Below are 239,488 nucleotides of genomic sequence, written 5' to 3'. Positions count from 1 at the left end.
CGAGAAAGAGCGAAGGGTAGAGGGGGCTGGGAGAATTTAATAACCATTGGGGGAGGAAGAGCTCTCGGGTGTAAGACATGGATGTAATCTTGGTGGGTAACTCATACGTTAAGAAGCCAAGGACACATTCCGGCGCCGCTAACAAACGCCAGGATCTTCCGTTACCCCCCTCCACATCCTTCCTCGTTCGCTCCAAAGTAGTTCGTAGGTGCCGAGGAGGAAGAAGAGAAGGAGGAGGCCGCGACATAATTCTAATTTTATTGCCGAGCCAAGATGCAGCCTCTTCCCTCTCTCCTTCTATCGTACTCGTGCGAGCGCGTGCCTCAGTCCCTCGTAGAAGGGCTGGCTTTCAACCGAATTTATGAGCAATTTTTCTTATTAATTTTCATAACTTCGACATGTGAGCCCCATAGCACAAATGCGACGAAGCATCCCCTACGTAGATCCGCTTTAATATCTATCGAGTTTCGAAAAGAATAGTCGTTGAAAAATTTCTCGCCTTTCTTCCTTAGAATGACATTGCAGTTGTTCCTTTGATGCAGTAATATCGTAGGACGAAAACACATAGGTACTTTTCGAATTGCACATGTTGCATCTACGTCTTCCTTAGCTCGCGTCCAGTATTGCGCCGCTGTCGGCAAAGTCTGCGTCCTCTCATCTATCACGAACGCTAAGGTCAGGTCACAACCATCGTCTACGGGCCAAATGCCAAGAGAAGCTCTTCTCCCGATATCAGGGCATAACGTTACGATTTCTTCGTGAATCATGTCCCGTCGACACGGAAAACTACCTTTGCTCGACCACGAACATGCCCGAAAGAACGACTAGACACACGTTAAAGGATGTTTCGAGTATACTCTTTGTTTCTCTCTCTCTCTCTCTCTCTCTATTCAATACTTTCTACAATTTTTCAACAAATATCAATACTTGAGGCAGAATACAAATAGTACTAGTAGAATAGGTATAATAATGATTTTTTTTTTATTACTTGAACGACAGGAGATTTATAGTCGTATAAAATCATTGAAGGAATTCTATCGAAGAAATCGTAGCAGAGAAGTTTTTTATCTGCGAATCGTCTCGCAAATTTCTTTATAAATCTATCGAAAGACTAAGAAACTCGCTTTTAAACGTTAGAAAAGCTGCGAAGGGTGATTATTATTAATTGCTTTCTTTTTTACTATCGAATGGTTAAAGCTTCAGTTTTTTTACGATTATCGACCAAGTTCAGACTTTCCCCTTCCCTCTCTGTCTATCGATGCTTTCTTTCTCTCTTTCTCTTTCCCTCTTATTCTCACTTTTTCGCTCTATCTAACGGACTCTCGGCATCGGACGATCTCTCTCGTTCTCTCTCCGTGGCTGGACATTCGGCCGGAAACTTCATTTACATCGGCAGCATCTATAAAACGGATTAATTGCAGTTTGCCGTGCAACGAATGCTGGCAGGTACAGCCGACGGACGTTCGACAGATAGAATTTATCCGCGGTAGGGTCCTCCTCCTTTTTCTCGTTCTCTTTCTCCTTCTCTTCGTTTCTCTCGTCCGATAATCGAACAGTTCGCGTGTGCCCACACCACTTTGTTTTTGATCGATTTGAGATAAAAAAAAAAAAAAGAAAAAATCCTCTCCTGGAGATTTTCTAACTAACAAATTTTTCCATCTGATAAAATTCAAATATCCATCGAACACCATGTCGTGCCACATCCAAAGTCACGTTATCTAATATCGCTGGCCGTACTAACAGAATTGAAATACTACTGAAACACAGTTTCGATGCTAATAAACTCGACGATGTAGAATAAAAAGAATTTAGTTTCGAGTTCTTTCGCTCTTAACTTATCGCCTCGTCCATCTTCTTCGTTCGATCTCCAAAATTCGCGAGAATATCATCACGGCAACGTTCCAAAACTGCGTGTTTCCTCTTTTTCTGATTTTTTCTTTTCCCCCTACTTCTTTTTTTCTTTTTTACTACCAGCATCGTTTCGCTTTTTTATGCCGCTCTTGCGCGCGTTTTAGAAAAAATAAATGTTCCGGAAGATCGTTTGATCGTTCGAACAATTAACCGAGTTTACTTCTAACGAACTAACTTCGAGATGAATTCGACACCGACCGTCACGATTTGTGGTCGTCGAATACTTTAGAAAAGAGTCATTTCGTTTTCCAAGAGCGAAGAAAGAGAAAAGACGGGTATAAATAAGTCGCAGACTCGCAGGAGTCATTTAACGAATTAACAATTTTAATCCGGGATTAGAATTTCCGACATTAGCATAAGCGGCCGTCAGTGAAGCTGAAAACTGGAAAGTACCCGTGAAAGGCGAAGCGTAGCTAAAGGAAGAAGTAATTTCATGCGATTCCGTAGGGAAAAGATGCCTGCCAGCAGTAGAAATATAAGAAGGCAGAGATGAAGAACAAGAGAAGCGAAGGGTAAATTAGCCGATTGCATAAATTAAATGCTTTGATCTAGCGTTGATCCAAGATGACGAAAGATAAATGTTTAATAAGTCTCATGAGTTGCTTTTAAAAATTGGTTCGAAGACAATCCCGAAGATAGAAATTATTTATAAATCAACTTATGTTCGACATTAAATTCGATGTCTGAATTATTGCAAAAGCACAACTTGACGTATTAGAACGGCCCAATAATCATTTCTTGGCTTGTCTAAATAGATACAGATATAATTTGATTTGTTTGAATAATTTCGTTTAAATTATTATTTTAAATTATTATTTTAAATTATTATCAGATCGCGAGCATTTCGAAAAATCTAACTACACGCTCCACCTTGCAGCGATGCTTCGAAACGACTAAAATTGTAATAGTCGATATTACAGCATTGATAACATTGTATCTTTCTAATCGTAATATTTGTTAAGAATACATACGCTTAAACGAATTAAAATTTATCATTTTTCGGAATACCGAGTGCACAAGGAAGTCTCCGTGGTCGTATCTAAAAAGTAAACGTTTCAATGCGATAAGCAAATGTATTGTTATTAGATGTTTCGTTAGCAATGGAAACGCAATTTAATGTTTTATCGTAAGAAACGTTCTATCTTATCAACTAACGCTTCATCCTTCAATATGAATTTCTTGCATTTCGATTGCGGATAACTTACCGGCGGTGGAAAACCCTTCTAAAATTCTAAGAACTCCCCGAAGACCGTCGAAAGGTTGATTATCTCCACTGTCCTCTTCGGAACGAGTCCACGATCGAACGATAAGTTTATCTTTAAACCTCTCCAACAACGATTTTATCTTCTCGCAAGTTTGTTCAGCTTCGATTCGTCGATTTTTCTCCTCCTCCAATGATATTCCTTTTTTCTTTATCTCTGTCTCCAAAGCCTCGTTGCTCGAAACTAGATTCGATAGTCGCAATTGCAGATCTTGCAAATTCAATTTGGACTCTTCTAACTTATCCAAATTATCGAAATCAAAGAGATCCTGTTCGACCTCGAATTCATATTCATCGGAATCTTTCATCTCGCGAGAAGATACGGTGAAATTCTCCGTCGTTTTTCTATCGATGAATACTCGACGGGCAGTATTCGTTCGATTTGATCTTTTCTCACGAAACGTTGCATCTCTATCGTATCGCCGATCCGATTTCTTTCTCGTCGAGGCCCATTCCTCTTTTTCACCTTTCTTTTCTTTCAATATCTTCGTGATCGATCGTAAAATTTCACTCGGTATATCATTCTCCCTCAGATCTATCGTCGTTAATACTTCATTCGTTCGAAGAACTTCGAAGATAATCTCAGCTCCGATTTTAGTGATGCCACAATGCCTCAATCCTAATATTTTCAGCCAAAAATCGTTCTTCAAAACGTTCATCAATCGCCGTATTCCATTATCGTTCAACTTGTTATTTTTACTCAGTACGAGTGTACGCAATCCATAATTCTAAAATCATCGTTGAATTCTTAAAAATTTTCATTGATAAATAGAAGAAAAGTGGGTACCTTTTGTCTGCGTTCTTCGATATTCAAATCCTTACAAACATTTTCCGAAATATTCGCATTTCTTTTCTTTAAATACAAAGATAACGATCCGACGCTTCTGCTTGTCAAACAGCAGGCAGAAAGATTTAAAGTCTTCAAATTTGGAAGGTCTTGTAAAGCGTTCAACAACATGTCGCAACCTACGTCATTAAATTTTCATTTCAATCCATGAACGTATCTTCTTCGTCAAGCCTATTACGAATATCTACTAACCTGTATCACCGATGTTACACTTCGGCAAAGACAGATTTTCTAACGTAATATTGTTAACGAAACCGTCGCACAATATACGCAAATATTTCGGTGAAAGCGGAATGCCATCGAGTACGAGAGACTTCAACGCCGAAGATTCTCTCGTGCAGATCATGATGGAATTCAGCAAACAACGTAGCAAGAAATTCGTATAGAGTATCGGTTGCTGTTGTTGCTCCTTTGCTCTGTATCGCCTTGCAAAAAATTTATTGTTTAAAGGAACTATACGTCTGTCGAATCGTCGATCGTAAATATAACGTAAATATATTTTTATCTATCTTGCTTTTTATATATTAAATCTATCTTGCATATGTACATATAAATAAAATAAAATATTTAATGTGAAAACAATTGTAATTTAAAAGGGGAAAAGAAATATTTATATAACCAGACAGCAGTAGGCTGTCTTTCAAGTCCATCATTGTGTATAATTTATTCGCACTTTCGAATGCGCATAAATTCAGCATCTTCGCCAATCACTTTTTATAAAGATTCTTATCAAACGGCATCTTACCACAAAGTCTCGAGCTTTTCCTCATTATTAATCTTCTCTCGCACCTTTCTACGTCGCGACCGGCTATAGATCAAAATTTCCACGAGATCTCGATTCCTCGCGATGCTACCTATTATAGGTGACCATTCTTCGAGTCGTACACGATCGGCGCAGAGTCGCAAGTGCTTCTCACGGAGATAAGCCTCAACGGTTGGCAGATGCTTCAAGCATCGTTCATGGCAGAGAACCTTATCGACGCGAGAGCTCGTTATATCGTATGATAAAATAAGAGGAGAAAGAATGCTCGTTTCTTTTTCTTTTTTGAAAATATCATATAAATGGCATTAAAAACGAACCTTATAAACCTGCTCGAATTGTTCGCCCTCGTTCGTTTCCTTGTGGTCTTGCATGTTAACTTGCCTCGATGATCGACATTGGATGATGTGCAGCCCAACCTACCTATATATACATATATATATCTACATATATGTATATATATATATATATATATATATCTACATATAGCCCAACCTATCTATACGTGTCTATCTATAGCTAGAAATGTCCTCCAAAATCAGTTCGAAACGGAAGTCACGAAATGAGTTTAAGCTTCCATTGTCAAACGACGAGAACGTAGCTTCTAGAAGGAATATCGATAATATCGATACTAATTATGTGACGTCGATTATGAAAATATAATAAAAAATGTGTGTCGTTTAATGTTACTATCAGGAAAAAAAGCCTTTATCATCTGAGCACGTAAACACTAGAAGGACGACGACAAACAAATAACTAGATATATGTATACTTATAAATATATAGTTAGTCACTAGATATACAAGATCTCGAGAAAGTGACATGGTTGAGAGAACAGGGAGAGAGAGAGAGAGAGAGAGAAAATCGAAACGAGCACTAAAAAAATTTTTTTCCAATAATCTTTAGATTAAATGATTCGACGCAATAAAAAGAGTAACATCGATATGCGAATCGTAGCGGCACGAGCGCATACCAGTTTCTAACATACGAATAGATCGGCAAAAGAAAAATAGCAAGAAAGAGAAAGAGAGAGAGAGAGAGAGAGAGATTCACGCAAATGGGTGATAAGATCTGAGTAAAGATAACTTACGTCACGGAAATTCTAAAACGTACCCTAGACAAATAGTCGCTTTATATGATCGCCGGCTTCTTCAGACGTTTATTTGTCATAGGTAAATTGTATGCCGTTTCTTATTCTTTCTCTCTTTAACAAAACAAAGTTGCTTTCTTGAGACAATCCTTCGCCTATATATCGTTTGGCTAGCAAGGATAGTATCGTCTTTGAATCTAGTACGTATGGAAATCGAGAAGAAGGATCGAACATTTGAAATTCGAAAAACGTATCAAAGATCATCCGGCTGACCTTTCGAATGATAATCATCTAGTCAAGGAAATATTTTCAATTTCTTTTGGACATAACACTTAAGTTCGCACTTAAGATAATTTTCCATTAATCGAAAAAGCAGCTCCATTGAGAACTTTGCAAAATACAATGTTCAAAATTACAATGATGTAAGACAATGTTCCTATGTTTGAAAATACTATGTAGCACGATATAAAAAAGACAACGAAATAAAGAAGAAACATGCTGCCGTTACTCAATTTCTTACACAATCGAATCTAGATTTCCCAATGACGAATTTTATACCTTAATGACGTTTACGAAGAAATATCGAAAGATGTCTGATTGTGAGCTTATCGATTTTACGAAATTGCATCGTAGTGAAAATAGGCGTAATTTGGAGTCCCTCTCTCTCTCTCTCTCTCTCTCTCTCTCTCTCTCTCTCGTTTTCTCGAACAAAGACGACCTCGAGAAATCGCAAAGTTTAGTCAGTGAGTTCGAGGCCACCATGCCGTCTACAAGTGGGTTCGCCTTTATTAAAACTTGGCGCACACCTCGACACTATGCGATGCGTAACAATGCGCTACTCGCGATACTATAAGCGTCTCATCGATGGCTATTGGCGCCATCATCCTTGCCGTCTTCATCGTTGTCGTCTTCATCGTTGTCGTCAGTATGCCACCGTCACGACGCTGCTCAGACGTTTTTAGACTCCAAACAGATAGTCGATCCTCCGTCGATGCTCTAAAGTCGTTTCTTCCTTGAAAGCGAAGAAAACCGAGGAGAATAAAAAAAAACAAAAACGAAAAAAAAAAAATTGCGTTGTATTTCGTTCGATCGCGTCATAATTTACGCCACGATATGTTGTCTTCCTTTCAACGTAACTTCGCTGTTATTTATCGTCATCGTAGGCGTGCAAGATTAATCCCACGATGACGCCTTTTCTTAGTACCGGCTGATGAGTGTTCGATGTTTACACATTATCGCAAAGAAAGAAAAGGAAAAGGGAGAAAATACTACAATGAAGATGTGCAAAGACAGATAAGTGATCGAGTACTCGTCGATGTGTGTACACGTGTGCGAGTTTGTGAATTGAACATTGTTCTACGTCGAAGGAAAATAGTTAATATCTACATATAAATCTATGATTGGGGAATACAAATAGTGTTCGTCTGTATCTATTTAAGGAACTTCTTGATTTCCTTCCAATGCGAATTTCTAAACTGTCTTACTTCCTTCCTTCTCTCCATTTATTTTCTGTATAAATGAGAATCGCTTTTCTACAGATTTTTTTCTTTTCACATATTTGCAAACGGATCTTTGTTCAAACGCTGATAAGACTGCATACGTTTCGTCTCGATAAGACACGTTCGAGTTTATATTCACTATGCTTTCGTATTGAAGTTCTATCTTCGTCGGAGAACGATAAGGCTAATAGTCGTGAAGATTTTAAAAAGTTATTATTTACATCGATTACGGGAACTTGAAATTAAAAAAGAACATTAAACATTATCAAGTACAAAGTCACCCATCCATCGCGCGACTCTCTTCGATTGATCTTTCCCCGTCATTCCTTTGTCAATCCTTAACACATACGCATTTCTATTTTGCTTGGAATCGAGATAAAAATCTTTCGAGATTCATCGAACGAAAGAAAATCGACGGAAAAATAACGATACAGATAGATAGCCAAACTGGCGGAGAACTTGCCGTGAAAATGGGATGCAAGTCCAGTGCACTCAAGTGCATGGGCCACAAAAGGAATTCGGAATCGCATAATGGGGCCAAGTTGGACGCGAAAGACTCCGCGATCGGTGCAGGTTGGTGTATCGATTTTCATCGAACGAATCGTGAGACGGGGTAGAGAGAGAGAGAGAGAGAGAGAGAGAAAAGAAAAAAGAAAAATGAAAAACGGTATAACCTTCACCAACATGTTATTGAATTTTCTTCATGCTATTTGATTATACTAATAATTCAAGCTAATTTATTCTTTTGTTTTTTACTCTTTACCGTCAAACATTCGTCGTACTTGAAAAATATTTTGTGAATGAACGAATCTCCCGTAGTATTTATTAACAAAACTACTTTCAAATAACCTTGATACCCTTTCAGTTTTATCCCTCCCGTTTCACCTGCTTCGTAGAAAATTAGGCCATGTTATTATCGAGAAAGTTATTATAAAGAGTTCCTACCGGTTTTTTTTTTTTTTTTTTATTTCATATTTCGTGCTTCGTCGTGCCGATTATTTCGAAAACCAGTAATATAGATTACGAGTATCAATTTGAAACATAGATCGAAGCATTAGGATAAATCCATGAAAGATTCGAAAAAAACAGTTCGTACAAAAGTGAAGTACGACCAATACCGTGAGACGTATACATGCGAAGTGCTTTTTATTTTTTTATTTTATTTTATTTTATCTTTTTTTTTTTTTTTTTTTTTTTTTTACGAAAGGGAAGGGGAACTTTAGGTAACAGTAATTCTCCTTGACCTAGTCTACCAGAAACCATAGAATATGTTGGTCGAATTCCACGTTCATATCAATCAGTAACACGCATTGTCTTTCACTTTCTATTCATTTCGACGTTTTGTTGTAACTTTTAATCAAAACATACGACAAAGTTTCTTCCGTTTTTTATCAATCGTGCAAATCGCAAAATCGGTTATTTCTGGCTAATCGGCAAGATTGACACTCGAGATCCAGCTCTCGGCGATAAATTTCATTTGGACGTCACAACGATCAATCATAAATTTTTCAAATGCCGAATACACGGCGGGTGCATTAAACTCAAAGCCGCTTAAACGCACGTGCGTGAGCGTTGAACTTTCTCCGCTCGATATATCGCATCGTAATGCCGCTCTACGTGTTTTGATCTTAATATAGAATCAGAATGAAAAGTGCCGAGCTCGTGCTCGCCTTTGAACTTACTCGTGGCACATTTTCTAACGATCTCACTTTCGAACGGGATCCTTGGAAATAAAAATCTCGTTTCTTCATCCACGAGATTCGTCAACGACGCCGAGATTTAACGAAAGAGAAAGAGAGATAACCCACGACAACGACGTTCCTTGCAGATACGCCAGAATTCACGAGAAAACAGGACAGCGGCGATTTCACGTTGGATTTGAAGGACTTTTTCTACGAAGAAGACTCGAGCGTGGAAATACGTTAGTCTTTTCTTTTTGTCTCATTTCCAATCGATCGAAAATACGACGATTACCTTCTAATCGGTTTTAAATGTCGGCAAACTAAAATACGACACTGGAATTTCGCGCGATTATAAATAGTAGGATAAAAAAAGAAAATATCAATGACTATCCTTGAAGTTAGGGATCATCGTGCAAATGAGAGAATACGTGTCCCTATTATCGTCGAATCGCGTGTTAACACTCGACACGTGCCTTACCTTACGTAAAAAAATATTAATATCGTTTACTAGAATAAAAGTCCGTGCGTGGTGTTTGAATGATTAGTAAAGAGAAAGAGAGAGGATAAAAGCGATACACAGTTGGAGAGGGTCGAACGAGTGGTCGCGCGTCACTCAAATTCAAGTGCACGAAGGTACTACGCTGTATAGTGTATGCTTCTATAGGATCGTATCGAGGTTTCTCCGACGACACTATCGCACATTACTTTTCGGGCCAGTCACTCTCGCCTGTAGAATTTGAACTCAAAGCGATTCGGTTCTCTCCGGCAGTCTCAGTCGTTGTCTTTGTGCCGCTTACAGAGTATCGTTCACCATGCGTTCCGCTTGCCGTACTATCCTATCCTATCGTCTAACAGTAGTAATCACGGTAATAAATATTTTATCAAATTAAACCTTCAATCTTTCTTACACTCGATAGATATCGTTCTCGCGAGGTGCCACCGAACGAACTAACGAAAATTCGACAGAGTTTGAACAATACTCGATGAGATATAAAACTTCGGGGAACAAAAGACGATCGAAGGTATAATCGAATGTATCGCACGGAGATAATCAGTATCGTTAAAGAATTCCTCATCGGCATATCGGAGGACAAAGCCGTATCCGGATTGACGACAAAAACGAATCCGCTCGTGAATATGATATCCTTGAAATATTTGTCGAGATAACGCGACAAGTAGCACCGAACGATCTCGTTCTAAAGAACTGAAACTTTTCTGTTTCTTAAGTCAAATAAATTATCAAATTTGTCGTTTAATTCGGCGATGGACTTTGTCTCGCTTACTTTCGTCAGAGTTCGCTAAGAAAATCTAATCAAAGTGAGTGCTCGAAGTGAAAGATCGATAGGACATGCTATCGATTTATTTCGAATTGAAAAGCCCCCGGGAATATCGATCTACGATTAGGCTATCTACGATTAAACGACCCTACTTTGCGTGAGATCATTCATATGGACGCGCCTTTGGACTCGTTTTATTTCTCGGACGAGGATGATAACTTGGACGATAAATTACTCACCGATGACGATGGTACGTAAATGCTACGTAATAGCCAAACTCGCATCACCTACGAGTGATGTATATTTTTTATTGTCAATCGGTATAATAAATCTATAGAATCACACAACATGCCCAATGGAGACAGTTATAAACTTTCTTCATATCGGCGATAAATAGAAAGAGAACGGACGTTGAACGGTGATAACTTTGTTATTGATATCATGACGGAATAATTCTATGATCTTAATATAAGTTCGCGTCTATCGGCACTCAAGATTTATCAAACGTTTAAACGATATATTCGTGGGTTACTCGTTAGAATAGAACGATTATAGTTTTCGTTTTATTGATACAACTAATAAATAATATTGATGCTATAAGCCCATAATGAAAAGTCTAAAATAGTATGGATTGATAATGACGTATTGCAAGACGTTAATGAGGTCTTAATAAAATTTCTTCTCGTTGACGAATGCTCCATCAACAATAAACAATGTCGTCAAGATGTTCGCGAGATCGAAAAGTTTTGTAGAATGGTTTTATTGACCTCGTAGATCACGTATTAGTTACGACCAATTAAGCCGTTCCACTTTCGCTCAATTATCTTTAAACGCGGATCTATTCGTATACGAATAAACTTTACCGAAAGAAACTCGTTCGAGAAAGAAGCTGTGTATCTCGTTTAACCTCATTGTTCTTCTTTTTTTATGGCCTATTGATATTTCAGTGCGATACTGATGATTGTAAGTAAGCGTAAGATTGCTTTCTCCCTCCCTCCCTCCCTCTCTCTCTCTCTCGTTTTATCTTCTTTCATAAGATTTACATAGGATTATCCTATCGATCGATTGACTTCTCATGAAGAAGAGTCAACAACTGTCATAGACATCGATTAATGGTTTTTAATTAAACCGGAGGACTAGTGCCGGCACATGTTTTCAAGGAGTTTGAAAAGGTCGATCTTCGTTTGAAGAAGACGATAAGCGAATTAAATAGAAAAAATTATGCTTTTCAATTCTAATTTGTTTGACGCAACTTTGTTTGAATGTATTATTCATTAATTTACTTCTCCTTTTTTTTTCATTCGGAATGATCTTGGATTATCTTGGATTATCATTAATTCCATAATTGATTTGTTTCAGAACACGCGGACATGTATGATATCGTGGCGGAAAAGGAAATGCTCGAGGAAATACGTCGTTCTTTGGAAGAGGATGCGGATTATCCAGCGATAGTGAGTTGATCTTTTTCAATTGTACTACGTTATCGGCGCTAAGTAAGTGACGTATAAGAATGACGTTTCGATTCTTCTCGCGCATTTACACGTATGCGCGCACGCATTTAATCGGAGATAAGAATGTGAAGGATTTTACATGACGTTTTTTTTTTTTTTTTTTTTTTTTTTTTTTGTTTTTTTTTTAACGTAGGTAGGAAATAGGCAATTCGCTGCGTGTTCATCCTCCGAATCCCTTATCAGTTATTGTACATATTGTCCGTATACCGAGTGTCTGTAAAAAAAGGATCTTTGTTAGTACGATCGAAGATGATCATACCTTGGAATGATTTTCAAGGTATATAAAAAATATCTCGTCGATTGTGCGAAAGAAAAGAGAAAAAAGACCGAACGAAAGAAAGATTAAGCTTACGTATCAACGAACTCGTCTTTTAGTCGTCTAAAAACAAAACATTCGATTCTATATATAAACTTTGTCGGCTGCATTCGCCAAGAACGCATTTAGGATGTTTCGGTTTCGTTAAAAAGCGAGATACATTCGATGCCAATTGATAGAAAATAAAATTCATGGAAAATAAAAAATGATTATTTACAACGATTTCCTTTTCGTAAGATGAGAAATATTATCGGATGTACGTAAAATGCATTATCAGTAATTGTTACGAAGCTACACGAACATTTCATTGGAAGAAATTGCTTATCGAAGATAGCTCGACTTCTGTTTCTAACAATATCGTAAAGACAATCTTGTTATCCGATCAACGTTGATCAGTATCGTTACGGTTGTCCCTTAGAAACACTTTCTGCAGTTTCTAATCCTTATCAGTGTCACGCTGCATCGTTTCCTTTCCTTCGGAAAGATATTTCTTTCTAACATCTTTTAAACGAGTTTTAACGAATTTTATGGATTGTACATAGAGTGTGAACGATCGTTTAAAGGATGAATATCCCAAGACGATCGACTCAACCGATATTATACGTTTCTGGTTCGACCGAGGATTATAACAATAACAGTAATAACAAATCTTACCCGTGGTACTCGAGTCTCTTTGATGCGATATGCGGTGGCATGAGCTCAAAATGGTCGGTGCATAAGACCAAAAATCAAATGCACGATCTCTCAAGTTTGTCGAAGAACAGCTCAATACCGATAACGGTACGTCAATATGAATTAATATAAATAAGAAAAACGATTATAAATTATCTTCGAACGTAGTTGGCACTGTTTCTTGCTTGATTTCACGTCAAAGTTTATTCAGAGTAACCTGTGGATTAAGAAAATAAAGATGAAGGATTTAGAGATTGAATTTAAGGTGGTAAATGGATTTTCGTCGACTCCACGATCTAGAAGACGAACGATAATTTACAGACAACTGAAATCGCAATATCTTGATAACGATTTTATAGGTGTATGTAATTATTTCTTGACGATGCGGCCTAATTGTATGAAGTACGTTAAAGATCGACTCCTTCAATCAATCGGACAGCCTTGCTTTTTTTCTTACAATAAATCTGACGTTGACTTTTTCTTCTGTTTTTCTTTCTTTTTCTTTTTCTTTAATTTCCGACTCGTAAGATTGTTCCATTAATTCATTTTGTAGAAAGGACCGCAGGATATCGACTCGCATCTATTGACCTCAAACGCTCCTGGGCTTATAAAAGTAAGCATCTCCGAAAATCAAGCATCGAACGAATCTTATTCGTATTTAGAGATTATCTATTAGCTTATTTATTTCCATTTAATCGACATTTCGTCCTTTTTCCTTTTCCTGTAGATATTATTAGTTTTTAGCAAAGATGATCAGCAAATGGAAATTCTTGCAAATATTTCGAGGAGATTGGGCTGGAGCGTGTCGGTGGCAAAAGACGCGGAAAAAGCCGTAGAAATCTTTCAAACTCGAGGTCACGAATTAGTGATCATTGATCACAGAGGACAACGAGCCGTCGAGGGCGATGCGATTTGTAGGTACGGGAAAATGCGATAAATCTTGAACGATACTGTACGTTATTCGTTTACTTTTTAATTCGTTTTGATTGATCGCATTCGTTATTTCAGAGCAATCAAATCTAGTCCAGTTTATCACAGTTCCGTTATTATTGCACTCGTAAAAAAATCGTAAGTGAGATAACAAATCCTTTCTGTAATAAAAAAAAGAAAAAAGAACCTATTATTATTATTATTATTATTATTATTATTATTATTATTATTATTATTATTGTCATTATTAAACTAATCAAGTATCATTTACAATAGATACTTTATGAACAGTGAGAAAGACGAGATCGTGACGTTGGATTTGTTGGAGAAAGGATTTTCAAGAGTAAGTTAATTTCGCTCTTTTGAAATAGAGCAAAATGCGTGGAAAAATAGTTAATTAATTATTAATTAAATAAACAAAGTATTCGTATCTTTAAACTTTAGGCACTTATGGAGTGCTCGCACGAGGGTATATTGATAAACGAATTAGTAGGAATTTATACCAGTTCAGTATTACCGAAAACACAGTTGGCGGCGGCTCACGCACTGTATTTGGCTCTTGACAGATGTCACGATATGGTTCACATAACTAACGAAAGAAATATCGTACAGGTATTCATTCTTTCTCCATAAAGAAAATTATCTCAATTAGTTCCTTGATCCATTCCGTTCGATCCATTATGCTTTTTCTTCTTCTCTTCCAGTTTCTAAACAAAGTGAGCGAAAAATTATTAGGATATAAAACGGAGGAGTTGGTAGGAAGAAATCTCGGTGAAATAGTCCATTATGAAAACTTTACTCTAATGGAGCAGCAGTTGAGCAAGGGCAGAGAGTTCGAAGGAAACATGAATTGCAAGAGGAAAAACAATCAAATGATAACGATCAATTGCAGAATAATACCATTTTGTATTACACCAAAGTTAGTAGAATTTAGATCCTCCCCCGCTTCCCTTGATCTTTTATTAATCTTTTAACCAATTAATAACTAAGACATTTGACATGAGTTAATATTCTAATATTTTCTTAGGAAGGCAACTCATTTTATATACGTTTACGATACGTTATATTTATTGGAAAATTCGGGCCCGTTGAGTCCGATCAACAGTCCTTTGCAACCAACGCAAAGAATGAGTATACTTTCGACCCGAAAATCGTCGGACGTGAAATCTGCCCTTAGCGAAGGTAAACTGGGTTTCACGTTTACTATCGTTTTACATTTACTATCAAAATTATTCATGGGTATTATTCGATATTTGTTTAAGGGCATAGACGATCAAGCTTGCAAAAGCTTCATAGTCTACAATTGGAAGCACCAATTACGAAAGTTATCACTTTGCTTTCTAACGCCATCACGGAAACGACGAATACCGAAACAGCCGCTCAGATCGACAAGGTAAAAATAAATGTCTTTCGATTTCGTTTTCGATTGTATTCGCGAGCTTGGCTTTTTTTCAGGCAATAGAAATATTGAAAACAACGGAATTGTATGTTCCGCATCTTCGAGACGATAAGGTCTACACCGATCCTGTCGCTACAGATCTCGTTGGAGCATTACTTTCGGTAACAGTTCCTTTTCCTTTCTTTTTTATTTACCATTCTCTCTCTCTCTCTCTCTCTCTCTCTCTATTCAGTATGATTTTAATTTTATTAATCGTTCTCAGGCTTCTCGTAATCCTTGGGACTCGAGAAGATCATCGGCAGATTCCGCTCGATTATCCAACATAAGAGGTATAAGCGTCGCATCTACAAGGGCCCACACGAAGTCTTTTAGAGGACCCCAAGAGATCATGGAACTGTTGGAAAACAGTCTCGAATGGAACTTTGATATATTTAAGCTCGAGATCTTGACAGAAAAACGGTACGAGATTTATGTAATTCTTTTCCCTGTCAGTTTTAATTTTTTTTCAATCATTTATGTAATATGATAGTTGAAAAATTATAGAAAAATTTCATTCTCATAGGCCATTAATCTTTCTCGGTACGAACATCATGAACATGTACGATGTACCGACTAGATTGGGCTGCGACGAAAAGGTCATGCACAATTGGCTGAGCTTAATCGAGGCCAATTACATATCGAGCAACAGTTATCACAATTCGACACATGCCGCAGACGTAATGCAAGCTACGGCAAGATTTATGCAATCGGAGAGACTGAAGCAAATATTGGATCCGCTCGACGAGGTTGCTGCTTTGATCGCTGCTGCCACCCATGACATAGATCATCCTGGTCGATCCAGGTAAAGACGATCACGTTTGTCTCTTTTACACGCCGTTTCAAACTCCATCATGTCAACATTTGTCTATTTCAAATTCGATAGCCAATTCTTAAGTAACTCGAACAGCAAATTGGCAATCCTTTACAATGATCTATCGATCCTCGAATCGCACCATGCAGCGTTAACCTTCAAGCTATCTCTTTCGGACGACAAAGTGAATATTTTCAAGGTAAGTTACCTTCTACTACAAATTCTCTACGATAATTAATAACGAACGAATAAAGTATCATAAAATAGTCGACACCGTGTCTATATTTCAGAATTTAGATCGAGATACGTACAAGTTATTAAGGACTAATATAATTGACATGATTCTGGCGACAGAAATGACGAAACACTTCGAACATTTGGCGAGATTTATGAACGTTTGTAGCTTAAGAGTCGGGGAAGATCAACCAATGGAGGTAGGACCAATCTTTCGTCGAATTCGTCCTCCTGTATTAATAAAGTATTTCTTTATTTTCTTTTCTTTTCTTTTTTTTCCAGTACAATTCTGAAAATGTGGATGTGACGGTACTTTTACAGCCGGAAAATGTAATGATGGTAAAGAGAATGATGATCAAATGTGCCGACGTGTCAAATCCGACAAGGCCTTTGCGATCTTGCATCGAATGGGCTAGAAGAATCGCTGAGGAATACTTTAGTCAAGTACGTGCTGTCCCTAGAGTTTCTAATTTAGTTTCATTCAAATATCATCGATATGATTTTTTATAGATAAAAGATACAAAAGCACGTCCATACATTTACTACATCAGATTTTACTTTTATTAAAAAGAATATTTTTAGTTAATTAGCTAGTTATAAAATTGCCTATAAACTTTGTATTCAAGATCTTTCCTTCTTTTTTTTTTTTTTTCTTCAGACGGACGAGGAAAAAAAATTGAAGATACCAGTGGTAATGCCCATGTTTGATCGAATGACCTGTTCGATACCAAAATCGCAGATCGGTTTCGTCGATTTCATTATAAACGACATGATAGAAGCTTGGGATTGTGCGTTATCTATAATCGTTTCTCTTTTTTCTTTCTTTTTACATCTGACTCGAACGAATTATAATAAAACACTTATTTCTCGTAGCTTTCATTGACATGCCAGAAATGCTTACTTATATGCGACACAATTACGACAAATGGAAAGAATTAAACGTGAGTCGAAGTGCCGAATTATATTCGATCGACGATATTAAATAAGATCTTTACCTTTTTCTTTTTTTTTTTTGTCACAGGATCAGGGTGTAACGACGTTGCAGGATATCGAGAAGATTCAAATGCAATCGGACTTGAAGATAACTAGGTTACCCGAGGAACGACGATGATGAAACGAACGACGTTTCTCTTTTTGAATTCTCCGTCCTGCTCACTTTCTTACTGGAAAACGAGAAACGAATTGTTGAAAAACGTTAGACGGCTCCTATGAGCGCTTGGCATCCAATACGTCGTAGCGCATATTTATGCCATAAATTAATGCAGTTTATACGTTTCAGCAAGTATATGTTATATAAGAGAAAGAAAAAAGAAAAGAAAAAAAACAATAAAATAAAAATGAGAGGAAGTTAGGTTTATCAAGATAAATACGATTCACAAGAACGAAATATTGCGTTCGGTTCAATCCTCGAACGACGACTGAGCCTTACGGTCCGCTATAAAAAAAATCATCTTTTTGCATTATTAATAGCAACGAAAAGTAGCGTCGCATCCGACGATTGTTTTATCATAACAATTTCCAACGAGTTCGCTTTGCTTTCGCGTTTGATATCGCGTGTCTCTAAACGCGACCAATTTTCTTTCCGTATACTTGCAATCGCTTTAGACGTTAAAGTTTACTCGAAATTACGTGTCTTGGATCGATCGTTGAATTGCGCAGGGAGTATTTTGGGGTCGAGCCGCAAAACAATAAGTGCAAGTATTGAAATAAGTTTGCGACGACAAGCACGAGAGAAACTTATTCGGTAGATTCTTAAGGAAGAATGAATCGAGAATTAGCCTTTCGTAATCATCGATATAAATCCGATGTTGACTACGTGGTGAAAGTGGCGAGAACGCTTTTGACGCCGATTGGTATCTGGCCACTCTATCGAAGTGATAGCTTGTCTGACAAGATTAAAATGTATGCACAAATCAGCCTGGTTTTTACCTTGATGTGTTGCCTTTTGATACCTCATTTGATCTATACGTATTTCGACGCGGAAAAATTAACCAAAATGATGAAGGTTATCGCAGCCCAGGTATTTAGTACTCTAGCGATCGTGAAATTTTGGACGGTGATTATCAACAGAAAAGAGATTGGATATTGTTTGCTGGAAATGGAAAGGCAATATAAAGATGTCGAGTGCGAGGAGGATCGTTCGGTGATGGTAAAGAGTGCCAAGATCGGTAGACTCTTCACCATCGCTTATTTGAGTTTATCCTACGGCGGGGCTCTACCCTATCATATTATTATACCCTTGATAGCCGATCCAATTGTGAAGGATGATAATACGACGATGTTACCTCTACCTTATCTCAGTGATTACATTTTCTTCGTCGTTGAAACTTCCCCCATTCTCGAGATTTTTTTCGTCGGCCAAATTTTTGTCAGTAGTCTCATACTCTCGACAAATTGTGGCGTTTACAGTCTTATCGCAAGCTGCGTCATGCATGCCTGCTGTCTCTTCGAGGTCGTCCGTAGACAGATCGACACGATTTTTGAGTACGAAAATGAAAGTCTACGTAAGAGAATATACAACATCATTGATAATCATCTTCAAGCGATCAGGCAAGTTTTTACATTGCTCTTATTTTTCCTACCTCATCTTTCCTCCTCGTTAATCCATGTATCGAATCCATAAAAATCCATGTTACAGGTACGCCGAGAAGATCGAACAGGCATTAAATATCGTATTTCTTTGTGAAATGGTTGGCTGTACCATTATCATATGTTTCCTCGAGTTTGGTGTCCTTGTGGTATGTACAAAAAAAAGAGAGAGAGAGAGAGAGAAAGAATTCTTTTACTCGCACATTCACATAGAGGAAGATTATAATTATAGATAAGAAACTAATTCAATGATTATTGATCGTGAGTATTGATAATTATAATCTACCCTTGGAAAACATTACATTCCTTTTCCATCTTCCTTACCTAAGTTCATACGTTTAATTTCAAGTCAAAATAAATTTTTCAACTTGCCAGGATTTGGAAGATAAAGAAACTCTGAGTATGATGACGTATGGCGTACTGATGACCTCGATTTTCGTCAATGTCTTTATAATATCATTTATTGGTGATCGCCTGAAAGAAGAGGTATTCACCTTTAAAAAAATTTTAATAATTCTTTTTAAATGTATCTTCACTTATTCCGCGTTATTATCGAAAGAGCGAGCTGGTCGGCGAATCAACATACTCGATCGAATGGTATCGTCTTCCCAATGCCATTATAAGTGACTTGGTAATGATAATCATACGTTCTAATCGGCCATCTCGTTTGACAGCCGGCAAGATATTTGATTTATCTCTTCAAGGTTTTTGTGACGTGAGTAGGTCTCCCTTACGTTGATAGACGAACCTGATTAAATCTCTATAGATGATCATACTTTTTCCCAGGTTTGCAAGACTTCAGCTGCCTACCTGAATTTTCTTCGAACTATGGTTGCATAAGATTCGCAATAAATTCTGGAAAATGAAAAACATCGAAAGGATTTAATATCTTTTTTCTTTCTTCGAGTCTTACAATTAAACGACGCAATTATCGTTCGACACAAATAAAGGTGTCGTTCCGTTAAATTTATGTTCGTATAAATGTAATACGTATATCCGAATGAATGGTATAAGGGTTAATAAATATAGAACAATGGAAATTTGAGATCGAATGAATTTTCTCGAAGGAATCGTCAAAGGGAGAAGAAGAGAAACGAAGTTTATAATAGACATAGAAAAAGACAGTATCACGATAAACTTTCCTTTTGAATTTTTTAATAAAAGCACTGAAATGATGCTTCTATTCGTTCTTTCGATTCTTTCTTAGTTCGGAAAATCATTCGAAGGAATTAAAGAAAACGTTAAAGTTTAAGCTTCATGAATTATCGAACAATACGCAAGCGCACGATGTTGTAATTTTTGTTCCGCAGGGAGTATTTTAAACGCGGCAATTTTCTCGATAGTTCAGAAGCAATTCAAACGCAACCATCTTGCAACTCTGTTAGGGTTATAAAGAAAGAGAAGTAGCTAAAAGAAAATATCGATAAGGAATCAAAACTTTGTTATGACCGAAGGGAATAAAAATTACAAGGAAGATATAGGGTATACGACCGAGTTGTGTGACTACTTGCTTCGTACACTCGGCATATGGCCATTTTCGAAGAAGAAAAAGGAATGTACGGAAAGTCTGCTAAAGCTTCTCGTCATTTTATTTAGCTACTCTCTATTGGGTTTCTTCGTTGTACCAGCTATACTTCATCTGATCTTGATCGAAAAAGATTCTGGCGCGAAGCTGAAAAAATTACCGCTCATCTTTTACAACGTCATTTCGATCGCGAAATATAGCGGATTGCTCTTGCAGGAAAATCAAATCGCTCGTTGCCTGAGGCACGTCGAAGAGGATTGGAAAAGTGTTAAAATCGAAAGTTATCGTGTGATAATGAAAAAGAAAGCAAAACTCGGAAGACGACTGCTTCTCATTTGCGGTATTCTCATGTATAGCAGCGGTGGTTTCAATCGAGTTTTTCTACCCCTTTCTAGGGGCAAGATAGTAACCCTTCAAAATATTACGATCAGACCTCTTCCCTGTTCCGGATATTATGTCTTCTTCAACGATCAAATCAGTCCTAATTATGAGATCGTCTTTTGCCTGCAGTGCGTCTCCGGATTGGTAACTTATTCAATTACCACAGCGATCTGTGGCTTAGCGGCACTTTTCGTCATGCATGCTTGCGGACAACTCGAAATTCTCGTGAAATTAATCAAAGGTATCGTTAAAAAGACCGATAACGGAGAAGATCAAACAAATAAACTGATTTCTATAACGGTTGAGCATCAAATTAAAGTACGAAGGTAGAAAAACATCGCTTTATTATCACTTGATCATAATTGTTTTATTGTAGTAGTCATATACGTTTTGATAATTAAATGTTGATTATTGAATTTATCTAATCGTTTCGCATCTTCCTAGTTTTTTGCAAACGGTAGATGTTACGATGCAACAGATATGTTTGTTCGAGCTCATGGGTTGCACCTTGACCATGTGTTTCTTTGGATATTGTTTAATTACGGTACTCGTGTTAATATTTTTTACTTTTCTTTCCTATCTAACATGAATTATCTCTAACACGATCTTAATAATTCTAAAGGAATGGGGCAACCACAACCCGACTAGTATTTGTACATACTTCGTCGGGCTTTTATCTATAACATCTCATATTTTCATGTTCTGTTTTGTCGGTGAACAGCTTACTTTACAGGTAGACATTTTACTATCTCTCATCTACGTACGTATACTAAAAGATTTTTTCATAAGAGTATATATATATATATATATATATATATATAACTCTTAAAGCAATTGATAATGATAGGCAGAAAAGGTGGCTGTAACATCCTGCATACTTGATTGGTACCGTTTGCCAAACAACAAGGCCAAGAGCGTCATTTTAATAATGGCTATATCTCATTGTCCCATGAGAATTACAGCAGGAAACGTAATAGAACTATCTCTTCAAACTTTTGGTCAGGTATACAAACGGTTCAACAAATTTTTCTTATAATCCCTAATATTGTTAATTATATGTATCTCGATTATAGGTTATCAAAACAGCAGCAGCATATTGCAATATATTACGAACAGTAACTTAATCATTACTTTTTCAAGTAGTAAAAATTATAAAATGTATCTAAAAAAAAAACGCGATACGTAAGTGTTTTTCATATTCATACAAATAATCTTTTACATTATAATTTTATAAGTTGTAAATAATTGTATCACGATTTACTTTAAATAAATCTTTTTATATACTGCATGTAAGCTTTTCGATATATAAAAAATGTTTATTTGCAGACATTACAAAAACTAAAGGAATATATCGATTTTAATAGTACGAATAAAAGTGATTCGTAAAAAATGTAGACAGGGATTTTATAAAGTTTTCTGAAGTATATATGCAATGAAAGGGTTGCGCTTCTTTATAGAAAACGCTATCTACAATACTTTTCTCGTTCAATATTTATCGCACTGTTGTAATCGATGTTATGTAAACTTTTACAAATTCCCTATCTCTTTTATACTACGTATAATTTATCTGTGGTTTTATCTGGGCAGCCTATGATTGATATGTATTCATAAAAATCCTAAACTTTTTATATTTCCTATGTATGAATAAAATTCTCTTCGTTAATTGAAAATAAATTATTAATATAAACATGAAACAGTATCTATGAAATAGTTCATAAATAATTCTGAATGTAGCTACCGAATTTAATCAATGAATTACAATGTCTACGAAATAGTAAGGCATTAATTCAGTGTCTCTATAATAATTAATCAATGACTTACCGACTTACCAATCTTATCGACATTGCCTACTCATCGAAATAACCAGCTAAGCGCAATCATCAACTCAATGATATTACCAGTTACCGGTATTACCGACTTTTTTGCCTTAGAGTTTACTGATCATTTATCTACAGATATATTATTAATGATTTTTATTATAAAGAATAATAATTCTATTAACATCACATTCTCCTGAATTACATTTGAAGAATTTCATTTCAATGTTTAGAGAATTAATTTCTGTGACAGGAGAATATGATGTCAAAAGAAGTGGTAGGATTTTTCAGATAAGGTTTTCGGATAATTTGCACGTGCAAGGAGTGTACAAAATATTCATCATGTGTTTATTATAGCTAATCAATGTTTATTTTAATCTTTATATATATATATATATGTGTGTGTGTGTGTGTGTGTGTGTGTGATAATCCGAGTTGTTTTTTGTATCATAACTTTTGTATTACATTATGTCAATATTTTTCATTATACAATTTCAAACAATTCGATGATTCAATGTCTTTCTAATCTACATTTATTTCTTACGACAATATGTATTAATTTGTGTCATTTATATTATTTTTATATGTTTCATTTCGTTCTATACATTTAATTCAATATTATATATGTAAATTTCATGTTTTAATATTTTTGATTAAGGATTAATATCGATACGTCTTGCTTTAAGTATTGTTATATTCTTTTAATTTCATTCAAGCAAAATATATATTTAAAAACTAACTTCAAACTTTTTTTCAATTAAATCGTTTTACGTTTTGGAAAAAAATCCCTTCGATTTATTCATATATAATATATAATCTATATAAAAATCTGCTTGTAATTAATTCATTATAGTATAATTAATATGGAATACAATTTATTACATTTGGAAATAATCTTTAGATTTCATTTATTTGTAATTATTCTATAGTATTACGTTGTGTAAACTCTACAAATATTTTTCGAATTTCTTTTTTCATTAAGTAATACAATAATAAATCGATCAATTACAATATAAAAATATTTTAATATAATTTTAGAAATCTTTTTTTGTTGTATCTTTCTTATTACATTCCAATCACATTATTTCTTATATCTATTTATCAGGTAATTCGTTATAGAATTTTTTTCAGAGTAAGAAGTTTTCTGTCGTCATTTCTTCATACTTCAATCGTCAAATTTTGTAACATTTAGAATTTTCTTCAGCTTCTCTTCTGAACGAATATCCCTAAAAAAAGAAAAAAAAATCATTATGTACACATTTATCAAGTATTCAAAATATATTATTGACATGTAAGATATACATTATTATGTAAAATACCAACCTGTATTAATGAGGAAATATTTTGAGGAAATATTCCGCAATTCATTTATACTTTTATTATTTCATGGCTATTGGATGGGAGTTGATTACATCTTGTTGAATTTATCATTATTTATATCATTGACATTCCATAATAAATTATCGTAAATCAATTTATACAATTTGAGCATCATAGTATTCCAATTTTTCTATTTAATTCTTTATATAATTAATTACTTCATATATTATATATTATATATATATATATATATATTTATATATGCACACATGATTGTGCGGGTTAAAAGATAAAATTTTCCTCATTATTGTTCCTTAATTGTATCATATATGTACAATACATGTAACATCGTTCTTTTTTTCTCATCCATTCGTCACTCACTTCGTCCGATGATATCTGAAAACTCAAATCTTCCAAAAGTAGAATCCGAAAAATATGCAATAGTTAATTTAATTATTATGTTTATACTATTATATTGGTTTAATAACAATTAATTCGAGTAAGTATATCACATGAAATTTTTGAAAGGCCAAAAACATGACAAGTACGTAATACGATGAAGAAATATTTTAAAGTACAATTTAAAAATAGATAAAAAGAGATAATAGAAACATGAAAATAGATTTGATATACATATGAATATGTAAAATATTTAAAAAGGGAGAAAGAGAGTTGTTCACGTAATAAGAATATCATAAATTAAAACATCGCAGCTCTTCAGTATATTTCTGATAAAGGAGCCAAAGATTTTCAATGATTTTTTTTTGTTTCCAGCCTTGACTAATAAAATATGAAGAAAAATGGCCAAGAAATGTCAATTTATATTACATAAAGATGTTTAGAAGAATGTGTATATATGTTCACTTATGTTTATATATGTATGAATATATATACTCTTGTAACGAACCTTATTCATTTATTCCTAAGACAGAATTGTTTCGTTCTTTTGCTCTTGTAGAATTTAATTATGCATAATTCTATTTGATATTTCTCCTCGTAAATCTTTGCATATTATTTATTCAGACAATCGAATGTAGTTTCGTAAGGGAGACAAAAATCAAAGAAGTATCGACCTTCCCTTTCCGAATATGTGAATGTAGTTAGTATAATAAGCCTCGAGACGATAAGAAAGAAAAATTATTTGTTGATTTGTTCAATTTGTAACAAATCATCAGTGAATTTCAATTAGGATATCCCTAAATTTCTCACCTAAAGATACAAATAGTTCTTTTACTTAAAAAAGAAATGGACGATGACATAGCTAGTCTTAATTACGATTGCAATTATAACCTTTACCTGGCCAAGCGCCTGGTCATCGACATGAAGAGATTTCGCGGTATTCCTTTTAATTAATAATTATTACTCACGTATATTAATTAAAGTGGAAAATCTACGTGTACACTTATTATACGCTTAGTTTGGAATTTTTCGTATTAATTACTATTTTTCTAAACATCCGCCATATAGCCTCATTCCATACAGTTATATAAATATATCTTTGTCTGTCAAAAACTCGCTTTTCAAAATTTATTCTAAATATGATCTTTTGTTCCTATAATTCTTTAAATTTTTATTAAAAGAATCTTATTACTTCAGTAACATTAATACATTCATAAACGTATTATGACATCTCTGTGAAATTTAAAACATATCTAATATCATTGTATTCATTATGTAGTATTTAATGTTATCTTTTATACGTTTTTGATGTATATATATGCGCCAACAATTCGTTGCGATCATTTTTTTTCTTTTATATTATACATAAGTAATTAATTATATTTACGTTTGCCTGCAGATCCCTTTAAAACATTTTTATATTCTACGCTGCTATATTGATCCATTATAGATCATCGATTTATTGAAAATTTATTTACTTATTTCGCTTTAGATCGGCAAAACGCAGTAAAGTGGTTACGTTTCTTGATGAATACCAACCACGATATTGCCGCAATGCGACTTAGAAATGATTTTATGCATTATTTAGTATTGAATCTTCAAGAAAGTCAATTGAGGCCACCTTTCGACAAACCACCGCCTATTATCGAATGTCTTAAGGATATAGCCAGATTCATAGTCAGTGTATTTTATTAATTGATCTTTCTTTTTCTCTATAATCATTTTATATATATATATATATATATATATATATATATATATATATATATATAATAAATGTGCATAGTGTATTTTTGATGTTGAATATATTTGTAGCATAAAAAATTGATAGAAAAGAAGATTTACTTGGAATTTTTCCAATCGGAAGAGATCGGATATTCTTTTCTTTTATTTCCTCGTTACATTATTAATTTAATATTTTGCAATGTTTGACAGATATCTCGTGTATAAAACAAATGTATCTTCTAGAGTGATAAAACTTGTCCAATTTGTGCAAAGGGTATGACTCTTGTAATAAAATTGTAAACGCCTTTTGTCATTTAATCAAATTTCATTTATTGCAACTAGTTCGAATGTTCATTGACACTTGTTAGTACTTATTCGATAGAGGATCCAATTTTTATTTAGATTTTCTAATCTTTTTTTTATTTTGACTTTTTACTAGATTTGTATTTTGATGTCAGAGAAGTTGCGTTAATTCAATAGGGAACATTTAGATTTCTTATAAATTATATTTCCAATCTGATCAGAAAATCATGTAAACAATTTTTATAGTGTTTGTCGAAATATTTTAGCCTGGCAAAATCGACGTTACTGACGATGCATTGGACTCATTAATCAATTTAGAGGATCTGGCTGAAGAGAAATCAATGATAATGTCATTATCGCCAGACGATGGTGCTTTTTTGACTTCTCAACCTGTACCTCATCACGGTTCCTTTTGTTATTTGGCTATTACTACGAAGAAAAGGGAAAGCTAAGAATAGGAATCGTCGTTATATCAATTTCTTCGATATATCCTTTCATTTTATTCCCCCATAACTTTTGTATCTTCTTATAAAGTATATTTTTTTTTATATACACAGAGGTATATGTTTTATCTTTGAATATTTCAAAAATAGCATAGTTGTTTTAGATTCAGTTTTTTGTTTTGTTTGTTTTTCTCTTTGCTCTTTGTAATTTCCTTTAAAATTGTAATATTTCTTTCTGTTATTTCTATAACTCGCTTATACGATTTTCTATTTCTTTTTATACGTTTAAAAAATATTTCATCGAATGTTAGTAGTCTTATAAAATGTAACTTTACGCTCCCTTTAAGCGAATATAAATTGGAAAATATATAACAACTCGGCCAATTACAAAAAGCGTATTGGTTTATCTAGACACTATATGATTAGCTTATCATTAGTTTGCTCAGCTTTTTTTTTCTCACACAGTATCACATTATTAACATAACAATAATGGCTATGCTAATATAATAGAATAGATTAGATTTAGCATATGGTCTATTAGGCTTCTTACCTATATACACGTTATCTCAATTTGCAAACACTATGAAACAATAAGAAATAAAATTATCAGATTGTAATACCGGCGGAATGAAAACAAAAGATCAAATATTTTATGGATATATAGTGCCTTCGATCTTTATTCATAGGCATGCAAACAATTCTGTGACTTTGGAAAATATGTGAATTATATATACACACACGAAATATAAATAGTAAAGCGATTAAAAACTTGCTTTGCAATTGACTTATGCCTTGTATTCTTTCTCCAGATTTATAAATATTTAAAGATTTAAAACAAAATGAATCCAAATGGAGATAATCAAGTTGAAAAAGGAACCTCTATAAAATTCGTTGTATTTGTTTCTTTGATGAAAGACGTGATATTTAACAAGCACCGTCCCCGAAAAATTGATACAGTAATAAAGTATCAGTGTATAACTTCATACTCATGCTTTCGAAACAGTGATCATATTTAAATAACAAATTACTTGACAAGTTTTTATGTACGTAAATATTCCAAAGTGATATTTGTAAATTTGATCATTACAATGACGGACGATTATACTTTGTATTACTACTACGAAAATGAAAAATTGATTGAAAAATCTTTATGAATCCCTTCTATTTCTTTATGTTATCTTATATCAGTTATCTGGACGCTCTCACGTGTAGACGAATGTCTAAATAACTTGGGCATATATCAATATAAAATTATCATTTGCCATTGAGATATGATCAATTTCTTTCGTAATCAATATGTACAACACATTATCGATTTTATCGATTTTCACGTAAACAAGCGACACATCTATCGTCGTTGCATGCAAAAAACGAAAGTCGTGCAGCGTCAATATAGGAATGGAGTATATTTGTTCATTTAATCCAAAAAAAAAAAAAAAAAAAAAAAAAAAAAAAAAAAAAAAACGACGCGACATTTTTAGTCGCGTTAATTAGAAATAACATTTATAAGATTACGTGCAGCTTGATAAATATTATATATCTAAAATAAATACTCATTAAAGAGAACTATAAGTTGGCAGATGCATGTTATCAGCATGTTAATATTAGGAAATATTTCAACGATCAATACTAATTCTAAATTCTTTTTTATCGAATAGATACGAATATAAATATAATAAAGAAAGTGGTTGTAATTGTTACTTGACTTGACGGAAAATTATTTTGAAATGTATGTATGTACATGTATGCAGATATATAGTATAATGTAAAACACGTCAGAAATTAGATTATATACGCGGAAATATATGATATGTATATATATAATATAGACTACGAAATATCGAAGAGTAATAATTTACACAGTGGTATCGAAATACAAAAAAGAAACATGCAGATCGAAGAAAAACTGCAGCATGTTATCTCGAAAGATAAATCCTTTCTTTTATATTGAGAAAAACTCTATACGATTTGAAAAGATATTTCTACACGAATATAATACAATATAATATTGATCATCCGTGAAACAGCTCTACGATGCTTCCAATTGAGACTAAATATTTTTCTAGCAAGTAAAGAGGATGGAAGAAACATCTTTTAACGCGCGCGACAAAATCCTAAATAAAATAGCAAAATTCATTTCAATCGAATATCCCCCAAAAAAAAGGAATTGATAAGCAGACTACTTTCAATCTAGAGAAATTGATAAATAAAAATACTTCATCGAAGTAAGCCGTGTAAAAAAAAAAGAAAAAAAAAAAAAAAAGACAAAAAATAAAATAAGAAAAAAAATTAGAAGAGAAACGGTATTCTCCCGGGCGTTAAACCAACGACGTCTCGATGTTACGTACAAATTGGTGCTACGTCGGCACGAACCTGAACGATGAATATATCAATTTGTACATTGTACTCTTTCCCTCTCTTTCTCTCTTTTATTCTCTTCTAATCTATATCTGTATTAAAATCGCAGCCTAACGCTAAACTGTTTTGCTTTGTCTTTTTTTTTTCCGATCGACGTGCTCCTGTACTTTGCACGACACAAAAGCCGAAGGTTTTTACGCACACGGTTATCGTCCGTTTATTATTTCACACGACAAACTTCTTTGAGGAAGTATACTTTTTATATATAGTTTTCGAATGAAATATTATATCGACCAATTGGAAGATCAATTGAATTCAATTCATGAATATCAACGAATCGACACGCGTTATACGATAATTTCTTCTAGTTTAGTAAATCTGGAGTTACGCGGGAGATGGACGGGTTAAGAATGTTTAATTGACGACTCCTTTCTCTAATCGATAAATAGACTTGTAAGAAGAGTGGATAGCGAAGAAAAACAGGAAAGATAGAAATATGAGAAATTGTTTAAACGAAGAGTAAAAGAAAGATTTAGACAGAGTAGATAATATATAAGATATATAGAATGGATATAAGTGAAAGGAAAGCAATGATAGATAGCAAGTCGAATAGATAGAATAGATAATGTATAAGATATATAGGATATTCAAAAAGGACTTAAATGAAAGGAAAGCATTGATAGATAGCAATTAGAATAGATAGAGTTAAAAATAGGAAAGATATTATAGAATTTAGGAATATTGCGATAGATACAAGATAAATAGGAAAGCATAATATAGGATTAATTAATTAACAGATACGATAGAGATATGAGAATCTAGAGAAAGAAGTGACGGAGATTGAGAAAAAAGTATCTAAAAGCAAGTAGTAATAAAGACGAAATAGACAAAAAGCTAGACAAAGAGAAAGCAAAGTATCGATTATAGAAAAGAGCAAGTATAGAAGAAAGTAGAGATTCGTCAAAGAAAATCCTCTTTTTTTTTTTCTTTTTTTTTTATATAATAATAATAATAAATATACAAAATGTGAATGTTGACTATTGAAATTGATGGACATATTAAAGGGAAGAATAGAATTGGAATGTTTTTTCATTCTCTCGCGTGATAGACTTTTTCGTAGATAGATAAAGGAGTCGAACAAAAAGAAGAGAAGCAAGAGCAAATAGTTTTTGTATAAAAGTTAGAGTGAACGAAAGGATAGCAAAATAGTAAAAAGCTGAAGGAAAAGAAATGAAAGGAAAGAAAAAATATGAGACGAACTGTACGGCAGACAGACTTATTCGTTCTCACGGAACATTAGAGATAGCGCAAGGACAGCAAACCTGCAATTAAATTCCCCTCTCTCTTTCCCTCTCTCTTTCTCTTTCTCTTTTCCTCTTTCTGACTCTAACTCTTTCCTATCATCATATATTGTCCCCTACGTACATACATACATATAAAGCTACGTAGATAGAGTTACGTATAAGTGAAAAGGAAGTTAAAGCGCGGAACGATTGGCTGGCTTGGCAATTCTAAAAATACAAAAGCAAAGCTCGCCTTCTGTTGAGGATGCGAGGCGAGCACGGGGGTATACCAAAGGGGCGACTTTGTTGAAAGTGCAACGACGATTTTACGAAGTTTCAAGAGGCGTGGTAAAAGGGATAAATCGCTCGTGATCTGCATTCATAACAAATGCACCGTTGAAATATGAAAAGGAAAGACGTCTCGGACGTCGGCTATCTCGCGCTTTTTAAATATTAAGTTAAAGGAGGTATTACTCTCGCCCTCCTTTTTCTCCTACCATGTCTTCTCTAGGCGATCGTTAAACAGGCGCGCGCATCTTGTCTTTACATAGTTCGTCCGTACTGTGTCTATAGACGCTCCGAGAGGGTAAAGTCTATAGACTACGACGGAAGCTCGAAAGATTGGATTCTCGACTGTGCCATATATCGTGTTAAAAGCGTAAAAGAGGAAGAGAAAATTAAGACTGACCGCGATCGCACGGATCAAACATTTCCATTTCTACTTGAAAACGGAGAGAAAACGAATCGACAACGACGAGGACAATCGAATCACTAATTTTATATCCAGCGATTTATTTCACACGATTACTCATCGATAAAAAAGAAAAAAAAAAGGTAAATATTCGTAAAAGATTTGTTTTATCCGTGCTTAAGATTCTTATTAATTCGGTCACTTTTTCTTGTCTTTGTGCGACATAACAGGCATGTGTCTACTTTTTGTACGATTTTTTGCTACCTTTCCTTTGCCCATAATTATCGACAACTCGTCATTGTACATACCTTAAATTGCAAGTAAATTTTAGTGCACTGTTTCATGAAAAATAATCGTCATTAGATTTAATGCTTTTTCTGGATGTTGTGCTTTTTAAATCTGTCTAGAATCCTATCTATTCAAATACTTATGTATCTGTTTTCAAGCCTCTCAAACGTTTCTTGTCTGAAAGCTTTTTCCTCGACTATCGCTTAATGTTTTATTTTGACATTTTCTCTTCCCTTTTCTAACAATACGTATTATTACCTCACATGAGATTATTTCTTTTTTTGATTTTTTGTCGTAACTATTACTCGTCTGCGTATTTTATTTTCTCTTCTTCACAGAAAGAATTTACAACTTTGAATGTCTTTTTCAACTTTAAAGTGTATACTCTTAAATATTTCTTTGTCACATTAGAATGATATTTTTAAAACGCTTATTTGCCTTGATAATTTTTGAATTCTCTTGATATCTTATTTTCCAATTTACCATGTATTATATTTTTTACCCATAACTTGTTTTAGAAAAATTACAAATCTTCTTATTTATTCATATAAAATCAATCGCATTAAATATTTTCATCGATTTAAGAAATAGTGCATTTTCTCAGCTTCATTCATGCTTATTAGTTTATTCCGATGCAATTTAAATTATTTTTCTAAACTTTATAATAATCATTTATATGTGAATTTCAAACTTTTGTTTATAGTCTCATGTTATTACCTTTTCCAGTGTTTTTGACTTGAAGAAATACCTCACAATTTTACAAAGATATTTTAATAATTCATTAAAGAAAAGGACTGTATTCTTCGAAAATGGCTTCTCATTTGACGATCTTGATCATTGTTTTGACAAAATTATCGTCATAGAATTGTCTCCAATTTGTTTATCGAATATATAGAGTTTTTCTTATAACTCGTAAAGTGTAATAAGTTATTCGCATAAACGGCTCATTTATCATCATCGCACACTTTTCTAAACGATGTATAAGTACTTGTAGAAATATAGAATATGATGCTAACATTTCTACAAATATATATTTACCATCTTTAGAATTCGTAGTGTGCTCAGCAGAGCCTGTTTATCAATCGACTAATTACACTGCAAGAAATTTTGTTTTCAAGATAGTAAAAATGTTACTAAAATTACACGGATATTTTTCTATACATTTAATTTTATCTCTCATAAAACATCGTTATATCTTGTCACGATAAACTACTATAATATTTATAAATAGAATTTGATTCATCATATTAGAATATATAAAAGCAATGAGAAGCATTAATAACACACGTTGCATAATACATAGGAAAAGAATTTAAAAATTTGTATCATAGAAACGCTATACCCGTAGTTTCATTAAAATTTTAATATTATAAAAGTGATGGAAAAATTTTCATTGTTGCGACAAAACGATCATCGTTAACTAATTCTCTATTTCTTTTGTAGGAAGATGTGTGCTTGAAACCTCTAAGTTACTATTAAAAATTCAACAAACCAATCCGAACGCATGTAAGGACAGACATGGTAGAGGTAAAATAACAAGAGACGATAAGAAATAAGAAATGTTACTTTTTAAAGCTCATTATATTTTCTACTACGCGTTATATACTGTGATTCTATCAAAGGAACTTTGTAAATGGAAATAAAAATTTTCAATCATACTTTCAGCTGTTCTTTATGTTTGCGCATTCCAACATTATTTTTTAAATAGATATATATCCCACCTGAAGTTAGTTTTAGATTCACTTTACGTTCATTGCACGTTCATAGGAAGTATATTTATAAAAAAAAAAAAAAGAAAAAAAAAACTGCTTATATAGATACGTATATTTTTGTTTTGTTTAAATAATTTCAAAATAAAACTTTTCATACCTTTATTTCACCCATTAAAAATTTCATCTTCCTCTGGATCCCCTCAACGATTTTGATCATAGGACGTGTACAAGCTTCAATGATACATTTATTACATATGTAATATTTGGGAGCGTAAAGTTCAAATGTCTATTTGTTTTATAGGAAGGACGATTGGTTGAATAATAAATAAATAAAAAAATAAGAATACTCGGTTATTTATATCTGATTTCACTTTATTGTTTTTCTCAGCCAGTAAAAGAGTTTTGGATTCTAGTTTTGAACGTAGCACACATTGATATATTTTTATATAAACATAGCCGGAAACTCGTCTATTTTAGTAAAAATTTCATGTAAAATCTTTCAGGAGCGTACAATAGATTTGTATTAAAGAGATGAGAATCAGTATTATGTATAACACACACTGTAGTAGTAGATACACATCTACACGTTTCTATAGACCTACGAGATAATTGGTATCGCTATAAATATTCTGGTTATACACATCGTACAAACGGTTAGTACCAATCCCACAGTTATAACAAAATGATGATAAGAATTCACGATTATCGTATTCTAAACACAAGCAGCAAAATGATGTATACTACCGTCAAGCCATCAAGATATATAAGAAATCATTGACGATTAAATCGCAAACTTTATAGCTGATAGTAATTATTGTTTCATGTGTGCCTTATTTGGTTTGTGTACATTTATAGATAGATAGATATATACATATAAGTATTTATACATAAGTATATATAAATTTACTTATATATATATGTATGTATGTATGTATTAATGTATAAGCACGTCACGCAGTTGTCGTATAACGAGCAACATGTATTTAAAAAGATAGATAGATATATACATACAAGTATTTATACATAAGTATATATATATATATATATATATATATATATATATATATATACACGTATGTATTAATGTATATGCATGTTACGGAGTTGTACAACGAACAACAAACACACTACCGGGTTTTTTGTTCTTTTTCTTTTTTATGAAAAAACAAAGTCGTTTTATCCAGTAATCCAACGAGACATTTAAGAGTTTATCTCTAGACGAAAATACACCGAGCTTTTTCTGCTAAAGTCTAATGCGATATTCGTGAGTTATTCGTACAAGTATAGTATCATATGTTTGGAATTAATATTACCAGTCGATTATGCATATGTTAAACTAATCACTTAATCCAGCCTATCGTTACAACTATTACCTTGTTGAACGATATTATAATATTCTATTTCGAATGCTCTCTGTGTGCGTGCGTATGTGTGTTTTGTGTGTGTGTGTGTGTGTGTTATTCGAAGAAATGCAAAAGCAAAGATATCATCATTACTTGAGATCTTATCATGCAATCAACCAGTGCTTCCCGCTTTTTTATTTAGCATAAAACGGGCGAATGTTTTGATGGGTAAACTTTCAATAGTTTTTTTTTGTTTTTCTCGAACGGTAGATAAGATTTTAAATGTTCGTTCCTAAAAGGATACACATTTGATCGCTTTTTGTTTCTTTTATCAGCGAAAAGATAACGAGAATGTTCTCGATTAACGAGAAACTATCTCCCCCAATTGTCTCGGGACTGTTGTGCAGTTTTTAAGCAATATCGAAAGTCGCACTTGCCGCTAATGGATATAGATTTTCGCAGCACAAGGAGCATCTTAATAGATAGTAGATATTATCTTTTAGTATACGACGATAATTGCTTTTATATTTCGTAACTAACGAATAAAGAAAATGTTAAACACTGTTTTCATAAACTAACAAATACACTCATCAAACTCATTATTTTCTTTTTTTTTTTTTTTTCATTTTTTTACTTTTTTTTTGGCGACGACTCCTCGTCCATTTTCTTTGTTTTTCTCTCTCTCTCGACATAACATTAAAAGAAAAAGATCTATTGGAGAGTAATGTTAGTATTTTACGATCATCAAGCTGTCACACGTATTCGCACCTAACTAAGGAAATGCTCTTCCGTCCTCTTTTTCTTTTTTGTTTCAGAGAAGAATTATATGCGCTACATATACCTATATTATCTTATCCAGTTTGCTATTTTCTTATCAATTTACCGATTATTATGATCTTAAATCGGTAGCCCGTTAATATGTCGCAAGGTGTTACCCGTTGACCTAATTATAAGAAAATAGTCTTAGCGACTTGTTCGTATATCGATATGATTATTAACGTATGAAAAATTAGACATCGAAACTCTTAACTCTCGATTAGAGAGAATAACCTAAATAACATGTAGAGCGTACTCTTACATGCATAGAAGAGTAATACTCGGGAGCATTGCCAAGTGAAGGTAATCTATGCGATAAAGTGAATTAGCTGGACGATATTCTAAAGGATGAAACGAAGAGAAAAGGATTGATAACGACAGAGATAATTATACGTATGGTTTTATATGTGTATATATATATATGTTCTGCGATACTATTCCTCCATAACGAGTAACTTTTAGACTTTCTCAGTATTAAAAGCACGCGTCTTATTCTTTTCTCTCTTCTTATTTCCGTTTGTTTATTTTTATATCAAAGGATGATAAAGAAAGTGAGACTCTTTTTCTCTTCTCTCTAGCACTTTTTCTCCTCTTTTAAAGGAAAATTGATATTACGTAGCTTTACCACCATGCTCGTCACTGTGTATTTTTCATTTTGTTTCCTCCCCGATCTCTATTCCGATATGTTTGTATCATTAACTTAAGAATAGAGGAAAAAGCGATGACACAATGAAACATCGTTTCTTATTTTCTTCCAAATTGGAGAATACTGTCATCGTGTCGTCCCTCGTAAGATTCTTACTAACGTGTTGGAAGGCGGGGGAGGGGAGGGGATAGAGAAACGAGATCGATCGATACGACGACAGATCGCGCGTATCGATTAAATATCCGTAGATCGCATGCTATCTCAAAGGATTATCGATGCAATGCGTTGTTACTGACGTACGCGAGAGAAGCCATTCGCGTTTCTAAAAAGGAACCCCAAAATGAAAAACGACGTTGTCTGTCGATGGAATCAGAGTTGCGGGGGTGGTAGGTAGCTGACGCGGTACGTATTTCTTCGCGACGATTAGTAGGAATGTATTTTTAGAAGGGTAAGTCAGTCGGTATACGCGTCACGTGACATTTTAGGGAAACGTCAGGCGCCCGCCCCTTCTCTCCATTTCGAAAGATCGAGACGCGGACTATTTAAGCTCCCAGCGCGCTTTTGCCGATGCGAATTAGAAAGTGAAATCACAATTTACTGGGACCCATTGGGATTCGTTCGACCGTCCATATCGTTTCTCTCTACTCATCTTCCCAAGTGTTTAGAATTCACCGTTCTGTCCAGAAAAGAAAGAACAGAAAAGCACGGTAGTACGAACTTTTTTCTTGCATGTTGTTCTTCTTTCCACGTTCCCCTTTTACATTTTTCCTTCTTCGCTTACTTCCTCCAATTTCTTTCTTTTTTTTTTTTTTTTTGTATTTTTTATTGTTTGTTATCGTTCTTTTTTATTTTTTATTGTTTGTTATCGTTTTTTTTTGTTTTTTTTTGTTTTTTTTTGCATTTTAATTATTTTTTCGTGTATTTATTTATTTATTTTTTTTTCCCCTCTTTACTCTCTTTACATTTCGATAATAAGTTTTAGCTTGAATCGCTTATACTTGCAACGTAGCTGTAATTATTATTTCGAAAGGATGTCTATCCCCCTATTCACTTATTTTATCGAATTCTCCTTAACTCTTTTTCTCTGTTCATGGTTTATTATCTGCTCGATAAAGTATCCTTCAGATTGATTTTCTCTTTCTAATTGTAGTCCATAATCTCGTTTGATCAACATCAAATTATTAATGTTAACTTTTACATGTTATTATAACATTCTGTATTCGTAATCACGAAAAAATCGTTTGTCACATATTAGATAGCTTTCGGACGATAAAGACGACTGGTTATATCATCACGGTGTCTCACAATAAGTCTAAAGCTAGTATGTAAAGATACTCGGAGATTATGTTGTTAAAGTTAAGAAACCGAAAAAGTTCACATTTTTCGTTTCCATGATGATTCTAAAACCGTCAGAGAAAAGTAACTTTCGTCGAACAAACCGCCTACTGTTCCCGATGATCACACGTTCGAGGAATGTTAGTAATATATATCATTGACGGATAACGCATCATCTTTAACAAAATCCTCTTCCGGATCTTGATATTGATCTTTCATTATGAGAAAATGGATTTCGTCAGGTTTGGTTCATCTCTTCTTTCAAAGGATATAGAAGCGACAATGATGATAAAACATTCAAACTTGTAAATACTCTTTCTCTCTTCTTTTTTATTTTTTTAATAGTCTTATTCAAGTATAACGTAACGTCGCAAATCTTTATCGTTGTCGAGCTATAATATGCGTTTATCTTACTTCCTTTTTCAAATGTACCATTAAAACCATTTTACCGGAAAAACACGTTAAGATTTTACACATTCTTTTATCCGACAATGACTTATCTCGAAAAGCTAATCCTTACGTTCGCAATCTCCCTTAAGTGTACTAAAAACTATTCTAGAAACAACATTTAAATTCTATAGCAGAATACGCGACCGATAATTCGATGTTGACACTTCCTCGTCGGTTTTCTTTTCGACTTTTAAACATTCGTATAGCTTGGTAACACGACTAATGTTGAATCATGTTATTGATTCATCTTACGGAATGATAATTAGTCGGTTTAATCATTTCGTTGGTCGATCGATTGTCCGCCGATCAAAAGTTTTCTTCCTGATGAATTATCGATCTACGCGCTTTTATCTTGCGTGTGTGATCGGGTGAATAAAACTTATATCTATATATATATGTGTATATATATATATATACACATACATATATAGATATATAGATTTATCGTCGTACTATATTTATTTCGAGCTCAAACTCAACGATATTTATCGTTGATTGGTTCTTATAATACGTAACATAACGAGAGTGTAAACCCTGAAAACGTATCTACTTGAATACAGAAAGCATCGATCGATATGTGAGCGGACTTATACGATGATTAAAAACACGATGGAACTTTTAAAAAATATTCTACATTGTTTCTAATAAAAGAATAATTAATATAAAGAAGATAATAATTATCCTATCGTGGATTAAAAGAATTAATAATGATAATCGACATTTAAGGAATAAAACTAAGAAATACTTTAGAAACGGGGACGATGATACCCACAATTCTAAATAAGCGATAGACATTAAACATTGCGTCAGGATGCATTGCGTATGATCAGATAACAAGATTAGTAGAAAGAGCCTTAATTGAATAAAATTACCATCCTAATTGTGCGCGCGAGTAGTAACTTTTAACGTTCTAAATGTAAGTACGTTAAACTTTATTATATCGAAAGAGAATTTGCGAAAAGATAAACAGAATTTTTATTCTATTATTCGTAAATATGATAATCCCTAATCGTAACGCTTATATAATAATAATAATAATAAGCGAAATAACATCTAATTGTTTTTGCATTGGAATTTTCAAATTTGTAAAAATTATTTCAGATTTGTCGTTCGCATTTAAATGCGAATATTAGTGATATCAAAGGAAGGAAAGAAAGTTGACGAAAAAATATGTCTCCCCCTTAGAATGCATGCACCTCGCGAGAATAAATCTTTCTTTCTCTTGCTTTCACTCGAAACGCTTGGGTGTCGATGATGCAACAGTGCTCGCCATTTTTTCTGAATGCGTTTGCTTATACACTGAACTTTTTTACCAATAGTATCAGTGTTTTAATAATAAATAAATAGATTAAGAATAAATAAAGAAAAACGGAAATAGATAATAAATGCGATTAGATGTTTTTATTCGACCTAAGAGAAATCTGGAACCTTACGAGGTACCGGCGTTTTTATCCTAACGATAAGTCTAAAGATTATTTTCGAAGAAATACGATCGTTAGTCATTAGCGTTTACGTAAACCCAACACACATCTGCTTATTTTGCGCTAGCTTTAATATTTTTTTTTCTTTTTTTTTTTTTTTTTTTTGTATTTTTTACTCATTTTATTTTTTGTTTTTTTTCGTATTTTTTCTTTCATTTTTTTTTATTTATTTTTTTTTTTATTTTTTTTTTATTTTTTTATTTTTTTTTTTGTTTTCTCCCTTTCTTTCTTTAAGTTTTTCTTCACGTTTTTTTATTGTTATTTTATCGGTTGGCTACCAAGGATGGAGAAAGATATCCAAAGCAATTGGAATTGTATTTCTTGAATCGTCTGTGTTTATAGAAATGTCCATTGTACCGCTCGTCTTCCGCGACTGGTGGGAGGATATGGATCGTCCTGTGTCACGAATCTGGGATCAATACTTCGGTAGGGGACTAAATCGAGACGATTTGATCTCTGAATTTTCCAACCTTGGCATCAACCGACCATTTCCAACTCCGTTTCGTTCACTTTTGGGGAACAACAGCACGTACTACCGACCATGGAGAACGGTGACACGACAAAACTCTGGTGGTTCGAGTACAATCAAAATGGAGAAAGATAACTTTCAGGTAGGCAAAGAACTCGAACGTTTATACCTCGACACATTCGTTACTTAAATGTTCTTTTTTTGTTTTGTTTTGTTTTTTTTTTTTTTCTTTTTTATTTATCTCGTTATACACATAAGACGACGCATTTGAGAGTCTCGATACTTCAATTACTTCGATTACTTTGATTTTTCGTACTCTATGCGATTCTCAAAGTCTCATCTCGTTGGAGCTTGGATATTTCTTTTTGTTCCCTTCTTTATTCTAAGACTTGATATATTCCACAATTCTTTGGATTCTTTATTTTCGTCAAATTATCGATAAAGTGTATATTCTTGACTTTGTTTGAATGTTACAAATCGCGAATCGTTGTCGGGGTCAAAGTGCAATTATGTGCGATTTAGTGCGATCTGGTGCAACAATTTCGTGCAATTTATTTATTATTCGTCGATGATACTTTTTTTACCGACTGACAGATAGAAACCTGTTTTACATCGTAAAACGGCATAAATGGAAACATCGCTGCAACTTTGGCGTTCCATTACTACTTTGGTCCAATTAAATCAATGCAAGTGAACGTTACCCGTTCGTGTTGTATCACATTCGTATAACCTAACACGTTACTGCGCGGAGATATATATTATGTTCAGGAACTTAGCACAATAACACGAAAAATGATCTCCTCGAGCGATAAAAGCTTAGCATTGCAAAAAGATGACGCGATGGTATGAGATATTGTCGGAGTTCTCAGGTTATACGAAATGATATTCATTTTTTTTTATTTTCTCACGTTTACCTCCTGTTCTCATCTTTATTTTCGCGATTATAAAATCTAAACTTATTGAAAATTATGCAACAATGGGGGCGGCGAAGGTACTGCAACGCAGAATCGATCCTCTTTCTTTGCAGAATCCTGTATACATCGGACATCAGATGTATACAGGATTCTGCAAAGAAAGAGGATCGTCAGAAAAAAAATGACGATTGCTAGTAGAACTCTAATTTACTTTCTTCTCACTTTCACAATACTAATAACAAAGGAAATACAAATACGGTTTCTCTCTCTCTCTCTCTCTCTCTCTCTCCTTTCTCTTTCAATGCTACACTTGAGTAATTGTAATTAATTGACGATCAGTCAAACATTAAAAAAAAAAAAAGTCAAGAAGATAAAAGAAAAAACAAAGGAAAAAAATAAAAAACACTATCCTAAAAATTCTCCGCGTCTCGAAAAATCTCTTAATATTATTTATTATCTCATTATTATTATTATTATCTCCGTTTCTCTTCTTTCGATATTGGAAGTGGCTTCTTACGCGATTTTAGGTAATTTGTTTTCTATATCTTTTAATAATTAATCGCAAAATACGAGCGTGAGTTTTCGTGCGATTTTAAATCGAAATAATGTCCACGTTGAATATGTCGGAACGTCGTAGAAACTCGCGTTTCTCTTGAATCGTTTCCAAAGAACAGACGAAAGGATACTTTAGTAAATCACCGTTATAATTTTAGACATTGAATTTCTGCGCAGTAATACCAGTAACGAGGAAACGCGGTCGACGACTATCCCACGACTTTCAGAATAATTGAAAGTCGTGGGATAGCCGGGACAGCTTATTTTTTATCTAAAGGTACACGCTCTCTTTAGAGTATTAATTCTTTCTATAAAAAAAATTTACAAGGAAGTCGATGCTTTGATGATGTTCCTTATGGACACTCGCGACCCTTACTCTCCTCTCTCTCTCTCACTTATATATATATATATATATATATAATTCAGTTTTTCTCGACTAGAAAATATGACATTCAATGTATGCCTCAAAGAAAGATGGACTCAAAGTTCGAACTTAAAGAAAAGTTATCGCGAAAGAAGCGAACTTCCAAAAGGTTAAAATAAAAAAGGCACTCCTCCGTTCATATTCTTCGATGCCTTTTCAAGGTCGTAGTTTGTCTCGTTGATTTACATGATGTCGATTTCATTGACATTAACTGGATAAAACGTTTCAATACTTTCCCCACGTCGCTGTTCCTTCCTTTTTTTTTTTCTTTTTTCTTTCCTTACATGATTTTTCGTTGTATATCTCTTTTGGATCTTTAAACTTTGAGACAAGAGAAGCAGAAAAAAGCGACACTCGTATGTCGCGTGTATTAGAATGCCTCAAGCTTCAAAAGTTGGTAAAAAGAGTTTCTTTGCGATTAAACGACTCGTTAAATTCGGACGAATTTCGGTCCGTATGTTGCAGCTTAAGAAGTTGCAAGTATCCTTTCCTTTCTCTTTGTAGAATGTTATCGAGTCTGATTAATATTCTTCCACTTTCGATATTATCAATATCGTGAACTCTAAAGAAGCAGAGAATGCTATTCGAAGCACTACACAACAGTCGCGATATGTAGTAGTAACAACTTTCAAAATATCAAATGGCTTGGGAGATACATCATCCTACAATAGCATAGTATTACTATCATATATCAAAAGTTAGCCTTTCGAATGGTTTTTGATTTCTATTACGGTACGTCGGCTTACTTTCGTCGAATAACACAAAGCATACGCCCCCTAAATCTATCGGTGTCGTTTACAAAAAAAAACAAATCGCTGTTTTTATAAACCTGGACTGAGATTTACAGATTAAAGTGATTATCGTTCTTTTGTTATCAAGTATAAAAAAAGCGTCAAAACTACAGAATGTGTCGTGTATCTTCGTTTTCCGACAAAGAAAGAACAACGGTGTGTGTATATATATATATTATTCATATAAATCGTATTTAAATATACATATAATATGTAGATATCTAGGAATCAGATTATTTAGATTGGAATCGCCTAAAAAAAAAATGGGAGTCGCATTCGTGAAGGAAAAGAAATTAGGAAACGAAGGAAGGTAGGATGGGAAACTTGGGATACATAGGGGATAAGGGGAAGGTGAATTTTAAAAGGGAAGGAGAAAAAAAAAAGAAAAGAGAAGGATAATGAGAGACAAAAGGAAAACCTTCACCGAGTGATCAAAAATAATATCGTAACCAAAACTCGAAAGAAAAGTGAGACAACACGAGAGTCTCTCGAGTGTCTCGTTCCTACGGAATATAGATAGAACGGCTATAGCCGATGTCGAACGTAAGGTAAAAAGGGTGAAAAAATAAGTGCGAAAGATGGCTAACGAAACGAGCGAAAAATACGGAACACCAGAAGGCCCGGAAACTGTTCTCTATTACCGCTACAACCGGCATTGCCACTTCTTTCTCTTCTACCGGTACTACCACCGCTACTGCTGCTATCGTTCGCGTTTCTTTCACAATCCTTCCTCATCGTCATCGTTGTTTTTTCTTTGTTTTTTTTTTGTTCTTTTTTTTTTCGCTTTAAAATCTCTCCGTTGCTTCTATCTCTCCCCGCGTAAGACGCGTGCGGATTCAAACATTTAGCAGCGTTTTACAACTTGATCAGCGATATCGCGTTATACCTTTGTTTCTCTCTTTTCTTTTCTTAATAAAAATCGAGCATGGGTTTTCCTCTTCGTTTCTGAGCTATTATCGAGAGAGCGGCCCCCTCCCGCAGAAGGGGGGCTCTATTTCAGACGAAAAGAGACAGGTATCTAAAGTGTTCCTGAGACGAAACGATATATATGCGTGTATGCGTGTACGTATATATGTATTTATCAAGAGAAGACAATGACAAAAAGTCGTGTACGATTTTCCTTAAAGGAAAAGAAGTGTAAAATGTACCATTCGAGCGGTTCCGACTTACGATTCCTTTGTTTTGTTTTTTGTTTTTTTGTTTTTTTTCATGCGCCTATACGTCGCGTAATCACAGATATTAAAAGATTCTCTCTCTCTCTCTCTCTCTCTCTCTCTCTCTCTCTCTCTCTCTCTCTCTCTCTCTCTCTCTCTCTCTCAACGTTATTTCTATTCAGCTTTCCTATTCTCTTTACTTTTCCGCATTCGACGTATTTATCAGCACGTTTTTAGTTGAATCTCAGAGGAAGGACAATTTTTTTTCTTCCTTTTTACGTTCGAAAAATGCGACGAAGCTATACGGTAAAGGAGAATGAAAGAAAACGTTGATCTAATATAAATCGCGTATCAGTCTTGTTGGAGAATAAACCGAACCAGAAATATGAAGTACGGAGAAGCGTCCCCTAACGAGGGGGCCGCCCTTTTTCGTTAATGTAAATCGACGACCTAGTCGCGGTTTCTCCTGTATAAACTCTTTCTTAGAAAAATAAAGGCTTTTACTTCTCAACGACGGAATCGTACAAACCGATCTCACACTATTTTTCTGCTCCCGTATGAAAGAGTCTTCACGGAAAGTACGATCGCGAGACAATGGATGATTCCGTCCACGCTCTTCGAGCGGGACGATGAAAAACGAACTACCTTGGATCTTGTTCTTCTGTTTTCTTTTGTTTTCTTTTTTTTTTTTTTTTTTTTTTTGATTTTATGGATTTATTTTTTGTTCAAAGATGAAAGTGTAAAATATTTGTGTCCCCTGAAAATGTGACTTCGTCATCTATACGATGCGATCGCACTCACGCGTTCTTCTCTTTCGAATCACCTACTTGTATGTGTGCTCTTACGTGCTTTTGTTAATAGGCGAAAAGAACAATTCCACAACAAGTAGGTGTACCTGGCAACTACATCTTCCCGGTTATCTTTTGTACGATTTTATGCAAAATAATCCAGGACTCGAAGTTACATGAAAATTTCAATATAAAAAATCCCGTTTGAGCTCGACGGATCCTACATGATTGTGATTTCCAATCGACGCTGCTCTCTTTACTTTCTAGAATGAAAAATTTTTCAAAAGTAAGCTCCAACAAGCTCGCGAATAGGAACTTTTATAGCTTTCTTTTCTCAATTTCGGACACCATCGGTTAAGAAAAAAAAAAGACAGATTTTAAAGCGTTTTCTCAAAGGAAATGTTAAATTCGAAAAAAAACCTATTTGAAATCGTCCGGTGATAGACCACGTTTACGATACTTTTCTCTAATCTCTTCTAAACCTCTCCCTTATTGCAAAAAACAATAAAGTTTCGGATATCACCTCTTCCTCTCTCTCTCTCTCTCTCTCTCTCTCTCTCTGACAAAATTATGTAGAACAATTTTTAAGTGGATGTTATTTACGATGTTAAGAAATTTGTAAAAACGGCCGCTTGAACGGCGTCACGATGTGTAAAGAAAGATTTGCCTACTCGCTTTTCTATTTCCTTATTCCAAGTAATGATTTCAAATCGTCGAAAAGTTAAACGAAAATCGTTGAAAGAGCAGGTTGTCCCACCCGCGATTGTGTGAACCCAACGCTGTTTTATAGATCATACATATTTTACTCTTTCTCTCTCTCTCTCTCGTCATCGGAAAGAACTAATCTCATTCTCGTTATTTCGGCCTTCGTTTCATTTAATTTTCAGGTAATACTGGACGTTCAGCAATTCTCACCGGACGAGATCACAGTGAAGACGGTCGAGAAGAACGTTGTGGTCGAAGCCAAACACGAGGAGAGACAAGACGAACATGGATTTATCAGTAGACACTTTGTGCGGAGATACGTTCTGCCCACGGATTACGATGCGATCAACGTTACCTCGACGCTTTCCTCCGACGGTGTTTTAACAATTACGGCACCGAGAAAGGTAATTTCTCTTTCTCTTTATCTGCTGCCACTTTCCCTCCCGCTCCTCCTCACTCCTATCGTCAGGCGAATCCGAAATTATAGTAAGCCTCGGATTCGCCCACCTCTCTGCTTTCTCCGCTACTGTCGATTCACGAAAACCGCGAATGGACAGCGGGACACCTTTCGTCCCTCCCTCTTTCTTTCTTTCTTTGTTTCTTTTTTTTTTCTTTCTTTCTTTTCTTTCCAACCTTTAATTCCAACCTTCCAATGCCGTGGGCTTCTCTTTTCTCCCTGCTAGGCTATTGCGTGCTCTTACAGATGGTTGCCCACACGATCTAATTTTACGACACTGAGCTAAACGATAAAAAGAATATACAACTTATTAACGTTCAAGTACTTGACAAGACAAAAGTACACTTTTTTCGTTTTGTTAGCTTTTTTATTTTCTTTTGTATTTTTTTTTTTTGTTTTTTTTTTGTTTTTTTTTTTGTTTTTTTGCTTTCTTTCAATTTTCGAGATCGAGAGAAGCGCTCGTTGCATCTTAGCGCTTCGTTTTAATTTAAATTGTTATGAGATCGATACGATACGAATGTTAAGAATTTATAAGAAAGAATTGGGTCCATTTAACGTAATAAAAAAACAAAGAGCAAACGATCTTCGAGTGCCTCCTCGACTCTACGAATAAACTTCGTCATTAGTTAATAATTCGTTAGTTTATACGATTATTTAGCCGATAAATAAACATAGGTTTCTCTTGGTTAATTCAAATATTTAAAGTGACGCTACGTAACTCAAACGTTAAAGAGCTCAAATGTTTTGCGTTTGTATCTTCTTCCTTTTTATACTTTTTATCAATTTGTTTTCATTGTATTTATCAAGTTTTATTCGTAATTTTGAAATTATCCTATTATTATTCGGCTTAGCTCCGAAACGCTAATGTATTTGAACGAATCGACGGATTCAAATTTCCTTTTTTTGACACACGTAGATTCGTTTAGAAATACGATAATTCTTTTCTATTTCCAAAATTTGCGCACCTCCGAATTAGTTAGTAGCGACACCGATTCGTATATATTTATGTTATACTAAGGAAAATATGTACTTCGTATATTCTCGGTACATCGACCGCTTACCTATATTCAGAGATATTCTTCTCGAACTTGTTCGAAACGTGAAGAAATTTCAAAGCCTAATCGGACCAGATTTCGTTGCGTACGGATTGTTCAAGCACCGACCCCGTAGGGTTCACTAGAAAAGAAACAATCGTGATAACTCATACAAATAGGAATCAGAGTGATAAATAAAAATATGTCTGTGTTTGTTGTACTTTCGTTCTAATTTTTTTTTTTTTTTTTTTTCCTTTTTTTTCAGAAGCCCGAACCCCCTGGAACCGAGAGGATTATAAACATCGTTAAGACCGGCGTGCCTGCGGAAAAATCGCTAGAAACGAAGATCGAGACTAAAGTAGAAAATGAAAGCAATAAAGAAACAAAGGAACAATGATTTAATAAAAGAAAAATGATTGAATAAACTCTCTATGATCTTTCTATAGATAATATTTTTATATATGTATATATACCTATATAAATATTCAAAAGTATACGATATAATAAAAATATTTAAATTCGTGCTCGTTTCTACGTTCATTTTTTAACATTAAATCATTTTCATAGACATTTCGAGTTACGTGATATGATGTGAAAACAAAGCACTACCGATTTTGTGGGGAAAAATAAAAGAAAATATTATTACAAGATTTACATACAATCAATGATCCTCGTTGGCAAATATGTAGAGATACTATACAGAGATGAGTTCGCTTTGCGATACATTCATATTTATATGAACTTAAATATAAAGCGCACTCATCCATCCTATAGGATCGTTGACCTTTGTCATCAATATCACGCTTCGTATATCGTATTCCTTATTATAAATAAAAGTATCGTAATCGTAAAGATACGTTGAATAACTCTGACCGTTCTAAACATCGGAATATAATTCATTCAAGAGGTAATTGAAGGCTTATTAAAATACTAACGTAAGTAAATCTAAACAAAAAAAAAGAAAAAAAAAGAAAAAAAAAGGGAAAAGAAAAATGATATATAAAAACTTACGGTATACTGTCGCGCTCCGCAGCGATGCCCGGCTCGTCTACATTTTCACGACTGGTATTGTCCCGTAGCCTTGGACGACCACGAAAAAAAAAAAACAAAAGCGAAGGGTTCAGAAGCCGGTGAAGGTTCCGACTCGTCCCTCAATGGAGGGGGAATCTTTGGATGCTAACTGCGTCCGAACTGAACGGAGGTCTCTTTACGAATGCACCGAGCCGAGGCAACCGGCTGCGTTTATATAGTCGGCGCGTCCCGGGCATCGAACGTTCGAGAATCGTCGGCCGCTGCATGGCGCTGCGACGACGCTGTCTTATTCCCGACGCGCAATTTCCTTTAATTCCATTATTTGTGACCTTTAACTATTCGTAAAGTTCAATATTTTCTTACTCTTATCTCGATCATTACGTGATACACCGATTGGCACCAAGTTCAATGCTAATTTTTCAATGGTTTATCGAAAATCGAGGAAATATAGAGTATTGATCGGTCGAAAGCGGACAGGATTTCTGGCACGTCCGCCACTCCAGACCCCACCATAACGTATCTCACACTTAACCGAGAATAATACATATATGCACTGATACAAGATTAAACCGGCTTACATGCATATACACATATACGAATGACCGTGTAGCAAGTAGAGTGAGAAAGAATAAATGAGAAAGAGTGAGAGAAAGAGAAATATCAAACACGACGACGACGACCGACTCGGTCGTGAGATAATATTGCGTCTTGCTTGCTGTAACGTTCTTCCTCTCTCTCTCTTGCTCGCTCGCTCGCTCTCCTCTTTCGATTTCACGTGACCATGGCCAGAAGCCTCTGCGTAGTTTCCTTCGAGCCTAAAAAAGGGCGAAACCGAGTACTACGCAGTTCCCTTCTCGAAGGACGTTTCTCGAATGATCCTTGGATTCTCTAACTGCGTTGTTTCTTTTCCCTCTTCGAAAAGAACAGTACGATATAATTTTATGCCTTTCGAAGGAAAACTCGAGAAGGAAATAATTTAAAGACGAGAAATAACGTGACAAATTTCAATTCGTTTGCAAAGGCAAAGAGAAAATTTCATATTTTTTACGTAGTCAAAAAAAGACTCTCTCGAATATAAAAAATCATAGTTTCGGGAGATGAAATATATCGAAAATATGAACGTAGATAGTCGTATAAATTTCTAAGGGAAAGAAATTTTTGAAAAATATAAAAACGGAAAACCACATGATAAGTTGTATGGTAGATAAAAGGAGGAATTCTACTTGGAATAAAAACAAAAAGACGTGAAACGCGCATGTAAACACGCACGAAACCGTAAAGAATGACCTGCTAATAAATACGATGAGAGAAGAAAGAGGGGATTCTCGTTCCCTGTGGAAGGAACGTTAACCGTAACACAACGTATTGGAACTGCGTAGCTTCCCGAAATGACCTTCGATGAACGTGTAGAAACTACGCCATGACCTTTTTATTACGCGTTTTCGAAGGGAACTCGTAATGCTACGTTATTTTTAGGCGTTTCGTGATATGCTAGCAAGGACATCGATCTTGATTACAACGTAGTTTTCTTTCCTTCTTTCATCTCTCTTATCGTTGTTTTTTTTTCTCTTTTTCTCTTTTTTTTTCTTTTTTTTTCTTTTTCTTTTATAACGAACGAGGATAAATTAATATCGGCTATAGTTTTGAAAATATATAACGTAGATATTTCGATATCTATAATTAGATGCAATTTCCCCTTCGTGGGAATAAATGTAACGGGGAGCATTCACTCGTCTACCTCGTCTACGTTCGAAAATTTTTTTCTATGCGCATTATTCTCATATTCTTATTCTTATGCATAATGAGACAGGGGTCCGGATCGCTTTAGAGCATTACGAAATGTTGTGCATCTGCGTTCTGCAGGAAAAGATCCGTTGAGATTTCATTCTCACGAGCGGAAGTACCGTCTGTTCGATAAATCTGTTACAACATAATGGATCGTTAGTTTACCAAAGGATTAATCTATCAAGTTCATCGATCGTTCGTTTCAGAACTATAAATTCCTATAAATTGATTCATTAAACTCGTCGTAGAATTAACATGGAAACGACGATTAATATCTTTGTAAATTACGATCTAATAAGAGAAAAATATACATTTGTAAAAGAGTGAGATAACATGTAGAGATTGAGACTGGTTTGTAGAACACCGCAAACTCTGCCTAAATATAGAATGTAGGATACAAGTATCGTTGCGTGTGTCATACATGCTAACTGCACGGGTTTCGACTGTTATGCATGAAGAATCTCCTTCATAGAACATAACTCAGGAAAGGATAGATAAATGTTTAGTATGATTTCGTTGAAAAACAAATGATAAAATTGTCACATTTATAATCAATATATCATAACTTTGCCGATGATAACAAAAAGAAGAATAATCCAACTTTTATACGTTCAATTTATCTTCTTATTTTTCTGATTCGATTATTCTCATACAATTTTATACAAAATTATAGAAGAATTATTTAATTACTTTAAGTTGTTTGAAAAATCTCCGCGTATGATCTTCAGGTCGCAGCCGTCCGGGCGCTTCTCGATGTTCCAGAACATTCTACCTACGGGTACTGCGACTAATCGATAAGTGCAACGTGAGAGCTATATGTATTTATAGAAAACACGTTGTTATTCATGTTCAGTACACGTTGATGTCAGTCAGACTATTGACGAAAACTTGATAATTGTCATTTGCGATATTAGAGATTAGAATTATAATATTAGGATCGATACGAATGATTTAACAATTCTTCGTAATTTCGCATTAATCTCGTATGAATTTATAAGAACAATTATACATCATACGATCAAGTTCTTTCGAAAGGGTAAACTTAACAAAACAAGTGTAAAATCGTCGTGATTCTCTCCGTTCGTATGACATCCCTCGTTCTTATGAATAATGCGCTTCGAAACATTAATCCTTCTTGGAGTTTCCATAACTCAGAACGTAAACTTTCTTTCACTTTTTCAACTAATATTTTTTTCAATACATCTCGTACGGTTTATAGAAGGATCGATCATCGATGAAGTCGAAATAAAAATGTTGCGTTTCGTAGATTCAGTAAAAAAATTGGAATGCAATCAGATCGTTAGGTGTACGATGCACTTTACAAGATATACATATATATGCATATATATGTGTGTATATATATATATATATATATATATATATATATATATATATATATACACACACACATATATGTATATAGTCAATGATTTTATACAATTCCGAACGATGCCATCTAGCAAAAGAGGCAAATACTACGTCGCAAAGTCTTCTTGAAAATGATTATACCTACGTATAATCATTCGAGAGTGTCGATGAGTATAATGTCTAGGAATGATTTTTTGATCTCTTACGTAGCGTAGATAATACAGAAAAATTGTTGAGAAAAGTTTCTTTTCCCTTTTTAATCTGATAAGGCATCCGATAAAATTATTTATTCTTTAAGTAATCTAATTGGATGTATGTCATTTTACCTATCCTTACTTTCCATCGACAATTTCAAGTTCCGAATATTTGATCGATTCCATTTCTTTCATAAGCTTCATGTCGGCGGTCGATGATTCATAAGCGTTTTTTACTCGCGGCTTCTCCAAAAAGAAGATTTGATATGTGTACGTTCCAAGCATTGCTCCGACTGTTGGTCCAAACCAATAAACCTAAAAGCGATTCGATCAGTCGATGTTATTGATCAAAGCTACGTAACATAACTTTGGCAAAAATTGGGCTACATAAAAAATTGTATTACAAATAACGAGCCAAAATAAATCGTATAAATATGATTTTACCCATTGATTCGTCCAGTCGCTATTCCAAAATGCAGGTCCGAAAGTTCGAGCTGGATTCATGCTACATCCCGTATAAGGACTCTGAAATGAGCTTTGATTAAGGTAAAAGATTAAAGAAATAAAAAGTTGTTAAGTTCTTTTTCCTTCTAATAAATAATTATTTATATACCGCCGCTAAAGAGATAGCTACGACAGAAAAACCAAATCTAATAGCCGTGGAATCGGTGGTATGAGAGCATCTTGGATCCCACGTTGCACAAGCGCCGCAGAGTATGAAAGATGTGCATAGAACTTCGATAAGAATACCCTGAACGACACTGACGCTCGGATGAATAACGGTAACGCAAAGACCGACCGTGGAATTTGGATTTCCATCGTGAAATAATTCCGGTGGAGTTATTATCTGTTAAGAGATCTATTATTGACAGGAATTTGGATTTTAGTGCTTGACAAAAATTACCTTTAACGCTCCGTATCCTAATGTAGCTCCAATGAACTGTGCCACTATGTACAAGGTACCCGTGGGGATACTTTTTAAGCCTACGATGACTGCACCGATCGTAACAGCTGGATTGAGATGAGCTCCGCTAACGTGACCCAACATCTAAGACATGCGATTTCCTTTTCTTTTTTTTTCCTTTCTTTCTTTTTTGTCAACCTCTGTTTCATATGCACGATATTATGAGTTTTGCTCACCATAATAATAAGGTTTACGGTCATGCCGAATGCTATCGACATCTGGAGCGGGGGAGGTAAAACGGTCGACATTGAACCGATGCTCGCCATACAACCGATGAAAATTAATATTGCGGTACCAACCACTTCCGCTATACACATTGTCCACGTTCCCTCTTGCAACTTCCACAACGTGTCTATGAAAAAAAGAAAAAAAGAAAAAAAGGAAAAAGAAAATATTTGAATAAAACGCAGATCTCATTGTGGGATTTTTAGGAAACGTTTCTGTCTCACCTTTCGACTCCTCTTTGTTAGACATAGCGATGATCGATTACTATGTTTGCAAGAGGGACTGTTCTTCGAACGTTCCGTTTCGAATCCTGATTGTCTTTTGATTTACTTTAATCGTTCGATCGTTCTCGTTATCGTGTATCTACTTAGTAATGATTAAAGAAAATAAAAATCTATATTGTCTTATCAAATCGCTGGCGATACGAACGATTTGTTCTCCGGATCACAGCTTGTTCATTCGAGTTGCATTTTTTATATTTTTTATCGCGTTTCATACACTCGCAAATCAATCGTAAATCCATCTTAACACGTTTACCTAACGAATGATACTAAAATCTTGACATTTTTTATAAATGACAAAAAGTATAACTTAAAATGATAATATTTCCCCGTTGAACAACGCGAGGAATGATCCGAACAATACTGATCGCAAGATAGAAAGCTTGAAATATTTATTCGCGCAAGCGCACGATCATTTTTTTCCAACGACTCGCTTTCTCCAATTTTTAACAAAGTTTAGTTTCGATGAGAACTTACTACTCGTCCCTTTCATAAAGGGATAAAAGAACAATCGATAGCGGAGAAGTTCAGAATGACGACGAAAAAGAAGGACGAGTATGAAATCGAGGTGAATTATTTAAATCGAGTCTGCGGCAAGTTGCTCCAAATATTAGGCATTTCTAATCATTCGAAGGAGCCTACTTCCTTCGTCGTAAGATTTACAAAGTTCCTTTCTATTTTGGTTTGCTATGCTTTGATTGTCTTCTTCCTCGTAACTACGATACTTCACGCGGTACTGGTTGAACAAAACGTTCATATAAAAGTAAAAAAAATGCCATTACTCCTCTACAACGTGTTACTTCTCATCAAGTACAATTGCTTAATAATGAGACGAAAACATATCGAACGATGCATGAAATTAATCGAAAAAGATTTGACGAGAGTCGTGAATCTTTATCATCGGGATATAATATTGGAAAAGACAAAGTATGGAAAGCGTTTGTTCATTGCCATATGCGTTTTCCTTCATATCACTGTTCTCTTCTGGCGTCTTTTACTACCTCTTATCAAAGGGAAGATCATCACTGCTGAAAATGTTACGATCAGGCCATTACCTAGCCCTGGTTATTATTTTCATCTTATCGACGATCAGGTCAGTCCTTTCTACGAGATTATATTTTTCCTCCAATGTGCGGAAGGTTGTGTTACGATTTATACGAACATCGTGATATGCACCCTCGCCGTCATTTTCGTCGTGCATGCATGCAGCCAACTCGAAATATTTATCGATCTTCTCGAGGCCGTCGTTACGTGTACAAAATCCACTGAAAAAACCATTGAAGAAGAGGACGTTAATGCGAAATTGACAATTGCCGTGAAACATCACACACGAGTACGAAAGTATGTTTGACTCGTACATTGGTATAATGACTGATTTTAATTCCTATTTCTTTTATATTTTTTCTAAACTTCAATCATTTTCAGCTTTCTTCAAATAATCGAAAGTACTATGAATCCGTTGTATTTCATGGATATATTTGGATGTAGCATAACGCAATGTTTCTTGGGTTATTGTCTGACAATTGTACGGAATATTTTATCATTTATATGTCATAACGATGAAGATTTATTTCTAAAATAATAATATTATGAAATATTTTATAGGAATGGGATCGTCAAAATGTGAAGAATGTTTTACCATACATCATTTCCATCGTGTCTCTCACAGTTCAAATCTTTGTATTTTGTTACGTTGGCCAGCAGCTCATGTTACAGGTATTTTTTTTTTTTTTTCTATCAAAGAAGAAAGTAAACAACAATTTCTTCTGTGTGTTCGTTTTCTATCGTAAAAGTGAACGTTAAGGCATTCGTAACGACAGGACGAGAAGGTAGCTTTGAAAACTTGCGTACTCGAGTGGCATCGCATTCCGTATAAGAAAGCGAGGAACATCATACCGATAATAATTCTATCGAATCGTCGCATGAAAATCACTGCAGGAACCATAATCGAACTTTCTCTTCAAACTTTTGGACAAGTAAGCGAAAATTATTTACAATAACTATATCCAATCTTTCTCAAATTCCATTGATAATCGAAATTAAAGAAATAACATCGTGTTTTAGGTTGTTAAAACTACCGTAGCTTATTGTAACATAATGCGGACGATAATGTGATAACCTTATCGCCACGATTGGCCGCAAGTATAATACTTTTTAGCGAGATATGAAAGAATTAAGATCATGAAACTCGCGGCACTTTTAACGCGTTTGAAGTACTTTGCAGTTTAATATTTATCATGTTATCAAGTAAGATTAATTAGAAAAAAAAAGACGATCCAATAAGATCAATTAGAACAAAGCGATCGTTACGATGCACGATGTAATTTTCTAAGATACTCATATTATCGTAATAACATATTATAGCCAGGAATCTATCATGGATCTTAATTCGTTCGAATTTATTCGACACTTTCTTATCGACTATCTAAGTAAGCGAAATGTAAAAAAGGATATTCAATTCGTTTCTCAACGTTACATTAAAGATACATACGTATTATTTTCCCTTTGTGTACTCGCTCTTAACATATTTTATCGTATTTCGATTTGATTTTATATTTTCCAAGTGTTCGTGATCGTTTACGTGGAAGCTACGATTCGTAGCTTGGAAAGTTAGCGTAATAAATGTGAAGTCGAAGTTGAAAAAAAGTGAAAACTTATATTTATCTAACCCTACGTAGATACGATACGTTAAAGATTCAGACACGCAAGCGCAATTTCCAAGTTGCTCGACGGATCGGCCATAATGGTCGAAGAACGTTGGAGATCGGTGCGAGATCTCAACCTAGAGTTCTCGAACGGGTCGTATGACGTGAAAGAAGGATGTGCTCGAAGGAGAATTACGAGGATGATTTGCGTTATGCGATCGAGCCTAATCGTTACGTACTTCTTTCTCTCGGAATCCGAATAACGTATCAGCAAGTGGACAAGCGAGAATCGTTCTTACTCAAAAGTTCGCGATTACTTTTGATCCTTCTCAATTTCGTCATTATACTTTACGTTGTGATACCTGGTTTTCTACATATCTTTTTAAAAGAGACGAGTACATATGGAAAGATTCGAGTGATCCAACCCATCCTGTATTCCTCTATGACCCTAGCGAAATATACTGTACTCGTCTTTTGTATCGAGCGAACGAATATTTGCTTAAAGTATGTGATAGAGGACTGGAAAAACGCAGTGGACACTTATATCCGAGATACGATGAAAAAGAAGGCGATAATTGGAAGGCGTTTTTTCATTATATGTGGTTCGCTCATGTACGGAAGTGGCATACTCTTTAGAGGTATCATACCTTTAACCAGGGGGAAGATTACGATCAATGAGAATCTTACCATCAGACCTTTACCTTGTCCTTGCTATTTCCTCTTCTTCGATCCACAACTTAGTCCAGCTTACGAGATCGTCTATTTTCTTCAATGTCTCTCCGGTATGGTCACATATTCGATCACAACCGCTGTATGTGGACTCGCAGCTTTCTTAATTCTACATATTTGCGGACAACTCGAGATCTTGGTGATGTTGATGGAGAGGATGGTCGAAAAAACGAATCTTCCGAGTGAGAAGGTGAACGCCAAAATTGCTCTCGCCGTTGAACATCAGATAAGAGTTCGGGGGTGTGCACGATTATCCTCCCTTCATTGTTCAATTATAATTCTACAAATTTCATACTTTTTCTTTTTCTTTTTTTTTCTCCTACCTATATCGATATCGCTTTCTTGTTGATACTTTCTCAGCAAATTAGAAATCGTAGTACCATCAATGATTTTCAGCTTTTTACGAGCGGTGGAACATACGCTGCAACAAATTTGCTTGATCGAAATAATGGGATGTACCCTGATGGTATGCCTGTTGACCTATAACATAATGACGGTATAATTTTTAAAAGTTGACGAGGCGTTCTAAGATAAGAACAACTTTTATATAAAATTATTTATCTTATTATAGGAGTGGACGAATCATAATCTTGCTATTGTTTTCATGTACAGCATAGCATTATCCTCTATTATATGTAACATATTCATATTGTGTTACATTGGCGAACTACTGACGTTACAGGTATACCTAAGTTAAGAAAATTTAAGCGAACTTGTAGGACGAAATCGAATCGATTCATTGATAAGAGCAGGCGGAAAAAGTGGCGAGGACATCGTGCACTCTCGATTGGTATAATCTACCTTCGAAGGAACTATCGGGTCTCGTTTTGGTGATCGCAATATCTAATCGTCCAATGAAGATCACCGCTGGAAACATAGTCGAACTTTCCCTTCAAACTTTCGGTAACGTAAGTAACTTTTTCATAACTTATACTTACTTCGTCGTTGGAATCGATGATACGTAGGGACGATAGAGACTTTCTTCTTCAGAAGTTGATTGGAACTCAATGTCCTTTCTACACGAGTATTTATTATTTCAATCGTAAGGGGTAACTTTTTTCTTTCTGCTTGCATTCAACCGTCAGCTGTACTGTTTTATTCTGAAACGTTAAATAATTGCAGGTCATCAAAACAGCCGCAACTTATTGCAATATGTTACGAGCCGTTACATCGTGAATTTCGCTCGTGCATTAAATCGTAGAGAAAAATAACAAAAGAAAAGAAATTATGTAAATGCTAAAGAATAAAAAAAAAAAAAAAAAAAAAAAAGAAAAAAGAAAAAAGAAAAAAGAAAAAAAATGTAGTACTTATATCGTTTCAATAACGTCCATGGTAATTGATCATGGTAATCGATCCTATGTTCCATCTGGTCTACGTAGAATCAACGTTCACTTTCGGCAGTTCCACTTTTGAAAAAAATATAAATGGAAAATTTTTTCCTCCGATCGTTCGTATATAATAAAAAGTACAGATTGAGTTAAAGTTTCGAAAAGAGCAATCGTTCCACTGCATGATTTATGAGCGCAAGCGCATTATATTGCTCGTCTAGGAAAACTTCGTCTGGCGGATCGTCGTACGTTTTTATTCAATCGTAGATATTATATATCTTTTTCAATACAGTAAGATACGGATCGCGATCGAGAAATCGTCGATCTATCATTAGCGATAGATTTCACGAGATGGCACGAGAGAATGAGAATTATAAAAGTGACATCGAGCTCACGGTACACGTGAGTCGAGGTGTTTTAAAATTAATCGGCGTTTGGCCACATCGAGAAACTCGAGGGAGCATATTAAGAGGGATTCTTATAAAACTCTTGAGAATCATTTGTCACTTTCTATTATGTTTCATCCTGATACCCGGATTATTGAATACATTCCTAAAGGAAAAAGATCCTCGTCGTAGATTAAAGGCGATAGGACCAATGTGCAATTGTCTGATGGCTGTCTTGAAATACACGATGTTTCTTTATCAAGGAGAAAAGCTGGAAGATTGCGTGACTCGACTCGAGGAGGATTGGAAACAAGTTGTAAGATTGAAGGATCGTCGAACTATGTTAGAAAAGGCAAAAATTGGCCGAAGTATCGCGATACTTTGCGTGGCTTTCGTTTACATCAGTGGCTTCTCGTTTCGCATAATCGTTCCATTATCGAGTGGAACGATTGTAAACGCTCGAAACGTTACGATAAGACCTCTCGCCTTCTCTTGCTATTTCGTTTTCTTCGATCCTCAAAAAACGCCAGCTTACGAGATCGTATTCGCGATACAATTTATGGCTGGTTTCGTAACTTACTCTATAACTAGCGGTGCATGTAGTTTGGCTGCTCTATACGTTCTTCATGCTTGCGGACAACTCGAGATCCTTATAAGAAGATTGGAGGAGCTCGTTGAGAATCCTAACGCGAATACCGTCGCGCTCGAGGAAAAATTAGCCACATTGGTGAGACATCATATAACGGTTAACAGGTAAGGATCAACATGCGACGACTTAGATAATCTGAAATTTCAATCAACGTATCTTCAGAGATATATTATATTTCTATTCACTATTCACCATTTATAGCTTTTTAAAGAACATCGAGGACGCCATGCAACATATATGTCTGGTGGAAGTGGTCGGTTGCACATTGATTTTATGCCTTCTCGGATATTATATCATAATGGTTGGTGGGCCTCGAATTAACAAGTTTCTTCGATAAAACTTACGATAAAACCCGTTTATGTTCACAGGAATGGGAAAATAACGACACGGTAGCGATGCTAACGTATGCGATATTACTGATCACTTTTACGTTTAACATTTTTATCTTCTGCTTCATAGGAGAACTTTTAACAGATCAGGTAGACATTGTAATTATATATATATATATATATATATATATATATTTGTTTTTTCCCTTCATTTTTCGTCATCTACTTACACATATGTAGGCTACGAAAGTCGCAAACACGTCCTGCACGCTCGAATGGTTCCGCTTACCAGGAAGAACAGCACGGTGTTTAATTTTGGTAATGGCGATGTCGAATCGACCGGTGAAAATTACAGCTGGAAAGTTTTTAGATCTTTCTCTCAACAGTTTTGGTACAGTAAGTATATCTCAACAAGAATCTGATAAGAAATAAAAGTAAATAAATAGTATCAAAATAAAATTCAATTTTATCTGGTTTATACTATCTTTCAGGTAGTTAGAACGTCGGTAGCGTATTTGAATATGCTTCGTACTACTAGTATCTGATATTCCGGGAACACGGATTCATTTGAAATAAATTAAAGCATTTACCTCATCTCCACTTCGATAATATGTAACCGATTACAAGCACTTTTTTATTTATACTAAAAAAAAACGCGAAAAGATAGCAAATATATTGATCTTACAATGAAAAGCGCAGATTAAAATTTTGATTTATTTCTTTCGATTTATCCGATACTCAATGATACTCGTGAACACACTTCGCAACACAAAAGTATTAGATAATTGTACCGAGGCAATTTCTTAAGATGAAAATGCAAAAGAAATAAAGTATCCGTAGGAACAGGTCTACGTTCTTCATAAAAGGTTGGAATAATGCGCAAGATAATCTGATACGCAAGCGTTGACCCCTACTTCGTATGGCAACCAAGACACCCCACCGCTATACTTTTACTCTACACTATTTTCCTCTTTTCGTTTTGAGTCGTATTGCTTCCAAGTGAAGTTACAACTTTCAATTACTTCAGTGTTTACCAGGGGAATCATGCCGATCGAACTGCAGATAAATAACTTTAAGAAAGAACAGGAAAAGAGAACAGGACAAGAGAATATCGTTGCTAGAAACAAGAGATCCCTAAATTATTCTATGAAAATACCCTATTATATTTTACGAGTTATCGGTGTCTGGCCTATTCGAACTGACGCATCTCTGTGTGAAAGATTTGGTAATTATTTGATGAAATGCATCTGCTACTTTTTCTTCGCTTTCATTTTGATACCGGGATTTCTTCGGATTTTCCTTATCGAAAAAAGTACACAACAAAAATTAAAAATATTCGGACCACTTTGCTCGTGCTCGACGAACGCTATGAAATACAGTATACTCTTGATGTATAGAGAGAAGATCGAAACGTGTTTGAAACACATAAGAGAAGATTGGGAAATGGTAGTTCTTTCGGAAGATCACGAACTCATGATGTCTCAAGCTAAAATCGGAAGAATTCTTGCAACCATGTCAATTTGTTTTATTTACGGTGCAGGATTATTTTATCGTACCTTTCTACCGCTTTCCAAGGGCTCCGTCGTCGTCGGCAATCACACGATAAGACCCCTCGCTTGTCCAAGTTATTTTGTAATATTCGATGAGCAAAAAACGCCTGCTTACGAACTCGTATTTTTTGGTCAATTTCTTGGTGGCTTTACCGTTTATACCGTGGGCAGCGGAGTTTGTGGATTGGCAGCTTTCTTGATTATGCACGTTTGCGGCCAACTTCGGATATTGATGAGAAAAATGAACGACATCGTCGATGGTAATTATACCGACGAGAAGAATCCAAATAAACGCATTGCCGAAGTCATCCATCATCAAATCAGAACAAGAAGGTAATTTATTAGGTTCCTTACTGAAATCGACATTGTTTTGAGTTAATAAATATCGAATCATTTATCTTACCTACAGTTTTGTTAAAGACGTGGAAGAAATTTTGCAATATCCTTGCATGGCCGAGATAATGGGCTGCACGAGCCTAGTTTGTCTCGTCTTATACTATTTGGTTATGGTACGTATTATTTTTATAAGATTTATTCCGTTTAAATAAATAATTTGGCCTAAAGATGGTCATCATTTATATTTTGATTCAAAAGGAATGGGAGGATAGCGATGCCACTGGTCTGATAACTTTTATTTTACTTTTCGTATCATTCGCTTTCAACATGTTCATCTTTTGTTATATCGGAGAACTTCTTTCGGAACAGGTAGAACGATCGTGCATTATTCGTGCATTATGAATTTAAATTTTGGATAAATAATGATCTACGATGCTTTATCTGCCAATAGGGTGCAAAGGTTGGATTGACATCCTGTACCTTAAATTGGCATTGTCTTCCTATAAAGGATACAAAATCTTTGATTCCAGTCATACTTATGTCTAATTATCCAGTGAAAATCGTAGCCGGTAAATTAATGGATATGTCTCTCAGTAATTTCAACAATGTAAGTACGATGATTCATCGTCGGCCTTGCCTGTAAAAAAAAAAAAAAAAGAAAATGAACGAATGCTTTATTTCCTTTAGATCATCAAAACGGCCATAGGATATTTCAATATTCTTCGAAACAGTGTTTAACGTGATATCAAACGGTGAATATTTTTCTAGCGGATCAACGAATTAAACAACGCCAAATGTTTATATATAAGTGTAGTGCAGAGAATAAATGACAATAGCCACGATAGAAAAAAGTTGTTCCGAATAAATTTTCCCGATTCTTATGGAATTCGCCAAATTAACCAACTTCGGAATGAATATAATCGATGTTTCAAAGAATTTAAATTACCTTTAGAGTCCTTAAATCTCTCTAATTTTTTTCCTTTTATTGATCTTGAAGAGTAAAAAGTGCGACTCTTATTATTAGTTCAAAATAATATCAATCAAAAATGATACAATAGATGCATTAGTTCAATAAAATTAAGAATGTATTATACGTACAATTATTGGGATCACCTTTGTTTTATTAAGATACTTTGAACGCTATGAAAGAGCACGAGGAATAATTTAAAAAAAAAAAAAAAAAAAAAAAAAAAGAAAAAAGCGTCGATAAAGTGTCTTAAACCAAATTGTAACGAACTGTCATTGAACATATGTTACCTACGAAAATAGTAGTGATCACTGTAAGTAAAGAATTACGAAAGCCATTACGTTCGCAGTCTACTTTGCAATCGAAATAAGTTCTCCCTCTGCGATGCGCTTCTGCGCGCAAAGCCTCTGTCCCATCTAGATTCTACAGACTGCTTGGTCAGTAACACTCAAGAGCCAGATAAGAACGGTCCAATCGTGATAAAATTGTATCTGAAATGAAACAGTTAGAGGAGAAAACATTTCGCGCTACCGACTATTCCGATAGAAACGAATTTGCTCTAAATTATTCGATAAGAATCGGCCGTGGAATATTGAGAGTGATCGGCGCTTGGCCACTCTATAAAGAAAATTCAAATATCGAAAAGTTCTATAGCTATTTTGTAAATTGCTTTTGTTACTTTCTCTTTACCTTTATACTCGTACCAGGGTTACTTCGAATTTTCTTAATAGAACAGAATACACGCATAAGGCTTAAGATCTTTGGTCCTCTTTGTACGTGTTCGATAAATGCTACGAAATATAGTATATTAATAACGCGCGGGAAAAAGATTCAAGAGTGCATGAAACATATAAGGGAGGATTGGAAAAAGGTAGTGTTGGAAAAAGATTACGAATCAATGATGTCGCATGCCAAGGTCGGAAGGACTTTAGCGGTGATGTCAGCCTCTTTTATATATGGCGCTGGAATGTCCTACCGGACTATTTTACCTCTCTCAAAAGGCAAACAAATCATCGGTAACCTCACAATAAGACCCATTGCATGTCCGAGTTATTTCGTAATATTCGATGAGCAAAAATCACCAGCTTACGAGTTTGTCTTTTTTGGACAATTTCTTGCTGGCTTCGCCGTCTACTCGGTAGCTTGTGGCGTTTGTGGTTTAGCTACCTTTCTGATCATGCATGCGTGTGGCCAATTCGAAATTCTTATGAGAATGATGAGAGACATTGTCGATGGGAAAGATGACGTCGATGATACTGATCCAGATACGCGTATCGCCGAGGTAATTAGACATCAAATCCGATCCAAGAAGTAAGTATTACCTTGTAACGTTTTCCATCATTTTCACACGACTTTGCATTTCTTCTTTATATACTTTTAAAAAATTGCATGACTCGAACCCCGCATATTCGATGATCCTCTTTAAAAATTATACCAGATCTATATCTTAGCAATATTTTATTTTCAGTTTCGTAAAGGAAGTAGAAGAGATTCTGCAGTACATGTGCATGGTAGAGATCTTGGGTTGTACTAGTCTCGTTTGTCTTGTTTTGTATTACGTTATCATGGTACGCTTTTTAGATTTGAACACTTGACTAATGTCGTCAAACTAATAAAAGAATCATCAAATTCGTAGGAGTGGGAAAATAGTGATACTACCGGATTAATTACATATTTCATTTTTCTCCTATCTTTCGCTTTTAACATGTTTATTTTTTGTTACATCGGCGAGCTTCTTTCGGAACAGGTGCGAAAAGTTTTTCTTATTTTCGATCTTCCTATCGATCTTATTCTTTTTATGATGTATTTATTATTTTTTATACTTCTCATAGAGAAATATAACGCTTGTATTATTTTTTCAAGGGTGCGAAAGTCGGAGTAACTTCTTGTACTCTTGAATGGAATCGTCTTCCGACGAAAAGCGCTCAAAGCCTAATATTGATAATATTAGCGTCGAATCATCCGATAAAAATCGTAGCCGGTAAATTGATGGACATGTCACTTAGTAATTTCAATAACGTAAGTACATTCACAAACGCAACGTGGTTTATGATATACGCGTAAAGGATCTAGATGGTCAGCGTACGATCTTACTTTTCTAGATAATTAAGACCGCGGTCGGATACTTCAACATCCTTCGAAGTAGTATCTAATATGGAAATCAATGACCGAAATTGCAATTTTTATAGTCACAAATCGAGAGATTTGAATAGTTGCAAATTTTGTAAAATATTAATGAATACGCGACGGTAGTTTAAATGAATAACGGATTATAATAAAAGTAGAAACAAATTTGTTTCGGTTATTTCTTAGAATAAGAGCAGATAATTATAAAATTAAAAAATCTTTGCTATTATACGCCTGGCAAAGTAAATAATCCTCGTTCTTGGTGCACGTTGAAGACGTATTAAAAATAACACCTTCGACATTGTATTCCTCCATAATGTCCCATCCTTATCCAATCATTGTATTATACTGTTCTTCGATCGTCCAGTTTAATAACGCCTTGTAACTGGCAAGCGTAAATACGTACTCTCTGTCACCCTAAGAGACAAAAGGAGGGCTGCGCCCTCCCTGTTGCGCCTAAACTGTTCCCATTAGTCTTCTCTGAATCACCAACTGAAAAAGAAACGAGAGATTATGTAAAAAAATAATTTTTTTGTGATTGTATATAACGAGAAGTGTCACTGATTATTTTAATATTTTTCAAGAAACAATGCCGAGTTTAATTCCAAATAATATTCGATTGCAATTACTCTGGGATTAAATGTAATTATCTAGAAGAAATTTTTTCTTCTTTTTATGAATTTATCTCCGTAAACAAATATATTATTTGGCTGAGAAAAAAACCAATGCTTTTGAGTATCATCTATTTCATTAGACGCTTCTTTAGAAAAACTCAGTATCCTTCGCGTTTATTTTATAGACAATGTTATATTTCCGTTTTACATTTGCTGTCGTATTAGTTAACTGCTTGCGCAAGCGTATAAACGCGTTTAGAATAAACATGGCATAAGCATGAATTATATTGTTCAAGAGAAATTTGATATCTTTTGAAAATGATCACAGCTTGGCCGCTTGATGGAAATTCTTCCACATTCGAAAGATTTATTAAACGCTTCGTAAACCTTCTTTGTTACCTTTTTTATTATTATTATTATACTTCGTACCCACCGTACTATTCGTGATTTTCATGTCACAAGACATAAGAAAGAAGGTCAAGATCTGTGGCATGATTTTTACGTGTGCCACAAATGCTATCAAATATATTCTTTTATTGAGACATAGTAATGAAATAAAAACTTGTTTGTGCTTAACGAAAGAGGATTGGAAAAACGTCACGTTAGAGCAGGATTACAAAAATATGTTATCTCGAGGCAAATTTGGAAGAGCTTTGGCAATACTGTCAACTTGTTTGATCTATAGTGGAATTATATTGAATCGTATAGTACTGTTGCTCGTCAAAGGGAAAGTAATCATAAACAACGTTACGATAGAGCTACGACTTCTCCAAGTTATTAGATAATTTTCGACGAGCAGAAATCACCAGCTTCGTCTAAGCCCAATCAATGAGATTTTCTACATTCTTCAACTCTTTTCCGGTCTCGTCGCACACAACATAACCGTACCCACCTGCGGTCTTGCCGCACTTCTCGCAATGCATGCTTGCGGTCAACTTGAAATACTCACGGCTTGAATATCTCGTTGATGGTCGGAGGAGATGTTTCGAGCACGCTCCTCAACAGATTGGATGACATCGTCAAACTGTATGCTTTCAGATTTTTCCGATACTGATCCTAGATTAATTATTATTTAAAATGATTTTTATCTCAAGGTACGAAAACTGCTGTAGTATCTATTACTCTTGACTGGTGCAATATGCTTTTGAAAATATGCTCATAATAATAATGAGCCATAGCATACCTTTGCTCATAGCTGGTAACACGATGAATACTTTCCTTAGCGATTTCAATGTCGTAAGCATTACGATCGGCTTGCATTTTACTCTTATCATTCAAATGATAACGTAATTCTTTTGTGACTGTAGATAACGAGAAGTGCCACTGATTATTTTAATATTTTTCAAGAAACGATGCCAAGTTTAATCCTAAACAATATCCGTTTAATTGAAGTTACTCTGGGAATAAATGTAATTGTCTAAAGGAAATGTTTTCTTCCTTTTGTGTATATCTCCGTAAACAAATGTTATTTGGGCAAGAAAAAAATCAACGTTTTTGAACATTACCTTGACACTTTGACAAAAGCACATAAAATCCTTCGAGTGTATTTCACGTTCACAGAACAACGTTATATTTTCGTTTTACATTTGCCGTCGTACTGGCTAGCGCAACTCCTTGCGCAAGCGTAAATGCGCGATCAATTAATTTACCACTACTTTTTTTTTCCCCTTCTGAGTTTATCGATTATAGTTACTTCAGAACTCTTAGTTGTCCTATGGTGATGTTAGGGAACTGCTCGAAGTTTGGAATAGACGAGTATAAAACATGAAATCTAATGTTCAAGAGAAATTTGAAAAAAATAAAGTTTACGTTGCCTACGAAGATAATTTTGAATATATAATAAGCGTGTCCCGATATCTTTTAAAAATCATCGCCGCCTGGCCGCTCGATGACAATGCTTCTACATTCGACAAAATTTACAAATACTGCATGAACGTTTTTATTTTCGCTTTGATAATATTCTTTTTTGCACCCAGCGTACTATACGCGATTTTCAAGACAAAAACCACAAGAGTTAAAATCAGAATCCTTAGCATGATTTTAATGAATTTCGCAAATGTTGTCAAATATATTTTTTTATTGATACATAATAAAGAAATAAAAATGTGTTTGCACGAGACAAAAGAGGACTGGAAAAATGTTATATTGCAGCAGGATTATGAGAATATGTTATCTCGAGGCAAACTTGGAAGATCTTTGGCGATACTCTCAACTTGCTTGATCTATGGTGCAAGTTTATTTAACCGTGCGATAATACCACTCGCCAAAGGGAACATAATTGTAAACAACGTTACGATAAGACGATTGCCTCTTCCAAGTTATTACATCTTTTTCGACGTGCAGAAATCACCAGCTTACGAATTCATTTACTTCGCTCAAATATTTACTGGATTCGTTGTCTTCACCATCGCTTCGGCCGTATTCGCTTTAACGACACACTTTATCATGCATATCTGCGGTCAAATTGATATTCTGATAAGAGAAATTCAGGATATCGAGACGGCGAACTCGAACATTGGAAATGCTGACAAACTCATCCGCTTGACGATTCTGCATCAGATACAAATTAAAAGGCAAGTTTGAAAACAAGCGATGGAGTATACTCACAAACACACTTAAAATTAAAATATAAGATGCACACATCTAACCACTTTTATTATTCTTCATTAGAATTTGCATGTATGTACAATACGTACTAATAATTATTGTTATTTACTTATATTGTTTGTTACAGCTTCTTGAAAAAAGTAACGGAGATTGTACAGTACATGTGCCTAGCGGAAATACTTTCTTGCATGCTCAGTATTTGTGTCGTCTTTTACGCTTTAAATAGGGTACGATGAAGAAACTAAAAAGAGAGATAGTGTATGCATCTACGACATTACAGAAGGCATTGGCCCAATTCAATACTTCGCTGTACAAATTTTTCTTTTAATTCGATCGTACAAACTCGTTATATACACGTCATTGCATCATTTATTGTCAATTCCTAAATTTTTTTTTTCAAATCTATCGTTCGAAAATTTTATTTCAATTCGTACGAAAATCACGTTCATTTCGAACTTTTTAATATCGTATTAAATTTAAATAGAATGAATAATAAATACATAGGCATATATTACTCCTTTCATAATAGACATAACTCGTTAATAAATTTACAGGATTATACTTACAGCGTAATATCTTTAATAGGGTATTCGACAATCATCATATCGTTCACTTACAACCTTTTCATTTTTTGTTACATTGGAGAACTTCTGGATACTCAGGTATTTTTTTAATCAATTTTTAATTTGTAATATTTCTAATCAATTTTTAATCGGTTTTTCTACGAATTTCCTATATTTCTTTGTCATAATCGAAATTTATTCTCCAGAATATGAAAGTCATAGCAATTTCAAGAACGCTCGATTGGCATAATCTCCTCCTTAAATCTGTTAAAAATTTGATAATAGTTGTACTTATAGCGAATGATCCACAGAAGTTGATAGCAGGCAAGTTTGTGCCCCTGACATTGAGTAACTTTACTACGGTAAATATTAAGATCCTTTCAAATTCTCATCGATAGTCTAACTTAATTACGAATGTGATATAATTGACGATTAAATTTTGACAGATGTTTAAAACAGCTATCGGATACTTCAATTTTCTTCGAAATACTACTTCGTAGTTGCATCGAGCTTTGATCTCAAAAGATACGATTAGGGATTATTAATATCAATGTTACACAATAAACAAACTTACTAGGAGAACAAAAAATCGACGAGAATTTTTTTTACTCTTCTTGCTTTTTACCGTAAACATTGTTTTGCATTCTTGTTTTATCATTATGTTTGAGTTTAAAAAAAAAAAAAAATATATATATATATATATATATATATATATATATTTATATAGGAAAAAAAGTACAAAGAACATTGAAGCAATCTAGTACAGGATGAACATATTTCGTAAATTCTATCGTAAGTAATTCGTATTGGCGTTGTTCGCATAGCTTTGTGCACACTGGCCTCGCATATAAGTTAAGACATTCTTATCAGTTTCGCCAAAAATAAAACGCAGCACGCTTGCGATGAATTTTATAATTTTCATGATAATCACATAGAACGTTGCCGAGGTTTATAAAGAGCACCGATAAAACACACACAGCCAATATTATCTCACAGTAGAATAGAACAAGAGTATGAACTAATATGACCTATGACAGAAAGGATAGGCGGGACGAAATTAGCGCAAGCGCAAAACTGATTCGTTCGAGGGTGCATTTCTAATCGTGTCTTAAAGATTCAGTAACGTTTTAGCATTGATACCAGACAAACGGCTCTGTCTTGTCGGTACTACATGGAAAATTTCACGATTGACAGTTTTGAAAAGAACGTTGATCTAAGTGTCTCTCTAAATCGTTGGGTATCTAAACCGATTGGTACTTGGCCTTTTTCATCAGATGTCTCTAAAAACGATCGATTCGAGATTTTTCTAAAAAAGATTACAATCGTGATTTGCTATATGCTATTAGGTTTCATCTTGATATTTGGCGGAATGTATTTAGTTCTTGAGCTAGAAGACTTTTACAGTCACTTGAAACTTGGCAGCGCGCTCAGTTTTTTCTTGATGGCTGCTATAAAATATTTCGTTCTAATAGTCCGCGAGAACGATATAAGGAGATGTATAGGTTGCATAGAGATGGATTGGAGGAACGTAAAATATCTCGAAGATAAAAAGATTATGATCGAGAATGCAAAATTTGGACGTAAACTCTTAATAATTTGCGGTGTTTTTATGTATGGTGGCGTTCTTTTTTACTACGTAGCCTTACCAATGACACGTCAAAAAGTTTTTGACGAAGAGAAAAACATTACGTATAGATCTCTCGTATATCCTGTACCGAAGATCGTCGCGGACACTCGTCTAAGCCCAATCAATGAGATTTTTTATGTTCTTCAACTTTTTTCTGGTCTGGTCGCACACAACATAACCGTAGCTACCTGCGGTCTCGCCGCACTTCTCGCGATGCATGCTTGCGGTCAACTTGAAATACTTATGTCCTGGCTTGAATATCTCGTCGACGGTCGAGAAGATGTTTCGGACACGCTCGACAACAGATTGGCTGATATCGTAGAACAGCACATGCGTGCTTTCAGGTAAGCCTACTTTAATGTTCTATCATGCTCGCTTTCCTTCGGCGTTATCAAATATAGTTGTATACCCTTGGACACTTAATTTCCAGCTCGCCTATACTCGATATCTTCTATCGATAATAGTTACGTCTACATCAATATGGAATTTTTACATTTTAGTTTCATAAAACGCACAGAAGAGATAATACGAGAAATATCCCTCGTTGAGTTAATGGGATGCACTTTGAACATGTGTTGCCTCGGATATTATTGTATGGTGGTACGCATACGATCTAGTAAATAAATCATTCTTGCACGTTGAACGATTTTTTTTTTTTCATCCCTTTCTTTTCCATTTTCTCCTCGTTCCCTCTTTTTGTTTCTATTAATTCTACGCACAGATTTCCATTATATAGATTATTTACTTCTCTTATCTATAAATTGCAGGAATGGGATATTAGACGACCACTCGATAGCTTTACTTATTTAATATTACTTACATCGGTCACATTCAACATCTTCATATTTTGTTACATAGGCGAAGTTCTTGCCGAACAGGTATTTCCCTTAATCATCTTTCGCAGAATTTTTTAATATGATTAAAATATTATACGATAGAAAAGCCTTTACGTTATGTACATACGTAGAACGTTTATACGTAATACGTGATAAACCCGAATAGGAATACGAAATACATAAGAATTCGAAAAATATAAAAAATTCAGAAGACCCAGAACATTCGCGCGAAATATTTTCTATACTAATTGCAAAGATGTTGTAACAGACTGTGAAAGTTGGTGAAAGATCTTACATGATAGATTGGTACCGGATACCGGAAAGAAAAAGTCTTGCCGTTGTGTTGATAATTATGATGTCTAATTCGTCCACCAGATTGACCGCTGGCAATTTTATTGAATTATCTATAAGTAGTTTTTGCGACGTAAGTATTCAAACGGACAAATATAAATGATAGGATCCTAAAATTTTCAATTATCACTTGGTAGGATCCTAAAGATTGAAATTATTACTTGAATAATTTTTATCTAAACATTTTTACTTTTAAATCCAGGTTATTAAGTCAGCTGGTGCCTACTTGAACATGCTTCGTACGTTTACAATCTAGAATATATTACTGGTAGAAACATGATTTAGTATTTATTAGACTGTTCACTTCTAAAAGAAAGTAACGAAAAAAAAGGGAATAATATTATTTGACTTTTAATTTATATCCAAAACCATATTTTCAATGTCCACTTCAACAGATGCACATTCACCTTTCAATAATCAGAATCAATAATTCTAAGCATTGGCTGAAGCGGCATGAAAATATCATACTTGATAGTTTGCTACGGAAGGAATATCGGTGGTCGATAGATAAATCGTGCGTGCGTGCGTGACTTAGAACATTGTTTCTACGTATTTTCATAGAATCTAAAGACTGAATAAATAGAAGATATGCGTAAAACGTGATCGTAATAGGGAAATAATATCCTATGTAACGTATCGCATAGAAGGGTCGATCCCTTTTGCGAAAATCGGACAATCGTTTAATAGCGTTCTCATATATTATTTCTAAGTTAAAAAGTCGTAATTATGTATATCCCATATTAAGGGAGAGAGACAATGAGAAAGTACTCGATAATTGTGTGCATATAAGTTGATTACATTAGTAATAGCTAGGGGATAGTGAGAAAATATCACGTTAACCATCATTAATAAATACAATAATTATACTTACGTGAACGACAAAGACTACAAAAAGTACGTATATCTCACAATAAAATCCTCGATTCTTTACTTTTCGACGATATTCTTTCGTCTTTGTATTTTACATTCCTTATGTGATCTTGAAGATTGGAAACATCTATGACAAGCTGTACATCCTGATGAACTGATTGGCAGGCTTGCTAGATGCTCGGGAAGTTATGTGCCCTAATGTGGACGAAGTAATAGTAAGTATTATTCGATATGACGCTCAAATCTTCAAGTAAATTTCTTATCAATGATCTTACTCCTCTCGAAGAATAGCCATATTGCTTATCTGAAAGAAATTTTGCTTATTAGTTTTATATCACTCAATGAGAATTTATTACATGAGATTTCTCAGATCGTCTAGGATGTATGTAAGTGAAATAAATGTTTAGTTGGATATTACTGCATTATGATGATTATACGTTTTGTATAACAAAATGAACGACGAATAAACAATAAAATGTTTTGTTACAGGGATGAAATATTACCCAAAGTTTAGGTTGCCTAACGTATGGCATAATTTTTACATCCATTACATAAGAACTGAGTCATCAAGAAAAGAATTATATTTCAGGTTTATTTTTTTTTTTTCTTCCACGTTGCTCTTATTCGTACAAATTTTTAGGTCTCGTCCAGAAACTGAACACTGCCGACGAGTGCAAGTCTCGAGAAAAATTATATATAAAGTTATAGCGATTTCGTAAGAATGGCAGAAGAACAAATCGTGCAATACCAAAATTAAAAAAATATCACGTATCTACACTCGTAGATCAATAAAATTAAAAATGTATTATACGTACAATTATCGCGATGTCTATTGTCACATTAAGATACTTTGTTCTCTCTGAACGAATAACGTGACGAAAATAAAGAAACAAAGGAAAAGGGTAAATAAAGAAAGAATTGATAAAATACTGGTCCTACCAATGAAAATTACAATATAAAACTTTCAATAATTTATAAATGTATGTACATACGTAGGTAGAATTCGTAGGAGTGGGAAAGTAATAAGTCAGAGTAAAAGTTCACTCTTTATCACCTCAAGAAAAAATCTGCTATTTCATTCCAAAAAGTTATTTACTTACTATCACACGAATCGAATTTGCGATTGGACCGTGTTTATTAATTACGTTTGAACCACCGTCTCGAAAACGATAGAGATGTCGTGAATGAATATTCTGTGTAACGTATCGCATAGAAGGGTCGATCCCTTTAGCGGAAATCATACGATCGTTTAATAGCGTTTCCATATACTATTTCTAAGTTAAAGAGTAGCATTTACGTATCTTCGATCTTAAGGGGGGAATGAGTAATGCTCGGTTCAACGCAGGCGCACAATAACACCACGAATATAAGGAATGATGCTGGTACTATCAGTAATAGTTGAGAGGTAGTGAAGATATCACGTTAAATATGATTACCAAATATGATAATTATACTTACGCGAACAATGACGGCGACGACTACATGAAGTACGTAAATCTTACAACCGAACAGAATCGCTGGATTTTGGAGCCATTAGGTATTTGGCCATTGAAAACGGATTGCGTCGAGATTTCTTGGAAGGACAATTTTCTCCGTAGAGGAAAAAACGTGATCTTTTATTTTCTGATGATCTTTGTCTTTGTATCTTGCGTTCCTTACGTGATTTTTGAGGTCGAAAGTATCTATGATAAGTTGAAGCTTACCGGTCCATTGAGTTTCTGTGTGATGGCCATTCTCAAGTATATCTTTTTGACTATCCGAGAGGAGGAGATTCGATGTTGCGTGGAGTCTATCGAGATGGATTGGAAGAGGATAACCCATTTCGAGGACGAACGAATAATGATTAATAAAGTTTACTTCGGACGTCGTCTCGTGACTATTTGCATCATTTTCACATACGGTGCTGCTAGTTTTTATTACATTGTCTTACCTTTGATGAGCGGAAAGGTTTTTGCATCTGCTATAAACGTAACATACAGGCCAGCTCCTTTTCCCGTAGCTAGCTTTCTCATGGATATTCGTTACAGTCCGGCAAACGAAATTATTATCTTTATTCAATGTCTTTACGGATTTGCGGCTCATTCAATCGCAGCTGGTACTTGCAGTTTGGCAGCCGTATTCACGATGCACGCTTGCGGGCAGCTGCAGGTTTTAATGAATTGGCTGGAACACTTGTTGGATGGTCGGGAAGGCATGTGTTCCAACGTGGACGAAAGAATGGCGAGTATCATCCAACAACATGTTCGAACCTTGAAGTAAGCTCTCTTTCATTAAACTTTTTCCTCGACGAAGACTAGCCGTATTGTTTTATCTGAAAAAGATTTTGTTTTTATAGTTTCATATCGCTCACTGAAAATTTATTAAATGAGGTTTCTCTAATCGAGGTCGTTGGATGTACTTTAAATATGTGCTTACTTGGATATTATTGCATTATGGTGCGTATGAGTTTGGTATAACCAAATGAATAACGATTGAACGACAAAATGTTTTGTTACAGGAAAGTAACATGTCCGAAAGAATAGGTTGCATAACGTATGGCATAATTCTTACATCCGTGACTTTCAATATTTTCATATTTTGTTACATAGGGGAGCTACTTATGGAACAGGTTTGTTAAGCTATTTATAATTCATTGAATGGAATCAGTATGATAAGATAAATTCATAAGAAATATTTTTTCTATCAGTGTCAAATATTAGGAGAGCGAACGTACGCAATCGATTGGTATCGTTTAACAGGAAAGAAAAGTCAACCTCTTATTCTCCTAATCGCCATGTCGAGAGCAACAACGAAATTAACTGCCGGAAATTTCATGGAGCTTTCTTTGAGTAGCTTCAGCGACGTAAGTATGGACTAAAAATGTGAATTAAAAAATGTAGTGTTACCTTTATTCGTTCATTCATGACAGATTATCAAATCGTCGGTCGCCTATTTAAATATTTTACGAACATTGACGTAATTAAGTTTATCGAGTTCTGAAAATGTAAAGGTACATAAGTTTTGACGATAATCTGATTAAACTACAATATTATTTTTTTGATTTAACAAGTATTTAACTTGTTATCCTGTCAAGAAAAATATTCTTCCATTTTTCCCCCTTTACATACCTTAAAACTTACGATCCGTAACACTCGTAATAAGTCGTAAGAAATCACGTAAATCACATTATTTACACTAAACTATTGTTACATCTCTACGGCAAATCCTGCTGAAGGAAATCCAATGAAGAGCACTGGCGCCCATTTGCATTTGCATTTGCTTTGCTAGGTTCGGTCAGGCGAGCTTTGTTACGTTTAAAGCCGTAAATAGTTACTTACTACAGAGCAATCGTTCAAACGTCGGTCATGGTTGATGATGCATTCATGACAAATTCTTAGGGCTTGTCCGGGATCTGAACACTGACGACGAGTGCATGTCTCGAGAAAAACTGTATATAAAGTTATAGCGATTTCATAAAAATGTCAGAAGAACAAATCGTGCAATACCAAAATTAAAAAAATATCTCGTATCTACACTCGTAGATCAATAAAATTAAAAATATATTATACGTACAATTATCGCGATATCTATTGTCACATTAAGATACTTTGTTCTTTCTGAACGAATGACGTGACGTGAAAATAAAGATACAAAGGAAAAGGGAAAAAGCATCGATAAAGCATTGGTCCGACCAAGGAAAATTACAATATAAAACTTTTAATAATTTATAAATGTATGTACATACGTAGGTAGAACACACTCCGGCAGGTAGAAGATAACGTAAGCCGTTGCATTCGCAGTGCACTTTGTAACTGAAATAAGTTCTCCCTCTGTAATGGGCTTTTGCACGCAAGCGTAAAGCCTATTGCCCCATCTACATTCTATACGCTGCTCGCTCAGTGAAGCTAGAGATCCTGATAAGAACATTCCAATCGTGATATGATCGTACCTGAAATGAAACAGTTAGAGGAGAAAAAATCCCGCGTTATCGCATATCCTAATAGAATCGAATTCGCTCTAAATTATTCCATACAAATAGGACGTGGTATTTTGAAAGTGATCGGGGCATGGCCGCTCTGCAAAGAAAACTCAAACATCGAAAAGTTCTATAGCTATTTTGCAAAAGGCTTTTGTTACTTTCTCTTTACCTTTCTACTCGTACCAGGGCTGCTTCGAATTTTCCTAATAGAACAGAATACACGCATACGGCTGAAGATCTTAGGTCCTCTCTGCTCGTGTTCGATAAACGCTATGAAATATAGTATATTAATAACGCGCGGGAAAAAGATTCAAAAATGTATGAAGCATGTTAGGGAGGATTGGAAGAAGGTAGTGTTGGAAAAGGATTACGAATCAATGATGTCGCATGCCAAGATCGGAAGGACTTTGGCGTTGATGTCAGCCTCTTTTCTGTATGGCGCTGGAATGTCTTATCGTACTATCTTACCTCTTACAAAAGGCAAACTCATAATCGGTAATCTCACAATATGACCCCTTGCATGTCCGAGTTACTTCGTATTATTTGACGAGCAAGAAACTCCAGCTTACGAGCTAGTCTTTCTTGGACAATTTCTTGCTGGCTTTGCCGTCTATTCGGTAGCTTGTGGCATTTGTGGTCTAGCGACCTTCCTGATCATGCACGCGTGTGGCCAACTCGAAATTCTTATGAGAATGATGAGAGACATTGTCGATGGGAATGACGGCGTCGATGATACTGATCCAGATACACGTATCGCCGAGGTCATTAGACATCAAATCCGATCCAAGAAGTAAGTATTAACCTTTAATGTTTTACATCATTTTCACACGACTTTGCATTTCTTCTTTATATACTTTTAAAAGGTTGCGTGACTCGAGCTCTGCATGCACGGTGATCCTCTGTAAAATTATACCAGATGTATATATTAGCAATATTTTATTTTCAGTTTCGTAAAGGAAGTAGAAGAGATTCTGCAGTACATGTGTCTGGTAGAGATCTTGGGTTGTACTAGTCTCGTTTGTCTTGTTTTGTATTACGTTATCATGGTACGTTTTTTAGATTTGAACACTTGACTAATGTCGTCAAACTAATAAAAGAACCATCGAATTCGTAGGAGTGGGAAAATAGTGATACGACTGGATTAATTACATATTTCATTTTTCTCCTATCTTTCGCTTTTAACATGTTTATTTTTTGTTACATCGGCGAGCTTCTTTCGGAACAGGTGAGAAACGTTTTTCTTATTTTCGATCTTCCTATTGATCTTATTCTTTTTATTATTTATTTATTATTTTTTATACTTTTCATAGAGAAATATAACGCTTGTATTATTTTTTCAAGGGTGCGAAAGTCGGAGTAACTTCTTGTACTCTTGAATGGAATCGTCTTCCGACGAAAAGCGCTCAAAGCCTAATATTGATAATATTAGCGTCGAATCATCCGATAAAAATCGTAGCCGGTAAATTGATGCACATGTCACTCAGAAATTTTAATGGCGTAAGTACATTGATAAACGCAACATGGTTTTCGATATTCTCGTAATGATTCCAAATCATCAGCGTACGATCTTATTTTTGTAGATCATTAAAACTTCGGTTGGATATTTTAACATCCTTCGAAATAGCATCTAAAATTAATGACCGGAATTGCAGTTATTGTCGTCAAGAATCGAGAGATTTGAGTAGTTATTATAATGAAAGTTGAAACAAATTTGTTTGAATTATATCTTACAAAAAGAATAAGCAATCAGAAAATCTGTACTATATTACATTTGTTAAAGTAAATAATTCTCTTCGTGGAGTACTTTGAAATAGTATTAAAAAAAACTTCCTGCAACATTGTATTCTGTCCGAATGACCTAACAATATGCACAATTATAATTGTACTGTAATTGTTCTTTAATCGTTCATAACGAGTAATAAGTCTGAGTAAAAGTTCACTCTTTATCACCCCAAGAAAAACTCTGCTACCTCATTCCAAAAAGTTATTTACTTACTACCACACGAATCGATGTTGCGCTTGGACCGTGTTTATTAATTACGTTTGAATCACCGTCTCGAAAAAGATAGAGATGTCGGAAATGAATGTCCTGTGTAACGTATCGCATAGAAGGGTCGATCCCTTTAGCGGAAATCATACGATCGTTTAATAGCGTTCCCATATACTATTTCTAAGTTAAAGAGTAGCATTTACGTATCTTCGATCTTTAGGGGGGAATGTGTAATGCTTGGTTCAACGCAGGCGCACAATAACTCCACGAATATATAAAATGATGCTAGTACTATCAGTAATAGTTGAGAGGTTGTGAAGATATCACGTTAAATATGATTACCAAAAACGATAACTATACTTCCGCGAACAATGACTGTTACGACTACATGAAGTATGCAAATCTTACAACCGAACCGAATCGCTGGATTTTGGAGCCGTTGGGTATTTGGCCATTGAAAAGAGATTGCGTCGAGGTTTCTTGGAAGGACAATTTCCTCCGTAGAGGAAAAAACGTGATCTTTTATTTTCTGATGATTTTTGTCTTTGTATCTTGCGTTCCTTACGTGATTTTTGAGGTCGAAAGTATCTACTATAAGTTGAAGCTTACCGGTCCATTGAGTTTCTGTGTCATGGCCTTCCTTAAGTATACCCTTTTGACTATCCGAGAGAAGGACATTCGATGTTGTATCGAGTCCATCGAGATGGATTGGAAGAAGATATCGCATTTCGAGGACGAACGAATAATGATCGATAAACTTCATACTGGACGACGTCTCGTAACTCTTTGCATCATTTTGACTTTCGGTGCTGCTGGTTTTTATCACGTTGTCTTACCTTTGATGAGCGGAAAGGTTTTTGCACCTGCTATAAATGTAACATATAGGCCAGCTCCTTTTCCCGTAACCAGCTTGCTCATGGATATTCGTTACAGTCCGGCAAACGAAATTATTATCTTTATTCAATGTCTTTACGGATTTACGGCTCATTCAATTGCAGCTGGTACTTGCAGTTTGGCAGCCGTTTTCACGATGCACGCTTGCGGACAGCTGCAGGTCTTGATGAATTGGCTGGAACACTTGTTGGATGGTCGGGAAGGCATGTGTTCCAACGTGGACGAAAGAATGGCGAGTATCATCCAACAACATGTTCGAACCTTGAAGTAAGCTCTCTTTCATTAAACTTTTTCCTCGACGAAGACTAGCCGTATTGTTTTATCTGAAAAAGATTTTGTTTTTATAGTTTCATATCGCTCACTGAAAATTTATTAAATGAGGTTTCTCTAATCGAGGTCGTTGGGTGCACTTTAAATATGTGCTTACTTGGATATTATTGCATTATGGTGGGTATGAGTTTGGTATAACCAAATGAACGACGAATTAACGACAAAATATTTTGTTACAGGAAAGTAACATGTCCGAAAGAATAGGTTGCATAACGTATGGCATAGTTCTTACATCCGTGACTTTCAATATTTTCATATTTTGTTACATAGGGGAGCTACTTATAGAACAGGTTTGTTAAGTTATTTATAATTCATCGAATGGAATCAGTATGATAAGATAATATCATAAAAAATATATTTTCTATTAGTGTCAAATATTAGGAGAGCGAACGTATGCTATCGATTGGTATCGTTTAACAGGAAAGAAAAGTCAACCTCTTATTCTCCTAATCGCCATGACGAGAACAACAACGAAATTAACTGCTGGAAATTTCATGGAACTTTCTTTGAGTAGTTTCAGCGACGTAAGTATGTACTAAAAATGTGAAATAGAAAAAGAAATGTTACTTTTATTCTTTCATTCATGACAGATTATCAAATCTTCAGTCGCCTACTTAAATATGTTACGAACATTGACGTAATTATGGTTATCGAGTGCTGAAAATGTAAAGGAACATAATCTTTGACGATAATTTGATTAAAGCACAATATTATTTTTTTGATTTAACAAACATTTAACTTGATATCCTGTCCAGAGTAATATTTTTTTTCGTATTTTCTCTTTTTTCTTTTTTTTACATACATTAGGACTTACGATTCGTAACAAGCGTAATAAGTCATATGTTATTAGGTAGATCACATTATTTACACTAAAGTAATGTTACGTCCCTATGGCGAATCCTGCTGAAAGAAATCCAATGAAGAGCACAGGTGCCCATTTGCTTTGCTAGGTTCGGTCAGACGAGCTTTGTTACGTTTAAAGACGTAAATAGTTACTTACTACAGAGTGATCGTTCAAACGTCGATCATGGCTGATGATGCATTCATGACAAATTCTTAGGGCTCGTCCGGGATCTGAACACTTTGCACGATGAGTGCAAGTATCGAGAAAAATTGTGTATAAAATTATAGCGATTTCGTAAGAATGGCAGAAAAACAAATCGCGCAATACCAAAATTAAAAAAATATCTCGTATCTACACTCGTAGATCAATAAAATTAAAAATATATTATACGCACAATTATCGCGTTTTCTATTGTCACCTTAAGATACTTTGTTCTCTCTGAACGAATAACGTGACGAAAATAAAGAAAGTTCTATAGCTATTTTGCAAAGGGCTTTTGTTACTTTCTCTTTACCTTTCTACTCGTACCAGAGTTCCTTCGAATTTTCTTAAAAGAATAGAATACACGCATACGACTGAAGATCTTAAGTCCTCTCTGCTCGTGTTCGAGAAACGCTATGAAATATAGTATATTAATAACGCGCGGGAAAAAGATTCAAGAATGTATGAAGCATGTTAGGGAGGATTGTAAGAAGATAGTGTTGGAAAAGGATTACGAATCAATGATGTCGCATGCCAAGATCGGAAGGACTTTGGCGTTGATGTCAGCCTCTTTTCTGTATAGCGCTGGAATGTCTTATCATACTATCTTACCACTAGATACCACTATCTTACCACTACAGATACGCGTATCGCCGAGGTAATTAGACATCAAATCCGATCCAAGAAGTAAGTATTAACCTTTAATGTTTTACATCATTTTCACACGACTTTGCATTTCTTCTTTATATACTTTTAAAAGGTTGCGTGATTCGAGCTCCGCATGCACGATGATCCTCTGTAAAATTATACCAGATGTATATCTTAGCTATATTTTATTTTCAGTTTCATAAAGCAAATAGAAGAGATTCTGCAGTACATGTGCATGGTAGAGATCTTGGGTTGTACTAGTCTCGTTTGTCTTGTTTTGTATTACGTTATCATGATACACTTCTTAGATTTGGACATTTGACGAATCTCGTCAAACTAATAAAAGAATCATTCAATCCGTAGGAGTAGGAAAATAGTGATACGACCAGATTAATTACATATTTCATTTTTCTCCTATCTTTCGCTTTTAATATGTTTATTTTTTGTTACATCGGCGAGCTTCTTTCGGAACAGATGCGAAAGGTATTTTTTATTTTCAATCTTCCTATCGATTTTATTCTTTTTATTATTTATTAATTTTTTTTTTTTACTTTTCATAGAGAAATATAACACTTTTATTATTTTTCCAAGTGTGCGAAAGACGAAATAACTTCTTGTACTCTTGAATGGAATCGTCTTCCGACAAAAATCGTTCAAAGCCAAATATTGATAATATTAGCGTCGAATCATCCGATAAAAATCGTAGCCGGTAAATTGATGCACATGTCACTCAGAAATTTTAATGGCGTAAGTACATTGATAAACGCAACATGGTTTTCGATATTCTCGTAATGATTCCAAATGAAGCGTACGATCTTATTTTTGTAGATCATTAAAACCTTGGTTGGATGTTTCAACATCCTTCGAAATATCATCTAAAATGAATGCCCGAAATCGCAGTTTTTATAGTCAGGAATCGAGGGATTTGAGTTGTTGTAGAATTATTATAATGGAAGTTGAAATAAATTTGTTTGAATTATATCTTACAAAAAGAATAAGCAATTAGAAAATCTGTACTATATTACATTTGTCAAAGTAAATAATTCTCTTCGTGGTGCACTTTGAAATAGTATAAAAAAAATACTCCTGCGATATTGTATCCTGTCCGAATGACCTATCAATATGTACAATTACAGTTGTACTGTAATTGTTCTTCGATCGTTCATGACGAGTAATAAGACGGAGTAAAAGTTCACTCTTTATCACCCCAAAAAAAACTCTGCTACCTCATTCCAAAAAGTTATTTACTTACTATCACACGAATCGAAGTTGCGCTTGGACCGTGTTTATTAATTATGTTTGAACCTCTGTCTCGAAAAAGATAGAGATGTCGTGAATGAATGTCCTGTGTAACGTACCACATAGAAGGGTCAATCCCTTTAGCGGAAATCATACGGTCGTTTAATCGCGTTTCCATATACTATTTCTAAGTTAAAGAGTCGCAGTTACGTTTCTTCGATCTTAAGGGGGGAATGAGTAATGCTTGGTTCAACGCAGGCGCACAATAACTCCTCGAATATATAAAATGATGCTAGTACTATCAGTAATAGTTGAGTGGTAGTGAAGATATCACGTTAAATATGATTACCAAAAAAGATAACTATACTTCCGCGAATAATGACTGCTACGACTACATGAAGTACGCAAATCTTACAACCGAACCGAATCGCTGGATTTTGGAGCCATTGGGTGTTTGGCCATTGAAAAGAGCTAACTTCGAGATTTCTTGGAAGGACAATTTTCTCCGTAGAGGAAAAAACGTTTTCTATTATTTTCTGATGTTTTTTGTCTTTGTACCTTGCGTTCCTTATGCGATTTTTGAGATCGAAAGTGTCTACTATAAGTTGAAGCTTATCGGTCCAATGAGTTTCTGTGTGATGTGCTTTGTCAAGTATACCATTTTGAATATTCGAGAGAAGGACATTCGATGTTGCGTGGAGTCTATCGAGATGGATTGGAAGAGAATAACGCATTTCGAGGACGAACGAATAATGATGGATAAAGTTTATACCGCACGTCGTCTCGTATCTCTTTGCCTCATTTTGACTTACGGTGCTGCTGGTTTTTTTCACATTGTTTCACCTTTGATGAGCGGAAAGGTTTTTGCATCTGCTATAAACGTAACATACATGCCAGCTCCTTTTCCCGTAACTAGCTTGCTCATGGATATTCGTTACAGTCCGGCAAATGAAATTTTTATCTTTATTCAATGTCTTTACGGATTTATGGCTCATTCGATCGAGGCTGGTACTTGCAGTTTGACAGCCGTTTTCACGATGCACGCTTGCGGACAGCTGCAGGTTTTGATTAATTGGCTGGAACACTTGTTGGATGGTCGAGAAGGCATGTGTTCAAACTTGGACGAAAGAATGGCGAGTATCATTCAACAACATGTACGAACCTTGAAGTAAGCTCTCTTTCATTAAACTTTTTCCTCGAAGAATACTAGCCGTATTGTTTTATCTGAAAAAGATTTTGTTTTTATAGTTTCATATCGCGCACTGAAAGTTTATTAAATGAGGTTTCTCTAATCGAGGTCTTGGGATGTACTTTAAATATTTGCTTTCTTGGATATTATTGCCTTATCGTGGGTATGAATTTGGTATAAACAAATGAATAACGAATGAACGACAAAATATTTTGTTTCAGGAAGGTAACATGTCCGAAAGAATAGGTTGCATAACGTATGGCATAATTCTTTCATCCATGACTTTCAATATTTTCATTCTTTGTTACATAGGGGAGCTACTTATAGAACAGGTTTGTTAAATTATTTATAATTCATTGAATGGAATCAGTATGATAAGATAAATTCATAGAAAATGTATTTTCTCCTAGTGTAAAATATTAGGAGAGCGAACGTATGCTATCGATTGGTATCGTTTAACAGGAAAGAAAAGTCAACCTCTTATTCTCCTAATCGCCATGACGAGAACAACAACGAAATTAACTGCTGGAAATTTCATGGAACTTTCTTTGAGTAGTTTCAGCGATGTAAGTATGTACTAAAAATGTGATTTAGAAAAAGAAATGTTACCTTTATTCGTTCATTCATGACAGATTATCAAAACGTCGGTCGCCTACTTAAATATGTTACGAACATTGACGTAATTAAGATTATAGAGTTCTGAAAATGTAAAGGAACATAATTTTTGTCGATAATCTGATTAAACCACAATATTTTTTTGATTTAACAAACATTTAACTTGTTATCCTGTCCAGAGAAATATTTTTCTTTTTTTTCTTTTTTTCTTTTTTTCTTTTTTTTTTCCTTTTTTTACCTACCTTAAAACTTATGATCCGTAACACGTGTAATAAATCGTAAGGTATCACGTAGATCACATTATTTATACTAAACTATCGTTACGTCCCTACGGCGAATCCTGCTGAAGGAACTCCAATGGAGAGCGCAGGCGCGCATTTGCATTTGTATTTGCTTTCGGAGGTTCGGTCAGGCGTGCCTCGTTACGTCTAACGTCGTGAATAGTTACTTAGTAACGAGCGGTCGTTCAAACGTCGATCATGGCTGATGATGCATTGTTCGTGCCAGGTGTACGAGATAATTATGATGAGAATGCGAATTTCAATGTTCAGTTGAATCGTTGGATTTTAAAATCAATCGGTGCTTGGCCAAAATCTTCCGATATATCATATTGTCAGGTTTATTTGGATCGATTGAGCAAAACAATTTGTTATGCACTTATTATCTTTCTCATGATACCATGTGGATTATACTTGATGCTTGAGGTGGAGGATACTTACGATAAATTACGACTGACTGGACCATTGAGCTTTTGTCTGATGGCACTCATAAAATATTGTGCTTTAACTGTACGAGAAAACGATATTCGTCGGTGCTTCGATTACATCGAGTGGGATTGGAAGAAAGTTAGACATATCAAAGATCTCCAAATAATGAAGGCTAACGCAAATTTTGGTCGTCGTATCGTCATCGTTTGTGCAACATTCATGTACAGCAGTGCTGCTTTTTATTACATAGCTGTACCTTTCGCAAGAGGAATGATAACCGAGGAGGATAGCAATCTCACGTACAGACCTCTCGTTTATCCGGTTGCGAAGATCATCGTTGACGCTCGTCGTAGCCCGATCAACGAGATCTTCTTTGGTATTCAGTGTGTTTCAGGATTCCTTGCCCATTCTATTACGGCCGCTGCTTGCGGACTTGCCGCTACTTTTGCTATGCACGCTTGTGGACAATTGCAAATGATTATTTCTTATTTGGAAAACCTGGTCGATGGTCATGAAAATTCTTGCGACACCGTCCAAGAGAGATTTACGGATATCGTTCAACGTCATGTCCGTGCATTGAAGTAAGTAAAGAGAAAGTTATTGTCTCTGTAAAAAAAATAAATATTGTAATAATTTCATCATTTTCTCTCGATTATGATTCTGTTTAATTACTTTTATCTTAATACATTTTAGTTTCATATCGCTCACAGAGGAAGTGTTGAATGAAATATCCCTCGTCGAAGTTGTTGGATGTACCTTGAATATATGCCTTCTTGGATATTACTGTATCACGGTAAAATAAATGATATGAACAGCATAATCTATAAGAGAATAATTATCAATATTTATATTTACAGGGCTGGCAATATAATGAAACCATGGGTCGTCTAACTTACATCATATTATTCATATCAGTTACATTTAATATTTTTATATTCTGTTACATAGGTGAAATTCTTGCCGACCAGGTATAATATGAATTTCTATCTTAATAGTTTATGTTTTTAAAACCATGAAAATTTGTCTACATCAAAAGTAACATTAAAAGTAGCATTTTTAATTATTCTTAAATCAAAATTAAGATGTTAATCGATCTATATCACAGAATAGTCAAAAGAAATCCTATAACAGTGCCAAAAAGTGGGAGAAAGATCCTACATGATTGACTGGTATCGTCTACCATGGAAAAATGTTCGTGGCCTTGTTCTAATCCTTGCAATGTCCAATACGTCGAACAACCTAACAGCAGGATATTTGATAGAATTATCTCTAGCTAGTTTCGGCGATGTAAGTATCAAATTATTTTAATGTATTTTGTATTACTTTATCTGTAAAATATTTTGTATTCTTTTTTTTTACAGGTTATCAAATCATCGCTCGCATACTTGAATATGTTGAGAACACTGACCGAATAAAATTCGGCCGATAAAGAACGAAGACGCACGAAAAACGATTCTTACGATAATCCTATATACTTATGCAAGATCAACGTTATTAGAATTTGAAAGTTCTCTTTCATTGTAGATAACAATGTAAATTAGAAAAAAGCAATGTAGTACCTTTGGATTATATCTTGACGTAGGTAAAACTTTCAAATTCTATCTCGCCTCTCACTCAATAAATTCAAAGACGTGTCAGTCACGAAATCGCTGGTATCGATCAGCGTGCCGAACTATTGTTGTACTCTTCTTCGTATTAATCTTTCTACAAAAGAGTTTCGTACGCGCAGGCGTAGATATTAGGTAATGTGCGTTACGTACAGGAGGGTGAAATTGACGGAGCACAGATGTTATCAGTAGCTTGCGTGGTTTCGTACGACGATCATGGGTAAATTGACGAATTCGTCGAAGAGAAACGAAGTCAATGTTACTTACATTAACGACAACGAATATAGTATTCGGCTGATACGTTGGTTATTGACGTCGATGGGTGCTTGGCAATCATCTACGACAAAGACTTCAATTGAAAAATTACGTTCTATAGTTTTGATCATTCTTTCTTTTTCTTTAATATGTTTTACTTTTGTACCGTGTACTTTGTACGCTTTCCTCGAGGAAAGAAACTTGCAAGCGAGAATGGAGGCGCTCGGTCAAGTGAGTTATTGGCTCATGGGTGCCATCAAGTACAGTTACATCTTGTTTCATCGAGGAAACGTGCGTCGGTGTTTTGATCACATCGAAAGAGATTGGCGTATGGTTAAAAGATCGAAAGATCGTGACATCATGTTGGCTCATGCCAATAGTGCTCGTTATTTTATCCTCGTTTGTACGGGTTTTACTATTGGCGGCGTTTTGATTTATAATCTGGTCAAAGGAATGACACTTGTTCCTGTTTCCATAGAAAATCATACGGTCTACTTGCATCCGTTACCTTGTCCTTGCTATAGCAAAGTAGCGGATACGAGATATAATCCGGCTTACGATATCGTATATGCACTCCAACTGTTCTCCGGTGTTATCACCAGCTCCATCTTCGTATGCGCTTGCAGTCTCGCTGCGGTCTTTATTATGCACGCCTGTGGTCAACTGACGATGACGATGGCATGGATGAAAGATTCCTTCTCAATTCCTTCGATCGAATCTACGAATTATCAACTTTCAGACATTGTTGGACTCCACGTGCGCGTTTTGAGGTACGAAAGAGAGCTAAAGATAGCTTTTACAAAACTCTACGAGATACGAAGAAATCCATTGATTACAGTTTTATAAAATATATAGAGAACGTGATTAATCGCATATGTCTCGTCGAACTTTTGGGTTGCACATTAAATATGTGTTTGCTGGGATATTTTTGTATCACGGTATGCCAAGATTCGATATAATACACGATTAATGTATAATTTTTACCATTGTATGCGTAATCGCAACACAGACAACTCATCTTTATTATCATTTAGATCATTGTAAGGCGATAGTCTAAAAAAGTAGTAACATTTCCGTATGTGTCTAGTAGACATTTCGCACCTACATATATATTTCTCGTTTCTCTAGGATATCTTGAAAGGAGCACATGCTTTCGTTCAGATTACATTTGTCCGTTTTACGTTTAAAAAGTTTCGTATTTTTCAGGAGTGGGAGAACAACGATACAAAAATTACCATAGGATACTTTCTTGTATTTATCTCCATGATGTTCAATATTTTCGTATTTTGTTTTCTTAGCGAGAAACTCTCACATCAGGTAGCGTCTACTACTTGATCGAAATTATTTATATATTATAGTAAAGACGACTTGATATCAAATTAGATTTCTTAATAGTGCATGCAAGTAGGTGACGTCGCTTACGCGTGCGATTGGCAACTTCTTCCTGATTGCACAGCTCGCGGATTTATATTAATAATACTTAGATCCAATTCTGTGGTACGATTAACTGCCGGAAAATTCATGCAAATCTCTATTATCACTTTTGGCGATGTGAGTAATTAATAATATAAATGAAATTGATGATACTGCGTACGACGGATCCGGTTGAATGAATCTGAAAGTTCAATTTTTCTTTTAGGTAATAAAAACATCTGCGGTATACTTCAATATGCTACAAAAAATAACATAGAGTATTTCACGTAGTGAAAATTACAATGAGATATTTATAAAAAAAAGAAAAAGATATAGAAACTTCTATTGGGCAAATAAATTAGATTCCTACGTAATGAAAATTTTTTATGAATTATAAATGAGAGTTCCAACGAAATTTTTAGTACTTGAGCAATTTCTAATAAAAAAAAAAAAAAGTATTCGTATGCGTATTATGAAACTTTCTAGTAACTTTAATCCTTAATAGTTAAATATTTTGTTACATTAGTCAAAAATCAAAAGAGCACATAAGTAATAAAATTGTACTCACACACATTATCTCGGATATAGTCGATTTAGATGATAATAAAATGGTGATACGTAAATTCCGTTAGCACTATTTTTTAGATCATTGTCATAGTAAAGATTACATTTTGTAACGAATATAAAAATGACCAAAAAGGTTAAAATTTATACAAAACAAAATCCCTTTGAATTCTCTAAAAATAACGACAAGAAGATAGAAATATTTCATTTTAAATAATATAAAGATTCACTTTGCTGTAATAAAACATTTAAAAATATAAATTGGTATGAGATGAAAAATACATAAGTATAGTATACATTTTCTAAACACAAAATAAATTTTCAAGCAAATCGAATTATGATGAAAAAAAAAAAAGATTATTATCTTTAAAGCCGAGAAAAGCACTATTGATCAGTGTATATTCAACGCACATATGGTATTGTAGGAGAAAAGAATCTATCGTCGATCACTCGTTGGTAATAGATGGTAAGTATGTCATAACTTGCGCAAGCGCTTATAACGAAACAAGTAGCAGTGAGTTGCTACCGAGGAACTTCAACTTCAATAGTGCGAAGCGTTTCCTTGCGCGATCATGACGACTTGCACCAAGAAAAGCAACGTAAAGAGCAATTATAAGGCTGACGTTAATTACAGTCTTCAAGTAAATCGTTGGCTTTTAAAACCAATTGGTATTTGGCCGTATCCAACGACAGCTTCAACGGCAACGAAAGCTTCCTCCTTTATTTTATTTTTAACATGCATTGGAATTTTGATATTTTCGATAATATCCTGTATATTGAATATCATATTTGAGGAGGAAGATCCACAAGTCAAATTGAAGACTATAGCTCCGCTCAGTTATTGGTTATTATCGTCAGTAAGATATTGTACCCTTCTGATTCGAGCTAATGATATACGTCGATGTGTAGATCGCATAGAAATTGATTGGCGAATGATCAAGAAGATCGAGGAACGCGAAACAATGCTGAGATGTGTGAAAACTGGCCGATTCATTGTTTGTTTCAGTGCAGCTTTCATGCATGGTGGAATTTTTTCTTTTAACATTCTCAAAGGAATTATACCGGTAATCGAGATCATTGATAACGTCAGTGTCTCAATCTATCGATTACCTTATCCGTTTTATAACAAGATTTGGGATACGAATTTCACTCTAGCTCATCAAGTTATTCTTCTGTTACAATTCGTGGTGACGTTCATCGTTAATTCCGTAAGCATTGGAGCCGTCGCGATAGCAGCTATGTTCGTTATGCACGCTTGCGGTCAGCTCGATATTATGAGATTATGGTTGGAATCTCTTGTCGACGATGTTAACGATAAATACGATTTGACGCAACGGAGAATAGGTGTCATCGTCGTTCATCATTTACGCGTTCTCAAGTACGTATTCGAAATATCCTTTGAACAGTATTCCCCTGCATCAATACGTATGCATACCTAATATTATATTTCTTTCAGTTTTGTAACTTGGATAGAGAAAACCCTCAGTTTCATATGCCTCGTGGAAATATTTGGTTCCGTATTCAATATGTGTTTCCTAGGATATTATTGTATAAAAGTAGGTAAATTTGTTCATTGAATTGAAAAAATCTTCGAACGAGTACTTACATATATACTTATTCCAATTTTTTTTTGTTTGTTTTTGCATCGGTTTCACTATCTCTTGCAATACTTTTACTTTTTAAACAGCAATTCAGTGAAAACGAATTTGGAACGACTGCCATTTACGGTACAATATTTATATCCGTAGCTTACAACATTTTCATATTTTGTTACATCGGCGATATTCTGTCGGAACAGGTAACCATTGTACATATAAAAAATTAAGTCTCTTAAAAGGAAAATAAATAAGCTTCGCACTGTGCACACTTTATAATCCTCGAAAATTATATCACATAAATATACGATCGACTTTGAATTTAATTTAATAGTGCAGCGTCATTGGTATAAAAGCTTACCTGATTAATTGGTACAATCTACCTGGAAAATCACCCCTTGGTATAGCTCTAATAATTTTAAGATCCTCTCGAGTAACTACTCTCACTGCTGGAAAAATGATTCCGTTATGTATGTCCACATTTAGCAACGTGAGTAATATGCAAAGAAGTAACGTCCATCGAACGTCAAGCCGAACTTATGATAAAAACATAATGCTACATTTTTGCTACATAGCGCGCAAAAAGAAATTTTTCTTGTAAAAATTAATATATTTTTTATATCATTTAAATCGACATTGCACCGCATAAATAATATTATGAAAGTATATTTAACGATTAATGTTTTAGGTCGTCCAGACGGCATTTGCATATTTGAATATATTACGTAAGGTAGTTCTATAAACTAATTAAACTGAATCTACAATAATATAGAAGAAATTCATACATAATTAATAATAACGAATTTCATTTTCTATCGATGCATATATGTATTCATATATACGTAAATATGTATGTATTTGTGTAATTATAAAAGTGGAATATGTTGCTTTCATTCAATATGTATAAATATACATTATGTGTATTCTATTTGAAAAATATTATACGTACAGGACGAACATAGATATTATTTTTATTTGTAAAGTTTGATTGAAGTTTACCCTACAGAGACAGTTATACTTTCCCCAGCGCGAATTGACTACGCGAAACATTCCCATAAAGGTGTACAATACTTTAACCCAATCCTTTCATTGTACGATCAGTAGAGCGGACGCACATGCGCAAATCAAATTCCAAGGAATCAATCTATTGCAATCATTAAAGGCCAGTGAGTAAGTTGTTTCCGTACGATTCGCATCATGTTAAACGATAGCACGCTATCTGAAACATTAATATCATTCTCAAAGTTCGCTAAACAGGATTGGAGTTATAGCATTCAGTTAAATCGTTGGTTCTTAAAACCGATTGGAGCCTGGCCTCTCTCGTTAAGCGTTACTTTTATAGAAAAAGTGATTTCCATCTGTTTGATGACTATCAGTAGCTTTTTGATAGGATTCCTGCTCGTACCATGTGCTTTATGCACGTTCCTTGATCGAGAGGGTGATCTCGACGCAAAAATCAAGATGATAGGTCCTTTGAGTTTCTGCGTTATGGCGGCCGTCAAATATTACATCCTGACATCCCGAGGAAAAGCTATAGCAAAATGTATCCAACGTATTTGTGTAGACTGGGAACGTGCCTCGTATTATTACAAAGATCGTAAGATCGTCCTCGAGAATGCAGAGTTTGGTCGATTTTTGGTCATTTCCTGTGCAATCTTCATGTACGGCGGTGGTTTCTTTTATTGCACCGTGATGCCACTCTGTGCCATAAGAACCGAGATCATCGATAACAAAACCATAAGAGCACCATCTTTCCCGATTTATCGAAAGCTTATCGATCCACGGACCACTCCATATATCGAGATAGTTCAGTTTCTGCAGTCTTTAGCTGGCTACGTAATATATTCCGTTACGATAAGCGCATGCAGTCTAGCTGCAGTTTTTGTCATGCACGCTTGCGGACAGCTTCAAATTCTGATGTCTAAATTGGACGATCTCGTTGTTGGCGAGAGACAAACAAATGATCTTGATTCCTCGGACAAACGGATGAGAGACATCGTAAAGTATCATTTGCGAATATTCGAGTGAGTTCATCTTGATAATAATGACAATGATAAATTGAAAATAAAAGTACTTTTTTTTTTTTTTTAATACAATTAATCATTTTACACTCGCCAATCTCTTTAGTTTTATATCTTGGATCGAAGAGCTCTTCAATGAGATATGTTTTGTAGAATTAGTGGGATGTACATTAAATATATGTTTTTTGGGATATTATCTTATGATGGTATGAAAATCAAGAATTTATGTGTTATTAGAGTACTCGAAGGATTTTAGACAATCGTCAACTTTGAAACATTCAGTTTCTTTCAGGAATGGGAACGTAACGAAACAGTAGGAACATTGACGTATTGTACCTTGCTTGTGTCTTTTATTTTTAACATATTTATACTGTGCTACATTGGAGAGCTTCTTGCTGAACAGGTATTTCTGTACAAATTTATTCTGTTATTGTAATCCATCGCCATCCAATTCATTTGACAGTGTAAAAATGTCGGTAAAACTTCCTACATGATGGATTGGTATCGTTTACCAAAAAAAAAAGCACTCGATCTTACACTCGTAATCGCTATTTCAAACGCTCCTTTAAAGCTGACAGCTGGAAAATTATTTGAATTGTCTTTGGCTAGTTTTTGTAGCGTAAGTAACATTAAACACTCAATGTTCTTTCACTTTTCATTTATTGTTATATTAACGTTTCAGGTAATCAAATCAGCCTCAGGATATTTGAACTTGTTACGTACTCTCACTAATTAATTTATTAATTTGTAATATTAATCGATCATCTAGAAAAAAAAGAAAATTAAGAGAAAAACGAACGATTATTATCGAAGAAAATTTCGAAGCCATTTGCTAAAAAATTATCAATAAGATATTACTTATGAAATATATATAATTATCGTTAAATTATTTCTTTTTTTTTTCCACATAACATGTGTACGTCGATCAATGTAGGAAAAACTTACGAATGAATATCTGATTTTTGGCAATATAGAAGCACTTCTTTTAGCACCAGTACAAGTTATCCTTGTCTTATGAACAAGTGGGACAAGTACACCTACTTGCGTTTACCACCTGGAATATTGTACCGCCCCTTGCGTGGCGCACGCGCTGTTATACCACTCGACAAACGCACGTTAGGAAATTGAACGACAACTTTCAGTAGTAATCTTTCTTCGAACACGATGGTCAACACATTGACATCTGTAAAAAATAAAAACTATAAGAAAGACCTAGATTATAGTACAGAATTGAATCGCTGGCTTTTGAAACAAATCGGTGTTTGGCCTGCATCCATCAATGCATCCTGGATGGAAATAATCTTGTATCGTTTCTTAAACGTACTATGCACTTCTCTTATCAGCTTTCTTATATTATCCGCGTCTCTCTATATTATTATAGATGTGAAGGATATAGAAATGAAATTAAAAACGATCGGTCCTATAAGCTTTTGTCTGATGGTACTCGCAAAGTATTGGTTATTTATAATACATGAGAAAGATATAAATCGTTGCGTAAGTCATATGGAGACCGATTGGAAAAATGTCAAAAGTGAAAATGATCGACAGATTATGATCGATAGTGCACTTTTTGGTCGTCGTATCGTGATAGTATCCGCGACATTTACATACGGCGGTGTTTTCTTTTATCAAGTAGTGTTACCTTTAACATCGGCCAAAGTAGTCATAGGCAACTATACGTTTAAACCACTGGCCTATCCTATCTCCAGGATCTTCGTCGATACTCGTCAAAGTCCAGCGAACGAATTGATGATACCATTAGAATGTCTTTGTGGTTTCGTCATGAACGCTGTCACTGTGGGTGCTTGCAGTTTGGCCGCTGTATTTGCTTTACACGCCTGTGGACAATTAAAGGTCATGATGGCCTATTTGAACAATCTCGTGGATGGTCGACCGGAAGAAAATAATAGCGTTAATGATCGATTAACCGACATCGTTCAACAACACGTACGAATTCTCAGGTAAAATATTTCTTTCATAATATCTCTCGATTAAAGCGATAAAAAGTACGATTATGTTAAGACGTTTCGTCTTTGCTATGCCATTAAAAAAGTAGTCATTAGCAACATTAATGTCTGTAGATCATTGCATCTTCTTCCAGTTTCGTTACGTTTACCGAAGATCTATTACAGGAAATTTCTCTCGTCGAAGTATTAGGATGTACATTGAACATATGCTTGCTTGGATATAATCTTATTGCGGTATGCTCGTAGACGATTATTACATTTTAAATCGTTTCCCAACTCTTTTGCTCTTCGAATCTCTGAAATCTCAAAAATAGTTATCTTGCATTCATTCTTACAGGATTGGGATAAAGGAGACATGGTCTCCGATATGACTTATATCGCATTGATTATCTCTTTTGCATTCAATATATTTATATTTTGTTATATAGGTGAACTTCTCGGCGAAGAGGTACAATTATATACATACATACATACATACGTACATACATATATATACATATGATATGTAGATCCTGTATAACAGTTGAAAAAGCATTGTTAAATTATTTAATATCATTTTAATAGTGCAAAAGAGTAGCCGAAGCAACTTATATGATCGACTGGTATAGACTACAAGGGAAAAAAAGTCTCGCTCTTCTTTTAATAATTGCCATGTCGTCGTCTTCGATAAAATTAACCGCTGGAAAGTTCGTCGAATTATCCATTAGTAGTTTCGGTGATGTGAGTTAAAATGAACAATAGTTCGCACATTTTCCATCTATTAAATGTCATAAAAATATAAAAAAATATGAATTCGTACAGGTTATCAAGGCATCCTTTGCATATTTGAACATGCTCCGAACAGTGACTACGTAAAAGATTGATAAAAATCTAAAAGATGAAAAACACATGTAGTGTAGTCATCGACATCGTAGAACAATAGTACGAGCCTCATAGTAATTAATCGTAAGAATTAGAATATATACTAGGCAATAGTCGGATAATTCAATAATATAAAATGGCAAATTTTTTTAGTCATGATGCAGGTGAGGTTACTAAAAGGCGAATAAAATAAACGTACTTGTCGAAAATCTTTCGTATGAAAAAATATAAAAATTTCACTCGTTCTTTTAGGATTTCCTATTATAATCAAAAGTGACATTTATTATAAATACTAATAGATATATGCATATGATGTCACGTAAATATATTATATTATAGATTAGTAAAAAGCATGATTAAATAAAATATTTACTTTATTAATTAATATGTTTCTTTTTTTTTAACATACTATATTCGTATTTTTACTATTTCCTGACGCGAACTATTCACGCGATAACTTTTTTATTATTATATAAAATGAATTATTAGAATAGAAGAAAATCGTAGAGACAACTTACATAATTGATATCGACTTTAAGGAGGGAAATCTTTTGATGTCCTTAACATAATTTGATATCCTTTAAGTAGTCCTGGAGACATATAACTTTTATTATTCATAAATCCTCAAGAAGCGTGATTTGCTTACTAATTCGTAAAAATAAAGATATATATATATATATGTATATGAGCGTTGTTATTTAACTTAATCAACAAATGACGTATAATTATTCAGTTGTCTTCATTATAAATAGAATTCTTACAAATTTCACGTTAGGAGCGAAAGCTATTTTAAAAATCTTTTCAATAATCTACAATAGAACAACTGTTGAGGCATGTGCATATAGACGAATAGCAGCAGATCGAGTCTTCGTTTCTTTAAGAAATGACTATCTCGATGGCGCGCATGCGCTGCGAATAGTTTTGCGAATCATTAAATGTTAGCAGAGCAAGGAGCCCTCAGTACATATCGGTCTATAGCGAGAATAATTCGTAATGAAGTCTTATTGAGTTGTCTTAAACAATGTTCAATCCGAATTACAAAGAGGACATTAGATACGTAATTAAATTAAATCGTTGGTTACTTAAGCCAATAGGTATTTGGCCAAAATCCGTGGAAACTTCATGGATAGAAATCATTATTTCACGAATTGTTAACGCGCTATGTATCTCCTTTATCGGTTTTTTTTTTATCTCGATGAGTCTTTATCTTATCATAGACGTGCAAGACATACATGTCAGATTAAATAAAATCGGTTCGCTTACTTTTTGCATAATGACCTTAACGAAATATTGTTTATTAATAGTGCATGAGAAAGATATACGATACTGTTTGAACTACATGGAAATCGATTGGAAAAATGCGAGATGTAACAAGGAACGACAAATCATGCTCGATTGGGCAGATTTTAATCGTCGTCTTATTCTTATTTCGGCGACTTTCGCCTTCGGGGGTGTAATCATTTATCGATTAACAATACCATTGGTCTCACCAAGAATCGTTATAGGTAATTTGTCCTTTAGACCATTAGCATATCCCATTTCCAAGTTCGTCATGGATACTCGTCAAAGTCCAATGAACGAAATTATGATCTGTTTGCAATGTTTGGCCGGTCTCATCATGAGCGCAATTACGGTTGGATCTTGTAGCATGCTTACCGTATCCACTATGCATGCCTGTAGTCAGCTGAAAATTTTAATGTCCTGGTTAAATTATCTCGTAACAAAACGACCCAACGAAACTAACGATACCGAGGAAAGATTGGGCAACATAGTTAAACGACACGTACGAATACTAAGGTACCAAAAGAAATTTCTTTGTTCTACGATATTTTCTTTTTTGTATCGCAAATTAATCAATCGAATGAAATATTTTCTTTTAGTTTCATTTCATTTATACAACAATTTTTGCAAAATATTTCTCTCGTAGAAGTATTAGGATGTACGATAAACATGTGCATGCTTGAATATTATTTAATCATGGTACGCTTTTTACATTGTCTATTTACATATTTCTATTATTGCACCATAAATGACAGATCATCTATGTTATAGGGATGGCAAAATGGCAATCATAGCATATGTTCAATGCAAAACATTACTTATACAACCTTAATATTATCTTTCGGATACAATATATTTATATTTTGTTACGTCGGTGAAATACTCGCCGAAGAGGTATGATTTTATCCCGATTTAAAGATGAAATTATACATTAATATCCACATTTATATATCTCAGTGCAAAAAGGTAGCTAAGGAAGCTTACATGATCGATTGGTATCGACTTAAAGGTCGAAAAGGTCTCAGTCTCTTATTAATTATCGCTATGTCTTCATCGTCAAATAGATTAACCGCTGGAAAATTCGTCGAATTATCAATCAGCAGTTTCGGTGACGTGCGTATAATCACGTATTTTTTTATTACTTTTGCAAAATTTTCATCGCAAGACCACACATAATACATGTATTACAGATGGTAAAAACATCATTTGCGTATTTGAATATGCTTCGTACGTTGACTTCCTAAAAGAATTGCACACTTAAAAATTGAAACTCACTTTATATTATATTTCTGTAATATATAATATTACATAACATTATAACTATTGGCACAAAACTAGTAGATCATTAAAACGTTACTTCTACAAGTTTCTTTCTACTATTTATATTCAATAACTATTTTTCATTATTGGATGTTTAAAAATAATCTGCATCGAATCTTTAGGAAATGTTCTAAAGAATGTTCTTGAATGATATCAAGTTCAGAAAAAATACACAATAATATACTACTGTGGCGTATCAACACAATAAAGTTGAATAACTACGGTAAAATTGATCGGTCTATTTCATAATTTCCTGCGCGAACGTAGAATCAGTCAACACATAAAAAGCCATATTACATATATCCTTACCTATAATTTCTCCCCTCTCGAGTAAAGAAAGATAACGCACGCGCTAAAACTTCATACTCGGAAATGTATTGTCGAGGGGTTGTAAGTCAAGAATCGATCTTCAAAGATGCCAGGTAAAAAGAATCTTGTCGTTGCGATATCGAATGCGAATCATCAGAAAGATATAAATTATAACATCGAATTAAATCGTTGGCTCTTGAAGGCAATTGGTACCTGGCCCAGAAACAAAAATACGAGCTTGCTTGATATACTTTTCTCTCGATTTTTAAACGTGCTACATACATCGTTAATAAGTTTCCTTTTAATCGGTACAGTTCTTTACATACTCCTGGACGTACAGGATATTCAGGCGAAGCTAAATAAAATTGGTCCGGTCACGTTCACCATTGCAACCTTGATAAAATATTGGTTACTGATATTTCATGAAAGTGAAATTAAACATTGCTTGGACCACATAGAGATCGATTGGAAAGGGGTTAGGCGTCAGGAAGATCGACGGATTATGCTTGAAAGCGCTCATATTGGTCGACGTATCGTTGGAATTTCCGCGTCTCTTATATTTGGCGCTTTATTTCTATATCGTGTAATAGTCCCCTTAAATTCACCGAAAATGGTAATAGGTAACTTGACGTTCAGACCGTTAGCCTACCCCGTTTCAAAAGTTATCATCGATACTCGTCAAACTCCGGCCAACGAGTTAATTCTTTTAATACAATGCATTTGTGGTTTCATCATGAGTGCTATCACAGTGGGTTCCTGCAGTCTGGTAGCCATTTGCTCTCTTCATGCCTGTGGACAACTGAAAATCTTAATGCACTGGCTGAATCATCTCGTAAACGGGCATAGCAATGAAAATGATACTATAGATGATCGATTAAGAGACATCGTTAAAAAACACGTGCGAGTATTAAAGTACATTGTTTCTTTTATACCAGGTCTAAAAATTTACACCGACGCTATGAGCGACCGTCATACAAGTGATCTTGCATTCTTCCAGTTTCATCACATGTACGGAAAATTCTATGAATGAAATTTCTCTCGTAGAGATCTTCGCGTGTACTTTAAATATGTGTATGGTTGGTTATTACATGATTAGGGTAAATAGATCACTTTCATCTTATTTCTTTTACATTTCTTCTATTCGCTTTTGAATATATAGTATTTTGAATTTATCGTTTCAGGGTTGGAATCACATCAGCACGATCAATATGTTTGCCTATATCATACTCCTCACATCCTTTGTGTTTAATATATTTATCATTTGTTATATTGGTGAACTACTTGCGCATGAGGTACGATTAAATGATACTAAATAAAAATAATAATGCACCATCTATATGCATGAGCTATATTTAATTAAAATTTCTTTCACCTATATCATTTCATAAAATAAATATTAAATAAATACACATATGTAGTTGTATAAGTATGCAAATTTGAAATTCATATTTTCAAGCATTAATAGCGCATAGGTAGAAAGTTATTTGAATATTAGAAATCATTAATACGATTAGCATTATTTTTTTGCAATGTGAAAAGTAACTTAAACGTTAAACGTAAAAACTTTAATGTAACGTGCGAATACAATCGTATAATAGTGCAAGAAAATGGCAGAATCGACTTACATGATCAATTGGTATCAACTTAAAGGAAAGAAAGCTCTCAGTCTCATTCTAATAATTTCGATGTCGTTATCATCGAGCAGACTCACTGCTGGGAAGTTCATCGAATTATCTCTAAAAAGTTTCAGCGATGTGAGTATCTAATTTTTTCTTTGTTCAAATTGGATTATCAGAAAAAAATTATATCTACGTAAATACATGTGCCATAGGTTATCAAAACTTCGGTCGGTTATTTGAATATGCTTCGTGCCATTACATCGTAAAAAAATATCTACAAATTTAATTAAAATTAAATAAAACTATGAAAATCAATCAGATATATTTCACAGTATCTATATAGTAAAACAGACAAAATCAATTAATAAAAAATCCTGAATAGTCATGAATGAATTGCATTATTTACTCATGACGGTACCAGTGGATATCTTTTTCGAGCTGAATCATTTGTCATATTTCTTATATTTTTCATCTATAATAGTTTCTTATTTAAAAATTAATACAGGAGGTAATCAACTTTTCGTTGCATGAATGTATTAATTGCATGTTAATAATTTGAATGCTTACTTATATATATATATATATATATATATATATATATATATATATATATATATATATATATATATCCACATACAAATACGTTTACTCGTTCATCGAGTAATTTCTCGAAACTTATCCACGATCATTATCATTCAACTCTACTTTCCACCCCATGTCACAGTGAAAAGTTCTTTTCATATATCCTTACTTATACCCACTTGTACGATTATCCCTCTCGCACACACAATCCCTGTTACGGTATCGAATCAAAACGTAGAAAGCCGAAGTGCACTCGCGCTTGCGCTTATCAAAGCTGTGGGAGTACAAATATCCTTCCGGTAAAGTCTTCAGTAGGTCTCGTGCAAGCAAACTGTCATAATGCACGATCGATTGAACGATCGTCGAGACAATAATTCGGGAATAGGAAATAAAAATTATCAGAAAGATATTCGATACGCTCTGCAATTTTGTCGTTGGGTTCTCAAACCGATTGGTATCTGGCCGTTGATATACGATGGTGTAACGAAAAGGGAAATAATTATTTCGATCGTTCTCGGTTTCGCTTGCGTTTCCTGTTTATGCTTTGTCCTCATACCGTCCGGTCTCCATACATTGATCTATGAGAAAAATATAAACGTTAAATTGAAACTTTTCGGGCCTGTTGGCTTTTGTCTCACGTCAACGATAAAATATTGTTATCTTGGTATAAAAGGAAAAGCCATTGGTCGTTGCATCATCTGCATGGAGAAAGATTGGAGGCATATAGGAGACGAAGATTATCGAAAGATCATGATCAAGCACGCTACGGTAGGTCGTAATCTTACCATTCTTTGCGCAAGTTTTCTCTACAGTGGTGGCATGTCCTATCATACGATTATGCCGTTGTTCTCGCGCAAAAGAATCGATGAGAATCATACGATCAGACCTCTAACTTATCCGGGATATGATCACTTTTTTGAATCGCAAGCTAGTCCAACTTACGAGATCATCTTTATTACACATTGCATATACGCCTTGATAACGTACAATATAACTACGGCGACCTGTAGCTTGGCGGCTACCTTTGTCAGCCATGTTTGCGGTCAAGTGCAAATTATTATATCTCGATTGGACGATCTCATCGATGGTAAAAGAAGCAAAAATACATTATTAGCGGATCGTCTTGCAGTGATTATTCAGGATCATGTCAAGGTGCTTAGGTAACTTGATGGTCCAAAAATCTGGAATGAAAATTCTTTCTAGAATACAATGTCTCTGATCGTACACCATGCAGATAAGGTAAATATTTCTAGATTTTCAGAACAAGTCGATAAAGTTCTACGTGAAGTGTGTTTAATGGAATTAGTTGCCTCCACCTTAATTATATGTCTACTTCAATATTATTGCATGACGGTAATTAATTTCAGAATATTATTAATATTAATAATTGTAACGATAATATCTTCGCATTATCAATGAATATTCTTATAAGTTTCTGATTTTTAGGAATGGACTAATAACGACGCTATTGCCATTCTCACGTACTTTATCCTTCTAGTTTCTTTTACTTTTAATATTTTTATCTTTTGCTACATCGGTGAGCTGCTCGTTAATCAGGTACTCCTTGCATTTTTTTATTTCTCTATATTTTCATTTCCGAATGAAAACTTTAGGTTCTTTCGATCGTTCATTAAGCTTGAACGCTAACAGTGCAGAAAAATTGGTGCAGCCTCTTATAACATCGAATGGTATCGTCTGTCTGCAAATAAAGGTTTAGACCTTGTTTTATTGATAGCGATAGCGAATTATCCACCAAAAATAACCGCTGGGAAGATATTCGAGTTGTCATTTGCGACTTTCGGCCGTGTGAGTATTTCTATTTGTAATAAATATTTCTATGAAAAAAAAAAAAAAAAGAACTTTTTCTTCGCCTGTTCTGAAACAATTTTTCATTGGTAAAAAAAAAAGGAAGAACAAAGAAACAAAAATTCCAGGTTCTAAAATCGTCGGTCGTATATCTGAACTTAATCCAAGCAGTAGCAGAATGAATTGAGAATATTTTGTATATAACTAAACGTAAAAAATGTATATCGAATTTGTCAATATCTATAACTAATAAGACAAATAACATAGATACTTACTTTTTCTTTATCTTCATATAACAACCATAGATATCCTATAATAGAATAGAAAAACTTTCGCTTCCTTCCTCGAAGAGTAAAGAAATAAAGAAAGAAAAAATATCATCGATTGCTCGTTCTGGCCTTTTTACGTACGCGTACTAACATCCAGGATTACATACTATGAGAATACACGCAAATGCAATGAACGAAGTCATACTCACGCATGTGTTCGCTCGTGCGCGCTTGCGCGTGCTGTCTCGTCAAAGAGGCTCCTAGAATATCGTACGATACCTGCTCGTCAGTCGGTGTTTGTGTATATCCAAGCATCATGCACGATGCATCTTACTCAATGACGTTCATAGAGAAGGATATCAGGGAGAACGCGTATTACGAAAGCGACAAACGTTATATAATGCGATTTCCTCGTTTGGTTCTAACACCAATCGGTATTTGGCCTTTATTAAAAGGACAGGTATCAAAAACGGAAAAATTTCTATCGTTTATATTTCTCCTAACATGTTTTGTTCTAATGTGCTTCATTCTGATACCCTCGACGATTAATATATTGGTGTTTGAGAATGATATTAATATATTAATGAAAAATATCGGTCCAACCATTTTTTGCTTCTCTTCGGCCATAAAGTATTTCTACTTTGTTTGGCATAGACAAGACTTCAGAATTTGCATAGAATACGTGGAAAATGATTGGAAGGCCGTACGAGAAAAAAAAGATCGTATTATCATGTTGAAATATGCGATCCTCAGTCGAAGACTCACTAAACTCAGTGCAATCTTTCTTTACGTCGGCGGTATATCTTTTCACACGATCATGCCGTTTATCGCTGGACGTCATTTTGTCGGGAACGTGACAGTCAAAACATTGATATATAATGGATACGATATATTTTTCGATTATCAAACGAGCCCAACTTACGAGATCGTCTTATCCATTCATTGTTTTACGGCCGTCATTATGTATAATATTACTACGGCGTCATGCAGCCTCGCTGCGGTATTTGTCACTCATGTCTGTGCTCGGATCGAAATAGTGATGTCGCGTATCAATGATCTCGTCGATGATACCTCCGACAATTACAAGTACATCAGTTATCGTCTTGCTACGATCGTCCGGGAACATGTTAACGTATTAAGGTATTATCTTTACTCGATGATTTATCTATTTGTTAAAATAAAAAAAAAAAAAAGCGTTCCTTTAAACTGCCATGGAAATGAAATCTTCTTCTTATACGACAGATAATACCTCGATCGTATCTAAAAAGGAAATTAAGTTTAATGCATTGTAAGAATATTTTGAAAGTATAATTTTTTTGTAGGTTTGCAAAAATCATTGAAAGGGTCTTACGTGAAATATGCTTATTCGAGCTAGTTGTATCCTCGCTTACCACATGCTTATTAGAATATCATTGCATAACGGTAAATATTTGATGTAATATTAAATAATGAAGATTTTATTTCTAGTAATTTTTGGCCAATCCAAATATTTTCTTTTCAGGAATGGGAAAATAGCGACGGAGTTGCGATTTCCATATATTTTATTTTGTTCATTTCTTTGAGTTTCAACATTTTTATCTTTTGTTATATAGGAGAACTTCTCGTCGAGAAGGTATATAATTATTACACTGCTATATAGATATTGCTTCTTGTATTTTCACTGTAGAGCTTTATAGATAGTTTAATTAACAATTTCAGGAAATATTATAATATAACTTATATATAAGACAATATTTAGTGCAGTCAAGTTGCCCAAGCCTGTTACAATAATAGATGGTATTATCTGTCCAAAAAGAAAGCCCTCGATTTTCTTTTAATAACAATGATATCTCAATATCCTCCAAAAATTACGGCCGGCAAAATAGTCGAACTCTCGTTATATACATTCGGTAAAGTACGTATTATAGATTCTCTCAGTATAACAATTATATTATATCCTTATTTTTAATACAAATATTTTATAGGTTCTAAACACCTCCTTCGTTTATCTAAATGTACTTCGAACGATCACAAAAGAAAACATATCTATATCATAAACATTTTCAAGGTACAAGAAGTAGGACGACTAATATAAAAACTACAGAAACATTTAGCCTTCCACTTTGGTAAAATGTAAAATAATTAAAAAGATTATTTCTTCTTTCGTCTTATTTTACAATCTCGAAAGCATGAGACAAATGCACGTACTACAAAAAAAAAAAAAAGACTATACTGAAATCTTCCGCAATGTCTTCTTACTTAATATTTTTTCTTTTACGCTCACGTCATATTAGCGATCGAATAAATTACGCTGAAGATGTGGCGCGAAGGGTGGACGCGCTTGCGCGTTTGTTTAAATGAAACTATATATTCCTATCTATTCCTTCGCATCATCCTCACGTGCGTGTCTATCTCATGCATTCAAACTCACTCTCAGTCGAGCTTACACTCTCGAACCGTTCTGTCCTGCGTCCTATCGATCGTTGAACCGACCTGTCAACGAATAGTTTTTTTTTAAACGGATGGATATGAAATTGGAGGAAGACGGCAAGGATTACGCGATAAAACCTTGTCGTTATGTGTTAAAGCCGATCGGACTTTGGCCAATGATTTATAGACGTGTATCACATACGGAAAGAATCATTTCTGCTATATTAGCTGTCACGAGTTTCTCTAGCGTTTGTTTTGTCTTGATACCGGCCGGTCTCTATACGCTCTTTTATGAGCGAAATATAAATAGCAAATTAAAGCTTTTTGGACCAATCGGTTTCTGTTTGACCTCGACTATCAAATACTGTTACCTTGGGTTAAAAGGTGAAGCCATTGGGCGTTGTATCGCGCACGTCGAAAATGATTGGGAGACGGTGCTCGATCGGAATCATCGAACGATCATGAGGAAATATGCTACCGTCGGTCGTAATCTCACTATTCTCTGCGCCCTTTTTCTTTACAGCGGTGGTATATCCTATCATACGGTCATGACGCTATCCATGACCAAAAAGATCAATGAAACTCTCACAATAAAGGCGCTCACCTATCCAGGATATGATAGATACTTCGACGTGCAGGCTAGTCCAACTTACGAGATCGTCTTTTTTCTGCATTGCGTGTGCGCTATGGTGATGCATAGCATAACGACGGCTGCCTGTAGTCTGGCAGCTACTTTCGTCACTCATGCTTGTGGCCAAATACAAATTATCATGATTAGATTGAATGATCTTGTTGAAGGTAAAGAGAGCGGTGACATCAAACTGAACGATCGTATGGCTATCATTATCCGAGATCATGTAAAAACATTAAGGTAAATCAGAATCTTCTTTTAACGTTGCACGTATTCTCTTTTTTTCTCTTTTTTTCTCAATAGCACTCATATTAATAAGAATGTAACAAACGTGTCGACGGAAACGAACGATTATTGCAGATTTTCCGCGGAAGTCGAAAAGGTCTTATGCGTCGTATACTTGTTAGAATTAATAGCATCTACCTTGATCATTTGTTTATTGGAGTATTATTGTATTACGGTAATATTATTAAGCGAATTATATACCAATTGTAAACAATATTTAAAAAATTCTGTGATTTTAGGAATGGGAAAATAACGATCGGGTCGCAACTATGACATATTTCATCCTATTGGTTTCTTTCACTTTTAATATATTCATATTTTGCTATATAGGAGAACTATTGGTCGATCAGGTATATACTTGCACGCTTTTTTAGATTCTTCTATCGTTTCTAGATCTATTAATTACTAAGCATTAGACGGCCTTTCGAATAGTACTTTTTTTTTTAATGAAATTACGCTCGTTAAATATTGCGACAGTGTAGAAAAGTCGGAGCTGCGTCATATAACATCGAATGGTATCGTCTACCAAAAAACCTTAGCTTTGGTCTGATCTTATTAATAGCGATTTCGAATAGACCACCAAAAATTACAGCTGGAAAATTATTTGAACTATCTCTTTTTACATTTGGCAGTGTAAGTATTCAGACGTCATTGCTTTTAATAGAAAATACATACGTATCTTGAAGATAGGTATCTTATTTTTTATCCCACGATGAACTTCAGGTACTTAAAACGTCTGTCGTTTATCTCAACTTGATTCGAACGATTACAGATTAAATGAAAGATATCAAACAGACATACGATTCTCTCCCATAGATTATTTTTTACATAATATTCATCAAGTTTGTATTAATTCTACGATAAATTATAAATCAAAATTTATAATTAATATGAAGTAATATAACAGAAATATTGTTACAAGACGATCTTACGTGATAGAGAAAAAAGTACAACTTACCTATTTATTAATGATTTAAAAATAGTTTTAACATCTAAGCATTGAATTAAACGAATGAAACTGATCGAAAAAAGTTCATCTATCCTCCACATTCCTTATATGTCTATTCTTATTAGAAGACCTTTGGAAGGAAAGTTTTATCACACACACACATACACACACAAATGCATAGTATACGCTCGATAGACTAACTCACTCATAATATCGCGCGAATCATCGAAGAGTGGACGCGCTTGCGCATCCCTTTAAATCGAATTATTCCTATTCCTTCGCATCATCCTCATGCTATCAAATTGACGTGAACAAACTCCCGCGCTCATGTTTACGTTCAGTCAAACTCACGCTCTCGAGTCGTTCAACTGTATCCTATCGATCATAAGACTGAGATATCGGTGAATAGTTTTTCTAAACGTATTGAAACAATGTTGGAGGAAAATAACAAGAATTACGCGATACAACTCTGTCGTTTCGTGTTAAAACCAATTGGACTTTGGCCAATGGTTTACAAAGACGTATCGAGTACAGAAAAAATCCTTTCTGCCATATTAGCAATCACGTGTTTCTTTACGATTTGTTTCGTTCTACTACCAGCCGGTTTTTACACGCTATTTTACGAGCACGACGTAAATGCCAAACTGAAGCTTTTTGGCCCAGTTGGGTTTTGTTTAACCTCAACCATTAAATACTGCTATCTTGGATTGAAAGGCGAGGCCATTGGACGTTGCATCGCGCACGTCGAGAACGATTGGAAGCTGGTGCGCGATCGGAATCATCGAACGATCATGATGGAATATGCTACGCTCGGTCGTAATCTCACTGTTCTCTGCGCCCTTTTTCTTTTCAGCGGTGGCATGTCTTATCATACGGTCATGACGCTCTCCTCGAGCAAGAAGATCAATGAAACTCTCACAATAAGGGTGCTTACCTATCCAGGATACAACAGGTATTTCGACGTACAGGCTAGTCCAACTTATGAGATCATCTTCTTCCTTCATTGCTTGTGCGCCATGGTCATGTACAGCATAACAACAGCTGCCTGTAGTTTGGCAGCTACTTTTGTTACGCATGCTTGTGGCCAAGTACAGATAATCATGACAAGGCTGAGCGATCTCGTCGAAGGTAAGGACAGCAATAACATTGAACTAAACGATCGTCTGGTCATCATTGTTCGAGATCATGTCAAAACCTTAAGGTAAATCTGATTCTTTAGTCTCTCTTTTTTAATTCTAAAGTTAATTCATTTTTTTTTTCTTTAACTTAATCAATTTTATCTTGATCACCCTAATCTTTCATTGTCAAAATAATGTGTCTCTGAAAAATCTGAATGGATCATTGATCGTTTCGTTATAACAATTTGTTTATAAAAATTTATAATAAATTATTAAATAAATGTATTTTTAAATATCTTTACGTTGGTAAGATTTTAACGTCAACTTATATAAAATTATTTAGTAGAATTGTTTATAACAAATTATTTATAACAAATTGTTTATAACAAATAGTATATAATAAATTGTTTATAAGATATAATTAAATATTTGTATATATATAAAATTGCACGAATCATTTGTTGTCAATTTATAAAAAATTAATTTGCCAACATTGTTTATAACAAATTGTTTATAACAAATTGTTTATAAAAAATTATTAAGTATATACATATACATGTATATATGTATATCTACAAAGATGATTTGTTATTGAGTTATAAGAAATTGCTTCTCGAAATTGTTTATAACAAATTGTTTATAACAAATTGTTAAATAATTTATTTATATATGTACATATATATACATATACATAGATCCATTTTGTCAAACTATAAAAAATTCCTACATAAAATAATGTATAACAAATTGTTTATAACAAATTGTTTATAACAAATTGTTTATAACAAATTGTTTATAAAAAATTATTAAATAGATACATACACATGTATGTATCCATACGTACGAAGATCATTTGTTGTCAATTTACAAGAAATTATTTTTCAAAATTGTTTATAACAAATTGTTTATAACAAATTGTTTATAACAAATTGTTAAATAATTTATTTAGATGTATAGACATATACTCACATAGATTTATTTCATGTTAAATTATTAAAAATTTCTACACAAAATTATTTATAATAAATTGTTTATAACAAATTGTTTATAACAATAAGATGATAAAATGGTAAAAAAATTGCCCTTTACAACGGTACTTTTTTCAAATCTCTACGATTATTAGTTCCAGAGATATAACAACATAAAGAATTATATTTACGATGACCCACTGACCTAGATAATTTCTTGGAATGCGCACTAACCTACGTAAATTCATTGAAGATTAACAGCTGTAGTAATTCATGTTGTAGTACTATTAGTAGTACTACTGTAGTACTATCGTAGTACTACGCACATATGTTATGAATAATGAATGAAATCTTTCGAAGGCGATATCTCCGCAACGAAAAGTCGTAGAGACTTGAAACAAGTACCATTTTAAAGGGAAAAATGCTGTCTTTTTATCTATGCATTTGGATTATATCATTATCAACATTTCATAGACTCATATCTTGTTAGTCCATGCATTTTGCTATTTGTCAATTAATAGAAAATTGCTCTCCTTTTATTTTCCCCTTTTTATACGATTAAAATGTTTCGTCACGTCCACAGAGACGAACGATTTTTGCAGATTTTCCGTACAAGTTGAAAAAGTGCTGCGTGAAGTATGCTTACTGGAATTGGTAGCATCCACATTGATCATATGCTTGCTCGAGTATTACTGTATGACGGTAAACATCAAGAGGGTGACAGTACCAATATTAAAGATATATTTAAAGAGCTTGTGCTTTTAGGAATGGGAAAATAACGATCCGATTGCAACTTTGACGTACTTCATCTTATTAATTTCTTTCACTTTTAATATATTTATATTTTGCTATATCGGTGAATTGCTAGTTGATCAGGTTCGTTTTTTCTTTATCGTTTGTTACTAACATATAAAGGTTAAATGATCTGCCGAAAATTCTTCATATCGAACTATGCTTATAAATTTTATAACAGTGCAAAAAAGTCGGAGCTGCATCATATAACGTCGAGTGGTATTGTCTACCAAAAAATATTGGCCTCGGCCTAATCTTATTGATAGCAATCTCGAATTATCCACCAAAGATTACTGCTGGAAAATTATTTGAGTTATCTCTTTTTACATTTGGTAGCGTAAGTAAGATTTGAATGTTATTTCTTTTAACGAAAAATAACTAAATATTTTATCAATCTATAAACTTCAGGTGCTTAAGACGTCCCTCATTTATCTTAATTTAATTCGGACGATTACAGATTAAATTGAAGATATCGAACAATCAAATAAGTTTTTCTCATAAGCATATGTAATTAATTAAATTTACATTTCTTTTACGATAAATAACAGATGAAATTTATTAAGAATATGAAACTGTTGCGTAATACGAAACAGGTAAATTTACTTTTTGGAATATAACTTTTACAATACAGACATCGAGTTAAATGAATGTAACTAATTAAAATTATCCAATTGTACTGTTATTTATAATAAATTTCAATGTATAATCTAACCAATAATTTAGCATTGAAATTCTCACCATTGAAAGGCGGTTCTTTTATTCTCTGACTGTAGTATCATTAATAATGAAAGATCTGGTTAGTCCATTCGTTGAGTCGTCTTAAGACTCCGCCCTCGTGCGCCGTACGGTTGCGCGTATAGTTGACACTATTTCTGCTCCGACAAAATGGTAATCTAAGAATATTTTTTCTTCATAGACATCTGTTAACTATCGATCGATAATCGAAATATTTAAAATATATATTTTATATACCTAAATTAATTATAATAAATGATACAAATGAAACGAAATGTAATGAAGAAATTTAAGGACGAAATTAATCGAATATTAATATTAATCGAAAGTAAAAGAAAATGAATAATAATAATCCTGAGAGAGTTTAAAATGAAATAATAATTTATTAAATCAGAGCTTTATTAATCGTGAGTAATTGTAATTTGACATACCTATTTAGGTATTATATTTATTATCGTTATTGATGTATAGTAAAAATATCTCGTAAAAACAGAGGCTACACGCATAACTATTGATTAAGAAACTCATTGAAAAGTCGTATCCGATATCTATGAGATTAAAGATTGGTCTAGTGATTATCTGAAAGACAAAGGATACGTAGACTGTGCATATATACGTAGCGTATAGAGGCGCAAGCGCAGAAAATGACGAAAGAATAATCAATCGTTCGTTGTTTATCTGTATCAGTCTAAGATCAATCCGAAATTAGTTTAGCGCAGAACTTCCTGCCACGAGGATGCATCATTCGTCAGATTTTTTCAATTCCGTAGACTCTTTGAAACGTCGTGAGAAAGATATCGAATATGCAATCAAATATGGTCGTTTCGTACTTAGATCGATAGGTATTTGGCCGGATACAGAAAATAAAATACGCCAATATCTTTCAAATCTCGCAATCTTGACGGGTAATCTTATATTAAGCTTCGCAATAATACCTTGCGCTCTGCATATAGTTTACGAGGAAAAAGATACAAATTCGAAGCTAAAACTTTTCGGTCTTCTAAGTTTTTGTATCTGTGTGATGATCAAATATTTCGCTCTTTCCATACGTCGATCAAACATCGTTCGATGCATCGAATGGTTGAAAACTGATTGGTATCAGGTTAGCATACCGATTATTTTAATTAATTTATTTATACAATATTTTCGAAAATATCTCTCTAAATGAAATATGTTAGACATGGTGACGAAAAGTGTGACAAAACATGTTATTTTTTTGCTTAAGAAATTTTGTACTTTTCTTTTTTTTTTTTTTTTTTTTTTTTAATCATCAAACAATTTCACGAAACTATTTAATATTAAACATTATTATGTGATAATTAATATTCAAATACATATAACGTTGCATTTTGTTTGTAATTTGGATAAAATTTAAAACAAACAAATAACAATCTATCAAATAGAGATAACACTTGATCATTTTACAAGTTAGGAAATTCAACGACGTTGCAATAGGTAAAGCATCAATCACACCGCAAACTAATGCTAAAGTATGCAAAGACCGGAAGAAATCTTACCATGATGTGTGCAATGTTCATGTACACAGGCGGTATGATTTATCACACGATCTTACCTTTTTCTGGTCCACGTATTATGGATGTATCGAATCGTACATTGAAGCCGTTGGTTTATCCGAGCTACAGTGTCCTTTACGACGTACAGAAGAGTCCCATTTATGAATTCGTTTATCTCACTCATTGTTTGTGCGGATACGTGATATATTCCGTAACGACGGGTGCTTGTAGCCTAGCAGCGATCTTCGCGATGCATATTTGCGGACAAATCGAAATTATAGCGTCGTTGATAGATGATCTTGTTGACGGACAAAAATACAATGATACAAGAACTTGTGCCGGTCAACGATTAGCTGCAATTGTGAAACATCATTTATATGTAATACGGTAATAATTTCGATTAATTTTTCTGATAAAAAATTAAAAATAAAAAATATCCATACGCGACGCTTTACAGATTTGTCACTGCTTTAGAAGATCTCCTGCAAGAAGTTTGTTTGATAGAATTCACGGGTTCAACTTTCCTGATATGCTTACTCGAATATTATTGCATCACGGTGCGCAAGTAAACATAAAATAAATTAATCAAAGAATACGATTAATCTATGATATAGCATCTACCTATTTACTTGCTATTATCTAATATAAATATCTATTCTAATCTCGAATTTTATATTCACGTAAATCACATAGTTCACGTAGAAAATAGGACATAAGTAATCACAATATAAATATTTTAATTAAAATTTATTCTTCGTCATTTTTACGCAGGATTGGGAAGAAAATAATAGGATTGGTGTATTTACATATAGCATACTACTGACTTCTATGACCTTTAATATGTTTATATTGTGCTATATTGGAGAATCTTTAACAAACAAGGTAAATTGATGATCAATGTAAATATATATTTCGTATCCTATTAATATTTCAACTTTCTCCCTCTCTCTCTCTCTCTCTCTCCCTCTTGATGTTTACATTTAATAAAAGACGAATAAAGTTGGTGAACGATGTTGTACGATCGAATGGTATCGTTTACCATCGAAAGTAGCAGCAGGATTGATCTTAATCATCGCTGTATCGAATAATTCAGTTAAAATCACTGCTGGAAAAATGGTCGACTTGTCTTTGCTTACCTTCAGCAACGTAAGAATTTTATAATTAGTTGTGAAATTATATTGAATTAAACCCTTTAATTAACCGCCATCGTCTTTGCAGTTATTGAAAACATCGATAGCATATTTGAATTTCTTACGAAAGTTAGTGATATAAATTAATATCTACTATATATGTACATGCTTAAAATTAGAAAATAAATTATAATTTAATCTTAGAATTTTTTGTTTCTTTTATTTAATTAGAAATTTTTCATCCTCGAAATATAAATGTTTCAATTTTTTTTATTACTTACAACCACCTATATGATATTAATCTCTTTTTTACAATTACTATGAAGTTTCGAAATAGATATTAATACAAAGCTATCGAAATTTATATTGAAATATAATTAATTAAATTATAATTACTTGAAGAAGTCGCAAATAGAAGAAGACGTTCTAAGAGAGCTGTTGATCGTGTCGCCTTCCACTACGTAATGAGACAATAACTGAGTAATAGGCATTGAGAGATTAAGAATTTATTTACATGAGTTCGATTTAAGGTCAAACGCGCGATCATCTTGTTTTTACCTGTACTCTCATATCTCTTCGAAGATTTATTTACGTAGATATATATGTTTTTATTTCGAAATTCGAGAATTCACACGAGAGGAAATTTGTTTACCTTATGGGCCAATCAGTAATCGTGTTTGAATCGGAACTATTCTCTCATTGGAGCGTTAGAAAGTTTCGAGATATCGATATAAATCTCGAAAAAAATTGGCAAAGTGTATGAATCATCGAAAGAGAAAAAAATGTAGGAAGTGCGTAACTTGTTTAAATCAAAGTGCAATTTTTATGCGAATAATTATGATAAAATATAGTAATGCAGAATATGCATTTCTCTTTATATTATGTGCGTGATCTCTGTTTGTATTATGAAGTCTTTGTTTTACGATACAACGTAACAATCAAAGTCGAGATCATAACCTAATTACATATTATATTGTATACGAATGTATGGATCCTTTGTATTATTTGTTTTATGTTGTCATTCGACGACAGCAATCCTTTCTAATTTGGATCTTCATCAGTAAGTAAGTATTTAATAAATAAATTAATAAAAAGTATAAAACCATATCTTTTTTATGTTTCTATTGTTATAGGTAATATATACTTTGCAAGATCATATTGTACTTCTTTGTTAGAAAATATAATCCTAAAATGTCAGAAAGACAAACAGTTGGAGGTATTCCGGTTGAATGCTTGACAGGAGAATTGGGTGCTATATGGTCAGGTTGGCGTATACTGGGTGATCGAGAAGTTGTAAGAGAAGCTTCGGCCAAAGGTACTCATATAAATTTAGCCTATAAATATCTGGCATTTAGAAAGAATTATAGCTTGGACAAAGCAAAAAGTTATTTCAATGAAGAAGTTGAACTTTGGATTCGAGAATTAATAAACAAGTGTCAAGTTTATAGAGCTTCTCATATTTTAAAAAATATGGTATGTTAAAATTGTTTAAATAGCTTCCATTCTAATTTCATCTAATCTCATTATATAGTTTGATATAACCTATTATGATTATTTTAGGGAAAAGATCCGACCAAGTATATATCTGAAGTTTGTATTAAATCTAAGGAACCTGTATTGAGAGATTATTTAGCAAATTATATGATAAGCAGTAATGGTTTTGATGATGTGCAAAAGGAAGCATGGGCTATTATACAGAGTATTTTACAGTATGAAAAAAGATGCATGTAAGTTCCTGCATGGATTATCAGGTTAAATGTATTAATCCACAGTCCTTTGAATATCATATTAATTTCTCATAGGCTTGAAAATCTATTCGGTAGTACAATATGTATAGAGGACATGATAAATTTACCTGAAAATATTAAGCAGGCATTATGTACAGAATTATATATTCAATTATTTGAACCAAAATTGTTAAGAAACATGACAAATAGTGTTGTCTGGGACTGTTTGTTATTATATAATAAGATTGATACAATTAAATATTGGATTGATAAAAGGTATAATACTAATGTAATAACAGAAGGGACATATGAAATTGATGAAAATTTAAAAGATCTCATTGATAATTTTACCATTACTCCTGAAATGATAGAACAGATAGATCTTTCAGATGCTAATAATCTTATAAAAGATCTGACAAAGAATCATTTATGCAAGTATGCATAAGTAATTATATTAAATTTTAGATTGATTTTATGAAAATTAAAACTAATACAATAAAATCCATGTAATCTTTCAGGTATGGAATATTTACCAAAACTGAACAAGATAATCTGAAATTAATGCTAGCAAGGATATTTAGTAGTCAACTCACATTACAAGATTTTGAAAAAATATTAACTTATGAAAGTTGCAATATTAACAAAATTGAATTTTTGGATAACATTAATATAAATTATTATCTCATGCAACAAAATTATACCATAGAGACTACATCAAAAGTAAAAAACTTATATAATATTCTAAATAGAATGAGCGATCCACAATGTGATATTTTAGATACAATAACTGATGCAATAGTTCAGAATATTCATTTTATTTCTGATAATCTTACTGACTTTTTAAAAGAAAATTATTTAATTTCTTTTGCATTAGTTTTTTTACAATATTGCAAGATAGATACTATATCAGATTCTATAAATAAAAATATAGAACTTACACGTGACCATTTCAAAAATATGTTAAACAATAAATGCGGATTAGAAATTGGTGCTAATACTGTGCCATACGAAATTCTTTGCGATATACTAGAACATATACCGATCGTACGACATATTATCCAAAGTCGATCAAAGGAAAATGATATTACAATGTATGAACTGTTAGATGGATGTCAAAAATTTACTGCAAGATCATTCTTTAAATGGAGATATAATAATGGACCAATACCACATTTCTCAAATGAAAGTTTAGCTAAGAAATATGGATATAAGGAAACATTAACGTATGCTTATTATTTAAAAGAAGGAAGACCCAATATGGCTTTATATACGCTTAAACATCCACAAGGCAAATCTCTTGGAACTATCTCTTCTAGAATGTAAGTTAAAATTTTTTTTTTAATTTGTATTTAATCTGAAAATAACTTATACTTTTGTATTTCAGGAAGTGTAAAGCAGCTTTTTATGCCCATAATTTTGCTTTAAAAAATTTACATCATTCTGAAATAGTCTGTAGCTGCATTTCGTTTCTTGAAATGTTAGGAATCAGTTCTGAAATTTTGAGATTACACATTAGTGCAGCAGATTATGTTAAAAAAACTCTTAATATTTCTATTGGTAATATTAATTTTTCATATACGTGTAATTATTAGAAGAAATTTATATTTAAAATAATTTTGATCTTTCAGAACATCTACTCGAATCTATTATGTTTAAAAATCAAAATAATTTGCAAACTATAATGTTATATTTGGAAAATAGTTTTCAATCGTATCTAAATGATAATGTAACCAATGAAGTGACTATGTTTTTTGATGCATTGAGAACTTGGGAGTTTATAGTACAATTTGCAAGGACTCATGATTTTTTTTTACCTGATACTCTTTTAAAATATTTAGCCCAAAAAGATTTGTGGTTTGAGTTTATATTAGTGGGACATGTTTTTGCTTATCCTACATCACAAGTATGTATTTCAAATTCTTTTAAATACAATAAAGAAGTTACTATGAAAATTACTAATCTTAACTCTATTACAGATTTTAACACTTGCAAAAGAATTTCAAAATATAAATATACGTGAACATTTGTCAACCTGTTTGAATACAGAATCTACAAATGTTTTGTTACATTCCAAGCATGAGACAAAATTGAAGTCGAGAGATGCAAGGCAATCTTTATATTGTAAGATTGGATTAAAGCAAAATGTATGAATTAATATTATATTTGCCATAAGTTAAAATAATATTCTATTCAATCTATAATTTACACTTTTTGTAGGAAGTACCCTTATCTTCTAGTACATCATCTTCATTAACAGATAGTAGCTGCAATACATATTCAATTGTATCTGAAAGGGTTTCATTTGGTGATGATATATTTTCTTCGGATGATGATTTGTGGATGACATTTTTAAAGTGTCATAATAGTCAGGATCCACCTGGTGCATTATTACATGTATCTCATATTACTTTAAGACCTATATTAATTATTTTGGCAACTTGTTATGAGGTATTGTAAAATCTATTAGAATGTTATACTTTATACAAATTTACTAATTATATTTCTTTTAGCCATCATTAACTGCTGCATATTGCTACTCTTGGATGGTAATATCTACAGCAAATAAAAGTATTCTTTCTGATTATGCAGAGTGTCTAGATCAGATAATGTGGCCAGCTAACAAAGTATTAGAATTGATACCAAGATTAGTATCTTCTGGATATGTCTATACGTTAAGCAGAGCATTCAAAATTTTCATGCCTGTAAGCTTGCATTTGTAATAATGATAAATTATCCCTTAATATCACGATTATATTATTGTTAATATCACGAATGTAGGACAGCATATTAAATCCATTTTTCGAATTCCTTTTGCGGTGTACATATTATGGAGAGTTCAAGGAATGCCAACAATATTTGAAGGACTTTAAAATACAATCCTCAACACTTATATGTAGTGTATGTTAATAATATTATGATATTAAATTGAAATGTCTACAGTGTGAATAATTAATAAGATTTTATCTTTTTAGAAAATTGTTAATTGGGAATCGGTTGATGACACATACTTGAAGAATTTTTATTGGGTTGCATTGTTAGTTATAAAATGTATTGTAGTAGCACTTGCTCATAATTTTCGAAGTACGCAGTTACAGATACATTTTTTGAGTTCTCTATCAAAGTGCAATTTTCATTGTGAATTTCCAGGTAATAAGAAGTAATAATTTATAATAGCGCAAAAAATAATATCCACAGATTAAGATAATTTTGTTTTCAGCTGACATACCCAATTTTCAAAACCTTTTAAACATTACAAAGGTTTTATTGAAAACTGAGGTTACAATGAATTTTGCAGCCTTCACTGTGACGAATAATGTATATTGTTATGATCAAGAAGTCAATAGATGTATTGATCGTTTGGTAGAACTTAAAGATTATATTAATGCATTACAAATATGCGGCATAGCAGGAAGAGATACAACAGAAATAATACTTACTCAGGTATATACTTTGATAAATTTTTTTAATTTTAACATAACTATCGTATATTATAGAAATTTTATGAAATAATTGGTTTTAGTATCGTAATGAATTTGAACATCATGCAAGTACTAAAAGTAAATTGGAAAAATCGTTTTGGAAACGATGTACAGATGATTTTAAAAAATATAATGTGCCATCTAAAAGAGTAGCAGAATTTCTAGTTGAGCATGCTGAAAAAGTTCTTTCGCATAAAGAAAGGTATATATGATAATTATCATTTTTATAAGGGCATAACATATAGAATACTATACGTATATTAATATCTAATTTTGAACAGATATGAAGTATTGAAGTTTGCTTTTGAAACATTGAAAGAGAGTCAAATAGAGCAACAAACTATTGATACCTTAGAAATGGCCATGTGGAAATCGTGTATTTTAATAGGTCCTAATAATGTCCTATTGGAATATGAGGAAGAAATTTTACAAAAATTAAAAACTGAATTATTGTCGGGATTAAATAAGTTACAAGTTACATGCACTTTGGCTGATGCTAATGAATACAGTGCTGCTGAATATTTAATTAATAAATTAATAGATGCAGGCAAACTTGATCTTGCCTTGAGGATTAGTACAATATTTAATTATAAACATAGAGTAAGTATTATTCTTTGATGTTTTAAAACAAGCATAACCAGTAAATTCGTTTTTTATTTAGGATTTGCAAGTGTTAATGCTGTGTTTAAGTTTGGCAGAGGGAGAATTATCATATACAGAATTAACATTGCAACAAAAATTTTTTCTGATCGAAGGTGATAAATTCGTACCACAAAAATACAGTATTCTAAAAAATCGTGGACTTCAAAGGCTATCATCGACATCGTCATGTAATTATATCATTCTTTATAATATTGTAATATGTCCGATTTAGCGATGTAACAAAAGTTTTCAGAAAAAAGTTAAAAGTTATCAAGAGAACTGTACTAATGTAAATCTCTTTCTTTTTTCAGTAAATACAATTGGTATAGAATCTGGTAAAACAATCGACGTAAAAAGTACTTCTGTTCGACAGCATCAAATGGAATGTATGTCTGTGTTAGAAAAATTAATGAAAACACTTCGTAATGGGACTGATACAGGTTCTAGAATATTTTTATGTTATAAGCTTGCTATACGATTGGGAAAATCGTATCAATCGCTAATAAAATTAGACAAACCCGTTCAACTTTTGCAAGAAGTAACAGATAGTAATATTGATAATAAGTTTGAGACTGCAAATGATATTATAATAGCATATAAAATAAAAGGCAATGAAATTGCTTCTTTTTTAACGAAAAATATTCTAGATAGTATTACCAAGGCAATCGAGGGTAAATAAAAAAAAATTATTTTATTTCTGAACTCTTATGTTACATTAGAAAAAAATAAAAAAAAAAAAAAGGAAATTAATTTTTTTTAGATAAACAAGATGATTCAATAATTATGTGGGGATGTCCTTTAGATGCAAGCTTTCATTTAATAATGGAATTGTGTAGTGATATTTCCATCTTAGGATTAAATCTCTTAGAAACAGCGCACAAGCTAATGGGCTATTCTCAAGGGGAAAAGAGAGATGGTAATATATATATATATAATGCCATTATTTTTCTTTTTTTTTTTTTTTTCTTTTTTTTTTGTATAACTTCTGAATGAAAAGAAGTTAAAGTAAAAAAAGAATGAGACAATAAATTTCGATAATATTATTAGAATCAATATAATCACTATTTTATAATTGTTTCTGATTATAAGATATTTATTTTTGTACAAAACTTGTATCTACATGCTACTCTGTAGATGTATAGTAATATTTGTCATAAACTAATTCCTTGTGGCTGACTTAAACATTATATTTCAGTTTCAACTTTAAAGACAATAGTAGAATTGTTAATCAGGTCTCACGATTGTTTTACTGCTTGTTGTAATATGGAAGGAATAGCATCTATATTACGAAAATGTCAGAACATTGCAAATACTTTGCAATATCGCAAATATTGGACATTATTGGTAAATCGTTTGTCTTAATTTTGTTACTTCGAAGATCGTTAAAAAAAAAAAAAAAAAAAAAAAAAGAAAAACGAGAAATCATAAAATCCTAATATCATTTTTTCTCAGGTCCGTCTCGTAACAGGAGTTGGTCGCTTCACGGAAATGAATTATATTTTTCAAATATTAAAAGAAAACGATCAATTTGAGTTTTTACTTGGGAAAGGGTTGCACAAGGTATACGTTGCATAATTATATTATTATATTTTATTCCTTGTTATAATATTTTTAACGAAACAGGTACCCGGTCTAAAAACAGCATTACTAGAATTTTTAAAACGTAATTGTCCAGAAAACAAAGAACTCTTTACTTTAGTAGCATTACATTTTCGTCTTTATTACGAAATCGCTTTAATGTGGGAAAATGAAGCGAAGGAAGCAACGAAGGAGCTTATGTTCGATTTGACTAGAGAACATGGTAGAGCAACGAGCTCTTCTCAAACCGAATTGAAATTAATTAAAAATGAAAGTGTACAACAAAAATTGGAAATAATAGTAATGAACTTTACCCACGCAGCGCAATATTACTTACAGGTAAGACACAAGTTTTTTTTTTTTTTTTTTTTTTTTTTTAATTACCCTTCTTGCGTTTTTCTGTAACGTAGGACAATAAATTACATTTTGCAAACAAATGTTGTCAACAAGCGCAACTTGCTGCACTGCAAATCGCATTACTTGGCACAACGTCGAATCAATATACAATATGTATATTAAATTTAAAAAGCGATCAAATCGATAAAATTCTCTGCGAGACATTAAATTTTCAACAAGCTCTTATAGTTACCGGTGCTTATAATCATCATCCAGATTGGGCAAATATTATTTATAGTCATTATATTCTTAACGGAGAGACAAAGTACCTGAAAGACTTCGCTACGGTAATAAAGGTCTCATCCAATGTAGTTGAAGATTGCGCGCGTAGGTACGTTTATACGATTATAACATTTCTTACTATCATTCGTCGCACTAAACATTTTTTACTAATTTTATTAATTTTTCATTTTAGATATAGATCTGAAAGAAGTCTTACTTCTGGTATGAAAAATAATATGAAAACGTTAATATCCGAATTGGAAGACGTCGAATGTAAATATATGTTAGCAAGCCAATTAGGATTTAAGGAAATCGTTGAAGTTATACTCAATAGTCCTGCTACAGCTGCTTATCTCAAAGATACAGTATGGAAAAAGGGTTACAAGGCATCATGATCAACGATGCTACATTCCATTTATAATGTATTCGTTGCATTAAATTTTTATATCAGAATGAAGAGAAAAAGAATAAGAAAGACGTGTTATTAGAAACGCAAGCCTTAAAATATATAAAAACTATATATTTTGCTACGTCGATCCTGCTACAGTATAAAAAATAAATTGTATTTTTTATATAACATTACAATGATCTTCTCGGGATAATCTTATCGACTGATACGGCTTACTTAAAAAAGAAAAAAAAAAAAAGCCTATCAATTTTCATGTCTTTTCAGATATATGATATTAATTGAATTTATTTCAAATAAAATCGAAACTCTTTCGATACGATTTTATTTCTTAATTTATCGATCAATCGTCGTGTCGAATAATCGACTATCGATAGAAATTACAATCACAAGACTTTTCTATAAACTTCCATGGATTGATTAAAACTGTTTATGCACAAGTATACTTCCAAAAAACGTTTATGTACAGTCGGAGAATTAAACTCGGGTGTACGACGGCTGGATGCATATATAAAAAATTGTGAAAAATTGTATGAGCAAGAAGCGGCGAGCAAAAAGGTATCGAGACGTCGGATGGCGTTGTTGGAATACATTGATCGTTTGATGGAATCTATTGAGAGAGAAGAATTAAAGAAAAAAGAAGGTAAGAATTCACAATTTTCCATTTACTAATATGACAACCAATAAAAATAAAAATCCAATTGATTCATCAGCGTTCGAGTATCTGAAAGCATCAAACGAAGCCATGAAAAGAACTATTACAAAATTACAAGATTCTATAAAGTGTTATCGAGAAAGTATGCCCGCGGAATTTCAGAAATTGGATACCCTAAATACCGAGCGACTTTTAAGTCTTGATCCAAAATTATTTTAATCTATTTCAAAATTACAATCGCCATAGCAAAAGTCATACTTTTATATACGTATACCTATATTTAGGACAATGTACATATAATAAATACACTGAAAACAGAGACAGTAAAAAGTTCCTTTTGTTTTCGATATAACGTATAGTTTAATATAACAAACTAAATGTATCTGTTTGTATCCACGTCCAAATCATTAGATGAATTAACTTGAAACCTACGTGAAATTAATTTCAACGAGGATCCACGAGTAATTTCATTTAAAAGTAATTGGCATATCAAAGATTAAAAAATTTATGCAGCGTTTTAATTTAATTAAAACGAATTAAAAGTATCATCGAAATAAATAATTATTATTATAAATATTAATTGAAATTATCGTAAACTATGTAGGTTGTGTATATTTTTTATCCCAAACAGAAATGTTCGTTTTTCGTTGATCTCTGCTGTTGATAAAGAAATTCGAAAATACGATATAGGATTTTTATGTACATGAAAAAAGATGGGAATGCTTGGAACGCGCTAGGAATATACGTAGGTTTCGTTTATTTTGCAAAAAAATAAAAAAAGGGAGAGATCGGTTCGTTGTATCTTACCCGCTTACCGCATTACGCCTTCCATCCCGCTTTTCAGGAAACCAACCCCTCTCGATAATTTTCCTACTTATGGGATTAATCTCTATACGATGCAGTGAGATGGGTTTTCGATAGATCGATACGGCAGCTGACACGGGCACGCGCTTCTAAGCCGCTTATACCGATACCTTCGACGGACACAGATTTTTGCGCTTTTTTGGAAAATCCTCTCGTCCGTCTAATCCGACAGGCACAGAAATTGCTAATAATTTCGCAGGAATAAGACGATAATTGATTTAAAAAAATATCCCACCAACTTCCTTTTAGATTTCGAAGCTACAGCACAAACCTTTGCGACATGCTAAAAGGACATCGAACGCAAATCCGATTATTTTTTTTTTTTTTTTTTTTTTTTTTTTCCTTATTTCTTTTATCATTGGAATTTCATCGAAAATCGATTTACATTGATGAAAAATTAATGTCAAATTATTTCTTACTTAATCTTTGATGAAAAGAGAACTTTTAGCAAATAAATTCTAAACCATGATAGAATTTTTATATAGGAGTAAAAGAGAAGGAGAAAATTTGAAACGCGATAGACGTAGGTTTCGTTTACTTTGTGCAATAGATACAGAATATTCCATATTCCGATCCAGTATTCCATTACTGACAGTATAAGAGTATATCTATATATCTACATATATGTATACATATTGAAAATGAAATACGAATCGATCAAATCAACTTAATTTCGAAGCGTAGAACCGTAGCGTAACTCATAGTTTCTTTACGATGCGTGTTCAAAACGAGTCGAGGAATAAACGAACGAAAATGCAGCGGCATATGAACGCAAACGTTATAATTCTGAATTATGTCGCATATTTTACTAGAGAGATTACAAATGAGTCTCATATATCGACGGATTATAGCCCGCTTCATGTACAATCGAAAGAAAACTACGGGACCTGAGCAAACAAGGTATACCTTATGACGATGATCGCGTCCGTTGGGAAGAACGTTCGGCAGAAGACTAATCGTAATAATAATACGTTCGCCTATCCGTATGTACATATGGACGAAGATGTGTCACCTGGAGGTCGTCTCGTCGTCTATTATTATTATTTGTTATCGAGATATCCTTCCTTCGTCTTCTCGTTCTCTCGTATATTTTGTTTATCATTAATCTCTACTAGAACATCATTAACCTTTCGTCGAGCAAGACGTTGCGTTGGACGACTACGTCGTGTAGGTAAGCCTGATTGAATTTAATATTTGAGTTTAATTTAACAATATAAAAGTTTCTCATAATACGCGCACATCGTTTACAGAGTATTTATTGATGAATAATGTAATTAATTAAAAATTCGTATAAAATTTTATATAAGATTTCTAGGGCGAATTGATCAGGTCATTTAAATTTCTAGATTAACGATCTACGGTTAAAATGATTACAATTAAACTTTAAATGGAATTTCTAATGAAAAATTTGATTTTCTTGTTTACTATCGGTCGTTGTACTTCCATTATCTTACTAATTGTAAGAGTGGAAGTGTGATCGATAGAAAATTAATTATTGGAGAAGCACAGGATCCCTAAGCCATATACATAAGCTATATACTGCGGCGTCGATAATATATTCTCTTAGATCGAATAACTGCATTATCTTAGCCCGTAATGCACAAACAAATGAATGCGTTATAAAAGGAAGGAATGAATTAAAGTAGATCGAAGGGATAGAAGGAGGGCTCGTAAAGAAATGATAAACAACAAACAACAAACAAATAACGGAAATTTTATCCCCATGGATAAAGTGAACGGTGATGGGGAGCATGGGAGACGAAAGAGCATGTCGTACGGGCTTTTCAGCCAGGACAATTTATCGCGAAGTAAGCATTGCGTAACTAACGCACCGTGACTAAAGATGAGTTTTGCGCGATACTCGACTCCACTCGAGCACAATATCGAGATGCTTCACAGGAATGGTGTTCCACTGTCATTCGAGTTTGCGTTAATAAAGGGGGCTCGAATATTGTCAACGTTGCGAGCGATTCGAGACGCGTTAAAGGCATTCGCTAGTTGAAAGGGAGAAAAGTTAAGTAGCCTTTAGAGTTTAGCTAGTTCCGAGACCTCTTCGTCAAAACCAAATAGAACTTCCTTTCACTGGTATTCACTGGTATCGATGATAATGCCAAAAAGGAGCGGCTTCGTTCGTCGATCGATAGAAAAAGGCAACATTTTCCGAGGACCTATCGTCGCCTAAAGAACTTATATCTCGATGAAAATCAGATTTCTGTGTTTATACTTCGTATATATGACAATGAAACTCAGGCTTTCGTGAAAAAAAAAAAAAGAAAAAAAAAACAAAAGGTTGATCGTAATAAATCGATAAGAAGACATGGAAAGGTATATCTTCATTTTTTTGTCTTACCTTTTCTATTCGATTTCATTCGAAACTTTTAAAATTGCTTTTAAATCTACTCATCCTAATTTCCTTTTCATCCGGATATATTACACAACAACGATAACATAAATTTTTCTCGTTACGATATCGATACTTTGCGATATTTCTTCTCTACAACGGATGCAAGGACACTCTTCTTTTTCTTATATTTCTTTTTTTTCTCTCTTTTTTTAGATAATCCATAGACGGATACTTCTGCTCATAAATCAACGTAACAAGTTCACGATCTTCAAAGTTTATCTCAGACGTCACGTTCTTCCTTGGATCCGAGAAAGAAGCGTATGTTTTAACATTGTGCCATAAATAAAAACGGATCGACGGACCTTTTATAATGTAACCTTTTTACGCAAAAGAGACATATTAACGATCGGTGTACGCATTAATTGACCACGTTGCGTCATAGACAAGATACCACCTTACGTTAATACTTAATAATAAACTTCGCCTATAACAAATAACTTAAGTATAAAGCTGCTACACGAATCGATAACGAAAGACAATGATAGATAAAATACTTCATGTTGTATTCAATTGAAAGTTTTACCGAGCAAATTCCATTGTGATTTTCTTATCACGAAACAATCGGGACGAAATGAAATTTCTATTTTTGTTCCACGAACCGTATAAATCGGCCAAGCGAGACTTAACTTGTCGTCCTTATCCGCTTTATTTTCGTGTCTATTACTAAGTTCCCTGTCCTTATTATTATCGAATAATTTTGTGATGAAAATTTCCGTTCTTTCTATCGTTTTTCAACGAGTCAATTTTAATAATACTTCGAAGAGATGCGATATCAAGAGATACGTATATAATAAATAAGCAGATTAGATACTCACTGTGCATTTAACGAGCGAAACGATTTATTGCGTGGGACGTTCGTATAACGTTGGAAATTGGTTCGAACTATCGATAAATCATTCGTGGTTTATATATCGAAAATCTCACGTAGAAAATGACTGGATTCGAATAAACGGCGGATCGATCGATCGCCGAGAAAAGGTTCTCGTCTATTATTCGATCAATGCGATTACAAACTATTGACTATTCAAAGGGAATGCGTCGTACGTTCGTCGCCATCGCATTAGCAGTACCTGTTTTTGTTAGGAACCACGAGAGCCTCTTGTCGAGTTTTGGGCGGTGTCGGGCTATTACCTAACTAACACGGAACGCTTTGCCGACGGGGAGAATGTGAAAATCTCTCTCTCTCCCTCTCCCTCTCTCTCTCTCTCTCTCTCTCTCTATTTCTTACTGTCACAAAACGACACCTGGATTTCAGTCACTTGGAAAATTGCCGGAAAATTGCCACAAAAAGCGATATTTTATTCCTTTCGGTTGCACGCGGCTACATTTTCGGTCCTGTTTACGAGCTTTTATAGACTCATGTCTTTTGATAACAACGCTAAGCCACACCTGGTCAAAGAATCTACAATCGTTTCCGATCATTTTAAAAATATCTGCTTCTTCCTCTTCTCATTTTTTTTACGTTCGATCGAAAATTGAAAAATTCATTTAAATATTTTTTCTAACATCTCCCAATGAACAAATTGAGTTTACTCGTTTTCTCTTTCATAGATAAAGTTAGAACGGATGAAAAGAAAATTAACCCGAGGCTTCGCCCACGTTGGGATAATGCAATTTTCACGTAGCACAATACAAACTAGACGACGTATTCTTAATCGAGAGACGCGTCTTTCGTTGGTTATTATCGTGGCACGCGTATGGAATTGTTCGTTGGCACGTGGTCTTCGGAAGTCGAAGGGAAGTTTGGACGAACCAAGTTGCCTTATAATTTTCGTTCATTGTCCATCGGAGAGGTTCTCTCTGTATGCGTCCGACGGTAAAAACCTTTCTAGAATAGCTCTATAATGGTATTAACGAGGAAGTACCGGTGTAACGTCATCGTTAGGTTTCAGACGCAAACGTTCACAAAGTTCACAAAATTTGATAGAGCTTCTTCCAGAAGATTGATGCGCTCCTACGGTACGCGAAATTTAACTGACTCTTTTTTTTTTTTTTTTTTTAATAAGATCAACAGAGATCTTACAAGGATTGGATGACTTTGTGAAATAGTTACTCGATATCATATTGACGGTCCTTAGTCGATATAAAACGAAAAATAACGATGGATAACGAAGATAATAGAGGTAGTCTTTGGTATCCCTTTCCCATGGACCGTGATGAATTTCTAACGCGTACCGACCAGGGACCCGTTGAAATTTCAAACGCATATAAAAGATCCAACACACTGCTTCGTCATTCCGCATTCATTTTTTTTCACGCGCCTGTATGAACGAACGAGACAAAGTTTAAGCTAGTTCACTGCAACGCGTGATTAAAGATATCGCTCGACAGTTAAATCAGGTGATTAAGGATTTAATTGATAACTTCTTTAATGACGAAACGTTTTACTTTTGTATACCTATATACATACATACATATACATATATATATATAAACGCTGAATCGAGTAATTCATTTTTTATGGAGCCGCGATAAAACTTATATATGGTTTCAACTTTAAAATTGCAACGAAATGATAAATATCTACGATCTTTATTGTTTCATAACAATCGTCTCTCGGAGTTTCAGCATAATAAATTATATTCTTTTTATTTCCGCTTAAGTCCTTCTGTTGATCGTAATTCATCTTTTACTGGCAGATATATAAAATGTTACAAAAATTGCGAATTTTAGAGAATAATCTGCTTTCAGCGATTTAAGAAAATGCGAGTCTGCCTTTCTTATTTTCGTTTTCTTATATCTTCCTTCCGCTTCTCTTGCCACTTCTTTCTCCATTTCTTGACATTTATCGTTTGAAAAAAAAAAAAAAGCATCAAGTATCTATTCCGCATTTTGTCGGAGTTATACGTTGAAAACTAATCTGGGGAAAGAGAATAAGAAAGGAAATAAGAAAGAGAATAAAAATGAGAAAAGGTAAGAAAGGTAACTGGTAACAGAAGCGATTAATGATCCATAGATGGTCATGGGCCGATGTTGCTGCTCGTAGAACTCCCACGCGGAATTTTTTAAAGTTCTACATTTTCGACTGATCGTAATCCACGTCCGAACCATTATTCCTATATAAAGGTAAATGCGCTTATGCCGATCTTTCATTCACGATCGGCCGACTCTTCGAACGTTTCGTCAGCCGGTAGTTGCTCCTTTCATGATACTCTCACGAGTGTTCAAAGCTCGCGTAGTAAAGTGTACGGGGAGAAGAAGAAGGAGGAGGAGGATGAGGAGGACCAGAAGCTGAGTAGGGCGAAAGGGAAAAAGAGATAGAAAGAGTGAGGGAGGGAAGGAAGAAGAGAGCTACAGAAAGAGAGAGGGAGAAGAGATCGTTTTCAATTCATCGTAACCAACAAACCGTGCTGTATCCGTCTTTTCCTCTCCATGACTGCAACCATTACCAAGAGAGGTATCCATAGCGCGTGTCAAAACAGAAATACTAAGGCCGAGAATCAAGGAAAGTATGAATGAAAGTAACGAGTGAAGTATGAAAGGAGGAATGGAGAAACGAACCGCAAAAGGAAAGTGAATGATGAAGGTCGGTCAAATAAGAGAGAGAGAGAGAGAGAGAGAGAGAAGATTGGCCAGAGAGCTAAAAGCGAATGGTATGCTTTAGCGCACGGGCCAACGTGTGCGTAACTCACTGAAATTATCGAATGATACACGCTAAGTTGATCCTGACAATACCGTGCGAAACAATACTTCAACAACAAAGGGCCATCGATGCGAGCTAGATTCGAACCTAACTAATCCATGAGTTTCATGTTGTTCGAGGGAGCCGATTCGTTTTACGACGTCGAGTTGTTTCAATATTTTTTTCTTTTTTTTTTTTTTTTTTCGTTATTTTTATTTCTGTTAATTCGTCAGTTTCTTCGTTCGCTTATAATTCTGCGTAATGAGAAATCCATAGGTAATTGTAAGTCTTTATAAGTGCTATTAAATGCTTTTTCACAATAAACAGAAATACGTATCACAAGGAATGACGAAGGAGCTTATAGGAAGATAGATGTTGGACGTAGGAAAAAAGAAAGGAAGAGAAGAAAATCGAAGATTCGTACGTCGTTCGAATTGAAAGGATTGAACCATGTGTATAGGAAAGGATGTTGGGTGAGAAAATACGGAGTTGTGATCGATCGTTGTGCTAGAGATGTTCATCCAGATATATATATATATATATATATATATATATATATATATATATATATATATATATATAAAGAGTCTAGGTATAAGAAAATGAACGTGTATTCGTATGGACGATCGGTAATATACATATGTATACAGCTATCTAAAGGAGGCAAGGATAAAGAATTTTCGCGATTATCTCTGTTCTCGAGATGTTGCCGTTCAAATTATTCGCTCGAAGTGATACGAAAAGGATCGATCTGAAATCGTATTTGCTATTCCCATGATTGCTATTCCCTCAGCCACTGTCGTAGCCAACCATCGTCGTTCTTTCCTTTTTCTTTCTTTTCCTTTTTTCTCGACAAAGTTTTCCTTTTATGAATGACCGATTGGCGTGGGTCGCGAGTCTCGAACGGGATACTCCTTTATGTGAGTGCATTCTCTTCGATGAATGTACTTCTTCGTTGGGTGAAATGAGCCGTGCCGATTTTTTAGTACTTCCCTGAGATGCGTCCTTTCGACGAACGGAACGGAATCATGCGCGAGGAGTATTGCGACAAAAGAGAGAAAGAAGGATAGACTCGAAGAATATGAAAAACAACCAAAGGTGGATTCGAGAGGAAAAGAAAAAAGAATAAGAAAAGTTTGTCGTAAGACGTCGATCACGGTGTGTACACACGAATCCTTTTTACGAGAGCCCCTGAGGAATTTTCTTCGATATCTTATTCGATACTGTCGAAGAATCGTCCTCGGGACGATGCGTTTCCTTTTACCTAGGCGTGGAGGATATACTCTATTCGATATACTCGGCATTACCACGGGCTACTCGAGCCAAAAGTATTGAAAGTGGCTTCGACGAGGTCCTCGATAGAACCCTTCGATAGTTACTCAAAGAAACACGGAGAAAGACATTTATTGTATCAAATTCGATCGTTCTCTTATCCTTTCCTCGATACATACTTTCCTTCCTTTATTTCCTTTCTTCCTTCCTGTCTTCTTTCCTTTTTCCTTCTTCGAATTCCTTTAACAAATAAAATTGATTTATCCGTTAAGACGGATTTGTTTTTCATTAATCCTCGATCCTTTTAACAACAATCTGAAATCCCTTGATAACCAATCGTTAAATATTCAAATTACTCGGAAATCATTCATATTTTATTTCATACACTGAAGTGAAATTTTCTCTCTGCTCGGATAAATGATACGGCAAGATTAAAAATTTTATAAAACTTTCAATAAAGTCTTTCAATTTTTCGTATTACCTTTGAATAAATAATCAAAGCGAAATATTAAACTTACATACATATGTACCTTTCGAACTCTCTCGAGGAGTTTTCTATTTCTTTTTCTTCTTTGCTTTATATCTTCGTTCAAGTTTGTTTAAACTTTTGACTTTCGCAGCGAAGCTCCTATGTATTGACAAATATTTAACCAGTCTTGAAGCCCTGTGGGCTGTTTTTGTTTATGCGTCGTAAACTTTTCTCTTTCTAACTCCGTCTTCCATGTCATTGACACCTCACGTCAATGTAATCATCTTGTGTAATATGCGTTCCAAGCTCTTTCTATCTCTCTATCTCTCTCTCTCTCTGTGTCTGTCTTGTGCATGTACACATGAAAAGTTATGTGTAAACGTTGTAGAATATGTAAACAGCTTCTTTCTTTATCGTTTCTTTTTCATTCACAGACGGAAAACTTGCTAGCAAACAAATACATTTTATATTTGTTGCTGAAACACCCCGAAGGAATATATATATTACGCACAATGATATTGACTTTGGTACGATTCAACGTGTAATTTATGTAAGTCTGACTTTTCGAGAAAGAAAAAGAATTAAGAAAGAAAAACAATCTCGTTCGACGTTCGTGCGACATTATTCAAAGAAGAATGATAATAAATCGTGAGACGTAAAGAAGCCAAGTGCCCTTAATGAAATGAAAATATAACATTGAAAAACTCGATAACGTAATAACATAGAAATATGATGGTATAAGAAAATGGAAATCGTAGAGTTTTGTTTGTCCCTTCATCGAAAAATAGCCACGCCTCGAAGGAGAGAACCGACCAATGGGAGAATACTCAACCGAGGGTACCGATCGAAATTAAAATATCCTTCGCTAGTAATGACGTGAGATACGAGAAAGAGAGTACGATACAGTATGGGGAGCTTGTATTTGCCGGAAAGTAGGGTGGTCCTATATTGCCACGAACCCCCTCTCTTTTTTCTCTCGATGAAGGGTTCTCGATCATGAACCCTCTTTTTCGTGAGTATGCCGGACATATGCACGGAAGGAGAAAAAGAGAGAGATTGTATTATTCACGAGTCGCTGGTAAGATAACATAAGCGTGATTTTTAATACGAGTCGAAGGAAGAAGGGTCCTCCGCCTTTAGTACGGCCCTTCCGTATGCTTTGGTAACATTGTAATGGGATTAGTCGTGTTATTAGGGGTTTCGAATCATGGCTCTGTTTTCTCTCTTCGCTTTTCATCGCTCCTTTTATACATCCCATAAATTCATAACCATAAAGGAAGAGATTGTAGTGCGAGTTGATTTTTCTTTTAAGAAAAAAAAGACACGACGTTTCTTAAAAAATTACGATAGAAATATTTTTAGAAACGAAACGAATCTAAATGCAAGAAAGGTATCGTCCGATTTATTAACAGAGTACAATTGTAGATAAACTAAAGAACAACAATTACTCAATTAACATGCTAGTAAGCAAGCAAACAATCGGCTACACTTACAATTAGTACCGAACTCACGTATTCTATGATACTTCACGCAAAGCTATTAGAAACTATTCGTGACACGTTAATTACCGTGCAAATTGTCAAAGACATTCTAGATACTTGCACGTACGTACCTATAAGATATCCATAACTTCATTTTCGCTCCGCCATATACTTCGTTATACCGCGCGCGGTTCGCTTAAATTGGCTAGCTGTCAAGTATATCGAGTTGCTTTTAGTGCAAATGAAAATTACATTTGGTCGAAAACGCGACCGTATACCTATACACACACACACACACACTCACATGTATGTATACGTATTTGTGGTCTAAGCCATGTGGACCACGTCACTGGTTTCAACTCAAGAAAATTGCAACGAGCGAAGGATTCCTTTAACTAGGATCAAAAACACGCTTTGTTCAAAATTGACTGAGAGAAAAGAAAAGAAGATAAAAAGAAAACTGACGATCGAACGATATTTCGAAAGTTTCCTTTTTCTTTTCGTTTCTTTCGCGAGAATTCAGCGGAATTAAATTAATTTAAAAGGACATTAAGGAAATTCAAATTAATCATGAAAAGATAAAAAAAGAAAAATAGTGATCTCGTATACGTTAAATTGACTTGCCCCGAACCCGGATCCTTCCGTTGCCGTTGCGGTTAAATCAGAGCTACGAAATCTCATAAACGACGTACATACTCATGACCTTACTTTACTATACCTTATCTTACCTTACCTTACCTTATCTAACATACCTACATATATACTCTTAGTAGATGGAAATCTTTGAAAGGAGTACGGAAGTTCCTTGAAGATTCCAGAGAGTTGATTTGGATCTCTCGTGAATATCGATTCTCTTCGTGGAGCAGCGACGTCAGATTTCTCGCGTGATTGAATCTCTTTTGAGAAACGTACATACGTGGTGTATATATATATATATATGTACGTATGTATATGTATATGCACACGTATGTATCGGTTGACATCTAGTATATGACTATCGCCTATCGTGACTACGCGTATGTATGTATATGTGAGTATAAGCAAAGGATAAGGACAACTATCATTGTAGATCCATCCTATCGTCTCTTCTTATTCGAAATAAAAGATTTCTAATGAATTCCCTATGTGCTTTGAAATCAGATCATAGTAGTCACACTAATGATCATCTCTTTAAACAAACGAATCAAGTATTACAGTATTCAATATCTTTGAGTAATTCTTCCATTGGCTTATCTCGATCATTTGGATTAAGATTACTTCGTGCTGATACTTAACGCGTTCTCGTGCTTATAAAACTTGATATGGGAAAAAGTTCAGGAAAAGTCTCTTTCTCTCGTTTTCCTTATGAAATGCGACGACGAAAAGAATTCTTTCGAATAGAATAATTTAACTGTGAAATTGACAGTAATGACAGAGAACGGAGAACTCCGACGGAACGCATAAATGGAGAGACATTAACCGGAGATGAGGCTTCCTTCGAAAGGATTATAGAAGGTTTTCGCGTATCCTTCTCATAATTTGAATCCATACGAAGATATACCAGAGTAATAATCCGTTGTACGGGCAGAGGTTAACAATAATAGAACGATGCACTCCGATGCCATATAAAGTTTCGAGTAATATTAGCTACCACCCGTCAAATTGGTGCGGCCAAGGAAAGAAGAGTAAGGGAAAAAGGAAGGGAGGGAAAGAGGGAGAGAGAGAGAGAGAGAAAGAGAACAAGAAAATACCCTACTCATTGTCGTCCCTGGGGGACGATGTTCGGCATGATAGTTCGGGCGTACTTCGTTAGGGTGAAGTTAAAAGGGGGCACCCTCGTGAAAAGGGCGGGGCCCGATAGAAAGAAGGCCCCTCGAGAGAACCAACCCCTGGGTGGAGTTAGCAATCGGTATATATGCTCTGGCAGGGGTGTCCGAGGTGCAGAACTCTATGCACCGTCGTACCGTTTACCAGCCAGACAAATTTTTCAGGCTAAGTGTTACGAACTTATCGGTATATCGCCAAGTCAGGGAAAGTCAACGAAAAGTCGGAAAAAGAAAAAGAAAAAGAAAAAATAGTGTGCCAGAATCAAGGAACGATCTCGTGAATTAGATCATCACGTAACAAGATTCGACAGTGAACTTTTCTAGGGTTTTCCTTTTTTCAACGAGATGTCTCGAAGTTTCCTCGTGGATTCTCTCATCGGCAACAACTCACCGCCGTCCTATCCGTTGCCATATTACGGGAATCAATTGCCAAATTACATGTTCAATTTCTTCAATCTGGGATTAGGTTATCAGCCAATTAGACCTGTTCCTAGAACGCCGGTGATGCCTGTACCACCAGTACCTATAAGTCCGTCGACAAACGTGTCTTTACCTATAACTGGACAAAGCCCACCTTCTCCTCTAAACGCTTCGACCAGCAGACTCTCAGGTACGTTTCTAAACCTCCCTTAGATTAAATGCGATTACCTGTACAAACGCAGTCTGACCGATCAAAGATCAAAGTCTACCGCTAGCTAACTCGCTTGTGTTACTCCTGCAAATTACAGATGTCTCGGCGTCTAACGAGTCACCGTCGCGTAACAGCACCCCAACACCACCACCGAAATCACCAAACTCCATTTCTAATAGCTCGAAGCGCATTAGAACGGCATTTACGAGCACACAATTGTTGGAACTCGAACGAGAATTCGCTTCGAATATGTATCTCTCCCGTTTGCGTCGTATTGAGATTGCGACGAACCTAAGGCTTTCCGAGAAGCAAGTAAAGATTTGGTTTCAAAATCGAAGAGTCAAATACAAGAAAGAGGATCTGCCGTCGGGACAGAATCAAAAGTGTTGCTGCTTACGTACATGCGGTAAAAAGAAAGATGGTTGTGCGGACGGTTTGCAGAGTCGACGGTGCGATCAGGAAGAAGAACAGGATGGAAAATCCTTTGATACCACGAATATAACCACGACAATCTCGCAGACACGAGAAGATTCGAGTGGATCGATCGAACTAGTCGTTCGTCGTGAGCATGAATCGCCGATTCGAAAAAACGAACGCTTCGAAATATCTTTGCTTTCGAGACAAACGGAAGGCTCGCCATTTCCTCGCGAACCCGATGAAAAATTGAATTTTCAAAGGATCGAGTCGTTTCACGAGCGAACGAAAGAGGAGATGAGCGAACACCATTCGTCCGTTGGCTGCAAAAGAAATACCGAGGATGAATATGACAGGATGGATAAGAGGAGAAAAATGGACCTAACACCGACCATGCATCAGAGTACGGAGCACAGAGACTCAATCTCTAGACCGATATTTGACAACTTGTCTCGCACCAAACATACCGTGGACAGAATTGTTAATTCTTAAAAAAAAGAAAAAGCGAAAAAACGTTTGCTAGTCTTCGAAAATGTTTCCAAAGAATCGATAAACTAAAATATCGATGAACGAACAATCGAAATCGATACGGAACGACGAATTCTGCACGCCTATATTATGTACATATGTATTTATATAGTCGCGGTTTGTAAATATTGTCGATATATTTTTGTACGATTTACGTGAGAGATAAGAGATCGTATATTTTTCATACAAATTTCATACGAAATAAAAAAGAAAAATCATCTATTTTATATGCCTCTCTTATGAATTCCTATCTTTTTAATCTCATGACCACGTTAATTAGCCCAAGTTACATTAGTACAGGTTCTTTGTTATTGCGATATTAAAATTTCAAAAAGTGATCATTCTTTGCAAAATAATGTCGAGAGGTCGAGAATAAGTTAAGAAGATTTATAAAAGCTTTTATCCGACGAGAAAGACGGATTATAACGGATAAAACGATCAGGACGCAATAAGCTTCCTACTAATGGAAATGAAACGAAAACAGAGCTATGAAATTAAAGAGTGAAATAATATCAACATCGAACGTCATTTAGTTCTTCTTTTACGACCATTTAAAATATATCCTTTTGATGGCGTACAAATAAACGAGGTATTACGACGAGAAATCCGATGAAAAAGGAAAAATTAATTCTATAAGTGGGAGGGTCTTAAAGAAATAAAATATAAAGGATCTTGTGGTACGTTTTCGTTGCGGTCCTCGAACTTATTGTCGGCATGATGTTACCGTAAATCTAAAAAAAATTTGTCGAGAGGCCTTCCACTTTGGCTTGAATTTAAGGTAAAACGTATAGTTAATGGTGTTAAAGAGCCAAGGTGACAATGCGAGAAACGACTGCTTCTGGTATTCGCGCCTTTCGACAATAGAACACTTGCGTCGCCTTCGTGGGCTCAGCGGGAGATCAGCGTTTCAAAAGGTAGCTACCTTTTTTCCTGCTTGCTACCCGGACGTACCGAGGCCTATTCTCAAAGTCTCTCGTCGCAGTCTTCCTTTCTCGGTTTGTTCGTTTTTTCAGGAAGGGATGGATCCATTCGATTGTGTCAACTCGTCGAAAAGTTCTGATCGAGGAGAAAAAAAAAGGAAATCTGTCATTTTACTCAGGATTATTTCGAGAAAGAATCGGGCTATCTCGAAAGATATAATATATTTCGTAAATATTAATTATTCGAACATTTATCATTATGGAAATGACAAAATATGTATTAATATCATTGGTGAATCAAATCAACCTCGTCGAGAAACAATTTCTCTTTCTATCGATATTCATTGACGCATTCAATATCATTTTCATACCATTCCGGAGGAAATGCATTCAGAGTTTTATGGCTTCCTAATGAAGCGTATCGCTTTGTTTAATGTTCACGCGAAATCGTATCTCGATTTACTATCCGGACCGTAATCATATACGCTTAATGCGCTTGATGTCGAATTATCGATGCCAATTATGTTACGGTTCATTGAGCAAAGAACAATAGAGGATTTCATTGAACGTTTGCGTTGAAAGGTCGATAAGCTTTTTCCTCGGGAATCTTTATATAATACTTAGCACACCAATTTCAACGGGATATTTTAAAGTGACGTTGAGAATCAACCTTGCCTTTTTCATAAATCGATTACCGATCAACTTTAAAAATGATCACGCTAATTTCGATCGCGTTCATTAATGTTTTTCTCTTTTTCCTTTTCTTTTTTTTTTTTTTTTTTTTTTTACTGAACCTCGAGCCAATACTCTTTTATGTTCTATTATATAATTGCGATCATAAATTATAATTAAATGAACTTTTATCTTCTCTATTCCTTTTTCTTTCTCTTCTTTTTTTTTTTTTTTGCCATGAATCCTGTGCAATTCAATTTTCCGCCACTTTGCGTGCCTGTCGCGTTTGGGATCAAAATCTCTTCGTGTCGTCTTTCGTCTCGTTCAAGATAAGTTAGAGATACATGGATATCGTGCGAGAAAAATTACCTTCGCCTAAGACCGTTATCTTATTACTCTTATCTCTCTCTCTTTCTTTGTCGTACATCAACCTTTTAGAATTTGGTACTAATTTCATGCATCCGCCTTTAGAATAATCTTTCTAGTGACGTCAAAGAGCTATCATTTTCGCTCGATCGTTTTAAAGGAAAATTCATCGTGTTTCTACAACGAAAGGATAATTTATAAACTCTATTTCATTGTCCTTTTTCTTTTTTTCTTTTTTTTTTTTGTTTTTTCTTTTATTTTTACTTTTTATCATATCCATGCACTCTACTATTTCAGTTTTCTCAGTCATTGTTTTCGTGCACTCACAAGGATTAATTGTTTTTATTTTTCTTTTTCTCTCTCTCGTATGCGCTCTTTTTATGTAATCTTCGGAGAAAAAGAAAATAACAGTGTTTCGATGAATAAAGAGAAGATAATTAAAGTCGATTCGTATTCATTAAGATTTACGTTGATTAATTAAATCCTTCGTTGAGATAACCCATTCGTCTCGTGTCGTTTATACCTTTTGTAGTATTATAAATGTAAACGATTGAAAATAAAAAAGCGAACTTTGCTTTTCGACAATACTTTCGACAACACTATTTGTAGGAAGAAGCTGAAACGGTTTCCACTCGACTAAATGTTAGGACGGAAACACACAGGTTTGACAAAAGAAACGATTGTGGTTTACAGGGCTGCCACCGTTTTGTTGTTGTTGCTCTTCTAGAGTGGCTTTAATGAGATTGAACCACTCGCGCGATGCTCGAGGAAACTCGTATTGTAAAGCGTAGCAACGGTTTCCTAGCCACTAAATTGAATCAACAAAAGAAAGAGGAAGAGCGAGAGAGAGAGAGAGAGAGAGAGAGAGAGAGAGAGAGAGGGAGTTGTAAGACTGGAGGATGGACAAAATGAGAGGGAAAGAGGGAGGGTGTGGTACGAGCTGTCAAAAACCATGGAGAGAAGCCGATCGAGCATCCAGAGTTCCGGATCGCTAATTCATTTTATTTTATGCACACTGAAGAGGCGCTCGATCACAACTGAAAAAAGCTACCGCGACAGCGGCACTCGAGAGAGTGCTATTGGCAGGCGAAAGGGAAAGGGAAGACTGAAGGGAATACTGACTGAAGGGAGGAAAGGAAGAACAGGACAGAAGGACCTTGCGGTAACGTGGCCACTCGACGAGCTCTAAACCGTTTTCTTCTCTTTCTCTCTCTCTCTTTTTCTTGCTTGCACTCATTTTGAAGCAATGGCGACAAACTGTCGTCGTTCACTCGTCGTCCATTGTGAAACATTCTCGTAAAGTCGTCGTTCAGAAAAATCGCTAGTTTTGAAGATGCCGGTCGTCTCTCTCTCTCTCTCTCTCTCTCTCTCTTCCTTTCCTTTCGTCGAACACCAAATGCACATTCTTGGCGAGCACTGTCATGAGTCGAATTCCCTGCTCGATGACGCGTAGGTAATATCGATGTACCGCCCACAAAAAAGCCGAATGGAAAGGTCCCTTTGGCTTCAAAAGAATTATCGAAAATTCTCACCTCACGGCAAATTTCAGGGTATTTCAAAGCAACGTAATAGATCGTATTAAGCTTCTGAATATCGTTTCTCAGTAGTGAACACGTGCGAGAGAAAGCGAACGATAATGATAGGAACGTTTGCGCGTCGTTCCTTTGGGAAAAACGTATTAATTAAATGATCTAGTTGCTAATGAAAAAGAGCCTCTGAAAGCACTATTTAAGGAATGCATTTTTCTTTTAAAGCAAATAAAAAAGGATTCTTTCCTGATGGAAATTCTTCTTCGAAAGTAATATCTTCGTTTCTTTAATTATCGAAAATTCTCATCGAAAACGGTGCAAATAGAATCGACCGAGCTTGGAATTTTAAGAACGCCGTCGTACCTTTTCGTATCTCATTGTAATGTGGTACTAATACATTAGTCGAAGAAAATTAATTCAAAACTGCCGACAAAAGAGAAATGGTGTTTAGTTTTCTTTATCTATTCATATACGTGTATGTATATTTTATGAGTTCGTGAGAAACGCATTAAGAGGGTCGTATTAAAATATTAAACTGTGAAAAAAACAACAAGATTACTGTGGAAATTAAAAGTTGTCGGTTGTATAAAGAAACATCCAACCTTTCTCTATTTTACAGAAAAGCAATAAAGATAGGGTTTCACCTAGTCATTACTCGATCATTACGCGCAGCAGGTGAGAGCTCTCCTACGCGCGTGTACGGTGTTTGACCTTAGCGTTAAACCGTAAAATACACACGTTAAATGCACCTGTGTCTCAAGCGTGTCCAGCCGATTCTACCAGAAGCCTTTCAGGAAATTACCTATAGGACGAATTAGAACCAACGGTAGAAGTTAACCGAGCGTGTGATGATCAACGTCGATTGAGTTTCCCTGGATTCCCATCTGCCATTGAAATTCGATCTTAACAATTTTTAAATGCATTAAAATATATTCATGAGGCGCGTAAAGAGAAAGGGATATGTAAATATTGTCTAGAATTCGTTTGGTTGAATAAAATGAATGGAAAAACAAAAAAAAAGAAAAAAAGCATCGGGCTCAGCCGGGACTTGAACCCGGGACCTCTCGCACCCAAAGCGAGAATCATACCGCTAGACCACTGAGCCGCTGTCGATGATATTTTCTTATTTTATAAGGATATTCGATTGATAAAAAATTTTTTTTTTATTTTCTTTTCTCCTGTTATACGAATTTTGTTTCATTTGTCAAGCAATACAGAGTATATTTTTCTAAAAAAAAAAAAAAAAAAACATAAATCATTGATAGGGAATTTCATTTTTTTCAATGTGTATGTTAGAAACTATAGTGAAATAAGGATAAAACAATGAATGTAATCATTATGAATAAACACGATATAATACGAGTACGCTCGGAATAGTTTCGCTGGTACGTTTAACAGCTCACTGTAATTTGTCCGAACACAATAGTGCTCAGGGACTGTCCGTAGCATAATACGATAATTAAACTTGAAACTACTGACCGAATAAATCGTTCCAGATTCCAAGTAGGAACGCTCGTCGCTTTGTTTACGAATGAACGAATAATTTCCGAATCAAGGATGTATCAAAATAAAATAGATTATGCTAATCGATCCCTTCCGTTTCTATTTGAACGCGTCGAAGTCTCGTTTACATGTCATTTTATTGGGAATCATCGTAAACGCGACGGCAAATCGATATTTAATGTTATTGATTTGGCTTCCAGAGATCCACCGTTCGATTAATACTATCTTCTATCTCGTGTCTCGTTTCATTATTTCATATTTAATTTGTGGAACTTTCACTCTGTTTGAATTGCTACATGGAACGCATATACTTACTTAACTGGTAATGAATTTCCCAGTTGATAATAACTCGGCGTGGTCGTATAAATGAATTTTGGATAACACAATGTTCCAGTGAATTCGTGTTTAAATTAAATGATAAAATTAAAGCTGTCATACCGACTCGAAACCCTTATGTATGAAGTAAAACCGACAACTAGATTAACCGCTACTACACTTCAGCATATATATGTATGTACCTCTCTTATAGGCTAAAACGTAACGTTTATTTATTTGTGCAGAGATGGCAAACATAAGGCACGGACTTTAATCGCGTAGCAAATCGAAAAATGAGCATTTTAATGCTACGCAAATAGACATGCATTTGCGAACATTTGTCCGAGACATTCGTCATAATTAGTCCCGTCAAATTGCTACATTATTTTCTATCTCGGGCTTTTATCCCCGCCCTCTTGTTGTTCCATTTTCGACGATAGGAAGACAGGAAGAAAGAGAAAAAGAGAAAGAGAGAGAAATATGAGCGATAAATCTCATAACATCGGGACTATAAAAAGTCTCTATTGTACCTTCATTTTGTCGTACTTAACGTTCATGCAGAGTCATCCTGGCCCTTTGCGATCTTTCATTTGAAAAAAGAAAAGGGATGGGGAAAAATAATCCTCCCTTGTGTTGAGCTCGCAGAGTGAAAAAATATTTGAGATTATACCACTCGAATGTGTTGGAAAGATGTAGAAACTGGTTTTTAAACATCTCTCTCTCTCTCTCTCTCTCCCTCTCTTTCATTTAGCTTGAAATGAAAAAGATTTTTACTATTTTCTACTATTTTAGTACTATATACTCAGATGTATGAACAACATTGTTATACCTTAATTTTATGAAAAAATATTGTGAAAGATATCAGTGAACAAAATATAAAAAGGAAATTATTCAAATAGAGAGAGAGAGAGAGAGAGGAAGAGATAATAAAGGAATTAACAAAGAACGAAAAGGAAAATCTAGCAAGCTTTCTCGGGTTAGAAACTACCTAGTAGAAAAGGAGCTCGTGTCTTTTAACGTCGCTTTAACGCCATCCGATATCGATCTACCGATCAGCTCGACCCTAAGAACGGCCTAAGATGCCTTACAGAGTAAAGACGAGAGTCTATGAGAGAAAAGATTCTGATTGGATCGCGATTGGCTTTTCGTCAGCGAAAAGTGGCATGCGGAACGGAGATGTATTCGAGTCGGCAATGATTTTTCGAAAGAACGTGTCTAGTATATGGGTTCTCTCGATTCTGTCGCGTCATCGCGCTAATCCTTATTTAACCCCGAGTTTATCTTAGCATGATCGTACTATGGGATTAACTCGAATGTCTGTGGACAATGGGTAGAGTACGAAAGAAGACATCGCTTAACGCCTTCTACTCTTTTCCATCGTCCTCTTCACTCACTTTTTCTTTCCTCATCCTCCTTCATTCCTTCTCTTCTCTTTTCCCCATTAAGATTTATCTTAATCGAGAACCATGAAAATTGTGTGAAGGTTGTGTCGGCGATCTTACGTTAACATCAGAAAGAATATTTTGTAATGATAATAGTTCATAGAACAGAGAGAGAGAGAGAGAGAGAGAGAGAGAGAGAGAGAGAACAAGAGAATGCTGTCTCTGAATGAATTTCAATTAACGTCGAGCCGCTTAAGGTGACGCAATTAAGATCGACCAGATGATGCTTACCGATCGAATCGATCTCGTCGAGTGTTATTTCATATTTATATCGTCCATTCACCAATCTCGTAATTTATCGCATTTTAATTAATCGACAATCAATAAAAATTCGATTAGTTCGTTCGTTTGATTACGAATCTAGATGATACGATTGGTGTTTAAGAGCCGTTCAGTTCTTGTCGTGTACTTTGTTAAATAAATATCAATTTATACTTTTTATAGCGAGCGCTCGTGACGCTGATGAATTATTATTTAAATAATAATCTATTCAGAAATAATATACTACGACAGAAATAAGTTCTGTGTCGACCTTGTCTCTTCGAATGAAGCGGCATCGTTAATGAAAAATTTGCATAACGTTATAGGGAGTCCCTTCGGCGGTGAATTAATGTGCGCACCTTCGACTTTAATGGAGGGACAATAGGTATACTCACGAGGGTTACTACTAACCGGCTATAAAAAATCGTAACCACTTATGCTTATGCTAATTTTATGTTACAGTGAGACCAATCGTGCTACTAAATCAGCTCGGAAGGCTCGATATCACGTAAGAAATATAGAATTGAAATGTTAATTATTTCTCGTGACGAAGGTGGCAAGAGACAAGACCAGTCACTTGTATAGGGATAGTATTTACGTCCGACTAGTTTCTTTGTCTAATTTCTGACGAATTAGAAATAACGTCATTGATATTTTGTTATCAATGAAATAGCGATCTTAGCAGATCGACGAAACAAATTGTCGGGAGGATTATTTTTTTAAACGAAAACTCTAGCTTTTAATTAATAGAAACATGATCTTAGATATGTAATTATGTAATCGTATTTAACTATCTAATTACATAAACGCAAATGTCATAAGGTATTTACATTAATTGTAAATTTGTGTAAAGTGGAAAAGTTTATTTTATGTTTCCTGTATATATCGTAATGTCTATATTTTACGAGAACGTTTATGGATCTTCTATAAATATACAGAATAAGATAAGGATTTTAATTATAACACGAAGATACATCAGACATTGCTTGTTTAAACTTGTAAATGTCTCGAAACATATATCTAAATAAAAGAAAAATTTAATAACTACTTTAATCTCTTGTATCTTCGGTTTTTTCTTTTTTTTTTTTTTTTTGTTTTGTTTTTTAATACTAATCATACTTTCCTTCCCGTTTTATTTTTCCGTGCATTTATATCCATTTAAATAGAAATATTAGAATAAATTTAGACTTGCACTTTCGAAATCATATCTATGTAATCTACTAAGCTTCTAACAGTTTCTCGTGATGCCGACATAGAAGTTAGGTACAATCGACCTATTTTCGTGGTTAGGACTTCGGTCAAATCGAAAGGGCGTGGCGAATGTCTAGTATGAACGATCGTTCGAAAGAATTCTTTTGGCAAAATAATTCTAATAGTTTCTTATTCGAATGAACCTAATGTAAGAATTAGTTGGGGCTTTATATGTTAAGAAATGAAATGATGTCGTCCGAGTTATGATATGAGTGACTAATTCGTAAATCGATTAACCCGTACGTTTAATACTTCGAAAAAAAGAAGCAATCTTAAAGGAATAGTCGAATCGTATACTTGGATAAATATCGTTTGTTGCCTGACTCTTTTCAATTCCGACTGGGTCTCTCGATGAGAGTAGTGCACTTAATTAAGTGAACCTCCGACCCTTTTTCTGTCGATATTGTTCGTGTTGCAGTAGACGACAAGACGGTCGTGTCACAGTCACCGTTTCTACTTTCTTTTTCTCTCTTGCTCTCTTTCGTTCTTTTTTCTTTTCTTTTTTTTTTTTTTCTTCCATCACTCCTTTGAACTATTAACATTGTGACCCGATCAAGCGAATGAACGTTTCAAATCGTATAAAACTACTTTTTTCTCTCTCTCTTACTTATTCTCTTTTTTTCGTCAACTAAATCGATAGGGAATAGTACCTAAAACGAGGTACACATTTCATAATAATCAGTTGAAAATAAAAATCAATTGTTCAATTATGTTTATGAATTAATTTTTCGCTGTCTTTCTCATTTTTATGTTTCCAGATGACTAAAAGATATCAAAAAAAAAAAAAAAAAAAAAAAAAAAGAAAAGTAACTATAAGAATAATAATTTTCTTTTTCTTTCTATTTTAAAGAAAATGTAGACGTAAGATAGCTCTTGAACACGAAATGACATTATGTAAACCGAATACTTTTGACGTTATATCGACTCAATCGTTCGAGAGTTCTTTTTGTCCTCTTTTTGTTTCTTACCTCTTGTCATGCCACGAGCTGCTTTAAAGGTGCCTTATTAAAGCAAGACCTGGTGATATATCAACAAACTTGAATATGAGCGAATAATAGAGTCAGGAATAAGTATGTGTAGAGATACGAAAGTAAACCACGTTAACTCAAATGAGTCATGAGCTTTTGTCTGATATTAAAATAATCGTTGAATAATACACGAAATATCATTTTTCATTGTCGCAAACAAAACGTTCCCAGAGATCTTCGATTTTATCGAGGATCCTCTTCGTAGCTAATGAAATTCCGCCAACTCGTTAATTACAACGAGAGTTTCTATTTGAGAAGCATCGTAATATCTTCTTGAACTATTATTTCGGTGTATATCAATGTTTAACTAGTCCTACTACAAGCTACCATTAAGGACATATTTTATAATATTAATATAAAGAAAAGAAAAAAAGAAAAAGAATCCTATAGCAAAGTCACCGTGATCTGATTTATTTCTAGAGCTCTCTAATTAAATGGCAGCAAATGCTTATCTTATAATTAGCAAGATTTAATCGTCTTTTTCGATGCTCTTCTTTCTTTTTTAATGAATTTTCTTTTACTTGTACGTAAACTTTGTGCTAAAGGTAGAATCCTGATGGACGGTTTCGTTTTACCGACTTTTCAACAATTTATCTACTCGAAACGTTATCACTTTGTCCGAACTTCGGATTCGTTTCTTTAAAGTTTCAATTAGAGACAAGAGTTCCATACTTTCCGACGGTAGAACGTAGAAATTTACGATATTATTCCTTTATCGCTTTAATACGAGTACGTTCTCAAAGAAAGATGTCTTTACAAAACAATGCCGTCCTACTTTTGTCAAACATCTAACCTTAATATCCATTTACATTGGCAATCGAACAATTTTCTCATTGATCCTATAAACTTTTCTTATAAAGGAAACGGATCTTTTCTAGAGTCTCGTTTTGTCAAGGATAATGCATAGTGAAATATTCGAATACAATAGTTCGTATTCTTTGAGAATGGCATTCATGTTCTCAAGCTTGTTTACGAACGGATTCGTCAACTGAGAAGTTCGATCTCTGAGGAGAACTCGCAGAAACAGATTAAAACCGATAGCTAGAGATCTTCTCCGTTTCGATCTTCGTCGATCACTTTCTAATGCCTCAAGGGAAATGGACTTGTTATACCCACTTTTCTTATTGGTTGCAAACTGCGAACTACGAAACAATTTTCTTTTTCATTTGTTTAAAACGTTTAAACGAGCGAATACCTTTTACAATGCATTGACAATGGCAATTTTAAGTTAATAAATTTTATTCACTTGTTACAAATGCTTTTAACGAAATTTCTCTATTTGACGTAATCTTCGACTATGCAATTTCAACGAGCCAGTTTTCTCTTCGTCAAGAGAGAACATTCTTTCTGATTTTTTTAAATGTCTGTGATTGTGTTGGGACCTCTCAGGCGCATTTCCTTTTCTGGCCGAATAAACATTTCATTCGATGAAATAAAAATGTCCTTTTTTTTTTCGAGCAAAGTCAGATATCTTTAATATGCCATTTCCAGAGTCCTCCCTTTTTCCTCTTTCCTTTCTTCTGAGCGCGAATGAGCGTGGGAGATGATTAAAAGCAATGGGCGTTGGATAAGAAAGAAAAGGGACAACGAACTTTTGTTTATTCTTTTGTATTTACATCAGTATCCTTGAAGAAATAACATTTACTCGGAAGACGAGAATCTGAGTAAAGAAAGATTATAAAAAGAATTTACTTTACGTTGAAATAAAAGATCATTCTCAAACGACGTCGACAAGAGAATTCTTGTTTCGTTTTATCTTTAAGAGAATTTTTTCCAATAAAATTCTTTATAGACACACCTATAGGCAGAAAGAACAAAAGTCGTTGCTGCGTGTTGGGGAAAAAATGAAGAGAAACGTCCTTTGAAAGTTTCTCGTAAAACACAGTTAAGCCATTCCTAGGTAGGATTATAATACATCGAACATGAATTCTACTTTTTCTCCTTACGAAAAAATACACTTCCCTGGATACGTGTCAAGCTTAAGAAAACGGATATTTATTTCTCCGGAGGAGTGCAGATAAACGAACGATATCGATTCAAAATTATTTAGAAGAAGTGAAATCGAATGCACATTATCGCATTCGAATGCAGGTATTCGCATGGGCTTTTGCGAGCGATCGTTTAACCGTCGTTAAAATAACGCCGTAAGCTGTGCCGCAGTTATAATCATTTTTCGATCGATACACAGACGTGAACTAAAGAAAAAGAGAATCAAAGAAATTTTTCCTCCGAGGATCCTGAGCAAACGATGTTAAGAAGTAAAAGAAAAAGTAGAAGAAGAAGAAGAAGAAGAAGGAAAAAAAGAAAAAGAAAAACTTTTGACGGGACGTTTATGGCGTGTAGGTTAGTAAATATCATAGGTATATCGCCCGAGCGGAAAAAAATACTTTCCCGCGCGTGTTTGGTGCAGGTCGTAAGTGTGTTTGATCGAATGCAAGCATTGTTACCGCGGTAATAGACGAAAGAGAAAATGGGGATGGTCGAACGAGCCGTTCCGTCGGTAAACTCCCCTCTATCCACCTCTTCTTCTCTACTTCCTGCCATTGTTAGCCCCGTTATTCCCGATTCTTACCCCCTTGTTCGTGTACAGAAGTGCTTAATGCAATAACGCTATATAAAGATACCATCGAGAACTCGACGATCCATGCTCTTTGCTTCGCACGCATGTACACGCGCGACCCTGTTCTTTCTACGAGCGATTCTCTCTCTCTTTCTCTCTCTCTCTCTCTCTCTCTCTCTTTCCGCTCGATAAAGTGGATCGATAAAGTCTAATTAATAAATTATATCGAGATACAGGCGTATTATACGTCTACGATTCATCGACAACCATGTTTCTCTTTCGAGCATCTAATCAGTAAAGCGTTGTAGTCTATCTATATCTATGTTCTGGTTATGCATTCTGACCTTTCTCTTTTGCACGTCAAGCCCAATGAAGTTATACGAATGCATTACCAACGAGTTATGGATGCCGTTATGCAGATAAGTTTAACATATTTTATAACACTCTCTCTCTCTCTCTCTCTCTCTCTCTCTCTCTCTCTCTCTCTCTGTCTCTGTTTTTCAATTTTCCTATTTCTTGATTCCTTTTACGGTGAAAAGATCAAAAAGAAGAAGCGCTTGAGCTCCGAGAGATTACCACTTGCAGTGATCAGCCATGGGATAAATTATGTCACGCCTCACAGTGGCCAGGTATCCACCAGGTGTCACCTAGACCCTACCCAGCATAACCATTAACCATTTGAATTTTTCCACTTCTTTAGATTTCTTCTTCGCACAAAAAGAAAAAGAGAGAGAGAGAGAGAGAGAGACGAATCCCTCCCCTTCCTTAACACGATGAACTTCCACATCGTGTTTTGCCACACTTGCAATGCACCCTCCCCTTCGTCCTTAACGGATGGCCCTTGTCGACACGACCGCGTTCCCTCAACGACTGACAAATTGCAGGAAATGAGGACATCTCTGAATGGAGCGTAAACAAATAAACGTTGATTTCAAGAACGGCGCTTTATTAACAATCGTCGAAGAGAAAAAGATTCTTTTTGAATGATCTTTTTAAATTATAGTAAGAGAAATTTTTTTCATCTTCAATCAAATTTCTAACGATTGTAATTTGTTTATATATAAACTTCTTTGAAACGTTGCCATAGAAGCTGTATGTTCGAAGAAAAACCAAAGGAAAGAGAGAGAGAGAGAGAGAGAGAGAGAGAGAGAGAGAGAGAGAGAGAGAGAGAATACTAAAGCTAAAAGTCAAGTTCGGAGTAAGCGAAAGCTTTCTGTTGATCTTTCAAGCGTTAAAAATACAAGACCTCAAGTGACTCGAGCATTTCGTACCTTCGAGTTTCGTCACTCGTACGTCTGCGGGAATTCAAACGTCGTCCGCTAAATTCTTGAAAAATAAAGCACAAAAAATTTTACTTCTTTCTCTAGAATTCTTCACGAGAAATCTATTTATTTCGTGGAAACACGAAAGATGGTGAACATAGATGCACTCGACTGCACCACTCATAGGTTTTTCAATTCCAAAATAGTACGAATATAGCAATTCTAGTGTAGTTCTTTTCCTTTTTCTTTTTCTTTCTATCTTTCTTTTTTCTATTTTTTTTTCTTCTATTTTTATTTTTATTTTCTTCTTTATTATTCAGGAAGAAGAATCGGGACGAATTGGATAAGAATTCTCGAGAAAGTTTTGAACGAATATCATGAAATACAGAATTTTTCGTTGAGAAGTCATCGTTCTCATACTATTCGTCGTTGTCGTCGTCGTTGTCGTCGTCGTTGTCGTCGTCGTTGTCGTCGTCGATATTTTCATGCAACGACAGCTGCAACGTCGAGTGTCGTCGAACGGTGATTTTCAATGTTGCAGGCGAAACGTCCGCAACAATTTGTCGCTTCGGCAAAGGGAATCCCCTATATAGATTCGATACGCAGTATCTTGGAAAAATCGTCGTACGGTTAACGCGAAGAAATTTCATGGCACTTCAAGAACCGCATACCACTCTTCTTTGGTCGTTGCGTTTCTTTCGAGTGGATATTGTCGTTCTAGTTCGCTTTAAAAACGCACCCCTAACCGACCATATTCATTCTTCCTTTTTATTTTTTTTCGATCACGTTCTTTCGTATTAATCAAAATTCAAATTAAATATATCGTATAAAATTTTAACTAAATCGCGAAATCGTTTAATTTAAGATAATTCAATGACACAAATATCGTAGATATTTAATATGATATACTTAAATCTTTTGTTATATAAGAGAAAGATGTATCACGCGATTAAAGTAATTCATTTTTGCGATAGAATTGTATTCTTATCGAATTATTATTTCGGTTCTAAATCGACAATAGACGGATAAAATCGATGGAGAAGACTGGTTTATAATGTTGTCGTAAGATACGTAACTTAGCTACCTGTGTATACGTATAAATCTGTTCTACACAGGTATGACATAGCCCTCTGTGTACTGCCTCGAGTCAACCGATGGCAATCTTCCCAACTATCTTTTATCGAACGTTGAATTGGTCAAGTTCGTATCTTTTGCTGGGTACCTTTATACAATCCAAATAATAAATTCGTATCCAATACGAAAAACGATATTTTTTGATTGGAAACTTAACTATATGAATCACGAATCGATATTAAATTTAAATTGATCGATGATAGATATAAACTCGAATTCGTTGATTTATGGGAACGTATACTTGTCGTGTATATTGGATACGTGCAATACATCATAATATTTCATGTAAAAAAAAAAAAAAAAGAAAAAGAAAAAGGATACATAGAGCTTCATCGGTAATAATATTATTTGAGAAAGTTTCTTATGATTTGTTGATTCAAAATTGATGATAGTTTATACTTTATAATTTATATATGGTCTCCATTGACAATGGAATAAGTCAATTATATCGTTAACTGTCATCCATTCTAGTTAGACGTCAAAGCTGAAAAATCTATGTATTTTTTTTCTCCTGAATTTATCGATTGACCAGTATCCGACTAAAGCGTTCACAACGTGGTAAAAACTTTAGTACGATCCTTTTTAATCTTGGAATATTTACGTTATTGATAAATACCGACGAAATTTCTCAGAGATCGATTGAGGTAACCTGATTAAAATACATCTAAGTTATATCTACATTTTGAAGATAAATCGTGTAATCTGATGGATAATAAAATATTCAAATGAATGAAAATTCGAACATTAAAAATTTTACTTTATTAAATTAACCTGAATATAAGAATAATTTAATATCATTAAAACTTTTTACCGTATGGATTAAAGTTTTTATCAAATTTATAAATGGAACAATATATATGTAATAAATAGAATCGAATAAAATAATAAAACATAAGGTTCGAGCAATAAGTAAAAAACTAACACGAAAGTAAATCGATTGAAGGGAATCTTTCGTAAAACACAGTTGGCTGTTATTAAAGGTGAGCTAACGAATTTATTGATCCCTCCTGCGTCAGATATTCATAACATCTACCCACGCATCATTTTCGTGATCGTTGACCTCCTTGACTGTTTTGTCTAAGCTTTGCCTGTCTGGAAATAATACATTATAAGGAATACTTTGTACGCGATTTTTCTAATGTAAAAATCGATAATACTACAGCTTGTTTATAAGACGTTAAAGAAGAAAAAATGAAGAGATAGAAAGGAGAAAGGAAAAAATATTTGTTGATATGTTATCCGTGAGTAATAATATACGTTTGTCTTTCTCTTTTTCTCTATTACCAGAAATTTCTTTGTTCTCTTTCTCTCTCTCTCTCTCTCTCTTGTTTTCTCTTTGATTCTCGTGTATAGTTCTCGAAAGGAAACGATAGTAGACAACCTATAACCTTTGAGCGTCTGTATCTCGTCAAATGAGTGAAAGGACCAGTGAAATGCGGTAAAGCCAAGCGTCACTTCGTATATGAAATGTTATTAACGTCGGATAGAGACGAGCACCAAAATCATAGGAGTCATGGTCGTTAATATAATAGGTACTGTCGATGTCAAACTGTCTGTAAGTTTCAAATGAGCTTCCCGTAAATTCTACATTTAGAGACAATTTAAGCTCTCTCTCTCTCTCTCCTTTTTATTTAATTTATATAAGATACAATTTATATTCAACTCTACATTCAATCCGATTGCAACGTAATACTACTATATACGACGCTATGCGACACTATGCGGCTTTACAACACAAGTGATCCATTTTATTTCTCCACCAACAGCTTCTTCAAAATATATATGTGTTTACATTGATATCAATACTTTATCTAACTCCAAAAGGTACATATTTACAATATAACAACTAACTCATTTATATATGACGTGATATTCTATCATCTATTTTACGTAATATTTATAAAAGCAACGTCTAAAGAAAGAATTATTTACTCTGTATTTTGCAATAACATTTCTTTTTGTCTCATAAATATGTACGAAATAGTGATAATAAAATACGTACGATTATAATAACTAAAGTATTAAAAACAAACGTGAGATAATTCATACGACCTTTAGATTCATCTGTGACAATAGCGAGTCAATACGAAAACGATAATGTAAGGTTTTCACATAAAAAGGGAGAAAAGAAATAGGGAGAGAGATCACGTAAAGCCCTTTCGTGGAAAGGAAGGTAAACGCGTTTGTATATTTGTATTGTCCCATTTCGAAATACGACGTATCGTTTGCGAGACATCGATATGAAATACGTACACTTCTTCGAGTCACCTTCGTCTTGCTTAGTCGTTGTTAAACGTTACAAAAGGACGAGAGAGTATCGCTCTCTTTCGAAAAGGATCTTTCGAGCAGCGAAATGATCCCCGTGCGGCCATTATTATCCTCGTAGTAAGTCGAGTTTGACCAGATGTTAAAAGTCCCTCTCTCGTACTACGTAGAGATTTCATTCACAGACTCGTGGGCGACTTCTCGAGCCATTTCATTGTTAGTCTGGAGTACCTGTAACTTAGAAGGTCTTTAGAAGAATCGAGTATCATACCTATGGAATACGATCGGGGATACTTTACGCTTTTAAGAAAACGTAGAATTTGAATTTCTCGCACAGGAGGGTGCCCTCATTGAAGACGGAAGACTTTCATTGAGTACCTTCTTGCAATGATACAATATTTCTCTGGGGAAGAGCGAGAGAGAGAGAGAGAGAGAGAGAGAGAGAGATTAGTAGAGAGGATACTGCAAAGAGGAAAAAGCAAGTCTCAATGAAACTACGTTCTTGACCGAGAATAAGAAGAAGAAGGAATGAAAAGAATGTGGCGAGGCCGAGTTTCATTCACTTCTAAAAACGATGAATGAAATCGAACGATTCACCACATTGAGGAATCCACCGAAGTAATACCTGTTCCTAAACTAAGAAAACTACCCCGGGGAGTCCTCCTAGATGTACTTTAAAAAGTCGACTTCACCGCCATGTAAAATCCTGTAGATGTTGATTGAATGAAAACTGCATTTAGGTTATTTGTTCTTTTTGTAAGTAGTTTCATTCATTTCGTGAGAAAATTTCACTTTTCGAAATGATTTTTACATTATTCTCCATGGCCCTCTGAATAACGTATAATGATGGTTCGCATCAATAACAATAGTTAAAATAATCCTGAACATATTTATGCATAATAACGTTTCGTTATTTTATTATTTCTTCATGGCGATTTAATTATATCACGTACAAAAAATCCTATCACTTTTATCTACGACATTTGAATTTTTTCTCCTCATTCGTATTCTCTTTTATCGCATTAGCCTTTATCGTGTTATTTCATTAGAACGCCAGGTAATGTATTCCAAGGTACTTGAATTGTTAATTTTATGTTGCTTATAACATCCAACGCCAATAACATATCTTTTCTATTCCCTTAATATTTTCTTAAGCGCATATAGTTCTATATTCGGACTGTTCCCGTTAAAATAAGTATATAATTGATAAAAAGGAAAAAGATAGTCATCGGTACCGATATCGACATTCATAATCATTTAGAATAATATATATTCGCACTCTTTTTAATACATTATAAGAATTGGAAGATTTCCGAAGTTTTTCTTATTACGACGATCCATTCGCATAGCTACTGCTCGTTTCTTCAGTCGTAAATCCTTATTTGTCAGAGTTTCTTAAACCCTGCGGGTGTTCTTGAGCTTCTTTCGACGAGAAGGCTTTCTTTCATCGAGCATGAACGGCGAGTAGCACCCTCTTCCTCTCGTAGTAGAGCATCCATGGCAACTCGCTCGAGTGAATACTCTAGAGACCATTTTCCTACTCCTATAGTATAATAGCGAGATATGACGGAGAAAAAAAGAAGGAAGGTGAAGGGTGGGATAGGAGGAATGGTATACTTAAACCTCGACATCGAGTCCTCGTGCTTTACGTCCATCGACTACGCGCGTGCTCTTGCTTCCAACGACGAAGCACCTTACGTTTATCCACGCTAATGGAGAGTCATCCGTTAAACGATCTCAACTTACTCAAAGAACGAAGAGTATATAAGGAGATTCTTAAAGAATTAAAGGCTTCGATTAACGGTTTAACTTTTTAATTTTTTATCTCTTTATACTTTTTTTCCCTCTTTTTTCAATTTCTCTTGGTAAAAACTTAGAGATAGAAAACATAGAGATTATTAAAAAATTCTATATATATATATATGGATTTATTTTTCGTCTTTTGATCATCATTTTCATCTTTCTGTTTTGATATCGTCGCTTTAACCACTCGCGCTATGGAATGGCGTGTTATACACGTAGATAGTTTACCGTCGCAAATATGTAAACGATGTGCATACCACGTCGTCTGATAGTCATATATATATATATATATATATGAAGGAGGTGCAAAGTATCTGCCATGGAAAAAGAATTGCGATCTGAAATTATATGGGAATGTGAAAAATGTCTTGCTGCTTCGCACATTCTAAATTGTTTTGAAATTTATCACTGCTTAAAGGATTATAGATATTATTATTAAAACGTTTTATACATTTTTCATAGGTTTCTTTTTTTTTTCTAATACATTAACCGTATCTATATTTATTCAAATTTATTTGCATACATTATTTGCACGCAATCGGCCTAAACATTTTATGAAAATGATTTTATGAAATTTCGAGTGTCGCGATTCGTTGTAAATTTATTTCGACGTGATTTTTATGGGCGCCCTTTAATAGATAGCCGGCGCAAATGGTTAACTGATATTTTGTTTTTTACTTGTTCCCCTTGTACTTTTGAAATGTGTCGTGTGAAAAGATCGAGATAGAGGCGATGATTTCTAAAGATACTACGAACGATCTACCTTTTGTTCACCCTCCGCGAAACCGCATTCTCGAATGTTTTTTTTCTCTCTGTCTTTCTTTCTCATATGCATGCAGACACTTTATCCCCTGGGGACGTTGCTTATTAAATGAGGACGAAAGGGAACAGGAGGATAAATTCGAATACCTTCGAGTACAACGGGATGCAAAGAATCCGTAATGTACGACGAAGGGAGATTTGTAACGTCGAAGAACGAGAATGCGAGGCATTTATTATCTCGTGACAACTGTTCACTGTCCTCCTACTCTGACACGAGTTAGAGTCTTCGAATACGTGAATTTGTACGAGAAAAGAATACAGTAGAATTTTTTCTAAATAACGACAAATAAAAACTTAATTTATCTCAATGAATAGATTTGCATATAACATCAAGAAGACTCTTTTTAGTTTTTATATTACAATCTAATCAAACAATATTCAATTTATCTTACAGTATAAGAAACTTATTATATAATTTCAAGTTCCTTTACTACAGAAGCTTCATCAGTAATTCGATATATGTTTGTACACCAGAATTCTAGAGTAACAGACAAAGGTATCAGTATGGAGAGATTCATTGCATGACAAAATTGCTGTTTCACGGACTACGATAGCAGATCGTTACATATTCATTGTAAGTCACGAAGTAATAATTCCACGTGATTATTATACCAGGATAACAGGGTGTACACGCGCGCAACGAAGAGAGAGAGAGAGAGAGAGAGAGAGAGAGAGAGAGAAGGAGGGAGAGAAAGAGAGAAAGATGACCGCATTAATCTTCCTTGCAGCCCTTAATGAAACAGTGAAACGACAGTTCCTTTTTCACAAAGCGAATCTGTTATATCTAGCATGTATCTGCATATGTATGTTACTAATTCGTTTCTCGTTTTCCTTTTTTCTTTTTTCGTTTTTTTTTCCTTTTTTTCTTTTTGTTCTTTTTTTTTCTTTTATTTTCTTTTTTTTTTTTATGCACTCAAAACCGTTTTAATTTGTCGTATTTAAAAAAATATTAGTATATTCTATTGTAAAATTTTTTAGAGAACAAAGAGATGACGAGTCTATAAAGCGAGTGAAATAAATGAATGATATAAAGAAGATATCGATCAATCTAGCACATGTGTCATCTTGCGACACAAAAACGGTAGAAACGTAGCCAAAAAAGTGAAGTAATAAATGTCGATTGAGTATGGAGTGTGACGGAGTGTGTGTCTTTGTGTGCGTGCGTATATACGTAGATAGATAGTTATATACATGATAGATTTATCGACATTATTGAAAAAGAGAAAAACTTGTAACGATGAGATGCTTTTCTCTTATATATTTTTCTCGGTAGTTTAGGTAGAACGTCAGTTTTGTGTATCGATGAGTCTTGAAGTAACAAATTCTAATAAACGTATAACTTCGGTAACGATTGACCGCGAGACTATTAACTTGCCAAGAATATTGCTAAGCTGTTTTTGACACATTCATTTAATTTCTGATATACGTGAATAAGAATCACAACGGTGGAAAATAAAACGAGACGGAAAAAGGAAAAGAAAATGGAAGCGTCTGTTACGTTAATGCGTGAGTTATTTCGTTAATCGATCTTTTTGCGATAGACTTTATATTTATCGTTTTGTGATCCGATCGAACTATATAGAATCGTTTCACGTTGTCCAACGAGCTAAATAAAAAACAGGAAAGGTTCCAATTGCGAGCAGCTGACTAAGGAAACGTACTTACATTTTCTGTGACACGTGATACATCATAATTTTATGTAGCTGATTCTATAACGACAGGGAGAGAGAGAGAGAGAGAGAGAGAGAGAGAGAGAGAGAGAGAGAGAGAGAGAGAGAAATAAAAAAACAGAACATGTTTCATGTATTCATAAGCCAACAATAGATACTTGAACCTGCCTTGTTAGACGAGAGCAGTGAAGCGAAAAACTGGGTGGAGTTAGTACCTTTCGATTGCTACAAAACATGGTCCTAGTTATTGATGATCCATAGAATGAGAATCTCGCCTTTGGAGGAAAAATCGAGTGACAAGTATGCCTCGCAATAATAAGTTGTATTTAGGTGAGAAAAAAAAATGATTATACGACAGGGGTGAATATTTGAGCAGGAATAAAAATACAATGTCGAGAGTTGAAATTATCAAAAGAGATAAGATTTAAACGGAGCTCCAATTAGGGAGAGCAAACACGAGAAAGTTAAAACGAGCACGACGATATCGATCGACGAGGGTAAAAGGGTAGCACTAGTATTCCGTCTCTTACTCTTCCTCCTTTAAAACTTTATTCTTAATCAAAGCTTAGAGAGAGAGAAAGAGAGAGAGAGAGAGAGAGAGAGAGAGAGAGAGAGAGAGAGGGAAGGTCCAATTTGTAACGCAACCAATTCTCTTCGCTTCCATCGAAGGATGCACCTGTGCATGTCTCGTGAGAGTTTGGCATCTCCTAATACCACATTTATCGCATGGAGCTCTCCGAAATGGAATCCGTAGAAGAACATTAAAGTCCGTGAAGAAGCAGGCAAAACGAATACACGTTATTCCTATACGCGGGAGGGTCTCTCTCTTTCTCAATGAGTAAACGCAATATGCTTGTCCTCGACCCTAAACTGTCGTTGCTGATTTGGTCACAGAAAGAGAAAGATGGGTCGATGCGAGGGAGAAAGATAGAGCGCATACCAAATTCATTGCGACGATCGAATCGAGCACAGGCGTCGAAAGCAAAATTTTACAATCGACTTTACGTTACCATTTTATATTCTTTTACGGGGAATAATTAGATTTTTTTCTTTATTTCGCCTCTCCTATTTTTATTATCTACAAATCTTGTTTATTTATATCCTTTTTTCTTTTTCCTTTTCCTTTTTTTTCTTTTTTGATATAAAAAAAAATATATATATATATAATAATAGAATTGCTAAGAATCGAGGTAAAACTTTGAAAACTTTTTTCTCCGCCTTTTACATTTTATGTGTAAACAATTGAAATCCTTTCGAAGAATATGATATATAGTATGACGGTATTGTAAAACCATTTAATAACTCAAAGAATATCTGGAAAGTTTTTAAATGAATTAAATTTTGCTCTTTTTCTCTCGTTCGCTTGAAATTGAAAACATCGTTTGACAAATTCCTTCACTCGAATGAAATTCTGTGTTGAAGAGATTTAATCGATTAATCTTTGAAATACTGCGAGTGAACGTTTCCTCTCTCTCTCTCTCTCTCTTTGATTTTCTAGAGAAGGAACGACAGAGAGAGAGAGAGAGAGAGAGAGAGAGAGAACGTCAATCATGATTATCACGACAGTGACACGCCGCAATATTCTGTGGTACACGTCGCTCGGTGTCGACGCCACTGAAATTGGAGCACGCAGGCTTGTTCGCACCCTTCGTTTTGCGTTGTGCACGTGTACAGTACCCTGGTCCCGCTACGTTCTCTTCGTCATGCTCTCTCTCTCTCTCTCTCTCTCCTTTCTTTTGCTAGTGTCCGAATGACGCGTATTAGTGGTGATGATATTACGTGTCAATATTACGTTGCCAGTCAGAACCGCGAAATTGCTACCGGTGAGGTAATCAACTTTTGAAACACACATTTAATTTCCATGAAAAATCGTAGGAGGAGTGATCTCATACGATTGCAGATTTTAAGATTGAGTTATTCGAGTTATCCGGTTTGACTTTGGTTAGTAATCACCAGTGATTTGTACGATGGATTAAAAAACCATTCACATAGGAATTTTAACTTTTTTAAAGTTTGAACAAGCAATTTAATATTTTTTAACAGATATAAAGAAGTTAATATGATGTGTGTGTACACATATAAAGTGTATTTTAATAATGAAATATAAATAGTATCTTTTCTGCAATACGAAATAATTCTCTTAGAAATTTTTTATCAAGTGCTCTTATGAGAAATTAATATAATATAATATAATATAGTAAATTTGATCGCCGATAAAAGCAACAAAGTTCTGTTCTCATATCAAGACGAGTTAGACAAACAAGTAGAAAAAAAAAAACGACAAAAAACAATGATCGATGCGTCTAGTAGATGCGATAGCCACGATTGAGAACATTCATTGTGCGTCATTGTACTCTATTGTCTTCTAAGATATAAACAAAAAAAAAAGATAAAAACATAAAAATACTAGACGTTAATCGGACGTAAGATTAGCGATTCATCGAGACAGAAAGCTAAATTTTTGATGACGCTGTCCTAAACAACGAACGATAATGATCGGTAGGAATATGTCAATGAGCAATGTACGATGATTCTTGGAGTTATTCGTTGACTCCGTAACCGGTGAGGAATGCAAGGTGAGCATCGTTGAAAACGATATCGATTCTATTCGAGGACGAATGGGCTATACGACAAATTCGTATTAATGACAAAGCACGTTTTCGTTTTACTTTTTCTGCATACTCATCCTAAGCACAATGTGACGTAACAGTTGGGACTAATGCCAGTCTGCTGGAGTTTCTATCATTGTCGAAGTTCGAATTAGCCGTAGATCATATGTCCGTGGTAGGAACATTTGGACCCTCGTCATGCAGATTCTTTCCTTTAATGAAAAAGTTAGAAGATGGTGGCGAGCGCGACAACAGAAGGTAACGTAAAAGAGAAGTTTATGAGAGATGCGTAGTTGCTTTGCAAACGAAAGTCACATTTCGTTTCTATCGCGTTAACTTTCGCGCCTCGTGGGAATACATTAACCTCTATGACTTGCGCTACTTTCTCGAAGAAAGAGGGAAGAGGGTCATTTTTAATAGACTCGTATCGACGTACCTTCCTGACAAAGTTATTAATGACATCGAAATAGTCCAATAAAGAAATTTCAAATTGTACCCTATGACGTCTTTTTTCGACGAAATTATCTCGCATATATTTACACGTATATTTCAATTTAATAATTAAATCGTAAGTTATGAATTCTTTGAAAAAAAAAAAAAAAAAATAAAAAAAGAAAGTTCGAGGTAACCGCCGAGTATTCGAATTCATTGACGTTTGATATGAAAAATTGATCGGACATTTCTTGCTCTTTCGCGTATGAATGATTCGTAAAGTTTATTTATATGTAACAGATTGCTGCGCAAGAGGATCGATAAAAAGAGAAGTAAGATAAAAAGAAAAGGAGAACGAGAAGGAGGTAGAGGAAGAGTTTGAACCTATGGTTCCCTTGGGACGAAATAGTCCGCGTGGACCGAACGAAAGCTTTTCAAAGACCATAGAGAGATAGATATGATGAGAGAGAGAGAGAGAGAGAGAAATGAAAAGGAAGAAAGGAAGAAAGAAAGAAAAATGTAAGCACGGGGTGTAGTTGGTCTCTGCACGCGTGTCTTCGGCTTTGATGCACAATCGAGTGTTTTCTCGTTACTTACAGTGGTTATTTGCCTGGGCAGGCAGTCAATGAGAAGCGATTTAGCAAATAAGTAGCATATTGCCGATGGCCGTTCATTCGACCGTATGATTCGTGATTTACGTTTCGCGATACGTCGACGGTGTGTACGCCGTAGAAACAGCGTATCGATCTTCCTACCTCTTCTCTCTCTCTCTCTCTCTCTCTCTCTCTCTCTCTCTCTTTCTCCCTCTCTATCTATCTCTCTCTTTCTCTACTTCCCTTTTTACTGTGGTGGGAAAGTTCGAGTGGACTACTACAAGGCTTCTTAATTCGAGTGTTCGGATAAACAAACAACATCGTGGTTCATTAAACTTCTGGGCATTCGACGAATCGAATTATACGTTTAGTTAACTTTTGAAACCCAAATCAACTTGAAATCGCCGGTTGGATCAAAATTCATTTTTAACCCTACAATGTTATCTTAATATCGATGAGATAATATAAATATATGTAAGGAAATAAAAATTAAAAGGTATTGAACATTTAAAAGTATTATATTGAACTTTTGAAAGTTTTATATTCGTTGTTACAAATTATTCGCACAATTTATTGATTTCCATTCGGCTTATCGTAACCACGGGGGAAAAAAAAAAAAACTTGGCCACGCATGCACATTACGAGAAGTTGGCAGTTACGTTCGCGTGTCCCTGGAGATTAATGGGCCGTCGTGAAAACGGGGTCGAGCCAACGGAAGAACGACGAAGATGGACGGATAAAAGAAGGAAGGTGGAAAAGGAGAATATGTACGCGCTGAAGCGCGAAAGAAAAACGTACGATCATGTCAAAGTCGTGCATCTCTAGTTTTCCTTACTTCGAAGGCGGCATAAGTAACCTGACAATTTTCCATGACATTGATTCTTAACAATTCGAAACTTCTCCGAAGGTGTCCCGTAAAGTCGAGTCGACTTAACATTTATCTGTAAAAATGGTATATAAAAAGGGGCCAACAGTTGACCACCACTCATACCTTAAATACTATTATTGCAAACAATTCTACGTAAGGTTTGCCTTTCTTGCAACACGCTTCGAAAACATATGTTGCTTCTTTGTATGAATATTGCATTACGAAGAGAAATCTTTTCTTTAGTCACCTCATTTCCTCTCTCTCTCTCTCTCTCTCTCTCTCTCTCTCTCTTTCTTTTTCTCAATTCGACGACGTACATGCCCTTCCCGAAGGGACTACTGGCGCGTGGTCAATTTTATTAATGATCCGGTCTAGCTAGATCCACTGACAATCGAATGAATGTTTCGCCTTCTCTATTTACGTTTGAAAGTCGTCATCACTACGATCAAATAAAAAATTTTATTCCAAGTTTTTTCTTTTTTTTTTTTTTTTACGACAGGGAAAAGAAATAAGAAAGTAGTAAAAATATTTTTTAGGGTCATTAAGAGAAATAAACTTACGCACACATACGTTTGCATTCGTATGAACTATTGATCATCGAACGAATGAAATAAATAAAATTAAGTAAGTACTTACTTATCTCGTTGCATTTCTTGTTCTTTTTTCTTTTTTTCTTTTCTTTCTTTTTTTCTTTTCTTTTCTTTTCTTTTTCAAAGCTCTTTCTATCTTTTACAAACGTTCACTTTTATTCTAACGATAAGTAGATACCTAAGTACATACCGGTCGTTATCTACGCTATGTAAACTTTCACGTACTTTAAACCGCAATGCAAACATCGATGTATCCTCGAACGACCGCGCAATACAACGAAAATTCCTTTAACGAGCGTATTTTGGCCGTACCTATATCTATGCGTAACGTCCATGCGTACGCACACATGTGTATGTTCGTAAACGTATGGGGTTAATAAAACGAAGCGTATACGAGAAAGAGAGATAGGGATAGACAAGGGTAACCTTTCGTGATCGCCTACCTGAATTACGTAAAAGAGAAGTGAAGCCGATCTCTCACGCACGTGCTGTGTATTCTGCGTATCTTTTTCTCTCTCTCTCCCTTTCTCTCTCTCTCTCTCTCTCTCTCTCTCTCTCTCTCTCTCTCTCTCGTTCTTTCTATTACCCACCCTTTTGTCGATCGTTCTTTTCTTCACCAATCTCTTTTGTATCATCGTGTTCATTGTATCGTCACGCGGTCGAACTTACATTGACGATAATCGAACGCGTACCTCTTCTATGTGCAATTGTGTCAAACGTGTATTGTGCTATACGATCGATACGAATTATCAATCGATGAGAAAGAATCTATCTAAATTTATATCACTTCGAAAGGGCCTTTGTATACGGGAAAAGGATACGAATGCTTATTCCGAAGTTGGATGTAATAAAGTTGGATGTAATAAAGTCGCGGGGGTGGGGAAGGAAAAAAGGAAAGAAGGAAAAAAGAAAATTAAAAAGAAAAAAGAAAATCGTTTCACTTGGAAGAACTTTAAAGAAGTTTCTTGCGAGAAACTTCGGGAATGAGTGAGTGTTAAGAAATTTATCATTAAAATAAACATGATATATACCTACAATGATGAAGTTTCGCAAAGTACAGAGGTAAGAGGATAGTTGTTGAATTGATTCGCCCGTCGGAAACTTTTCTTCAATTTTGTAGGCGGATATTCTTTACGAAATCGGAAAAGTGTAGATTGGAACGTAATTGACGCTTTGAAATGCAGGGCTTCATGAAAGACGAAGTTAATCGACTCTATGATTTGTTATGATATTAAACATTATGTCTATTATTTCATACGGTATCACGAACGTGTCTCCGGAGAAATCGGCTTTATTTGCGTCCAAGAGAATAACTAAAACACGTGTAGAGCTTCGTTTGCTTGAAGAAAGAGAAAAGAAAAAAAGGATTCATATTTTCTCTAAAACCATTTGAAATTGTACGAGCGTTCGTGCTTAATTAATCAACGTTATATCATTGAATTACTGGTGCTGAAAATAGGGATATTAAAATTGGTAAAATGTATGATCTATTAAATAAATTAAAGAACTAAGTAAAATAATTTATAGTTCTTAGGAACTAATGTTCCCTTCTCTCTTTAAAAGAACGTCGTAATCTTTTATTTCCTTCATGGTTTTTCAGATCCAAGATCTTTCGCATTGAGATAATTACTTTCAGTTCTCCTTCACCGAGGATGATTTTCAAGAGACAGAAAGAAAGAGAGTGTGGAAATGTCGAGGTACGAGTTCACATCTGTTTTCTGGATTCTCGGTTCTATTTAATAAGCATCTCTATCTTACGAAAAAGAAGAAGAAAAAAGAAAATAAAAATACAAAGTAATATCCCGTAAAAATATTATTACTTCTCGTTCGAAAATTAGAAACAATTTCTTCTTTTCTTCTATATGTATATTTTTTTTTTTTTTTTTTATTTGATTATTATACATTTACTTTAACTTGACAGAATATCTTACAAACTAGAATAGTGAAATGCGAAGACCAAGAGAGAGAGAGAGAGAGAGAGAGAGAGAGAGAGAGATCACGATACACAACTCGTAAACATGAACGTGCACGCGATTCCTGGAAAGCAATTCGAGCAACGATCTCTCTCAACTTGATATCGGGGGTGAAAGTACCTCCCACGCGTTAGAGATAGCGGTACACCCATCGCAAGGAGGATATCAGAAGACTCCTCGACTTGGCAATCATCTCTACTACTCTCTCTCTCTCTCTCTCTCTCTCTCTCTCTCACTGTCTCTCTCTCTTTCTCTCTCCCTCTCTCTTTATCTCTCCCTCTCTGTCTCCCACGTCCTTCCACCTCCCGTTATCCCCACCAAGCGTCGACATCGAGAACCAAGAAAGGGAACTAATGCCCAATGATAGCTACCCTCTGACTGCGAGAGAGCGAAATCAATAAAGCCAGGGCACGTCCTGCCGCGGCCGTTACTCTCGTTTGTACCCTCAACACGCTCAAATATACACATACGCAGAAATACGATAGAGAATAGAAACTTTGATAGATCATAGACAGTTTCTCATATGTCTTTTTTTTTTTTTTTTTTTTATAAATCAACGTTTAGCAATTATTACTGAAAAATATTATGTTAACGTTAATGTTAACTCGCTATAACGAGCTATCTCAATAGAGTTTGTCTATTAAATCTTATGTATCTTATCTTGTATACGATAGATGATAATGATACAAGAAGGAAGAGAGACGTTTGAAACTTTGTCGTAACGAAGCATATTATGTATATTATTTTAATTACTTTGATTGATAACTAACGCTGGAGAAGTTAAAGATACTGCAAAATTGATGTATTTTAAAGTTTGAACTAGCGGTAGTACAATAGCTCGAGTTAAAGATAAATTTTACATTTGAAGAGAAATTATACAACGGAATAGGACGAACCGAGATCGAGCATTTTCTTTTCTTTTTTGATCAACGCTCGAAATACGTCATTTTATCGTAATGGCGTACATATGACGTCTGTTTTAAGAGATCGTAATAGGGTCTATGGAGTTAGAGGGAATGTATGGCGAAGGATAAAGGGAAAATACTGCGGTAATAAAGGCAAGCCCCAGAATGCGTGAGAAAGAGAAAGAAGGAGAGAGAATGCTTGTTTTGAATCCGGTTTCTTGAATGTACAGGACCTCGGAACGTGCGTTTCCTTTGCGGTAGGCGTGGCGACAAGAATAGGTCAACCTTTCTGATACACATATGTTCTAAGAATACCAAGAATATAAAGATAAAAAAATATAGGTGGCTTGTACGGAAGAAATATATTGTTTTTTCAAACGATTTTTTTTTTATCTATCTCCTATCTTTATATCACACGAAGGTTATCATCAAAATTTCAATTAGGTATATCATTTAATCAATGCGTAACCGGCAAGGTTAAGTGCATTAGAATTTCAGTAGATAGAAAGAACGAATACAGTATTCATTGATTTTTATCTTTTCTTCGATCGAGTAAGATTGAAAAAAAAAAAAAATATGCTTCTGTTTAACAAACCCAGACTATCGTGCGCGATTCCATTCTGTTCTATTGTCGATACATATTACCTATACATAATAAAAAGGAAGGAAAATGTAGCGTGGAATCGGTTAAGGATCGTAAGGGTCCTTACAATAGAAAGATTCCACATAATGCATGTAACCATTATTATTGACGTCACTAGACTTACTTCTACGCCGTTCTCAACAATACATGTTTTTTTTTTTTTTTGTTCTTTTTTTCTTCTTCGTTTTCCTTTTCACAAGACTTTAATCGATCGATCGTTCGATCGATGAGATATACCGCTTTCCGAACGTTTTACGCGTAAAGTATAATGCAAACGTATCGCGTTCATCGATCGTCAAAAGAATGATCTTTCTCGTTCGTTCACCGAATGCAGAAAGTTTAATTCGTTTCGACAGTATATCTAATTTAACCCCCTTCATACAACAAGACCTCACGAACTCGTGAACAGCTCCTCCATTATTTCCATCAACGACGAATTACAGTTATAGTGACGTACACTTCAGCAGATGCAGATCTCTAGATAAGCCACGAGACTTGTTACGACCGTCTCGAGAATTACTAACATAAATTCATAATATAGAAGTTCGAAATAATTGCAATATGTTGAAGAACACTGCACATAAATATATTATTATCCACAGGATGGATCGATCCATCTCTTGCCGACATAAAGAATTGATCGTTTAAAATATAGTACCTTAACTCGGACTGATTATAAATTGAATTTTAGATTCCGCTATATATTTGAAATTTTAGTCAAGTTTAGAAGAGTTGAAGTTTATTTGAGGGGAAAAAAGAAACAAAAGAAGAAGATTGGATGGTCGCTGGTATTTTACGGTTAGTTTCCACGTAAACTTTGCAATTAAACTTACATATACGGCAATCGAGCGTAAAATTGAACTTGTCCCTTTTCATTCGTCAAAGCTTTTTTTTTTACTCTCATTCACTTTTCAATGCTCGTAGTTCATAGACGAGAAAACATTTGTTCTTTTCACTTGCAAAATTTTGCTCATTAAGGAAGAAAATGTTTCAAGTACAACGAGCCTGTTCTTAAAGAAGTTAAAACGCGCCATTCCGTCGTTTCTTCGGTACATTTTTTGTCGTCGCTTAAAAAAAAAAAAAAAGAAGAAAAAAAAAAAAGTCTTCATTGTATAACATGAAATTTGAAGAAAAAGTTGTCGAATCGTAAACGATGCCTTTTGATACGAAATTGAATATATAAGGTAGTTATTTGTGCCTACGAATTAGTAGGGCACCCTGAGTTTACGTTGATAACGCTATATTGGCTTTATCGCCGAGACGACACGCGAATCTCACTTTTGCTTGAATAAATTACACTGAATCGGTCGCTCATGAGCCATCTCTCACGGGCGATAAATTAACATGACGCGAGGTTAAACTTCCTCCAAGTGACACGACCTGATTTTGATATAACTTACAAATGTGTCTCATCACACGTTGCCGGAAGCAACGAATACAAGAAGAAGCAGAAGGACTCCGGGAGGTACTTAGAACGTTCCCAAAATAGAATTTTATAAGAGATCGTTCGGGCTCCGGCTTGATAAAATGAAACTCGTTATTAATTATTAAAGGATTTTTAATGAAATCATTGAGTATAGGCGTTTCAGCGTATGAAAACTTCTAACGTCAAGATTTTATCTCAATGCCCTCGTCTCATATGTAACGATAAACTAGCATACGTTGCTAGAAAATCGACATCTATCGCCCTTTAATCGTAAAGTCTAACGTATGTAATTTCTTGGGCGCGGCACCGTCGACAAAGCCATTAACCTTTTTACGCATCGAGTGCCATTGACGATCATAAGAGAGAAAATAGCATGCCGCAGAGCACTTATTTCGATTATTATCAAGTTATTACTCATTGATGATACTTGGCGAACATTTAATTTCTCATTGACGTAGGTTACCACCTGCGAATACTATTGATTTCTTATTTTTTCCTTTTCTCGTTTCTCTTTCTCTTTAACATATGTTGCACGATCGACTTATTTCAATAATATTTACTATAATAAAAATAATATATTTGTGTATATATGAAACAAAAAAAAAAATACTATTATCTTTACCATCACGAATCATACAATAACGAACAATGGTTTTCATGATACAACGTGAATTATCGTCACTTGGATTAATTAACACAAACCATGGAGTCTAACTAAATTAATCATTTCCAATTTAATTAACGTAATAGCATTACTTCAATACGAACGACTAATTTCTGGTTTAATTAATTTCGAACAATTCCTATCATTTTAGTCGGACGATCTATAGAATATATCTGCAAAGGTAGACGAGAGATGAGAGAGAGACACAGAAAGAGAGAAAGAGAGAGAGAGAGAGAAAAGAAAAAGAGAAGATCGGATACCAATATCAAAAAATTATTCAATGGAGAGGATGTATTCTTTCAATTCGTAAGCCAACTGAAAATCATCAATGAAAAGAATCTATTGGAATCACGCTGACTAAAGGCCGCCATTGAAATTCGAGGACATGTAAATTCTATGGTGCGCGTCGATGTGTTCGTTAACCATATTTATTATCGACCGGTTAAAGCACCGACAAAAGGAATAAAAAAAGAAAAAAAAAAGGAAGAAGAAAACACGAATGTATGCGTATGAGCATTCAATGACTCGAGTACATCTCCTGTCACAACAGAGTGAAAATCCCTCCTGTGTACTGAATCTTTTTAACCGCTCTATATATGTACCCCGTAAGACGATACTAGACAGCCGCAGGCCAAAGAGAATCGTTTTGTCGTCAAATGTCAAGCCTAAGGTGTAGTAGAACAGTCACTCGGGTTACCCGAATGGAAAGAAATAGGAGTCGGTAAAGAATGCAAATGATGAATCCCTCGTAGACTTCGTTACTTTTATATTCAGCGATGACCTCAGAAGATAGAGCTATCTCGTTAAGATAAAATGGAAAAAGAAAAAAGAAAAAAAAAAGAAAAAAAAAAAAAGAAGATTGGAAATCTCACAAAAAGGAATTATTTTCCTAGAATTCCCGTAAATACTCTCTTTAAATGCTCCCTTTCGTTTGTTTTACCTTATTTGGAAATTTTGTATACCACTTAGTTACGTAGGTAGTTAGGTAAGCGGTAGATGAGTTGGTACGTTTTATTTCTTAACAAGAAGAGTTTTCCCAAAAGAGAGAAATTTTGCGAAAATCTCCTAATTACAGCCTATTACTCACGCTTTGAGGAACTTAAAATTATATGACATAGCTTTTCTTCAATTGGAAAACTTGGCCGAGTAATAGATGTAGTATGTATGTATGTATATATATATATATATATATATATATATATATATATATATATATATATATGACGACAATGTCGCATCGTACGATTTTATCGTAGGGAAAAAAAGAAGGAAACTACGAACCGAGGAAAAAAAAGAAAAACGTTCATGAGATCAATTCCTTTTCTTCGTAGACTATATATGTATTATATAAGAATTTATTTGCTGGAAGCAATTGAAAATAATACAAAAAGAGCGTTTCCTTTTGAACGCGAAAGAGAAAAGCACGAAGACTTCTTGCAAAGTGCATTCGAACGAGAACTAGTCGACCTAGTTTTTACATTGAACATGGACGCGATAACAGAAAATATTCGTTGTACGTAAGAATATGTTTTTAGTAGACGCCTTAAAAAACTATGAGCTTATGTTACTGAAACAACGATGGATGTGTAAGAACTTCCTGAGCGAACTTTTATCCCAAGACATCTCTCTTTTCTATATTTTTGTGAATTTGAACTATGTGATTGAACGTGATAATTAAACAAAAATTGTTGCCATGTCTACGTTTACTTTATTTCTATAACGCTTCTGAATTTTACGTATCCACATATGTATGTATATACATGCACGTAAGCCATTAAATTTAATCAATGAATTTGTCAAGTTTTTTATCCGATCGAAAAACGTCCAACGTTTGGGGGTCTCTTGAGTCGCATGTTTTTCACAAGTCTTACCTTTTTTTTTTTTATGAGTTAGATACATTATCACACGATGGCCATTTACATTTAGATCGAATTCCATATTTTTTGGCTTTAATCCACGTTGGTCGATCGGGACTAGATCCAATTATTTTTATTTGGTTAACGAATCGACCGAATCTTGTTGCTATACCATCTTTACATATCAAGAATTATCTCAACTTTGTAATAAACCGAACTCCTACGTTATCGTGATAACGTTTATATTCATATACATGTATACAAATGTATATGTATTAAGAGAAATGGAATGGTTCGACCCTCATGTTGTCCTTGGATGCTGTCTTTGGTCGATTAGTTGGTCTATCAATGGGCTTTGTCTATGGATGAATAGGAAATCCGATAACCAGAATGGTGCAATTCAGACGAAAGGTAATGGTAGACATCGACGCCGGCAACTCGAAGCGTGCATAATTAAAGCATACGTAGAATGAAGTATCCCGTTGCTCTGAGATACAGGTAAGAGGTAAGTAAGTATGTGTATGCGTAAATTGCGAACAAATAAAATTTATGATTAAACGAGAATTAAAATGCGCCACGTCTGCGCATTTCACGTAGACATTTTTCTATTTCTGTAATTTTTTTTAGAGTTAATGTTACAAATAACTTTTTGTATTATTATTGTTGCTACAGTATTATTATTATTATTATTATTATTATTATTATTATTATTATTATTATTATTATTATTATTATTGTTGTTATTATATATTTACTGTATCGTTTACAATCAATTCGTTAGATCGTACGCACGATATACGTATAAAGAAATACACGATACAGTTAATAAATCTAATTTATGATCTTAATATACCTATGGGAATATCATATTCGTTTACATCATATATATGTACTGTATGGTCTGTTATCGTAGATATGCGATATTATTTGTAAGCCTGAATCGCTCGATTCGTCTCTTTTATAAATGATCCTTTTACTATCGGATATCATTTCCAATCCCGATTCGAACGTTATGTGATTTATCTATGCGGATTTCCATCTTTGACGAAGTTTAGATATACGAAAAGAACTTTGATAACATAGAAATTGTATAATATAATGACGCGATTTAAAGGAAGCTTTCGCTTTGTCAGCTCAACGTTCAACATAAGAAGTTACGATTGTTAACAATGATACACGATTTTCACCATTTTTACACAATTTTTTTATATCTGTAAAAATGTTTCAATCGATCGAATGCTTTTTAAGACGAAGATACGTTCTCTTCGTGTACACAAAGACGACTCTAGCTTATCCGAATAAAGGCGTTTTTGTGAACCGACGAATTCTATGCGTGCAAAAGATTTTATCTTTTACTTATCGTCGACGTCCTTTCATCGGCAAAACTATACTAAATTCAATTTAGCATAAAAACAAGATAAGTTTTTACGTTGCTCGGCTGTCTTTCTCTTTTTCTCCTACCAACACACACACACACACACACGCGCGCGCGCGCACACACATTAAGCACTCGGCACAATTTTATTCTTTAAGTTATCGAGACGATATGATTAAATTAACGGCAACGTTAGGATCGATATAGCATGTTTATCAATAATATTAATGTTTTCATTCCATTTCTATTTCGAGATAGCATTTTCAGAGAAATGCATTTATGTGTATTGCGAAAAAAAGAAGAGAAATTTAAGGAATCCGGTTCGCGTATTTTATTAACGTTGATTTCTTTTCATGTTTCTAAATGGACAATGATTATAGATTTCATTATTAATCGTATAATATAATCTTCGATGGAGTCTTGAGTCGTTAAAATGATATGTGTTAAAGTGATATGCTTTACGATTGAACATTTAAAAAATCGAAAAACGCGATCGAGATATCATTTATATAAAATATTCGCTATTTTGCATTTAAGCACGTTCGTTAAATCTGAAATATTGGAGATGAATTTTTTTCAAACCGCATACACAAGATCTCAATAAAAGTGACGAGAGGAGCTCGTTTGTGTCTCAATGAAAAATGCTGATCGTGATTCGGAGCAATGATTGGACCCTTTAAGTCGTCAACGTGGACACGTGTATTACGAAATTACGATTCGATATGCTTTGTGTGATAAAAATCGAGTCTGTCTGTTGTCTACGTACATGTAATAGGAAAGCTAGATTTTTATTCGAATGACAAATCGTTGCTTCGGTAATTTATGCTAGTCTAAATAAATGCGAGAGGGATGTTCGTCCGATCTGCGCCGCGCTCGTTAAATACTTCATTAAATATTTCCAATTTGTCTCTAACTTTAATATACATATATGTTTATAATCTATATGAATAAATAAAAATATAAATATACTCTCTATATATTAACAACCACGATTACGTAGAACAAATAATTTTACATTAATATACAATCGTTTAATACGATTATATTACACATCCTCCCGCGACGACATTTATTATAAAACCGAGCGAACATCCATCGATCTTTTTAACATCGAATAATAAATTTTACCGGCCGGACGTATCTGGCATATATTTCTAACGATAAGCTGACAGTAGATAGATCATCTAACGAAATACGTTTAACGCGTGGCTTAAAATTTTATGAATCGAAGAAAATTCAAATATGTTATTACATATTAGATCTTTTCTCGATCGTGTTTCGATAGACGCTCGCATGCGTATAAAAGCCAAAAATTGACGTATTCGTCCCAGGACGCAGTTATATACCCTTGATTCGATTAACTTGTACCTTGGAAAATAGCGATAGAATAGGAAAAACATTATAAAAAATCTATTCGCAAATCCTAAGAGTAATAATGCGACGGTAATTCCCTATCCTTTTTCTTTCTATACTACCGAAAAACATTAAAAAATAATAATTATAAAAGACGACGCGTTTGTTCGGGTCGCATCCTAGGACGACAATGTCGTACTCTAACTTGACGTTGATTTTATTATTCGCTTTAGGTTTCATCGTCGGCCTCGTTGCAAGTACAATAGTATTACATAGCTAATTCGTTATTACATATATATATATATATCTCTCTCTTACAACACAAATCGACAAAGTTCTTCGGCGTGTTACGCGGAGGGTGCGTTTTCTACGTTAAAGCCTGGACCACGATACGCGACTGTGCGCGATTATAGAATGATTAATTACACGCGTGTAATACATGTGCCCATCGACACGCGTAATTATACTTTATGTTCATTTTAAAACGCCCGTCTTTTCTTTCGAACAATTACAAACGTAAAATTTATTTACGTGTACCACATACGTATATCAAATTCAAATCTCTTTGACGAAAATCGATGATCAACCGATCATAAAATTAACAACGATTTACGAACGATTTTTTAAACTCTTAAGGAACCAAAACAATTAGCTCTCTTTTATTCGCGGAATAACGATCGAATTATAATCGGGTGCTATCGAACCATTCGGTATAAAAATAAATAAACTCTCTATTCTAAAAATAATGCAAATTGATTGCGAAAACATTTTATATTCTCTTACATCTATAAGGGGATAGATCCATATCCTCTTTCTCATTCTCTTTGTGCGCTCACCATCGAAAGGATTACGTGGATATTTTATTACATTTCGAGTCTTTTCGATGGTTAGAAAATTGTTCTATATAAAACCAGAATAAAGTTCTTCTTTGCGTATGTTATATGTGTTAAGGTATGTGTAAATGTAGGTAATGTGTGTGTGTGTCTATATATATATATATATGTATATATATATATATATATATGTATTTGTATATCTATATTATATGTATATCCAGATATATCGTAAGTTTTCCATTGCATGAGCAGTCGATATATAATACATATAGCATGCCAATGCTCGTGTCAGTGTACATTTATTTCGTTTCTTTTCTTACCTTTTATCTATCGATTCGTTGAAAGATAACGAGATAACCTTTGGCCTTTTTTAAAAGAAAAGATTTTCTCGTATCATTTGTTTGCCAATAAAGGTAATCGTTGATGAATTTCACCGATGAAATAGTTGACACTCTGCTAATGGAAAGAAAAACATTTTACACCAAGATCTTGCAGCAAGATCGTATAAAGCTTGAATAATTATTATATATATATTCTACGATATATAGATAAGTACTCGTACGAACAATGAAATATATGGACCCGTTGTCGAACCACTGCATAGTCGTAATATAAAAGGAATACGAAAAAAAAAATATGGAAAAAGACGTATGCTTTATCGTATGATTATCGTGCAAATTTGCACAAAGAGAAGAGTATAATACTGGTATAATAATACTCCATTACGTACGTATTTAGCTACGTGAGCATAGGAGAAGCAACGCTTTAACCGGACGCTTACCGATTGTACACATACATATATGTACTTATGTAGATATATATATATATACATATATATTTACGCTTATGTCATTCGCAAATATCAAGCTCGTCTCCCCTATTCTTGGACTAAAACATTATACAATGTATAAATGTATTGGGTGTGTATGTGTAAGTAGGTAGATAAGTTCTCTATATTGCTGAAAGCATTAATATAAATTTTAATTGACGTTGATTTTTCAGCATGACGAGTTCTTGCAGAAGACCGCTAAAGACTTTGTAGATAAGGGGAGAGCGATGTTTGCCGCATTGGATCTTTGCCAAAATAAAAACTTGACTGTGCATAGGTACATATATATATATATATATATATATATATATATATATATAATATACGTGCATAATTACCTATTCTTTCGACTATCATAAATCAAAATATATCTGCGTTTGATGATAGATATAAAACTTAGATATATGTATATGGGTTATCACTTACGTTGATACTTTAATTTCGTCCATGCGAGAAAGAAAAAGAGAAAGAGAGAGAGAGAGGGAGAGAGAGAGAGAGAGAGGAACATATAAACGCACAGAGAAATAAGGAAAAAGAAAGAAGAAAAAATGAGTCTCCATCTTTTCCACAGGGACCTTAGAAAGTCGTAGAAAAATAAAGACGTTCATTGCTTGATTTCCTTTCCTTCTTTCTCACTTTTCTTAAAAGTTGAATCGAGCACGTATGTATGTGCTCAAAGAGTTTCACTTACTTACGACCTTCGATGGTTGCCAAGAGAAATCGAGAAACTATATTCCTATCGCACTTACATCCACGACGCGATGACGGAAACGATCGATGCTTGTCCGGTGTTAAAGAAAGTTACGAATATCGCGTTGAAAAGTTGAAATCAAATTTCGAAGGAACGATCGTAACCGTTTCAGTTCGTGATATCTAAATTGCAACGTTCGAATCTTTCCGTCTTCGAAAGGATCTTTTCAATAAATCAAGTAACGAATTTTAGGATATACCGTACTCGATTCAACCAATATTCTCATAGAAAATGTTGTACATCACGGGCTTAAAGGAAAATTTGTAAGGATTGAACGAGATCGGGAATTTTCTTGCGTTAGTTGTTACGTGCTTCCTACTTCTTTTCTTGTTTCTTTTTTTTTTTCTTTTTTTTTGTTTTTGTTTTGTATTGGTCCATCGAACATTGCGTGTTCAACACGCATCGATTGAAAGAAGAAAAAGAGGAACATTTGTTACTATCGTAAAAACGATTTCGTTTCTTACGAAAATCCATTCTCCATCGACTAGATACAGAATGGACAAATGCGTGGCCTGTTGACACTTATCGATCCTTCAACTTTAAGCTTCTCTCTCTCTTTATTTTGCGATCATAATTTTGGCCAATTCCACGAGGAATTTCGAAAGGAAAATTTTCATTGCTTTGTCCGTCTTTTAATAAAGCTTGCGCAGCTGGTTCGTCGGGTAAACGGATCACTTGTTTTCTATCTTTAATTAAAGCGTTAGAACAGTCCGGCTATAATGGATCTTTTCTACTTAACAATACGTTACCTGCGCAAGCCTCTTCCTTCGTCTCCTCTTTATCCGTTATACCATCTCCATCATATATTTCTTATTTCTCTAAGTTTTCACAATTAACGTCGTACTATTAATACGTATCGATTACTCGAAAAATTATCACGTACGATCTACGTACAATGAATTCGAAAGTTTATCGAAAGATCGCTTATTATACTCGTTATATACTTTTTACGATGCAGCAATGATCTTCTTTTTTTTTCTTTTTTTTTTCTTTTTTTTCTTTTTTTTTTCCTTTCCTTGATAAAGAGCGAACTTTATTTTTACTAGTTTGACCGATAGTTTGAAATTCAACGAGCAAGGTACTACTTTTTTTTCTCCTTTTGTCCCATCTCTCCCTTACTGCCCATGCCCTCCCCCGTCCCCCGCCCAACTCGTTAAGATCGACCAGGAAGGAGTCGATTTATCTTCCGCCCATTTTCCTAGTTCCTTACAACTCTATGATATCAGGCGCACGAAACTGTACTTTACTACTATACTTCTGGACGACCTCATTACCTTGCTCGTTTGAGCCCTCTTCCTCTTCGTCTTCCTCTACCTCCACCACTTTAAGCATTTTTCCTCCGAGCAAATCTCTATCTTGGTATCTCTTACTGGCCGTTGACTTCTCTCGAATGTCTGGCGATCGAATAGAACGCCGTGGTTATTTGTATCTGAAAATAGTCAAGCGTTTTTTATTAGTCAATGCAAAGTTTGAATTTATCTAGGTATGTAGAGATTTTTATTATTTTATTTAGACATTACGATCAGTCAAATCGTAAAGCTGAGATGTTTAATAAATTAAAATTTAACACGTGAGATTATTGACATTAACTTGGAAGATTAATGGATTTTATGTGAACGTGTGATAAACTGTGTTACATAAAAGCGAGAGAAAAAAGAGAGGGAGGGAGGGAGGGAGAGAGAGAGAGAGAGAGGCAAAAAAAAATGAGAAACCAAAACAGCTATTTTTCTGCGATAGGTAACAAATGAAATGTGACATAAACGAGCAAGACGAAAAAACTACGACGCACCAGTTCGTGTAAATCGGTGTTCTCATTTCGTGTATTTGTTTTACGTGTTCATAGTTGGCCTCCTTTCTTCATCGACTTTAGTACGAAAAATACAGAGATAATGTCGCATACCAGAGTCAAATGCAATAGCATTTGTAAATACGTGAAAGTTCGACGCGAGATAAAAAAAGAGAGAGAAAAAAAAAGAAAGATAATAAAAAAGGAAAAAAAGAGAAAGAAAAGAAAATAATTCAGAAATTTCTTTGGCGAAGGTTCAACTCGCCAATTTCCTCTCTGTGCCGGGTACATCGCAATTTTCTACGTAGGATTTATTTCCCAGCCCTTCTTCGATCGTGCTTACCCTCGAAACATTATCGAGCGTACGCGATAGCGCCACGACAAACACGAGAAGGGGAAACGAGAACAAGCTGGGAAATACAGGCATTTATCTCACACGCAACGAAATCAATGAAAGGGTTGGGGAGAAAGGATGGTGGGTGATGAGAATGATTCGAATACGATTCAGGCACGTTGTGTCCTTTATCAATATCACAAACTTTTTCTTATTTATGAAAACTTTTAACACGTTGACACGAATGACGGAACGCATCGACCTGCCATAGTTTTAGTTAGGCCAATGCATTTTTCGAACTAATGAATTTTTCTTGACTTTTTTTTTTTCTTCTTCTTCTATTAACGACGTAAAAAAAAATGATATGGCTGTAAACAGACAAACGTTCGTAGAATATCTATGCGATGCAGAAAATGATCTATGTAATTATGCATATGTAGACGTACATTATACATGTATGTATTCGGTTGAACGACGTCAATTAAACCTCTGACGATCGATGTGAATGCATAAAATGCACGTGGAAAAGCATAAAAGCGGACAAAGCTGGGGAATATCGATCGGCCGAGACAAGGTACGTCCGATCAATTTCCTTAGTACTTTCAACAGCTTGCTTCTCTAAAAAGGATCGAGAAAAAAGAAAAGCAAAGAAGATTGTTCAATCGATGTAACGTAGAACGTAAGGTAAATTTGATTTTGAAAATTAGAGACCGACAAGTTTTTCATCTTTTTCCTAATGTCATTTCCGATTGATTTTTCGTCGTCGATGTTTATTTAATGAATTGGAAATGAAATCGATACGATTTAATAAAGAGGAAGAGACTTACCTTTCGGGCCAAGGACACGCACAAATTCTACAAAATGCTAGACCAAGAGAGAGCAAAAGACTCGCCGCTATTGCCACGTAAACAATGCAGAGATGAACCAGAGAGAATATGTAGAGCGTTTTGTGGCACCATCGGTCGGGATCATAAAGCATTGGTGCATATTCCGGCCATTCGATGCTGAGTATCCAATAATTTCCTGAAGCAAAAGGAAGTACTACCACGTGATGGAAAGGAAGCAGTTGGGATCTTTTAAAAATTCCTCGTCGACAATTTGAAAATATGAAACGTATTCTACTTTCTTACGATTCTCGATCAACGAGTAAAAGGTGAATTTCATAAAGCATTATAAATTCCGTCTACGTCGTCTATTGAAATTCGAATGGCATTATCATATCACGCAACCGAATGGATTTCAAAAATTTCGAAAAACTTTTCCCAATAAGAAAACCATTTCGAATATCAACGAAGTCTTTTCTGATATTTAATAAGTTATTATTTTGGATTCTCTCGTTAAAACGTTTCTTTTCTAATCTATTAAGAAATTTCTTAATATAATTTACCTAAAGCAAACCAACCGACGAGGAAGCACGAGAGAGCTATCGAAATCAACTTCGTGGGTGAAACATAAGATCTGGTATTAGGAACGGTAAGAGCTTCTGGTCTTCTGGAACGTATTTGAGAGTAAAGTGACCAAAACATTCTAATGGTGCCCAAAATACCACCGACCAACATGTAGAGAGGAATGTGTGGTTCCCTCGGGCAGTCTTTGATGAATTGTATACCTGGAGTATAGACAAACTTAACAAATTAATGTTATATACACGGGACACAGGAAAAATCGATGAATGATCAAGTTTGCAATGCTTATATATTTTCGAGCGATCATTTTATAAAAATATATCCTCTCGATTCACTTTTATCCTTTAGCCATTCCTTTTCGAAGGTATTAACGAAAAGTTATTGCTATTGTCATTCAACATTTTTATAAGATAAATTTACGGCGCACAATTTCGATAGGAAAGTCCTATCCTTTTTCCCTCCGAACGGAAAATGTTTCATTTAATCAGTCACAAACAGATCCTGAAAAATTTAACTTAACTTTCTCAAAGGAATTGCAGAGTCATGCATTTGCAGCTGTTTGCATACGGCATATTTATAGGTCATATTGATTCTAAGAAAGGCTCTACGATTCCTAGTAGTCCTATTGAAGACGCATCCTGCTTGTAGTAAATCAGATCAAGAATCTATGCCCACGCAGCTATGAGATACGATTATGAAACTTCACGAATAAGTTCGTCCGTTGTAGGCGTGTCACGATATCGGATCGCGTGTTTTAAACCCAAGAGAGCCAATTAACTCGGCAATGATGCCGGATGTCCTCTATAATTTAATCCTTTTGATCCTTATGCTCCTCGGGAAGATTTCCCGAGTGTCGGCGAAGTCGGATAAACTACGTTAGAGTTCATTGAAAATAGAAAAACGGCATTGAATTAGAATGGAACGCGACATTGAAAGTTTTCAATTCCTTTCCCTATGACGGATTTGACCGCAGATTGTAAGACGTTAATTTGACGCTTTGTTCCATTAAGCGTATCATCGATTTATTATTAAAATTATATCAAATTAATATAATACGAGTTATAAGTGAAATGGCGAGGATAAAGGGCGTTGCTTTAATATCAAGATATGCTACGTAAAAATTTTATGTTCTTAATTCATGCAAAACTTTATCTGAGCGATTATAATCACCTTTAGTATACGAGCAACGTTCAACGTTGGATTACTACCTTTAGTATACAACGTATGTACGTGCAACGTTTGATGACTATAGTCACTTTTGACTATACAGCGAACGTTCAACATTAGGTGACCATAGTTACCTTTAGTAAAGAAAGGGGTAATGGTATTCCTAATTAATAGCAGTTCTTCGTACGGGAAATGGCTGGTTTGATCCTTTCGTTTCTTTCCGATCTCTTTTTTTTCCCCTTTACGATAGAAAATATTCTGGCACCATCTCGAATAAATCAATGAGAGATATTTTCCATTCACGGGGGTACAAAGGTACTTTGTCATTCAATACGAAGGACCGCGAAAGCTGTCGCTTAACACGCAAAACGTCGTCGATATAATGATTAAAGTATTGAACTATTGGAAGTTCTTAATAGACTTTAGGGGATCATCAAACGAAGTCGAAGCATCGAAAACTATTTTAACGAGCCGTCATTGAAAGTTTTCGTAGAAAATAAATGAAACTACTTATTAATATATAGTAAATAATAATGAAAAGTAAATAAATATTCTGCATATGTTTGTTCGAACTAATCGTCGAAATTTAACAAGTTGAAAAAAATTTTACTTTCCCCGGAAAGATATTCTGTTATGCTTCATGGACATTTATATATAAATGAATGCGAACAAAAGAGAATTATTTAATCTAATAAAACGTAGGTGGTGATGTATAAAGACGCACGTAAGTTACACCGGCTATAGATATCTCTTAGCGAGCTTTTCTTTTTTCTTGTCTTTTTTTTTCTTTTTTTTTTTTTCTTTTTTTTTTTTAAAGCTGGATAGTCTTATACCTAGGTGTAATAATATCTGTGCCGACATAATCCATAGATTTTTATGAACGGGATTTAGCGAGCGAACCTTTTTCAAGGGTTATCGATTGCAACATTTTTTTATTAATGCAAACAATTTTAGAATCATTACCACTTACCTAGAATAAACATCAGAATAGGCATAGTAGAAAGGACCACAAGACATATGGTAACTATCATTGTCTTGCTAATGACCCTCAGAGCACGGAAAACGAAGTCGCACGTGCCGTTGGCCTCGAGATGGGCGTCCTTCAGTTGAAAGACCACGGAACCATAGGTCGCCACTCCGAGATTTGCGGTTTCCAAAGTGCCCTTCTCTGGTATTTTGATAATTCCGGCGCACAATCGACGCGACTCGTCACCTGAAAACTGCAATTCGATTCTATGGATTCGAATTTTCCAATTTTCCTTTCAAAAGAATACCTATTCACTTATCGAGCTAACGTTAAATGTTTTCAATTTTTTATTCTGCCAATGTTGGATGACGTAGAAAGAAGAGAAAAAAAAGTAAATAAATTGAAAGAGGATGGGGGAGAGCATTAAAGAATAGCTCAGAGCGTAACCGAGCGAGAGTCTTTTTCCAGGCGAGAAAATGCATTTTGTAAACAGCGTTACTATCTGGCGCTTGTCGTATAACGAAATTCCTGGGAAGGCATACGAAGGACTAACCTATTTATAGTTTGCACATAACACGCGGTCCTGCACCTAGCAGGATATGTTAAAAAAAGGAAAAAAAATATATATATAAAAGAGAGAGAGAGAGAGAGAGAGAGAGAGAGAGAAAAAAGAAATGAAAAAAGGCAACGCTATTCTATCCTTACAATCTCTTTCAAACGCTTAACATAAGAATCATCAATTTTTATATCTCAATAATTTAATATCTCCTCATTATAAATCTCGATACTTTTCCTTCAATTTATTATATCGCAATATAAGATCCGCGTCAAATTTGATTGGAAATATTACTGTGCTTTTCCAAGCGAAAGATAAATAATTACATACCTGAGAAACGGAACTACTTGCTCGTCTGGATTCCGTCCAAGAATTCCCACCGTGTGCGAGATTAATTTGAGCTCCATTCCCTGCTGATCTTACGCTACTAGAATTCATATCCTTTTGACGATAGGGCGAGGAACTACGGCTTCTCACAGTTCCTACGACAAATAAAATAATTCGAAGGCGAAGTCTTGATGTTTATATTTCTTGAATTTTCTCTCTCTCTCTCTCTCTCTCGCTTTCTCCATATTTAATCGATTATCTCGAAAGGTACGAGAAGATAGAGCTCAAGTAATTCACCTTGATCGGCGGAAGCTCTTCTCGGATCCTGCAATGTCAAATTGCTTTTGGTAATTCTTCTATCCAGTCCTCCACCGAGGCTACCCCTGGGACTTCTGTCGATACTCTCCGGAGCTATACTTCCCCTGGGACTTCTGTTTTCCTCATCGTTGTGACCAGCGATACCTCTGCAATGCCTTTCCAAATCGTTAACGACAATGCTGCCACGAGGAGATCTATTTGCTTGTTCGTGGGTAACTATTGAGCCACGTGGACTGCGATTTCCCTCGGGACAAATAGACCCTCTCGGAGAACGATTTGGATCCGGCGCGATTGAACCCCTTGGAGAACGATTAGGATCCGGTGCTATCGAACCTCGTGGACTCTGATTCGCGCATTCGGAACTTAAGGATCCTCGTGGACTTCTATCGATTTCTAACGGTGTCGTCGCACCCGTTCTTCCAGTTCTAACTATTTCAGGACAAATAGAACCACGTGGACTACGATCAAATTCCAGATTTGCTACGCTCCCGCGTGGACTTCTGCCCGAGTCTGGTACCAAAGAGTGTCTGGGACTACGGTTCCCCGTTATATTTCCATTTTCTGCCATTAGAGATGTCCTTGAACCACCGAGAGGTATCAGACTATTTCGTGGACTGCGATTGTAAGCCACGTCGGGGACCAATGAATGTCTTGAACTATGAGGAGCGTCCGGGGTCAAACTGTTTCGGGCCGATCTACTTATGTCCGGTACCAGACTGTTGCGTGGACTTCGGCCAGAATCGGGTATCAAAGAACCACGAGGACTTCTACAGTAATCCTCAGGTATCAAGGAGTTACGTGGACTTCGAGCAATGTCTGCTGTTAAATTGTTGCGAGATCCACCATAATCCAGATCTGGTAAAATCCTTCGACCGCTGCCCTACAATATACATAAGGAAAGATTTTTCTTTATATCTATATTGGATTTCGATATCAAAAAGTTTTTATTATAAATACAAAGAGTATGAGGATCTTATATATTTTGTTATTCCTAGAGAAAGTAATCTCTTTTTTTTTCGCAGCACGTCCGAATATTTCTTTCGTTACGTGTATTACATAGCATTTGTATATTTTTTCTTTCTTCCTTTTTTCCCTTTTCTTCCCCTTCCTTCCCCCCCCCCTGTTTTTTTAATTAAAACCGTCTTCCAGTTTTAAGAAACTCAAGTATACAATGTGGACAATGTCGTTCCGTGAGAAACCGTAAAAAAAGTTTACCGAATAAACTGGAGCTACTTTCGTAAAACTTTGGAAAGAGAATTTTTCTGAAAATCAAGTTGCGAGGCATGCATGTACATTTTCTAAAGTGAAATATAAGTTGAGAGAAACCTCTTCCGGTAAATCATTTTCAACATCGAGTGCTATATTCGGTACGACGCTTCCTCTCGGTGATTTCTGTCTTTCCATCGTGCTGTAAGGACTGATCTGAGTCAAAAGATCAGGCTTTTCCGTGGCAACGCTTGCTCGACGTCCTCTGCTCGTAGGAGATGAAGCAGGATGACTCGAGTTTGCAACACTTCGTGACGCCCGGCGGCGTCGCGACGACGCGCTTCGATGTAACATCACGGCGACATCTTTTCAACCCTAAAACTTAACAAAGTTCTTTATATAAAAGTACGTAGTTTAATATCATATTAATCTATTATATCTATCTAACATCTCGACCCTCAATTATTCCCCAATGTATACTATATCTATTATAAAACTAATGATAAAAGTCCTACGAAGCGTAGATAACGTCGAATCTTTTTTATTGTCACGATAATTATAGCACCACCTTCCTCTTTGTATTGTAAAAGCGTATAATAGCTTTTAACTTGTCGACTATGATCGAAAAAAATCATGAGTGAACTTTCTCTGACATTAAATATGATATTGCGTTGAAAGGAATATCGAGTGTCGCTTAAAACAATGAAATATCTAAAGAAGTAAATAAATTTGTTGAAATTTTAGAAACAAACTTGACATAAATTGAAAGCTGATACGTTCGTATTATAATCTCTGGTTGGATAACATTCAAACCCGGGGAGGGGGGGAGGGGGCGTAGGGGATTTTGCATGTAGGAGTAAGGACAACGATATCTTAATACAAAGCATTCTTGTATGACATATTGCTGGTTTATGAGATAAGCCCTTGGTAACGTATATCCCATGTTCAACCCTCCACATGTAACTCTATGAGATATACTACGCAGTCCGTTCTGACATTCGGCTTCCACCTTGCAGGAACTTGTTATTCCATCGTCGACGCACCGACTTCAGTACGTGGGAATAATCTTAGTAACCCGGGGAGCTTAGCAATGAGACGACCATCGTAAGTCCCTCAGTTTCATCCTACAATTTATAGCGTGAATCTGCTAAGCAATGTATTAAAAATTTCATGTATATTTTTAACCATTTCTTTTTTTTTCTTTTTTTTCTACGTTTTTCTTCTTTATCAATTATATTAAATCCTGGATACTCTCATAAATACGAATATGTAAAATATATACACACGATCCCTTGAGATAACGATCAGAAACGTGATAATGTTTTTATTGTAATTACTACGGATGATAATTGGCAAATACATTGACGAATGTTGCACAAAAAATCGTATCGTATTTATTCACTCGATCGTTTATCGGTTTTTAATTTTTCTTGCTTGAGTGTAAGAAAGATAAAAAAAAAAAAAAATAAATAAATAAAAAGAAATAAAAAATATATAAACAAACAACAAATTAATCCAATCGTTGGAAAATAATTGAACGTGTTTACGATTCGTTTTACAAAATGCAAAAACAAAAGCAAGAGGTATTACTATTATTCCCATAAGGCATTTAAATCGAGCCACTTTACATAAAGTTGGATTTCAATCAAACGGTCAACAATATGATTAAAGTAAAATGTGGTTGTCGCGTAGCGATGAGACGGCTTGCCGACCAAACAAAGACTTCGGTGGGCGTTCATCGAGCGACCAAAATACTCTTTGTGTGGTTTACAGACAAAGATTCCATTAACCCGAGTATGGATCAATGACCGTATTTCCAGCTATCTCTTCTCCGGACCGTCCTCTTTTGATGAGACTACCATTTTCTTTTACCATATCCTTTAGAATTACCGAAATCCATTTGTTTCTTACGGACTTTTCAACTAGACGAAAAAAAGAAAAAGAAAAAGAATGAGAGAGGGAGAGAGAGAGAGAGAGAGAGAGAGAGAGGAAGAAAGATGGCCAATGGCGAGGAAAGAGAAAGAGCCAGTTTAACGGGGCAAAATAAAAACCAATTTCGAGTAGAACCTGTTCCAACTCTACTCTACTATTTCCTTTCAACCTTTATTGCCGTCAGATTGTTTTAACCAAAATGAAGATTCTATTTCTTTTCTTTCTATTTCAATTACTTCCTTCAAAATAGGAATTAACTGAAACAACGTTACTTTATACAGCTTGGCTATATAAATATTTAATAATTGTTTTCATGCGATTTGACGAAAGCGTGAAAATCGTCGATACGAGATAAATCAATTCGATAAACTCGATGTTATTGTAAAGTTTTCGCGATGTCAGGTATAATGCGTTTGTCAATTTTAATACAGTTATATTCCGTAAAGTATAATTAATTTCTGAAACGAGAGAAGTCGGTGACCTGCATCCAACTATAAATACGGTATTGCTTTATGAGTATGAAGCTGCAATCCAGTGGAAAAAGCCAAAATGTCAGACACTTCTTTGTAAAATGTTAGGGAAACTTCAAGGAGCCTTTGATATAAACTTATCATTCATCATGTTTCCTGATTCATATTCTTTATTTATCGCGTAGAAAAAAGAAAAATAATCGTTAATTATATTAATAAATATCGTTTTATTAAATAAAGAAAATATTGATCGGTGATATTTTAATACATACATACTTTCTCATAGATATTGTTTTCTTCGTAATATTCAATTCAAAAGAAAATTTATTTTTATAATAAACGTGTGCCCTTTCTATTTTTTTCTTTTTCTCTTTCATTCCTTTTCTCCCTTTCAACCCAATGAGATTTCTTTGGATCATTATCGCGCAATGCATAATAATTAAAATAAATGATAGGAAATTATTATGCAAAAGTTAGATCATTTGCGACAATTGCGTTGGAGAGAAAAATGTTTGAACGCCCGTTTAAAATGAAGCATACTTCAAAGCCAATCAATTAAAATGATTTTATCTTTGCAAAAGCGGACACGGTAAAACGGCATATAGGAAAAAACGTTAAATTTACTGAAGCATTGCGTGCCGCGCTTTCACCTGCGCACGCAACAATCACTACCACCTACTATCGTAAACATTAACTCAATTCGTTCGTAGGAATGATTTTATCAAAGAAAAAAAAAAAAAAAGAAAAAGAATTGAATTAAATAATCCCTTTATTCTTTCTATATATTTAAATAAAATAAATATACTCGGAAGAAATAATGTCTAGTGTTAGTCGTATCTACGTTATAGTAATCAATATCATTGTATGACTGCAATACTCCTATGTATTCTAAGTAGAATTTTAAACAACGGGAAAGTAAAATTAGTTTAAATTAAAACATGGTTAATAGTTATTGTTCTTTTCTAATTATCACGACAAATTAAATGAGTCTTAATCATTAACGCACGTATAAGACATAAATATATTAACTGGTATTATTTGTAATCTGCTTAAGTAGATGTTACACGCACGCGTATGTCCAATTAAATTCTGTGTACCAATGAAAATGATTTATGATTACATACAAAATAAGTGATTACGATTTAATCAGTTGAAAAACGATTTTACTCGATAAAAGCTCTTTTTGAGACTTAATTACAATACGAGAACGTATGAAAAAATAAAAAAGATTCTAGTTATTTATTCGTTTATTTAATTAAATTAATAAGCGGCAAACATCCGTAACGATTATTCACCGTTCTTCTGTCATAATAATTAATAAAAGATACAATTGAAATCTGATTTGAAGTTTTGTTACAAAAATATCAGTTATTCTATTTTCTATAGTTTCATCTCTCTACTACTTTTCCGATGTATTCGTTAATTACACAATTCTAGCTGAAAGATCGAAGCGTCAGAAAATGTAATCGCGAAGTAGATAACATCAGCGTTAATGGAAACACGTTAACTTCCATTCACGGTGACGATACTAGATGATCTATTAACTAGATTATTTTTATCGTTACCACGTAAACATAGAATTTGCTCATTCCATTAGCTTTCTTCTAATGCACATCAGCGTAATGTATAACGTTAACGTACAACAGCTATGACGGCGCTGAATGTTGCGACGCTAAAATTTTTGACAATAAGTTATTTAGACGTAAACAATTTGATATGTGTCATTGACCGAACAAAAATTCTATTTACATAATAGAAAAATAAGAACTCGGAAGCTCACCTCCGAGTAAAAAGACGAATGAAGTTTTGGATTCATGTTCCTTGGAACAGGCTCCCTACCGTGTGTTTACAATATCACTGAGGAACTCACAAAGCTGATATAGAGATATTTCACTATGAGCAATGATAATATCTTTCAACAATCAACAATCAGCGGATATCAGCGAAAAGAACGACAATAAAAAATATGTCGTGGCATAGATGTTAAAATGAAAAATCTTTCGAGAATAAGACAGGGTTAATCGTGTTAAGGGGGGATTCTAAGTTATCTCACGACACAAGTTACCTCGTTCGCGGCTTGAATCCAACTGAACGGCCCGTTCGAAGGAGCGCGAGCATATAACGCGGGGCGTATCACGGAACGTACAGACCCTCCCTCTAGCTCGTTCTCACCCCCGAATCATCTTTATCCATCCTCACCGTCCTTCTTCCTTTACCTTACGGGATCCCTTCGATTCTTCTACCTACGCATCTCTATAAGAGTGTGTTATCTACGCGCGCGCTCACACACACGCGCGACATATATATATATATATATATATATATATATATATATGTATATATATATATATATATAGAGCTATGAGTATATCGAAACAAGAATGTGTCCAATGATAGTGTTATTTTCGTTGTGGAAAAAGCAACGTCATCGACCGTTTGTACTCGACGGTTCCTACATGGTTCACACTCGAGTTACTTAAAGATAGCTGATACATATGCATTTAAAAAGTATAATCCATTTCGCGCCAATACTCAGCCTTTTTCCATACTTTGCTAAGAATCCTTTCGCAGTCTATTTATAAAAATTGATTTTTATTGAAGGGCGAGAAGAAGGCCGAGCGGTGCCTCCCTCGACGAAATTCCGATTTTGCGCAGATTCAATGCCACCAACGTTCTTCTATCTTTGTTGATTTCTCTCCTTTCTCTTCCCATCCTTTCTTTTTGATCGTACGTCCGTATTAAAAAAAATTCTTTTCGATTACGTTGCGACATATCGTATCGTAAAGGTACTCAAACGAACGTAAATAAAATGATCGATTTTGGGAATAATCTCTGGATTGGATCTTAAATGGCTAAATTAACATTTCAAATTTTTTATACGATATTCGATCATATTAATTATTTATGATATATCGTAATGATACATGTATTTTGTATTTACATCCAAATAACGTATAACATGACAAAATTATAATAGAATTTTGAAGTGCACTCGATTAAAAGTCTTTTTATTGGATAAAGATGAAGGAACGAAAACAAATTAGGATTTCATTGTTATGTTTTAATATTTAATTGAATTATCATCAAATTATCTTCACGTTATTAATAATCGCATATTAAAACAGATATAAAACAGGTTACATTCAATATTATATTACGTTTATATGTCGTTATATCGTATTAATAAATGTTTTAGTAACGATAAATTAAAATATTTGATAATTATAATAGGATTTTTATGTAATCGAATTTAATAAAAGCGTCACATTTAACTCGCGAAATTAATTTCATTTCAATATTCAAAGATTATCGTAGCAGAGTGTTTGTGGATGTATTTATAAATCTAATAAAATAAATCGAGAAATTAAAATGCAGGAGAGAGCATGTAAACAAAATAAAAATCCATTGTATGCCCGGCGGCGGCCTTGAACCGAGATGACACTATCGGTTCATTCAAACGTAGTACTCGATATTGTAAACAGCCTTTCTAAAGATGCGAACAATCGAGTACATTACTATTTCTCTTTTTTTTTTTTTTTCTACTATCTTTTTTTCTCTTAAAAATTTATGAATTAATCTTGATACGTGGTAACTTCCACGTGGTAAAATCGATATTTGCTACGATATTAATATATTCTTTATTGTACGATTCAATGAGACACGAAAGTATTTTCTTTTTCAATCATTCCTTCGCATTTACAATTGGAATTATGGCTGACTAATCATTTTCATTCTATAAAGATTCAATTCGATAATTACATTTCCTTGTTTCATTTATCAAAGAAGTCAATTATCCAATCTTATCAAAAAGAACAAGTTATAATGTTTGCATTATGTCTATTATTTTGTACTTGCTAAATTTAATGTATAAAGAATAAATAAAAAGATTAATTTCCTGGCGAAAAATAAATTCTAAAATATAAAAAATAGAGCAGCCATCATTATAACGGCCACTTGTTGGATCGAATCGTTTGAGGATTTTTTATTTTTCTTTTTGAAAAGAATTGTTACATATTAACGCATTCATTATCACGATACGGTATTTCAATTTTAAATGCCGTACATACGATAAATTAATAATAATGCCAACGTATCTATAATTAATCTATTTTCATAATCTTACTTTCTTCGTATTAAATTTCTTTTTTTTCCTTTTTTTTTCAAATTAATCTCTTTCTAATTTAGAATTTTCAGCATTAATCTTCAGCATTAAATCCATTTATTTCTCTCAATGCTTTTTGCGTTTCTATGACCATTATTTTCTTTCTCGTTGGTTCGAATTGACAGTAGCACTTATTTTATTATAGATTGTCTGTTGAAATATTTGGTTTATCTACTAGTTGTAGACTTATTGATTCAAGATATTGGTTTCAAATTTTTATTTTACTTTTTATTTTAGCTGTTGATTCTGGCCATTACTTTTGTTATTTAACTTCAGTCTAATTACTGGTCTTGATTTCATTGATTAATTGTATTGTTAACTCTTCACCCAAATTGAATAAATATATGTTATCATTTTAACAATTCGACGAAGAAATTGTTTCGATAAAACTATAAAATGAATTTTTGTATCGATTTACTAACGTGACTGAACAAAAAATATCCAATATATATATATATATATATATATAAAACGCTGGCTATTTTTCGCAATTCATTTTATTTTCTTACAGTTCAAAAAATAATATAACGTTTTGCGTAAACACTGACTCTTCTGATTGCATTCCGCGTGATCACAACTGAAAACTTGTGCAAATACAAACTGAAAAGTGAAAAATAACAAGGGAAAAAGTATACAATAAACGTTCGCTAAAATAAATTTTGATGTGTACACACACTTTTTTAATTAATTTTATTAAAAAATCTATTATAATATTAAAATCATTGTCATAATTATGTTTTATATATATATATATATATATATATATATATATATATATATATATGTAATATTCGTTTAAACGTATATATGTATAATATTCGTTTAAAAACATAATAAAATAAAATTGTATTGTATTACATCGAGAATTTAAGATGGGTAAAAAAATGAGTAAACAAAACAAGATCCTAGTCAGAGGTCAACGCTCGCGACAATTTCATTCAAGCGTAGTACTCGTTACTATAAAGAGTTTTATCGAGCGTACTTAATATTTGATGCTTTTCTTGAATTTTTGTATATAAGAATAGATATTCTTATCTTAAAACATTTATCGTAAAAAGGATAAAACATAGCAGATATAAATGATTTTGACCATTATCGAACTAGTTTTCTTTTGTATATCGACGAGTAAACATCGAAATTCTCTCTTTTTAAAAGTGAAAATCTAAAAATTAATACTTTCCGTAATTTGAGATTTTTTTAATCTGTATATAATGTATTCGGAGTACAGTAAACTATTATTTAAACAATGAGATGATTAAATTTTGAATGCAAAGTCATTTCTTTCATTTAATATCAACTAAAATAAAATCAATAGCTAAAATAAAAATTAAAAAGTTGTGAAATAAAAGCAGTGTTTGTTCGTGCTTATAGAACAAGTACATTGGAATATATGTAAAGTTCTCCTTTTGCCATGCGTTACGCGAAAAGAATATTTGTTTAGATTATAATCGAGAATTTATCATTTTCTCTTAATTTTTTAATATCAAATTCAATTAAATTAAATTAAAATTTTTACCTCTCATAAATTATGACTATTTAAAATCACAAAATGAATAGAAAATTGTGAGGAAGATTTTACTTTCACAGCGATTAAGGGAAGAGATTAAGAATCAAGAATTTTTCATTTTTGATAAAAGTAATCCAATACGAGTTATGAATATTTGAAAATGAAATTTATAAGAACATTCGTGATATACGAGAGTTACGAAAATGAGAATGAAATTTATTGCCATAAGAAATAAATCTCGCGGTACTATCGATTTTATTTCATTATATGCAGCAATGTCTTCGTATGCAGCAACCTCCACGTAATGAGATCTGAATCGGTATTACTCGCGATATAAGAAATATAATATTATTACTACCAAGGGAATGGCTGTATATAATAATAAATATAAAGAATTATTCTAGATTAATTATCTTAATTTCTCTTTGGTGGGGAGCCATCGAGTGAGGGAGGGATTTTGAACGTTTCCATCGTATTATCCTGCTTTCTTTTTTTTTTAATTTCTCTTATTTTTTTTTTTAAACTGGATCATTAAAGGATGGATCTATGAAGGATTTTCATTTCAGTAGCTATGTACTATATTTTCTATTTTATATTCATCATCATATCTACATATTTCAGATTTTCTTTCTACTATGATATTTTATATTATATTTTATATCTTATGTATTTCATTGCAAATAATGACGAGGTAAAGATTAATAAGTAATAAATAGCTAAAATATCACTCACAAATATATTATATTCTAATTAATTTGTGATTACTACTTTACTGATTTTTTTCTTTTATCAAATTTTAAGATTGTCTTTTGATGATATCTTCATGAAATTCTCTCAAGAACGTGGATGTTTTATATTGTTTTTTTTTTTTTTTTAAATGATCTTTTAAATTATAAGAATGTACTTTTTAAAATTTAATCTATGATCTATCTGTAATAATATTTCCAACAATTTATAATTGAAATGATTCTATTGACAAATATTAAAAGATTTCTCATTTTAATAAAAGATTAATACTGTCACAGATTTCATAGATTTTATCTTACTACTTCTATCGGTATCTCAATATTTACTTTGGCATCTCTGAATGATTAAGACTTTGTATATATTGTAATATTAAGCTATCATTATCATCTCACAAAGATTATTAAGAATATTCCTAACATATGAACTGTACAGTAATGTGTACAGTAGTTTCTCACCATTAGAAATGCCTCTCTCTCTCTCTCTCTCTTATAAGTTCAGCGAGAAAATCTTCTAATATCTGAATCATTAGAAAATGTAGGAATCCTATAACAAATAATTATGATTATTTTGTTCCAAAGATTAATCAGTTTATGAATATAAACATTTCTAGATTACCAGTTTATATTTCACATTAGAAATTTTATTTTGTCTGCAGATTATTTTTCCTTAAGGCATTGCCAACTTTTAGTTTATCTTAGATCATATTTCTAGTTTCATGCACACTGCAATTATTAACTTCCTTGTTACAAAGTAATATTTTACATTCAATACTAAATGGTCTTCTTAGCAATATCTGTGAATAAGATTAATGGCTCTTGAACATATTTCTTTATTTCCACAGAGCGTCCCATCTTTCTTCTCTTTTGGAAAATTTTCCTATACAAACAAATTCAAAAAAGTTAAAACATTTTAAAAAGCTTTACATATAAGAGTTAAAAAATATCTTAATTTTTATAAAGTACAAATCGTATACTTACATGAATCTTCTTTGATAGGATGAAACCTTTATAGGTTATCATCGATCCACTTGAAATATGGAACAATATCTTTTTGATCCGACTTGGTTTCAACAATATATAAATATATCACTTTTTTCCCTAAATTTTTTTGTGTATCATTTTGCTTTCACATTATGCCATATTTATTATATTTTTCTATTTTTCAATTTTTCTCATACAAGAAAATATCATTTCCATTATCGTCATGATAAATTTAAAAAATTCCGGGTTTTCTTATTGAACTTCCTAGGTTAACCGCTAGATGGAACGATTCTGCAAGAGTTCGTACCGCCATCTATGTCTTCATTTTAATCGTTAAAATTTCCATTAGTTGGTGAATGTTGTTGGGTTAGTTGTTGAATTGTTTCTTTTATTAAAAATCTAAATATATTATATTTATTTAAGTACATTGTGAATATATGTGTAAAAATATAATATATGATCAAGATTTATGATGTATAATTAACATAATTACCGATTTTGATCTATAAAATCGATTATTATAATGTACATAATTCTTGATATTACTGCTTTGTTATCGTCACGTATATTCATTATTTAAATTCAATTAATTAATATAAATATTGTTTCTGCTATCTATAGCGAATTAGTAATGTCATCAATTAATGTATTTCATACACTATGTGATTATATCTTTCACTTTATATTTTTGACATAGTAGTTAGGTTATTTATCATTTTTTCTTTTTTATCATATTTGTTTCTTCATGTACTATTTGTTCAAAATATTTCTAATAATTTTATACTTATATATTTCTTTTTTCAGATTATATATGAGATCAGAGTGAAAGAATGTCAATCAAAGAAATTTTAATTTTTCTGTCGAGGAAGAAGACAAATATGGTGTCATAAACAAATGTTCGTAATATATTTATTACATACATATGTATGATCATAGATAATAATACTTTAAATATGTAGTAATATGCATAAGTGCTTATCTTTAATCTTTATTTGTTTTAGGAAAAATGTATATATAAGAAGAAGATAAATCATAGATAAATTCCAGTTCAATGCAGAAAAAGTGGAAGAGAGCGAGAAAAAGAAAGAGAGAGAGAGAGAGAGAGAGTATGTTATCTTTAAGTAATTGTATTAGCATCAATATTTTATTTTATTTTCACATAGATGTTTTTAACAAATTGATGGATAAATTAATGACATGCAAAATTGAACAAATAGTATTACAAAATAATTTATAAGATATTCCAAATATTAGATATACAAAAATAAATGCAGATGAGAGCAAAAAAAAGTTGACCAGATTCTATTGAAACATAAAAGAGATTATATGCAGTTATTGTAGACAGATGCATTGTAAAAGATATAAAATCATAAGAGAACAAGAAATTTTTTAATGAAGCTTCCAAAATATATTTTTATTTTATATATTCTATGCATTATAGTTTTATAATATAATTTTACATTATAGTTTAGTAGTATTATTTATTATCTCTTTTATTTTTAGTAATGATAAAAATAAAACATTGTTACAGGATATAGAAATATATAGAATATTTTTATTTGATCATAAGGTATTTTAGCTTTAAAGAAACAATGTATTCCATGGAAAGAAAAACGAGATTTATGTTTGTTAGTTTAACAAAATAATCTCATCTCTCTCAAAATTCTATTGTAAGTATAACGATAATTAATTACTGATAGTTATGTTGTTTGTATTTAATCATTACAAATGTATTATTTTAATTTAATTATTACAAATTATATCTTATAGGAACCTATAAAAAGTGATATGATCAAATATGATGGTACTGAAGATAATTTAAAATATAACATAAATTTCTTAGCCTTTTTCCAATTGCTAAATTAAAAGAAAAAAATGAAAGATTATTTGTCTACACCTAAGAAACTTAAACTTGATATAGGAAACATAAAAAATTTCAATGGGATATAATTGTAAATACGTCATAATATTGAAATTATTATGATAGTCTACTTTTTATGATTATATTTATATTTAATAGTAATTTACAAGTATGTATCTATAGCATACCATTTTTCTTATTCTCTTGCACAGACTACATTATATACGAAATTGAATATAGTACAGTTTATATAAATATACTTTTGATGCTTTTATTTATATGATTTATATAAGACATATTTCGTATATAATATGTACATGATAATGTATTGAAAAAGAATTAATTTTATAAATATGAGAATATTGGCTCTATAATTGTCATATTATAGATAACTCATATATAGTATTGATTCGTTCATATGACAATATTTTATTAGGAAATTAATCATATTTGTATTGTATTTTTCTTTAAAATTTTTATTTGTTATAAAAGTTATATTTATTATTTGTTTACTAATAATTATTCTCTCTTTGTAAAAAGGGGGTACATATACATCGTGATTAATACAAGGATCACTCGGGAAATCTTCATGCATTAGAGTTTTTCTATGACGGACAAGTACAAATATCGGTGTGCACCATCGTTGATACCGTCGTATTTCATCAAGCATCCGACATCGTACATGAAATACAAAATATCTCCAATCCTTCTACAGATTTACAAAATGATGAATAGAAGGAATAACACCTTTACATACTAGACTTTATGTTTTTTACAATTGTTCAAATTTCGCACACACACATACACACACACATATATATATATATATATATATATATATATATATATATATATATATAGATACGTATTACATAAAAATACTATATATATATCGATATCATCTGAAGTCTTAGGAACGATCAGTATCTAAATCGAAAAGAGTGAACGAAGTCTAATATCCTCGCAACGAATCGTTCAAATTCTTGAGACGAAATGCTTCGATCTACGGAGAAATCCATTTTAGATATCCTCTACGGAATTGAACACGCGGTGAGTATCTTTCTCAACGAGAAACTTTAGAGTACCGTTCGATCATGGTTTAAATTTTCTATTAAGTTAAATGAAACTTTATACAGAATATTCTACAATCGTAAAAAATGAAATTACAAGAGATTTAGCTAATATGAACGCTAATACCTATCCAATGGAATTTCAAGCTAATATAGCATTCTATTATTGTCAACTGAAATACTCATGTGAACCGTGAAACCAAATTGTTTAACACTATACCATCCAAGCAAGAATTCATCGACATTTACTATATCTGCTTGACGTTCTCGATCAATCCTATTCTTGATCTGTCCATTTTCATTAAGGCCTGTCAATCTTTGGATGGCCTCAATTAAATCGGCCAACGGCCGAGTTGTGATCGTTATCGTCGAAATCTGAAAACGAATATGTTAAACGAATCAAGCTTGTTTATAATCGATATAATGTTTGACTCGTGCGTCGTTATAAGTTTCTCGACGTATACGTGTAAATGGAACATTCCGTGAGACGGAAGTACATCGAACTTATCTAAATTGAGTCCTCGTAGTGCCACCGCAGTTAGATTAGTCTCTCCTACATATAGATCTGTCCGTCTGTCCGTACATTCATCCTGTCTGTCTGTCTGTCTGTTCGTTCATCCGTCCGTCTGTCCGTCCGTCCGTCTGTTCGCCTGTCCGTCCATCCATCCGTCCATTCGTCTGTTGGTCCTCGCTATTCACTACTGTTACCGTAGGAACTAACGTGTCACTGCATGCACCGTGAAATTAAATGATCTCGATTAACAGAATCGACCGGAGTATGCGTTCATCGCCGCTGGTGAACAAAAGTGGATTTTCGACAATCTCTTGGGAAAATATTCCTTTCCTCTTTTTTCTTTTTTCTTTTTTTTCCTTTTTTTCCTTTTTTTTTTTTTTTTTTTACACACCATGCAATTATTTAACGTTTCGATCTCACGAAAATATCCATGGTTGCATAATCTCTCAAACGAAAGTGTACAAGAGAATAAGGACGCACACAAACGAAATTTTAGATGTAAAGAAAGAAAAAAAAAAGAGAACAAAGAAAAAGGGCAAGCAAATAAGGATATATTAGGTTCTTTTTTTTTTTTTTTGTTTTCTTTAACAAATATCAGAAATCGCGCAAATTGAGTATGATTATATGAGAAGGCGATATCATGATATTCTCGAAATTCAAGCAGTCGTTCTGTTCTGAAGAAAACACCCGGTATATTGAATAGGATGAAGGATTGTGGTGAAAATGCGACAGAACTTCTAAATCATTATTTCATTTACCACCGGTTGGCACTTTACTTTTCTTGTATACATAGAAAATATACAAACATATTACTATATATAGTATATATACTCACGTACACTTCTTTCATGGTCTATTTTATTTTTGATACCAATAAATCGTCTAGCAGTACACGCACATGAAGTTTCACTTAAAGCATGTTGGAACGGTCACGATTGATTCCAGACATATGTAATATCGTTAAATCTACGATCTATCGTTAGATTTCTTGAAACTACGTGGAAGTCCTAAACGACTTTTCAAATATTATAATTCCTTCTTTTCTTCATTTTGTGAATGATCGATCGTGAAGATTTATTCGTTTTAAGCTTTTCATTATCAATGTCCATTCGACAATACGCGTCGCTATTTTTTTTTTTCTTTTTTTCGAGCATAGGTTGCAATAGCAATATCGTTTCGATTCTCAGAGCTTCGTATTGTTCGTAATGAAAAAAATATATAATAGTTTATATGCATATATATATATATATATTTTTTTTTTTTTTTTAATCGAACAGAATCTACATATATCGTCATCCGATAGAGATACGAGCTTTGTTATATCGTCAAGCTGACAATCATGAATATATCCAGTGATTGACACCAATAGAGTTAAATAAACTAGATAAATTTTACGTTTATCTTCGATTTAGCCTGTCAAAAAATTCATTGGTTTTTAAAAATCAAATAAATAGATCAAATTTCTATGATAAATCGTACGAATTTGTGGCAATATTTGATCCATATATTTGTTTCTTCGTAGAGCTATAATGGAAGATACTCGTGCAAGATTTCTGGTGTTAGATCGCGATCATAAATGCACGACTGGGATCGTCTTTTATTATCTCATATATTTTCAAGTACATATAAGACTACAGTCATCAATCTTCATCTGCCCGGCAGTAATTTAATTAGTTCACGTTTTCCGCTGTATAAATATTCTCGTACGTAGGAAGGTATATATCTTAGAGGTTCATTGCTTCGGCCATCCTCTAAAATAAATGCATATTCATGATACGCATAAACAAGGGAAGACTAAAGGATGTATAAATACATTTAACTTACGTATTTGTATATCCACATTCGAGGCACATCTACTGATACCTATAAACACTCGAAACTTTTAAGAGATTCATTTTGGAGTTAAGTACCGTACAACGTGGCACGTAAATGATTAAGTCGATTATACGAGGAATGCCTGGAATTTCGGTGGGAGGTTTAATTAGATCATCAATGAGTACAATCGGCGATTGGAAAACGATCGGTGCCCGAAGGGAAGTGCCTTTATCGAGGGATGATAAACTGTATTCGAATATATTCGCAAATTGATTTTTTTATCCAGTCGCAAATTCGATAAATTCATTTCGCGAATATTGTTAAAAATAGTAACACTGTGAATTAGTGTGTGCCAAAGTAAAAAATTGTTTAACATTATGCGAAATCAATGTTCGGGTTGCATAATAATATAACTTCATAAAGGATAATTGGCAATGTTATTATTTTTACGTATAATGAATATGGATTTATGAGCTTTCGATTTTGATACTAATCATATTAATATCAAGATACAATATATGTGATTTTTGTACTAATCAGAGACATGGATAATTATTTTCCCTCGTTAAATTTCACATTTTCTAAGAGTTTTTTTTTCTCGAAGAATAATAAATAAAAAATTATATATGAAATGGCCGAACAACATGGTACGAATTAATATATCTGTCAAAATATTTGGCAGATTACTAGGAGCAATTTGTGATCACCATAAATAAATAAATTTCAAAGGATATGAATATGTTGCCGTATTACACGACATCGCCGTGGTTATTTTACGTAATCGGTAGAATATCTTTTGTAGTAAAATCAAGTTTTAAGCGAGAGCTGATTCGCTTTAAAGTAATTAGGAATATAGAAATATGTACCATGTCGCTTATTGAAATAATGTGAATCAACCTGCGCGACCTCACGTTATTACCGTGACGGAATTAGCTAACAATTCTCTGTGCTAATTACTTCATAATTTGTAGTTGTAATAAGATTAATTTTAATACTATGAAATACGATAGCGTGAAGCTTGTAAATTCCTAAAATACATGAAATTCTTTTCATATTTTCAGGTATGTAGGTAGTACGCTCGATAGGTTCGAGCTGACCGTTCCGACTAATTTCGCATGTCGTGCCATGATATGTAGAAGCCAGTTTTATTGGCTTTAGACAAGCGTGTACGATATCCGTGGCAATTTTTCACGTAAGCTTTCCAAAATTTGCAGTAGCCTGCAGTCTCGCGAAACAAGTAATGAGCAGTTACGAACGCTTACAATGCGACTATTTCCTCCCTATATACGCGTATATGTACGTACATTGGGAGTCCATTTCAAAGTTGCGCGGTCAGTGAATTTGTAACGGTGCGCGTAACAATGTTATGCACATTTTGTCGAAAAAACATCAAGGATAATAACAATAAAGATAATAATAATAATAATAATAATAATAATAATAATAATAATAATAATAATAGTAATAATAATGATTACGCTATCGCAAGAAAATCCCAAGCTTGGGGGCGGACTACATATATATTAAGATATTGGGACAGGGGTTGAAATGAAACATGATCGTAATAGCTATATACTGAATTTATGTAATTCGGATGTGAAATCTGAATCGAAATAATATACGGATGATCTACGATTAAATGTCGCTCTCGCTTTTGTATAATAGCTTTCGCTTTTGTTCTTTGCATGAGAGACGAAAAGACACGGTTAACGTCGGCATCGTAGTGGCTAATTAACTTACAACTCGGAATTTGTACGCTCGTAAAGTCGTTCTTGCTTTCGTTTTAATTCCGAATATACATATATATATATATATGTACCTTAGAGAAGAGGGCGAACGAGTTTTCACGTCGCATAAATCGACGAAGAAGGGCGCGGTTAGTAGCGCGCGATTGCTAAAGAATTATGGGAAACGTAGTTTCGTTTCCAGAATGCTAATTTCAATAATAGTTTCACGCGCTACTCTTTTTGCGGTCGTAGAAAATGAACAAAAGAAAGATAGTGAGTGAGAGAGAGGGAGAGAGAAAGGGGAGGAGAATAGGCGACGTTTATATAACACAAAACAACACAACGTAACGTGACACAACAAGGGGAAAGAGAGTCGAGTTCGCTCATGCGCGCGTGCACGCGAGCGCACGTTTAGTGTCGAGCTATTATTCGGCAGTTAACGAGGCAAAATGCTCGTGACGATAACGCCGCGGGGGTAGCTCCCAAAGCCAGCCAATAATTATTACACGACTCCACGAAGCGGTTATTGTCCCAATTCGGGGGTCGCTTTGCGGATAATGGCTGCGCTCGAGAGGTCATGTGAGCCTGACGTTCCAGCATGTCAACAGCAACTATGCATCATCGGATGTCTGGCGCACGTAAACGCGTCCTCCACCCCACCTCCTAACTCCACCTCCTCATCTGTTCGCCCTCCGCATGCTAGCGATTTCCTCCACCTCGTATCTGCTATCCGCTTCTCCACCATATCACTCGACGCTTGTGCATCCTCCGTCGGATATACAGGCGAGCTCGTTCATTATAATAAACAGACGATCGGTCCCAGGTGATATATCGATTCGATTTTACATCCTGTAAGATTTTGATTTTCCATTCGGCCGACGACGATGACGATGGCCTTGGTACGGTTACTATACGACACTATCATTTATTCGAAACAATATAAACGACAATATATGTATAATGTAAATATATTTTGTATATAGATAGGAAAGTTTCACAATCATGATAGTTTCGAATAGATCAATGTGTACATAATTTCTCTCTCTCTCTCTCTCTCTCTCTCTCTCTCTCCATCTGTACAAATATCGCTTAAGAAAGATGAGATTTTGTTCGATAGAATCGATTTGTTTGTTAATTTTAATCCAATGGAATAAAAGGAAACCTATCGATTAACATTATTTTTTTATTAAAGAAGAAAAAAGTATAGTATTCGATTCGAGTGCGATAATAATTGCGCAAGTTTGAATTTTCCCGCGTACATTTTCGCGGTCTTCGCACACGCGGCTGTAATAATCGACAGAGCTTTGAATTTCGCTCAATGGACGCTACTAACAATAAGTTTTTATGAAATTTACGTTCTTGTCATAATCACAGGTAATTAATATATATTGTGCGTGTTCCTGGAAATTCACTTTCATTCAAGAACGTAAACAAAACGTGACGAAGCGTTCGACCTTTTAGTAAATAAGAAGAATACTGCTATCCTCAATATAACACGATGGCTACATCATGACAACACACTCTGCTTTTCTGCGCTGACTAAGTAAGTATTATCATTATCTCGTAGATTATTTTCAAATAAAAATATTTAATTTATTTAATTTTTTTTTTTTTTTTCATGACGAATGTTACCACAATATGTATAATTTAACAAAATTGCTTGAGAATATTTAAAAGTTTTGCATTTTTTGAGAAACATTTGATAAAAGATTCATGCTTTTTCTTAGAGATAGGAAAGGACGAAGCTGTGGTTGATAGATTTTCGATCGATTTTCATCAAGTCGAAGGAGATCTCATTAAACACGACATGTAATCTATAACATGTAATCTGACACATGTAATCTTAGACCTGTAGTTCTCTATATGCAGCAACCTCCACATGGTGAGACATCGGTACTACTTACGATTTATCATTATTTATATCATTTAACGCAAGTATTTATTAAAGAGCGTTAACGAATAACATTTCGCCATGTTTTTGGAATTAATTTTTCCAAAATTATTTATTGCAAATGTGTGTTATTTTTATTACGTTATATAGTTATTTAAATCTAGTGAAAAATTGTATAAGATTTCATGCGATATGAATTAATTTCTATAGAAATATTTTTCTACTTCAACTTTGATAATTTTTAATATTATTAAGAATTCTTTTATGTACATCTAATAAAGGTTAAAATAATAAAATATTTTACTTTGAACGAAATCCGGAAAGTTACTCTAAAAAGTGATCGATTTCATATTGAATGACCCTTTTGAAATACCGATATGACAAGGTCCGGCACGTGATCGTACTACGTACGTTTCTTTAACGCGAAGGAAACGAAGCTAATGCGGTACAAGTCTGTGAAATTGCGTAAAGTTATAGAAAATGGATGAAAGGGATTAGGAGGTGTGGCACGTTTCTTGGAGGCTGCGAAGTGTTCGGGAGAGAAAATAAGAATGAGAGGTGAGTTAATACGAGCCCCATTCTATCTCTCTTTCTCTTTTTCCTCTTTTAGCTCCACTTTGTCTTGCCTTAACCCATACATATCTCCTATCTCCCTCCCTCCCTCTTTCTCTCTCTCTCTCTATCTATCTTTCTCTTGCTCTCTCATTCTTCTCACCTTTCTACTCTAGGCGGTACTTGGTCTCTCTCTCTCTCTCTTTCATACACCGAAACTTGAGCAAATGTGTGCGGTCATATATACGTTTAAGCGCCGTACAAAGTGCAGGCTCGAGCCTGGCTGCATATCTCTACCCTAGGAATTGGAGTGGATGGCGAACGTGGGTACAATAGTTCGCATTGTATTGGATCTCGAGCGATAGGCTGTCCTTCTCTTTCTCTTTCTCTCTCTCTCTCTCTCTCTCTCTCTCTCTGTCTCTCTGTCTCTTTCTCTCTCTCTCTACTCCTCGTAGGTTCTCTTTTACCGTTTGGTATCCATCCTGTAACGATTCCTTCCCCGCTTTCACGGTATCTCATTTTACGAAGGCTTCGCTAGTACGTTATTATGCGCGTTATGCCCGATAGTCTTGGCTATCTATGGTCCACCTACTACACATACCTAGATACATACATATGTTCATACGTCAGTACCCCCATTACGAATGCACTACCACTAACGTGCATCTCATAGCAGCCCCGTTTTGTATCCCTCTAAATCGGTAGTCGATCGAGCTCCGGTTTAAGTGGCCGTACTCGATGCGTGTCACGAATGGTTAGATGGGGAGCAGATCGTTCCGATCTACCAAACAAATGGACGGATCGATGGATCGATCGATCGTTCTCGTAATCGTCGTTGCTTTCGTTGTCTCGATCGTTACACATTCGCGAACCGGCGTTAATGTTGATTTTGAGCCACGCATCGACGTCGTTTCCGCGTCTGCTTCGAATTAATTCCTCGAATATTCCCTTCTCTTCTCAACTACTCACTTTCTATATCTCTTTCTCTCTCTCTCTCTCTCTCTCTCTCTCTCTCTCTCTCTCTCTCTCTCTTTATCTCTATTTCTCTCTTCCCGTTTTAATTCCCCCTTCCTTCTCACCTATTCATCCCAGATAGGAGCGTAGTGGACGTATGGCTAATTGTAATTTAATTTTGCGTTTAATTGTATCGTACGCTGATGATGCTATTACACGCTCCAACACGTTCAAGTCTTTTCATAGGACATTATGATCGAATATAAGTATTTATTAAATGATCTCGTTAATTTCGAGATATTCCTTATTTATAATAATTAAATTGATCAATTGCGGATAAATTCTGTAATAGTAAACCTATGCTGCACGATAGTTTTCCTAATTGAATTAAAATTGTGTCTATTGTATTCGATCTTGATGTATATTAATTAGATTCTATTTAATCTGATCCGACGTACAAGATATAGTCTGATCAGATGTACGAAGCTATTCCGTTAATTGAATTAATACCGAGTCAACCGTGTATAATAGGTGATAGAGAGAATAGCACAAAGACAAATGTAATTGGTTCCCCTTAACGCTTTGGTATAATTAGAAAGACGAGATATTTTATTTATTTCTGTTACGTCTAACCTGTTACTTTGCTCGAGAGAATCGTCGAAAATGTAGAAACGCCCATTTCCATAATCACCGTGGAAGTTCGTTAGGAAAGCACCGTGAAAAATGGAATTATCGTGAAACCGCGGTCACTGCCAAGTTGTAAAGGGAGTTAAACGGCCTTCGTTCGCCAAATAATTGATGCACGTCAATTAGATTTGTCAGAGGGCTATCGTTGTAATTAAATCAACAGGAACGCGAAGCACGAATGCACAGACGATGAACGTATGTATTGTATGTTCATACGCGTATATAAGTACACCTATGGGTGTGCTCGTAACTCGTAGTCTCTCCTGTGAAATTTAAATTTCTCCGATAGTGGACAATGTTAATTTCGTTTGAATCGATGTTGCAATTTGCTTCTCATCTTTTTGTTAATGAAAGTAATAAGATCCACCTTTGACTCCGTAAAGTTGAAAAATCATTATCGACGAATTTATTCCGTAAGTTTTTCGTAATATTAAACTACGTAGGATAAGAACTTAGGATTATTAAAATTGTTACGATTTTATATTGAGTTGGAACAAAAGTTATTTGTACGGTTTTCAATATAAATACAAATTTTTGTCTTAACATCGAATATATTTATTTTTCATATAATATATATTCAGATATTACGTTGAATCTAACTACGGAGTAGGTAAATTATATATTCATTTTCTTTATCTGAAAGAGATAACGTGTAATTGGATATTGTTGCATATCTCATTATGGTCTCTTCGAATCAATAATATCCATACCAAATTATCTCTTTCTTCAATTAACTTCAAGCAAGCAATCTTTTTTCCGAGTTAATAACATTCATGATCATGTCTCCCTCTAACATGTTAATCAGGTATAGATTATAAACATAGACCTAATAATATTGTAGTATGTTTATGGTATATATATATATAAAATTGCATTTTGAGTGACGTATTTGCGTCGAACGATGCAACAGGTATCTCCATTTTATTTCGCATGTATGTACGAAACTGTAACATTATCATTGGTGATTATTGCATTTTTTATATTCAAAATAGTTGAAATATGCAAATAACATAGGAAGTAAATTTGAGATTATAAAAAGGTCGAATAGAAAAGAGAATATTTCCCACGGCGAAATTTAGTCCTTACAAATTGGACGCCAATCTTCGAAGTTCGCGCCGCATGACCTTTCCAGTCGAATTCCTAGGGATGGCATCGATAAAACGTACGCCACCTCTCAGCCACTTTTGCGGTGACATTTGTCCTGTAAATTATATTTAATAATTCAATCAAGACGAATGAAGAAGACTTAAGAGAAATAGGACAATACGATAATTTATCGTTAGATAATAAAAATTATATCGATCCTATAGAATACTTATAAGATAAGCAGGAATAATTAATTTTTTTTTATTTCAATAATATAAATTAAAAAGACAATTAACGAAATAACAATCGTAGAAAAAAATGGCGAACGTACTTTTAACGTAGTCTGCAATTTCTTGAGCGGTTACTTTCGTATTAGGCTGCTTCACGATGAAAGCCATTGGTAGTTCGCCAGAATTTTCGTCAAGTTTACTAGCGACAGCAACATCCTTAACAGCAGGATGAGAAAGTAGGAGAACTTCGATTTCGACCGGTGAGACCTGATAACCTTTGTACTTAATGAGCTCCTTTAGTCGATCGACGATGAACAACTTGCCAGTCTCGTCGTAAAGACAGACGTCACCCGTATGAAGCCAACCATCATTATCGATTGTTTCATCGGTCGCTTTGCGATTACCGTAGTATCCCAACATTAGGATATGTTCGCCTTTGATGCACAATTCTCCCGGTTGCATCGGTCCTAAAGTCTCGAATGTCTCGGGATTGATTACCTTACATTGTATACCGGGCATAAGGTTACTGATAGCATTGTCGTTCTCACCGGACTTGTCGCTAAAGCCGATCACTAACGAAAGCTCTGTCATGCCATAAGCATTAGTAATAGACTTTAGGTTTAGTCGTTTCTTTGCCTCCAATAGCAACTAAAAATATATCAAGATAGAGTATGCATCATATTAAAAAGAACTTTTTAGGATATCTTAAAATTAGCTCAAATTTATAAAATATTTTATAATCATTTTTTGTACTAATTGTACGTAAATTGAATTAAAGAAAAAAAAGAAAATATTATAATTACATAGGATACGTCGCGATTTAGCACAGATTTACATATATCCATATTACCTACCATAAATTGATAATATTATTATAAAGAGTTTAGAGGCGAGATTGTATAAAAAAAATTTTACTAGAAATTAAGAAATGTTAGATATAGGAATATACGATCAATCTACAGATGTAATCGTGAAACACGGTAAACGTCTTTTCCCATTGGTGCCATTTTATTTCCTCCTTTTTGCTCGTGAAAACGAGAAACGGTGTTCTTTGTTCACTTTTCCGCATCTCGACTTCGACCCCCTTCGTGGAGCAAAGTAAAAGACCGACTTTGGCACTTAGCACTCACGTTCCCTCCCTTTTCCTATTCCTCTCTCTCTCTCTCGCTCTCTCTTTCTCACTTCCTTTTTATTTTATTTTTCGTATCGATAACTTAACGGACCTAATGCGAGTTACTCGGGAAACGTAACTTACCTCCTTTGGTAATGGCGCTGCTCCACACAGGACTTTCTTCACGCTTCGAAAATCGTAGCTAGGAACGGCCGGGTGTTTTGCGAGAATAATCAGCACCGACGGCACGACAGGTAGAAAAGTGATGCGATATCTTTGAATCGAAGTGAAGAAAAGTTCCACTGAGAAGTTGGTAATTCGGACTAGCGTTGATCCAGTTAATGTTACAATTGATATTATACCGAAGCCATAACCGTGATACAACGGGAGAAACGTTAATATCCTTTCATCTTGCGTTATGTCTAGATAATTGGATTTACTGAAATTAACAATGATCATTTTAAATTATTCCTTTTGTAATTTTCTTTTGCTTTATTCGCCTATAATAAATATTTACCATATATTATGCGTGAAGTTTAACAGATTCTGATGAGACAGCTCTACTCCTTTTGGCAAACCCGTAGTACCGCTTGAGCATAAAATTAATATTGGCCGTTCCTTATTATCACCGATATCAATAGGAATATATCGATAAGGGTCTGTGTAATAGTCTATCGTTTCCAACAAACTTTTTAGCGTAGGCACGTTACTCGTAAGTGCTTCATCGTCTAATTCAATCAATTCCATCCGCCAAGATAGATCAACTACTATTTTACTTAGTAGCTTTTCAGTTTTTCGAGATACGAAGATAATTCGCGGCTTCGAAATGTTTAGCACGTGTTTCATCTCGACTAAATAAAACATTATACCGATATTAATCCGAATGTGTAAAAATAATAATCATTGTTAAAAAAAAAAAAATGATATCGCCATAAGAAATTTGTTGCGAACGTTCTGTATACGAAGGATTAAAAGGTGCTATCACTGCTCCAACATATATGCCTGCCAATGCTGCCACAAACCAATTGCGATGATTTTCCGCAGCAATAGATATCTTGTCTTCCAATTTAATATTGCGCCTTTTTAAAATCTCAGCGAGTTGGACGCTTCTTTCCAATATTTCCTTATTCGTTTGAAATTGTCCAGTTTCAGCGTCAATCTGTAAGAATTGAATTTAAATACAAAATTCTTTAAGGCTCATCCATCCAATTAATTAATAAAATTTTCTTACATACCTCAAAAATACGATTAGAATATTTTCGCAAATGTTCTAAGAAAAATTGTCCTACTGAACACTCTAGCACTACCTTATTGGCGGGTGGGCCTTTGATTATTCTCCCTGTCTTAGACATTTTTTTCGAATTATCGTAAACCTGCAACAATTAATTAAACAGTTTAATATCGTGGAGTTAATAAAAGCTCCGAATCATTTGTGAAAGCATTTAAATAGACGTAATGTAATCATTATCACATAGTTTTCAAAATTGTAGCTTAGTAATAACACTGTCACTATCAGATGGGTTCGCATACAAACTCTATATGTTGGTTAATCGATACTAATGACAGTAATAACCTTGTGATAACGTTTCCACAGCTGTTTGTATATACTGAAGTTCGGTCAAATAAATGAATCAGTTTGATTTTCAGAATATCTATCAAAATTCGCATAATTATTTTCGGCTTTAAACGATAATTTTCCGCCTCTAAGAAAGAAAATATTAATAATATTTTTTTTTTTTTTTTTTTATGTCATATCGAATCGATTCTTTAATAATGCCAATAGAATCTTTTTTTAAATCTTTAGTTTAATAATTATTACGAGTTGGAATTTCTTTCAAAACTTAAAAAGCTATAACATTCTTGAAGAATTGAATTGAAGATGAATTTTGTAAAAGTCTTTTATCTCGAGATAAAAGTCGAGATATTCTTAAGAAGATCGCGGAAAACAATATTCAAGAATTCTTATATACTACGGTAGAACAATGTTCAACAAGATTACAGAGAGCAATTGTTTCAAAGGATCAAATCCATCATGCGCAGCCTATAGAATCTAACAATGCCTTCAGATCTATTGGCATTTATCTGAATAATTAAAGACATTAGTGAGTAACGATGCTATTACTGATAAGACATGTAACAACACATTTCTAGAAGTCATTAAAACGTTATAATTTCGTTCGAGAATTTTAAGACAGAGGAAACTTGAATGCTTCCTTCAATCCGATTTGAAAATGCACGTTTCATGCTGACACATACATATACAATGCACGTACATATATAAATACATGTATATTTAAATCAATGTATAAAATTGGTTTTACATTATAACGTATCAATCACCATACATGGCAAGACTAATCTTTACACGATGAGGATAAATCTGAAACCAATTGAATTTTATGATTCGTGATTCAATGCAATGAATAGTATCAATTGATTTCTATAGATTCAGGGCAAAGTGTCGATTTTTCCTAAATTCTTATCCCTCTAGAAGTTGGTACAAACGGTCATAAATAAATGAGAAAATATATTTTCAAGTACATTATATAAGTACTTAACCGATCAGAATCTTCATGGAATTTCATGAACACGATTGGGTCTTCCATGTTGGATTGTAACTGATAGAATGTATATCATAGTGTTCCAGGGTTATCCGAGACGAACATCCGCGTGGATGTCCTCACGATGTAGCCAGACAGGTAGGAAGGAAGGAAGGAAGGAAGGAAGGAAGGAAGGAAGGAAGGAAGGAAAGGGAGAAAGGGGTGAGAATGCATTGGAGGGAATCACTGAAGTGCTGGAGATTCACTCTTCTGGGGTTGGCTTCTAGTCTCGACGTGTACGCGGAAGTAGCCCTGTACGGATGGAAGGGTTGACCAGAATCGTCCGGGGATGAAGCCGCGTGCCACTCTGATTGTAGCCAGCCATACTGGGACACGCGAATCGCATACCGGCGATTCTTGGTTTCATGCGGCGTGCCTAGACACCCCTGGAATACTTATGACCGAATAGACCGAGCGACCGAGCTGGCTGACTGTGTTGGTGTAAGGGAGGGTGAAGAGAGGATGAAGAGAAGTGGATGGGGTTGAGAAGGTGTCAGACTCTCGGCTTTAGTCGTAGAACTAGAGAGAGAGAGAGAGAGAGAGAGGGCGGGAGGAAGGGAGGGAGAGGAGACAGGGCTCCTTTTTATATAAAGCTTCCACGGTACCTTTCAGCTTCGCAGTTGGATTTTGTCTCTGCATAAATGATAAAAGTCTCGCCGAACCATTACTCGTATTCTGGTGAAAGAGTTTAAACGCTGTCTCTTTTCTTTTTTTTCGCAGTGGGATATAAAGACTATTTGTAACAGTCGTTTTAGACCTTTTCCTCGCCATCGCGATAGACAATGCGTATTATGAAATATACTGTGAGACCGTGCGGTAGCACCGGGAAAATTAATTGGACACTATTGTGGAGTGATTTCCATTGTCACTTCTATCGAACTTATTACATTTAATTAACGTATTCATTCGTAATTAATCTTATATTAACCGAATTCAGTTATCCTATTTAACTTGTGTCATATTGTTAATAAAAGTCTATTAAATTGACTTTGTGAAGTGTTCTGTTAAAAGAACGAAAGGGAGATAAAGAAAAGAATGATTTGTCATATATTGGGAAAAGTAGATAAATGAGACTCGCACTCGTTGTTTAGTTAATTACTCATACGAAAGAGAAGTAAGTACCGACCGTGCGCGCTTGTCTCTTAATCGTTTCCAGAACAGATTCTGAGCTATATCTCAGAGCCTTCAGGCATATCCGTCAGACCCACAGCTGGGACGATCTACTTCCTCCATTGGTATCATCATCCGCGTTCGTAGAATCGAGCGATTTCGTAACTTCTCTTCTTCGTTGCGTATTAATGCGCGGCTACGACTTAATGGAATTAACGATAGCCTCTCTCTCTCTCTCTCTCTTTATAAAGGATGCTTCGATGATATGAAAAGGAGAGAGAGGGAGAGAGAGAGAGAGAGAGAGAGAGAGAGAGAGAGGTTCAAAATTTTGATAACATGTGACTTTATCTGGAATTCTCGAGCGCGCAGGTAGTCTGTTTACTTAAGATAATGGCGAAAGCGGAGTGCCTGGGCGTGGATGGAAGAGTGAAAGAGGGAATGAAATAGAGAGAGAGAGAGAGAGAGAGAGAGAGAGAGAGAGAGAGAGAGAGAGAGAGAAGGGTGAAAGGATATTTCAGCAGGCTATGTTGAGTTTCTGCGTGAGGAGCGACGGAGAAGTCGCCGAGGTGGAGATGGAAACGAAGGTGGGGCTTCGGAGTGAGGGGCTTTTCGAGGTATCAAGGAGAAGGGGAAGTGAGTTGAAGGTTGGAAGCGAAGGGGCTAAACGGGAGAAAGAGAGAGAGAGAGAGAGAGAGAGAGATAGAGAGAGGGGGTGGTTTACCGGAGGAAGAGGGCGAAAGGTTCGGAGGATGAGAGTGAAAGAAGGTAGGAAAGGGAGGCGAGATTCTCTCTCGGCAGGCTACAAGAACTTCATTTTCCGAGCCATTACGTCCCGTCCCACTCCAACCTTCTCCCTCTTTCTCTTTCTCTCTCTCTCTCTCTCTTTTTCTTTCTCAAGCTCGTGGAAACCCCTTTGCCCCTTAAATTAATTTATATCGAAATTTTAAATGACACTCATCGGCCCGAGCAATAAATAACACCGACGACGTCGCCCTCGGCGATGCTTTTTCAAGCGTGGACGAACGTTACCTCGCCGATTGGTATTGTTTAGGAAATTCCTACCTTAGCGAGTGCTTTAATTCTCCTTTCAATCTATTCTCCTTTCTCTTTCTCTCTCTTTCTGTTTAGCTTGTACTCTTATCTAAAGATATTTACTTACTTACAACTACGAGGAAAATATCACGTATTTTTATTTATCAATCGTACTTGAATGATAAAGAATCGTCGCATGGTTTCCAATTTATTCGATAATTTAAACAAAATTAGATAAATGAATTTTTGATGGAATATTAAAAACGAATATCTTATTACAATACGAAGAATGTAATATAATTAATGCTAACATATTATTAAATGATACCAGTGTGATTAGATGTATTGTATTTAACGATACAAAGGATCGTATAATGATCCTAGTTACGATAATTGGCAGAATGTTTCGAGAAACGGGTCGTATGATTTTCTCGTACTCGTCAGTTTTCACATTTCCGTCCGAGCTTTTCCTACCTTTCTCAATAAACGCAATTCTATATTTTCGCTAACGCAGAAATTCGTCAGCATCATTATTTCAACATAACCACATTCAGGATTATTACGGATCAAAAACTACCGGTCAAATATATTTAAGCTTTTGTAATTGATAAAAAATTTAATGTAAATTTGTTTTATTTAAAAATCTCTATAACTTGAATTTAAAGCATTCTTAGGTTGTTTTTCTTTTCTTTTTTTCTTCTTCTCTCTCTCTCTTTTTCTCATTCTTATCATTATTCGCCGAGACTGTTTATCTATTTTATTTCTCACCTAGTTCTTACAACTTCTGTTTAATTTCGTTCAGCCTTCGTAAATTTTCTTCAACGGTAATGCAACTCGCTCGTGGAATGTGCGAATCTTCATCAAGGAAAAATCGTATTAAAGTTATATGCTTATCGTCGGTGACCATCAAGGAGAATTACAAGTATATAGTTTCAAAATGATTAAGGCTCTATAAAATATAAATCCGCGTTTTTTATTTAAAACGAAAATATTGTGGGATAGTAAAGATGCTAATTAAAAAAGAAGAGATATAAAAACTCTATTCTAATTCTATTATATACTTTAAACGAATGAATTTAAGAATCATCCGCTTTTTAATCAGATCCTTTGTCATATTTTATTTGTCAACGATAATGCGATTTATTAGAAAGAGAGAGAGAGAGAGAGAGAGAGAGAGAGTTTTACTATCGGGAGATGCACCATTGTTCTTTCGTTTTGTTTTTTCTTTTTTTCTTTCTTTGAATAAAGTAAGTTAATTTCGTGAATATTAGAATTACATTCTTTTATTCTTTAAGGAAAATAAATAAAACAAAGTGGAATAGAATTAGCAGGGAACGAGTACACTTGAAAAGAGAAAGAAAAATATGCAGGCTCTTGCCTTGTCAGATAACGCATTTTTTTTTTCAAAGGAATGACGTGTGGCCGAAACTGTAACAAGTCACAAAGCAACGGAGCCAGTGCATTCTGGTTGAAATAGTAGAATATCTGTCACTCAGAATTCTGTAATAGTATTATACGAAGCTCCCTTCGCTGAAGGCACATTAGTATTATATTATGCGTTACCATTCTCGTGCCATCAAGCATTAAGTGACTTTTTTAAGCCGCCTGTTCCTGCACGACGTTTTGTGATTCGGTAATTAGATTCTTGACGTTATTACTAGGTACGTAGGATTGTCAGTAACGGGAGATGAAGAGGGAACGACCTACCTAGCAAGGTAGACTGAGAAATAGGATAATGAAGAGAAGGTGGAAATAGAAGAGGTTGAAAGGAAAATTCATCGAGTTCGACATACCTTCGTCATAAATTTAACGAATAACTGAACTATAATATATATGTATATATATATTCTGTTACGATGCTTTAACTATGATATACTTCTTTTTTAACTCATTAATAATCCAAATAATAAATCGACCGATGACTCCATACGCTTAAAATAGCCTTGGTAATAATTCAGGTCATAAATTACTTTAGCATTTTCACGAACAAAACGAACGAATTAATCCTCATCAAATGCAATTCTCATAATCGCTAGTGCGATCCATACTTCGTGTCCCTTTTAAACAACGTACCTCTTCGGTAACGGAGTAATTAAGCCGAATATTAATGAAGTCCGTGCTGTACGAGAAAGCGTGGCGATGTGATGAGCTAAGAGGAGGAAATGGGATAGGGAAGGAAGGGAAATTGGTGAAAGAAGATTCGATGGAGGGGAGACAATGAGCGAATGCTGTGTAAAGCGATGCAATTGTCCTATCGAGCGTATAGTCTCCTGAGAGAAAGAGAAGAAACGAAAGATAGGAGAGAGATAGGGAGAGAGAGAGAGAGAGAGAGAGAGAGAGAGAGAGAGAGAGAAAGAAGAGAATAGAACGAATGGATGAATGCATAAATCGGAGAAAGAGATTTCGTACCTACACCTATACATATATGTATATCATAAAAAGCAACGTAGAAAAGAGCACACACATTCGAATAAAGAGATAGAGAAAGAGAATGAGAAAGCGTATATATTACCGTACACATGAGGCGACAAAGTGGAGGAGGTAAGGGGCGCGTACTAGCGCGAGCACCAGAAACGGCTGTTGCATTGTACGCGTGGTGCGAATGGCAGAGAGGGGTTGTTGTCGGCTAAAGTATGCAGAGAAATTGTTTTGCCCCCGTAAAGGAGGGATGCCACGGCTTACCGCACCGCTGTCATCGTTCCTGCTATGTGTACATTTCTTCCTAGTATGGGTACAAGCAAGTAAGTACTTGTCCGTGTAGATATGTATGTAGATAGGTAGGTAGGTAGTTAGGTATGTATGTAAGTGTCTATATATATTTGAGTATATGTGTAAAAAGCATGCAGGTACGGTCTCCTCTATCCTTTATTGTATTTACGCGTGTACCAGCACAATGTTCGATGCCACGGACAGTGGTCCTCGGACTATTTCAGGAACGAAACTACGACTTCTACGATAATCTGAGAATTGTTCGCAAATTCTGTCAATGCTTTTTCCTATATCCCTTTTTTCTGTTCTTTTTTTTTTTTTCTTTCTTTCTTCTTTACACTTCTCTCTTTATTAATTCTTCTATTTTAATATTTTTCCTTTTTCCTTTATTTTTCATGCCGTAGAAGAAAAATCTACGGATAACAGATCTTGTATTTCGATTGACTAAATTGTATTTAGTCATATGACTTTTTCCATGAATTTATTATTGCTTATTATCGGGGATATTTAACAATTGGATTGACCAATAAATAAGGATAGAATTTTTAATATTTCGATCGACAAGCAATCATCGACGAGATATAAATTAAAATTTGTTAGAGATAAATCGGATGTTTCTATTGTAATTCAAAATTAATTTGTCAATAGTAACGTGTTAAATATAAAATGGAAGGATGAATTGGAACAAAGAGAATTACCTTATTTTCAGGATTTTCTCGCTTTACGTGCTTCTTTCGTAAATTTTTCACATGACATCGATTGTCGTTAATATTCTGAGAAACATTTTAGTTCGAACGTTCGAAATATACTAAAAAGTAATTCCGCTAAAAGAAAATTAAAATTTATGTGATTGATGATAAAATGTTATCGGTCGCTTTAAAATATACCGTTATCACTAATTTTATTTAATTATGCCATTGCTTTTTTATAGTTCCGGGTAAAATAATTTTTTACGTAACCCATTACGTCATCCATTTAATTACACATGATATTTTTTATGATATCGAATATATTTGTTATAGTTAGAATTATATTTATTAATAAAAATTTTCTCTCCAAACGTATTAAATATAGAATATTTATTATTATTATTATTATTATTATTATTATTATTATTATTATTATTATTATTGTTATTATTATTATTGTTATTAGAAAGATTAGGGAGAATTATCGGAAGAAACAGCGAGTTCTCTCCGTCTCGCCGTGACGCGTTTTCGCTGTGAATGCCAAGGCTTTAACATAGATTCGATGCCCGTAGGGCTTGCTTTGTTACAGTCCACAAACCTCTGATACCGGTGGCATACTTCAGGGTAGAATATGCCGAATACTTTTGGTATGAAGTAGCTATACGCCAGCCTGAGAAGATCACATTCTCGCTTCCGAGCAAGCTTACCTCGGCTTAACTCGTTTCGCGATCCTTAAAGCTACGGAATACCTACATAAGTATGCCAGGAAACACAATCGCACATACTAGAAACGTTTAAAGTCGCTACATCCGGTGACTGAATTTCTACTTAAATTATATAAATTTTGAATTTGTTTTTCACCCTCTTATCTGTCTAGTTTTTTAATTGAGCTTACAAATCGTAGATCAATGTTACATTTCGTTATGAAATCGAAGATAACGTTTGAGTTAGTCCGCTCGGTTCAGAGATTATCCGAGCGTGGTTACGGAATAGCGAGAGCGCGATTTATATGACAGAGAAATCTAGTTAAACAGACTGGAAACGGTCTAAAGGCGAGGTCATAAATTACATCTCTATAGGTTATCGCTCAGGTTTATCGCGCGAAACCGCTGCTTTGCGTTTAAGACTTAATCTCAATGCATATTCTATATTATGCATTGTGAATCAATTAATTGCGATTCGTTAGGTATACGTTCATTTTAAATTATTTGACATTTGAAAGACAAAAAAAGCTTAATGGTCTATAATAAATTTTAATTGATATATTTTTTCTTTAAAATTAAAAAATTTTGTCAGTCATATTATTCTGTCAGTTCGCATTCTTATCATTTAACTATGAATAATAATCTTTGAATGACGTTCAAAATCAACAATACTTTTATGGATTATATTATATAAAAATTGCAAGTTCAATTAATCATTTATTATCGTATCGTTTAATAATCGATCGTACGTCTTCGCTCGTTATCGATCTTCCTTCTGCCATTGCATTCGGATAGGAATAGAATGCGGAGGTAAACCTTATTTCCTTCGTGCAATTACTTTCAATTCCTTGTTCCTATGTAATTCATTGTCCGTGCTCGTCGTCACGACATGATATAATACAAATCATATTTCTTTTTTTCCACAGAAGTAAAATTATGAAACGATTTTTCGATGCCAAAGTAAGTCGGTTTTATTTGGCATTACATTGAATGCCAAATGTAAACTTATTAAAATTATTATTTTAAATTAATAAATATTATATAACAATCATATTTATATTATTCATTCATTTCACTGATGAAAATCTTTAATGAAAACATAGGTTTATCTTCAAAGGAAGATAAATGAGTAAATATTTATTATTGGTTTTATCAAAACTTTTATTTTTAGTTTTATCAAAACATATACAATAGGGTAAGCTGAAGAGACGGGTGCCGATTTTGGCGAGAATCAAACGTTTATCTTTGGATGCTCCATGGCAGAGAATCGAAGCGTAGTTGTCCAAGTTCGATAAGCTGCCGATGAGACGTCTTCATGGTCGAACTGGCTGCCTTCGCGAATTAAGCTCCGGACAGCAGCCAAAGTTCTCTTAGCGGCTGACCCGATCTCTAACTTCCACAACGTTACCGCTAATTCCAAACACCCTAGGTTAAGAGTCTACCCTCGTAGATACGTCTATATCCTTCGATGTTCACTTAAAACAAACTCTCCTACCTTTCCCCGACATAAATAGTGTATACTATTTCTAAACATATATCAATTCTCATTCTTTCGTTCGAGAACAATTGCTTGTAGTATTTTCTTGTTGAAAATTGTTCGTCCTGTCGCAGATGAAAAAGGAAAAAAGGAAAAAATAGAAGAAGCTTTTTAAGAAATTAATTAAAAATATTTAGTGAATGAATTCTTTCAATGTCATTGATATACAATTAATTTTTTGTTTAATTGAAGATTAATAATTGGCAATAACTATGAATGAAAATATATAACTCGATGTAAACCTCATTCTTTTGGCTTCTTGGTATTATTCGTGAAAGAAATATCGAAGAAAATATTTTCCGTGTCAATTCTCACGCTTCATTATTTAATTTGCCTCTAAAATATAGTTCGGAGAAGAGTTTGGCGAAGCCGTCGGGACGCGTGCTCGTCGAAAATGCAAATGACCGGCTGCCAGTTAATCGACGTTTATCGCCGATAATTTCGCAATTTATCATCCTCTCGCGTTTAGAATACATCGTGCATGGTGACACATGCCTTGAAGATATAGCTATAATGAGTATTATGGGTGTGCGTATCTATAAGCACGTAGAAATTAAAGTCAACAGGAATACGAGTAGAAAGGATTTGATTGATTATTTTATAATTGTTTCTTAATCTGGTTAAATCGATAAGATGCCACTTATTATGATATCTATATGATATCTTTCATAAATTTTGTCGTATCGTACTTAGGGACCCTAGAACGATGAAGATAAGCATTTTAAAATTGTTTTTTCTAAAATAAAAAAAGAATATATATATATATAAATAATCTTTTCACGTTTATAGTTCAAACAACAAGAGTCATCTCGATCATCGATCAACAATATCGCGCGCGGACGATCCTTCGTAATAGAAATATCCAAACGGAAACTGTTTTAGTTTCCCGCATCTACCTTGGATCTGCATTCCAAATCCGGGTTTTCAAGTAAGATCGTGTTCGGATAAGGATCCTGGCTTGTTTGGATACGCCGAGTTATCCGAACTTAAAGTGACGGATTTGTATAATCCGGATAATCAAGGTAATTCGAGTAGCGTCAAACTTTCCTCTACTTTCTTCGATTTCTTTCGAAATCTCATCGTCTTTTATTCGAATTTGTTTCGTCCATTTAAGTACGATACATTCTTTCGATCTTTATCATGAGACGATAATCGAAGTACCACAAGTCATTTTTATCCTTCATAGGCATCGTTTAGGCAATGAAATAATTAAATAAATATTTTACAATGATTATGGGAGTTTCTTCTTCTTTTTTTTTTCTCTCATCAATATCGATCTATCTTATGTCAATTGATAAAAGAGATTATTGAAATTATTTTTATTTTTATTGTTTTATAAAGCCACGGGGATTTATATAATTCATAAGTACCTTTATTGTTCGATCAATTTAAAGAAAATGCAGAATTATTTTAGAAAGTTTCGTTGCACAATTTTCCTAACGAATTTCCAAAGCTCGATTTAAGGTGCCATCGAAGCGTCCAAGTTGCAAAGATATCGGCGAGCTTTTCGCCGTGAGTTTAGTTGGAAAGTGGTTAATATAGAGTATGGAGGGTTGGATAGTAGCTGCTATGGTATACGTGCATGCATTACCCAGTTTCTCTCTCTCTCTCTCTCTCTATCTCTCTTTATGTCTTTCTCTCTCTCTCTCTCTCTGTTTCTCTCCTTTTCGTGGGTGTGTCTCGAACGATGGTGTAATTCTTTCAGTAGCGGCACCCACGGAGGTCGCAGTTGTACTGTAAATCCCAAAGTTCGTCGCCGGCGCTAATTCGAAGTTTGGCGCAGTTGCTGCAGAGCTCCATGGCCCTCTCAAACCCCTTTCGTTACCACCCCGAATGCGCACCTATACACACGGACGTTTCATTCGCCTGTGTATTTGAACGTAGCACTTATTGCATGATTGCGATTGTCTGCGTTTTCGTACGTATGTATATGTATGAAGGTTAGATAGGTATATAGAATAGGTATATCAATAGATATATAGCATACTTCGTAGAATTGAGGAGAGAAAATACAAAGAGGCGAAGGAGGTAGGAGGAGAAGTAGGAGAAGGAGTAGGAGAAGGAATAGGAGTTGGAACGCCCTTGGTTTTGTGTCTTTGAGGAGAGAAAAGACAGACAGAGAGAGAGAGAGAGAGAGAGAGAGAGAGAATTTGGTTGAAATTGGTACATCTACGCGTACCCTGTTCAGCTGCGAATAATTGCCGTAGATGATGAAATCATGACAAAGTGTGATGTTATTGCTGATGGTGCTGACAGACGCAAAGTCGACTTACCAGTCCAGCAGGGAGCATCTCTCGAAACCCTCTAAAATCCTTCGAATTCTGAAACGACGATGAATTTTGCGGACTAGCTCTAACCGATGAAGCCATCTCTTTACTGTTCGACCATCTATATGGCCAATCCCTCTTCTCGATTTTCCTTCTCCCTATACTTCTTCCTCTCCCTTTGTATCTATTTCTTTTTTTTTTTCTCTCATTTCATTTCATCCGCGTCGTTTTACTAATGCGCCAGTTAATGCGATACAATTGCACGAAGTTTCCACGACGATCGATTTATTCTCGCACGGTTTTTTTACGTGCTCGATTGAAAATTTTAAGCGAGCCCTGGGATACGTCGAGAGGAGTGAGACTGAAGTGAAACGATTTATTCTCGATACTTTTGTACTTCAACATTTATATACGTATTTACGTATCTACATGTTGTATGTAGGTATGTATGTCAAGTAATATTGTCTCTTCGTCGAGAGAACGAAATAAAAATGGATGTTTCGCAGCTCTTTTCTTTCTTCGATGAAGTTTGATTTATTCCCGGAAAATTGTTGCTTTGGTAAATTTTACACGTCATGTTTATTTTATACGTTGACATTTTAACGAATTTCTTTCTCTCTTTCTTTATCTCCTTTTTAGTTTCTGCCTTCTCTTCTATCTAACAAACCGGACTAATTGGGCTATTTCGGCTCATCAATCGGATTTTTTTTTCTTTGTGTGTGTGTGTGTGTGTGTGTGGTTTTTTCTTTTTTTTTTATTTTTTGTTTACTTCGTACCACATTCGTACGATCAATTTCACGAGAGTCGACGGATACATCCACAAATTTAGGATCGGTAGTGTCCGTGCGTAGTATATATGGTAGGTATGTAAAAAATTAAACGAAATTAAAAATATTCCCTTCATTTACAATTATTACTAGAAATTTTATCCTTATAAACAAATTTATTTACCATTAAAATGATTATTTATAAATATCACGGAGTTATCGAAAATATTACGTGAAAATTATTGAAAGGGTATGCGATTTAAAGCGTTGTACATATTTATATTTCTACGAGTAAAATCCTTATGATTTTTATTTCATATCAAAATGATCAAGAATTAAATAATCGGATGTAATCAAAACTAATTGATTTTGTGGAAAATGTTCTAAGGGATGTAGAACTATGTTGTTCATGTCAGACAGAAAATGTCCCATACGCAATGGAGAAAAAGAGAGTGAGTTTTCTTACAAGACACTCTGTAGATGGCCGGGACGACGTTGGCTCAGAGAAAGGAGGGATAATTGAATACAACTTGATCGAGCCGCGCGTTTCCACCCCATTAAATCGGGCTTAAGCTCGTAAGGGAAGGGAAAAGGGTGGAATCGAGAAGGTACGGGGTGAAAGAGGCAAAGCGAGCGAGCGAGCAAGAGAGAAAGAGAGAGATAGTGGGAGGGAGAGTGATAGAGAGAAAGCGAGAGAGAGGGAGAAAGAGAGAGCGGGGGAGAGAGAGAGAGAGAGAGAGAAAGCGAGCGAGAAAGAGTGAGAGAGAGTGAGAGAGGGGGGGGGAACACTCCGTTGGCTCGACGGGAAGGCGAGAGAATGTTTACTGCTGCCCCAGCTGGAGGCCAATCAGTATAGCTGGCCCTCCTTCTGCAACCCTCCATCCATGCTTGTGCCACATACCCCCATGCAATGGAAACGCGAGGGCAATAGCTAAGCCGATGTCGTTATACAGCTGGATTATTCCTCACCCTCTCACAGCGGCCCGTTATGGCGATAATCAAATTAACTCACTTCGAATTTTAAAGACACAATCCTCCCTTTCTCTCTTCTCCCTTCTTCTCTCCATCACCCTTCATTCTCCTTCATCAAATTTTCCCTTCTCGGTCTATCTCTTACCGCTAATTCACTACGACGCCGAGTCATTCCTTATAGGCTTTACTTCTCTTACATTTCTTTTTTCTTTCTTTCTTTCTTTCTTTCTTTTTCTTTTCTTTTCTTCTCCTCTTTTTTGTTTGTCTTTCTTCGTTACTAACTATCACTACTTTTTCATTATTATTTCTTTTTTCCTTGTCTTTCTCGTTTGTACGTAAATCTCTTTGACGTTGTAAATTCTTATTGGTTATTATCATTGCTCTATGATTATCTTAATGATTTTTAAATTTGTTGTAGAATCACATTGGATAATTGCCGAGCGATAGTTTTCTTTACGTATGTATAAGATAAACAACATATAGGTTTGATATTAGGAAATGGTCATGCCCGAAGTGAGATAAATTCTCTTATTATATATTTGGAAAACTCGAGTGGCATAGAGTTGATAAACAACGAAATCCTTTGATCCTTTCAAAATGAACGTATTAACGATTTCAAACAATTTTGTAAAGCATCATAAATCCGTCGAACAGTAAACGTATTTCATTGATCTGTAAATATATATATATATATATATATATATATATATATATATTTATATATATATATGGATAGACATATACATTGATGTATATACGTCTGTGGATTAAAATGATCGTAGTGACTCGTTGAGTAGCGATAATCATGATGGGACCGGATCGTATTTGTTCTCCTGAATGAAACAACGTTACAACGAACGGCACAGGATTATTTCGTCGTTTTTAGATCAACGATTATCGTTCGTAGCGTCGTCCTCTATCGTATCTGCCTTCTCCATTCCCTTCTGAAAATCGTCATTTTGCGCATCAGATATTTCTATGCGCATATTTCCCGTCTAAACTGATAATAATTGGAATACGCTTCAATGAGAACGCTTTGTGCGCAACGGCTCTTGTTCCTCGATTAAAGCGTCTTTCATTTGCACCTGTCATTTGCAAGATTATCAGTCGGGTATAGAAGGATATTTAACATTGACATAATGGACATAATGTAACGATCCAGTACGATGCTGATCCCATAAGTTCGAACATAACAAAAAAAAAAAAAAAAAAAAAAATGAAAAGAAAAGAAAAGAGAAAATATCATTGGAAATAAATAATTTTGTTCATCATTCTTTTTAGTCATATTAATAATAATAATAGCGTTTAACTTCGATCGAATAGGAAGGAAAGAGATGGATTCAAATCGATTAGGATTATTTAACATTCGAATCTCGAGCTTTGCCGATTTCCATTACAGATCCCAATGACAAATCGTAAACGATATTGATAGAAGGATTTTATTCATATCCAGGTTATGGAATGGTATATGTATATATTTTAGAAGACAATGAAACATGCATTTGAAATTGATCGAATATATCGACGAATCGTACTAATGTAATCGCTCGTAAAAATTTGTGAATTTTTCCGAATATATCTATTCGTAGACTTTTAAACGGACTCATTTGTAAGAGCTCAAAGAGAGGATTTAGGATACTGAGGGACCGACATATTCATCCGCTCGGCTCGATAGTTATCGTCTTTAATGCATCGGCCTGAGTCTGATACCGATAATTGCAGGAAAAAAGTGAATACATATGTAGGTACAAGCGATACATTCTTCATTTTCTCCAATGGTAAAAGATTATTCGTTAAAAAGGTATTACGAACGTTATGTAAAATCTGTTTTTAATACTTGCGATATCTTTCACAATGCATTTTATGCAAATGACGATCGTTCCGAGACAATACGTTGGCCGTAACGAGTTTCAATTTTCGACTATTATGGGTTGCAGAAAATGAGGGAATATTTGGGAATAAATTAACAAGAAACGATAAGGAAAAAGAGAGAGAAAAAAAAACGCAACGAAGGAATAAGAATATTGATGAATATTATTTTAATATCGAGGTAAATGATTCCTAAGAAGGATCATACGTTAAATATTAATATACTTATTCTATATGTACGTTTAAAAAAAAAAAAAAGAAGAAAAAAATATCACAATGCAACATTTCAATTGATACATTCGAATCTACAAATCGAATCTAATCATTGTAGAGATTATAACGAAACGCGCAATTTCCTTGGAATACGATTAGGATATGGTTATGGTAATTAATCGATCGATGTTAAGCGATCAAAACTGTGGAAATGATGGTTGAACATAGCGCATATAGCTATGACGTACTCTACAAACTGACGCGTAACATCCGGCTCGATTTATAATTATATTACGTTACTTAGCAATTAGATACGATCGAGATTGGCATGTTTTAATCTGCACGTTATATTGCTTCATTGAGAAAAAAGGCAATAGAAATAGGCAAATAATCGTGGAAAGAAATGAGCAAAACTAATCATGATTATAGTGCATCCAAATCGATCGTAGAATCTTATATCGGATAGTGAAAAGTCATTGGGAAAATTGTACGATGTGGTCGCGTTGTAAGATAAAACCGTAATAAAAGTGGCTTTCCATTAATTCGACGAGGAGGATCGTAGAAGTAGAGCTTTGTGGCCAGTTGGAGTTCTCTTCCAAGTAGAAGAAAAAAAAAAAAAAGAAAGAAAGAGAGAGGAAGAAAAAGATTGAAGGATGAAAGAGAGAGGATGGTGCGTGGCAGCAATCTGCGAGTGGATATACCTATACAAAACTCCCATATCACGTATAGACACATCCACGTCTATTTTTATATGTGTTTGTGTGTACATTCCTTTATTTTCTATCCGAAGGGTTGCTCGTAGAAAGGGTCTAAAGGCTTTGGCGAATCGGTGGGAGCCCGTGTTTGAGATGACCACGTTTCTGGGTAGCTAAAGTCTCGTGGTTAGGATTAGCTTAATTACAGATAACTAAGTCGAGATTCACGAAAGCTATAGATACGGATAGAAGAACAACAAACGTGGGAAGACCAGGATGAAACAAACAGAGTGAGAGAGGAAGATAGATAGATAGATAGATAGATAGAGAGAGAGAGAGAGAGAGAGAGAGAGACAGAGTATACAAGGGAAGAAAGAAAAGATGAGAAAAAGAGAAGAATAGCTTGAAAAAATCCTCAAGGAGAGTCAGAAGAGAAGAATACTTTGAAATCGAAGATACATGTACACGAGTATACTCATGCATGTATACATGTATGTATGCACGTACAAACACACTTGACCGACGGCCACGAAAGTTTTATTATCTTTCCGGTCGCTGCAGAAGGCGAAGTGGCAGCAGCCGGATATTTCTAAAACGGATAGGAGGATATTGTGATCCTTCACAAACAGACGAACGGAGAGAAAAGGAATGAGAAAGAGAGAGTGTGCGAGAGGAACACTTGGTTCTTTTGAGAAGTATCTTTCACGAGATATTACATGGCATCAACGTCATAGCTACAGTCCGAATAATGTCCGTGTAACTAGTACCTAAACTTTTCTAGGTGGACGTGTATATTTGTGTTCTCACGGGTTACTGTACATAGCCATGTATGTATACTCTGCATTGTTAGAAAAGCGATGGAAGAATAGGTAGAGAGTAGGGATAAGGATGAGCATTGAGAAGAAACATTCTAATAAAATTTCTATTTTCTCTTTCTCTCTTTCTCTCTCTCTCTCTCTCTCTCTCGAGGTTAATTGCCTTACCGATGTTGGATCACTAGAGAGTAACGAGTCTTACTTGCTTAACCTGTGGTCACTCGACCCTAGACGATGTCACCTACGTGAAATTTCCATTGTTCTATCTCTTGATCTTCTTGCGTTTCTCTCTTTCTCGCTCTTAACTATTTCGTTTCCGTCTCTACGTTTGCCTCTATCAGTATATACCTATATCTCTTTACTCGTTCGCCGGAATGGTACTTTCTCGTTCCGGCGTTTCTATCTCTCGAGAAGAAAATGATACTCGTTATCCTGAATTGTAAAGACGTAAGAAATTGCCGGTGCTTTACTACGATTCCTCGTACTCTTACGGAATAGCATCCTTAATCGTTAATACTGTTTACAATCTATCCCTCATAATTATTTCTCGTGCTCGATCATTAAATATTTTTAATTTTTATATTATCTAATTAATTAATTAACCTTACGATTTCTATTTAATCGAGGGATGTTATATTATTTAATAATCACGTTCAACGTAATAAATCCAATATCATTTCACTATCCGACATCATTATATTTCAATTTTTATGAAATTGTGATCCTTTACCGACATGTTTATATCCATTTTTGACAGTTGCGTTTCTTGATTCAGTCTTGATCCTTTCAAAGTAGCCACGTCGTCCCATAGGCATCCAACATTCGAGATCAGGATCCCGGATTTCGAAGTGGACTGTCGATGCTGATAAATGCGACTAGTCGACCCTTAACGTTGAATCCTGGAGACTTTGTGGTGGCTTCGTGACTCTCCAAAGTGTGGTCACTGATGATCACTCTGTGGTTGACTATGTACATAGGATTCTACTGGACGAAGTTTGCTGAGCCGGAAGAGAGAACAGGGAGAGTAGAACCATTTATTCGATATTTTTGAACAAATGAGTTACAAGCAACTTCATACTTTGTTTCTGAGTACAATCGATTCAACAAATCAATACAAATCAAAGCTTCGAAATATTTTCATTATCGTATTTAATGAATAATATCTATGATTCCTAATGTTTATATAAAATTAAACATTGTAAACGTAAAGAACATTTTAAAACGGTAAAATTCCCATTTATAAGAAATCTCTATGATGTAGACCGACTTGAGGAATAAAAATAGAAGATCATTTAACGACGGTAGATCTAAAATGTAATACATATAGAGTGTACACAAAAGCAAGTGTATTCGTTATGTTTATAGAAACTCGACTACCATCAGTAGATTCTTTAAAGAAGAGACGTTGAATTTGATACACATCGTGTAAGTAAAAGCGCTGACGGTCTACTCACAGGGGAAGATTGTGGGGGAAAGAGAGAGAGAGAGAGAGAGAGAGAGAGAGAAGGCGGGTGAGTCTTTCGCAAACCGATTCACGTCACGCAAACTTGTTGCTTGGTTAAGGAACGAGTTTTTTCGTGCTCTTTAGCACATTATCAAAATTACTTTCGTGCCTTTAGGGACAAACGATATCAAAGTCCGTGGATGATCGTTCGCGTATTACATTTGCGTTACCTTCGTCGTACTTAAAGGAGTTAGAGATGGGTTTGAAGGTGGTGAGGACAACTACACGAAGGTTTAAAGCAAACGATCCATCTCGAGAATGTCAGGCTGTTCCCTTGCAGCGTTACGCGGGTATATACTTTGGGATGTGTTCCAATTTCTCTCAAGTATACTCGCGTATTATGGTATGTCTTCTCACTAGACGACCAGAGACTCTTAGTGGCTGATTAGCTCTAGAGATGGACTCGAGGATCGAACTCCGTCGATCGACCGAAGAACAATTAATCGCTGCAATCGGATTGCACTGTCGCATGCTACGTTCAACCACTTTGCTTTTTTTTTTATTGTTATTCTTCTTCTTCTTCTTCTTCTTCTTCTTCTTTACCTTATTCCTCTTTCTTTTGTTTATTCCTCAAGCTTAAAAAGAATTCTTGATTCTTCTTGTTCTCTTATTAATCACTAAGATTTTCTTTCGAGCAATCCTGCTAATTATTTTGCTTGAGTCCGTCTTTTAAATGTTTCAAACGAACCTTATCCTACCTTCTTATATGTATAGCAATTTGAATGATACAGGTCCAAAGTATGTTTAACGGAAGATCTGATAAAATCGATTCAATATACATATACGTGTATATATATATATATATATATATATATATATATATATATATATATCGTACCAAGATGAAATCCATAGAATGGGAATTTGGGTCTCATTGGTTTTGCTCTTTCTTCGATATTATTTCTCGAAACATTGCTCCCTCTCTTTCCTTTCGTCGTTAGAAATCCCTTTAGGATTTCACTTCTCTATCAAAAACAAATGTACTTGCTGTGTTTCCGGTGGAATCGTTGTTGCGAAAGTTTGTTCATGGTATTCTCTCTTTCTGGTTATTCCCCAATGAGAAACAATGATGCGGATAAGGGGTTGTTCTTCAAATGTTTTCAAGAGAATTCAGTTTATTTTTTGATTCTACGTCATAGGGGTATTCTCGTAGGAACGCTTTGAATATTGAGTTACACATATCAGAGATGGCTGCTTCCTTTGTATGTATGACGTATTTAGAAAAGTTTAACAATAAGTAATTTTCAGAAAGAGAGGTAAAATCTTTTAAGCGGACGATAAACAAAGTGAATCTCTTGGGTAATAAGAGTACGCTCTTGATATCATACTTTTTGTTAATATTATTTGATTTATTTCTTTAATTATAAATTTATAACAAGATATATTTTACTCTGAGTATAATAATTTTTAACCGTCGCCGTTATAAAGTTTCTAATTTTCTCGGAGAAATATCGAAGGTTAACGGAGCGCGTTCGTTTGCATGATTTTGCATTCGACTGACGTGGATTTTAATCGGAATATACTTGAGGACGAGGGAAAAAATGGATTTTCATGCGACGATTAATTCCCACGATATAATATTGGCACGATTAATTATTACAACAATGTCCGAAACAAATCTATTAGATAGAATAGCCGATCATAAAAAGTTGCGATTGAATAGTTCAGATGGAACGTCTTAAACCGTTCCACAGTGTTCGCTCGCGCGCAAAGCTAACTCGGAGTGGGATCGTTGTGTATTGTATTGTGTATAGGGGGTTAAAGGAGGGATGGCGACTAGGCTGTGCTGACATTGAAAGATGGTAGTGCTCCTTCTCCCTGGCCGCTGCTTCCAGCATGATATAGCACCATCCGAACGCGCTGATAGATCCAATTTACAGGGCGCCTTTAGCACGCTACCGAACCACCACCGAAAACCTTTTCCACCTTAACGTAGTCTACCTCGCCTCAAGTGGAAGACAATTTTTAACTTTGCAAACCTCTCTCTCTCTCTCTCTCTCTCTCTCTCTCTCTCGTATGAATAAGCTTCCCCCAGACGAATTAGTTATTTATTTATTTATTTCTTTTTTTCTTCTTTCTCTTTTTCCTTTTTTTTTCTTTTCTTTCTTTTTCAGGAAGAACAACATATCCTTCCTTTTTTCTTATTATATCCACGTTACTATCTCGCGTTTATTCCTTCGATCTAGAAAATTTAATTTAACACTTATCGAGATCCGAAACTCGAAGATCCCTCAAGGATTAGATACTTCTTCCTTTTCCATCATTAATATTGACGTCGTTAAAAGGATTGTCCTACTATTCATTTTTCCCTTTTCCTGACCGCAAACATATTTTTCTTCGCCGACTGTTATTGACTCTATCGTACGAAAGAACGCAAGGAAGAAAAAAACATGGGTAAAAGAATAAAAAAAAAAAACCATGAACGAAGGACGAAAAGAAGGACAAATTTTTCTCTTCTCGTCTGAAGGATCGAAGAACGATGAGGAAGAGGTCAATCCGGGCAATTAGCCGGAAGAGAGAGTAGACGAAGGTGGAAAGGTCGTAGCATCCTGGCGTAGGTCTCGTTTTTGATGTCGAAGGGGGTCAGCCAAATTCCTCATCAAGGTGGACATGCCTGCAGTTCGTGTGAGCCCAGCTGACCCCAACGATTAATGGTAAACTTAATTATTGGCCTTCTACCAATTTCTCCGCTGTACATACCGCGTTTTATATCTTTCGCATTCTAAAGGATCTCAAACATTTCAAATTCGATTCTTCATATATAGGAAAAAAGTTTTAAAAGGAGAAAAAGAAACATTTCATTATATCAAAAGATTTCGTTTTTGAGGATAAAGGAGAAAAAACAATCAATCAGGAATATACGGTTGGAAAATTCTAAATAATAATCAATTGATTCTCTTTGATTTTTCTCACTAAACAGGTAAATTGTAAAATTAATTATATATCATCGAATATCTCGAGTTATCTCGTTTGTCATCTGAATTAAAATTGGCTGGAATACTTTCATCCCCCAATAGTCGCTAGTCGCTCGGTCACGTCATAATGAATATAAAATAAGAAAATACGATATAAATTGCCAATGGTCGCGGACGAGCAGGCGTGGGATGTACTTGACGTATTGCTCGAGTGATCGGATATCGATTAGGCCGGCAGCGGCGTTGGCGGCGTCGACGGTGGCGGTGGAGGGCACGCTCGGTCCATAACACCCTTCCTCCGCGGGTCGTAACTTGCACTCGAATGCTATTCCACTAATTACCAAGGCGACAGAGGCCACTGCGGTTGGCACTTCTGACGGCGTATCTTGACGGTTCTATGCTCGTATATGTCCGCTCGAGGCTCCTGTTTTGCGATGCTAGAGAGAGAGAGAGAGAGGGGGGGGGGGAAGGAGGAGGATGGTGTGTCAGGGTGCTTATCGGACGGGCATACGTGGTTAATCACTAGAACCATCGTTAGGGCACAATATTGTCGATGGTTGTGCGCGTTAATCGTCCCTTAAATTCATCGATTCCCTGACATCGACTAGCGTTTTGTAATTCCAACTAGGATACTTTCCGATGTTACAATCCTACGTACATTTATCATTTTTCTCTGTTAACGTTCCTTCGAGCAGAAGATAAGAACATCTCGAATGTGTATATATATATATATATATATATTCAATATCGAGAAATAAATCGAATCAAACGCGGAGATTAATTTGTTTGAAACGATTGATAAGGAGAACTGAGAGATAACAGTTCCTATTAAAATTAATAGAAAAGTAATATTGGCATATTTCATAATACGATAATAGCTTGGACGGAAATTAATAAGAACAAATATCAAGAATCTTTTATTTGTAAATAGATATAAATCAAAAATTGCAATTATGAAAAAGATTAGAAATTAAAAAGAACATTTCTTTATGAACCACGAAGATAGTCTATTGAATCAATTTAGTTAGATAATTCTCTCTTGTGTCGATTTTGCAATGTCTAACATCTCTACGAAAGCGATCGTCCCGTCGAATGATACTAAAACGATATCCTTTGTGATAATACATATCTATTATCGCCTTGTCCTTTCGTTAACGATTCGAGGACGTTCGTCGAAATTTACATTCCTGCGGATTCTTGCGCGCTAATTAAGACACCGCCACTTTAGTTCGGTTCGTCCCCTCAAGCAGCTTCTTAACTATATAAACTATCCACCGCACGGCTAAAACGTCTACCGATAAACCCAGCATCTTCCTCCTATGAGACTTTACCACTGTCACTTCCCCTTCGTCTACCTTCTAGCAAAACCCTTATTCACCCTCTCTCTCTCTCTGTCTCTCTCTGTTTCTCTATCACTATTTCACTCAATGAATAGTCGTGTACGCAAGCGCACGTGAACTTATAGCTCATGAGCAATATGCACTGCATCCGAGAATCCTTGTTTTCGATCTGAGCTAGTAAATTACACCCTACGGATTTGTTACAGTTGCTTGAGAGGTATTAGCAACAAGAAGATTTTGACGTTTCTCTGCGTTCTCTCTCAGCTACTTTCTCTCTCTCTCTCTCTCTCTCTCCATCTCTCCATGTCTCCATCTCTCTCTTCTTCTATCTCCGTCTATCTTTCTCTGTCTATCTTGCTTGCGGCCTTTCTCCTTACTTGTCGAACACGTAGATGAGAAACTCAACCTCTATCGATTCTCTCTTGTTGGAGTAGTTCGTGTTTCGTGCAGCAGTTCTAGCTACTCTAGTTACTCTACCGAATTCTTCAACTGGGGATACCTTGAATTGCACGTCGTATTGTTTACATGTGTATATGTATATATATATATATATATATATATATATATATATATATATATATATATATATATATTGGTAATATCCATGTGTATTACTACGAAATGGTTAATTTAATATTATCTTGGGCGATAGATTCTATATTAATTATAGATACAATTATTATTAATTATTTCTGACTGGTTATAATTAAATACATCGATCGTAATGATTTAATCGTTCATTCAATTAAATTTTTGTCGAGCATAGAACTTTAAATGAAGATTTTATTCTTCTTTTCTTTTTTCTCTTTTCTTTTTTCTTTGTCATCGTCGATAATTTCACAAATATTTTTCTTCGATCGAAACGAAAATGTTCGACTTGACGTTCGTCGTGTTAAATCGATATTCTTCTTCTTTCGTTTTTCGTCAACAGTTCTCCGATATCTCGTGAATTTCTTATCGAATCTCTACAAGTCTTTTTTGCGATGAAAGACAATCGAATAAAGAAGACAATTTGACTTTCTCTCTCTCTCTCTCTCTTTCTCTTTGTTTGACATCCATCGACGCAAACCAATTGAAAGGAAAGGAAGGGAAAGTGGGCGTCATCATTGTCGTTGTCGTCGTCATCATGCGTTACATCCGTTAGAAAAAGCAAAGAAAATCGTTCTTTCGAATTCGCGTGGCTTTTATATATATACATCTCTCTCTCTCTCTCTCTCTCTCTCTCTCTCTCTCTCTTTATCTCTATCTCTGTCATACGCATGCTCGCTTGATTTTCTATCTTCGTTTCGTTCATGTCGGAACAGGAGCGGCTGTGTTTGCCGAGTTAAGTGACACTAATTGAAAGTTCAATGCCGGCATATTGATTACAGCCGCAGGGCACATAATACCGTGCAAACACGCGCAGGTAATTCAATCTCGGCCTCGCTCGTCGCGTCTAATTCATCCGTGGAAATGCGAAGGGCGCGTAGTCGAGGGAGAAAGGGAGTCGACGTTGGCATGGTTGGGTACTCTCTCTCTCTCTCTCTGTCTCTCTCTCTTTCTCTCTCTGTCTCTCTTTCGACCTGCCGAGAAATGGAAATGGCTATCGAGTAACCAAATTCAACATCGTGTTCAAGCCTGGGACAAAAACTGACTCACTTCTCGGGTGAGCTTTCGAACAATTTCGAACGTACAAAAGAACTTACGCCATTTTCGATATCGTTCGCAAAGCAAAGGAAAAAAAATCGAATCACGATCGAGCCGCGGTCGAAGCGCGTTCGACCGTACTGATTTAACTATTCCGATTTATCCTGAAGTTTGAAACTTTTTGTCATTCTATTTTTTTGTCGTTATGAATAACGAGTTTAAACGAGAGACTTTTTTTCGCTCCTTTGTTTCTTTTGTTTTTTATTTTTTTCTTTTTTTTTTTTTTTTTAAATCCTCTACTCAGATAAAGTAATTTAAAGGATACGATGTTCGTTTAATTCTAAGTTAAATTTTCGTTCGATTTGTATCAAGATGGATAAGATAAAACGTAATAAAAATAAGCGAACCTAAACCGGTAAGAAAATTTCTTTCTATTTGACGATCTATCTAGTTTTCAGCAGATCGTAGATTTTCGGTCGCAGGTGATACGGTGCATGGATTCAGGATTGTGTCGCTTTTCGAAGGAGAAGGTACAAAGTCACTTAGAAAGGGAACTTGCTCGAGCTAGCTTGAGGCGGCGGTATAAACTTGAGAAAATCGTAAACCTATATCCGGATGCGAGACGTGAGAGGAAGAACGTTACTTCCTCTCAGAGAAGAGAAAGAGGTTGTCGGTATGTCTATATGTGAGCGTACATGTGTGTGGGTGAGAAAGTGAGAGAGAGAGAGAGAGAGAGAGAGAGAGAGAGAGAGAGAGAATTGGTGAGGATGGGGATGAGTTCATGACGAGGGCGGCGGTGCATCCTGGAAAATGCAATTCGCGTTTGTGCTCACCAATAGGAAAATACCGGAACTATTCTACTATATTCTTCTTCGTATTTTCTTCCGGTAAGCTCGTTTCCATATCGTCCATGTTATTCTTGTTGTTGATTCTTTATACTTTTCTTAATTATCCTATAAAAATTAATTAACTATCTTCTTTATCGGAAAAGAAAGTTTGAATAAATATAAAAAGTTGTCTGAGTTAATGTTAATTAACCATTAATTGTTAGATTCAATATATCTTTGCGAATATGTAAAGTTATATATATATAAAAAAAAAAAAAAAAAATATATATATATATATCTTTATGAAAATTTTACAATAAGACGGTCTTAAGAAAACGTAAGCATTGAGAATGAAAATATTTTCGAGACTAGCTTAAATTGTATGTAGAAATCTCAGGGATTAGCCAGTCGCGTAGTTGCGTACCGAAACAATGATAGACATAGAAAGGACATGAAGAGAAATAGAGAGAGAGAGAGAGAGAGGGAGAGGGAGAGGGAGAGAGAGAAATGTTGGAGTAGCAAAGGTCGCGATAGAGAGAAGACGTGCACAAAGGACGGAAAGAGAAGAGGAAGTGACGCAGAGATAGAGACAGAGACATAGAATGGGGCCAATATAAGCAGCTAGCTCACAGCTGTTTGTGCAAACGCTTTCCAAAGCTACGTCCCGCGTTTCGTCCTTTGACAACGCCGAGTACAAACGGCCATGCCTATACTATACCTTGGGATCACATAGAATATATGTGTATATATGTATATCTCTATGTATATATATATACATATATATATATATATCTCCTCTTTGCCCTTTCGTCCTTAACCCTCCTCATACTTCGTACCACGTCTTCTCCTAACAATCAGTTTCTACTCTCTCAATACAATCAACGTGTCCTTATTCTCCGTCTTCTTTCACCGTCGTTCAAGATCCTTCGTATTCCTTCTTCAACAGAATCAGGATTACTGTGATACCGTTGGTCCTTTTTAATTTCCTGAGTACGCTTAGATAAGGATTCTACGATTCTCTTTTATTTCTCTCTGTTTTGTTGCGTTTCCATCTTTTTCTTTCCTTTTATCCTTACTCCCTCACTTTTATTTTCAAAGTAATCGCTAAGGAATTATTAGGAACCATCGAATCCTTCCTTTTTAACCTGTAGTTCGTACGTATAGCTCCTGAAGTAAAATTCGATAACCTCGATCGCGTCTCTTGTAATTCTTGACGATGTTGTCGTTGAGAAATTCCTTCTTCTGTCTCTCTCTCTCTCTCTCTCGTTCTTCTTATTTTTTGTTTTTTAGCGAACCTTCCGCCATCTCCTCTTCCTTCTTTCTCTGATCGATATAACCGTAGAAGCCGTTAAGACTGGGATTATGAGAGAATTAACTTTTAAGGTAGTTGTTTGCTTTCTTTCAAGCGGTTAATAGTACAAAAGTTTATTAGAAAGCGAAGAACGGCGCTAGACGGAAGATTTTTAGTTTCGTGAAACAAAATCGAGAAAGTTTCGATTTTGTAAATAATATTCAAGAAGATGAAAAAAGAGAAAGGGGAAAAAAAAAGGAAAAAAAAGAAACCATCAAAGATACCCCAACGAAGATACTTGATTTTATTGATTGCTTCAGATTTCAATCAATTATTTCGTTGCACGCATAATCTAGACAGACAATAAATAAGAAACGTTATATTTGAATCTAAGATATAGAAATAAGGAATTTGCGTAGAAACTCATGCTATTTCGTCACGTTTTCTTACTCGTTGGTAAAAAATTCTGCTCGAGGGAAATCAAAGGCAATAATCTATGATAGTTGCAATGTAACATGTATCAAGTAGAGAACGCATCGTCGATCTAATTAACCACATATAATTTTTGTCACGTACTATAGTTATTAATTAATTGCCAGATTAATGTTCATTTAAATAGTATAATGAATAGTATTGATAATCGAAATAAAAAAATAAATAAAAGAGAGAGAGAGAGAGAGAGAGAGAGAGAGAGAGTAGGGGAAGAAATAAAATAGGAGGATTAAATTCGTTTTAAAAAGATTCATTTCATTAAAGAAAAGCAATAACGAAGTTGAAGGAGTTCGATATATTCATTTCGATCAAAAATTCTGCTATAAATTCGGATAGGTAATTTCGAAAAGTCGATTGGTGAAAGCTCCTCTCATGGATGTGCGCGAGCTCTCCATCTCTTTCTCTTTCTCTCTTTTTTATCCTGTCTCTCTCTCTCTCTCTCTCTCTCTCTCTTTCTGTCCTTTTCTGGAAATAGCGTATCTGAAATTGGTTTCGCAGTCTAAGTCGAGCAGGAAATTGGCGGTAAGGTTACAGCACGTAGAGACCGGTCCGGTCATTGTACGATGTATTCGATGTTTCGTTTGTGGACGGATCGAAGAACGGAATCGCTTCCGGGGGTCACAGGGGAATAGGAAATCTGAGGTCACCGGAAGTCGGATTCCGTGACGGGAAAGAAGGTCAAGATTGAGATCTCAAAGAATTAGAAGCATTTGTTCGGCTTTATATACCGCGATTCGAAAAGGAGAAAAAAGAAATGAAGAAGAAAAACTTTTACGAACGATACGGAATTTATTTTTCAAAGATGAACCTTATTTTCTTCTTTTTAAAACAATAAAAGAGAAGTTATTTTCTCTCTCTCTCTCTCTCTCTCTCTCTCTCTCCCCATCCCTCCCTTTCTCTATTTGCCTTCTTTTATTTCTCGTTTTTTTCTTCCTTAACTTTTTTAACTTTTTTTTCGTCGACGAACAGTTCACAGTACTCGCAAATTCCTATACATGGAATCGATTGGAAGAATAGAATTTGCCTTGAAAACTGTCAGAGAAGACTAGAGAAAAGTGAGAAAGGAATAAAAGAAAAAAAAAAGGGAAGTCCTACACTCGTGTGAACTCGCCATCCATAAAAGAAGAAAAAGAGAAAGAGAGAGAGAGAGAGAGAGAGAGAGAGAGAGAGAGAGAGAGAGAGAGTAAGAGAAAGAGACACCTCCAGGGAAATTTCTGTATTTCTCATTTCGCGGAAGGAAAGAGCTGCGCGGAGACCTACCGAAAACCTTATTGAAAATTCCTCCCTCCCTTTCTATTTTCGTCCTTCTCCATTCCACCTTTTTCGTTTTCTTTTTCACGTTTCGTTCGTTTCTTCGAGAGTTTTATCCCTTTACTACTTATGAATCGTTTTGCATAATGAATAGAGTACATTTAAAGTTATATTACTCCAATTAAGGAGAATCTTTTTTCAAATATGTACTATAATTATCCACAAATTTCACGTATCACTTTTCATATTGTACGTTCTATCAGTCATCGTCGTAAATCACTGAATCATCATTGAATTAATTGATATTAATTATCTATGCATTTCTATTATAATATTTGTAAGATATTAATTATGTTTGTTCCTTCAAATCGTCGAAAGAACGTCACTTAAAAGTAGAGGTAACTCGACCCATAACCGGAGGATCATGAAAAGAGGGCCAAGAGCAATCGTTATTACTGCCAGATGTAGGCAAGTACGTAGACGTAAAACTATCCAAAGTCCATTTCTGAGAACTTAGTTAACCACTTTCTTGGAAGTTTTAACGGCCAACCGTTCTTGCTGCTAACCCCTTATCCGCTTTCTCTCTCTCTCTCTCTCTCTCTCTCGTTCCCTTTCTTTTTTTTTGCGTTTTCCTCCCTTTCTCCCGATGAGTCAAAGAGAGAGAAAGAGCAAGTAATTTTCTGACCTTTTCTACTATTTCGCCCCGATATACTTCGTACCCTAGTTTTGAATTTAGTTGGATAGTTTCGACGAACTAGCATCAAAAAGTAATGTTAGTAACTGTGCTCTTTAACTCTCGAGAATGGAAAAAAAGGAGAAAGGAAATAGAGATAGAAAGAGAAACTTGAGGAAAGGAAAGAATAGAAAAATAATGAAAGGGAGAGTCTTCGAAAAAATTGACTCTATTACAGTTGTCTCGTGTTATTGTTGTTTTATTAATTACGTAAATAATTAAGAACCGATAAAGCTTATTAAAAGTAGACGTATATCATGAATGAAATTTTGGGTAAAAAAGAAAAAAAGAAAAAAATAAAACAGCGTGAAAATTCCAACGAGAAGCTTAGGAAAAATACGATAGTTCCTTGTCGACGAGTTAGCAACCGGAAGAGTTCCATCCTTCAAGTTTACCTTTCTTTCGTAAAACTGCAGTAACTTAAGTCTACTTTTCCCTTACTTACGGAAATTCGAGATTAATAGTAAAAAAAGGAAAAAACTTGAGAGAGAGAGAGAGAGAGAGAGAGAGAGAGAGAGGGATATGTTCCAGAAAAAATGCTTTCAAAGCGCATTCTCTTCGATGGATTCGTTACATTTTCTCTTCCTTCGGTCAACATCGTTTCACCCTCACCTACTTCCCTCCCTCCTTCTCTCTATCCCTTTCTATCTCTCTTTTTATCAGTCTCGTTATTTTTCTTTTTTTCACATTTCATTCGCTAACTAGCAGGATTCCTTTTGTGCCATGTAATTCCGCTCTTTTACACACTTCTCTCGCAACTCACTTTTTCTTTTTTATTCCGAGTACCGTACTTATTTTTTCGAGAGAGTTTCATTTACCTCCTCTTTGGTAGCTCATCATTAACGGGTGTAAACAACTATATCAAATATATATTTCTCTTCCTTGTATTTAATTCACAGTATTATGTTCCTCCAGTCTCGTTTTAGAATCGATCACCATTTGTATTATATTTCATACTTTTATTTATTAACGCTTATTAGTTTTTATCGATGATCCATCCAATCTTGTTAATTGTGTTTATTAAATATCGTAATTAATATCGTTATTAATAATTTTGTTCGTTAAATTAACGAATATATTGTACTCTACCCCTTATATATATATATATATAAACTTTGTTAATAAAATAGCACCGGATGCGTGTAGAAAAATTGTTGAGATAGAAAAGAATGTAGTTATACGTATACATGCATGTACGTTGGAAAAGTAGAACGATTGAGATAGAAAGTAAGAGGAATAATAAGAGTGAAAAACAAGTATGTACATACGTATATATGTATAGTATATGTACGAACGTGGATCGTTACATACATATGCGTCGACAAGTTTACGCTACGCTGAACGAATATGCAGTCAAGTGAAGGAGGAGTAGTACCATATCAGAGGCCCAACGAGAAGAAATACAACTTGCTATGTGCCGTCTGAGAGAGCAACTATTTCTCTCTCTCTCTCTCTCTCTTTTTCTCTCTCTTTCCCTTTATCTCTCTTCTATCCAGCTATCTTTCTTTCTCTTCATTCTGTCTATCCGTCCAAGCTTCGCTTCGTAACTCGTCGGCAAATATCGCGCGTGAATTTCAAGTTCGAATCGGCGGTAAATATACATAAGTGAACGTTGGTGTAAGAGAGCGAGAGAATTCTCGCTTCCGTATCTATCTTCTACTCGACAAGGAGCGATAATATCCTACAAGGATGGTTTGGGAAACCTTTCGAAGGCGCTATACCGTGAAGAACCATCGAGTTTAACGGTTTAATCGCGACGTTTTTCCTTCCTCCTGGTACCTTCCCGTTTCCGGATTTATATTCTCGCTTTCTTATCGAGTCGTTCGGTTGGAAATCACATTACTATCTGTGTAGTTTCCTTCATAACTGTGCGTACTTAAGTCGAATAGTTGGAATACTTTTTGATAAGGACACTTTATCGATTCTATCGAGTGTGGTTAACTGGGGAATTAATTAAATGAAATCCCACGAACGCGATTTCAATCTAATTTTAATTTTCTAATTGTAAATTTAGAAAGGATTTTTTTCTGTTCTCCTTTTTTCCTTTTTTTCTTTTCTTTGCACTTTCTTTTTCCCTTTTCTCTTTTCTTTTTCAAAAGTAAAGTTGTTGTAAATCGGGGAACATAGAATTGGAAGGTGAGAAAGGAAAGAATTCTACAAACAAATCGTTCGATTGCCCTAGCCGTAAGAAATCCTTAGGAAAAAGAAGGATTTTTCTTTCAACGAATACCACCACCTATCACCGTTCTCTTGCTTATCGTCAACACGTAATCTTGGCAAAGGACGATACGCAGGTGTTCGAGGAGCGAGAAGGGTAATAGTAAGAAGTGTAAACTGAAACAACTATGTAAACACAGGTCACGATGCTATAGGAAAGGATTTTTGTGGTGAAAGAAAAGGCTATTCTTCAGCGTGTTACCTCGACCCGTACGATTTCGAATATCTCCTTTTTTTCCAGTTTCCCTTACTTTTTCTCTCTTCCGTTCATTCTTCCTTCGTAGAAGACGACATCCTTATAACCTTCCGTTCTCTCTTTTTCCATTTTTTTTTTATCTTACCCTTTTCTTTCTTGATCTTATTTCCTGCATCCTTCTCTTGGGAAAGGACGACGGTAAAGGGAGAGAGAGAGAGAGAGAGACAGAGACACAGAGAGAAAGAGAACGCCCTGACAGAAGTTCCTACGTCAGTGTAACTGTTGAACCACAATTTTAGCCGGAAGGCTTATATAGTCGGCATTCTGATAGCGAGTAATATTAAACTTGGCCAATGCCTCGAGCTAGTCCAACAAATTTTGCGGTTCTCTTTTCGCTATTTTATCGAACGTGCTTTACTCTCAGGAATGAGAACTATCCTGGTCCTTTTCGTTCGTTGTTAATTAAGGTTATATGTGTCTTCGAGAGTGTGTCGCAAAAGCTACTGCTTGTCCTTTATATATTTATTTTCCTTTGTTACGGAAATTGTTTCTTGTTCAGACAGAGAATGGACGTTTCAATTGTACTGTTTTAATATTTGAAAACTATGAGAGATACACATAATACATATTTTTATTTTACTTGAATTCGAGACTCGTTCTTTGTCAATAAAATTTTGTCAATAAAAAAGAAGAAAAAAAGAAAAGAGAAGAAAAAAATGGGGGATATCAGTTTTATTTAAACTTAATTTTTATCTGTCTGTGTTTTAGGAACGCTAATAAAACACTTCAATCGTTTGTTTCTATCCGTTTCCTTTTCCTCTTTTCCTCTCTTTCCATCATTCCTCCCCTACGAGAAACGAGAGTTGTAATCGCAGTTTCTATGTTGCCTATCACTCCGCAACTTCTTCCAGAAGGTTCATAAGTGCTCGACCTGTGATAGTAATATGAAACTTACACTAAACCAATGTCCTCAGGCTCTCTCTATCTCACCCCCTCTCTCGTTTCTCCTTCTCTTTCCTTTCCTTTCACTTCTGTCTGTTGTTTCGATGAGCTTTCACGATGACGATATTTTGTCATGACTATAATACTCGTATATTATACTAATATTACGACTTGTCGGTTATTCGAGATTAACAAGAGAAATGATAGTAAAGATGAATAATTTACAATGTTATCGATGAAAAAGAAAATAAAATGGTCTATATGTAAATAGAAATAAAAGTAAAATTTATCATTTTAATTTGTAATCGTATCTAGATATATACGTATTTATTTTCCTTTTTTTTTTCCTTCCATGAAAATTATACTATCATACCTCATATTAAAATTAAACATAATATAAAATTGTAGAATTTTTATTAATATTACCAGAAGATATATTCATATTTTACGATATTAAAGTCTCTGCTTTAGCGATATAAAAAGTATTAGCGTATAACGTTGAACATTTATTTTTACACATTAACTATCTGTTGTCTGAAAAACGCAATATTTTTTCTCTCGATGAAAGAGTTTAATCGTTCTACTTTTTTACCAAAACAAATTACGCTAATGTAAATATCTATATTTGCAAAGATGAAAAATATTTCGATCACTGTGATCTACTTAGGTATGTCTCTTGAGAATCATGTTATCCAAATTTAGTTTTACTTAGAAAACAAGATTCGTTTTTCTCTATAAAATTATTTCATCGATTGATATTGAAATAACGAATTATCTTCAAATCAATAATATAATTTCGATTAATTGATATATCAAAGAATATTTCAATGGTATTACAAGAGATATTTTATTAGACTTTTTCTCGAATTTTCAAATGATTTTTAAGAAGCTAATAAACGTTAATTGGCCGCATCGGCCATCTTTCTGTTATATTATCTTGAGCTTCTCAGTTAACAAGGGACAAGTATAATATACCATAATGCATATAGTACTAAAGATCCATTATCATCGACGCTAATGAGTTTGTTTTATCGATGAAATTTTATATATAACAATAGCTTTTTGTTAATCTTCAAAAAAAGAAAAAAGAAAAAACAAAAGAAATTCTTAAGAACTTAAAAGTTGTTATTTTTTCATGATTTTTCAAACTGGATCAGTGCAAAGGAATTATCATTTTTTTTTTTTTTTTTCACGAAGAATGAATATACCCTGCGATAGAATATAAACTGTAAAATTTTACGATGGCCATTCTGGTAATACATAGAATCGACACCGAAAAACGTGTAACAAGAGCAAGGTCCACGTTCTTGAAGACGCGGTCAATGACATGAGTCAGCCCTTTCGGCGATATCGTCGTTGCCGTTTCCTTTGTTTCTATCTTCATTGTGGTCCAATAGCAACGTCGTTCTTCCCTCTTTACCCGTTTGTCGACAAAGAGACGGGGTATCAGCTCGTGCTGATGGAGCGCACCGGTAAGAAATCTGATTGTAAAGGACGGCCGATCCAACGCTTCCATTTTCCTTTTTCTTTCTCCCTCTCTCTTCTCTTGTAGTATCGTTCGAATCCCGCAAAATTCTATTTCTCTCTTTTATTATTTCTCCATTCCTTCGTACCCTTTCCCTTTTTTCTATCTCTCCCACTCTTTCTATCTTCTTTTCTTTCTTCGTTCATTCCTTTCTCGCCTTATACTATTCCTTAAACCCCTTCCAACTTCTTCGTTCTCTCGCTCGTCTAACCTCTCAAAGAAATATCACGACTATTTCAATTCTCGCTGATATTGCGCCTCAGGCCGACCAGGCCATCCTTTATTTTATACCAACCGACGTACACCCAGCTAACATTTCTTACCTCCGTTCTCCCTTTTCCTTAGACCGCTCGATCCTCTTCTACTTATACCCTTTAGGATGCTTCTCTAAGCCGTGCTTGCATTTTTCTACGTTCGCTCGTCGTTCTCTTACGTTTCGATCGATCTTCTCTCTTCTCGCATCAAAGATTCTTGACCACTAAAAAATTGTCTTCGGAACGAGACCACAATTGTTCTATTTTGATATATTAAATGTAAATATATGAATGCGAATAATCCGAAAAAAAACAATCGGTGAATAACTATGATTTTCTTCTTATCCTTTATCACTTTCATTTGTCTCTTCATGATCATTATTATTATTATTATTATTATTATTATTATTATTATACTTTAATAAACAGATAAAAATATGTAAACAAGATTAAAAAAAAAATCCCAATGGGATAATCGTAATGTAATATGTATGTAATATCAGTCAACATGTATATGTA

General features: G+C 34.6%; 31 protein-coding genes, 3 long non-coding RNA genes, 1 other non-coding gene and 1 pseudogene across 61 annotated transcripts in view; 29 read left to right on the top strand and 7 right to left on the bottom strand.

Moving 5' to 3' along the window:
- Positions 1–2,599: 2,599 nt before the first annotated feature.
- On the bottom strand, positions 2,600–4,923 carry LOC124431859 (protein Cep78 homolog). The gene is made up of 5 exons (XM_046980202.1): positions 4,765–4,923; positions 4,212–4,444; positions 3,960–4,138; positions 3,117–3,900; positions 2,600–2,658 (listed from the first exon to the last, which is right to left on the bottom strand). Exons 2-5 carry the CDS (start codon positions 4,363–4,365, stop codon positions 2,600–2,602), a joined length of 1,176 nt encoding a protein of 391 aa, XP_046836158.1. The 5' UTR covers positions 4,366–4,444; positions 4,765–4,923.
- Positions 4,924–12,942: 8,019 nt separating this feature from the next.
- Positions 12,943–17,586, top strand: LOC124431702 (high affinity cAMP-specific and IBMX-insensitive 3',5'-cyclic phosphodiesterase 8). Its single transcript, XM_046979880.1, has 18 exons — positions 12,943–13,228; positions 13,380–13,439; positions 13,554–13,744; positions 13,835–13,894; positions 14,033–14,099; positions 14,201–14,368; positions 14,461–14,675; positions 14,784–14,938; positions 15,019–15,149; positions 15,212–15,316; positions 15,418–15,614; positions 15,718–15,996; positions 16,078–16,204; positions 16,296–16,439; positions 16,522–16,683; positions 16,898–17,027; positions 17,113–17,180; positions 17,261–17,586. Exons 3-18 carry the CDS (start codon positions 13,587–13,589, stop codon positions 17,348–17,350), a joined length of 2,256 nt encoding a protein of 751 aa, XP_046835836.1. The 5' UTR covers positions 12,943–13,228; positions 13,380–13,439; positions 13,554–13,586; the 3' UTR covers positions 17,351–17,586.
- A 189-nt stretch (positions 17,587–17,775) lies between these two features.
- On the top strand, positions 17,776–19,868 carry LOC124431705 (odorant receptor 67a-like). Its single transcript, XM_046979884.1, has 5 exons — positions 17,776–18,789; positions 18,878–18,977; positions 19,204–19,314; positions 19,388–19,543; positions 19,615–19,868. The coding sequence occupies exons 1-5, from the start codon at positions 18,002–18,004 to the stop codon at positions 19,666–19,668; spliced, it is 1,209 nt and encodes a 402-aa protein (XP_046835840.1). The 5' UTR covers positions 17,776–18,001; the 3' UTR covers positions 19,669–19,868.
- A 285-nt stretch (positions 19,869–20,153) lies between these two features.
- Positions 20,154–23,709, top strand: LOC124431858 (odorant receptor 13a-like). The gene is made up of 6 exons (XM_046980201.1): positions 20,154–21,060; positions 21,179–21,278; positions 21,357–21,467; positions 21,582–21,737; positions 21,808–21,916; positions 22,061–23,709. Exons 1-5 carry the CDS (start codon positions 20,273–20,275, stop codon positions 21,856–21,858), a joined length of 1,206 nt encoding a protein of 401 aa, XP_046836157.1. The 5' UTR covers positions 20,154–20,272; the 3' UTR covers positions 21,859–21,916; positions 22,061–23,709.
- A 166-nt stretch (positions 23,710–23,875) lies between these two features.
- LOC124431857 lies at positions 23,876–36,596 on the top strand. The gene is made up of 3 exons (XM_046980200.1): positions 23,876–25,223; positions 25,716–25,956; positions 26,565–36,596. Exons 1-3 carry the CDS (start codon positions 25,117–25,119, stop codon positions 26,748–26,750), a joined length of 534 nt encoding a protein of 177 aa, XP_046836156.1. The 5' UTR covers positions 23,876–25,116; the 3' UTR covers positions 26,751–36,596.
- Positions 31,012–46,959, top strand: LOC124431707 (protein lethal(2)essential for life-like). 3 transcript variants are annotated; one of them, XM_046979886.1, is made up of 3 exons: positions 31,012–31,216; positions 32,805–39,755; positions 45,127–45,980. In XM_046979886.1, exons 2-3 carry the CDS (start codon positions 39,489–39,491, stop codon positions 45,625–45,627), a joined length of 768 nt encoding a protein of 255 aa, XP_046835842.1. In that variant the 5' UTR covers positions 31,012–31,216; positions 32,805–39,488; the 3' UTR covers positions 45,628–45,980. The 3 variants fall into 3 exon arrangements, with proteins under 3 accessions (XP_046835842.1, XP_046835844.1, XP_046835845.1); XM_046979888.1 differs by lacking the exon at positions 31,012–31,216 and having other exon boundaries at positions 33,423–36,585; positions 39,487–39,755; XM_046979889.1 differs by lacking the exon at positions 31,012–31,216 and adding an exon at positions 46,701–46,959 and having other exon boundaries at positions 33,425–39,755; positions 45,127–45,348.
- On the bottom strand, positions 45,557–52,373 carry LOC124431706 (aquaporin AQPAe.a-like). The gene is made up of 8 exons (XM_046979885.1): positions 52,228–52,373; positions 51,955–52,130; positions 51,719–51,862; positions 51,428–51,661; positions 51,259–51,339; positions 47,447–51,129; positions 46,463–46,577; positions 45,557–45,683 (listed from the first exon to the last, which is right to left on the bottom strand). The coding sequence occupies exons 1-6, from the start codon at positions 52,250–52,252 to the stop codon at positions 50,953–50,955; spliced, it is 837 nt and encodes a 278-aa protein (XP_046835841.1). The 5' UTR covers positions 52,253–52,373; the 3' UTR covers positions 45,557–45,683; positions 46,463–46,577; positions 47,447–50,952.
- A 142-nt stretch (positions 52,374–52,515) lies between these two features.
- On the top strand, positions 52,516–56,834 carry LOC124431856. The gene is made up of 9 exons (XM_046980198.1): positions 52,516–53,625; positions 53,710–53,809; positions 53,890–54,054; positions 54,105–54,260; positions 55,099–55,898; positions 56,055–56,154; positions 56,230–56,340; positions 56,411–56,566; positions 56,781–56,834. Exons 1-9 carry the CDS (start codon positions 52,817–52,819, stop codon positions 56,832–56,834), a joined length of 2,451 nt encoding a protein of 816 aa, XP_046836154.1. The 5' UTR covers positions 52,516–52,816.
- Positions 56,835–57,337: 503 nt separating this feature from the next.
- On the top strand, positions 57,338–61,297 carry LOC124431855. The gene is made up of 9 exons (XM_046980197.1): positions 57,338–58,125; positions 58,223–58,322; positions 58,390–58,500; positions 58,591–58,746; positions 58,842–58,887; positions 59,378–60,233; positions 60,310–60,409; positions 60,465–60,605; positions 60,688–61,297. Exons 1-9 carry the CDS (start codon positions 57,338–57,340, stop codon positions 60,877–60,879), a joined length of 2,490 nt encoding a protein of 829 aa, XP_046836153.1. The 3' UTR covers positions 60,880–61,297.
- Positions 61,298–61,663: 366 nt separating this feature from the next.
- LOC124431703 (odorant receptor 13a-like) lies at positions 61,664–67,030 on the top strand. Of its 3 annotated transcripts, XM_046979882.1 has the most exons (6): positions 61,664–62,219; positions 62,346–62,514; positions 62,672–62,771; positions 62,840–62,950; positions 63,067–63,222; positions 66,096–67,030. In XM_046979882.1, the coding sequence occupies exons 1-6, from the start codon at positions 61,700–61,702 to the stop codon at positions 66,525–66,527; spliced, it is 1,488 nt and encodes a 495-aa protein (XP_046835838.1). In that variant the 5' UTR covers positions 61,664–61,699; the 3' UTR covers positions 66,528–67,030. The 3 variants fall into 3 exon arrangements, with proteins under 3 accessions (XP_046835838.1, XP_046835837.1, XP_046835839.1); XM_046979881.1 differs by having other exon boundaries at positions 61,664–62,514; XM_046979883.1 differs by lacking the exon at positions 66,096–67,030 and adding an exon at positions 63,306–63,397 and having other exon boundaries at positions 61,664–62,514.
- LOC124431854 lies at positions 66,662–67,357 on the top strand (the record flags this gene model as incomplete). The annotated part of the gene is made up of 2 exons (XM_046980196.1): positions 66,662–66,778; positions 66,947–67,357. Coding segments are annotated over 2 exons (396 nt in total), but the record flags the coding sequence as incomplete, so codon positions are not given.
- A 523-nt stretch (positions 67,358–67,880) lies between these two features.
- Positions 67,881–70,992, top strand: LOC124431708. The gene is made up of 4 exons (XM_046979890.1): positions 67,881–69,085; positions 69,242–69,341; positions 69,509–69,619; positions 69,846–70,992. The coding sequence occupies exons 1-4, from the start codon at positions 68,286–68,288 to the stop codon at positions 70,029–70,031; spliced, it is 1,197 nt and encodes a 398-aa protein (XP_046835846.1). The 5' UTR covers positions 67,881–68,285; the 3' UTR covers positions 70,032–70,992.
- A 1,432-nt stretch (positions 70,993–72,424) lies between these two features.
- Positions 72,425–75,537, top strand: LOC124431742. Its single transcript, XM_046979965.1, has 5 exons — positions 72,425–73,053; positions 73,134–73,233; positions 73,296–73,406; positions 73,485–73,640; positions 75,399–75,537. Exons 1-5 carry the CDS (start codon positions 72,425–72,427, stop codon positions 75,408–75,410), a joined length of 1,008 nt encoding a protein of 335 aa, XP_046835921.1. The 3' UTR covers positions 75,411–75,537.
- On the bottom strand, positions 72,983–74,039 carry LOC124431743. The gene is made up of 3 exons (XR_006944086.1): positions 73,906–74,039; positions 73,684–73,773; positions 72,983–73,109 (listed from the first exon to the last, which is right to left on the bottom strand). It is a non-coding gene; the product is annotated as an uncharacterized LOC124431743 (long non-coding RNA).
- Positions 75,538–75,629: 92 nt separating the features above from the next.
- On the top strand, positions 75,630–76,298 carry LOC124431853. Its single transcript, XM_046980195.1, has 3 exons — positions 75,630–75,802; positions 75,871–75,981; positions 76,098–76,298. Exons 1-3 carry the CDS (start codon positions 75,737–75,739, stop codon positions 76,296–76,298), a joined length of 378 nt encoding a protein of 125 aa, XP_046836151.1. The 5' UTR covers positions 75,630–75,736.
- Positions 76,299–77,080: 782 nt separating this feature from the next.
- Positions 77,081–78,611, top strand: LOC124431852. The gene is made up of 5 exons (XM_046980194.1): positions 77,081–77,907; positions 77,988–78,087; positions 78,150–78,260; positions 78,339–78,494; positions 78,561–78,611. The coding sequence occupies exons 1-5, from the start codon at positions 77,081–77,083 to the stop codon at positions 78,609–78,611; spliced, it is 1,245 nt and encodes a 414-aa protein (XP_046836150.1).
- A 449-nt stretch (positions 78,612–79,060) lies between these two features.
- On the top strand, positions 79,061–80,928 carry LOC124431851 (annotated as a pseudogene).
- Positions 80,929–81,146: 218 nt separating this feature from the next.
- Positions 81,147–87,442, top strand: LOC124431850. Its single transcript, XM_046980192.1, has 15 exons — positions 81,147–82,070; positions 82,136–82,250; positions 82,313–82,423; positions 82,502–82,657; positions 83,411–83,994; positions 84,107–84,206; positions 84,271–84,381; positions 84,545–84,700; positions 84,775–84,825; positions 85,176–85,240; positions 85,308–85,839; positions 85,902–86,045; positions 86,482–86,592; positions 86,671–86,826; positions 86,915–87,442. Exons 1-15 carry the CDS (start codon positions 81,244–81,246, stop codon positions 86,963–86,965), a joined length of 3,270 nt encoding a protein of 1,089 aa, XP_046836148.1. The 5' UTR covers positions 81,147–81,243; the 3' UTR covers positions 86,966–87,442.
- A 237-nt stretch (positions 87,443–87,679) lies between these two features.
- Positions 87,680–89,347, top strand: LOC124431616. Its single transcript, XM_046979718.1, has 2 exons — positions 87,680–88,630; positions 88,709–89,347. The coding sequence occupies exons 1-2, from the start codon at positions 87,825–87,827 to the stop codon at positions 88,827–88,829; spliced, it is 927 nt and encodes a 308-aa protein (XP_046835674.1). The 5' UTR covers positions 87,680–87,824; the 3' UTR covers positions 88,830–89,347.
- Positions 89,348–90,036: 689 nt separating this feature from the next.
- Positions 90,037–91,656, top strand: LOC124431618. Its single transcript, XM_046979720.1, has 4 exons — positions 90,037–90,871; positions 90,975–91,074; positions 91,161–91,271; positions 91,332–91,656. Exons 1-4 carry the CDS (start codon positions 90,045–90,047, stop codon positions 91,602–91,604), a joined length of 1,311 nt encoding a protein of 436 aa, XP_046835676.1. The 5' UTR covers positions 90,037–90,044; the 3' UTR covers positions 91,605–91,656.
- Positions 91,657–92,027: 371 nt separating this feature from the next.
- LOC124431612 (odorant receptor 22c-like) lies at positions 92,028–94,009 on the top strand. Its single transcript, XM_046979708.1, has 5 exons — positions 92,028–92,829; positions 92,970–93,069; positions 93,173–93,283; positions 93,400–93,555; positions 93,637–94,009. The coding sequence occupies exons 1-5, from the start codon at positions 92,033–92,035 to the stop codon at positions 93,688–93,690; spliced, it is 1,218 nt and encodes a 405-aa protein (XP_046835664.1). The 5' UTR covers positions 92,028–92,032; the 3' UTR covers positions 93,691–94,009.
- Positions 94,010–94,969: 960 nt separating this feature from the next.
- LOC124431849 (odorant receptor 4-like) lies at positions 94,970–96,221 on the top strand. Its single transcript, XM_046980191.1, has 4 exons — positions 94,970–95,479; positions 95,749–95,871; positions 95,935–96,090; positions 96,168–96,221. The coding sequence occupies exons 1-4, from the start codon at positions 94,970–94,972 to the stop codon at positions 96,219–96,221; spliced, it is 843 nt and encodes a 280-aa protein (XP_046836147.1).
- Positions 96,222–96,712: 491 nt separating this feature from the next.
- LOC124431848 (odorant receptor 4-like) lies at positions 96,713–98,491 on the top strand. Its single transcript, XM_046980190.1, has 4 exons — positions 96,713–97,630; positions 97,788–97,898; positions 98,205–98,360; positions 98,438–98,491. Exons 1-4 carry the CDS (start codon positions 96,713–96,715, stop codon positions 98,489–98,491), a joined length of 1,239 nt encoding a protein of 412 aa, XP_046836146.1.
- Positions 98,492–99,145: 654 nt separating this feature from the next.
- Positions 99,146–100,804, top strand: LOC124431615 (odorant receptor 4-like). 2 transcript variants are annotated; one of them, XM_046979717.1, is made up of 5 exons: positions 99,146–99,967; positions 100,061–100,160; positions 100,254–100,364; positions 100,458–100,613; positions 100,742–100,804. In XM_046979717.1, exons 1-5 carry the CDS (start codon positions 99,147–99,149, stop codon positions 100,793–100,795), a joined length of 1,242 nt encoding a protein of 413 aa, XP_046835673.1. In that variant the 5' UTR covers position 99,146; the 3' UTR covers positions 100,796–100,804. The 2 variants fall into 2 exon arrangements, with proteins under 2 accessions (XP_046835673.1, XP_046835672.1); XM_046979716.1 differs by lacking the exon at positions 100,742–100,804 and having other exon boundaries at positions 100,443–100,501.
- A 392-nt stretch (positions 100,805–101,196) lies between these two features.
- Positions 101,197–102,970, top strand: LOC124431614 (odorant receptor 4-like). 2 transcript variants are annotated; one of them, XM_046979715.1, is made up of 5 exons: positions 101,197–102,022; positions 102,205–102,304; positions 102,384–102,494; positions 102,621–102,776; positions 102,847–102,970. In XM_046979715.1, exons 1-5 carry the CDS (start codon positions 101,199–101,201, stop codon positions 102,916–102,918), a joined length of 1,263 nt encoding a protein of 420 aa, XP_046835671.1. In that variant the 5' UTR covers positions 101,197–101,198; the 3' UTR covers positions 102,919–102,970. The 2 variants fall into 2 exon arrangements, with proteins under 2 accessions (XP_046835671.1, XP_046835669.1); XM_046979713.1 differs by lacking the exon at positions 102,847–102,970 and having other exon boundaries at positions 102,581–102,707.
- Positions 102,971–103,383: 413 nt separating this feature from the next.
- Positions 103,384–105,293, top strand: LOC124431619 (odorant receptor 85b-like). Its single transcript, XM_046979721.1, has 4 exons — positions 103,384–104,162; positions 104,283–104,382; positions 104,447–104,557; positions 104,685–105,293. Exons 1-4 carry the CDS (start codon positions 103,384–103,386, stop codon positions 104,889–104,891), a joined length of 1,197 nt encoding a protein of 398 aa, XP_046835677.1. The 3' UTR covers positions 104,892–105,293.
- Positions 105,294–105,476: 183 nt separating this feature from the next.
- On the top strand, positions 105,477–108,903 carry LOC124431847 (odorant receptor 4-like; the record flags this gene model as incomplete). The annotated part of the gene is made up of 5 exons (XM_046980189.1): positions 105,477–106,357; positions 107,845–107,944; positions 108,008–108,118; positions 108,216–108,371; positions 108,443–108,903. Coding segments are annotated over 5 exons (1,302 nt in total), but the record flags the coding sequence as incomplete, so codon positions are not given.
- A 377-nt stretch (positions 108,904–109,280) lies between these two features.
- LOC124431611 lies at positions 109,281–111,647 on the top strand. Its single transcript, XM_046979707.1, has 6 exons — positions 109,281–109,871; positions 110,225–110,670; positions 110,741–110,840; positions 111,055–111,165; positions 111,274–111,429; positions 111,502–111,647. Exons 1-6 carry the CDS (start codon positions 109,506–109,508, stop codon positions 111,553–111,555), a joined length of 1,233 nt encoding a protein of 410 aa, XP_046835663.1. The 5' UTR covers positions 109,281–109,505; the 3' UTR covers positions 111,556–111,647.
- Positions 111,648–112,189: 542 nt separating this feature from the next.
- Positions 112,190–119,932, top strand: LOC124431610 (spatacsin). 2 transcript variants are annotated; one of them, XM_046979706.1, is made up of 23 exons: positions 112,190–112,473; positions 112,547–112,886; positions 112,974–113,140; positions 113,216–113,575; positions 113,659–114,459; positions 114,525–114,697; positions 114,769–115,043; positions 115,117–115,284; positions 115,358–115,588; positions 115,651–115,842; positions 115,919–116,038; positions 116,113–116,287; positions 116,358–116,581; positions 116,661–116,821; positions 116,901–117,219; positions 117,281–117,449; positions 117,573–117,932; positions 118,022–118,177; positions 118,457–118,605; positions 118,714–118,821; positions 118,885–119,178; positions 119,250–119,566; positions 119,651–119,932. In XM_046979706.1, exons 2-23 carry the CDS (start codon positions 112,605–112,607, stop codon positions 119,850–119,852), a joined length of 5,403 nt encoding a protein of 1,800 aa, XP_046835662.1. In that variant the 5' UTR covers positions 112,190–112,473; positions 112,547–112,604; the 3' UTR covers positions 119,853–119,932. The 2 variants fall into 2 exon arrangements, with proteins under 2 accessions (XP_046835662.1, XP_046835660.1); XM_046979704.1 differs by having other exon boundaries at positions 112,190–112,477.
- A 136-nt stretch (positions 119,933–120,068) lies between these two features.
- LOC124431617 lies at positions 120,069–120,837 on the top strand. Its single transcript, XM_046979719.1, has 2 exons — positions 120,069–120,506; positions 120,577–120,837. Exons 1-2 carry the CDS (start codon positions 120,296–120,298, stop codon positions 120,735–120,737), a joined length of 372 nt encoding a protein of 123 aa, XP_046835675.1. The 5' UTR covers positions 120,069–120,295; the 3' UTR covers positions 120,738–120,837.
- A 136-nt stretch (positions 120,838–120,973) lies between these two features.
- On the top strand, positions 120,974–134,235 carry LOC124431613 (GS homeobox 1-like). Of its 4 annotated transcripts, none has more exons than XM_046979712.1 (4): positions 120,974–122,549; positions 123,940–124,044; positions 132,902–133,045; positions 133,164–134,235. In XM_046979712.1, the coding sequence occupies exons 3-4, from the start codon at positions 132,940–132,942 to the stop codon at positions 133,970–133,972; spliced, it is 915 nt and encodes a 304-aa protein (XP_046835668.1). In that variant the 5' UTR covers positions 120,974–122,549; positions 123,940–124,044; positions 132,902–132,939; the 3' UTR covers positions 133,973–134,235. The 4 variants fall into 4 exon arrangements, with proteins under 4 accessions (XP_046835668.1, XP_046835667.1, XP_046835666.1 ...); XM_046979711.1 differs by having other exon boundaries at positions 120,974–122,553; XM_046979710.1 differs by having other exon boundaries at positions 120,974–122,553; positions 132,747–133,045.
- A 4,293-nt stretch (positions 134,236–138,528) lies between these two features.
- Positions 138,529–138,600, bottom strand: Trnap-ugg. The gene has a single exon. It is a non-coding gene; the product is annotated as a tRNA-Pro (tRNA).
- Positions 138,601–167,202: 28,602 nt separating this feature from the next.
- On the bottom strand, positions 167,203–185,154 carry LOC124431793. Of its 5 annotated transcripts, XM_046980074.1 has the most exons (9): positions 184,764–185,065; positions 184,549–184,655; positions 180,702–180,962; positions 179,355–180,255; positions 179,061–179,212; positions 178,178–178,427; positions 176,022–176,243; positions 175,462–175,657; positions 167,203–173,943 (listed from the first exon to the last, which is right to left on the bottom strand). In XM_046980074.1, the coding sequence occupies exons 3-9, from the start codon at positions 180,933–180,935 to the stop codon at positions 173,934–173,936; spliced, it is 1,965 nt and encodes a 654-aa protein (XP_046836030.1). In that variant the 5' UTR covers positions 180,936–180,962; positions 184,549–184,655; positions 184,764–185,065; the 3' UTR covers positions 167,203–173,933. The 5 variants fall into 5 exon arrangements, with proteins under 5 accessions (XP_046836030.1, XP_046836031.1, XP_046836032.1 ...); XM_046980075.1 differs by lacking the exon at positions 184,549–184,655 and having other exon boundaries at positions 185,049–185,154; XM_046980076.1 differs by lacking the exon at positions 184,549–184,655 and having other exon boundaries at positions 180,702–180,956; positions 185,049–185,139.
- A 3,213-nt stretch (positions 185,155–188,367) lies between these two features.
- LOC124431798 lies at positions 188,368–190,618 on the bottom strand. Its single transcript, XR_006944112.1, has 3 exons — positions 190,377–190,618; positions 190,015–190,275; positions 188,368–189,942 (listed from the first exon to the last, which is right to left on the bottom strand). It is a non-coding gene; the product is annotated as an uncharacterized LOC124431798 (long non-coding RNA).
- Positions 190,619–190,698: 80 nt separating this feature from the next.
- Positions 190,699–201,835, top strand: LOC124431797. Of its 10 annotated transcripts, none has more exons than XR_006944103.1 (7): positions 190,699–190,745; positions 191,184–191,275; positions 191,381–191,485; positions 191,911–192,049; positions 192,150–192,409; positions 192,781–198,909; positions 199,094–201,835. It is a non-coding gene; the product is annotated as an uncharacterized LOC124431797 (long non-coding RNA). The 10 variants fall into 10 exon arrangements; XR_006944109.1 differs by having other exon boundaries at positions 192,150–193,290; positions 198,741–198,909; XR_006944107.1 differs by having other exon boundaries at positions 192,150–193,290; positions 196,701–198,909.
- Positions 201,836–201,981: 146 nt separating this feature from the next.
- The window catches only part of LOC124431794 (4-coumarate--CoA ligase 1-like), a 133,761-nt gene continuing 96,254 nt past the window's right edge, over positions 201,982–239,488 (bottom strand). The window contains exons 1-7 of one of the 4 annotated variants that reach the window (XM_046980077.1): positions 222,587–222,619; positions 205,113–205,250; positions 204,829–205,036; positions 204,395–204,728; positions 204,022–204,316; positions 202,868–203,414; positions 201,982–202,651 (exon numbers count right to left, since the gene is read on the bottom strand). In XM_046980077.1, coding sequence (XP_046836033.1) covers positions 202,533–202,651; positions 202,868–203,414; positions 204,022–204,316; positions 204,395–204,728; positions 204,829–205,036; positions 205,113–205,250; positions 222,587–222,604 — 1,659 coding nt within the window. In that variant the 5' untranslated portion in view covers positions 222,605–222,619 and the 3' untranslated portion in view covers positions 201,982–202,532. Of the gene's footprint in view, positions 202,652–202,867; positions 203,415–204,021; positions 204,317–204,394; positions 204,729–204,828; positions 205,037–205,112; positions 205,251–207,603; positions 207,770–212,026; positions 212,149–222,586; positions 222,620–239,488 lie in introns of those variants that run through there. The other 3 variants (XM_046980079.1, XM_046980080.1, XM_046980078.1) reach the window with 3 other exon arrangements.

The sequence above is a fragment of the Vespa crabro genome, chromosome 22, assembly GCF_910589235.1.
Source record: "Vespa crabro chromosome 22, iyVesCrab1.2, whole genome shotgun sequence".
In the NCBI taxonomy this organism is placed as follows: Eukaryota; Metazoa; Arthropoda; class Insecta; order Hymenoptera; family Vespidae; genus Vespa; species Vespa crabro.
This window is presented reverse-complemented; position numbering and strand designations above follow the sequence as displayed.

Coding starts and splice junctions, on each gene's coding strand:
- LOC124431617 (XM_046979719.1), top strand. CDS start 120,296: ATGCACAAGTATACTTCCAAAAAACGTTTATGTACAGTCGGAGAATTA. Junction 120,507..120,576: donor AGAATTAAAGAAAAAAGAAG/GTAAGAATTCAC, acceptor TTGATTCATCAG/CGTTCGAGTATCTGAAAGCA.
- LOC124431707 (XM_046979886.1), top strand. CDS start 39,489: ATGTCCATTGTACCGCTCGTCTTCCGCGACTGGTGGGAGGATATGGAT. Junction 39,756..45,126: donor TGGAGAAAGATAACTTTCAG/GTAGGCAAAGAA, acceptor TTTAATTTTCAG/GTAATACTGGACGTTCAGCA.
- LOC124431612 (XM_046979708.1), top strand. CDS start 92,033: ATGGTCAACACATTGACATCTGTAAAAAATAAAAACTATAAGAAAGAC. Junction 93,070..93,172: donor TTGGATATAATCTTATTGCG/GTATGCTCGTAG, acceptor TCATTCTTACAG/GATTGGGATAAAGGAGACAT. Junction 93,284..93,399: donor GTGAACTTCTCGGCGAAGAG/GTACAATTATAT, acceptor TCATTTTAATAG/TGCAAAAGAGTAGCCGAAGC.
- LOC124431616 (XM_046979718.1), top strand. CDS start 87,825: ATGACGACTTGCACCAAGAAAAGCAACGTAAAGAGCAATTATAAGGCT. Junction 88,631..88,708: donor CATCATTTACGCGTTCTCAA/GTACGTATTCGA, acceptor TATTTCTTTCAG/TTTTGTAACTTGGATAGAGA.
- LOC124431742 (XM_046979965.1), top strand. CDS start 72,425: ATGATCTTTGTCTTTGTATCTTGCGTTCCTTACGTGATTTTTGAGGTC. Junction 73,234..73,295: donor TTGGATATTATTGCATTATG/GTGCGTATGAGT, acceptor GTTTTGTTACAG/GAAAGTAACATGTCCGAAAG. Junction 73,407..73,484: donor GGGAGCTACTTATGGAACAG/GTTTGTTAAGCT, acceptor TTTTTCTATCAG/TGTCAAATATTAGGAGAGCG.
- LOC124431852 (XM_046980194.1), top strand. CDS start 77,081: ATGATTACCAAAAACGATAACTATACTTCCGCGAACAATGACTGTTAC. Junction 78,088..78,149: donor TTGGATATTATTGCATTATG/GTGGGTATGAGT, acceptor ATTTTGTTACAG/GAAAGTAACATGTCCGAAAG. Junction 78,495..78,560: donor CTTTGAGTAGTTTCAGCGAC/GTAAGTATGTAC, acceptor CATTCATGACAG/ATTATCAAATCTTCAGTCGC.
- LOC124431793 (XM_046980075.1), bottom strand. CDS start 180,935: ATGTTACATCGAAGCGCGTCGTCGCGACGCCGCCGGGCGTCACGAAGT. Junction 180,256..180,701: donor AAAATGATTTACCGGAAGAG/GTTTCTCTCAAC, acceptor TGTATATTGTAG/GGCAGCGGTCGAAGGATTTT. Junction 176,244..178,177: donor TATTCTGATGTTTATTCTAG/GTAAGTGGTAAT, acceptor TCTATACTCCAG/GTATACAATTCATCAAAGAC.
- LOC124431850 (XM_046980192.1), top strand. CDS start 81,244: ATGATTACCAAAAAAGATAACTATACTTCCGCGAATAATGACTGCTAC. Junction 82,251..82,312: donor TTGGATATTATTGCCTTATC/GTGGGTATGAAT, acceptor ATTTTGTTTCAG/GAAGGTAACATGTCCGAAAG. Junction 86,827..86,914: donor CTATTATCACTTTTGGCGAT/GTGAGTAATTAA, acceptor TTTTTCTTTTAG/GTAATAAAAACATCTGCGGT.
- LOC124431703 (XM_046979881.1), top strand. CDS start 61,700: ATGAAACAGTTAGAGGAGAAAACATTTCGCGCTACCGACTATTCCGAT. Junction 62,951..63,066: donor GCGAGCTTCTTTCGGAACAG/GTGCGAAAAGTT, acceptor TATTTTTTCAAG/GGTGCGAAAGTCGGAGTAAC. Junction 63,223..66,095: donor CACTTAGTAATTTCAATAAC/GTAAGTACATTC, acceptor GTTATATTGCAG/CAGGATTATGAGAATATGTT.
- LOC124431856 (XM_046980198.1), top strand. CDS start 52,817: ATGACGACGAAAAAGAAGGACGAGTATGAAATCGAGGTGAATTATTTA. Junction 55,899..56,054: donor CATCAGATAAGAGTTCGGGG/GTGTGCACGATT, acceptor AATGATTTTCAG/CTTTTTACGAGCGGTGGAAC. Junction 56,567..56,780: donor CCCTTCAAACTTTCGGTAAC/GTAAGTAACTTT, acceptor AAATAATTGCAG/GTCATCAAAACAGCCGCAAC.
- LOC124431614 (XM_046979715.1), top strand. CDS start 101,199: ATGCACGATGCATCTTACTCAATGACGTTCATAGAGAAGGATATCAGG. Junction 102,023..102,204: donor GAACATGTTAACGTATTAAG/GTATTATCTTTA, acceptor ATTTTTTTGTAG/GTTTGCAAAAATCATTGAAA. Junction 102,495..102,620: donor GAGAACTTCTCGTCGAGAAG/GTATATAATTAT, acceptor GACAATATTTAG/TGCAGTCAAGTTGCCCAAGC.
- LOC124431613 (XM_046979710.1), top strand. CDS start 132,781: ATGTCTCGAAGTTTCCTCGTGGATTCTCTCATCGGCAACAACTCACCG. Junction 133,046..133,163: donor TTCGACCAGCAGACTCTCAG/GTACGTTTCTAA, acceptor TGCAAATTACAG/ATGTCTCGGCGTCTAACGAG.
- LOC124431853 (XM_046980195.1), top strand. CDS start 75,737: ATGTGTCTGGTAGAGATCTTGGGTTGTACTAGTCTCGTTTGTCTTGTT. Junction 75,803..75,870: donor TTTTGTATTACGTTATCATG/GTACGTTTTTTA, acceptor TCGAATTCGTAG/GAGTGGGAAAATAGTGATAC. Junction 75,982..76,097: donor GCGAGCTTCTTTCGGAACAG/GTGAGAAACGTT, acceptor TATTTTTTCAAG/GGTGCGAAAGTCGGAGTAAC.
- LOC124431708 (XM_046979890.1), top strand. CDS start 68,286: ATGGAAAATTTCACGATTGACAGTTTTGAAAAGAACGTTGATCTAAGT. Junction 69,342..69,508: donor TCGGATATTATTGTATGGTG/GTACGCATACGA, acceptor TATAAATTGCAG/GAATGGGATATTAGACGACC. Junction 69,620..69,845: donor GCGAAGTTCTTGCCGAACAG/GTATTTCCCTTA, acceptor ATGTTGTAACAG/ACTGTGAAAGTTGGTGAAAG.
- LOC124431859 (XM_046980202.1), bottom strand. CDS start 4,365: ATGATCTGCACGAGAGAATCTTCGGCGTTGAAGTCTCTCGTACTCGAT. Junction 3,901..3,959: donor TCGAAGAACGCAGACAAAAG/GTACCCACTTTT, acceptor CGATGATTTTAG/AATTATGGATTGCGTACACT. Junction 2,659..3,116: donor AGAAGGGTTTTCCACCGCCG/GTAAGTTATCCG, acceptor GTATCTATTTAG/ACAAGCCAAGAAATGATTAT.
- LOC124431855 (XM_046980197.1), top strand. CDS start 57,338: ATGGCACGAGAGAATGAGAATTATAAAAGTGACATCGAGCTCACGGTA. Junction 58,501..58,590: donor GAGAACTTTTAACAGATCAG/GTAGACATTGTA, acceptor ACACATATGTAG/GCTACGAAAGTCGCAAACAC. Junction 60,234..60,309: donor CATCAAATCAGAACAAGAAG/GTAATTTATTAG, acceptor TCTTACCTACAG/TTTTGTTAAAGACGTGGAAG.
- LOC124431849 (XM_046980191.1), top strand. CDS start 94,970: ATGACCTTAACGAAATATTGTTTATTAATAGTGCATGAGAAAGATATA. Junction 95,872..95,934: donor GTGAAATACTCGCCGAAGAG/GTATGATTTTAT, acceptor TATATATCTCAG/TGCAAAAAGGTAGCTAAGGA. Junction 96,091..96,167: donor CAATCAGCAGTTTCGGTGAC/GTGCGTATAATC, acceptor CATGTATTACAG/ATGGTAAAAACATCATTTGC.
- LOC124431857 (XM_046980200.1), top strand. CDS start 25,117: ATGGACGATGACATAGCTAGTCTTAATTACGATTGCAATTATAACCTT. Junction 25,224..25,715: donor CGCGGTATTCCTTTTAATTA/ATAATTATTACT, acceptor ATATTGATCCAT/TATAGATCATCGATTTATTG. Junction 25,957..26,564: donor CCAGATTCATAGTCAGTGTA/TTTTATTAATTG, acceptor GAAATATTTTAG/CCTGGCAAAATCGACGTTAC.
- LOC124431848 (XM_046980190.1), top strand. CDS start 96,713: ATGCCAGGTAAAAAGAATCTTGTCGTTGCGATATCGAATGCGAATCAT. Junction 97,899..98,204: donor GTGAACTACTTGCGCATGAG/GTACGATTAAAT, acceptor ATCGTATAATAG/TGCAAGAAAATGGCAGAATC. Junction 98,361..98,437: donor CTCTAAAAAGTTTCAGCGAT/GTGAGTATCTAA, acceptor CATGTGCCATAG/GTTATCAAAACTTCGGTCGG.
- LOC124431705 (XM_046979884.1), top strand. CDS start 18,002: ATGAATCGAGAATTAGCCTTTCGTAATCATCGATATAAATCCGATGTT. Junction 18,790..18,877: donor AATCATCTTCAAGCGATCAG/GCAAGTTTTTAC, acceptor TCCATGTTACAG/GTACGCCGAGAAGATCGAAC. Junction 18,978..19,203: donor TCGAGTTTGGTGTCCTTGTG/GTATGTACAAAA, acceptor TCAACTTGCCAG/GATTTGGAAGATAAAGAAAC.
- LOC124431858 (XM_046980201.1), top strand. CDS start 20,273: ATGACCGAAGGGAATAAAAATTACAAGGAAGATATAGGGTATACGACC. Junction 21,061..21,178: donor CATCAAATTAAAGTACGAAG/GTAGAAAAACAT, acceptor GCATCTTCCTAG/TTTTTTGCAAACGGTAGATG. Junction 21,468..21,581: donor GTGAACAGCTTACTTTACAG/GTAGACATTTTA, acceptor TGATAATGATAG/GCAGAAAAGGTGGCTGTAAC.
- LOC124431610 (XM_046979706.1), top strand. CDS start 112,605: ATGTCAGAAAGACAAACAGTTGGAGGTATTCCGGTTGAATGCTTGACA. Junction 115,044..115,116: donor TTGCTTATCCTACATCACAA/GTATGTATTTCA, acceptor ACTCTATTACAG/ATTTTAACACTTGCAAAAGA. Junction 115,843..115,918: donor CATTCAAAATTTTCATGCCT/GTAAGCTTGCAT, acceptor TCACGAATGTAG/GACAGCATATTAAATCCATT.
- LOC124431702 (XM_046979880.1), top strand. CDS start 13,587: ATGGAAATTCTTGCAAATATTTCGAGGAGATTGGGCTGGAGCGTGTCG. Junction 15,150..15,211: donor CAGCCGCTCAGATCGACAAG/GTAAAAATAAAT, acceptor GCTTTTTTTCAG/GCAATAGAAATATTGAAAAC. Junction 16,205..16,295: donor ACAAAGTGAATATTTTCAAG/GTAAGTTACCTT, acceptor TCTATATTTCAG/AATTTAGATCGAGATACGTA.
- LOC124431611 (XM_046979707.1), top strand. CDS start 109,506: ATGCATCATTCGTCAGATTTTTTCAATTCCGTAGACTCTTTGAAACGT. Junction 109,872..110,224: donor TGAAAACTGATTGGTATCAG/GTTAGCATACCG, acceptor ACGTTGCAATAG/GTAAAGCATCAATCACACCG. Junction 110,671..110,740: donor CATCATTTATATGTAATACG/GTAATAATTTCG, acceptor GACGCTTTACAG/ATTTGTCACTGCTTTAGAAG.
- LOC124431706 (XM_046979885.1), bottom strand. CDS start 52,252: ATGTCTAACAAAGAGGAGTCGAAAG. Junction 51,863..51,954: donor CCGTAAACCTTATTATTATG/GTGAGCAAAACT, acceptor CGCATGTCTTAG/ATGTTGGGTCACGTTAGCGG. Junction 51,662..51,718: donor TAGGATACGGAGCGTTAAAG/GTAATTTTTGTC, acceptor ATCTCTTAACAG/ATAATAACTCCACCGGAATT.
- LOC124431618 (XM_046979720.1), top strand. CDS start 90,045: ATGTTAAACGATAGCACGCTATCTGAAACATTAATATCATTCTCAAAG. Junction 90,872..90,974: donor TATCATTTGCGAATATTCGA/GTGAGTTCATCT, acceptor CAATCTCTTTAG/TTTTATATCTTGGATCGAAG. Junction 91,075..91,160: donor TGGGATATTATCTTATGATG/GTATGAAAATCA, acceptor AGTTTCTTTCAG/GAATGGGAACGTAACGAAAC.
- LOC124431615 (XM_046979717.1), top strand. CDS start 99,147: ATGCACGATCGATTGAACGATCGTCGAGACAATAATTCGGGAATAGGA. Junction 100,365..100,457: donor GTGAGCTGCTCGTTAATCAG/GTACTCCTTGCA, acceptor GAACGCTAACAG/TGCAGAAAAATTGGTGCAGC. Junction 100,614..100,741: donor CATTTGCGACTTTCGGCCGT/GTGAGTATTTCT, acceptor CAAAAATTCCAG/GTTCTAAAATCGTCGGTCGT.
- LOC124431619 (XM_046979721.1), top strand. CDS start 103,384: ATGGATATGAAATTGGAGGAAGACGGCAAGGATTACGCGATAAAACCT. Junction 104,383..104,446: donor TGGAGTATTATTGTATTACG/GTAATATTATTA, acceptor CTGTGATTTTAG/GAATGGGAAAATAACGATCG. Junction 104,558..104,684: donor GAGAACTATTGGTCGATCAG/GTATATACTTGC, acceptor ATATTGCGACAG/TGTAGAAAAGTCGGAGCTGC.